General features: G+C 37.4%; 1 protein-coding gene and 1 pseudogene across 4 annotated transcripts; one reads left to right on the top strand and one right to left on the bottom strand.

Moving 5' to 3' along the window:
- LOC129518681 (60S ribosomal protein L3-like) overlaps nt 1–971 on the top strand; it is a 1,195-nt pseudogene extending 224 nt beyond the window's left edge.
- A 5,253-nt stretch (nt 972–6,224) lies between these two features.
- On the bottom strand, nt 6,225–193,005 carry ABCB7 (ATP binding cassette subfamily B member 7). Of its 4 annotated transcripts, XM_055337806.1 has the most exons (17): nt 192,825–192,949; nt 154,326–154,470; nt 87,255–87,332; nt 85,213–85,299; nt 76,001–76,120; nt 52,628–52,760; nt 51,481–51,749; nt 50,773–50,861; nt 50,593–50,680; nt 49,455–49,629; nt 48,325–48,482; nt 47,602–47,765; nt 47,317–47,446; nt 42,780–42,951; nt 40,039–40,142; nt 30,582–30,689; nt 6,225–7,495 (listed from the first exon to the last, which is right to left on the bottom strand). In XM_055337806.1, exons 2-17 carry the CDS (start codon nt 154,455–154,457, stop codon nt 7,280–7,282), a joined length of 2,223 nt encoding a protein of 740 aa, XP_055193781.1. In that variant the 5' UTR covers nt 154,458–154,470; nt 192,825–192,949; the 3' UTR covers nt 6,225–7,279. The 4 variants fall into 4 exon arrangements, with proteins under 4 accessions (XP_055193781.1, XP_055193780.1, XP_055193782.1 ...); XM_055337805.1 differs by lacking the exon at nt 154,326–154,470 and having other exon boundaries at nt 192,825–193,005; XM_055337807.1 differs by lacking the exons at nt 76,001–76,120; nt 154,326–154,470 and having other exon boundaries at nt 192,825–193,005.
- Between the last annotated feature and the right edge of the window lie 39,006 nt (nt 193,006–232,011).

Genomic DNA, 232,011 nt, shown 5'->3' on the forward strand with positions numbered 1-232,011 from the left:
CGTGACCATTGTGGAAACACCATCCATGGTCGTTATGGGCATCATGGGCTATGAAGAAACCCCTTGAGGCCTCTGTACTTTGAAGACCATCCTTGCTAAGCACATCCATGATGAGTGCAAAAAGCACTTCTATAACAACTGGCATAAGTTTAAGAAGGCCTTCAACCAAATAGGTAGGATGCAAGTGGTAGGATGATGATGGCAAGCAGCAGCTAGAGAACGACTTCAACAGCATGAAGAAGTACTACCAAATCATCCACATCATCACCCACTCCCAGATGCCCCTGCTTCCTCTATTCCAAAAGAAAGCCCACCCCATGGAGATCCAGGTGAATAGAGGCACAGTGGTTGAAAAGCTGGACTGGGCCCTTGAGAACATGGAACAGCATGTGCCTGTGAACAAGTGTTTGGGCAAGATGAGTAGATGTCATTAGTGTTACCAAGGGCAAAGTTTACAAAGGTCACCAGCCACTGGCACATCAAGATACCCTGCAAGACCTACCAGAGACTGTGCATGGTGGGCTGTATTGGGGCATGGCATCCTGCTCAAGTGGCTCCATGGCATGGGCTGGACAGAAAAGCTACCATCACTGCACGGAGATCAACAAGAATATCTACAAGATTGGTCAGGGCTACCTCGTCAAGGATGGCAAACTAATCAAGAACAATGCTTCCACTGATTATGATGTCTGACAAGAGCATCAACCCTCTGAGTTGGCTTTGTCAACTATGGTGAAATGACCAATGACTTTGTCATGCTGGATGGCTGTTTAGTGAGAAACAAGAAACAGGTGTTTACTCTCCACAAGTCATTGTTGGTGCAGATCAAGTGGCAGGACATGGAGATAATTGACCTTAAGTTCATTGACACCACCTCCAGGTTTGGCCATGACTGATTCCAAATTGTGGAGGATAAGAAAGCATTCATGGGATCACTTATGAAAGACCAAACTGCAAATGAAGGAGCTTAAATGTCAGAAGCAGGCTGTACAACTGATGGGATCTCAATAATTATTTTCCAGTGGAAAATGTAAGTTCTTCTAAAAGAAAGAAGAAACATGCAATTATACTTTTATTAAGTATCTACACAAGAGACTTTATTGGTGCTCAGTTTTATGTATTTGAATTACCGTCTGGTGTCACCTGCTTTTTGCCTGAATAATTTCCTTTGTATTTTTGTATTTCTTGTAATAAAGATTTACTAGTAATGCATTTTCTTTTTACTTACATCTTTATCTCACCTTCATTTCTGATAGTTTTGGATATAATATTCTTGGTTGACAGTTTTTCAATTTCAGCAATTTGAATATGTGATCCCTTTGTCTTCTGGTTTTTACTTTTGTAGTATATTTTTTATTGGAGTTCGATTTGCCAACATATAACACCCAGTGCTCATCCCTTCAAGTGCCCCCCTCAGTGCCCATCACCCAGTCACCTCCTGACCAACTTCCCTTCCACTACCCTTTGTTTATTTCCCAGAGTTAGGAGTCTCTCATGCTTTTACTGTTTCTTATAAGAAACTTCACCTGTTAATCATATTGGGGTTTCCTTGTTTGTGAGGAGTCATTTTTCTCTTATTGCTTTTACAATTTTCTACTTATCTTTAGCTTTGAACATCTGTGTTTTTCCTAATTGGTGTTTGTTGAGCTTTTTTGATGTGTAATGTTTTTCATCAAATTTAGATGTTTCCATCCATCTCTTTGAATATTTTTTTCTGCTCCTTTCCTCTGCTCTGCTACTTACTTTATGAATACATTGGTATTTGTAATGGTGTTCCACATTTCTCTTGAGGATATTTCTCATTTTTATCTCTATTCTTCAGACTGCATTCTCTCCACTGGTCTATCTTCAAGTTTGTAGATTCTTTTCTTTGGCCAGCTCAAATACACTATTGAGCTCCTCTAGTAAATTTCTCATTTCAGTTACTGTACTTCTTAACTACAGAATTTCCATTTGGTTCTTTTAAAATGATTTATATTTCTTTATTGATAAATCTTTGTATGCTACATCTACCATCTGGGCTCCTTAAAGCTGCATTTACCGCCTGTTTCTCCTGTGTATGCATGACACTGCTTCTTTGCATTTCTTATAATCTTTTGTTATAAAGTGGACATTTTATTTTTTTTTTAAAGTGGACATTTTATAATAGTATCTTAAAGCAACTCTGGATAATGATCCTCCTCCTCCAAGGGCTCAGTATTTTCTTGGCTATTTCCCTTGCAGTGTGCATCCTGATATTATCTATTTTATCTAGTCACCTAAGGGTTGTCTCTGGGTGGGCATAATGCACTTACTGGCAAGATTTATACCCTTTACCAATGGATGTGTATGCGCTTAGAGGCTGCTTTATGTCAGGGAGTTTTCTTTTGACCCATATTCAGCCAAGAACTAGTAACTGGGAGGTTCCTTTTCTGTCCCAGGAGGGCACAGTTTTAGACATATAGTCTTCCAGATTGCCAAGGAATGTGATTTTATTTTTATGCCTATATCCCTAATAGTCACTTCTAGATCAGAACACTTTATTGTTGTGTTTGGTCAAGTTCCTTGTACCAGCAAAGCTTTTGCTCTGTGTTCATGGGTCTGCACGTACTGGGAAATGCTTTTAAGTGTGCCACATGTTCTGTTCTAATTGTCCTGAGTAGGTGCCGACCAGCACATGTACACAGTCTTTCCAATCCCGAGAGTTGACTGTGCTCCCAGGAGGTCTCTTTTTGGTTCCCTCTTGATTTCTCTTTATTAAAATTCTGGCTGCTCTGCTGCTTTGCTTGTACCAGCTCTTCCTAATTGCTCTCCATCAAGATCTCCATTGTTTTGACAATGTCCATAGGGACAGAGTTCACCATGCTGTTTCAAATGAAGTCAGTCCCCTAGACAGAATGGTGGAATTCTTTGTCCTCATTGCATACCTTCCCACTTAAAAAGAACCTGTGCACCACTGAACTGAACCTGAAGGAAGGGGCCCAGAGTAAAACCTCCTGTTTAATTAGAACAGGAGCCCTCCTGAGTGGGCACTGGAGCACCGTGTCAGTCCTTCTCAGTTTTCCTCTCCTGGAGTGAAACATCCAAACTTTGAGTCAGGTAGGGTGGAAAAAATCAAGGCCTCAGTATTCTCAGCCTACACAATGAATAGAGTTTCCACTAAAAGAATGGGGCAGCCCCGGTGGCTCAGGGGTTTAGCGCTGCCTTTGGCCCAGGGTGGGATCCTGGAGACCTGGGATCGAGTCCCATGTTGGGCTCCCTGCATGGAGCCTGCTTCTGCTTGTGTCTCTGCCTCTTTCTCTATGTCTCTCATGCATAAATAAATAAATAAAATCTTAAAAAAAAGAATGTAGGCTAAAGGGTGGAAGGTTACCAGTCCTCTTGGCTGTGTCTGTGGAATAAATTTCTCAATACAGAGTTGGGGGGAAAGAAATACAAGGCAGCTGAAACCACAGATCCAGGATGGGAGGTGGGGAGAGGAGCCCTAACATCTTCACCACATCTGCCTAGAATAGTGTACCCAAGATAGAGCTTCTGTAACACAGACTGGTTATGCTAGAGGATATGCAGGTAATTCTTCAAACGCCACAGACTCCTGCTATTCTGATATTTAATAGGTTTTCTTGAATCAATGTTTTTCTAATTGCTATATGCTCTTTGGACAATTTCTAAAGACTTTAAATTATTGTTTTAAAAACATAATTTCAAACAGTTGTTTTGGTGGAGAGGGTCTACTGAGCTCACTTCAACATTCTCGAAGTATTAGCCTTCAATATATTTTAAACCTAACTTCTGAGCAGAAATATACAGCAAAAACAGAAATGGAGTAGGTGTCAAGAGCCAGGGTTTTCATTCCAACTTGGCTCCTAGCAAGCTCAGTAACTTCTCCTGAAATTCAGTTTCCTTATGAGGAAACTGTATTAAAGACCTCTATATTCCTTCCAACTCTAAAAATCCTATGATTTTATGAAGTAGAAATGGAATAGAAAGTAATCAGTGAAAAACATTGTTGTGCAGCTGTGTGAGAACAGGAAATATAAAAACAATCCACTGCCTTTTTATTTTTTTTTCCACTGCCTTTTTAAACCAAAATGTTCCAACTTTTTAATTAGAACAGGCACTTCATTTCCAACTCTACTTAATCAAAATGCTAGTTTTGCATGCTTTGCAGTCAAAAATTTCTCTACCCCAAAGGTTTCCTCCCTAATCATTAGAACTGAAAAACTTGGGGCAACAGAGAGCTGCCTTTCACTGATTGGTCATCAAAAATGTGACAGCTAAATGAAAGTACCATAATTTCCTATCATTTTACCCATATTATGAACTCTGCAAGCGATTACTTTCTCTGAGGCAATTCCAAGTTTTCACCTTCTTTTTTTTATTTTTTAAAAGATTTTATTTATTTATTCATGAGAGACATAGAGAGAAAGGCAGAGACATAGAGGGAAAAGCAGGCTCTTCGCAGGGAGCCTGATGCGGGACTCGATCCCTGGACTGGGATCACGATCTGCGCTAAAAGCAGACGTTCAACTGGTGAGACACCCAGGCGTCCCAAGTTTTCACCTTCTGCATAAGGATCTAAGGCCATACTTCCAGAGTGTCTACTAATTATCCATACTTACTCTGAAGGTGTGAAGGACAAAATATCAGTTCTCCCTATGCAATGCAGAAAAAGAGTTGCTTCAATGCGCCACCCATTTCTAACAAACACATATTGTTTATTTAGTAATAATTATCTGCATAAATTGCTGTAACAATAAAAAAAACTGTGGTAAAAGAGCCTCCCTTGCTGAGTCATTTTGTCTTAACTAATCAGTTTTAACCAGCTTATTTGACTTAATATTGTCATTTACTATACAGTTTACATTCAAAATCTATATACTCAAAGCAGGGGGAAAGGGGATTTTCTATAATTTAAGAAAGCTGCCAATGCAACTATATTTAAAAGCTTTTAACTACTAATCCACAACAGAATATCCAATGATAAAGGTACAAGGTATATATGAATTATGAATCTACATTGGCAAAAGTTGCTACTCACTGACACATCCAGCAATTAGGAAGGATGACAGTGAGATGACAATATAGACAGTGATTCGGGAACAAGAATTCATATAATCTTTAAATATCTTGTCCTTAAAGCAAAACTTATTTTTACTTATTATCTGTTCATTTATGAGAGAAAGAGAGAGAGGGTGGGGGGGTTGGTGGGGGAAGGGCAGGAGAGAATCTTAAGCTGGTTAAAACAACTTATTTATGAGAGGGAGAGGGAGAGGGAGAGGGAGAGGGGGAGAGAGAGAGAGAGAGAGAGAAAGAGAGAATGTGAACGTGCAGGGGTAGGGTGGGGGACAGGCAGAGGGAGTGAGAGAATCTTAAGCAGGTTCTATGCCCAGCTTAGAGCCTGATGCAGGGCTTGATCTCATGATTCTAAAATCATAATTGAACTGAAATCCAGAGTTGAGCGCTTAAGAGAGTGAGCCACCCAGGTGTCCCTCAAAACTTATTTTTAAACTAGCCATTTGTGCAAACTTATCTTTGTCAACATCTAAGGGAAAAGGCAAAATATTTATCTTAAGGTGTATAAAAGGTGCAAATCCCTGTAGAGGAAAAGTAAATGCATACTCTGAGTTTGTCCAAATGCCTAGGCCTCTTTATAATTCTCACAGCTGACCCTCAGACTTTAACTGTTGAAAAATTTCCAAATCTGATCCCAAATTACCCTGGTTTCAATTTAATTTTTGTAAACTGGGATTCCTGTAGAAAGAAAATATACAATCTTTAAAATGGATGAGAAAACTGTATCATCTTGCTCCATTTTCAGAGCCCATATTCTAAAACTGTAGCTTATTCATCCCAATCCATTAAAAAAATTATGTTTCAACATTGATTTAAAAATTTATACTTTATAGCCTCTTATGTGAATATGTAATATTGTAATGTAAAATTATTATTATAATAAATGCCCCTTTTCTTGACATTTTCTTCTGAGTGAATCATCCTAGGAAGCTTTTCTTTTGTTTTGCCTATTGTTTTACTGTATCTTAATAAGAGAAAAATATTTAAGGCTTACTTAATGGCTCTTATAATTGTGTTTTTCAGGTAATTCAAGTTTTTATTAGCTGAAAATACTGGTTAATGACCACATGATCCAGTGGTCTAGAGACCACCTCTAATCATATGAAAATTATAAAATAAGCTTCTTCAAAAAGAAGCTATTCAAATTGGAAAAGAGAGGAGCTTCTCAGTGAACATATAACAACGTTTTATTAATTATTTAGCAGGTAAAACTTGTTTTGTTTGGGCTCTTCCTTGTTATGTCACACTTAAATGAACTCATTAAATTACTGAAAAAGGAAGGGAAAACCTTGTAATAAATTCTAACATGTCAACACTGATTAAAGTCCCAATCATCTAGAGTATATATATATATAATCTTCTCTTATTTACCTCAAGGTCATTAATAATTTTAAGTGGTTGTTACTTTAAATACATATATGAACATGTGCATACACACATATATATGCATGCATACATTCCATTTAGTTGTTTCCTTATATAACTTCAGACAGGCAAAGCACTATAGTTAAGATGGAAATAGAAGAACAATTAACTTTTTAAGCTTTTTAGATCATTCCCAGCAGAACAACTGTGAAATCACATCAGGGTGTTAAGTGTTTAAAGAGAAAACTATAAATTTTGGTCCAAAATAAAAGCAGTAAATCATTTTGATGAAAAAATAAAATTCCCAACAATAGAGATGCTGGTTAATGATGAAGAACATTCTACATACATACATGAAAATTAAAGCTTTTCCTCCAAAAGATATACAATTGCAAATGCTTTTAAAAAACGAAAGAGTTGCTATTATTAAAGTATGTGAGTGGGGAGAGAGGAGGAGAAACAATGAATTTTTACTGTCCTTTTTTTTTTAAGAAATGGATACTTTCCATCTCAATTGTCAACATAAAGCAGATTTAAAAAACTATTAAAATTTGGAATCCAGTGTAATTCATCTGGTTATAGATATCAAATGGCTATCAGGCCTCAAAAATAGAAATGGGGAAAAGTGAAATGGTAACAAAAACTATGCTTAGGGCACAACTAAGGCAGTAACAAGAAAATAATCTGGGGCTAAATACAGACCTCACATTAAATATTGTGAAAGATATATAAAACTCAAACTCCTTTTCAAATAAATGTCACCTAAAAGAAGGATTATAGAAAATGGGAATGTATAATTTTTTTTAATAAAACAATTCTGCTTCAGTGCAAATGTGTCAAAAAAAATGTCTCATACAACTTAGCAGGAACAGTTTCCACAGCCTTTTACACTGTTGACAATTTCTTCTTGTAGCTTCTTCCTTTCCTCCTCTTTGGACACATTTTCTTTCTTTGCATCCCATGTGGGGTTACCATGGTTCTGCACACGGCTACTCTGTGTATGCCACATTTCTGAATAGATACTGCCAGGGTTTGCAAGCAAGCCATGGTGGGTACCACGTTCAGCTATCTTACCCTAAAAAGCAAAAGCAAGAGAAATAAAGAAAAAAGTCATATAACTAGCATAATAACTGAAAATACATAATTTCTAACTATGGACTCTGAAGGATTTGCATTCATTTAGTGCCTCTCCAAATTCCTCAACCATAGTACAAGTGGGAAAAATTGAGGTAGGAATGCTTTTTTTACTGTTAAACTATTAGTCCAGTGAACAAACAAAAAGCTGTGAAATCCCATACACTGTACACCATTTCACTTAAAAGAAATAAAATTTTAAAGTTTTATTTTTAATTTTGAAGGACAAAAGGGTGAAAAAATTTAAAGGTGATTGTAACTGATAAATATTTAATCAAAAGCACTATTATCTATTAAAGGGACTTAAAAATAATACCCTGAAATCCTGACATATACTTTAAAATAAGTTTTCTCCTGAAAAGCTTACTTCTTTCAGTAGCTATTTTTGTTAACAATGAATATTAAACTTAACTTTGGAGATGTGGTATAGATTCCAAACTCTTATCTACAATTAATTTGTCTCTTGACAGCTACTGCTTAACACGCTGGGAGACAAAAGGAATTTTGTCACTTTTACTGGTACTCCCAGTTATAGGACTTTTACAAATATACCCTTAAACAAAACAACTAAAATTTGTTTCCACATCTGAGTGGTTAATTTAAGGCTCCTCTTTCATTGCTAGCTAGGCAGCTTAAAAATGAACTATTTTGCTCAGCTATTTAATTCTTCTGGATTGTGAAGAGTGTAGTTCTCAATCTTGGCATGTATGGACCACTTCACTGGCACAAAACTCCCCATGGATTACATATTTCATATTTTTCTATTTAACACTGTCAAAAACAAACAAAATAAAATCCTCAGTGAAAACTTCATCAAAAGCTACTAGAAAACAAAGAATTACTTTTGTGGAAATACCAATGAAATAAATCACAAATAATTATCATCATTTAATATTATACTTATAATAATATTAATATTACTATAAGTACTCATTACTCCAGATACTGAATCAATCTTTTATTCAAATTAATTACATTTGAATTAATAAGTAGTAAAAACGTATAAAATATATTTTAAATTACTTTTATTTGTATTAAGCACCAATGTATAGATCTTAAAAACTTAAGATTAAAAAGCTTAAAATAAAAAGGTCTTTTGTCTTCTCCTTCATGCTTGACTATTTCCTATTCTCAAATGCATAGCTATTTCTTCTGGTATTTACACATACATATATGTATTAGCACAAGTGTTGATATTCAGTGTTTTCCTTATTATGACCATGTAAAGCATTACCTGTTGAGTAAAGTAGGTACTAAAATTTTATATATTTTTTCTTTTGAGGACCATTTGAATGGTAAATGGTATTCCAACCTTTTATTTTCAGGCTGGAGGTGTCCTTATGTCTAAAATGAGTCTCTTGTAAGCAGTAGATGGGTCTTGCTTTTTTATCCAGTCTGAAACCCTGCGCTTTTTCATGGGGTCATTAAGCCCATTCACGTTCAGAGTTACTACTGAAAGATATGAATTTAGTGTCATCATGATACCTATTCAGTCCCTGTTTTTGTGGATTATTTCCTTGGACTTCCTCTTTCTCTTACAGAGTCCCCCTTAATATTTTTTGCAGAGCTGTTTAGGTGGCCACATATTCTTTCAGTTTCTGCCTATCTTGGAAGCTCTTTATGTCTCCTTCTGTTCTGAATGAGAACCTTGCTGGATATAGTATTCTTGGCTGCAGGTTCTTCTCATTTGGGACCCTGAATATATCCTTCCAGCCCTTTCTGGCCTGCCAGGTCTCGGTGGAGAGGTCTGCTGTTATCCTAATGCTTCTCCCCATAAAGGTAATGGATTTCTTCTCTCTTGCTGCTTTAAGGATCTTCTCTTTATCTTTGGAATTTGCAAGTTTCACTATTAAATGTCGAGGTGTTGAGCGGTTTTTATTGATTTTAGGGGGGGAATCTATCTCCTGGATCTGAATGCTTGTTTCCCTTTCCAGTTTAGGGAAGTTCTCAGCTATGATTTGTTCAAATACATATTCTGGACCTCTGTCCCTTTCAGCACCCTTGGGAACCCCAATTAAATGTAGGTTTTTCTTCCTCAGGCTGTCATTTACTTCCCTTAATCTATCCTCGTGGTCTTTTGTCTTTTTTTCCTCAGTTTCCCTCTTTGCCATCAACTTGTCTTCTATGTCACTCACTCGTTCTTCTACCTCGTTAACCCTTGTCGTTAGGACCTCCAGTTTGGTTTGCATCTCATTTGATTGATTTTTAATTTCTGCCTGATTAGATCTAAATTCTGCAGTCATGAAGTCTCTTGAGTCCTGTATGCTTATTTCTAGAGCCACCAGTAGCTTTATAATAGTGCTTCTGAATTGGCTTTCTGACATTGAATAGTTATCCAAATTTTGTAACTCTGTGGGAGAGAGGACTGTTTCTGATTCTTTCTTTTGAGGTCAGTTTTTCCTTCTAGTCATTTTGCTCAGTGAAGAGTGGCCAAAACAAGTTGTACTGGAAAAAGGAGAAAAATAGAAAAAAGGAAAAAAAAAGGGGGGGGGACACAAACAGAAAACAAAAAACAAGTGGGAATATTCTCTGATTCTATATACTGTAAATCCCTCCACTTCCCCTGGAACTTTCCAGTACAGTTTGGTCAATAACTTGCTTTTCCCCTGTCCTTCCAGTGGGTCTTCTGAGGGAGGGGCCTACTGTGTTGATTCTCAGGTGTGTGCACCTGGGAGAGCTTCTCAGTCCCCTGCCAGGTGCACGGCTCAGTGGGAGCTGTTTATCCTGTGAGGCCCCTGCTCAGCCACAGGTACAAGGTGACACCAGGAGGAACAACAAAGTGGCGGCGGCCAGCTCTCCAGCCCTGGGGTCAGCTTCAGCAGTAACTACCGCAGCTCCCAGTCCGCAGGGGCCTGGATGCTCCACCGGCGGAGGGCGCTGATCTGCACAGTTCAGGGCCGCCAGGCAGCAGGAGCGTCCTTGCTGTCCTGTGTCCTCTCGGCCTCTGCCTGTCCCAGGGGGAGCGTTGGATCTTGGGCTGTGTCCCCCAGCGCCCTGGGCTCCAGGGCCTGCACCGCTAGAATCGCGCTCCCCGGCTGCAGCCCCCTCCACACGGAGCCGTCCCTCGAGCTGCTCCCGGGCCGAGGGGGCTCGCGCTCCAGCCCTTTAGGGAGCTCAGCTAGTGGTGTGTGGCGCACTCTCCCCTGGGGCGCAGTTTCTTTCTTAGTGCCCCTGGGAGCCTGAGGGCATCCCTGTCCCTCCTGGGATCCTGCCCGACTGAACTCTTCTCTCTGTAGCATTCCAGCTCTTCTCTTTAAATCTCAGACCGAATTCGTAGGTTTTCAGGATGATTTGAAAGTGATCTAACTAGGTAAGTTGGTGGGGACAGGTGACTTGGGGACCCTACTCTTACGCCATCTTGCCCTGCCTCCTATATATATTTTTTCTCATAAAAGTTTTAATTCTTCCTGGACTTAGTAATTGCCTTGTTTTTTCATTTTCTTAGTTTTCTATGTCACTATTGGTAATTCTCGCTAAACTTTCTTCCAGAATTATGAAGCCCAATCTGAATATTATTTTTCTCATTATCATATTAGGTAATCTATTAGTTCAATTCCCTCATGATCAACTCCCCTTTGAGGTATTCTTCTTATAACTTTTAAGGTTGTTTTATTTATCTTCAACTCTGAAATTTTATGATAATGTGCTGTGATGTGTGTATCTTTTCCTTTCCATTAATCGTGCTGGGTACTTGGTAGACCCTTTCAATCTGGAAACTCATGCTTCTAGTTTAGCAACTGCCACAGACACTTTTTCCCACTTCATCCTCTAAATTTATACTTTTTGCTAATTCATTTGAGAATTAGTTACAGACATCATTACATTTCATTCCTAAATATTTCATTAGTATATATTTCCTAAAAACAAGAATACTTTCATACTGACTAGAATACAAATGTTATCACACCAAAGAAATTTATAAAACACATAGTCCATAGTCAGATTTCACCCACTGTCCCTTTATATACATATTTTTCCACCCAGAATCCAATCATGATCAGTACACTGAATTTATAAGTTTTCCTAGTCTGTTTAGGTATGTGTGACACTGACACTTCTAAAATGTCCAGGTATGTTTTTTTAAAGAATGCCATTTAAGTTGTTTTGTTTAGTTGCTCCTGCTTATTAGATCCATGCTAAACATTTTTGGTAGAAATACAATATAGGTGATGCGCCCTAGTGTGTCAGATCAGGTGGTACACAATGTTGCTTTGCACCAGAATTAATAATATTAAGTTTGATCATTTGGTTAAGGGAGTGTACCAGACTTCTCTATTTTAAGGATACTTTTTCTCTTTGAAATTAATAAGTAAAAGTCTATAGGTTACATTTTGAAACTGTGTAAATATCCCATTTCCCAATAATTTCTCACCATATAGTTTTAGCAACCAATGATGATCGTTACCTGCAGTCATTATTACAATGGTAGTTGCAAAATATGATTTTCAAAATTTTATCATTCCTTTTACAAGTGCTGACATCCTTCTTAAGGAAGAGCTTTCCCTTTCCCCATACTTTTGCATTGCATTATAGCATAATTTCTTACTGAACATGTTGTAATTCATAAATATTATTATTGTTTTTTTTTATGTTCAAATTATCCTACATTGGGCCAGTGGGAGCCAACGCAAAATAGTTCTTGTGTCCTTGTGATAAGTATTCATTACTTTACTCACTCCAGATATTGAATCAGTCTTTTATTCAAAGAATTTGGTTTCTTTTAGTGAGGAATAATATTTAGTACTCAAGATCTACATGCTTGTTATACTTATTACTATTGGGATTTCAATGCTTCCAGGCCTTTCTGGTGAAAAGTTAGGGACTTCTTTATAATCCTTATAATCTTGAATTCATACTGATAATTCTATTCCAATGTAATGTCACAAGGTTGCTCCTATTTTTCTCCTGTTCCATATTTTTATCTTTCTGTTTTACAACATTGATATACTTATGCATATGCTCACACTTAAAATATACCAAAAAAAAACCAGTTTAAAACAGTCTACTCCCATAGTACTACTAATAACAAAATTAGGTTCAAATTTTGATTTATTTTTGTCCTTAATTCCACTAAGGGTAAATAATCAGAGTAACATGTTCAACAGTTACTTGGACTGTTTTCTTTCTGTATGCTTGTTATCAATTTGTTATGCAGTTAGTTTCACTTCCTTATGGTTGTAATCACCTTTTGTTTTTCCCCATCCTTGCTGATTTTCAAAACTTTTAATATATAAAAATATTATTATGGTTCAAAAATAAAAATAAAAATAATATAAAAATAGAGGAGCTAAGGTGGTAGAGTAATTGGAGAACTGTAGGCTTGCTGCATGCCTCAAACACAGCTAGATAAGTATCAAATCATTCTGAATACCCAAGAAATCAATCTGAAGACTGACAGAACAAAGTACACAACTAGAGAGAGAGGAGGCCACATCGTAAAAGGTAGGAGATGCAGAAACCTGGTTTGGGGGAGAAATGGATCTTAGGTGCTGTAGAGGTGAAGGAGCCCAGGTAGCAGAGGGAGGCAAGAGAGAGGAGCACACAGGGAATCACACAATGAATACACTTCCCAAACCCATTAACTGAGAAAACAAGAGGGGGTGATTTTCGTGAGTTTTTTTTCAGCCAGCAGGGCTTGAAGACTGAAGTTTTAGAGGTCCCTGGCATAGATGGTACAAAGCCCTGAGGGTGCTGCAGTTCTCCCATAGAGAAGGCAGGAAGGTAAACCAGGGGCAGATGGCATTATGAGATCTCCTGAGATGCACTGGGAAAAATGGCTCCCCCTTTCTGGAGTGCATCTGAGATGGGTACCATTGCCTCTTTGGGGGCAAAGGAGCCAGTGGGCAATATTTTCCTTCCCTCACCCCTCAGAATAGGTACAGAGACACCTGCTGAGGATAGTGAAACCAGACATTGGCTGCTTAGTGAGCTTTGCTCCAAATTCCACACTCCTGAGCTCTGGTGAGACTGCCCTTCTGTCTTAAGCCTGTACCACCCTCAGCACAGCAAAACCCTCCCCCAGACCAGCACAGGTCCCCACCACACCAGGTCGCTAAAGATTAGAGTTTTAAAAACTCAGCCAGCCTCACTGGAGAAGAGACCAATATGCACTGTACTGTAAGAGGCAGGCAAGCAACCCAGACATAGAGAGTGAGAAAACAATGATCTAAAAAACACTTAGGGTGCATAAAGGGACTTTATTTGCTCCTCTGGGAGTGCTTCCCTGACATTCATGAGCATGAACTTCCCTCTCTCGGGAAAAAGGAACTGGCAGGTGCCACTTCCTTCCACTGCCCTCCACCATAAATTAACTTCAATAAACAGAAGAGCGCCAACACAGGCTGCTTAATTGCTTACACCAACCTTGCCTCTCTGCACTCTACTGGTTTTGCTTTCCTGAGGCAAGTGTGCCTGAGAACTAACACAGCAGGCTCCTCCTCCCAAAGACCAGCACAAACCCCCATAGGCATCATGTCTACTGACCACAGACTTCTGCAAAGCTTCAGCTCTAGTGTAAATGGCACCAGGTCTCCTTTTAAAAAGCAGACCAGAATACAACTAGTTAAAACCAGTCAGACTCTGGCCAAGGTCCAGACACTACCCATTGTAGGCAAGGAGAAACTGCAGAGTACTGATTTGAAGCATAGAGCAGCCATAACACAGCAGCAGAGTACATATAGCACACCAGAGACACTTAATGAAGTCCCATGCCCTGGACATTGTATGATCTTTTCTACATAAAGTCATTACTATCAAGAGCAGGAAGCATAACAGACTTTTGTAACACATAAAAGAATACAGAGACCTAGACAAAATGCCAAGACAGGAATTCAGGACAAATAAAAGAACAAGAAAAGGTCATGGTCAAGGATCTAAACAAAATAGATGTAAGTAATATGCTTGATTCAGAAATTAAAGCAACAATCATAAGGATACTAGCTGGGATTGAGAAAACCATAGAAGAGACCAGGGAGATCCTTAACACTGAGATAAAAGAGCTTTAAAACAACCAGGGCAAAATTAAAAATGCAATAACTAAGATTCAAAACTGACTGGATGCCATGACCACAAGGAAGGAAGAAGCAGAGGAATGAATAAATGATACAGAAGATACAATTATGGAAAATAAGGGAACTGATACAAAGGAGGGAAAAATCTAGGATGAAAAAGTAAATTTAAGGAACTCAGTGACTCCATGAAACATAATTACATTTGTATCCCAAGAAGAAGTCCCAGAAGAAGAGAGAAAAGGGAGAAGGTTTTTGGATGGGAGAACTCCTATCAAATTCAACAAAAGCAGGCCAACACCAAGACATACTGTAGTTAAATTTACAAAAAAAAAAAAAAAGAGATACAGAAAAAATCCTAAAAGTAGCAAGACAAAAGGGGTTCCTAACTTAAGAGGGAAAATTAAACTGTATTAGCAGCAGACCTATCCACAGAAACTTAGCAGTCCAGAGGAAAGTGGCATGATATATTCAACATGCTGAATGGGAAAAATATGCAGGTAAGAATACTCTATCCAACAAGGCTGTCATTCAGAATAGAAAGGGTTTCCCAGACAAACAGAAAGTAAAGGATTTCATGACCACTAAACCAGCCTTGCAAAAAATATTAAAGAGGACTCACTAAGTGGGAAATAAGACTAAAACTAACAAAGACGAGAAGGTAATATAGGGGGAACTGAGTAGTTCAGTTGGTTAACTGTTTGCCTTCAGGTCAGGTTATAATCCTGAAGTCCTGGGATTGAGCAATGCATCTGGCTCCCTGCTCAGTGAGGAGTCTGTTTTTCCCTATGCCACTCCTCCTGCTCATGCTCTCTCATTCGCTCTTAATAAATAAATCTTTATTTAAAAAAAACACACAGAAAAACTCCAGAAACAATGACAAAACAAGTAATAAAATGGCACTAAATTGACATCTAACAATAATTACTCTGAATGTAAATCAAATGACATGGTGTCAAAATGGATAAAAAACACAAGAAATCCATCTATATGCTGCCTACAAGAGACTCATTTTAGACCTAAAGACATCTGCAGATTGAAAGTGAGTGGATGGAGAAATAATTACCATGCAAGTGGACATCAAAAAAAAGCCAGAGTAGCAATACTTATATCAGACCAACTAGATTTTAAACCAAAGACTGGAACAAGAGATGAAGAAGGGTATTATATAATAAAGAAAGGGGTCTATCAAAGAAGATCTTCCCCACCTTGGGAGCATTTAAATATGTAACACAATTAATATCAAACATAAAGGAACTCATCGATAATAATACAAAAACAGTAGGGCCTGCTTACACGAAGGGACAGATCATCTAAGCAAAAATCAACAAGAAAACAATGTTTTTGAGTGACACACTAGACCAAATGGATTTAACAGATATATTCAGAACATTTCACCCTAATCAGCACACATTCTTTACAAGTACTTGTAAGATATTCTCCAGAATAGATCACATACTGGTCACAAATCAAGCCTCAACAAGTACAGAAAGAATGAAATCATACCATACATACTTTCTGACCACAACACTATGAAATCTCAAACCAACCACAAGATAAAATTTGAGAAAGACTGCAAGTACATGGAAGGTAAACAACATGCTATAAAACAATGAATGAGTCAACAAGAAAATAAAATAAATTAGGTAAAAACAAAGAAAGAAAATGAAAACACGACAGTTCATAACATTTGGGATGCAGCAAAACAGGACATAAGAGGGAGTATGTAGCAATATAGGCCTATCTCAAGAAGAAAAATCTCAAATATGCAACCTAACCTTACACCTAAAGGAACTAGAAAAAGAACAACAAATGAAGCCTAACCTCAGTAGAAGAAGGGAAATGGTAAGATTAGAGCAAAAATAAATGATACAGAAATTAAAAAAAAAAACAGTAGAAGAGATCAATGAAGCCAGGAGCGGTTCTCTGAAAAAATTAATAAAATTGATAACTCCTTAGTCAAACCTACAAAAATGAAAGAGAAAGGATCCAAATAAATAAAATCACAAACAACAGAGAACTCACATCACAAAAATACAAACAAGTATATGATAATATTATGAAAAAAATTTTTTTATTATGAAAAATTGTATGCCAACAAATTAGGCAATCTGGAAGAAATGGATAAATTTCTAGAAACATATAAAATACCAAAACTGAAACAGGAAGAAACATAAACTTTGAACAGACGGACAAACAGTGAAGACATTGAGTCAGTAATCAAAAATCTGCCAACAAACAAAAGTCCAGAGCCAGATGGCTTCACAAGGGAATTCTATTAAACCTTTAAGAAAGAGTTAATACCTATTTTTCAACTATTCCAAAAAAAGAGAAATGGAAGGAAAATTTCCAAACTCATTCTACAAGGCCAGCATTACTCTGATTCCAAAACCAAAGATTTCATTAAAAAAGAGAACTACAGGGATCCCTGGGTGGCGCAGTGGCTTGGCGCCTGTCTTTGGCCCAGGGTGCGATCCTGGAGACCCAGGATCGAATCCCACGTCGGGCTCCCGGTGCATGGAGCCTGCTTCTCTCTCTGCCTATGTCTCTGCCTCTCTCTCTCTCTCTGTGACTATCATAAAAAAAAAAGAGAACTACAAGTCAGTATCTCTGATGAACATGGATGCAAAAATTCTCAACAAAATACTAGCAAATTGAAAACAACAACAGTACAGGGAAGGAATTATTTACCATGATCAAGTGGGATTTATTCCTGGGCTGCAGGGATTGTTCAATATTCAAAAGCCAATCAATGTGATACACCACATTAATAACAAAAAGATAATAACCATATGATCCTATCAACAGATGCAGAAAAAGCATTTGACAACATACAACATCCATTCTTGATTTAAAACCCTCAACAACTGAGGGCAAGAAGGAACATACCTCAACATCATAAAGCCCATATGTTAAAGATCAACAGCTAATATCATGAACCATGGGGAAAAATTGAGAGCTTTTCCTCTACCATCAGGAACAAGACAGGGATGTCCATTCTCACCAATTTTATTTAACATAGTATTGGAAGTCCTAGCCTCAGCAATCAGATAATGAAAAGAAACAAAAGGCATCCAAATCAGCAAAGAAGAAGTCAAGCTTTCACTATTCACAGATGACAGAATAAGCAAAGACTCCAACAAAAAACTGCTAAAAATTCATAAATGAATTCTGTCCAGTCACAGGATACAAAATCAATGTACAGAATTCTGTTGCATTTCTATACACCTATAATGAAGCAATAAAAAATAATCATGAAATCAATCCCATTTACAGTTGCAACAAAAACCATAAGACACCTAGGAATGAATGGAACCAAAGAGGTAAAAGATATGTACTCTGAAAACCAGAAAAAACTGATGACATAAATTGAGGATTACACAGAAAGGGAAAAACATTCCATGCTCATGGACTGGAAGAACAAATATTGGAACATCTATACTACCCAAAGCAATCTACCCATTTAATGCAATCCCTATCAAAAACCAACAGCATTTTTCACAGAGCTACAACAAATTATCTTAAAATTTGTATGGAACCTCAAAAGACCCTGAATACCCAAAACAACCTTGAAAAAGAAAAACAAAGCTGGAATCATCACAATTCCAGACTTCAAGTTATATTACAAAGCTATAGCAATCAAGACAGTATAGTACTGGCACACAAACAGACACATAGATCAACAGAACAGGACAGAAAACCCAGAAATGGACCCACAAGTATAGGTCAACAAATCATGTTGGGAAAACTAGACAGCTACATGCAAAAGAATGAAACTGGACCACTTTCTTATACCATACACAAAAATAAATTCAAAATAGATGGAAGACCTAAATGTTAGATAGGAAACCATCAAAATCCCAGAGGAAAATACAGGCAATAACCACTTTGACATCAGTTGTAGCCACATCTTTCTCAGTATGTCTCCAGAGGCAAGAGAAACAGAAGCAAAAACAAACTATTGGGACTTTTCAAGATAAAAAGCTTCTGCACAATGAAGGAAACAACAAGATGAAAAGGCAACCTTCAAAAATGGGAGAAGGTATTTGCAAATGACATATATGAGGGTTAGTATCCAAAATCTATAAAGAACTTATTAAACTCAACATCCAAAAAACAATCCAGTTTAAAAATGGGCAAAGACATGAACATACATTTTTCCAAAGAGGATATCCAGATGGCTAACTGGCACATGAATATATGGTCAACATCTCTCATCATCAGGGAAATACAAATCAAAAGCATGATGATATACCATCTCACACCTGTCAGGATGGCTAGAATTAACAACACAGCAAACAGTAGGCATTGGTGAGGATGTAGAGAAAGGGGAATCCTCTTACAGTGTTGGTGGAAATGCAAACAGGTGCAGCCATTATGTAAAACAGTATGGAGGTTCTTCATAAAGTTAAAAAGAGAACTCAGCAACTGCACTTCTAGGTATTTACTGAAAGGATACAAGAATACAGATTTGAAAGTGTACATGCACCCTGACATTTATAACAGCATTATCAACAATGGCCAAACTATGAAAAAAGCCCAAATGCTCACTGACTGATGAATGGATAAAGATGTGATACACACACACGCACACACACACACACACACACACACACACACAATGGAATACTACTCAGCCATCAAAAATAATGAAACATTGCCATTTTGCCAGGATGTGGATGGAGCTAAAGAGTATTATGCTAAGTGAAATAAGTCAGTCAGAGAAAGACAAATACCATACAATTTCACTCACATGTGGAATTTAAGATAGAACACAGATGAACATCAGGGAAAAAAAAGACAAATAATAAAACAGACTCTTTAACTATAGAAAATAAACTCGGAGATGCTGGAGGGGAGCAGGGTACGGGGATGGGTTAAATGGGTGATGGGGTTTAAGGAGGACACTTGTTGTGATGAGCAATGGGTGCCATGATGAATCACTAAATTCTACCCCTGAAACTAACATTACAATGTCTGTTAACTAGAATTTAAAAACTTGAAAGTATAAAAAAATATTAAAAATATAATCAGGAAAGTCATGTTCCCTTTCCTATCTTTTCTATCCCTTTCTTTCCCTACTCTATAAGTAGTTAATTTCTCTAGTTTCTATTTTATGAGTCCTGAGTTTGTTGTTTTTATCTACTGCTAAGAGTTCTTTTTATTTGGCACTGAAATACAAAAAAGAAAGGCTTTAGTATATTTTATGTTAATTAAAATATTAAACACTGTCCAGAATTGCCTTAGTATAGTAATAATTAATATCCATAATCATACCTCTGAGCCACTGAAAGACTGTGAATCATCAAATATTAAATTCTTTTCAGCTCAATTTAGGATATTCCCGTTTTTTGTAACTTTTTATTGAAATATAATTGACATACTATGTTATATTACTTTCAGGTGTATGACATAGTGATTAGACAACTGTAAACATTTATTCAATGCTGGCCACGGTAATGCAGTCATCATCTGTCACCATAAGGCATTATTACAATATTATTGCCTATATTACTTATGCTGTACTTTTCATCTCCCTGCACTTATTTTATAACTGGAAGTCTGTACCTCTTAGAGAACTGGTAGTTGTCAAAAAGAAGGTGAATGAGAAAATGGGGAAAATGAAATAGATTAAGAGGTACAAACTCGTGGAGTTTCTTTTTACAGAAATAAGTATTACATATTCCTCCCTGCCCCCCCCCTTGCAAATTGCAGCATACAAAAGTTTGTGAATTGGTCTTTGTTTCATTTAACAACATGTCTGGAACTCATGTCATATAAAACTCCATTTACTTTTTTGTTCTTAAAAACATTTGTCCTTATTTTAGAAATGCTTTATTTACCATGACCTGTGATGATATAATTATGTAAGTTGCCTTATGCTCTTTGCACTGTCTATATTTTCTACGAGTTCCTTTTCTTCTGCTTAAGAGGCCTTCCTTTATTATCCACTGACACTTAATAATGACACATTAGAAAGCTGGCTGGAAACTCTACGTGCATGGGAATGGGATTTTCAACTGTGGGGTTTCAATGAAGGATGATCATATATGGATGGATATGGTCATTTTGCTGGGTTCTCCAAATCCAAGTATCTTTTTCCCCCCTGGAGCTACGTGTATTTCTACAGAGAATTCTCCAATTATCTCCTAATGAAGGAAGGAGTGATAGTAAAAATAAAGAAATGGTTAGCAAGGTTCTTAGAGCCAGTGGCAGAAGAGGGTCTGTGGTCTTCTTTTTTAGTGTGTGTTGATTTTCAGTTAAGCTTCACCATCTTTGTTCATGTGCTTGATTGTTTTCTGTTTAGAGACTCTGTGACTCAATTTCTTGACAAGTCAACCCACAGCCTCTTGCTAAGGCTGGTGGTAAGTGGTAATCACCAGGCTGTGGGGGTAAGGAGGGGCCTTCTATTTCTTATGGAGAACATTAATACTATAAGACACTGCTTATGGAATACATGAGGTCACATTTAAGTTTCACTAGAAAATGAAAGCCTCTGATCTTCATAATCAAGCAAATACAGAATCAGCAAACTATAAACATAAAGATATTTTAGATATATGTACTATAATCATTAAAAAATTAGTTCCAATAAATAACCCAAACTTCAAGTGGCAATGTTGTGATTAACTGTAGATACTGTCAACCTCATAGCACCAGACAAGATAGCACAAGCTTGTTCAAGTACTTTTAACATTTTTATATTTTAAGAATAGACTATCTGCATCCCTGCATACAATGCAAAGTTGTGTAAAAAGCACAACGGTATATTTTATTTCAGATTTTTTCTTTTTAATTTTTTTCCTCCAAGTACTTTTTTAAAGATTTTATTTATTCATGGGAGACACAGAGAGAGGCAGGCAGAGACATAGGCAGAGGGAAAAGTAGGCTCCCCATGGGGAGCCTGGTGTGGGATTCAATCCCAGGACCCCGGGATCATGACCTGAGCCAAAGGTAGATAGATGCTCAACCACTGAGCCATCCAGGTGACTGAACTGTCCTCCAAGTTCTTATTTAAATTCCAGTTACTCAGCCATTAGAAACGATGAATACCCACCATTTGCTTCAATGTGGATAGAACTGGAGGGTATTATGCTGAGTGAAGTAAGTCAATCGAAGGACAAACATTATATAGTTTTACTCATACAGGGAATATAAAAAATTGTGGAAGGGATTATAGGGGAAAGGAGAGAAAATGAGTGGGAAAAATCAGAGAGAGTGACAGAACATGAGAGACTCCTAACCCTGGGAAACAAACAAGGGGTAGTGGACGGGGAGGTGGGGGGGGATGGGGTGACTGGGTGACGGGCACTGAGGGGGGCACTTGACAGGATGAGCACTGGGTGTTATGCTATATGTTGGCAAATCGAACTCCAATAAAAAATATACAAAAAAAATAAATTCCAGTTAGTTAACATACAGTGTAATGTTAGTTTCAGGTGCAGAATTTAGTAATTCATCACTTACATACAACACCCAGTGCTTATCAAAAGTGCCTTTTTTGAGCATCAATGGATAAGAAAGTATATTTACAACATTTCACATTTAAGGCATCCTGGCATATAATCATACTGAAAAGTAGTTTATTTCCTAATGAATGTTAAGTACTTATGAAAAACCAACAAAAAGACCTATGGTTGCTCAAGTACACAGATAAAACTATATAACTATGCTATATAGAATGAATATATATATATATTTACACACACATGATATATATAATTATAAAGAAAAATATATAATTTTACATAGAAAAATCACTACCTTATATGAAATTTTAGTGGTGTGAAAAATTCTCAACTCAATATAGAAAATACATGAGATTGTTTTTTCCTCTCTCAACATCCAGAATTCATGCTTTCAAAATGATAAAGAATGGAAGGTTTATATTAGAAGGGAAACAATTATAGAAAAGAGGCTGATGGAAGGTGAAAAACTGAACAATGTTAGAAATAACCAAGTGCTAGGTTGTGGGAAAATATATCCTTATGAAGAGCAGAGAAAAGGAAAATTATCCCCATTTTTAAATCTACCAATCATCCTAATGGTATTCTGAGTTGATCAGAATATTTAGATAGTACACTGCTACAGTAAATCCCTCAAAAGAGATAAAGCAGGCTATCCATTTTCTTCCCCCAGGAGGAAAAAATAAAAACCATGTTTGCAAGGACTTAATTTTATGGTAATTTTCTTTTAGACTTCAAGGGTATGTATAGATATTAGAAAAATAAAAATACAAAATAGAAAAGCAATAATGAGCAATGATTCTGTATAGAGCAAAACTGAATGCAGAAAACTTATTTTATACATACACTCTCTAAAACCTGACTCTATCATACGAGGCATTAATGTTTTCCTGATATAAGTTTGCTTTTAATACTTCAATGAAAAGTTTATATCTTCTTGGGAGAAAAGTGCCTTTGTTTTCCTATCAAAAGGAAGTAAAAATGGAGTCCTGATCTCATTTAAAGAACAAGAATTCTACATTTTTCCTTAGAAACAATATTTGTTTGTGTTTGTGACAATTTCCAATGTTCTTCACATACTAAACTTTTTTATTGAACTGTAATTAAGATACAGTGTTAGCTTCAGGTTTAAAATTCATTGATTCAACAACTCTATATATTTTTTTAATAAATTTTTATTTTTTTTTATTTATGATAGTCAGAGAGAGAGAGAGAGAGAGAGAGAGAGAGAGAGAGAGGCAGAGACACAGGCAGAGGGAGAAGCAGGCTCCATGCACCGGGAGCCCGATGTGGGATTTGATCCCGGGTCTCCAGGATCGCGCCCTGGGCCAAAGGCAGGCGCCAAACTGCTGCGCCACCCAGGGATCCCAACTCTATACATTTCTCAGTGCGCATCAAGTTAAGTGTACTCTTACTCCCCTTTATTTCACCCATCCCCCCCACACCACCCCACTGACAACCACCAATTTGTTCTCTATATTTAAAAGGTCTATTTTTTGTGTCCCTTTTTCTTTGTATTGTTTCTTAAATTCCACACAAGTGAAATAGAATGGTATTCATTTTTCTCTGACTTATATCACTTATCATTAGACCCTCTAGGTTCATGCATGTTGTTGCAAATGGCATGATATCGTTTCTTTTATGGCCAGGTTAATAGTCTTCTTTATCCATTCACTCATAGATGGACACCTAAATGCTTCCATATCTTGGCTATTGTAAATAATGCTGAAATAAACATAGCAGTGCATATATCTTTTCAAGTTAGCAGCTTCATTTTCTTTGGGTAAATGGCTAGTAGTGGAATTATGTATTTTCAAATTTTTTAAGAACCTCCATATTGCTATTCACCATGGCTGCACCAATTTACATTCCCAGCAGCAGTGCATGAGGGTTCCTTTTTCTCTGTTATCATCGTCAGCATTTCTTATTTTTTGTGTTTCATTTTAGCCATTTTGAAGGGTAATAAAGTGATATCTCATTGTGATTTTAATCTGCATTTCCCTGATGTGTCTGTTGGCCATCTATATGGCTTCTCTGGAAAAATTATCTGCCCACTTTTTAATCTGATTATTAGTTCTGGGGGTCCTGAGTAGCATAAGTTCTTTATATATGTTGGATATTAAGCCCTTATCAAATATACCATTTTACAAGTATCTTCTCTCATTCAGTAGGTTGCCTTATATAGTTCTGTTGATGGTTTGTATCAGTATGAAAAAGCATTTTACTTTGGTGTACTCACAACAGTCTAATTTTGCCATTGTCTTCCTTGACTGAAAAAATTTACCTAAAAAAATGTTTCTATAGTCAATGTCAAAATAATTACTGCCTATGTTTTCTTCTAGGAATTTTATAGTTTCAGGTCTCACATTTAGGTCTTTAATCCACTTTGAGTTTATTGAGTGTAAGAAAGTGGTCTGGTTTTCATTCTTTTGCATGTAGCTGTTCAGTTTTCCCACCACCAATATGTTGAAGAGACTATCTTTTCCTCATTGTATATTCTTGCTTCCTCTGTCATAGATCAACTGACCATGTAAGTGTGGGTTTATTCCTGGACTCTATTCATTTCCATTGATTTCTGTGTCTATTTTTTTTCTTTTCTCTGTGTCTATTTTTATACCAGTACCATATCTTTAAAATTACCACAGCTTTGTAATATATCTTGAAATCAGGGATTGTGATACATTCTGCTTTGTTCTTTTTTAAGATTGCTTTGGCTATTTGAGGTCTTTTGTGGTTCCATACAAATTTTAAGATTATTTGTTACAGTTCTGTAAAAAATGCTGTTGGTATTTTGATAGGGATTACACTGAAACTGTATAGATTGCTTTGGGTAGTACAGACACTTCACCAATATTAATTCTTCTAATTCATGAACAAGAAATATCTATTTGTGTCATTTTCAATTTCTTTCATCAATATTTTATATAGTTTCCATGATACAGAATTTTTATCTCCTTAAGTTTATTCCTAGGTATTTTATTAATTTTGGTACAAGTGTAAATGGGATTGTTTTCTTAATTTCTCTTTCTTCTCCTTCATTATTAGTTTGTAGAAAGGCATTAGATTTCTGTATTAATCTTGTAACCTGTGACTTTACTGAATTCATTTCAGTGAAAAATTTTACTTTTTCTTACCAATTTGGATGCCTTTGTTTTTCTTGTCTGATAGCTCCAGCCAGGGTTTCTAGTACTATGTTAAATAAAAGTGAGAATGGACACCCTTGTCTTATTCCTGATCTTATATGGAAAAGCTCTATTTTTCACCATTGAGTATGATGTGAGTTGTGGGTTTTCCATATATGGCCTGATGATGTTGAGGTATGTTTGCTTTAAACCTACTTTGTTGAGAATTTTTATCATGAACTGATGTTGTACTTTGAAAATGATTTTCCTGTATCTTTTGAGACTATCACGTGTTTTTGAGCCTTTCTCTTATTCATATGATTATATTGATTGATTTACAAATATTGAATCACCCTTATATCCTGGGAATAAATAAATTCTACTTGATTGTGGTGAATGATTTTTTAAAGTGTATTGTTGGATTTGATTTGCTAATATTTTGTTGAGGATTTCTGCATCTATATTCATCAGAGATGTTGGCCTGAAGTTCACTTTTTTGTAGTGTCTTTATGTGGTTTTGGTATCAGGGTCATGCTGGCCTCATAGAGTGGATTTGGAAGCTTTCCTTCCTCTTCTATCTCTTGGAATAGATTGAGAAGAATAGGTACTAACTTTTAGTTAATTGGGAGAATTCACCTGTGAAGCCATTTGGTCCTGGACTTTTGTTTGTTGGGAGTTTTTGATTACTGATTCAGAATCACTGCAAATAAATGGTTCGTTCAAATTTTCTATTACGTCTTGATGCAGTTTGGGAAGGTTATATATATATATATGCAAAAAAATATATATAAATAAAATCTTATATAAAGATTTTACTTATTTATTCATGAGAGACACAAAGAGGCAGAGACAGAGACAGAGGGTGAAGCAAGCTCCTCACAGGGAGCCCAATCTGGGACTCAATCCCTGAACCAAAGGCAGACGCTCAACCGCTGAGTTACCCAGGCATCCCAGGAAGGTTATATATTTCTATAAATTTAACCATTTCTTCTATTTGTCCAAATTGTTGGCATATAATTTTGCATAGTATTCAATCATCTTTTGTATTTCAGTGTTGTCAGTTGCTATTTCTTTTCCATTTCTGATTGTGAGTCCTCTCTCTCTCTCTCTCTCTCTCTCTCAAGTCTGGCTAAAGGTTTATCAAGCTTGTTGGTTTTTTGAAATAACCAGCTCCTGGTTTCATTGATCTATTTAATTTTCTAGTCCCTATTTCATTTATTTTTGCTCTAATCTTTATTATTTCCTTCCTTCTACTGGCTTTGGACTTTGTTCTTTCTTTTCTAGCCCCTTTAGGTGTAAGGTTACGTTTTTATGCAAGATTATTATTCTTGAGCTAGGCCTATATTGGTATAATCTTCCCTCTTAGAATACTTTTTGTTGTATCCCAATGAATTTGAACCATTGTGTTTTCATTTTCACTTGTTTCCATGTGTTTTCTGATTTCCTCTTTGATTCTTTGTTGATCCACTGGTTATTTAGGAGCATGTTGCTTAGGTTTCAAGTGTTTGTTTATTTCCATCTTTTTATTGTAACTGATCTGTAGTTTTATAACATTTTCTTTGGAAACGATGCTTGATGTGGTTTTAACTTCTTAAATTGAGAGACTTGTTTTGTGCCCTATTGTTATCTATTCTGGATAATGTTCTATGTGCACTTGAAAATAGTATGTATTCTGATGTTTTTTGATAGAATGTTCTGAATACATATGATGTTAGTTTCATCTGGTCCATTGTGTCTTTCAAAGTCACTATTTCCTTACTTTTCTGTATGGATGACGTATCCATCAATGTAAGTGGAGTGTTAAAGTCAATTACTATTATTGTATTAAATTCTTCTTTTATGTCTGGTAACACATGTATGCTTCTGTATGTTCCCATGTGAGTACATAAATATTTACAAGTATTATATCTTCTTGTTGGATTTTTCCCTTTATTATCATGTAGTGTCCTTGTCTCTTGTTAAAATATTTGTTTTAAAGCCTATTTTGTCCAATAAAAGTGTTGTTCTCTTGGTTTTCTTTTCATTTCCATTTACATGGTAAATGTCTGTGTCCTTCCTTTCTTTTATAATTTTTTAATTTTTTATTTATTTATGATAGTCACACACACACACACACACACACACACAGAGAGAGAGAGAGAGAGAGAGAGAGAGGCAGAGACACAGGCAGAGGGAGAAGCAGGCTCCATGCACCGGGAGCCCGACGTGGGATTCGATCCCGGGTCTCCAGGATCGCGCCCTGGGCCAAAGGCAGGCGCTAAACCGCTGCGCCACCCAGGGATCCCTGTGTCCTTCCTTTCAATCTCCATGTGTCTTTACATCTGAACTGAGTTTCATGTAGGTAGCACTTAGAGCTTGTATTTTTTTTTATCTATTCAGTCATCCTACGTGTTAGTTTTTTCCTCCCATGTGTTTTGATTGGAGCATTTAGTCAATTTACATTCAACGTAATTAATGATAGATATGTAATTATTGCCATTTTGTAACGTTTTATAGTTGTTTTTGTAGTTCTTTTCTTTTTTCCCCCATTTAACTTTCTTCCCTTGTAATCTGATGACTTTCTTCACTGTTATGCTTGGATTACTTTCTCTTTACTTTTTGTGTACCTACCATAGGTTTGTGGTTGCCAATAGGTTCATATATATTTTATGCATATAGCAATCTATGTTAGGTTGATAGTTAAGTTTGAAGTCATTTTTTAAAGTAGTACAATTTTACTTCTCCCACATTTTATGTATAGGGCGTCATACTTCACATCTTTTTGTTTTGTGAATCTCTTGATTACTTTCATAGACACAATTTATTTTGATGTTTTTGTGCTTTAACCTCCATATTGTTTTTTTAAAGATTTTATTTATTTATTCATGAGAGACAGAGAGAGAGGCAGAGACAAAGGCAGAAGGAGAAGCAGGCGCCATGCAGGGAGCCTGACGTGGGACTCAATCCTGGGTCTCCAGGATAAACACCCTGGGCTGAAGGCAGCGCTAAACTGCTGAGCCACCCAGGCTGCCCCTCCATACTGGTTTTATAACCAATTAATACACTACCTTTTATTATATGTTTTCATTTACCTATGGAATTTTTTCCTTTCATAATTTCCTTACTCCTAATTAGTCTTTTCTTCCCAAATTATTCCCTTTAATTTTCCTTGAAGGCTGGTTTAATGGTGATAAACTCTTTGAACTTTTATTTGCCTGAAGAACTCTATCTCTCCTTGTATTCTGAAGATAGCCTTAATATGGAGAATATTCTTGGTTACAGGTTATTTTTTTTTTGTCAGTAGTCTGAATATACCATGCCACTCTCTTCTGGCTTCCAAAGTTTCTGCAGAAAAATCAGGGGAAAGCCTTATGGGGTTTCCCTTGTATGTAACTATTTCCTTTTTTTTCCTTGTTACTTTTAACATTCTCTTTTCATCATTACTTTTTGCTATTTTAGTTATTATGTGTCTTGGTGTGGCTCTCCTTGGGTTGATTTTCTTGTGGGTTTTGTGTGTCTCCAGAATCTGGATGTTTTCTTCCCCAGCTTAGGCAAGTTTTCAGCTATTATCTTTCAAATAAATTTTATGCACCCTTCTCTCTTCTCTTTCTGGGATTGCTACAATGTGAATGTTATAATGCTTAAATGACATCCCTGAGTTTTCTTAATCTATTATTATTTTTAATTATTCTTTTTTCGTTTTGCTGTTCAGCTTCATTTCTTTTCATTACTCTGTCTTATAGCTCACCGATCCATTCTTCGGTCTCCTCTAATCTGCCACTGATTCCCTCCAATGTATTTTTAATTTGCATTATTAAGTTCTTCATCTCTGATTGGTTCTTTTGTTTAGTCCAGTGAGTATCTTTATAACCATTATTTTGAATTCTTTATCAGGCTGTTCATCTCTGTTTCATTTAGTTCTCTTCCTTTACTTTTGTCCCAGTCCCTCATCTGGGACATATTCTTCTGTCTCCTCATTTTGCTTAACTCTTTGTGTTTGTTTCTATGTATTAGGAAAGTCTGCTAGATCTCCGGATCTTGAAATTAGTGGCCTTATGAAGAAGAGGGTCCTATAGTGTCCTATAGCATAATGTCCACTGATCTCCAGAATCCAGAGCTTCAGGAGTATCTCCTAGTGGGTTGTGTGTACCCTACTGTTGTAGCTAAGCTGTGTTTGCCTTTAGTTATTAGATGGTCCACTTTTCATGTTGTGGGTATACCAGGCAAGGCTTGGTCCCTGTTCTATTAAGGGAAAAATCTGGTGTCACTGTGGGCTTGTAATTCAGTGGTGTCAGCAGCCAGACGAGATGCCTGCTCTCACCTCCTCTGCCTAGGCTGCCATCATACGAAATTGCAGGGTGCTCTCCCTCTGTTGCCTCCTGAGAGGCTTTCATTGGTGGGTGGGTCCTGTAGTCAAACCAGATGCCTGCTCCCAGGCCATTTGTTACGGTTGCAGTAGTATCAACTTTTAGGGTGCTCTTCCTGCCTTTTCCTGAGAGGCTAATGATGGTGGGTGGGGCCAACAGTCAGACTAGATGCCTGCCCAGTGTGTCTGCTGTTGCTGCAGTTGCACTGCTGTGTGTGGTTATCTTCTCCTCTCCCCAGGACTGGAGTCACTTTGGAGTGATGCAGGTCTGTGCCAGGGCTGCTTACAGGGTGTGTCTAGGCAGGAATTGCTTTGGAGGGATACTTGCTAAGTAGGGTGGATCCCCAGAATGCAGGATGTGGTGTCTGTTGTGTTGGCAAGATACGAAGAGAGTATTCCTTCTGATTCTTACAACTATCTAGCTATCTAGGCTAGGGGTGGGGGAAGAGAAATGGGACCCACTAGCTCTTTTGTTTTTAGAGAAATCTAAAGATCCCTGCCCCTCTAGCACACATTCTGAGATTAGAAAATAAATGTCCTTCATGTGTACACCAGGCACTTTTGGAACTGCTGCTTATGTGCTATATCTTGGTGGGATTTTTTGTTTTGCTGGCTCTTTAAGGCCCAAGCCTCAGTTTCTGATTGCCCTGTGAGTCTCCCACAGCTAGCCAGCTGATTTTTAAAGCACCTGGCATTAAGTTCCACTGATTGCAAAAACTCATAAAGTTAAGCCCCATGAGTTTTTAAAGCCTAATATGGGCACCTGTCTTTCCCGTGTAGTTCCCTCCTGACTAAGTACCTGGTGTGGGGTCTGATCATCTCTCTTTTCCATGCTTGTTCCTTCCATTCATGGTTAGTCTCAGTGGGATTTTGGTTCCAGCCTGCATCGCTCCTCCTACCCTTTTCAATGTGGCCTCCTCTCTGCAATAAACTGTGCAAAGTCTGTATTGCCATGGTATTTTTGAATTAGTTGCACTGATGTGATTATCTAGATGTGTCTGTGGGACCAGGGGAGCTCAGCATCCTCCTACTCTGCTATCTTCGCCAAAACCCTCTACATACTAAACTTTAAATTTAAATTTCTTACCTGATCCAAGACAATGATTTCATCTGCATCAACCACTGTTGACAATCTGTGTGCAATGAAAATAGAAGTTCTATGTTTGACTGCATCCCTCATGGCACCAAGAATAGTCTGCAAGTTTAACAAGAAGAGTAGGAAAAAAAGATTAGGTAAATGCAAATTAAAATAATCATACATTTCTTAAAGGAACATATAAAAAGCCAATAAATTTTGTACTATATAAACTTTATACCACTACCAAATACTTGACCTAATCTAATAATTACTAAGAAAAGGGAAGGCAAATATGACCCCATTATCATGGAAAAAATTATCTTTTAGATAGGCAACACTTCTTTGAATTAGACTAGGAGAAGGTAGATATTTCTAAACTTAAAAATAAAAAAGTAAACAATGATGAATACAGTGATATCAGGAACATAGCTGAGTATGTTTATCTGGCCAATGAGAACAAAAATAAAATGAGTTGAGGATTCAAGTAATAGGATGTAGAAAATTTCAAAACAATCAATAGAAAGGAGATTCAAAGGATATAGGAACATTTGCTTTTCATTAGTTCAAACTCAGAAGAGAGGGCAACAAAGACAACTGTGTATGTTTAACTTGAGCAAACTTCCTTTTCAAAAGTAGTCTGACTTCTTTATCATCAACTGATGGACAGTTGGGCTACTTTAATATCTTGGCTATTATAAATAATGCTGCTATAAACATAGGGATGCATATATTACTTTCAATTAGCATTTTTGTATTTTTTGGGTAAATATCCAGTAGCACAATTACTGGATCATGTAGTCCTATTTTTAACTTTTTGAAGAACCTCCATACTGCTCTCCAGAGTGGCTACACCAATTTGCATTCCCATCAACAGGGAACTAATGTTCCTTTTTCTTCACACCCTTGCCAACGACACCTGTTGTTTTCTGTGTTTCTGATTTTAGCTATTCTGATAGGTATGAGGTGATAATCTGACTGTAGATCTGATTTGCATTTCCTTGATGATAAGCAATGTTGAATATTTTTTTCATATGTCTGTTGGGCATTTATATGTAATCTTTGGGGAAATATGTTTATGTCTTCTGCCCATTTTTAAAATTTGTTAGAATGTTTTTATTTAAATATACAATGGAAAACAATTCAGCCAGGGCAGCCCTGGTGGAGCAGTGGTTTAGCGCTGCCTGCAGCCCAGGCTGTGATCCTGGAGACCCGGGATCGAGTCCCACATCGGGCTCCCCGCATGGAGCCTGCTTCTCCCTCTGCCTGTGTCTCTGCCTCTCTCTCTTTTTGTGTGTCTCTCTTGAATAAATAAATAAAATCTTAAAAAAAAAACAATTCAGCCATAAAAAAGAATGTAATCCTGTCATCTGCAATGACATGCATGGAGCTAAAAAGTATGATGCTAAGTGAAATACGTCAGAAAAAACTCACAAAATTTCACTCATAAGAGTAATTTAAGAAACAAAACAAACGAGCAAAAAGAAAAAAAGAGAATGAGATGGAGACAAACCAAGAAACAGACTCTTAAATATAGAAAGGAAATGAATGGTTACCAGAGGGTAGGTAGGATGGGTGAAATAGGTAATGGGAAATAAGGAGTACAACGGTCATAATAAGCACTGAATAATGTATGAAATTGTTGAATCATTATATTGAACACGTGAAACTAATATAACACACTATGTTAACTATACTGGAACTAAAAATAAAAATAAAATACAGAAAATAAAATCACAAAAATCCTCATATCATAATGAACTGAAAAAAGAGCAAGAGGATGGAAATGGTGACAGAGAGATCAAAGCTATCATTTTACAAGACAGGAGATAAGGCCGAGAATGAAATGTCTAGCTCCATTTCCCCTTGCCCCAGAAACAAGAACAGCTTCCTCTCAACACCTGTGGCCTTCCCTGGACACAAGCATTCTATGCAAGGCACATTGAAATGGCATGGGACGACCTTTGTCACAAGAATTCTGAAAAGGAAGTTTTTAGAATGCTTCCCCCCCCCCAAATATCCAAGATTCATAAGAAATAGGCCAATCTCCCCAGTTATAAACAGAGAGAATGACTCTCAGACCCTGGGCATGAATAGCCAACTGAATAAAGAGCAAAAGGAAGGAAATGGGGGGAGGGAGAAAGTATTGTGACTTCTTAATGAATTCTGGAAAACACTTTTTATTACAGTATAAATAACAGTGTTATATTAATTTCAGGTGTATAATATGATTCAATAATTTTATAAATTACTCAACACTCATCATCATCAGTGTAGTCTTAATCCCCTTTATCTATTTCACTCATCCTCCCACCAACTTCATCTCTGACAACCACTAATGTGTTCTCTGCATTTAAGAATTTGTTTGGAAAATATATTTTTGTTTATTGCCTTTAAAGTGTAAGAGAGGGATCCCTGAGTGGCTCAGAGGTTTAGTGCCTGCCTTCAGCCTGGGGCGTGGTCCTGCAATCCCGGAATCGAGTCCCGCATCGGGCTCCCTGCATGGAGCCAGCTTCTCCCTCTGCCTGTGTCTCTGCCTCTCTCTCTCTCTCTATGTATCTCATGAATAAGTAAATAAAATCTTTAAAAAATAGTAAAGTGTAAGAGAGTTTTTTTTTTAAGTGTAAGAGAGTTCTATGTATATTTAGGTATACTTGGAAACCTGGGTCTAAGAATAGCTACAGGATGGAAATAGCAGTGAGGTGTTGGGCATACACCCAATGGCTCTGTACAGATACTTCTAAACATTGTATTTATTAAAGGAATAAAATTAACAAGAGTAGATGGCTAGCCAGGAAGGGAATACCTTTTATTTGACTAAAGCAGATGGAAAATTAAGGGCAGGGCCAATTCTAAGAAAATTGTGATGTTTGTGGGGACTCATTTTCCTTATTCTCAAGAACTTAAGCTCTGACATCCTACTAAGTGTTCCAGGCCTTTTTAAAATTTACCAAATCTTTTGGTAACTCACTCCCGTGGGGAGTTATCTATTAGCTCCTAATAGGTTATGCTCTGTGAGATAATAAAGCTACAGGATTCAAATAATGACTGTTAGGACTTTTAATTTCTGGTAAATGTGGACAATATATTTCTAAGTATAAAGTTCTTGTAAACAGATTCCTATTCTGCCTCTGAATAGGAGAGAGGGAAGGGACAGAAGGAAAGGAGGAGAGAGAATCTTAAGCAGGCTCCATGTTCACTGCAGGGCCTAATGAACCAACCCTGAGATCATGACCTGAGCCAAAATCAAGAATGGGAAACTTAACCAACCGAGCCACCCAGACACCCCAAGGACCCCATTAAATATAACATATCCGGGCTGAGCAGCACCCCCAAGTGCTCACACCTGAGAATCAGCACAGCAGACCCCTGCACCAGAAAACTAGCTAGACGAACAGGGAAAAAGCAAGTTATTGACCAAGCAGCACTGGAAATTTCCAGGGGAAGTTAAGGGATTTACAGTATATAGAATCAGAGGATACTCCCCCTAGTTTTTTGTTTTCTGTTTGCGTCCCCCCCTTTTTTCTTTTCTTTTCTTCTTTTTTCCTTTTTCTCTTTTTTCTTTCTCTTCTCTCTTTTTCTCATTTTCCCAATACAACGCGTTTTTTGGCAACTCTGCACTGAGCAAAATAAATAGAAGGAAAAAGTCACCTCAAAGGAAAGAATCAGAAACAGTCCTCTCTCCCACAGAGTTACAAAATTTGGATTACAATTCAATGTCAGAAAGCCAATTCAGAAGCACAATTATAAAGCTACTGGTGGCTCTAAAAAAAGCATGAAGGACTAAAGAGATGGGAGAATTTAGATCTAATCAGGCAGAAATTAAAAATAAATTAAATGAGATGCAATCCAAACTACAGATCCTAACGACGAAGGTTAACGAGGTAGAAGAACGACTGAGTGACACAGAAGACAAGTTGATGGCAAAGACGGAAAATGAGAAAAAAAGAGAAAAACAATTAAAAGATCATGAGGATAGATTAAGGGAAATAAATGAAAGCCTCAGGAAGAAAAATCTACGTTTAACTGGGGTTCCTGAGGGTGCTGAAAGGGACAGAGGTCCAGAATATGTGTTTGAACAAATCATAGCTGAAAACTTTCCGAATCTGGGAAGGGAAACAGGCATTTAGATCTAGGAAATAGAGAGACCCGCCCCAAGAATCAATAAAAACCGAACAACACCTCGATATTTAATAGTGAAGCTTGCAAATTCCAAAGCTAAAGAGAAGATCCTTAAAGCAGCAAAACACAAGAAATCTCTAATTTTTATGGGGAGAAGCATTAGGTTAACAGCAGACCTCTCCACAGAGACCTGGCAGGCCAGAAAGGGCTGGCAGCATATATTCAGGGTCATAAGTGAGAAGAACATGCAGCCAAGAATCCTTTATCCAGCAAGGCTCTCATTCAGAATAGAAGGAAGATAAAGAGGTTCCAAGATAGGAAGAAACTGAAAGAATATGAGACCACGAAGCCAGCTCTGCAAGAAATATTAAGGGGGATTCTGTAATAGAGGAAGTCCAAGGGAACAATCCACAAAAACAGGGACTGAATAGGTATTGTGATGACACTAAATTCATATCTTTAAATAGTATGAACGTGAATGGGCTTAATGACCACATCAAAAGGCGCAGGGTGTCAGACTGGATAAAAAAGCAGGACCCATCTATTTGCTGTCTACAAGAGACTCATTTTAGACATAAGGACACCTCCAGCCTGAAAATCAAAGGTTGGAGAACCATTTACCATTCAAATGGTCCTCAAAAGAAAGCAGGGGTACCATCGTTATATCAGATAAACTAAAGTTTATCCTGAAGACTGTAGTGAGAGATGAAGAAGGACACTATATCACACTTAAAGGATCTATCCAACAAGAGGACTTAACAATCCTCAATATATATGCCCCGAATGTAGGAGCTGCCAAATGTGTCAATCAATTAATAACCAAAGTGAAGACATATTTAGATAATAATACACTTATACTTGGTGACTGCAATCTAGTGCTATCTACACTCAATAGGTCTTCTAAACACAACATCTCCAAAGAAACGAGAGCTTTAAATGATACACTGGACCAGATGGATTTCACAGATATCTACAGAACTTTACATCCAAACGCAACTGAATATACATTCTTCTCAAGTGCACATGGAACTTTCTCCAGAATAGACCACATACTGGGTCACAAATCAGGTCTTAACTGATACCAAAAGATTGGGATCACTCCCTGCATAATTTCAGACCATAATGCTTTGAAATTAGAACTTATTCACAAGAAGAATTTTGGAAGGACTACAAACACGTGGAGGTTAAGGACCATCCTGCTAAAAGATGAAAGAGTCAACCAGGAAATGAGAAAAGAATAAGAAAGATTCATGGAAACTAATGAGAATGAAGATACAACCATTCAAAATCTTTGGGAGGCAGCAAAAGCAGTCCTGAGGGGGAAATACATCGCAATACAAGCATCCATTCAAAAACTGGAAAGAACTCAAATACAAAAGCTAACCTTACACATAAAGGAGCTAGAGAAAAAACAGGAAATGGACCCGACACCCAGCAGAAGAAGAGAGTTAATTAAAATTCGAGCACAACTCAATGAAATAGAGACCAGAAGAACTGTGGAACAGATCAACAAAGCCAGGAGTTGGTTCTTTGAAAGAATTAATAACACAGATAAACCATTAGCCAGCCTTATTAAAAAGAAGAGAGAGAAGACTCAAATTAATAAAATCATGAATGAGAAAGGAGAGATCACTACCAACACCAAGGAAATACAAACGATTTTAAAAACAATTATGAACACCTATACGCCAATAAATTAGGCAATCTAGAAGAAATGGACACATTTCTGGAAAACCACAAACTATCAAAACTGGAACATGAAGAAATAGAAAACCTGAACAGGCCAGTAACCAGGGAGGAACTTGAAGCAGTCATCAAAAACCTCCCAAGACACCAAAGTCAAAGGCCAGATGGCTTCCCTGGGGAATTTTATCAAACGTTTAAAGAAGAAACCATACCTATTCTAGTAAAGCTGATCAGAAAGATACAAAGAGATGGAATACTTCCAAACTCGTTGTATGAGGCCAGCATCACCTTAATTCCAAAACCAGACAAAGACCCCACCAAAAAGGAAAATTATAGAACAATATTCCTGATGAACACGGATGCAAAAATTCTCAACAAGATACTAGCGAATAGGATCCAACAATACATCAAGAAGATTATTCACCATGAACAAGTGGGATTTATTACTGGGATGCAAGGGTGGTTCAACACTTGTAAACAATCAATGTGATTGATCATATCAGCAAGAGAAAAAACAAGAACCATATGATCCTCTCAATAGATGCAGAGAAAGCATTGACAAAATATAGCATTCATTCCTGATCAAAACTCTTGAAAGTGTAGAAATAGAGGGAACATTCCTCAGCATCTTAAAAGCCATTAACGAAAGGCCCACAGGACATATAATTCTCAATGGGGAAACACTAGCAGCCTTTCCCCTAAGATCAGGAACAAGACAGGGATGTCCACTCTCACCACTGCTATTCAACATAGTACTGGAAGTCCTAGCCTCAGCAATCAGACAATAAAAAGAAATAAAAGGCATTCAAATTGGCAAAGAAGAAGTCAAACTCTCCCTCCTCGCAGATGACATGATACTGTACATAGAAAACCCAAAAGCCTCCACCCCAAGATTGCTAGAACTCATACAGCAATTTGGCAGTGTGGCAGGATACAAAATCAATGCCCAGAAGTCAGTGGCATTTCTATACACTAACAATGAGACTGAAGAAAGAGAAATTAAGGAGTCAATCCCATTGACAAGTGCACCCAAAAGCATAAGATACCTAGGAATAAACCTAACCAAAGAAGTAAAGGATCTATACCCTAAAAACTATAGAACACTTCTGAAAGAAATTGAGGAAGACACAGAGATGGAAAAATATTCCATGCTCATGGATTGGCAGAAGTAATATTGTGAAAATGTCAATGTTACCCAGGGCAATTTACACGTTTAATGCAATCCCTATCAAAATACCATGGACTTTCTTCAGAGAGTTGGAGCAAATTATCTTAAGATTTGTGTGGAATCAGAAAAGACCCCGAATAGCCAGGGGAATATTGAAAAAGAAAACCATAGCTGGGGGCATCACAATGCCAGATTTCAGGTTGTACTACAAAGCTGTGGTCATCAAGACAGTGTGGTACTGGCACAAAAACAGAATCATAGATCAATGGAACAGAATAGAGAATCCAGAAGTGGACCCTCAACTTTATGGTCAACTAATATTAGACAAAGCAGGAAAGACCATCCACTGGAAAAAAAGACAGTCTCTTCAATAAATGGTGCTGGGAAAATTGGACATCCACATGCAGAAGAATGAAACTAGACCATTCTCTTACACCATAAACAATGATCTACTCAAAATGGATGAAAGATCTAAATGTGAGACAAGAGTCCATCAAAATCCTAGAGGAGAACATAGGCAACATCCTTTTTGAACTCGGCCACAGTAAGTTCTTGCAAGATACATCTGCGAAGGCAAGAGAAATGAAAGCAAAAATGAACTATTGGGACTTCATCAAGATAAGAAGCTTTTGCACTGCAAAAGAGACAGTCAACAAAACTAAAAGTCAACCTACGGAATGGCAGAAGATATTTGCAAATGACCTTTCAGATAAAGGACTAGTATCCAAGATCTATAAAGAATTTATTAAACTCAACAGCAAAGAAACAAAGAATCCATTCATGAAATGAGTAAAAGACATGAAGAGAAATCTCACAGAAGAAGACAAAGACATGGCCAAGAAGCACATGAGAAAATGCTCCGCATCACTGGCCATCAGGGAAATACAAATCAAAACCACAATGAGATATCACCTCACACCAATGAGAATGAGGAAAATTAACAAGGCAGGAAACAACAAATGTTGGGAGAGGATGTGGAGAAAGGGGAACCCTCTTGCACTGTTGGTGGGAATGTGAAGTGGTGCAGCCACTCTGGAAAACTGTGTGGAGGTTCCTCAAAGAGTTAAAAATAGATCTGCCCTACAACCCAGCAATTGCACTGCTGGGGATTTACCCCAAAGTTACAGATGCTATGAAACAGCGGGACACCTGCACCCCGATGTTTGTAGCAGCCATGTCCACAATAGCCCAACTGTGGAAGGAGTCTCAGTGTCCATTGAAAGTTGAATGGATAAAGAAGATATGGTCTATGTATACAATGGAATATTACTCAGGTGTTAGAAATGACAAATACCCACCATTTTCTTCGACGTGGAGGGACTTGGAGGGTATTATGCTGAGTGAAATAAGTCAATCGGAGAAGGACAAACATTATATGGTCTCTCATTTGGGGAATATAACAAATATTGAAAGGGAATAAAGGGGAAAGGAGAAAAAATGAGTGGGAAATATCAGAAAGGGAGACAGAACATGAGAGACTCCTAACTCTAGGAAAAGAACAAGGGGTGGTGGAAAGGGAGGTGGCGGGGTGTGCGGGTGACTGGGTGAGAGGCACTGGGGGGGCACCTGACGGGATGAGAACTGGGCGTTATTCTATATGTTGGCAAATTGATCACCAATAATAAATAAATAAATAAATAAACAAAGAACAAATCCTTATGGTAAACAAGTCACTTAGATAATAAACTGTTTTAAACATATGGCAGGCAGATCGAGTAATATGCCCTGAAACTTAACTACATATGCAAATATTACGCTGTAATGCTGAAATTTAGTCTATTCTTCAACACTAGTTTTTCACTATATATGTGAGTAAAATGTAGGTGAATGGAGGTAAGAGATTGATAATATCTGCTTATCTTCAGTAGTAGATTAAGGAGATCCATTTATGAAATTATAATTATTGTTAAAACATTTATATATGATACAAAGATGTTGTTATGAAGTCTAATGTAGTTCCTGAGTTATACCATGACATCGAGTGTCAGGACACCTTGAGGTTGCACAATACTTTTTGTGAAATGCATATAAATTTATAGTAGCACTACAGGCTGTGTGTGCATGACTTGAACTTCCATGAGTTGCTCCATGATAAGTGAAAGGCTTTCTGGTGTGTATTGTGTCATAATCATTTACATGACCTATTTTCATGAGTGTTAAGTGGCAATAGCAGAAAGACTAAAACATCCTTCCTTTTGTCAGCAGATTAGGAAATTCTTATAATCTTTGCAAGATGCAAGAATACAATACTTACAAGGTTCCAAAAGGAGACACTTTTGCAAATGGACTTAGCAATATGATAGTTCAATGCAACTTGGCATTCTTATTAGCAACTCTTGCTATATGGGGAAAAAGGGCTAGGTTTTTTGCACTACAGTACCTCCTCCTGAACTTCATTCAAAATACAAAAGAATGTAGCCATTTTACTGAAACTTCTAAGGAGAAAAGTTAAGCACCGAGAATTGAAGAGCATTGCATTTCATCATCATTTACCTCTTCAGTAATTGAATCTAATGATGAAGTGGCTTCATCATAGAGAATGATTGGGGGGTTCTTCAAAATGGCTCTTGCAATTGCTACTCTTTGCTTTTCTCCTCCTGGTAAAGAAATATTTAGTTTAAGGAAGTATAACATAAAGACATTTCATGTTTCTAGTATTTCCACAGATCATAACCACCAAGTAATGCCTTCAACATATCTCTCTACTCTGACAACTGTTTATTTTACTCCGAAGAGTCTAAGTTTATATATGATATCCTTTGACAAATTATATACCCTGGAATATGAATGTAATTCTGGATTTTGACTTTGTGGCAGCTGAGAGTACGAGGAGAACAGCTTCCATTCCACAATTATTTCTCTCACCAAGAATATGCTCATTACATGTGTTACTTTATATTACTTCCCAATGTACAGCAATATCAGGAAAATTTCAATATTAGAGAATCAACAATGCCAAATAAAATTCAATATCTGAAACCTGGCAATGACAAACTATAAATATCTACATTTATTTCTTTAAAAAAAAGTACCATTCAGCCAGTATTCTTCTCAAGGATTCTTTTGACATATACTATTTTCACAGCACTCTTCAAAGTTAAAGGTATACACTAGGTACCTATTTCACCTTGGTTATTTGCTATGGGTCTCTAGAAGAGCAGAAAGGAAAAAGAGGCCCAGAAAAGTTTAGTGATTTGCCCAAGATCACAGAGCAACTTCCAGTGGAATCTGGACCAGACCGGACTCCCAGTTCAATGCTCTTCCTAACATAATACACAAGCCCATGTTTGTTCCTAAATATATTCTAGTGAAAATAAAGCAAGCTTTCTTTCCTCACTGGGACTCCTATAGGTCTAAGGTCATCAATCTTACATAGAACTACAGAGAATGATGCTTTGCTGAATATGCCCCCTTTAACTTTTTTTCAATTAATTTATTAATGTCTAAAAAAACTTGTAATTTTCAGCTTCAGTAACCTCTTCAGGAAATAAGCACCACCTATTTATTATCTGGTATACCAGATATTGTTTCAGTTTTATTTTTTCTGCAATTATTATTTCCAACTTGTAAAGGGAGCTCCTTATATCTAATATTAGTAAGTTTGTATTTATACTATCCACACTCTTCCTCATTTAATAAGATCAAAATTCTCCTACAAAAGCAAGCATCATGCCAGAACTGTCTCCTTACCCACCTAGCAACTCAGCAGCAGAAACCTCCTAAAAGAAGTAGATACTCAGAGGAAGGACTAGTTTAAACATGCCTCTAAATTTCAAGTAGAAACCAGCCCAGTTTGAATTCTATTCAATAGAAATTTGGAACTTGGAGAAGAAACATTTGTTTGTTCCCTACCATAAATACTGGCATAGATGCTAAATAATACAATGCTGTTCATTTAGAGAGGTCTAACTCCAAGGCAATGGATATTAGGAAAGAACAAAATTTCTTTAGCCATTCCTACTCCCGAAGGCATGCAGAGAGGGTGAAAAAATGATTGGAAAATGGCATGTGGCATAGCTATTTGAGGCAGAGTCATATGTTGAGAGGCCTATAAATATATGTTATATTATGTGAAAACTTGGAGATCTTTAGAATTAGCCAAATGGACAAATCATCCAGGAGTGATCTAGTTAGCTTGACACTACTCCTGTTAAAAGCTGTGGTAAAGTATAAAGGGGGACTGGAATGATGCAAGCATTTTATACTACCAGGTGATAATCAAAAAAATATTATAAACCAACCTAACTTAAAAATGATCTTTGCTTAACATTTTCTAAACCTAGATGAAAACTTTCTAATGGACTGCAAATTCCTTGACAGCAAGTCTGTTTATGCTTCATCTTTTTAACTCTAAAATCATTTAGCATATTAGCTTGTACACAGTATGTACCTAATCATTGCTGTGAATAAATAAAGCCAGTTTGTAATGAAATGGTCAGTTTGTAATGAAAGGAATGGGGAATCATTAAAATTCATGTAGTGTTCTTCATTCTCTTTTTGCCTCACTTCCATCCCTAATTTTTACATTTCCTCCTTAAAGTAGAATGAAGAATAAACATAAAGGATATATAGTGTGTTTATATGAGTTACATTAATACTTTCAGGCATAGATATCATTACACTTTTGGAATTCAAATAATTTTGGGTGAAAATACATTTTTCTTGTTCCTCCAAAAAATTCAAGCATTGTAGGATAATCATTAAACCTAGCAATCTCATAATTAAACACTTCAATAGAAATGGACCAGCCCCAAAATGTACTTGACCACTGAACCAGCGAAATTGGCTGTAATGAAAGTCAAGTATAAGGAAGTCTAAAGTATTGAAAACACCCCATAACAATCTAGGAAATATGGTGAGATATACTATTTACTATCAAATTACTTCTCCCTACTCTTACTACTTTCTCAGGTGAATAATGATGCTGACTTTCCTTTAATATTAAAATTATGGATGATAAATTAACACTGACCTGAGCATGTATTAGTAATTTACCATTAAGCACTTATAGTTTGCAGTTGCAAGTGAGAAAAAAAAGACACCTGCATGACTTGAGAACAGTTATTTCCAACATGTTGTATCATTTATAGTAATGGCTGAGACTTGACCTTGTTGAGAGTGACTAGATGAGCACTGGGTGTATACTCTGTCACTATATTTTCTAGACAATGGCTCTGACAAATTAAAGTTTGAAGGGAGTACACAGTGGGGGCAGATCTAAAATCTCTAATTACCTGAAAGTTTGAGTCCTCGTTCCCCTACTTGTGTGTCATATCCATGTGGCATTCGAAGAATTGCATCATGGAGTCCAGCTAATTTTGCCACCGCATATACCTCCTCAGGTGGAGCATGGATGTTTCCATATAAGAGGTTGTAGTAAATAGTATTATGGAATAGGACAGCATCCTGAAGCAGATTTATATATATGTACACATATATGTATGTTCATTACAAAAAATTCAAACAACTTAGTAAAGACATAAAGGCATAAAGAATAAAATGTGATAACTCCTTTATCACCCCCCTCATCCCTGCAATTCCATTTTCCTTCCCAACTATAATCACCATGAACAATTTGTTGAGTTATCAGTCCAGACTTTTTTGGATGAATTTATATACCATATAGTTTGCTTTTTTCAACACAGTGGGGTCATGTTATATATAGTATATAATATATATATATATATATATATATATATATATATATATATATATATAATTTGATAAATTGATCTTTTCATTTAACATACCCTAGTAACTGTTCATGCCAGTAACAGAATCCTACCTCGCTTTTTTATTTCTCTACTAATAGACATTAATGTAGTTTACAAATTTTTGCTACTACAAACAATGTTGGAATAAAATATCATTGTATATAGGACTTTGTGCACTTGCATATTTCTATAAGAAAGATTCCTAGGAAAGGGAGACAGAACATAAAGACTCCTAACTCTGGGAAACGAACTAGGGGTGGTGGAAGGGGAGGAGGGCAGGGGGTGGGGGTGAATGGGTGACGGGCACTGAGGGGGGCACTTGACGGGATGACCACTGGGTGTTATTCTGTATGTTGGTAAATTGAACACCAATAAAAAATAAATTTATTTAAAAAAGAAGAAAGATTCCTAGGAATAGACTGATGAATTAAAATGTAAGCATATATTTATCATTTGATAGTACTGCCCAATTGTCTTCCAAAATGCTCCAAAAGTATACATACTACAACCCAGAGTGTATAAGGGTGTCAGACACTCATATCCTCAGCAAGCCTGCAGATTAATAAGTTTCAGCTGTTGCTACATTTGGGGTAAAATGTGCTTTTTGTTTAAATTAACACTTCTCTAATTACTAATGAGGTTACATATGTTACATGTTTCTCAGAAGCTTTTATTTTTATTTTTTTTAATTTTTATTTATTTATGATAGGCACACAGTGAGAGACAGAGAGGCAGAGACACAGGCAGAGGGAGAAGCAGGCTCCATGCACTGGGAACCCGACGTGGGATTTGATCCCGGGTCTCCAGGATCGTGCCCTGGGCCAAAGGCAGGCACCAAACCACTGTGCCACCCAGGGATCCCTCTCAGAAGCTTTTAAATTGGACACAGAAAACAAGCTTTTTTAATTGGACATGGAAAACAAAGGACTTATACATTATAGATATTTTTTGGAGAAAGGTCACTACAAGCATTCATTTGACATTTCATCTTATTCTGACATAGCACACTAAATCTAATTTACTTAAAGTAAACATCCATCTCCACTTTCCTTTTAGTCTCTAAATGGTTGAAAGGCAACAGTTAGTTAGATTAAATAAAATGGCTCCATTAGTTCACATTAACTAAAATAATTAATTAAGATCTTTTACCACACAATCAGCTCGAGTTTCAGATATTACTTCAAAAAATATTTTAAGGGTGTTATTCTGTATGTTGGTAAATTGAACACCAATAAAAATTAATTTATAAAAAAATATTTTAATCATTTTATATCAACTACTAATATAAAATGTTCTTATATTGAAATGGTACTTAAACCCAATAACCTTAAAGTTCTATAAAGAGAAAATACTTATTTTTAAAATAATATTTTATATTCAAAAAAGAGCTAACAAATGCTAACTGGAAACTTTGAAAATCTTTAAAAATGGTAAACTAAAAATTTATCAAATTATTCATAATCCTATCATGTAGCAATAACTATTAACATTTTGGTGTATTTTCTCCTTTCTTCTCTAGTTACATGTATTCATTTAGTATTATAAAATTGGGACGTTATATTTATTTATTATTATTATTTTTTTAAGATTCCATTAATCTACTTATGAGAGACACAGAGAGAGTCAAAGACACAGGCAGAGGGAGAAGCAGGTTCTATGCAGGGAGCCCGATGTGGTACTCGATCCTGGGTCTCCAGGATCACATCCTGGGCTGAAGGCAGCGCCAAACTGCTGAGCCACCCGGGCTGCCCTGGATGTTATACTTCACATGGTATCACCTTTTCACATTTTTTAAAAATATTTTATTTATTCATAAGAGACACACAGAGAGAGGCAGAGACATAGGCAGAGGGAGGAGCAGGCTCCTTGCAGGGGAGCCTGTTGTGGGACTCGATCCCATGACCCTGGGATCATGACCTGAGCCAAAGGCAGACGCTCAACCACTGAGCCAACCAGGTGCGCTTTCTTTTTACATTTTGTATCTAAGTATTTTTCTATGACAATATTCTTTACAAGCAGCATATCTATAAATGGCTGTATGACATTTGATCCTATGTTGATAAATTTAACCATCTACTTATTGTTGGATATTCACATTGTTTTCAACTTCTGATACTATAAATAATGCTGTACTGAACGTCTTTGCATGTAAAAATCTGTTCACATCTCTGTTTACTTCCTTACTAAAACTTCCTAGAGGCAAAATTATTGGCATAAATGGTATCAATATTTTTCTGGCTCTTGACATATATTGCCAAGATGCTTGTCAGAAAAGCTGTATACTTCCACTAGCCAAACAGACTAGACATTTCACACAGCCTTGCCCAAAATGGATGTCATGAATTCTAAAATCTTGCTGACAGGCAAAAAATGGTATTCCACTGTTAATTTAATTTATATTGGTAAACCCTCCAGTGAGGATTAGGATCTTTTCTTTATTAACTATGTATTTTTTTCCTTAGTGAATCAAATGTCTTATTTTTCAAAAGGTAAAGAATAACTGTTACATAGCCCAAGAGAATGACAGGAATCTAGTTGCATAGATGAGGACACTGAGCCCTAAACAGACAAAATCCAAAATTCAGTTCACTTAATATACAGTTTAGGTCAGTATTTCTCAACAGAGTCTATGAATTATCTATATCAGAATAATCTAGGAGGCATATTAAAAATGCAGGTTCCTGGGCCCTACACAGCCTCCCAAGCCAGAACTAAGGTGTGTCAAAGAGTTGGAATTTCAATAATCTCCCTAGGTGATTCATGCACACTAACATTTGGGATTCTTAGTGTAAAAGGGAGTGTAGAATGGCATGTCTCAGTTCATATGGGGACCTTTTATAAATTACACATCCCTCTCTGATCTCTTTCTTACAGTTCTCTCAGGAATTTAATTCAGATTCTAGCCTGCAACTTGTTCCCAGGTCTCTCTATTGGCTTTTTGCATAAGAAAAATTCATATGCTATAAGGCATCCTTGTTGTCTTCTCAGATTTTGCTCTGAATTTATTTTCCCCTCTAAAGTCATTCAACAAATACTTATTAAATACTTACTACAAGGCAGGCACTGTGGCTGGCACAAAGAGGACAGTGGTAAACAAGGCATACAAACATGGAAGCAGAGAGCCATACTGCTTCAGTGTCAAAAACTTTCAAAATTACAGTAATAGTTTTCATTTACTGAGCAATTGTGATGGACATTGTGCTTGGTGCTTTATATTATCTCTAATCTATATAGGATAATAATTTCATCATATAAGAAAAATGGCTAGTATCCTTATTATTTTTTTTAATCCTTATTTTAAAGACAAGGAAACTGAGGACCAAGAACACAATTTATAAGGGTTAGAGTTGGGATTAGAACCCATATCTATCTGAGTTTAGTCTGGGCTCTTTCCTTTATATTACGCTTTCTAAGACTTAAAAAAAAATCTTTCCATCATGCACATTTTCCATTCACATTTTTTTAGTCTTTTTGGTAACAGAATTTAGACTGTAGGGCCTAATGCTTCCTACTTAGCATATATTGACTGTTTGATTTTTTTTTTTTTGAGAGAGAGAGAGAGAGAGAAAGAGAGAGAGAGAAGGAATCCCTGGGTAGCTCAGCGGTTTAGCACCTGCCTTCAGCCCAGCGCATGATCCTGGAGTCCCGGGATTGAGTCCCACGTTGGGCTCCCTTCATGGAGCCTGCTTCTCCCTCTGCCTGTGTCTCTGCCTCTCTCTGTGTGTGTCTTTCATGAATAAATAAAATCTTTAAAAAAATAATAGCAGAAAAGAAGGAAAAAATGTAAAATAGAGAGAGAAAGGGAGAGAGAGAGAGAGAGAGAGAGAGAATATGAGCACACACATGAGCAGAGTGGGGACGGGCAGATAGAGAGGGAGAGACAGAATCCCAAGCAAGTTTTATGCCCAGCACAGAGCCCATCGTAGGGCTCCATCTCAGGATGCTTAACTGACTGAATTACCCAGGCTCCCCTATATTGACTCTGAATTCAAATTATTCTAACAAAATATCTATCAACCAAATAAACCTTCCCCCAAATAGGTTTTTTTTAAAATACCTGAGGTACCACTCCCACTGCCCTCCGAAGGCTTTCCAGGCTCACATCTTGTATATTTTTACCAGCAAGGTAAATGTTACCCTTCTGAGGCTCATAGAAGCGGAACAGCAGCCTTACTATTGTGCTTTTTCTGAAATTGGAGACAAGGAAAGATTATTTAGCTCTTACTGGCATTAGGGAACATGTTTAAACCATTATAATCATTTTATTATGGTAAAGAAAAAATATTACATTGGGAATCATCAATCAATGATGCAGAATTTTATAAATAACTGAATTACCCACCCTGACCCACTACCTCCTACAATGGCCACTTTCTTTCCTGCAGGGACTTCAAAAGATATTCCACTAAGGACTTTCTGCCCCTCAATGTATTCAAAATGCACATTATCAAAGGCCACCGAAGCTGTCTGTGGTGTGATCTGAATGGGAGATGCCATTGCTTTATCCTAGTAGGGAAGAAGGAAAAAAAGCCACTTTTATACACCATGTAGAGACAGTCAAGCAGACAATTCTCTAATTCAGAGAGAAAAAGGAGAATAATGGGGAAAGAGGAGGTTTATAAATAGAGTTAGATCACTTCCAAGCATGCTTTTAAAGATTTGTTTTTTCCATTCTTCACTAAGGTCAAAAACACTTAAATGCTTTGGTTTCGAGCAATTTTGCGGGGCAGGTAGAGGGATGGTGGGCAGGGTAGTAAGGAAGCTGAGGATGTGAGGAAAGGCAATCACTCATCATATATCATTATTAGCAGAAGTAAATCAAGTCCAAGTACAAATAATTCAATTTAACAAAATTTAGCTTTTAGGTATAATATTTACTAACACTGTAATGTTTCTAAACATGAAAGTAAAAGCTGTAACAACTTCTTAATACACATGATAGCTCTAATTCTTGCATAAGAGAAACCAGTTTGCTGAAATGGTGATGTAAATATTCCCTGACAATGATCCTATTAATGGAATGATGCTCACATGCTTTTAAAAAGGTACTAAATAGATTACTTACTTTAATTCGAGTGTCTACCTTGAGTAGAGTAAACAAGGTGTTCATATCTATGAGTGCTTGTCTAGTTTCTCTATACACAGTTCCCAGAAAGTTAAGGGGTAATGAAAGTTGAAAAAGCAGTCCATTCACCATTACTAGATCTCCAACGGTAAGGGTACCTTAATATGTAGTTGACAGAAGGGAAAAAAGGTATTTTAGATGTTATATACTTTTCCAGCTTAAGACAGAGGAGTTTATAGTCTATTAGTCTGGAATATGCTACAAAATGCAAATAACCAGCAACTCTTAAGGCCTACTCAAATTTCAAGGCATTTTAATCCATGATTTAGGAATATAGGGAACTTGATATAAGTGGAATGGGAACTGTTCACCCATATACTATATATATATATATATATATATATATATATATATATATATGATCATACTATACTATATACATATATACTATATACATATATATAATGGTCTAAGTGAAGATAGAAATGGATGGCTAAAAATCTTTCACTTCTTCATAAGATACTGGCAAATTTCTTTGTAATGTGAAATAGAAACTTTTTAAAAATATATATAAAAAAACTGGAGAAAATGGATATCATGAGTGGGAATGATAAACCATGTATTAAGGTCACAGTAAATGAATAAATCCTGAGTGGGTAGGTTATAGAAAAGAGGCAGAGGCATTATTTACTTTTGAAGTGTTCTGCAAATGAATCTTTCTAGATTAAAATGTAAATAGTAATTATAAAAAAAGTATGTTTGTATTTTGGTCCTTTGGACTAAACACTAAATACATTGCTTTCCAGGTCTACAAGTGAAATTAGAAATATTAGATGCTAAAAAAAGAAGTTACTCCTGAAAGAGTCAGTATGTAGCCCCACAAAATGTATAAACAGTAGTCCTAATTAATTAGTTAACTAGTGCTAAACTTGTAGTATCAAACAAAAATAAGTAAAACATCATACAATTAAGAAAACACATTCTCGTACAAAAAGAAAAGTTAGAGGATCTTAAAGCATCTTACTGAATATACTTTGTAACTAAGACTAATATATACATTCCTTTCATTAATCTTTATTTATAAAGATTAAGTGAAACATCTATAAACGTGAAAATTGCAGATCCATTACCTGCTACAATGCCCTGACTGGCGAGTACCATAATAGCCGTTAAACCAACACTGAAAATAGCACTTTGACCAAAGTTCAACATAGCCAGAGTAGAGGTACTTTTCAATGAAGCAGTCTCATATGTCTTCAGAAATCTATCATATCTTTGTGCTTCATAGTTTTCATTATTAAAATACTACAAAATATACAAAAATTACATACAAGTACAATTAGAATTTATTCTCTTAAGTGATTAGTATCTTTTTCATCTGATTTTATGTTATGCATACAACTCTATACTGTATACCCCATTTAAAAAACTGACTTTCAATACATTGGACTATGGTACTCCTATACTTTTCCATAATGAACTGTATTTTGAAAAGTCCATAAAATTCATCTCATTTTGATGAATGCCTGGTTAATTTAAATCCAGATCTAAAAAAGCTGTTAAGGGGGATGCCTGACTGGCTTAGTCGGTGAACAGACGACTCTTGATCTCAAGATTGTGAATTCAAGCCTCTACACTGGATGTAGAGATTACTTAAAAAAAATAAAATCTTAAAAAAACAAAAGCTGTTAAAGGCACTTCTTTCACAAAGCCTTTCCCTGATCCCCCAAGACTGAACGGACAGATCTCACTGTCCCGACTACATTATGCCTTCTTGTATAGTCACCTGCATACTTAAATTCTCCCAGTTTATGGAGTTAATTCTGGGAGGGCAAGGATTAAATATTAATAGTTTTTTATCACCCTTCCCCATCACAAGACTTAGCATAGTGCTTTGGACACAAAAGGCATTCAGTAATACTTGTTAAATGAAAAATGAACACATAAATGAAAGAATTAATGAAAAGCACTATGCTAGGTACACCGAGGGACAGAGTCAAGGACTTACATGTCAGTTTGTTTAGCTTAGTGTTTATTCTGAATCAAGGTGCTAATTCAGAAGGTAAAAGTCTGATGCTGCCATACAAAAATGGAGGTAGAAAGGACAATTTCCAAATAAAGAAAAATAATAAAGCACAATTAATCTATCACACCTAAAGGTCCTATCCTAATCTGAAGCTCTAACTTAACAGCACTTATTCAATTAAATGGCAGAACAAATCTTTGTGTGATGTGAAAGGCAGAGGAAAGCATAATTAAACATATTACCTTCACAGTTTCATAATTCAGCAGTGAGTCTATGGCAGCGTTACCTGCATCATTATCCGCTTTGTTCATTTCTATTCTAAATCTAGTTCTGTAAGACAAAGATTCGCATAGGCATGAAATTTTTGCTATGAAAGCATAACTAATTTCTGAACCTTGACTGGCTCTTGGGAAATACTTTACCTCCACCGTGTAACAGCAACTGTGAATGCTGTGTATGCACCAAGTGTCCCAAGGGTTACCAAAGCAAACTGGGCACCACATCTATAATACTGGAGAAGGCAAAATGCAGAAATGATAAAGTCATTGTTCTTGTGAAATAGTTTACAATATACAACAGCAAGTATCAGTCAAAAGATTTTAATAAAAATATGTTGATGGGAAGTTGTATAAATAAATAATTATGTGAGTAATCAAATACCTTAGAAAAGCTATGTTAGGTAGCAAGGGAAGAAAGCCAAACTACATTTGCCACATTGATACTACTGTCAAATGTGACAAATATAATGCAATAAGCCTTAAGAGAGATAGAGTATATATACACTTTTAATTACAAAGTATGAAATTGTAATAAATGGTAAATAAAAATCTAGATAATCTGAGCATACCAGTCCAAAGTCATATACAAATATCTCTACTAACAAAAAAATTACAAGCACTAGTTAAATGACTGATCTATACATAGAACCAACCAACTCTTTACAATAACAAGATTTTGGACAGTCTTTTGAAGTTTATGGCAAAATAATTAAGTGAACTGAATAACCCTTCTGATACCACGGAATTTTGCTTTCAAACCATGAGCATTCAATAGCACAAGAGCTTCAAGTACTAAATAACTACTCATGAGAATGTAAGATAAAAGCCTGTTATGAAAAATGTATTACTTACCAAAATACCACTGACAAGAGTCACCTCAAACATCATGGGAAGAAGATTAAATACTAAAGCACTCAGGACAAAACTGATACCCCTTGTCCCTCTGTCAATAGCCTTTGATAAAGCTCCTGTCTGTCTACTCAGGTGGAAAGCCAGATCCAGGTTGTGAAGATGGAGAAAGACATTTCTGGCTATTCTTCGGATTGAATTTTGTGCTACCTTGCCAAATACTGCATTTCGAACTTCATTAAAAAAGGCAGCTCCAGCTCTTGATACACCATCTAGCAATACATTCGAAAGAAAAAAAATGGGTTGTAAAAACATTAGAATCATAGGAGGGTAAAATGATAAATATATAGTAAGAAAGTGTATATACATTAAATGAATACATCACAAAAAACTTACATTAAAATAAACCTAGAAAGAATCTAGCCTAATGAGTACCAATCTTTCCACCATTATGGATCCTTTTCAGTGTTATTTTCCTCTATAAATTCCAGATGTTGAAAGATTTTTTTTCAACTAAATATTTTTAGTAAATAGTAGCCCATATGGCCTTACTGTGGACAAATGTACCATATGTCTGTAGTTTTTTTTAAAATCTACTTTAACTCCCCAAAATAACAAATGATAAAAATCAAGATCCTGAAAAATCAAGGGCCTTGACTAAAGAATACCCCCATTCAAGTCTCCTGAGTCTCAATAAAGTGTCCTTTCTAATGCATGAGGGAACAAAGCAACATGTGCTGTTCTTTATAAATGGTATATTTGTGTCATGGCTATTGAATATACTTTAATAAGGCATTAATGTACATATATTATTATTTAGCTATTTGTTAAATAATTAACAACAGCAAGAAAAAACTAGAATTACTGAAAAGGTTATCTTATAAAGAGACTATTAAAAGTTATTATATTATCATGAATTTAATGTCTTATTTCATATTAGTTTTTCTAGAACTTGAAAAATGAGGCTATTACAGAATTTTTAGAAAGTAGATCATAAAAATCTTTAAATATCACATATCAAAAATCTCACATAAAATGATAGACACTGAAAATGCTACATTGTGTTTGTGATGAAAAGGTCATCTCAAATATGATGAAACCTTCTTGAAGAAAATCAACACCTGTAGACAGATAAAAGAATCACACATACAGCCAATCAGAACTGCCGTTGCCATGGCTGCAACTGTATTTGGTGCATCAGTTAGGTTCAGCATGTTTCCTGACATCTGGTTGAGGCTGTCTACAGCATATTTAAACATGAAGGGAACCACAATATTCATGGCCTAAAAATATAAAAGCAGTAATTATCCATCATATACAAAATATTTTCTAAAAGTACAAATATTTACCTTAAATTAGTATTTATGGTAATGTTTAGATATTAATCATTTACTAGTACTGAAATGATTTTCCCAGTTTATAAAGATAAAATCTTCGGCTTTGGAGAGCTGTCATTTCAGGATTCCTACCTCACACTGACTGCCATGTTAATATTCATTTACAAGCTACATGCATTAGTCAAATGCTCATGCCTCCATGAAATAATCCCTGATTATCCACTCAAAATGCTCTCTCCATTATCTGAAATCCTACAGAGCTTATGGCACCTTAAGGCAAACTGCCTTAAGATCTTTAATGGTCTATATCATATTCCTTTTTTTGTCCTACCCTTGTTGAGTGCTACTATGCTTTGTATATAGTTGGTATTCAATCAAATATATAAAATTATTTGTCCACCAAAATAATGGTAAAACTAAAATTATTTAGCAAAAAAGTATCTCAAAAGCAGATTAATTCCAAGTATCTGTGGCTGAGTCACCAATGGGAAAAAAACAACAATGTAACACTGATAGATCTATTTGTCCCACAAAAATCTTCCTTTGGTCAGAGAAGCGGTGAAGAAATGAGTAAAATAGGTGAAGGGGATTAAGAGGTACAAACTTCCAGTTATAAAATAAAAAAAGTTGTGGAGATGAAACGTACAGCTTAAGAAATATAGTCAATAACATTGTAATAATGTTATATGGTGACTACATTTATTGTGGTAAGCACTGAGTAATGTGCAGAATTGTTGGATCACTTTGTTATATGCCTGTAACTAATACTGACATTATATGTCAACTATAATTCAATAACATAAATTCAAAAAGATTCCTTTGCTCCAACACTAAACAAAACCCACTAAATACCAAACTAAGCTTTCAAAAACCAACCTATTTCTCCGTGAGAATACACCAAAAAATATGAAAATTATGGGTATACTGCTTTCATATATTCAAGGCAAATATTCATTCACTCATATGTCATATTTTCTGCAAGGTGATAGTATCAAAAACACCAACTATCATTTAAGAACAGAAAACTGATTAGACTGCCAAAGCTTTGAAGAAATTAACTTCAGGGACGCCAAATGGCTCAGCGGTTGAGCATCTGCCTTCGGCTCAGGGCTTGATCCTGGGGTCGGGAATTGAGTCCTGAATCCAGCTCCTTGCAGGGAGCCTGCTTCTCTCTCTTCCTATGTCTCTGCCTCTCTCTGTGTGTCTCTCATGAATAAATAACCAAAATCTTTAAAAAAAAAGATTTAATTTCATATACATTAATAACATATGAAAGCAATTTTTAAAAAGATATTTCTATTTATTTCCGAGAGAGAGAGAGAAAGAGAGAGAGAGAGCACGCAAGCAAGAGCAGCGTGTATGTGTGTGTGTGTGGGGGGGGAGCAGAGCATGGACTCCCAAAGCGAGGCTTGATCCTGGGATCCTGAGATCATGACCTGAGCCGAAGGCAGCGGCTTAACCGACTTAGCAACCCAGGCGCCCTGAAAGCAATTCTATAAGGCTTAACAAAAACAATTAAATTCCAGCTCTTATTAAAGTCTCATTATTATATCATTCATCCTTGTTAAACATAAAAAATATTGTCAACAAGCCTAAGTTCAGCTGAAAACTGACAGGAGCTAGGTAAATCTTCCGAATCAAGATTTCAAAGTAAAGTATACAAGTGTCCTAACAACTAAGCAGGTTCAACAATATCATTAAAATACACAGCAGATGTTGGAATACTTTTAAGAATATAACAGTATGGGATAAACTGCTCAAAATTTTTTCTAACTTTTAAAATATAATCTAATAGAAAAGCAGGTTTCAAGTATGATAAATTTCACAATTCTGATTTTCATATAATCATATAACCTCAAGCTCTTGTTTCTCCTTGAAATGCCCTGCCTGCCTGATTTACCTTTCTATTTCTCCATTTTCGAAAACCCACTCTGAATACCATTCCTATTATGAAACCTGCAGCCCATTTGGCGCTTTCCATTTTCCAACTCCTCTTTTTTTTTACAGTTTATATCTTATTATTTGTCTTTTTACTATATATTTATTTGCTTTTTAGGTGTAATGTGCATGGATATACTGGCTTCTCAACCTCAGTTCACAAACCTTTCATGGCAAAACAAACATTTCTTGAACAGCTACCGGACTCATGTATGGTGCTAGGTACCTTTTGCAAAGGAGAGAGCTGAATGAAATAACAATTCTATTAAATGGATAACCCTATAATTGAGTAAACTCAGGTTCCATGAGGTTTAATGACTTGTCTGGTAGGCAGCAGAGCTAGGATTAAAATCTAAGACTGATTTGAAATTCATAATTTTTTTCTAGTATACCATAGCCATATTAGCAGCTCATAAAGCAAAGGGCCATATTATTATTCTTCATTTGCACCCTAAAATAGATGCCTTCAAACCTGCTGTTGAAAGCAGATATAAAGTATGGCACAAGTAATTTAAATAAATTTGAGCAGATTCCTGGGTTTCTGTAAAATAAGACCACATCCTCACTTGCCTTCTTTTTTTTTCCTCACTTGTCTTCTAATACAATTTCCTGAGTGAGAGAAAAAGTGATAGGTACGGCTAGCATGCAATTCTTTTAACTTACAGCCTATTATATCTTTGCCACAGCCAGAGTGAGTAGTGACTGAAACTAAAGTATCACCAAGAAAAGTTGTGTAATTTTACTTTCTTGAAAATGTGTTTATGTTTGGTCAAATTTGGGAGCATATTTGTAAATGTGTAAAGAATGTGAATACTATCTATCTTGTATTTTTACTGACAGAAAAAAGGCAGTTAGCACAGTGCTAAGAACATGTACTACCACTAATAATAATTGGTGATTACTTCCAGTTTCCCCAAATAAATAATTTTTAAAGGAAAGAAATGAAAAAACATCAACGAAATAGAAAGGAGTATATTAAGCATAGATGTTTTTATTAGTACATGTGTGTTGGCTGCACTGGCCTTGTGGTATTTTGAGCGTGGGGGTGGCAAATATTGGTTTTCCATAATATTCTGCTTTCATGATAACTATACTTAAACCACCTCAGAGGAATATGAATTTTTTAAAAACATTTTCTTTTGAAATAATTGTAGATCCAGAAATTGCAAAAGTAGTACAAAGAGACTTATAACCTTTCACTCAGTATCTCCTAATGATGACATCTTACATAGCTATAGTTCAATATCAAGACCAAAAATGTATATTGGCACATTACTATTAACTAGATTACAGAACTCATTCAGTTTTTTACCATTTTTAAATGTATATTCATGTATGTATGGTTTATATATGTTACCTACATGGTCCTAATGCTATCTTACCCCATCTTCAGATCCATGTAACCATCACCACAATCGAGATACAGAACTATTCCATCACAACAAAAGAAATCTCTTGTGCTACTTCTTTATATCCACTCCCATCCCACCTTGCCCCACAACATCAATCCCTGTCCTGTGGCAACCACTAATCTCTATAGTTCAGCCATTTTGAGAATATTATACATATAGAATCATATAGTTTGTAATCTTTTGAGATTGACCCTCTTTATTCCACTCTGCACGATGCCCCTGAGGTTCATCAAGGATGATGAATGTATCAATAGCTCATTTTTTAAAGATAGATTGATTGATTATTTATTTATTTATTTATTTATTTATTTGAAAGAGAGGAAAAGCATGCACATGTGTGGAGGGGAGGGACAGAGGAAGAGGGAGAGAGAGTTTTAAGCAGACTCTGCATTGAGTATGGAGCCCAACATGGGGCTCAATCTCATGACCCTGATATCATAACCTGAGCTGAAACCAAGAGTCTAATGCTTAACACCAACTGCACTACCCAGGTACCCCTCATTAGCTTATTTTTATAGCTAAGTACTATTCCATAGATGTACCAAGTTTATTCAACCATTCATCCCTGAAGGACATTTTGGTTGTTTGTAGTTTTGGAATACAAATAAAAAGATGCTGTGGAAATTTTCATACAAGTGGTCATAAGTTTTCAATTCTCTGGGATAAATGCCCAAGAGTAATTGGTAAATCATATGGTGAGTCTATACTGAACTTTTTAAGGAAACTGCCATACTCTTTCTGAGTGGCTGTACCATTTTACATTCCCACCACCAGTAAAGTACGAGTGATCCAATTCCTCCACATCCTCACCAACATTTTATATCATCACTATTTTTTATTTTGAAACTTTTTTTAAGTAAGCTCCACGCTGGGGCCCAATGTGGGGCCTAAATGCATGACCCTGAGACCAAGAGTCAGACATTCAACCAACTGAAACACCTAGGCACCCCTTTATTTTGAAACTATTTTAATAAGCACAGTGTTATCTTGTGGTTTTGTGTTTCCCTAACAGAAATGATGTTGAACATCTTTTTGTAGTCTGATTTTTCACCCTTATATCCTCTTTGATAAAATATCTGTTCACATCTTTTGCAAATTTTATAACTGGACTGTTTTGAGATGGTTTTTGTTTTTGTTTTTTTGCTATTAAGAGTTCTATATATTTTTTCTAGATATAGAGGCCTTTGTTGGGTATGTAGTTTGCAAACATTTTCTCCTAGTGTGTAGCTTTGCTTTTCATCCTGCTGAGGAGCCTAAAATCCTACCCCACCCTAGTATCCATCAGGAGTCCTTTCCTTTCAGAGTCAATGGAGGCCAACATGAGAACCTGGACTTTCAATCCCACCTGAAGTAATGAGGCAGCAACCCATCCCCATTGGAGCAGTATCACAGAAGGCCTGCTAAGTAATAGACTTTTTAAAAAGCCAGTCTCATAGAATATCCAAAATATCCAGGTTTCAATAAAGTAAAAAAAATCACTCATTATACCAAGGACTAATAAGATATCAACTGGAAATAAAAGAATACAATCAATAGACACAAATGTTAGAACTACCTGATGAGGATTTCAGAATAGCCATCATGAAAGTGCTTCAAGGAACATTTATGAACATGCTTCAAACAACAAAAAATAGAATGTCTCAGCAGAAAAATACAGGACATAAAGAAGAACCAAATGAAAAATCTGGAAACAAAAAATATAATGACTAATTAAAAAAAATCCGAATGTATGGGTTTCATGGCAGAATAGAGAGAACAAAGGAAAGAATCAGTCAACTTGAAAACAGAACAATAAAATTTATCGCATATGAACAAGAGAGAGAAAACACTGAAAAGGGAGGAAGAGGGTACAAGACTCTAGGGTCTATGGGACTATAAAAAAGATCTATCACTCCTCTTTATAGTCTCAGAAGATTAGGAGAGAAAGTGTGAGGCTGAAAAAAGTATTCAAAGAAATAATGACTAAAAATTCCCCAAATATGGCAAAAGACATAAACTTACAGATTCAAGAGGCTGAGCGACCCCCTGAATAGGGAAAACCAAAGAAACTCACACCAAGACACATTATCATTAAAATTCTAAAAGCTAAAGACAAATTTGAAAACCTTTAAGAGCAGCTAGAAAGAAAGACTACATACATTATGTGTAAGGGGAAAAACAATTTGAAGAAACCAAATTTCCAAGGAGGCCAGCAGGAAGTGGCATATTTTTCAAGCGATAAAAGAACTGTCAACTTAGAATCCTGTAATTAGCAAAATTAGCCTTCAAGAATGAAAGGAGTATCAAGATGTTCTCAGGAAAAATAAATCACTAGCAGACCTCCTCTAAAAGAACTGCTAAAGGACTCTTCATACACATGGGAAATGGAAGCAAAAGGAAACTTGGAACATCGGGAATGAAGGAAAAGCAACAGAAATAGTAAATATCTGTGCAAATATAGTAGCCTATTCTCTTAAGTTCTTTAAAATATGTTTGATGGACAAAAGCAAAAGTTAAATAATTGACTAATGGGGTTTTCAATGTATACAGATGTAAGACATAAGATAATCAGTAAACATAAAGGGAGAGAGTAAAGGGACTTAAAAGGTAGTAAGGTTTTTATATTCCACTTTACATGGTAAAATATTCATTTTAAGTAAGCTATGAAAAGTTTAGTATCAATATTCTAATTCCTAGAGCAACTACAAAAAAATTGTATGAATAAATACACTGAAAGGCACAATAGATAAAATGGGATAGAAAAACATGTTTAAGTAACACAAAAGATGGCAGCAAAGGTATAAGAGAGTAACAAAAGAAAGGAAACTGGCATAACTCCAGAACCTATGAAGATGATATCTTACATAGCAAAACAAACTTTGCATGTGATTAAAGAATATGAGCTGGGGAGAGTATCCTGAATTACCTGGGGGGGTCCAAGTATAGTAAAAAGGGTCCTTATAAGAAGGAGGCAGGGGCAGGTCAAAGTCAAGAGAAAAGATATGACTACACAGACCAAAAGAGTCAGAGTCAGAGAGATTGAAGATGGAGGAAGGGGCCATAAGTCAAGGAATGCAGATAGAAAAGGCAAGGGAATAGATTCTCCCCAACGAGCCTCTGGAGGGAATATAGGCTTGAGAAATGCTTTTATTCTGACCCAGGAAACCTAATTTGGGACTTCCAACCTTATAAAATAATACATATGTGTTGTTTTAGGCCCTCAAGTGTCAAGTTTTTATAGCAGCAATAGGATACAAAGGAAATTCAACTGGCAGAGGATAGCCTCCATGTAGGAACAATTGGACAAAACAATGAACTTTCAACTAAACTGGATACAAGAATTAACTCAAAATGGAACATAAACATAAATGTAAAAGGTAAACATATAACTTTTTAAATTTTTTTTTATTTATGATAGGCACACAGTGAGAGAGAGAGAGGCAGAGACACAGGCAGAGGGAGAAGCAGGCTCCATGCACCGGGAGCCCGACATGGGACTCGATCCCGGGTCTCCAGGATCGCGCCCTGGGCCAAAGGCAGGCGCCAAACCGCTGCGCCACCCAGGGATATAACTTTTAGGAGAAAACTCAGATGAAAGTTTAATGACCTTGAGTTGGACAAACAGTTCTTAGACACAAGAACTAAACACAATCCATAAATGAAAAAAATGATAAACTGGAACCTATCAAAATTTAAAACTCTTGTTCTATATAAAACACTATTAAGGACATTGTTTTAAAAGCTACAGATGGGAGAAAATATTTGCAAATTATACCTGAGGAAAGTCTCATATCCAGAATTTATAAATAACTCACTAAAGAATAAAAATAGTCTAAATACAAACAGACAAAACACTTGAACAGACACTTTACCAAAGTAGATTATGGCTGGCAACTAAGCACATGCATATTCAACACCATCAGCCATTAGGAAAATATATATTGAAACCACAAGACATCACTAAATGCCTGACAATATCATTTGTGGGGAAAGAAGTGAAGCAACTGGAACTCTCATACACTGCTGGCAGGAAGATAAAAATAGCCATTCTGGAAAATAGTTTGGTAGTTTCTTATAGAGTTAAACATACAGCAACCATGACCCAAAAATTCCACTCCTAGATTTTTGTCCTAGAGAAATGAAAACTCAGGTTCACACAAAAGACCATATCTAAATGTTTATAGTCCCTCTAGTTATAATTGCCAAAAGGTGGAAAGAAAGTAAATGTTCACCAGTGGATATATAAACAAAGTATAGTACACCCATACCATGAACTACACCTCAGCAATAAAAAGAAAAATGAACTATTGATATACTCAATGATTTGGATGAAAGACAAAGGCATATGATTCTATTTATATGGTATACTCAAAATGACAAAACTATAATGATACAGGACAAATCAACAGTATCCAGTACTTAGGAGTCTGAAGAGGATATATTCACAAAGGGGTTACACAAAGATTTTTGGGGTGGTAGCACTTTTCTGTATCCTCTGACTGTGGCAGTAGTTACATGAATATATCCATGTGTTAAAAACCATAAAGGAGTGCACTTTACTGCATGTATATTAAAGGTAAAATTTAAAAAATAAAGCCAGTGTCTTTTGACCTGGCTCCCTAGAGGCTGGTGAGTTCTAAAAATAAGGCTAGATGCTAATTTATTTCAATCAAAATTGACTCAATATGGAGTTTAATCCCTCTGTTGTTTTCTAAAAATTGAGAAACGTGTTTTTACTGAATTATAATCATGTCCCACGAGTTATGCTCAATCTCTAATTGCAATGTGCCCATTTATTTACCATTAATTTAAGTTCAGGAGAAATAAAAGGACCATTTGCAACGACGTGGACAGAACTAGAGGATATTATGCTAAGTGAAATAAGTTTATCAGAGAAAGACAATTCTCATACGATCTGACTCATATGTAGAATTTAAGAAACAAAACAATTATAGGAGAAGAAAAAATAAAATAAGACAAAATCAGAGAGGGAGACAAACCATAAGAGACTCTTAATCATAGGAAACAGGGTCACTGGAGGGGAGCAGGCTGGGGGGGACAGGGTAACTGGGTGAAGAACATTAAGGATGGCCTATGGTGTAACGAGCTCTGAGTGTTATATAAAACTGATGAATTGGGAGATTTGCAAAGATGGTGGAAAACTAGGGGTTCTCAACTCACCTGGTCCCACCAACTTACCTAGATAACTTTCAAATCATCCTGAACACCCATGCGTTCGACCTCAGATTTAAAGAGAGAACTGCCGGAATGTTATAGAGACAAGGGTTTTTGCTTCTAGCAAGGTAGGAAGGTGGAAAAAAATAAAATAAAAAAAGAATCAAGTGGGGGAGGGGCACCGAGAGGAGTCAGGCTAAAGCCAGGCAAAGCAGGAACTTTAAAAATTCACACCGGATTCTTCCCAGATGGAAAAGTGCTTAGCAGGGAACTCTGGCAGAATCACAGCAGGGACAGTGAAGCCTCCAGCTTCCCAGAATCACTAACAGAGGAAGTGCGCAGAGGGGGGGAGTGCACCACAGACTGTGAGTCAGTCTCAAAGGGCTGGAGCCTAGTGCACCCGGTGAGCCATCTGGGAGAAGCCTGTTGGTCAGACGGGCAGCTCTGGACTGAGGTGTCTGTGCCCTGCTGCATTCGGGAGCTGGATGCCCCCAGGAGTGCAATTCCAGCAGCACAGGGCCCCGGATTCCAGGGCGCTGAGCAGACATAGCCCATGATCCTGCACTCCCCCTGGGACAGGCGGGAGCAGATTGGGCACAGGAAACTGAGAACTCTCCCGCCGCTGGGCGCCCCACAAGCTATGCTGATCAGCGCACCCGTGCCAGCCCCAGGAGGATCTAGGCCAGTGTGAACTGGGAGACTGCATTAGTTGCTAGTGGGAAGCTGACTCCAGAGCTGGAAATCTGGCCACCTCAATTGTTGTTTTCCCCCCTTGTTTCACCAAGGGCTTGGGAGAGGCGGGTGCCAGGGAACAGAGGCCTGACAGGAAAAACAGCTCCCACGGAGCCCTGCACCCAGCAGAGGAGGGGTCATCTCTGCCCAGGCACTGACACCTGAGAAACAGCACAAAAGACCCCTCCCCCAGAAGGCCAGCTGGAAGGATAGGGTAAAAGCAAGTTCTTGACCAAGTAGCACTGGAAAGCTCCAGGGAAAGTGGAGGGATTTATAGTATATAGAATTAGAGGGTTCCCCCTCCTTTCCCCCACTTTTTCCAGTACAACTAATTTTTATATCAGACTAAAAATTTCCAATATTTTTTCCCACCTTAACTATAATATTTTACCATCTTTTAATTTTTAAGTTTCCTCCTTTTTGACTTTCATATTTCTATAATTACAGGTCTTACATATGGTTTCCACTTCTAGACTCCCTTCAACATAATTTAATTTTGATAGATAGACGAGATATGTTTTTTTGTTTTGTGTTTTTAGTTTTTTCTGCCTCATTTTGATCACAATGGTGGAAGTTAATACCTTTTAAAATATAACCAGCATGCACCTGGAACCACGTGATATACCCTATTGGTTGATTCTGTGAGATGAAATTCTCTCTTCATTCCCATTCTCCCCCCTTCTTTTATCTTCTACATGTTTTGGTGGTCAGTGTTGGGGCTTCCTATAAAAATTGCTGGTTATATACATTTGGGACTGAGCATCTTCTAACATACAGAACTTAATACACTCAGAACCAAGAGGATCACCCTCTAACACCCCTGAGATAGACTACATTCTCCCTCCACTACAAATTCTTCACCACCACCAACTCCCAGTTCCCCCTTTTGTTTCCTTTTTTCCTCTTTACTTTTGCTTTTTTCTCTGTTTCTTTTTTTTTTCATTTACTTTGGGATTCTTTGCCTTTTATTTTTTTACTACTTTGTTTTAAAATTTGTTTTTCAGGGGTGCCTGGGTGCGTTTGGCCCAGGGCATGATCCCGGGTCCTTGGATTGGGTCCCACATCAGGCTCCCTGTGTGGAGCCTGCTTCTCCCTCTGCCTCTCTCTCTCTGTGTGTGTGTCTCTCATGACTAAATAAATAAATAAAATCTTGAGAAAAAAATTTTGCTTTTCACTCTAGTGGTCCTTTTGTTTTATTTTGTTCCCATCTTTTTTTCCATTTCCTGGTCTCTGGCATTGTCAGAATGACCTAGGGTGAAATTTACTTAAGTCGTGGTTGGTATTCTGGACTCAGCCCGCTCATACAGACACTCTGAACTGACCAAAATGACTAGAAGGAAGAACTCACCACAAAAGAAAGAATCAGAAACAGTACTCTCTGACAAAAGGTACGGAATATGGATTACAATTTGATGTCAGAAAGCGAATTCAGAAGTACAGTTATAAAGCTACTGGTGGCTCGGGAAAAAGCATAAAGGATTCTACAGACTTCATGGCTGCAGAATTTAGATCTAATGAGGCCGAAATTAAAAATCAATTAAATGAGATGCAATCCAAACTGGAGGTCCTAACTCCTAGAGTTAATGAGGTGGAAGAAAGATTGACATAGAAGACAAGTTGATGGTAAGGGAGGAAGCTGAAGAAAAAAGAGAAAAACAATTAAGAGACCACGAGGAAACAAAAAGATTCATGGAAACTAATGAAAAACAAGATACAACCATTCAAAATCTTTGGAACACAGCAAAAGCAGTCCTAAGAGGGAAATACATTGCAATAAAGCATCTCTCAAAAAATTATAGAAAACTCAAATAAACAAGCTAACCTCGCACCTACGGGAATTGGAGAAAGAACAGCAATAAAACCTAGAACAAGCAGAAGGGAGATAATACAGATTCAAGCAGAACTCAAGGAAATGGAGACCAGAAGAACTGTGGAACAGATCAACAAAACCAGGAGTTGGTTCTTTGAAAGAATTAATAAGATAGATAAACCATTAGCCAAACTTATTAAAAAGAAAAAAAGACTCAAAATAATAAAATCATGAATTAAAGAGGAGAGGTCACAACCAATACCAAGGAAATACAAACGATTTAAAAAACGTCTTATGAGCAGCTATACACCAATGAATTAGGCAATTTAGAAGAAAAAGATGCATTTCTGGAAAACCCACAAACTACCAAAACTGGAACAGAAAGAAATAGTAAACCTGAATACGCCAATAACCAGGGAGGAAATTGAAGCAGTCATCAAAAACCTCCCAAGACACAAAAGTCCAGGGGCAGATGGCTTCTCAGGGGAATTCTATCAAACATTTAAAGAGGAAATACTACCTATTTTTATAAAGCTGTTCCAAAAGATAGAAAGGGACAGAATACATCCCAACTTGTTTTATTTTTTTTAATTATTTAATTATTCATGAGAGACAGAGACAGAGAGAGAGAGAGAGAGAGAGAGAGAGAGAGAGAGAGAGAGGCAGAGACACAGGCAGAGGGAAAAGCAGGCTCCATGCAGGGAGCCCGACAGGGGGCTCCATCCCAGCTTTCCAGGATCACACCTGGGCTGAAGGCGGAGCTAAACCGCTGAGCCACAGAGGCTGTCCCCTAACTTGTTTTTTGAGGCCAGCATCACCTTAAATCCAAAACCACACAAAGACCCCACCAAAAAGGATAATTATAGACCCATATCCCTGATGAACACAGATGCAAAAATTCTCAACAAGATACTAGCCAATAGGAACCAACAATACATTAAGAAGATTATCACCAGGACCAAGTGGGATTTATCCCCAGGATGCAAGGGTGGTTCAACACTAGTAAAACAATCAGCAAGATAGATCACATCAACAAGATAAAAAAGAACCATATGATCCTCTCAACAGATGCAAAGAAAGCATTTGACAAAATACAGCATCCATTCCTGATCAAAACTCTTCAGAGTGTAGGGATAGAGGGAACATTCGTCAACATCTTAAAAGCCATATATGAAAAGCCCATAACACATATCATTCTCAATGGGGAAAAACTGAGAACCTTTCTCCTAAGATCAGGAACACAAGAGGGATGTCCACTCTCACCACTGCTATTCAACATAGTACTAGAAGTCCTAGCCTCAGCAATCAGGCAACAAAAAGAAATAAAAGGCATTCAAATTGCCAAAGAAGAAGTCAAACACGCCCTCTTCCCAGATGACATAATGCTGTACATAGAAAATCCAAAGATCTCCACCCCAAGATTGCTAGAACTCATACAGCAATTCATCAACATGGCAAGATACAAAACCAATGCCCAGAAATCAGTGCCATTTCTATACACTAATAAGACTGAAGAAAGAGAAATTAAGGAGTCAATCCCATTTACAATGGCACCCAAAAGCATAAGATACCTAGGAATAAACCTAACCAAAGAGGTAAAGTGTCTATATCCTAAAAACTATAGAACACTTCTGAAAGAAATTGAGGAAGACACAAAGAGATGGAAAAATATTCCATGCTCATGGATTGGCAGAATTAATATTGTGAAAATGTCTATGCTACACAGGGCAACTTACATGTTCAATGCAATCCCTCTCAAAATAACATGGACTTTCTTCAGGGAGTTGGAACAAATCATCTTAAGATTTGTGTGGAATCAGAAAAGACCCCAAATAGCCAGGGGACTATTGAAAAAGAAAACCAATGCCCGGGGGCATCTCAAGGCCAGATTTCGAGTTGTACTACAAACTGTGGTCATCAAGACAGTGTGGTACTGGCATAAAAACAGACACATAGATCAATGGAACAGAATAAAAAACCCAAAAATGGGCCCTCAACTCTATGGTCAACTAATATTCGAAAAAGCAGGAAAGACTATCCATTGGAAAAAGGACAGCTTCTTCAAAAAATGGTGCTGGGAAAATTGGACAGCCACGTGCAGAAGAATGAAACTAGACCATTCTCTTACACCATACACAAAGATAAACTCAAAATGGATGAACGATCTACATGTGAGACAAGAATCCATCAAAATCCTAGAGAACACAGGCAACAACACCCTCTTTGAACTTTGCCATGGCAACTTTGTGCAAGATATATCTATGAGAGAAAGGGAAACTAAAGCAAAAATGAATTAGATTGGCACCTAATCAAGGTAAAGGGCTTCTGCACAGCAAAAGCAACAGTCAGCACAACTAAAAGACAACCTACAGAATGGGAGAAGATATGTGCAAATGACCTATCAGATAAAGGGCTAGTATCCAAGATCTATAAAGAACTTATTAAACTCAACACCAAAGAAACAAAGAATCCAATCATGAAATGGGCAACAGACATGAACAGAAATTTAACCAAAGAAGACACAGACATGGCCCACAAGCACATGAGAAAATGCTCCCTATCACTTGCCATCAGGGAAATACATATGAAATCCGCAATGAGATACCACCTCACACCAGTGAGAATGATGAAAATTAACAAGACAGGAAATAATAAATGTTGGAGAGGATGTGGAGAAAGGGGAACCCTCTTGCACTGTTGGTGGGAATGTGAACTGGTACAGCCACTCTGGAAAACTGTGTGGAGGTTCCTCAAAGAGTTACAAATAGAGCTACCCAAGACCCAGCAGTTGCACTGCTAGGGATTTACGCAAAGATATAGATGCATTGAAAGGTCGAGACACCTACACCCCAATGTTTCTAGCAGCCATGTCCACAATAGCCAAACTGTGGAAGGAGTCTCGGTGTCCATCGACAGATGAATGGATAAAGATGAGGTATAGGTATTCAATGGAATATTACTCAGCCATTAGAAACGACGAATAACCCACCACTTGCTTCAATGTGGATGGAACTGAAGGGTATTATGCTGAGTGAAATAAGTCAATCGGAGAAGGACAAACATTATATGGTTTCATTCATATGTGGAATATAAAAAATAGTGAAAGGGATTATAGGGGAAAGGAGAGAAAATGAGTGGGAAATATTAGTGAGGGTGACAGAACATGAGAGACTCCTAACTCTGGGAAGTGAACAAGGGGTAGTGGAAGGGGAGGTTGGTGGGGAGATGGGTTGACAGGGTGACGGGCACTGAGGCTGGCACTTGATGGGATGAGCACTGGGTATTATACTAGATGTTGGCAAACTGAACTCCAATAAAAGAATATACAAAAAATAAAAAATAAAACCGATAAATCACCTACCTCTACCTCTCAAACCAGTAATATATTGTATGTTAACTGAATTTAAAGAAAATTTAAAAAACAAAAATTTAAAATTAAAAAAGGGACTTATAATTTGTTTTATTTTGTAGATAAAAAGTTTAAATCAATAAATAATTTTCTAAATTCTTGCATTTTCAGAGAAATTGTATTTGTTTAATTTTAACTTGGAAACACACAAATAGGGAGTTTAAAGAATGGACTTAAGAAAGAAGTACAATCACCATAAAGGAAAGCTAAAATTATGCTGTATATTTATGATGCCAAATTTACTGGACTCAAATTCTAGGTTTTAAAGTAACTTTTTCCTTCTTGGTCATGATCTATGTCATCTGAGGAACCCATTTCTTCCAGACCTTTTTATACCTAAATTCCTCAATAATTAATATCTTTTACTGCAGCTTCTGATAATTAAGAACTCTGTAACTAGTGGTGCCAAGAGGGACCCATATATATGAGGGTAAAAGAGAATTTTGTTTGTTTGCCTCTCCAGTCTCAAAAGGATCAGAAGGAGAGAAAGAACATAAGGACAAGAGCACTAAAAAGAGATATGATTAGCAGGGCAAAACAAGTAGAAAAGCAAAGTAGACAACATACTCAGACTATTTGTAAATACCATCTCTTCCAAAAAAACAGAGATAGGGGGAAAATTTCTGAACTCATTCTAGGAGACCAGCACCACCTTAACACCAAAACCAGGCAGACATTACAAGATAGGAAAACTGGACCACTATCTCTTGTGATCATAGATTAAAAAAAATTATTCTCACCAAAATATTAGCAAATCAAATCAAATAATGTGTAAAAATAATTATACAACATGACCAAGTGGAATTCATATCTTGTTCCATATTGGAAAATCAATTAATGTAATTCATTACATCAAAATCCTAAAAAGAAAAAATATCATATGATATCAATCAAGGCAAAAAGAAAAGCATTGACAAAATCCAACACCTATTCATGAGAAAAGCTTTCAGCAAACTGGGAATAGAAAGAAACTTCTTCAGTTTGATTAAGGACACCTACAAAAAACCCTATCACTAACAACATACATAATGATGAGAAACTAGATGCTTTACCCCTAAGTTTGGGAACAAAGCAAAGACGCCCTCTCTTATCACTCTTGTTCAACATGGTACTGGAAGTCCTAGCTAATGTAATAAGAAAAGGAAATAAAAGGCATACATATTAGGAAAGAAGAAATAAAACCATTTTTGCAGATGATATGATTATCTATGTAGAAAATCCAAAAGAATTGACAAAAACAACAAAAAAACCCCTCCTGAAACTAATAAGCAACTCTAGCAAGGTTGCAGGATATATGGTTAATATACAAAACTAAATTGCTTTCCTATATATCTCCAATGAATAATACATGATTTGAAATAAAAAAAATCACTTAAATTAGTACCCAAAATGATATAATTAATTATAAATGTAACAAAACATGTTCAAAATCTGTATAAGGAAAACTACAATACTCTGATGAAGGAAATCAAAAAAGAAATGAATGGATTTCATGTTCATGTGGAGCCCAAGAAAAATTAAGGCTATTCCACTTTAAGTTCAGCATTAGCACAAGTACAGCCATCCCAGGCCCCTGTGAATAAGAGCTGAAATTTACATTACTTCAGTTACAGGAAAAATAAATAGCTTACAGCTTAAAGCCCTAGAAAGCCCTATATTAGAATGAGAACAGAGCTCAATGCCCTTGAAAGCCCCATATCAGAATGTAAACAGAACTTGAGAAATTCCTCCACCCCTTCTGGAGGTCCCCTAGACCAGCCCATAAAACTCAGCTGAAACCCACCTCGGGGTCCAAGTCCCTGCTCCACTGTGTCGGGTATATTTGGACCCAAGCTCGAGCTTGTAAATAAACCCTCGTTTGTTTGCATTGGTGTAGGCTCCTTGGTGGTTTCTCGGATTCGCAATCTTGGGCACAACAGTTCATGCATAGAATGACTCCATATTATCGAGATGTCAGCTGTTCCTAAACTTGATATATTCAATGCAGTCCCAATCAAAATCCCAGCAAGTAATTTGGTAGATATGGACAAAATAATTCTATACTTTATAGAGAAAAATAAAAGACCCAGAATATCCAACACGACATTGGAAAAAAAAAATGTCAGAGGGCTGACACTACTTGAATTCAAGACTTACCATTAAGCTACAATAATCAAGACAGTGTGGCACTGGCAGAAGAACAGATAAATAGATCAACAGAATAGAAAAGAGAGTCCAGGAATAGACAAATATACATAAATATATTCAACTGATGTTTGACAAAGGAGTAGAGGCAACCCACTGGGGGTAAAATATTCTTTTCAAAAAATTGTGCTAGAATATCTGAATGTGCAAATAAAAAGAAGAAAATCCAGACACTGACTTTTCACAAAAATTAACTCCAAATGGATTGTATTCCTAAATGTAAAGCACAAAGCTATAAAACTTGAGGAAGATAACATAAAATCTAGGTGACTTTTGGTTTGGTAATGACATTAGATGTAACACTAAAGGCGCAATCCATGAAACACTGTTAAGTTGGACTACATTAAAATTTAAAATTTTTGTTCTCTGAAAGACACTGTTAAAAGAAGTAATATATAAGCCACATACTGAATGAAAATATTTGCAAAAAGTCTGATAAAGGACTTGTATCCAAAATATACAAAAAAACTCTTAAAACTCAGCAATAAGAAAATGAACAATCCAATTTAAAAATGGGCAAAAGACTTAACAATATCTCACCAAGGAAGATACACAGATGATCAGTAAGCATATGAAAACATGCACAATATCATGTCATTAGGCAATATCAAATTAGAAAAAAATGAGATAGCATTATACATCTATTAAAAAGACTAAAATCCAGAACACTGACAACACCAAATACTGACAAGGATGTGGAGCAAGAGAAAGTCTCACTGCTGGTGGGAATACAGAATGGGACAGCCACCTTGGAAGACAGTTTGGCAGTTTCTCACATACTAAACATAGTCTTAACATATAATCTAGTAATTGCATTTCTTAGTAATTACCCAAAGGAGTTGAAAACTTATGTCACATGAAATCTTGCACACAAATGTTTATTGCAGCTTTACTTTTTACCAAAATCTGGAAGCAATGAAAAATGTCTTTCAAATGGTGAATGGATAAACACACTATATGGTATATACATACAATGGAATATTTTTCAGCAATAAAAAGAAATGAACTATCATGTCATAAGAAAGACATAAATGACTCTGAAATGTATATAATTACGTGAAAGAAGCCAGTCTGTAAGAGCTACACACTGTATGATTCCAACTATATGATATGGAAAAAGGCAAAACAAGAGATAGTAAAATGATCAATGGTTGTCAGGGATTTGGGAGGATGGAGAGATGAATAAGTGGAACACACTGGATTTTTAGGGCAAACTCTTCTGTGATACTTTAATGGTGAACACAGGACACTATGCACTTTCCCAAACCCATATAAGTACATAACACAAAGTGTGAATCCTAATGTAAACTATGAAGTTAGCTAATAAGAATACTGTATTTTTAAATAATTGGTTCATTGATTGTAACAACTGTACCACAGTAATGCAAGATGTTAGTAATAGAAGAAATTGAGTGGGGTTTGGGGGGGATATGCAGGAATTCTCTGCATTTACTGCCTCCTATTTAAAGGTTTTAGGTAGCATTGTTTCATTTTAAAAAGTATTTTTCAGAAAATTTTTAAAAAATCGAAGTTAAGCAAAAAGTGCATGAATCTTTTGAAGTTACAAATGTCAAGATAGTAGTTACTGGAAAACTCTAGCTTTTCCATGAAGCTTTCCATAAATGCCTAATTGCTGGAATTCCCATATATCTTCATTTGTGACTCCCTTTGGATATTTTTATTATGTTATATATATTTTATCATTATTTGTGTATTTTTCTCCTTCACTACACTACAACTCCAGGAGGGAGGGAGGGCAAGGCCCACATTTTATTCATTTTTGTATTCCCAGCTGCCTAGCACGGTATCTTGTACCTAACAGTCACTCAACAAATGTTGTTTAATACATACTGCTATGATTTGAATGCGTCTCCCTGCCAAATTCACATATTGAATCCTAACCCCCTAGGGTGATGATATTAAAAGTGGGGCCTTTAAGAGGTGATCAGGGCTTTATGAGATTAGTGTCCTTATAAAAAAGTCCCCAAAGACCCTTCCTACCTCTTATATCATGTAGGTTACAATGAAAAGAGCCATCTATGAACCACCTAGATTATGATGTTTTTTATAGCAGGTAAACAGACTGAGACATAAATTACTCCTTACTTTGATATAATAGATGCATTCTTGAAAAAAAGGATATTAATTAAATTTTGATAAAATATCCTCTCCCTTAAAAATTATTTCATAATTTTAAATAAAGCTCATTTTCATTTCTAACATTCTTGAGATATCTTTTATACATGATACTTTAATGTTCTGTGCTCCCAAGTTCTCTGTCAACTAAGTGGTTCCAAAGATGGTGCTGGTTAGAGAATATGAGTAAAATTTTTTATAACATTAAAATAAACACTTATTTTATGAAAACAGAGGATTGTAGTAAATGTGTTTTATATTTTCCTTAAATTCTGGCACAGCTGTACATGATATACTAATGGGTTAAATTTTAAAAAATCCTTGGATCTCAAAATTCCCAGATTAATGATAATATGATACTCCTAGGATATATGTGTGGATGGTAAAAAAAAAAAAGGCACTGCATATGATCTGTAGGGATTTAAGGAATGAAGGCAAATAGTGTTCTATCTCTCTGCCTGTCTGTATCTCGGTCTCTCTTGGCAGCAGAACCCCTAAAATAGATCTCATATGGGACTCCAACGTATTAAAAATAGAATTTCTGCAACTCTGAAGAAATACCAATCAGTACTTCTTGGCCTTCTCTGGGCTGCAAGGCATCTTTACATAATAGTTTATCTTAAAAATCTTTGCTAGAGACAATGATAGCCTTAAGACCTTCAGAATGAAAAGAGTATGAATAGACAAATCAGTAAGCAGATGGTATGCTGTGGCCCCATAGGTTAAGCATGAAATCCTCTTCTATTTTTCTTCTTCAGACTTGACATTTCTCTTTCTGTCCTTCTCCTCCATGGGTGCTCTGGCCTTGCTATGAAACCACCACATGATGCTCAGATGGCTGCGTCGCATTCATTTATAGCTGAGAAGATTCCTGAACCTGGCCCTAAGATTCCCACAAATATGTGGAAGAGGTAGGGAAGATCAGAACATAAAGGGGAATAGAATAGTCCAAAGTGGTTATATGTCAAAGCATGTAATCAGGTTTAAAAAAAATAGGAAGCCAAGGAATTAAAGGGATAACAATCCATCTTTGCATATCAAGTATAAATCATATCCGCAATACTACCAAAATTAAACAATGACCAGGTTTTAAAGATAGGAAGAGTAATCACTTTTAAACTGAGGACAGTAGAGAAGCTAGAAAAATGATATTAGGAATGGTTAAATGCTACTACTACATATTCCTAAGGTTATTCTATACTCTAGTTCCTATCTAGTGAAAAGTTAACTGTTTTTCTCTATGTTCTAAAAGTACAAGCATGTAATCATTATAACATCAGGGAAATTTATTTCTTTTCCTGACTCAAAAGGAATCAAACATACTTTTTGAGGACTGATTTTTCTATATTTATTTGTTTACTTATAATTAGTTTATATAAGGTTAGTACAGCACTATCCATTATCTGGGTGCTCAGGTTTCTCACTATTTATTGAGAGAAGATTCAAATATTAGCCTTCTAAAAATATTTCAGTCCTTAAGAAACTTACCTTGACCTAGTTTTTATATCTTGACATTGACCTGTCACCAAGCTACAGAAATCTATATTTTGAAAAACTGAAATACATTCTAAAAATAAAATCTAATACAAATGTCATTATTTAACACACCTCCCTCTGACTAACCTAATTAGTCATGTTCTAACCTGTTCTCTTCAATTCATAAGTCAGTCCGGAAAACAATCTACCTTTAACTTGTTAGCAAAGTACTTTCATTCAGCTAATAATATTAAGGCCAATTTAGTAATTCGGCCTTGCATAAGAGCTCAGAATAACCTTTATCCTTATGTAATTTGTAGATAAAAGATGATTCAGCAACCAGTAGTGTGCTAGAAATAGGAGTTAAAAGAATTTCAATGTTAGCTACCAAAATTAGATTTGTAATATTATCCTCTCTGTTCAGTTTAAACAAACAGAATAAAGTATGGATTCTTGGTCTGTTGTTTAGTATCTAAATTTAGTCTTCTCCAAGGGCAGGGGTCCCGTTCATTGGGGAAGTACTCAACAGAACCCATAGATGAGAAAGAACAAAAGACAATGAACGGTCCGACTGAATTATTCTAGTTTTACTCTCCAATCACTCCTTTCCTGTTTATTACCCTACAGGAACACAGTTATCATGGGTTCTGTCTATAGTCATCTTCTATTTCTACTCTATTCCTTGGTGAACTAATCTACATTGTTTCAATTATTACCTCTTAAACTCTCTAGCCTGGGGCTCCTTTAAACTTGCCTTGCAATTTTGTCTTATCAGCTAAATATCTGTCTCAAGGTTGCATTAGCATTTCAAACTTAACTTGCCCCAAACCAAAATTTTCGTCTTCCCAAATAAGACCTTCCTATCTACTTCTGTTAAAAGCATTTTTCGGGATCCCTGAGTGGCGCAGCGGTTTGGCGCCTGCCTTTGGCCCAGGGTGCGATCCTGGAGACCCGGGATCGAATCCCACATCGGGCTCCCGGTGCATGGAGCCTGCTTCTCCCTCTGCCTGTGTCTCTGCCCCTCTCTCTCTGTGACTATCATAAATAAATAAATAAAATAAAAAAATTTTTAAAAAAAGAATTTTTCTTCTGTTATCCTTAGCATCAATTTTGAATCCTATTTCTCTTTTACTTCTAATATCTGATCCATTGTTAAATATTGTTGATTATATTTCCCATATCTCACAATATCTCTGGAATCTTTTCTCTCCATATTACCATTTCTACCACTACTCCAGTATAAAGTGGACCCTATTTCTCATCTAGACTATTACATTAGCCTCATAACTGGTCAGTAAATGTTTGCTAAATGAATACATGAAATGAAAATCAATGGTATCCCTACTTTAGTTGTCTTACCACCCTAATCCATTTTATACAACAGGGTCAGATTAATTTTCTAAAGTACAACTCTAACCTTATCACTCTTCTGCTCAAAATATATGTTCCTACTTCCAACATAATTAAATTTTTTTCACAGTTAATGTATTTCACATTAGGAGCTCCATCTTTCTTTCCAAGATTACTTTTAGTTTCTCTGAAACATTATCCCCTCACTGGAGAAAAGATGGAGTATTCATCACTCCACACACACTATCTGTCCTCTGTCATCCTGCTCATGTTACTCCTATACCTGTAACAATCCTACCTCAATCCAAGACTTATCTCGGACATCACCTCCTCTGTGAAACCTTTCCACACTCCCCATCTTGGTGGTTCTTTCCTTTGAAATCCCCCAACATGTGAATGATACTTCTTTTAAATCATTATGACCTACTTTGCATTATAGCAATAAAATATAATTTGTCTTATCCTGTATGATTTGAGAGAAGAAGTGTCCCTTATTAATGTTTGAATACCCTACAGGGCCAAGAACAGTCCTTTATATGGCAAGTTCTCAATACATATTTTTAGGGTAGGGAAAAGAATAAGTAAATAAAAGGGGACATACATGACACAGAGAAGAAATAAGTGATAGGATCTGGGTTCTAAAACAATATATTAACTCTTACACCTAAGAGTTATATAGCCAAACCTCATTTATATTTTTAGTAGACATTTTTATCATATTTTTGATGGAAACAAAATTAATTTATTTTAACACGTTTCACTATGTGCCAAACACTGTTTCAAGTCTTTTGTATGTTAATTTATTTAATCCTTATAAAAACAGTGTTTTACCTTATTTTATGAATTGGGAAACTGAGCATGAAGACTAAGCAATTGCCCAACATTACAACATTAAGTGCCAGTGTCCAGGAATTCTAACTCCAAAGACTACACATGTACCATGACTACATATTGTACCTAAAGACATATCTTCACTAACTTTAAAATCTGAATAAATTGAAAATAAGGCTTTTTTCCTTGAAGGTTGAGTTATTATAACTGCCTTATTAAAATGTGCTACACACAGTACAGAGATAAACAGATGAGGCTGCTAAGATATAGAGGGCCCCTAACTGAGTTTACAGAAATGCCCAGCTTTTATATTTGTTTGTTTTTTAAAGTTTTCCTGGTTTTTTTCCTTTTACATTGTTGTTTACCATTTATGGCTATAGTATACCTAAATGCCTCTTCATCGTCTTTTCAATTTACTGGAAACAGAGAACCAAGCTTACAAGAAATATGTATTAAGTAAGAGTCAACAGGGCTCTAAGGAGTTTCTTTTATAAAGTTCCTTAATGCTTTGTTACAACCAATGAGCCTGTATCTTAATGTGAATTCCATTAAGTTGAGGCCATTAAATGTGAACCACAGATCAACTGGGCATTACCATATAATTTCTGACTGCATAAAATAGTTATGTAAACAAGGGTCCTAAAAGTTAACAATTGCTTTCCCAGAGTAGCTTATATCAGCTTAAGTTTATTATTAGAAAATGCCATACTATTTCTTAGTTACAGAAACAGTGTATAATTTCTCCTATTCTTACCTTTGCACCACCTAAAAATCCCAGGGAAATGGCAACCCTAGCTCGTAGATCTGGCCTGTCTTTGGGCCACACATAAGAAAGCATTGCTTTTATGATTTTCCGAGTATCAACATCTTTTAACTGTTCAAAGAGAGAAAACAAAGCAGTAAGTTACATGTCATTTCAATAACTGCATTTCAATAACGTAGAATTATGTACGTTTGAGAAATATGCAAACATTACAAACATAACTTTTTTATTCAAGTGTAATTAACATAGTGTTAATGCAATCTCTATTAAAACACCAACAACATTTTTCACAGAACTAGAACACATAATATGAAATTTTGTATGGAATCACAAAAGACCCTGAATAGCTAAAGCAATCTTGAAAAGAAAGAACGATCCTATGATCCAGCAATCACACTACTGGATATTTGCCCAAAGAACACAAAAGCACTAATTCAAAGGGAAACATGCACCTCTATGGTTACAGCAACACTATTTACAATAGCTAAATTTATGGAAGCAGCCCAACTGCCCATTGATTAATGAATAGATAAATAAGAAGTGGTATATATAATACACACACACACACACACACACACACACACACACACACACTTGAAACTAGTATTACACTGTATGTTAACTAATTGGAATTAAAATAAAAACTAAAAAAAAAAAAACAAACTGGAGGTATCATAATCCCAGATTTCAAGATATACTACAAAGCTGTAGTAATTAAAATAATATGGTACTGGCACAAAAAAAAGACACACGGATCAATGGAACAGAATAGAGAATCCAGAAATAAACCCGCACTTTTATGGTAAATTACGACAAAAGAAGCAAGAATATACAAAGGGAAAAAGACTGTCTCTTCAACAAATGGTGCTGGGAACACCAGACAGCTACATGCAAAAGAATAAAACTGGACCACTTTCTTACACTATACATAAAAAGAAACTCAAAATTGATGAAAGACCTAAATGTGAGAACTGAAACCATAAAATTTCTAGAAGAAAACAGTAACAGTAATTTCTTTGGCACCAGTTGCAGAAACGTTTTCCTGTCTCTTCTGGCAGGGGAAACAAAAGCAAAATTAAACTATTGGGACTACAAGAAAATAAAAAGCTTTTACACGGTGAAGGAAACCATTAAAAAAAAAAACCCAGCAACCTAATGAATGGGAGAAGATATTTGCAAACATAATTTTTATTCTGAATCTAAGGTCAGTATCTTTCAAGCTCAAACTATCCTGGAAAAAAAGAAACAATATAAATTGTTTTTAAAAAGCTACTTACATCCCTTAATTTTTTACTTCCAGCTATAGCCATCCTCATATTGCCAAAAAGCTATTCAGCGGAGGAAAGAGGACACGTACTATACATTAATTTCTCATCTATTAAGCTATCAATACATTATACAAAATTTAATAAATATTTCAGTATTTCCACCTTTGTGGTCAAAATCTTTATATACTCTTGGGCTCTTTATCAATATGTTTAATTAAAATAGTTTGGAGCCCTCAGTCAAAACTTATGATAGAGTTGTAATGCTATGTTTAGGAAAGTAGGAGTCTTGGTATTAATTAGAAATAACAGAGGTTGAATTATTACAAATTTCAACAAGAACACATTTTTCTAGTGACATTTAATCTGACCTAAATCATCTTACATTTTTCTTTCTCTCAAGTTCCTGAAGCAACAATCCCATGAAATCTTTTAGTTTGTTTTTAGAGGCAGAATATCAAGAATCAAAATCACACTTTGTAAAGCCAAAATAAGATCAATACATATATAGTCCAAAACTATCTTGTTATTGTAGTTGGCAAATTAATCTCTATTTTAGAAATTGAAGTATCTACTCAATTTCTGGATTAGATATTTTAAAAACCCAAAAAACTTAATGCTCATTGCTGATGAAGTATTGAAACAGGCACTGTAACATACTGTTAACGGGAGAGTAAACTGAAACAATCTATCCAGGAAGCATTTTGGTATCTGCATCAGCTTTAAAACAATTTGCCCTTTCTGTCAAGAATTCCATTTCTGAACACTTATGCTTTAAAAAATACTTAAGACTATGTGCCAAGTTAAATCAATTTTACTTCATAAAAATTTCTTGAACCTACTTCCACATTTTCACTACCAACCTAATCCAAACTATCATAATCTCTCACGTAGGCTACTTGCAACATCCTCCTAAATGATTTCTCTGCATCTACCCTGCTCCTTGTTCAGTAAGTACACCCTGAAATCAGATATTACTCACAGTTTAAAACCCTTCAGTTGCATTCTACCACTCTTAAATATCAAAGTCTGTAACACTGCTTGTGAGGCTCTGTTTGGCTTGGCCCCGGACTATATCTCTAGCGATATCTTACACCACTATTTTCAGGGTTCACGCCATATTGGCTTTCTTTTCTTTTAGTTGCTCAAATATGCTATAGTCCCCCTGCTACAGGGCGTTTGCATAACTCCTCATTCTGTGTGGAATAATCTTCTGTGCAACACCAACCCACTGTCCAACCTCTTCCAATTAGTTAACTGCCAGCTCAAGCAGAACTTCTTCAATGAGGTCTTCCCTAACCCCAGTCAGGATCCTTGGCTGTATTCTTTCACAGAAGAGTATTCCTCCTTCCGGAGCATCCATTTCAGCTATAAACTGCATATACAGAAATGTGATTATTTGATTAACATCTGCTCTCCTGTTAGAATTTAATTCTATGTGAGTAGTAACTTTGTGTTTTGTGCTCACTGTTGTTACCCAATACCAAACACAGTGGCTGACATGCAGGAGGTATTCAACAAGTATCTACTGAGTAAAGGAATGAAAAACTTAACTATAAGGACATTTATTCTCATGCTGTTTTAATAGGAAAACTTTGGAAACAACCTAAAAAATCAATAATGGAGAACTGTGTAAACAAGTCATAGTGAATGTATACAACAAAGTGCAGCCATTCAGAAATACATGTAGTGACACAGAGAAACATGTGAATGAAAAAAGCAGAGTACAAAACTTATTTTTTCACATTAAAAAAGTGATGTGTACATGAGTTTACATATGTAAACAAATGGGTCTGAAAGCAATACCACCAAAAAAGTTAAAATAAGTAGCTGCAAGTAAATGGAAACACTGATAATTTTTTATATTCATTTTGCTTCCTTGTATTTTCTGTATGTAGTTCATATATAAGAAAAAATTTAGTTTATTTTGAAGGAGGAAAGTTCAAATTTCAAGTAGATTTACACACCAAGGAATGGAGGAAAAGTATCAACATATAAGAAATTCACGATAACACATCGTGTTATACAGGGTACTTTTATATTATGCTTATTGTCTTCAAAGCTCACAAAACCATTTTTGTAGTTTAAGTCTCAGTTCATTAAGTAAACAGCAACAGAAAGAAAACTGTTCATATTGTACTAAATACAGGACTATGTTCCTGGCTGCTTTAAAGATATAAGGTTGCAAAAACATGAAATGCTGAAAGTACAATCCTTTTTTTTCTTTTTGAAAGTACAGTTCTTAATGTTTTAGTTTATATACACATATACTCATATATACTCTCATAACTAGTAAGGTATTTTTAAAAATGGGAATAAGGCTGTAATTTTAAAATTCACTTTTTTCAATCAAATTATTACTAAATAAATATAATTTAATGCATTATAACACAAATTGAGGCATTTCAACCACTTTCCCATTTCACAAGTTTTATCTGTGTTATTTCTCTTGATGTAATAATGACAAAAAGGCCCTGTTTCTGCATATCTTTCTCAACTCTCTCTCCTGTCAAAACCTTCTATGACACACCCCAAATTTTTCAATAAGGACACAGAGAAGTTGTGGCTAAGAGCAAGAAAATTATTCTAGTTGGCTTAATAGTGCATAAAATGTCACCATTTAACAAAATGGGTTCTGAAGTTGTGTAATCATGCATTATGAGTCCATTCAGCTATAAAGTATATGACTTCACTTATACTTTAGATACACTATAAAGTTTGAAAAATGTCTTTTTTATAATTGGAGGCCAAATCAAAAAAAGGCATTATCAGAGGCTGAGGCATGCTTTTATTTTTATTTATTTTTAAATAACAATATTTTGGGGTTTTTTTGTTTTATTTTTAAGATTTTATTTATTTATTCATAAGAGACACAGAGAGAGAGAGAGAGACGGAGAGAGAAGCAGGCTCCCCACAAGGAGCCTGATGTGGGACTCAATCCCAGATCCCGGGATCACTCCCTGAGCTGAAGGCAGACGCTCAACCACTGAGCCACCCAGGTATCCCATGAGGCACACTTTTAAATAAGTTTAAATCAATTCATTCCTGCTGCACAAGAGTAAAGTAACACTGGAGTTCTCAACACAGATTCTGAAAGACCATATACCACCTCTTAAAATCACCACAATCAGCATTCTATGGATACTCATAATTTATACATTAGACACACAATGGTAATCCTGAAAGACAAGTGTTATCTAAAGCCACAAGCCTGTGACTGAATTCAAAATCATTTTCATATCAACTTACTTTTACATTTCAGACTAAGCAATGCAAATAGCATACACACTCCTGTATTTCCTATATTTCCCCTCCTTTCTTTAAGATGAATGGCTGCATCTTTAAGATGACATTCTTAAAGAAAGGATGGGAAATATAGGAAATGGTCAAGGAAAATGGTAAGAAATTGGCTTATTTGAAAACATACTGTGTAAGGAATAATTACAGTATAGGAAAAAAACTAATAATCTAAGGAAAGAAGTTCTTTCTCAGGAGTCAAAATTGCTGAAGTAACCAATGGTTGATATAATAATTTTTATTGAAGCCTCACTTACATGTAAACAGAAAACATGAAATTCTTTCATTATACTGTTTATCATTTTCACAATAAGTAGTATTTAAAAGTTATTTTAAAAACATAACTGTGATGACATATCATAATAACAAAAGCTCTCTAAATTTGAATGCTATAGAAATATTAAAAGGCCTACAAAAGTTGGAGTGAATCTACTTTCCTCCTTACTAACAATAAATACAATGGGGCCTTCTTGCTATAGCTAAATAGCTTCAAATTTAAAATGTGTAACTGACATTTTAAGCCCCATTAAAACTAGTAGTATGTTAGTATGAGGAATAAGTTTTTACAAAAGCCTCAAATATATACTGGAATTAGCTTGCCATAAGAAAGGAAATCAAATGGATTCAGAAAGAAAACACAAAGTAATACAAGAAAGAATTCAAAAGGCTCACTATGATCTCTGTATGGTAACAAACTGTATTTTTTTTTCCTAGAAATGAGTTTGAAAAAAAAGACCTGGGAACATCAGAGAGCTGTCAAAGAGATGAAAGTGACTAAAAATAAGGTGGGCCAGCAGAAAACAAGCAGGTGCCACAAAAAGATGCCTAATACCAGAAATAATGTAAAATAAGTATTTATTCAGGGACACCTGGGTAGCTCAGCAGTTGGGTGTCTGCCTTTGGCTCAGGTCGTGATCCTGGAATCCCGGGATCAAGTCCCGCATTGGGCTCCCCACAGGGAGCCTGTTTCTCCCTCTGCCTGTGTCTCTGCTTCTCTCTGTATGTCTCACATGAAAAAATAAAATCTTTTAAAAAATATATGTATTTATTCAGTTAATTAAATATTCTTAAACACGAGGACAAATTGTTATTAATATTACATTCAGGAGGTATACCTATTATATGATTTATTAAGTCATCATAACTTCTGACAAATTTTTGATTATTTACTTATTTGGTATTAATATGTACTTTCATAAGCCTTGTGAGGCTGAGAAGGTAAAAAGAAATAATGAAAAAAAAAAGAAATAATGAAAGGAATATCTATTTGTATCCAGGGAGCTGAAACAGCACAATCATAGCACAGTAGGCCAAAAACAAATGCATAAATGAAACTGGAAGCATCTGATCCAATAGAGTAAAACTGGAAAGTCACAAACTGCACTGCTTATATGCAGCAATACTGAAGTCAACAGTGTGACCGGAGGGAGAGATGTAGTCTCTCATAGCTATAGGTGCTATAAGTATACCTATAGCTAATAACTATATGGATAGGGCACAAAAAGGACAATAAAAAATCAAAACACATCTGGAGCAGCTCACTTAGTAGAATTTTAAGATATTACAGAGAACCGCATTTTAATAAGCTAAATACATGTTTTGCTTCTCAAGTCAGTAACCTCGTATCTTTCAGCAGAAAAGGTTGTTAAGCACTGAAGCAAGGACAATTTTTTCCACCAAGAGTCCATTGCTTCCAAGGCTGTGCAGTCCACTCAGCTTTGATAAGAAAATAAAAGTAAGAAAAAAGAAAATGATCACTTGATAAAGGTAGGAGAATCACCTTTTCTTTAACTGATTTGGAATTTATCTAAAAATTCTGGTTTTAAAGACTTTCCTGAATTGAGGGGCACCTGGCTGGATCAGTCAGTAAAGCATGTGATTCTTGATCTTGAGGTTGAGTTTGAGCCCTGTGTTGGGTGTAGAGATTACTTTAAAAAAAATACATTTCTGAATTCTAATAGCAAGAAATGTTCTAATCCTAGATCAAGGGACTAGTTAATAAAGAAATAACTTGGGGGCAAAATCTGTGGTGAGGAAGAATAAAATATATACTAACTTTGGGTACAATTTGTTTTGTAGAAATGTGCACTATAAATTGAATGTTTTCTCTCTTAAGAACAAATTTAACAGCAGATAATTTGGAAGTGCCCAAAGTGGACAGTAGAAACTGTCCAGAAGAGTATGGTCTCTTCAATCTATGCTGAAGGTAACTAACTGCAATTAAAGGAATAAATTCAACCATTACCTCAATATTCTTAGAAATAAAAGTGGTTTAATGAAATCTAAGTCAAAAGACAAGCAAGTTGAACAGATGTCTGAGGAAAAAATCAACAATAACTGAAATATTTTCCAAAATAATTGGGGATTTAAGTATATAGTAAGTTTATGGATAGGAGATGAATGCTACACTCAGAAAAAGCTTTGCTATTATTGTTTCTCTATACACTAAGGTTTGTTTTCCATATTCTGCTGGTCTGATACCACTAATGAAGAGTTTATCTAACATTGAAAAGGCCCTAAAAATAGCTTATGGTACACATGAGATTTATTTGTACCCAAAAGTTAATTTAATAATTAAAAAATAACAAGCTGATACTCACATTGCCCAATCAGTTAATCATCTATCCCAAAGGGAAGTCAATTGGAAAAATCAAATAAAGATCATAAGGCTGCTTCATGATGAGTAAAATCAGAGCTAGAAAACAGCCTCTCCACGTCATCCAAGTATTCTTATCCATTGGTCTGTGTCCACTCATTTTATGAAGCCTGGAGATTCATAATTCAATTATCTCCCCAGGCCTCCAATTTTTTAATATTCCAAGTTGCTATTCCACTCCTTCTGATTATATCAAGATTTATACCAAAGCTCTCTGATTGCTCTAGGAAATGCTAATCTCTCTTTTAATACTACTAGCTTCTGACTATATCCAATGAGGATCTATTTCCAGCATAAGAAGATTATGCCAAGCAAAGTCTAGAAAGTAGTCCTCATTTTAAGTTCTTTATTACTCATGTTATTATGAGCACAGAATGAACTAAATTTACTAGTAGAGGATTCTTCAAAAGAAGCATTTTTAAAAAGTTTAAATACAGGAGTATAGTACCAAAGTTCTTTAAAATCTGAAGATTCTATTATAAAACAAATAATTTATCTATTTTAAGAACAAGAGATTCCAAATACTAAAACTGTCACTCTTTGTTCATGATCCCTTTTACTACAGGGATTGAGTAAACAGATGACTTAAATACCTTCTAAGCAGCATTATTAATTTTTATTAGTAGTGTTAAAAACATGCAAGTGGTGCAGCCCATTGTGGAAAACAATGTGGAGGTTCCTCAAAAAGTTAAAAATAGGACTACTTTATGATCTGGCAATCTCACAACTGGGTATATACACAAAGAATACAAGACCAATTAAAAGGGATATATGCACCCCTATGTTTATAGCAGCATTATTTACAATAGCCAAGATATGGAAGCAGCCCATGTGCCCATCAACTGATGAACAGATAAAGAAGATGCGGTATATACATACAATGGAACATTATTCAGCCGTAAAAATGAAATCTTGCCATTTGCAATGACATGAGTGGAGCTACAGAGTACAACCCTAAGTGAAATAAATCAGTTAGTGAAAGACAAATACTCAAATGATTTCATTCATATATGAAATTTAAGAAACAAAACAAACAAGCAAAGGGAAAAAATAAGAAAGAGACAAAACAAGAAAAAGACTCTTAATTACAGATAACAAACTGATGGTTACCAGAGGGTGGAGGTTTAGAAATGTGTTAAATAGGTGACAGGGATTAAGGAGTGCACTTGTCATGATGAGCACCAGGTGATGCATGGAAGCGCTGAATCACTATAGTGTACATCTGAAACTAATATAATACTATTGTACATATGAAACTAATATAATACTGTGTTAACCAACTGGAATTAAAATTTTTTAAAAGAAAAAAAATTAAAAAAAATTTTTTTTTAAAGAATATGGAGAAGTAAATAAATGTATTAGGTAAATGGAGGATTTATTAGGCAGCTATGGAACATTTTAGGATCTTTATAAACTATATATATAGAAGGGGAAATGCTAAACTCAAAAAACACAAATTGCTTGCAAGTGCTAACTCTAATTTACCTATTTATTTGTGAGGCTGGATTATATAACAACCTCAACCAATGCTATTTTAAATAAAGAACTAAATGTTTAGGTTGATAACCTTTTTCTTTTTTAGAAATCATGACATATTTTGTTTTCAGCCCAAGAAAAATCTCATCCATATACCCATGGTCAATTAATAAGGTTTTTCATTAGAAAACTTGTAGTTGTGTGCCTGGGTGGCTCAGTGGTTGAGCATCTGCCTTTGGTGCAGGTCGTGATCCCAGGGTCCTGGGATCAAGAACTGAATCGGGCTCCCTGTGGGGAGCCTACTTCTCCTTCTGCCTATGTCTCTGCCTCTGTGTGTCTCACATGAATAAATATATAAAATCTTAAAAAAATAGAAAACCTGTAGTTATATGAGTCAACCAAAATATTTTGGGAGACAATAATCTTGAATATGTGTGCATACATGTGTGTGTATTCTATGCAATACAATCATGTGTAAGAATTTCCAGTTATTTGTTATTCACTCTTACTCCTTCTTTTGGGTCTGTGTGGAGTCCTCCTCCTGCATGACCATGCCAACATGTCCTCTTTTCTGGTAGTGGCCGGCCCTGGATTGCCTAGTGGAAGATGATACCAAGTTGACCATCAGTTATTACAGGAATTTGGATCTTTAAAACTCTGACTTAGCTTAATCTAGTGAATATACCTCATACAAATTCATAAGCATAGCTTTCAGTTTAGCATAACAAAGCAAAACAACTTCACAATTAGCTTACAGAGACACTTATACAAAGAATATTGAAATATAATACTCATACATAAATTACTTTCTCTAAATAGCTTTTGAAATTAATGTTTAAAAACTTACATTACACTTCTATTTGACTTTATACAAGCTTTCTTACTGTCATTTGCTACTACAGTACTATATAATTTTACTAGATCACTGGCAAGGAAAGTATATCATGCAGTTAACTCATCATATCCTATCTGCATTCCACATGTATACATTTTTGCTTTATACCTTAATATAGTTCATTTTACATAACTGATTCTTTTCCTTATTCTTGCTCATATAGATGTATGTATATATACATATCAATGTATTTAATACTTCCTATCATATGCTATAGTAAAATGGGTGCATATTTTGTCTTTCTTGCTATACGGTAAATTTCTTGAAATTAAAGACACTCTCTTTTATCTTTGTATCTCCCATGGCCTATACCACAGTGTCGTGCACATGGGCAAGATAGATTTCAATGCTTAATGGATTACTTTATAAAATAGACCTATCTATAAATCTCCCAAATAGCCTTAAAAATACAGAAACATCTTTCTACTTTTTTAAAAGGTTTTAAGATTCTTAGGTTAGAGAAATATAAAAGTTATACTTGAGAAAATATAATGGTCATTTGAGAAAATATAATAGTTAAGAAAGACAGTAAAGCTTAGGTTCAAAATCTAAACTTCTTAATATTTATAGTTTTTCCTCAATTAAATCATACTTAATGAAATAAATACATATAATGTTTCTTCAGTAGCCATAATAATCAATAATTACTGAATTAATGAAGGGCAAGATCTTTACAGACACAAATGTGTATCAATGCCAAATTATAATAGTATAAGCTTTGGGCCAAGCTATGAAAATGGAATCACAAAAAGCAAAAGTGCCTTCTTATTCATATTAGTTGAGAACAAAAAAAATAATTGTCATAAATGGGTTATTGATTCTCGGATCAACAATCTTAAAGCAGTTTTAAAGGGAAAACATGAAATATAAATTTTAGTGCTACAGTGTTTTTTGTGAGATTTTTTTTTCCTCCATTGAAAAGACTAAGCAACAAATTATTTCAAGGGGTCTGATGAATACCAAAAGATATTGAGGTCTTTGACAAAGCAAAAGATTGAAATGTAATTCACTTTTACAGCATCTGCATAAATTAGAACAAACCATTGTACCCTATAGTGGCAAATAATCATTAATCAAAAAGAAATAATAAAGGAAGTACTCAAGGCTAGGCTGTCTTCTAATTTTCTAACCTTTTCTATCGTGGAGAATTGCCTGTATAATTTTAGAGCACTGAGAAATTGTAAAGTTGTCTTCCACTTATATTAACAATGTAAAATAACCCATATCAACAAGTAAAGTAACCATCAGGCTCCAAAAAGCTTAGAGTCCCTTCATACTCTGACATCTGAATATCTTCTAAGGTAAAGGAACTTCACTCACTTGAAAAGCTTATACCATTCCCTGTATTAGATACAAATTACAGGGAAAAATATAAGTGTCAACAAGCTGCCATTACATTTAAAAAAGCATTCTGAAAATGGTACTTTAGCTGCACTGATCTCAAGTGATTCAGAGAGTTCTTTAGGAGTAGAAAAATAATCAAGGTATCTACTACTATTTCCAGTAGCCAGAACATAATTTCTTATTCATCTTTCAGTATTTAGAAAAGTATTTTGAAAAAATGGGAAACACAAAATATATAGTATAAATTTGAAAATGTTCAAAGGGCTTGCATACTTTTCTGAGTTATATATAGAAGTATCTGCTTAATCTTACCCTGGTAACATCTAATATCTGTCTAGAGTTGCCTTTTCCCAGTCTCTGCCATGTAGTATATCTTAACGACTCTGGGATCTGAAAAAGAGAAAAGAATGAGGAAAAATTTTCAGAGTAAGTAATATTAAAAGTTTGTTCTATTCTCCGATATATACGTTAGGAACCTCTAGTATAAAATGTCATTGAAAGCTACTAATTCCTTCTTGACCTTCTGACTAGTTGATCTCTGATGTAAGCAGTGTTGATATTCTCAACCATTACTATTACAGTATTACTACCAATTTCTTCATGTCACTTAGTAATTACTTTGTATATTTACATGCTTCTATGTTGGCTACATATATAGTTGTTATATTCTCAATCTGGATCTTTCCCTTTTATCATTAAATACTATTCTACATTGTATCTTGTTACACTCTTTGTTTTAAAGTGTCTTTTGTCACATATAAGTACCACAATCCCAGCTTTCCCTTCACTTCATTTGCATGATAAATGTTTTTCCATACATTCACTATCAATGGACATGTGTCTTTAAGTCTGAATGGAGTCTTGGGAGGAGGAGGAAGATACCAGAAGACTAGGGGTCCTCAACTCCTCTGGTCCCACGAACTTACCTAGATAACTTTCAAATCATCCTGCACACCTACGAATTTGACCTGATATTTAAAGAGAGAACACTGGAATGCTACAGAGAAAAAAGTCTTCGATTCAAACAAGGGTGCATTTTACTTAGGTTGTGGATGATATTTTTGATTCAGCCCACTAATACACTCACTCTGCACTGAACAAAATGACTAGAAGGAAGAATTCACCACAAAAGAAACAACCAGAAACAGTACTCTCTGCCACAGACTTACAGAATATGGAATTCACTTCGATGTCAGAGAGCCAAATCAGAAGCACAATTATAAAGCTATTGGTGACTCAAGAAAAAAGCAGACTTTGTAACTGCAGAATTGAAATCTAACCAGGCCGAAATTAAAAATCAATTAAATGAGATGCAATCAAAACTGGATGTCCCAACCCCTAGGGTTAATGAGGTGGAAGAGTGAGTGCCATAGAAGACAGGTTGATGGTAAGGAAGGAAGCAAAGGAAAAAAGAGAAAAACAATTAAGAAACAATGAGGAAAGGCTTAGGGAAACAAATGATAGCCTGAGAATGAAGAATCCACATAGAACTGGGATTCCAGAAGAAGCCGAGAGAGAGAGAGAGAGAGAGAGAGAGAGAGAGAGAAGGCCACAAAGTATATTTGAACAAATCATAGCTGAGAACTTCCCTAATTTGGGGAGGGAAAAAGCCATTCAAAACAAGAAATATACCGGTCCACTCGAAAAATTAATAAAAACCATACAACACCTCGACATTTAATAATGAAACTTGTAAATTCCAAAGATAATGAGAAAATCCTTAAAGCTGTGAGAGACAAGAGATTCTTAAATTCTATGGGGAGAAATATCAGATTAACACCAGACCTCAACACAGAGACCTGGCAGACCAGAAAGGGCTGGCATGATATATTCAAGGTACTAAATGAGAAGAACTTCATGAAGCCAAGAATACTGTATCCAGCAATGCTGTCATTCAGAAGAGATGGAGAGATAAAGAGCTTCCAAGATAGGCAGAAACTGAAAGAATCTGTAACCACCAAACCAGCTCTGCAAGAAATATTAACAGGTACTCTAAAACAAAGAGGAAGCCCAAAGAAATAATCCACAATGACAGAGACTGAATAGGTATTACGATGACACTAAACTCATATCTTTCAATAGTCTGAATGTAAATGGACTAAATGACACCATCGAAAGACAGAAGGTATCGGACTGGATACAAAAGCAATCCCCATCTATTTGCTGTTTACAAGAGACTCATTTTAGACATAAGGACACCTCCAACCTAAAAATGAAGGGGTGGAGAAGCATTTACCATTCAAATGGTCCTCAAAAGAAAGCTGGGGTAGCAATCCTCGTATCAGATAAATTAAAGTTTATCCCATAGACTGTAGTAACAGATGAAGAAGGACACTATATCATACTTAAAGGGTATATCCAGCAAGCAGACCTAACAATCATGTTTATGCCTCTAGTGTGGCAGCTGCCACATATATCAATTAATAACCAAAGTAAAGACATTCTTAGATGATAATACACTAATAGTAGGAAACTTCAACACAGCACTTTCTGCAAATGACAGATCTTCTAAGCACAACATCACCAAAGAAACAAAGGCCTTAAATGATACACTGGACAAGATGGATTTCACAGATATTTACAGAACGTTCCTTCCAAACACAGTTGAATACAAATTCTTCTAAAGTATACATGGAACTTTCTCCAGAATAGACCACATACTGGGTCAAAAATAAGGTCTCAACTGATACCAAACAATTGGGATTGTCCCCTGCATAATTGCAGATGACAATGCTTTGAAGCTAGAACTCAATCACAAGAAGAAATTTGGAAGAAACTCAAACAATTGGAGGTTCAAGAGCATCCTACTAAAAGATGAATGGGTCAACCAGGAAATTAGAAAACAATTTAATAGATTCATGGAAACTGATGAAAAACAAGATACAACCTTCAAAATCTTTGGGATACAGAAAGGCAGTCCTAAGAGGGAAAAGCATCGCAATACAAGCATCTCTCAAAAAATTGGGAGAAAATTCAAATAAACAAGCTAACCTTGCACCAAAGGAATTGGAGAAAGAACAGCAACTAAAACCTACACCAGGCATAAGGGAGATAACACAGATGCAAGTAGAACTCGATGAAATAGCAGAAGAACTGTAGAACAAATCAACAAAACCAGGAGTTGGTGTTTTGAAAGAATTAATAAGATAGGTAAACTCCCAACCAGCCCTGTTTAGAGAGAGAGAGAGAGAGAAAAGACTCATATTAATAAAATCATGAAATAAAGAGGAAAGGTCACAACCAATACCAAGGAAATACAAACTATTTTAATAACATATTATGAGCAGTTATACATTAACAAATTAGGCAATCTGGAAAAAAAGGATGCATTTCTGGAAAACCACAAATTACCAAAACTGGAACAGGAAGAAATAGAAAACCTAAACAGGCCAATAACCAGGGAGGAAATTGAAGCAGTAATCAAAAACCTCCCAAGGCACAAGAGTCCAGGGCCAGATGGCTTCTCAGAAGAATTCTATTAAATGTTCAAAGAAGAAATAAAACCTATTCTACTAAAGTTGTTCTGCAAGATAAAAAGGGACAGAATACTTCCAAAGTCCTATTATGAAGCCAGCATCACCTTGATTCCAAAACCAGATAAAACCCCCACCAAAAAGGAGAATTATAAACCAATATCCCTGATGAACACCAATGCAAAAATTCTCAACAAGATACTAGCCAATAGGATTCAACAGTACATAAGGAATATCATTCACCACAACCAAATGGGATTTATCCCTGGGATGCAAGGCTGGTTCAACACTCATAAAACAATCAATGTGATAGAACACATCAACAAGGGAAAAAACAAGAACCATATGATCCTGTCACTACATGGAGAGAAAGCATTTGACAAAATACAGCATCCATTCCTGATCAAAACTCTTCAGAGTGCAGGGATAGAGGGAACATCCCTCAGCATCTTAACAGTCATCTACAAAAAGCCCACATCAAATATCATTCTCAATGGGGACAAACTGAGAGTCTTTCCCCTAAGATCAGGAACATTACAGGGATGTCCACTCTCACCGCTGCTATTCAACGTATTACTAGAAGTCCGAGCCTCAGCAATCAGACAACCAAAAGACATTAAAGGCATTCAAATTGGCAAAGAAGTCAAACTCCCCCTCTTTGTAGATGACTTGATACTATACACAGAAAACCCAGAAATCTCCACAAGATTCCTAGAACTCATACAGCAATTTGGCAGTGTGGCAGGATACAAAATCAATGCCCAGAAGTCAGTGGCATTTCTATACACTAACAATAAGATTGAAGAAAGAGAAATTAAGGAGTCAATCTCATTTACAATGGCACCCAAAACCGTAAGATACCAAGGAATAAACCTAACCAAAGAGGTAAAGGATCTATACCCTAAAAACTACAGAACACTTCTGAAAGAAATTGAGAAGACACAAAGAGATGGAAAAATATTCCATGCTCATGGATTGGAAGAATTAATATTGTGAAAATGTATATGCTACCCAGGGCAGTTTACATGCTCAATGCAATCCCTATAAAAATACCTTGCACTTTTTTCAGAGTTGGAACAAATAATCTTAAGATTTGTATAGAATCAGAAAAGACCCCAAATAGCCAGGGGACTATTGAAAAAGAAAACCAATGCTGGAAAAAAAAAAAGAGAAAAAAAAGAAAACCAATGCCGGGGGCATCACAAGGCTGGAATTCAAGTTGTGCTACAAAGCTGTGATCATCAAGACAGTGTGGTACTGGCACAGAAACAGACACATAGATCAATAGAACAGAATAGAGAACCCATAAATGGGCCCTCACCTCTATGGTCAACTAATGTTCGACAAAGCAGGAAAGAATATCCACAGGAAAAAGGACAGTCTCTTCAATAAATGGTGCTGGGAAAATTGCATAGCCACGTGCAGAATGAAACTGGACCACTCTCTTACACCATCCACAAAGATAAACTCAAAATGGATGAAAGATCTACATGTGAGACAAGAATCCAACAAAATCCTAGAGGAGAACACAGGCAACACCCTTTTTGAACTTGGCCAGAGTAACTTCTTGCAAGATACATCTATTAAGGCAAAGGAAACAAAAACGAAAATGAACTATTGGGACTTAATCAGGATAAAAAACTTCTGCACAGCAAAAGCAACTGTCAACAGAACTAAAAGAGAATCTACAGAATGGTAGAAGATATTTGCAAATGACATATCTGATAAAGGGCTAGTCCAAGATCTATAAAGAAGTTATCAAACTCAACACTCAAGAAACGATCCACTCATGAAATGGGCAGAAGATATGAATAGACATTTCTCCTAAGAAGACATACACATGCTGTTGGGAGTGGTCCCGCAGTGCGAGGCAAGGTTCCAAGTTGAGCCAAAGCTCCTTGTCATCCCTAGCCAACCCGCAGTCCTGCGGCGCGAGGCAGGGTTCCAAGTTGAGCCAAAGCTCCCTGTTGTCCCTAAGCCAACCCGCAGTCCTGCGGCACGAGGCAGGGTTCTGGGTTGAGCAAAGGCTCCTTGTCATACCTGGCCAACCTGCTGGGGCTGCACCTAGCTCTTCCCCCTTATGGAAGTAAATGTACATATTTGCTTCTCCTTTAAAATGTTATCGAGACAAGTTCCCATAAAGTAAGCAAGAAGGTGGCCTGACACATGACCGCCTTGGCAGACATTACTTAATAAACAAACCTCACTGTTTAGTCTATATGTGGCCTTCATGCTCTATTGCCTAAACAAATAACAGGTGTTAGTTTTTAAAAACAATGTATGTTTGTGCGCGAGATGTACTTCTCCTTAAAGAAATAAGCTGCCTGCTTACAGAGGCTATATAAACTCTACATGCAAAAATAAAGCTTGTCCATTGCAGCCATCAGCTGCATGGAACCTCCTATCCCATGAACTTTTAGTCTCTTGTTTCTTTCTCATCCCCTTGCCCTCGGTTCCTGAATCCGGACCTTCTCGCGCCGGCCCCGACAAGTGGCGCCCGAACAGGGACTTGAGACAAAGTGAAAGAAAAAGTATTTACGTTACAGGTAAGGGGATCACGGCGGCTCCGTGAATGATAGGAGTAAAATAATCATGGGACAAAGGCAATCTGTAGAACATGGGTATTTTTTTAAAGTTCTACAGGCTCTTTTAAGGGAAAAGGGGTTTAAGGTTTCTCATAACTCTTTGGATAAGTTCTTTGATACAGTTAGAATAATATGCCCTTGGTTTCCTGATCAGGGCTCGGTGGATCTTTCGGATTGGCAGAGAGTTGGACAGACTCTAAAAAATGAATTAAAAATAAGAGGGGAACAACTGCCTCCTGATATATGGACTACATGGAATTGTATAAAGGAGGTTCTGGATCCTACAGACTCTATTGAGATCATCTCCTTGAATTCTAAAAGTGAAAAAGAGTCACCACCCTCGATGGAGGGGAGTTTAAAAAATCAAAAAATCCATACTCCCCCTTTACATAAACTATCCCTTAGAATAGATGATGAAAAAGAGGATCCGTTTGATGGTCCCTACCTTAAAGATAGAAAGGAGGAGATTTTTGTTTTAAGTCATGCTAAACCTCCTCCCCCACCTTTATCTCTGAAAATGCCGAAAAACAGGCCAGCTACAATAGGAGAACTAACATTCCTGTTGATTACAACATGTTAACTGGTTCTGGTCCGTATTATGACGTAGGCTTGCAATTGAATTTTCCTGAAGTAGCTTACACCCAAATTAATAGTTGTTCTCTGTCAGCATGGAAAAAGCTACCTGCCACAAATACAAGGTCACAGGAACTGTCAAAAATCAGGCAAGGTCCCGAGGAAAATTATTCTGATTTTGTGGCCAGATTGTTAACCGCAGTCAGTAGAATAGTCACTAATGCGAAAGCTGGCACTTTAATAGTTAAACAACTGGCCTATGAAAATGCTAATGCCATCTGTCAAGCAGCCATAAGACCTTGGAGAAACCAGGGAACTCTTGAAGATTATGTGCGCCTTTGCGCAGATATAGGGCCCTCGTATTTGCAGGGAGTCACCTTGGCTGCTGCTTTTAAAGGCATATCTCCTGCAAAATTGCATGCTCAGATACTAAAACAAAATAAGAACCCAAACATGAAAATGAATCAAAAATGCTTCTTATGTGGCCAATTGGGGCATTTTAAAAATCAATGCCCTCAGAAAAAAACTTCTCAAACTACAAAAAAACCTCAAAACCTTTGCCCTAGATGCCACAGAGGATATCATTGGGCTAATGAATGTAGATCAAAGACTGACTCTACCGGGAATCCCCTTTCGGGAAACTGGAAGGGGGGCTTGCCGCGGCCCCAACAAACAATAGCGGCCCTCTTTCCCCAACAAACATCACTCCCGTCTCCAACACCGGTGACCTCCCTCGAATTGACAGATTATACCGCGGTACCCCCGCCAGTGCAGGATTAGATTTAGCTCCTGTTCATACTCACTATTTGGAGGGAGGCCAATTACCTAGGAAAATTCCTACAGGCATATGGGGGCCACTGCCTAAGGAAACTTTTGGATTACTCCTTGGGCATTCTAGTTCCATCATGAAAGGTTTAATTGTTTATCCAGGTGATATTGATCCTGATTATACGGGTAAAATTAATATTTTGGCATCCCTGAAGACTGGTACTCTATCTCTGGAACCTGGGATGCCTATTGCTCAATTAATATTGCTCCCTATAATAAAAACCTCTAATCAAGCACTTATTAGGGAGCGAGAAAATAAAGGTTTCGGAACCACCAATATATATTGGACCAAAATGATTTCTCCTGATAAACCTCTTTTTAACCTGGAAATAAACGGAAAGGTTTTTCCAGGCCTTTTGGACGCTGGGGCAGATGTTTCAGTCATATCTAATCATAATTGGCCTAAAACTTGGCCCAAAAAGACAGTTGATGTGCCTATTCGAGGGGTCGGCTTTGCCTCCTCCCCTGAACAAAGTTCTGATTTACTTACATGGAGAGATTTGACGAATGATTTACAAGGAGTATTTCAGCCCTTTATATTAGATATAGAATTAAATTTATGGGGCAGAGATGTTTTGTCTCAAATGAATCTCTCCCTTTCCAATGATTGTTCTTTTAATCAATTGATACAGCATGGATATCAGCCTGGAAAAGGTTTAGGTAAAAATTTGCAAGGGGACCCAACCTTTATAGCCCCCATTCCTAATCCGGCCCAACAAGGTTTGGGTTTTCCCCAGGGCCATTGAATCCTCCCCATGCATTGCCTCTCAAGTGGAAAACTTCCACTCCTGTTTGGGTAGATCAATGGCCCTTAGTGAAAGAAAAAAGAGAGGCTGCTGAGGTCTTGATACAAGAACAATTAAACCTCGGCCATTTAAAACCCTCTACTAGCCCATGGAACACCCCATTTTTGTCATTAAAAAGAAAACAGGAAAATGGCGGCTTTTACAGGCCTAAGAGCAGTCAACCGGGTAATATTTCCCATGGGGACCCTACAGCCTGGCCTCCCTTCTCCCTCTGCCATTCCGCTAAATTTTCAGATGTTGGTCCTAGACCTAAAAGATTGCTTCTTTACCATATCTTTAGCCCCTGGTGACGGGGAGCATTTTGCATTTTCTTTGCCCTCTACAAATTTGCAAGAACCCTACTATCGGTACGAATGGACTGTTTTACCTCAGAGAATGGTTAACAGTCCCACCTTGTGTCAAGAATATGTAAAAAGAGCTATAATCCCTTTCAGGAAACAATTCCCTGAGGTATATTGTATTCATTATATGGATGACCTATTACTGGCAGCAGAGACCAGTGAACACCTGGCTAACGCCTTTCGGGTTCTTTCCCAATGTCTTAGCTCTGCTGGACTTCAAATAGCTCCTGAGAAAGTACAGAGAGAAGCTCCCTTTGAGTATTTAGGATATCTTATTAGTAAACAGAGTATTAGGCCACAGAAAATCGCAGTTAGAACCTCGCAATTAAAAACTTTAAATGACTTCCAAAAATTATTAGGTGATATAAATTGGCTCCGTCCTTCACTGTCTCTCACCACTTCTCAGTTACAGCCCCTTTTTTTCTATTTTAAAAGGGGACTCCTCCTCTTCATCTTTGAGACAGCTTACTCCAGAAGCAGAGGATGCCTTGGCTTTAGTAGCAAATAAAATTTCCTCTATACAGCTTCAACAAAGAGATTTGACAGAAAATGTTAACTTAATAATCTTAAAACCTAATGGCAAATAAATGTAACACATTATTCATCTTTTAATAAATTACAATTTGTGCATGTTTCTATTGATACCTATTCTGGTATGATCGTAGCTTCTGCTCATTCTGGTAAAAGTTTTACTAATGTTCAAAATCACCTTTTTCACACTTTTGCTTACATGGGAATGCCTAAACGATTAAAAACTGATAATGGAAGTGCTTATATATCCCAAGCTTTTAAAACCTTTTGTGAAACATTTCACATCCAGCATACCACAGGCATCCCTTACAACTCTACAGGTCAAGCTATTATTGAAAGAGCTCGTCTTACACTTAAAAATACCTTACAAAAAAAAAATACCTTACAAAAACTAAAAAAGGGGGAGATTATGGCAGGAAAAATGAAATATTCCCCCCATATGCACCTAGACTTAGCAATATTCATTTTAAATTTTTTGATTGTGCATGATGATGGATATACACCATCAGAAAAACATTGGGGAAAAAATACTGATCCACCCCTTATGGCAAAGTGGAAGGATCCTGACAGGACAGTGGAAAGGCCCTGACCCCTTGCTTAGACAGGGTCGAGGATATGCTTGTATCTTCCCATAGGATGAAGAAGCGCCGTGCTGGGTTCCAGCCAAATTTGTTAGAGATATCAAAACTGAGAAGGAAGATGAGTCGGCTGAACTTATGCCCTCCTCGGAGGAAGAGGACTCCTAAAACAGACTTGCCATCATGGGGACAAATAAAGAAGTTAACCTCACAAGCCACAAGTTTGATAAGAAGATTGATTTCAACACAAAGTTATTCCTGGTGCAACAACCTCCATATTGGATGATCCCTGTTGATGTGAGAGGACCTTGGTATGCGAACTTTGGTATGTAGTTAGCTCAAGAATTGGTGAAAAAGCTAAAAAAAACTAGAAAATTTCTTGGACTTTTAATTGCAGGGATAGTGGCTACTATTGCTCTTATTGCTTCTGCTACTGTATCTGTTGTATCTTTGCATGAAAATGCTCAGACTGCTGAACATGTAAATGAATTTGCTAGAAATGTAACTGTTGCTCTTGATGCTCAAAAGAGAATTGATGAAAAAATTGAAGCGCAGATTGAAGCTTTAAAAGAAGCCGTTTTATATCTTGGTGATCAATTTGTTGTACTAAAAACTATAACCCAATTGACTTGCCATGACGCTTATAAGCATATTTGTGTTACCCCACTGCCTTTTAATGGGTCATGGGAAAATGTACGTATGCATTTACAAGGAGTTTGGAATCATGCTAATATTAGTCTGGATCTCTTAAAATTACAACAAGAAATAAACGTCATTAGTCAAAGTATGTTGCATTATGAAGACCCCGGTGATTTAGCCGGTGAGATCTTAAATCAGTTAAATGACTTTAATCCCTTCAATTCACTGAAACATTCCTTTTGGATATTTTTGGTATTAATAATTGGATTAATTCTGATGTATGTAATGTTTGCCTGCTCTTGCAAAAAATTCAATAATCAATTAAATTCCTCTAAGGCACAACTTCACTTTTTGCATTTGAAAAATATAGGGGGAGATGTTGGGAGCGGTCCCGCAGTGCGAGGCAGGGTTCCAAGTTGAGCCAAAGCTCCCTGTTGTCCCTAGCAACCCGCAGTCCTGCGGCGCGAGGCAGGGTTCTGGGTTGAGCAAAGGCTCCTTGTCATACCTGGCCAACCTGCTGGGGCTGCACCTAGCTCTTCCCCCTTATGGAAGTAAATGTACATATTTGCTTCTCCTTTAAAATGTTATCGAGACAAGTTCCCATAAAGTAAGCAAGAAGGTGGCCTGACACATGACCGCCTTGGCAGACATTACTTAATAAACAAACCTCACTGTTTAGTCTATATGTGGCCTTCATGCTCTATTGCCTAAACAAATAACAGGTGTTAGTTTTTAAAAACAATGTATGTTTGTGCGCGAGATGTACTTCTCCTTAAAGAAATAAGCTGCCTGCTTACAGAGGCTATATAAACTCTACATGCAAAAATAAAGCTTGTCCATTGCAGCCATCAGCTGCATGGAACCTCCTATCCCATGAACTTTTAGTCTCTTGTTTCTTTCTCATCCCCTTGCCCTCGGTTCCTGAATCCGGACCTTCTCGCGCCGGCCGCGACAACATGCCCAACAAGCACATGGGAAAATGCTCCAAATCACTTGCCATCGGGGAAATACAAATCAAAACCATAATGAGATACCAGTGAGAATGGTGAAAATTAACAAGACAGGAAACAACAAATGTTGGAGAGGATGTGGAGAAAGGGGAACCCTCTTCCACTGTTGGTGGGAATGCAAAGTGGTACAGCCACTCTGGAAAACAGTGTGGAGGTTCCTCAAAGAGTTAAAAATAGAGTGACCCTACGACCCAGCAATTGCACTGCTACTACTAATCTACTGGAGATTTACCTCAAAGATACAGATGCAGTGATAAACCAAGATAACTGCACCCCAGTGTTTATAGTAGCAATGTCTACAATAGCCAAACTGTGGACGGAGCCTCAGTGTCCTTCAGCAGATGAATGGATAAAGATGTGGTATATATATATAAATCGAGTATTAGCCATCAGAAGAGACAAATACCCACTATTTGCTTCAATGTGGACGAACTGTAGGGTATTATGTTGAGTGAAATAAGTCAATCAGAGAAGGACAATCATCATATGGTTTCACTCATACACGGAATATAAGAAATAGCGAAAGGGATTGTAAGGGAAAGCAGGGGAACTGAGCAGGAAAAATTATAGAGGGAGACAAACCATGAGAGACTCCTATCTCTGGTAAACAACCAAAGGGTTTCAGAAGGGGTGGTAGGTAGGGTTATGGGGTAACTGGGTGACAGGTACTGAGGAGGGCACTTGATGGGATGAGCACTGTGTGTTATTCCATATGTTCACAAATAGAACTTCAATTAAAAAGGTTTTATTTGCTTATTTGAGACAGAGAAAGCATAGATAGAGAGGAGGGTGAGAGGGAGGAGAAGCAGGAAAAAACAAAAAAACAAACGGAAAAAGTCTGAATGGAATCTCTTACAGGATGCATACAGATGGGTCTTGCAATTTTGTCAATTAAGTCACCCTATATCTTTAAAATTGAGCATTCAGTTCATTTATATTTAAATAAATTATTGACAGGTATGTACCTAATTGCCATTTTGTTACTTGTTCTACAGTTGTTTTTGCAGTTCTTTCTTTTCTCGCTCTCTTCCCTTGTGGTTTGATAGCTTTCTTTAGCATTATTCTTTGATTCCTTTCTCTTATTTTTTTGTGTATGCACACAGGTTTGGGATTTGTGGTTACCATTAGGTTCATAAATAACATCTAAAATGTAGCAGTCTATATTCGGTTAGTAGCTGTTAATATCAAACACATTCTAAAAGCATTAAATTTTTTTACTACTGCCATGTTTTATGTATATGATGTCATACTTTCCATCCTTTTATTTTATGAATACCTTGACTGATGTTTGAATATATAACTGTCTTTAATGTTTTTGTATTTACCCTCCATACTGGTTTTATATATTTTTTAAAGATTTTATTTATTTATTCGAGAGAGAGAGAGACACACACAAGCAGAGGGAGAAGCAGGCTCCATGCAGGGAGCCTGACGTGGGACTCGATCCTGGGTCTCCAGGCCAGGCCCTGGGCTGAAGGTGGCACTAAACCACTGAGCACCTGGGTTGCCCATCCATACTGGTTTTATAAGTTATTAATCTACCACTTATATTTTATTTATCTGTGAAATTTTTTCCTTTCTTAATTTTCTTACTCCTGATTATGGCTTTTTCTTTCCACTCAGAGAGTTCTTTTTAATATTTCTTGAAGGCCAGTTTAAAGGTTATGAACTCCTTTAACTTTTGTTTATCTGGGAATCACTTTATCGCTCCTATTCTGAATAATAACCTTGCCAGGCGGAGTATTCTTGGTTGCATATTTTTCCTTTCAGTGCTTTAAATGCCACTTCCTTTTTAACTGCAATGTTTCTGATGAAAAATCAACTGATAGCCTTATGGAGTTTCCCACATAATATACATAATTCCACCCCAAAATAGCAAAATACGCATTCTTTTCCAATGCACATACTGCCCTTCCAGGACAGATCACATGTGAGGTCACAAAACAAGACTTAATAAATTCTAAAAGACTGATGTCATATCATGCATGTTTTCTGAACACAATGGTATAAAACGAATCAGTAGCAAGAATAATTTGAAAAGAACACAAACACATGGAGGCTAAATAACATGCTACCAAACAATGAATGGGTCAACCAAGAAATCAAAGAGAAAATTTTAAAAATACATGGAGATAAAGGAAAATGAAAACACAACAGTATAAAATCTCTGCGATGCAGAAAAGCTGTACTAAGAGGAAAGGTTATAGCAACAAAAGCCTATTTCAAGAAACAAGAAAAATCTAAAATGACCTAACTTTACACCTAAAGGAGCTACAAAAAGAACATGCAAATACCAAAGCAAGTAGAAGAAAATTTTAAAAATTCATCAGAAATAAAAGAAATAGAGACTGACAAAACAATAGAACAGATCAATGAAGCCATGAGCTGGTTCTTTGAAAAGATAAACAAAATTGATAAATTCTAGCCCAGACTCATCAAGAAAAAAGAGAGATGACTCAAATAAATAAAATCAGAACGGAAAGAGAAATAAATGACACCACAGAAATACAAAGGATTATAAATTAACAGTATGAAAACTTATATGCCAATAACTTGGCAAACTATAAGAAATGGATAAATTCCTAAAAACATATAACTTTTCAACACTGAATCAAAAAGAGAAAATTTGAACAGATCCATTATACACAAGGAAATTTTATCAGTAATAAAAAAACTCCCAACAAACAAAAGCCTGGAACCAGACAGCTCCACAGGTGAATTCTATCAAACATTTAAAGCAGAGTTAATACCTATTCTTCTCAAGGTATTCATAAAAATAAAAGAGAAAGCAAAGTTTCCAAATTCATTCTAAGAGGCCAACATTGCTGATACCAAAACTAGACAAACACAAAAATTAAAACTACAAGCTAATATCCTTGATGACCATAGATGTATAAATCCTTTACAAAATATTAGCAAAGCAAATCCAACAATACATTTAAAAAAATCATTCACCATGACCAAGTGGAATTCATTCCAGGAAATGCAAGGGTGGTTCAATATTCACAAATCAATCAACAAGATACATAACACTAACAAGAAAAAATAAAAAGAATATGATCATTTCAATAGATGTAGTAGAAAAAGCATTTGACAAAAGACTACATCCATTAGTGATAAAAACTCTCAATAGTAAGTTTAAAGAGAACATACCTCAACATGATAAAGGACATATGTGAAAAATGTAGAGGTAACATCAAACTCGAAGGTGAAAAGTCCTGTTCTAAGATCAGGAACAAGACAAAGGGTGTCCACTTTTACTCAGCATAGTACTAGAAGTCCTAGCCATAGTAATAAGACAACAAAAAGAATATAAATAAAGCATCCATATTGGTAAAGAAGTAAAACATTCACTATTTGCAGATGACAAGATATTATATATAAAAACCCCAAAGCACCAAAAAATGACTAGAACTGATAAATTAAGATGCAGGATACAAAATTAATACACAGAAATCTCTTGCAATTCTATACACTAATAATGAAGTAGTAGAAAGCGAAATTAAGAAAACAATCCCATGTACAACTACACCATAAAGAATAAGATACCTAGGAATAAACTTAAGAGATTTCTTTTATTGCCCATAAATACACATAAATCCAAAACCACAGGCAATGTTAGAGAGATGATTATGCTTCTATATATGCCTTAAAAGATAAAAAAATAAAAATTAAATGTGTGGCTCAGGTATAAAGTAAATTATATCACTTATTTAAAAGGTCAAATTGTATTTTCTTTTTTCCTTCTTTTAATCTAGGTTTGCCTTTTTTTTCCCCTGAAGTCCTCAAAGTCTTCAACCCCAATTCTTTCTAAATGGCTTTTATTCACTTTTAAAATACTCCCCCCTTTTACTAACTCCCTTTACTGTATTTTATTATGTTCTACCTCACACCTGTTCCCTGTTTAGTCTAAATCTAAATGCTAAATTTAAAGAGTGGTCCCAAGATCAGTTTTGCTAAATATGTCCATATAACTAGCAGATGGACTCCAGCGAAAGATTCCTTAGGCCGTTTTTGTTTAAATAATGTTCAAAAAGTGGAGTTGAAAGGAGCCAGAATTAACAACCTCTCCATGGTAATACCAGAGACATCTGTAAAATGGACACACATCCTTCTGAAATGCACATTCAATTTAGTGAGGAAGAAATATGGTTCTCAGGTCAAATCTCCCCTAAATGGCAAATAATACTTAGGCTTTCCTTAAGCTATAAATACATGGTACAAATGGATTAATGTTTCAATATAAATGTTAATGTTGTACACTGCAAAACAGAAAAAAACCAAATCAATCAAAAACTAACATCCATATACAAAAAGGTAACCAAATTAACTCCATTGATTTCTAAAATGTAATGAACAGTAGTACATTCCTGTTTATGTTTATGAACACATAATACATATCCTGAATTATAAATATTTCAAAAATGCTAATGGCTATTTTCATATTGACTTGCCAAACCCAAGCTCCTACATGACTCTACATATCCTCAAACTCCACAAGCCATCCACTGTTATTGGTGCCTTTTGGGGGCTTAAAGCAATTGTTTCCCTCACTGACTTTCTCCATACTCATACCTTAAACAATCTTTACTCTCAAATTTCCTGTTTTCCATAAGTTCCCAGTTTAAGTAACCAGACATCGAGGAAAATCTTGTCTGTTTGCACATTTATATGCAATTTAATATTCTTTGCCTTTCAAACTTTGCCCAGTTATCTCAAGTAAATATTCACCTTTTTTCCTCTCTCAAAATGATGCCTATAAATGGCCAATATCTAACACATGAATGTTGGTAATACACTTAAATAGTAAAACTTTCCATTCTGAAGTGATGTTGGTCAAAATTAAAACAACTTACCATAAAATATAAACTCCTGAAAATATCTATAAATCCCTTCAGAATATCCAGCTATCTAAACTTCTTTAATCAAACCATTTTGTCCCATAAGCATCAGGATTCAAGGTGAATAATTTTAAATTGTTCATATTCAAATTGAACCTCTAGTACTAAAATAGCATTGTTAAAATCATAAACTATTTCTAGCATATAAAAGTTCAGAAACAAAATGAATACAGGTACAGTCAGTATCCAGCTTAAGAAATAACAGATAAAAAGAAACCTCTGATATGCCCTTCTACGTTATCTGCTCCCTATTCCTCAGAGAGAATCAGCATTGATTATTTAAAATCTTTCACTACAAAAGAAAAAATAATAGTCACATAATGGGTTAACTTCTTCTGAGGGCTAGTCCCTCCACTTAAAATGTTGTTTCAATTAGACTCAGGAAAGATGGCAGAGTAGGAGGATCCTGAGCTCAACTTGTCCCAAAGACATACTGAAGTAAGAGCTACATCTATGTGCTAATAACTCTAAAGAGGACCTGAAGACTGACAGAACTTCCACAGCTAATTGTGGACAGAAGGCCACATAGAAAAGGATAAAATGAGTAAGACATGGCTGTGAACTAAACCCCCAGCACAATTGACTATGCATGTAGGGACATCACAAGCACTGAGAAGAGGATCAGATCCCTGTATCAAGCATCTCCATCACTGGGAATCCACACTGGGAACACAAGTCCCCATCTAGTCTAGCTTTGAATACCAACAGGGCTTAACTCCTGAAGGCAACCCAGTCTGTAGCCTTAAAGTGCCAGCACACTAAATAACTCAGCCTGAGATACAGCACAGAAGCAAAAGTTTAAAAAGTACCTGAGGGGGGCCTGGATGGCTCAGTTGATTGGGCATTTGCCTTTGGCTTGGGTCATGATCCCAACGTCCTGGGATTGAGCCCATTGCCAGGCTCCCTGCTCGGTGAGGAGTCTACTTCTCCCTCTTCCCTCTACCCCACCTCCCGCTTAAGCTCTTTCTCTCTCAAATTAAAAAAAAAAAAAGCCCCTGGGGTATAAGATTTACTGACTAATATTAAGACGTGTGCTGGACAGAAAATGATCTATAGATTTCTCTAGGAACAAAAGTGTTGGCATGTGCCACTTCTCTTCCCCTCTCCCAGCCTAGAAAGCTGAATGTTTGGAGGAGCCAGCACTAACATTCTTCATCTACCTTGCTAGCACTGCATGCCCCACCACAGAGGAAACAGGAATATTTCCTAAATTAAAGAACAAGGGAAAAAATCACAGTAGAAGGTTAAATGAAATGGAGATACGCAATATATTTGATAAAGAATTCAAAGTAATGGCCATTAAGATACTCAATGGACTTGAAAAAAAGGTGGATAAACATATAGAGAATTTCAAAAAAGAGTCTGAAAATATAAAAAGAACTACTCAGATCTGAAAAATTCAATAACTAAAGCAAAAAATATGCTATAAGGGAATCAAGAGCAGATTAGAAGATACAGAGGAATTAATCATCAATCTACTAGATAGGGTAATGGAAAGTAAGCTGAAGAGCAAAAAGAATAAATAATAATAAAAAATGAGAATAAGATAAGGGAACAGTGCAACATCATCAAGCATTATAGGAATCCTAGAATAAGACAGAGAGAGAGACAGAAAACTTTTTCATATAAATTGGTGCAAACACTGTGGAAAACAGTATGGAGGTTCCTAAAAAAATTAAAATAGAAATACCGTTATCACCCAGGAATACTGCCACTACTAGATATCTAACTCAAAGAAAACAAAAACTAATTTGAAAAGATATATGTACCCCTATGTTTATTTCCCTACTATTTACAGTACCCAAGATTTGGAAACAGCCCAAGTGTACGTGGATGAACAGATGAAAAAAGATGTGGCTTCAACTACTGGGAAAATGGCAGAGTATGAGAATCCTGGGCTCACCTTGTCCCATGGACACACCAAGATAACAGCTAGACCTGTGAAACTAACTCTGAAAATGACCTGAAGACTAACAGAAAAGACTTATTACCACAGTTAATCTTAGAGAGAAGGCCACATCAAAAATGGCAGGAGGAACAGAGATGCAGTTGAGAACCAAACCCCCCACTGAGACTTAACCATTGGGGCTTAACTTTGTGAGATTTTACAATCAGTGGGGATAAACTCTGGGTACTTTAAAACTAGTTTAGCTCTAGGAAAGCCAGAGGGCCATAGGAAACTGAGTGCCTGCCCTTAAAGAACCAGCATAAAAATAATTCATCCAAGACACAGCACAGAACCAGCAGTTTAAAATATACCTAGGATATATATGATGGGCATTTGTTCATTAGTTACAGAATGCTTGCTGGTGGGGACAGGGATCTTTAGCACACTCCCTAAGAACAAGTACAGTGAGCATGCTTTCTCTACCCAAACCCCAGGTTAGATGGCCAGACAATTGAGGGAATGAACAAGAACAATCTATCTTGCTAGCACATGCCTTACATCCGAGTTCTCTTGCCTATCTGCCCCATCCAACTTGGCCCACTTCGCAGGCATCCCACTGAAGCAGCTCCTGCCCCAAACACCCTACAATCAAACCTGAAAGTGAATGAAGCCACTACAAAATGACTCCTACCCTGAGGAAGATGACTGCATACAATTGTGTGCCCACAGTCTGAGCAGCTGAAACTTATTCCTGGACAGCTAAAGGATAGTGCCCTGCAGTTTAGGGCGACTGTAGCCCTGGCAGATGGACTGTTGGTAGGCATCTGATCTGACTGCTGCCCTGCCCCACCAACAAAAAACTCCAAAGGTGAATGGCAGGGAGAGAGCATCCTAGAGTTCCCTGTGACTGCAATAAAAAAAAAAAACAGTCTGGGAGCAGAAACTTGGTCTTGAGTACTGCCCACCAACAAAAGTCTCTCAGGAGGCAGCACAGGGAGACCATACTACCAATTAGTGAGAGTACAGCCCTGGTAGATGGAGAAGGGTAGTCATCTGTTCTGGCCAATGACACCACTCAACAACAGGCCTGCAACATGTCCAGACAAGACCATTAACAACAAAGATACAAATCCTGCTCAGTGAGCCCCAAACAGGCAAAGTGAGCAACTATCCTGACTAGACAGGGTAAAGGTGACTTAGCCACTGAGGTAGGGCCAATGCAGCCCACATAGGATATACCTGCTTTACAGGAAACCATAGAGTTCTTTTTAGTAAGGTCACTACTTTAAAGATCAGGAAACATAGCAGACTTTCCCAACAAATAGAAACAAACCAAGAGCTATAGAAAGTGAGAAGACAGAGAAACATGTCCCAATGAAAGAACAGGACAAAACCATAATAAAAGAACTAAAACAAAGATAAACAATATGCCCAATAAGGAATACAAAGTAATGGTCATAAACACTCACTGGATCTGAGAAGAGTAGAGAATCTCAGTGAGACCTTCAACAAAGAGAGAAAATATAAAAAAGGACCAAGCAAGGGCACTTGGATGCTCAGTTATTTGAGCATCCCACTCTTGGATTCAGCTCAGGTCATGATTTCATGGGTATTGAAGCTGAGCCCTTTTTTGGGCTCTGTGATCAGCAGGGAGTCTGCTTGAAGGTCCTCTCCCTCTGCCACTCCTCTCTCTCTCTCTCTCTCTCTCTCTCAAAAAAATAAATAAATCTTAAAAATAACAGAACCAATCAGAGATGAACTCAATAACTGCCATTAAAAATACGCAAGAAGGAATCAGTAGCAGATTACAGGATACAGAAGAAAGGATCAGTCGTCTGGAAGGCAGGGTAATGGAAAATAACCAAGATAAATGGCAAAAATTTTAAAAAGAGTAATAAAAAATGACAATAGGTTAAGGGAATTCACCAATATCATCAAACATAATATTAGCATTATATGAATCCCAGAAGAAGAGACATAGAAGGGGTCAGAAATTTTATTTGAAGAAACAATAGCTGAAAACTTCCCTAATCTGGAGAATGACACAAACATCCAGAAGACACAGAGAGCCCCCAAACAAAAACCCAAGGAGGTCCACACCAAGACACATAATACTGAAAATGGCAAAAAGTAATGATAAAGAGAGAATGGTAAAAGCAGCAAGAAAAAAGCAAACAGTTACATGCAAGGGAAACTCTTTAAGGCTTTCAGCTGACTTTTCAGAAGACCAAAAGGAAGTGACATGTATAGTACTTTGAATATAGTCAAAAGTCAGAAAAATATATTTTGACTATATTCAAAGTACTGAAAAAACAAAACCCTCAACCAAAGATACTCTAACCAGCAAGGTTAGCATTCAGAAAACAAGGATAGATAATTTCCTAGACAAACAAAACTTAAAAGGAGTTCATTACCACTAAACCAACCTTACATGGAATGTTAAGAGAAATTGAGAAGAAATAAAAGGCCATAATGAGAACTAATTTATAAAAGGAAAAGACTTCACAGGTACATGCAAGCATAAAGTAAAAGTAGTAGATTAATCACTAATAAAACCAGCATGGAGGTTAAACTGCAAAAGCAGTAAAATCAATTAAATCTACAAAAATTAGTCAAGGGATTCACAAAATAAAAGAATGTAAAATAGAATACTATAAACATAAGATGTGGGGGTAGGGAGTGAAAATTAAGTGCTTCAGGATGGTTTCAATGTTAACCAACCATCAACTTAATATAGAGTGCTATACACATAAGACGTTATGTATGAACCAAATGGTAACCACAAATCAAAAACCAATCATAGATACAAAAAAAAAAACGCAAAGAAAAAGGAATCGAAGCATGACTAAAGCCATCAAATCAGAAGGGAAGAGAGCAAGAGAAGAAAGGAAGAGATTACAAAAACAACCATAAATCAAGTATCAAAATGGCAATACATACATATCATTAACTATGTCAAATGTAAATAGACTAAATGCTCATATCACAAAATACAGTGATTGAACTGATAAAATAGCAAGACAAATCTATATGCTGTCTACAAGACTCAAAGACAACCTACAGAATGGGAGAAGATATTTGCAAATAACATATCAGATAAAGGGCTAGTTTCCAAGATCTATAAAGAACTTATTAAACTCAACAGCAAAGAAACAAACAATCCAATCATGAAATGGGCAAAAGACATGAAGAGAAATCTCACAGAGGAAGACAGAGACATGGCCAACATGCACATGAGAAAATGCTCTGCATCACTTGCCATCAGGGAAATACAAATCAAAACCACAATGAGATACCACCTCACACCAGTGAGAATGGGAAAAATTAACAAGGCAGGAAACCACAAAAATCCTCAACAAAATATTAGCAAAGCAAATCCAACAATATATTAAAAAAGATCATTCACCATGATCAAGTGGGATTTATTCATAGGTTGCAAGAGTGGTTCAATATTCACAAATCAATAAACATAATATATCATATTAAAAGAAGGATAAAATTGATGCAGAAAAAAACATTTGACAAAGGACTACATTCATTTTTGATAAAAAAAAATCTGAATAAAGTAGGTTTACAGGAAATAAATCTCAACTTAATAAAGGACATGTATGAAAAACCCTGAGCTAACATCATATTCAATGGTGAAAAACTGAACTTTTCCTCTAAGTTCAGGAACAAGACAAGTGTGTATCTACTCTCACAACTTTTATTCAACATGGTACTATAAGTCCTATCCACAGCAATCAGACAACGGAATAAAAAGGAAACTGAAAGAATAGGAGAAAATTTTTGCAAATGATATATCCAACAAGTGGTTAAAATCCAAAACATATAAAGAACTTACACAACTCAACACCAAAACACAAATAACATGATTAAAAATGGGCAGAGGATCTGAAGAGACATTTTTTTCAAAGAGGACATAAATAGTCAACAGACACATGAAAAGATGGTCAACATCACTAATCATCAGGTAAATGCAAGTCAAAACCAGAAAGAAATGCACGTATCACAGACCTGTTCAGAATGGCTAGAATAAAAAGACAAATAGCAAGTGTTAGTGAGGATGTGGAGGAGAAGGAACCCTCATGCACTTTCAGTAGGAGTGCAAACTGGTGCAGGGACTATGGCAAACATTATGAAGGTTCCTCAAAAAATTGAAAATAGAATTACCATATAATTCAGAAATTCCACTACTTTGTATTTACACAAAGGAAATGAAAACACTAACTGGAAAATATATATGAACACCTATATATTTACTACATTATTTACAATAGCCAAGAAATGGAAGTGACACAAGTGTCCATTGATAGCTGAATGGATAAAGAAACAAAACAAACTAACAAGCAAAGAAAAAAGAAAGAACAAAATAAATGACTCTGAAAATCAAAGAACGAATTGGTGGTTGCCAGAGAAGAGGTGAGTAGGAGACATGGGTGAAATAGATATATAAGATTCTGACTGAGTGATGCAGAAAACTTTTTTTTTTGCAGAAAACTTTTGAATCATTATATTATACATCAGAAACTAATATAACACTGTATTGTAAACATACGAAAGTTTTAAAAATGTGGTATATTCTTACAAAGAATATAACTCACTCATAAGAATGAAATCTCACTACATGCACTGACATAGATGGACCTAGAGTATATGAGGTTAAGTGAAATATGCCAGAGAAAGACAAATATCATATGATTTTACTTATATGTAAAATACAAAAAAAAAAAAACAAAAACAAAAACAAAGAAACAAAAAATAGACTCTTAGTTACAAAGAACAATCTGATGGTTGCCAAACGACAGGTGGGTCAATCAGCAAAACTGATATAGATTAAGAGGTACAATTCCAGTTCTGTAATAAATAAGACATAGGAATAAATAGTACAGCATAATTAATAAAGTTGTAGTGAGGATAGCACAACAAATAGAGATGCTGAATCACTATGGTGAAACTAACTGAAACAAATATAACACTGTGTGTTAACTATACCCAACAATTTTTTATTTATTTTTTTCACTATTTATTTATTTATTTTAATAGATGAATTTTTATTGGTGTTCAATTTACCAACATACAGAATAACACCCAGTGCTCATTCCGTCAAGTGTCCCCCTCAGTGCCCGTCACCCATTCACCCCCACCCCCCGCCCTCCTCCCCTTCCACCACCCCTAGTTCGTTTCCAAGAGTTAGGAGTCTTTATATTCTGTCTCCCTTTCTGATATATCCCACTCATTTCTTCTCCCTTCCCTTATATTCCCTTTCACTATTATTCATATTCCCCAAATGAATGAGAACATACACTGTCCTTCTCCGATTGACTTACTTCACTCAGCATAATACCCTCCAGTTCCATCAGCGTTGAAGCACATGGTGGGTATTTGTCGTTTCTAATGACTGAGTAATATTCCATTGTATACATAAACCACATATTCTTTATCCATTCATCTTTCGATGGACACCGAGGCTCCTTCCACAGTTTGGCTACTGTGGACATTGCTGCTAGAAACATCGGGGTGCAGGTGTCCCGGCGTTTCATTGCATCTGAATCTTTGGGGTAAATCCCTAACAGTGCAATTGCTGGGTCGTAGGGCAGGTCTATTTTTAATTCTTTGAGGAACCTCCACACAGTTTTCCAGAGTGGCTGCACCAGTTCACATTCCGACCAACAGTGCAAGAGGGTTCCCTTTTCTCCGCATCCTCTCCAACATTTGTGGTTTCCTGCCTTGTTAATTTTCCCCATTCTCACTGGTGTGAGGTGGTATCTCATTGTGGTTTTGATTTGTATTTCCCTGATGGCAAGTGATGCAGAGCATTTTCTCATCTGCGTGTTGGCCATGTCTCTGTCTTCCTCTGTGAGATTTCTCTTCATGTCTTTTGCCCATTTCATGATTGGATTGTTTGTTTCTTTGGTGTTGAGTTTAATAAGTTCTTTATAGATTTTGGAAACTAGCCCTTTATCTGATAGGTCATTTGCAAATATCTTCTCCCATTCTGTAGGTTGTCTTTTAGTTTGGTTGACTGTATCCTTTGCTGTGCAAAAGCTTCTTATCTTGATGAAGTCCCAATAGTTCATTTTTGCTTTTGTTTCTTTTGCTTTCGTGGATGTATCTTACAAGAAGTTACTGTGGCCAAGTTGAAAAACGGTGTTGCCTGTGTTCTCCTCTAGGATTTTGATGGAATCTTGTCTCACATTTAGATCTTTCCTCCATTTTGAGTTTATCTTTGTGTATGGTGCAAGAGAGTGGTCTAGTTTCATTCTTCTACATGTGGATGTCCAATGTTCCCAGCACCATTTACTGAAGAGACTGTCCTTCTTCCAGTGGATAGTCTTTCCTCCTTTATCGAATATTCGTTGACCATAAAGTTCAGGGTGCACTTCTGGGTTCTCTATTCTGTTCCAATGATCTATGTGTCTGTTTTTGTGCCAGTACCACACTGTCTTGATGACCACAGCTTTGTAGTACAACCTGAAATCTGGCATTGTGATGCCCCCAGATATGGTTTTCTTTTTTAAAATCCCCCTGGCTATTCGGGGTCTTTTCTGATTCCACACAAATCTTAAAATAATTTGTTCTAACTCTCTGAAGAAAGTCCATGGTATTTTGATAGGGATTGCATTAAACGTGCAAATTGCCCTGGATAACATTGACATTTTCACAATATTAATTCTGCCAATCCATGAGCATGGAATATTTTTCCATCTCTTTGTGTCTTCCTCAATTTCTTTCAGAAGTGTTCTATAGTTTTTAGGGTATAGATCCTTTACCTCTTTGGTTAGGTTTATTCCTAGGTATCTTATGCCTTTGGGTGCAATTGTCAATGGGATTGACTCATTAATTTCTCTTTCTTCAGTCTCATTGTGAGTGTATAGAAATGCCATTGATTTCTGGGCATTGATTTTGTATCCTGCCACGCTACCAAACTGCTGTATGAGTTCTAGCAATCTTGGGATGGCAGCTTTTGGGTTTTCTATGTAGAGTATCATGTCATCGGCGAAGAGGGAGAGTTTGACTTCTTCTTTGCCAATTTGAATGCCTTTAATGTCTTTTTGTTGTCTGATTGCTGAGGCTAGGACTTCCAATACTATGTTGAATAGCAGTGGTGAGAGTGGACATCCCTGTCTTGTTCCTGATCTTAGGGGAAAGGCTCCCAGTGCTTCCCCATTGAGAATGATATTTGCTGTGGGCTTTTTGTAGATGGCTTTTAAGATGTCGAGGAAAGTTCCCTCTATCCCTACAATCTGAAGAGTTTTGATCAGGAATGGAAGCTGTATTTTGTCAAATGCTTTGTCTGCATCTAATGAGAGGATCATATGGTTCTTGGTTTTTCTCTTGCTGATATGATGAATCACATTGATTGTTTTACGAGTGTTGAACCAGCCTTGTGTCCCGGGGATAAATCCTACTTGGTCATGGTGAATAATTTTCTTAATGTGTTGTTGGATCCTATTGGCTAGTATCTTGTTGAGAATTTTTGCATCCATGTTCATCAGGGATATTGGTCTGTAATTCTCCTTTTTGGTGGGGTCTTTGTCTGGTTTTGGAATTAAGGTGATGCTGGCCTCAAAGAACGAATCTGGAAGTACTCCATCTCTTTCTATCTTTCCAAACAGCTTTAGTAGAATAGGTATGGTTTCTTCTTTAAACGTTTGATAGAATTCCCCTGGGAAGCCATCTGGCACTGGACTCTTGTGTCTTGGGAGGTTTTTGATGACTGCTTCAATTTCCTCCCTGGTGATTGGCCTGTTCAGGTTTTCTATTTCTTCCTGTTCCAGTTTTGGTAGTTTGTGGCTTTCCAGGAATGCGTCCATTTCTACTAGATTGCCTAATTTATTGGCGTAGAGCTGTTCATAATATGTTTTTAAAATCATTTGTATTTCCTTGGTGTTGGTAGTGATCTCTCCTTTCTCATTCATGATTTTATTAATTTGAGTCTTCTCTTCTTTTTAATAAGGTTGGCTAATGGTTTATCTATCTTATTAATTCTTTCAAAGAACCAATTCCTGGTTCTATTGATCTGTTCCACAGTTCTTCTGGTCTCAATTTTGTTGAGTTCTGCTCGAATTTTAATTAACTCTCTTCTTCTGCTGGGTGTTGGGTCCATTTGCTGTTTTTTCTCTAGCTCCTGTATGTGTAAGGTTAGCTTTTGTATTTGAGTTCTTTCCAGTTTTTGAATGGATGCTTGTATTGCGATGTATTTCCCCCTCAGGACTGCTTTTGCTGCATCCCAAAGATTTTGAACAGTTGTATCTTCATTCTCATTAGTTTCCATGAATCTTTTTAATTCTTCCTTAATTTCCTGGTTGACCCTTTCATCTTTTAGCAGGATGGTCCTTAACCTCCACGTGTTTGATGTCTTTCCAAAATTCTTGTTGTGATTTAGTTTTAATTTCAAGGCGTTATGGTCTGAGAATATGCAGGGGACGATCCCAATCTTTTGGTATCGGTTCAGACCCGATTTGTGACCCAGTATGTAGTCTATTATGGAGAAAGTTCCATGTGCACTTGAGAAGAATGTGTATTCTGTTGAGTTTGGATGTAAAGTTCTATAGATATCTGTGAAATCTATCTGGTCCAGTGTATCATTTAAAGCTCTCGTTTCTTTGGAGATGTTGTGCTTAGAAGACCTATCGAGGGTAGAAACAGCTAGATTGAAGTCACCAAGTATAAGTGTATTATTATCTAAGTATTTCTTCACTTCGGTTAATAATTGGTTTAAGTATTTGGCAGCTCCCACATTCGGGGCATATATATTGAGGATTCTTAAGTCCTCTCGTTGGATAGATCCTTTAAGGATGATATAGTGTCCCTCTTCATCTCTCACTACAGTCTTCGGGGTAAATTTTAGTTTATCTGATATAAGGATGGCTACCCCTGCTTTCTTTTGAGAACCATTTGAATGGTAAATTGTTCTCCAACCTTTCATTTTCAGGTTGTAGGTGTCCTTCTGTCTAAAATGAGTCTCTTGTAGACAGGAAATAGATGGGTCCTGCTTTTTTATCCAGTCTGAAACCCTGCGCCTTTTGATGGGGTCATTAAGCCCGTTCACGTTCAGAGTTACTATTGACAGATATGAGTTTAGTGTCATCATGATATCTATTCAGTCCTTGTTTTTGTGGATTGTTCCACTGAACTTCTTCTTAAAGGGGAATTTTAAGAGTCCCCCTTAAAATTTCTTGCAGAGCTGGTTTGGAGGTCACATATTCTTTCAGTTCCTGCCTGTCTTGGAAGCTCTTTATCTCTCCTTCCATTTTGAATGAGAGCCTTGCTGCATAAAGTATTCTTGGTTGCATGTTCTTCTCATTTAGGACCCTGAATAGATCCTGCCAGCCCTTTCTGGCCTGCCAGGTCTCTGTGGAGAGGTCTGCTGTTACCCTAATACTCCTCCCCATAAAAGTCAGGGACTTCTTGTCTCTTGCTGCTTTAAGGATCTTCTCTTTATCTTTGGAATTTGCAAGCTTCACTATTAAATGTCGAGGTGTTGAACGGTTTTTATTGATTTTAGCGGGGGATCTCTCTCTTTCCTGGATCTGAATGCCTCTTTCCCTTCCCAGATTAGGAAAGTTTTCAGCTAGGATTTGTTCAAATACATATTCTGGCCCTCTGTCCCTTTCGGCGCCCTTGGGAACCCCAATTAAACGTAGGTTTTTCTTCCTTAGGCTGTCATTTATTTCCCTTAATCTGTCTTCATGGTCTTTTAATTGTCTGTCTCTTTTTTCCTCAGTTTCCCTCTTTGCCATCAACTTGTCTTCTATGTCACTCACTCGTTCTTCCACCTCGTTAACCCTCATCGTTGGGACTTCTAGTTTGTATTGCATCTCATTCAATTGATTTTTAATTTCTGCCTGATTGGATCTAAATTCTGCAGTCATGAAGTCTCGTGAGTCCTTAATGCTTTTTTCTAGAGCCACCAGTAGCTGTATAATAGTGCTTCTGAATTGGCTTTCTGACATTGAATTGTAATCCAGATTTTGTAACTCTGTGGGAGAGAGGACTGTTTCTGATTCTTTCTTTTTAGGTGAGGTTTTCCTTCTAGTCGTTTTGCTCAGTGCTAGTGGCCAAAAACAAGTTGCATTGGGAAAAGGAGAAAAAGAGAGAGAAAGAAAGAAAAGAGAAAAAGAAAAAAGAAAAAGAAGAAAAAAAGGAAAAAGAGAGAAAAAGAGAAAGAAAAAGAAAGGTGAAAAAAGGGGTGTGGGGGAAGCAATCAGAAATCAAAAAGAAAAAAAAAGAAAAAAACACGGGGGAGTATCTTCTGATTCTGTCGACTTTAAGTCCCTAGTCTTCCCCTGGAACTGGTCTGTCTAGCTGGTCTTCTGGGGGAGGGGCCTTCTGTGGTGATTTTCAGGTGTTAGCACTTGGGGAGCTGCTCTGCCCCCTGCCTGCTGCAGGGCTCAGTGGGGGTTGTTTACCCCGTGAGGCGCCAGGAGGAACAGCCGCAGTGGCTATGGCAGCTCTGGAGCCCTGGATTCAGCCCCGGCAGTAACTACAGAGCTCTCAGTGCAGGGCCTGGAGGCTCCGGGCGGGGCCGCTGATCTGCTCAGCTTGGGGCAGGAGCGTCCTCGCTGTCCTGGGCCCTCCAGGCCTCTGCCTGTCCGGGGGGGAGGTCGTCTTCGGAGCCTGCGCTGTTGGATTCGCCTCCCGGCAGCGCAGCCGCCTCTCTGCGGAGCCTCTCGAGCCCCTCCGAGCTGCTCCCGGCCCCGCAGCCCCCTCCGCACGGAGCCTCTTCCTCTGCCGGAGCCGCAGCCGCCATGCTGCTCCCGGCCGCGCAGCCCCCCCCCCCCCCCCCCCCCCCCCCCGCGCGCAGAGCCGCGCCGGAGCCCCTCTGAGCTGCTCTGGGTCCTGCTGTGCGCGCTGCAGCCCTTAGGGAGCTCAGGGCACTCTCCTGGGCGCGCAGGTGTTTGTTAGTGTCCCAGGGAGCCCGAGGGCATCCCTGCCCTCCTGGGGTCCTGCTCTAACTCCCTGCGGACGCCTTTCCGCCCGGGAAGGTTGGTGCAGCTCCTGCTTCTCCGGGACGGGGCTGTCCTGTCCTGGGGACATTCGCCCCGGCCTCAGCCCGGCTCCTCGCAGGGCCCCTCCCCCCTTGGAGGCCTTTTGTTTATTTCTTTTTCTCCATCTTCCTACCTTGATAGAAGCACGAACTCTTCTCACTGTAGCATTCCAGCTGGTCTCTCTTTAAATCTCAGGCCGAATTCGTAGATTTTCAGTATGATTTGAAGGTTATCTAGGTAATTTGGTGGGGACAGGTGATTTGGGGACCCTACTCTTCCGCCATCTTGCCCCTCCCCCTCCCAACAATTTTTTCAATTATTGTAATAATATTATACAGTGACAGATGGTGACTATAATTAGCATTGTAGGAAATGAGTAATGGTATAGAATTGTCAAGTCATGTTGCACAACTGAAACTAACATTGTCTATTAATTATACCTCAATTAAAAATATTCTAGGTTCTTAACAATACACTTACAAATACTTCTGAAATACAACACATTTATAAAGTACGGACTACCTCTACTTTTAAAACCCTAAATGAAGGATTTATATCACAAAAACTCTTTCACATATAAATGGAGTGGAGAAAGCATTCCAAAATGGCAGCACAGGAATATCCTGAATTCATCTCCTCCCACAGATACACCAAATCTATAGCTACATATGGTTCATTTCTCTGAAAACTACGTTAACTGATCTCCACAAAAAAGAATAGAAGGATCACACTGAGGTGTGATCACACTGGGTAGGAAAGTCAGAGACACATAAGGCAAAAAAAAAAAAAAAAAAATCAACCTCCCTCTCAGCCACACACAATAAGTAGGAATCTTTCTTGGAAACACCTTTCAGAGGAGATAGGTTTTGATGCCCTACTTTGGGTACCCTAGCAGAAAGACAAGATCTGCAGAGAAGAGACAAGATTCCAGAACACCCCACTTATAAAACTAATGGGCTGGTGTCAGGATATCCCAAAGTGCTATGGAAAACTGAGATTCTCCTTTTAGAGAGCTAACCTGTGGTCTCACTAGTGCCCATGACACAACAAAGAAAACAGCTGCTTTAAGAGACTAGAATATCTGTGAGGGAGATACATCTACTGATCTGTGGGCATTGCCAATGTGGGTAGAGGACAGTTGAAACACTCACTGGACACAGATGTTGGTTCATACCATTACTTCACTCTCCACATATACTGCTAGCACAGGCAGGTGAGCTCAGATGTGTCACTTACACTATTTGCTGGGATGGGAAGGAACAGTGGCCATGACACTTGCTGAGGCCAGGGAATGGGGAAGTTTTTGTGTCCCCTTGCTCCCTGGTTGGGGCAGGTATGAACAGTCACACAGAGTTCTCCCACTCTCTAGCTAAACTCTGTGAGCATGAGTGACTGAGACATTCTCCTGTCCCCTGGCAGTTGTGCATTCTCCAAATCACAGCCTAAAGGCTGCACACAGGGAAATACAGGACATTCTGTAGCTGCAGTACAGAAACCCATGAGCACCCAGAGTCAAGATCTTTCCCTGCTGCCTTTCTGAACTAGGCAAGTGGCATGTCCTGCCCTCTACACTGTCCAGCCACCTTGCTAAAAGAAAGTAAGTGGGCTCACGCAAACCACACAGAGGACACTGTTGACTGCCTAGGCCTGGTTCCAACAGGGGGGGCATTTCTGAGATCCATGGGAATATAACAATTGAAAACAGTTCCTAGCAGGCCTCCACCCCATGGCACTGTACAGATAGCAAACTAAATCATAACTACAGTCTTGCAAAAAAAATAAATAAATAAAGGCCAATTTACTTATTAGCCTGGAGCTCCTAGACTGAGGGACAAACTTTGGGGTTTCCATATATCCAAACGTTAAGAAGGAGCTATCAGGGAACATAAGCAAGAAGACAGCATCCTTATGCATCCCACCCTTCCCTTGCTACAGCTCAACAAGATACCAGAAAAGAGGTTATATATTTCTCTGGAGCCCTAATTTTTTAAAATGTCGCCCAGGGAACACCTCCAGATCTCCTGCAGGGATTATGATTGTGGCTCTACAGAACTCTATGTATTTGCATACTTCAAAAGCTACTGCCTAAAGGTCTGATTTCCAATCAGCCTGAAACTAGGTGTTAAATTAGATTCCTCCCCTTAGATCACTGACAGATCTTGGCACACCATAAAGGGGACATACCAAAAATAAGCCAGCTAGCTTAGAACATCACAAAGGTTTAAAAGACAACCAAGACTTTGGGCAATGTTAAATGAGAAGACCATCACCTACACTACACCACTCCTTTAAGAATTACAAAGGTAGCTGTTTTACCTAAGAGATATATACAAAGAGTCAAGCAAAAAGAGGAAAAAAAGAAATATGTTCCAAATGAAAAAACAAGACAAAATCTCACAAAATGATCTCGATGATACAGAGATAAGTAATCCACCTGCTAAAGAATTCAAAATAACAATAAAGCATCATTAAAGATGTACCAAAATTGGGAGAAAAAATGAACACAGTGAGAACTTCAACAAAAATATAGAAAGCAAGGATGCATGGGTGGCTCAGTCAGTTATGCGTCTGTCTTCAGCTCAGGTTATGATCCACAGGGCCTGAGATTAAATCCTGCATCATGTTCCCTGCTCAGTAAGGAGTCTCCTTCTCCCTCTAGCCATCCCCCGTTTGTGCCCTCTCTCATATAAATAAATCTTAAAAAAAGATGGAAAGCATAAGAAAATACCACACAGAAGTCACGAAACTGAAGATTACCATAATGGAACTGAAATATAGAGTGTCAAAAGCAGACTGGATGAATCAGAACTATGGATCAGCAAGCTGGAAGATAATGTAAAGAAAATCAGCCAAACAGAGAAAAGAATAATAATTTTAAAAATTGAAGATAACATAAGGGACCTCTAGAACAACATCAAGTGGAACAACATTCACACTATACATGTTCCAGAAGAGAGAGAAAGAAAGAGGCAGAAATCTTATACGAAGAAATAATGGCTGTAAACTTTCCTCAATTGGAGAAGCAAACAGACATCCAGACCCAGGAAGCAAAGAGAGTTCCTAATAAAATGACCCAAAGAGAGCCACACCAAGATACATAATAATTAAAATGTCAAAAGTTAAAGATGAAGAATCTTAAAAGCAAGAAGAAAAAAACAAATTATTATTTACAAAAGAAACCCCATGGGATGCCTCGGTGGCTCAGTGGTTGAGCATCTGCCTTTGGCTCAGGGCATGATTCCGGGGTCCGGGACTGAGTCCCACATTGGGTTCCCTGCAGGGAGCCAGTTCTGCCTCTGCCTATGTATCTCTGCCTCTCATGAATAAATAAGTAAATCTTTTTTTTTTTAAAAGAAACCCTATAAGACTGTCAGTAGCTAAAGGGAGTAGCATTACATATTCAATGTACTGAAAGGAAAAAACTTCTAACCGAGAATATTATCATTCATATTTGAAGGACAGATAATGAATTCTACAGAAGATCAAAAGCTAAAGGAGTTTGTCACTACTAAATTGTCCTTACAAGAAATATTAAGAGACGTCTTTAAGTTGAAAAGAAATGTCATGGGGATCCCTGAATGGCTCAGTGGTTAAGCATCTGCCTTTGGCCCAGGGCATAGTCCTGGAGTCCCAGGATCGAGTCCCACGTCGGGCTCCCTGCATGGAACATGCTTCTCTCTCTGCCTATATCTCTGCCTCTCTCTTTCTGTGTCTCTCATGAATAAATAAGTAAAATCTTTGAAAAAAGAAAAGAAATGGCACTGATTAATAAAAATACATATAAAAGTAAAAACCACATAAAAAAGTAGATTACTTATAAAGCTACTAAGATGGTTAAAAGATAAAAGCTGTGAAATTAAAACTACAGTAATTAGATAAAGGATACATAAAAAGATATAAAAAGTGAGATCAAAATATAAAATGGAAGGGGGTTAAAAATGTGGAGTCTTGAAATGTTTTCAAATTTAAGTTGTTACTAAAACACACACATACATATATAGGTGTGTATGTGTATATATGTGCATATATATATGTATATACACAATGATATAGGGAATGTCACAGTAAACATAAAGCAAAAGCCTATAGCAAATACACAAAAGAAAATGAAAAAGGAATATAAACAGAACACTAAGGAAACTCAGCAAACCACAACGGAAGAGAGAGAAGAAAGGAATAGAGGGAAATGAACAGAAACAATGAAAAAAATGACAATAAGTACAAACTATTAATAATGACTTTAAATGTAAATGGGCTAAATTCTCCAATCAAAACACACAGAGGTGCCACATGGACTAAAAAAATCAAACATCTATATACTGCCTACAAGAGGCTCACTTCAAAAGTAATGACACACACAGACTGAAAGGGATGAAAAAGATATTTCATAAAATGGAATTGAAAAGAAACCTGGGGTAGCGATACTTATATCAGACAAAATAGACTTAAAACAAAGACTTCAATAAAAAACAATGAGGGGTACACTAAATAAACAAAGGAGTAACTCAGCCAGAAGATATAACACTCATAAACATATGGGCACTCACCATAGGAGCACCAAAACACATAAAGGAAATATTACCAGACATAAAGGAGAAACTAAAATACAATAATACCAGGGGATTTTAACTCCCCACTTAAATCAATGGACAGATCATCCAGACAGAAAATCTATAGGAAATATCAGCCTTATTAGACCAGATGGTTGGATGTTACATATATATATATATATAAAATCAGATATGATTATATATAAAATATAATCAGACATGAAAGAGGGTAAGTTACACCAATATCACAGAAAAACAAAGGATCTTAGCAAACTATTATGAGTCATTATATGCCAACCTAGAACAAATGGATAAATTCCTAGAAACAGTCTTCCAAGACTGAATCATGAAGAAATAGAAAATATGAATAGACAATTTGTAGTAAGAAAATTGAATCAGGAATCAAAAACCACTAAAGTCCTATACCAGATGGCTTTACCAGTTAATTCTATCAAATATTCAAATACGATTTAATACCTATAATTCCAAAACTTTTCTAAAAAACTTAAGAGGAGAAAAAGTTTCTAAACTCACCTTCCAGGGCTGGCAGTACCCTGATACCAAAACCACATAAGGATACAACAAAACAAAAAGCAAACAAACGAAAAACAATCAACAACAATAAAAACTTCGGGTAATATCCCTTAAGAACATAGACGCAAAAATCTTCAATGAGATATCAACAAACTGAATTCAACAATACATTAAACAGATCATATACCATGGTCAAGTGGGATTTATTTCAGGGATGCAAGAATGGTTCAACATAGGTAAATCAATCAACTTGATACACAATGATATCAAAATGAAAGATAAAAATATGAACACTCTGGTAAACAGTATGGAATTTCCTCAAAAACTTAAAAATAGAGCTACCTTACAACTCAGCAACCACACTAGGCATTTATCGAAAGGATATAAACATAGTTATCTGAAGGGGCACCTGCATTCCAATGTTTATAGTAGCAAGGTCCATAATAGCCAAACTAGGGAAAGAACCCAGGTGTCCAGTAACAGATAAATGGATAAAAAAGTGGTGTATATATATGTATGTAATCTCTCTCTCTCTCTCTCTCTCTCTCTCTCTCACTCACACACACACACACACACACACACACAAATATTACTTATCCATCAAAAAAATGAAATCTTACCATTTGCAGCAATGTGGATCGAACTAGAGGGTATTATGCTAAGCGGAATAAGTCAAACAGAAAAACAGTTATATGATTTCACTCGTGGAATTTACGAAACAAAACAGGATCATAGGGGAAGGGAGGGAAAAATAAAATAAGATGAAAGCAGAGAGGACGACAAACCACGAGAGACTCTTAACTATAAGAAACATACTGAGGGTTGCTGGAGGGGATATCAGGGGGGAGATGGATTAACAGGGTGATAGGCATTAAGAAGGGCATGTGTTGTAATGAGCACCAGGTGATATATGCAACTGATGAATAGCTGAACTCTACCTCTAAAGTTAATAATTCACTATATGTTAATTAATTGAATTTAAATAAATTTTTAAAAATTATAACAATAAATGCAGAGAAACATTCCACAAAATTGAAATTCCATTTATGTTTAAAACTCAACAAATTGGATATAGAGAGAATGTACCTAAACATAATAAAGGCCATATATGAATAACCCACAGTAAATATCATACTTAACAGTGCTAAGCTAAAAGATTTTCCTATAAGATCAGGAACAAGACAAGTGGGCCATCTATCTCCACTGTCACTCAACATAGGATTGGAAGGCCTAACTATAGCAAATAGGCAAAAAAAAAAAAAAAAGAATAGACATTAACACCAGAAGAGAAGAAATAAAACTTTCACTATTTGGAGATGACATGATATTCTACATAGAAAACTTTAAGACTACCAAAAACTTGTTAGAATAAACGAATTCAATAAAACTGCAGTATATAAAACTCACATGCAAAAATCTGTTGTATTTCTATACACTAATAACAAGATATCAGAAAGAGAAATCAAGAAAAAAATTCCATTTGCAATCACATCAAAAAGAACAAAATACCTAGGAATAAATTTAACCAAAAAAGGTGAAAGACCTTTACAATGAAAATTACAAGACACTGGTGAAAAAATGAAGATACAAATAAATGGAAAGGTACTCCTTGTTCATGTTTTCAAGGAATTAATATTGTTAAAATGTTCATAATACAAGGCAATCTACAGATTCTATACAATTCCTATCAAAATTCCAATGGCATTTTTCACAGAACTAGCAAAAATAATTATAAAATTGTATGAAACCATAAAAGACTCTGAATACCCAAAACAAAGCTTTCTTTAAAAGATTTGTTTAGAGAGTAGGGGAAAAAGCACATGTGCGTGCAACTAGTGGGAGAGAATCTTCAAACAGACTCCCCACTGAGCACAGAGCCCCATATGGGACTAATCTCATGATCCGTGAGAATATGACCTGAGATGTAACCACGAGTCAGACACTTAACTGACTGAGCCACCCAGGAGCCCTTGAATACCAAAAACAATCTTAAGAAAAAAGAACGAAGTCAGCTGTATCACACTCTCTGATTTTAAACTATACCACAAAGTTATAGTAACCTAAATGGACATATACATCACAGAAAAGAACAGAAAGCCCAGAAATAAACCCATACATATACAGTCAACTAATTTACAACAAAGTTGTCAACAATATACAATGGGGAAAAACAATTTCTTCAATGAATAGTGCTGAGAACACTGGACAACTATATGCAAAAAAGTAAAACTGGGCCACTATATTACACCATATGTAAAAATTAACTTAAAATGGATTAAAGACTTGGGGGGTCCCTGGGTGGCTCAGCGGTTTAGCGCCTGCCTTTGGCCCAGGGCGTGATCCTGGAATCCTGGGATCGAGTCCCACGTTGGGCTTCCTGCATGGAGCCTGCTTCTCCTCTGTGTCTCTCATGAATAAATAAATAAAATATTTTTAAAAATGGATTATAGACTTGAATGTAAGACCTATAACCATAAAACTCCTAAAAGAAAACATACATAGTAAGCTCACTAACACTGGTCTTAGTGATGTTTTTGGATTTGATCCCAAGAGCAAGGGAAACAAAAGCAACAATAAACAGATAGGACATATCAAATTAAAAAGCTTCTACACAACAAAGGAACCATCAACAAAACAAAAAGGCAACCTATTAAATGGGAGAAGATATTGCAAATCATATATCCAATAAGGGATTGATATTCAAAATACATAAAGAACCCATACAAATCAGTAATAAAAAGAAAACAAATAATCCAATTAAAAAATGGCAGGATAAAAAAATGGCAGGATATGGGACACTTGGGTGGCTCAGTGGTTGAGCATCTGCCTTTGGCTCAGGGCATGGTCCCAGAGTCCCAGGATCGAGTCCCACATCAGGCCTCCTGCATAGAGCCTGCTTCTCTATGTCTCTGCCCCTTTCTCTGTGTCTCTCATGAATAAATAAAAAAAAACTTTAAAAAATGGCAGGATATGAATACACACTTTTCCAAAGAAGCATATACATGGCCAATCAGCATATAAAAAGATGTTCAACATCACTAATCAGAAGAAAATGCACATAAAAACCACAGTAAGATAGTGCCTTACACCTGCTAGAATAACTATTATCAAAAAGACAAGAAATAACAAGTGTTGGCAAAGATGTGAAGAAAAGGGAACCCTCATGTACCGTTGGTGGGAATGTAAACTGGTGTAGCCACCATAGAAAATATGCAGGTTCCTCAAAAAATTATAAATAGAAGTACCATATGATCCAGCAGTTCTACTACTAGGTATCTATCAAAAAAAACAAAAATACTAATTTGAAGAGATATATGCATCCCTATGCTCAATACACCACTATTTACAAGCAATACAGAATGGGGGGCAGTGCTCAGGTGGGTCAGTTGATTAAGTGTCTATCCTCAGATCAGGTCATGATCCTGGGGATTAAGCCCCACAGTTGGCTCCCTGCTTAGTGGGAAGTCTGCTTCTCCTTCTGCCTCTCATCCTGCTGATACTCTCCCTGTTAAATAAATAAATAAATAAATAAATAAATAAATAAATAAATAAAAATCTTAAAAAAAAGGCAATACAGAGTCAAGGCTGTTTGCCATAGGGGAGGAGATGTGGGGTCTCAAACTGGGTGAAGGATATTAAGAAGCACAAGCTTCTAGTTATAAAATAATCACGGGAAATTAATATGCAGCATGGAGAATACTGCCAATAATATTGTCTTAAATGTGTACGGTAACAAATGGTAACTAGACTCATAATGCAATGTATACAAATATTGAATCACTATGTTGTACACCTGGAACTAATATATTATACATCAATTATAACTCAATAAAATTTTTTAAAGTGGTCTTAGGCAGCAAGAGAAAACAAGGTGATTAATTTTGTGAAACCTGATTTGAAAATTAAAAGGCTTGGATTAGATGTCCTCTAAGGTCACTTCTAACTCTAAAATTCATTTATTTTCATGAAACAAATGAAAACGATGCTATAAACATGATTTTAAAAATCTTAACCGAGATTATAATTTATTTGCTCAATAAATCAAGCATCTGAATTTATTTACATCCCTTGCAACACGCACAAAGCAACAAACCATATATTAATGAAGATAATAGATATGACTAATATACACAGATACCAAATAAATACAGTATAATGAAAATGACAATGTGTCAGTCCATTTAAAAAGCTAGGTAATTTAAAAAGTTTATGCTGTAGAATTCTATTGATTTTACCTGAGGGGGGGAAAATTCTGGAAGAACCCAAGATTTAAGGATTCTGTGGCCCTTGAAAATAAATGTATACTCTCATTTAGATCAGCACTATTCATCCAATAATCATTACAAATATTAATCCTTGTGGGGGATACAGACTTCCAGTTATGTAATGAATATGTCACAGGAATAAAAGGCACAGCATAGATAATACAGTCAATGATATTGTAATAGTGCTGTATGGTGACAGATGGTAGCTACACTGATGGTGAACACAGTATAAGGGACAGAGAAGTTGAATCACTATGTTGTACATCTGAAACTAATGTAAAACTGTGTGTCAACTATACTCAAAAATGCTTTTAAAATATTAACCCTTGATAGACAATTGCATTGGCACAATATCTTGCTTTGGGTAGACATTCCATAAACATAAAATAAATTTCAACACTAAACCATCTATTTGGCAGACTATCTCCATGTAAATAAGAGAAGAACTAAGTGAGGAGGCTAATAAAATTGAAACACATTCCATCAAACTAAATTCTTTAAGGTAAATATTCAATCTTTACTAAAAATAAACCCATTAAATAACTTCTTTAGTAATTACTACATATGAATGTACCCTTTTTTACAATAGTTAACTTTCATAATTCAAGTTATACTGAGGATTTATGACTTGAAGAATTATCTAAAAAAGGGGATTACAAAACAATTTATAAACTGTCAACCCATCAGGGATTTTGGAGTCAGTTAGTCTTCATTCATGCAGCTTTGGAAACAAAGCTGAGTTTACAAATATCCATCCACAATGCATGTGATGATGAACAATATCAAATAGTCATGTGTAGATATTGTTATAATCTGATCATTATAAAACTTAAAATATTTAAAATTAAGCCCTCAATAAATTTTTAACAGAAAGTGTTATAATTTATTTTTTTTTAATTTTTATTTATTTATGATAGTCACAGAGAGAGAGAGAGGCAGAGACACAGGCAGAGGGAGAAGCAGGCTCCATGCACCGGAAGCCCGATGTGGGATTCGATCCCGGGTCTCCAGGATCGCACCCTGGGCCAAAGGCAGGCGCCAAACCGCTGTGCCACCCAGGGATCCCGAAAGTGTTATAATTTAAAATTACATTTAACCTACTTTAAAAGATCAAAAGCCTGAGATACATGTTATTTAAAATTGATTTTCTTTCCAGTTGCCTAGAAACTAGCTGAGAGGAAGAAAGAAGAAAAGGGGGATGAGGGGAACGGGAACAGAGAGCAGGATAAAGGGAAAAAATGACAGATTTCTTAGATTTTATAATATTTATCAGCTAAAAGTTGAAGGATAAGGTATTTCCCTTCATTGTGTTAGTCAATAAATGCTTGCTTAACAAATGAATAAATGGCAGTGTAGCATAAACATTTTAAACAACTCCTGTCACCTGAGTCTTTATTCACTAAGCCACCAAATCGTCAGATTAAACTCCACTGCTTCAAATTTGATGCCTCTAGAAGAGGATCTAGTTAACTTTTCCTCTAAATGGTCAAATAGTAAATATTTTGGGGTCTGTAGGCATTTAATCTGTTGCAACTCATCAACTCTGTCATTGTAGGACAAAAGCAATAACAGATAATACATAAATAAACGAGTGGGGCTATATTCAAATAAAACTTTACTTAGGGACACTGAAATTTTAATTTCATATAATTGCTGTCATGTCACAAAAATATTATTTTTCATTTGATGGTTTCCCCAACTGTAAAAAAAAAAGTTCTTAGCACAGAGGCCTTCTAATAATGGCTGTCATTCTGAATTTGGCCTAAGGGTCATAGATTGCCAATTCTTGCTCTAGAGAACTTCTAAAATCCCTGCAGCCTCCAAAGATTCTGTGAATGCCATAGCAAAACAAGTAAAAACACCTCTATCCAAAAAACTGCCACTGCCACCACCACCATCACAGAAAACCAACTCATGAACAAACAATATGCACAAAATTCCCCTCTTCCTCAACCAAATTTTCACATCTCTGGAGCTTAACATCAGCAGCAAGGACTATTTAGAGCATAGCATAAAAATTCTTCATAGTTTTTTTCAGTTTTTTAAGCAACTTCTGTGAAGTTTAGACATTGTTTCTATTCATATAACACTTATTTGACATTTCTGTCACCATGAAACTTGGTCACTACTTCCTACATTTCAGCTAAGTGGTATGTGAGATTTCGCGCTATTTGTTAATAAAGTAACAAGGAACAATGAATTTGCCAAATTCAAGGCAATAAAAATCAATGACAATATTAAAGGAAAAATTTTAGAACCAATGCCTTTTAAATCATGATATTAGGGGATACCTAAAGAGAACTTTATTGTTAGAGTAATTCACTAAAGATACATTTTAGACACATTTCATAATTATTTCACTGAGTTGGCCTATTAGAACCCAAGAACTCTAGGAAATTGGTATGAATCTCTTGGTCTTTTAAGATTCCTAGCCTTACTACATTTATACATAAAAAATGGAGATGTTACCACACATTTTACACTACAGCTGTAATGATGAGATAATGTAAAAGAAATTGAGAAGGTGGAATTGGACCTCTTTTCTGCTACTTTACAGTTTTACCTTTCAGTCTTTATGTTTACTAATATGGACTTGGTAGAGAACTCTCAAGCACATTTCTTAACTTTAAGTTCCATTGCTGGACAATTTGAATCAATAGCAGACCTGTCACTTTATTTAGTTACTTTTTTCTATAAATGCTCATTTGTGTTTAATGCTTCTATGGACGTGTCAGATTGCTTCTGATCAGTCAGTTACCTAGAAAATAATACTAAATTCATACAAGATAGAATATTCATTTACTTGGTTACTCTGCAAGACTTACTATGTAAATCATATCCAAAATACCTTGGTTTTCTTAATAAGCATTCCAACAAAGTCTAGTAACAGGCAGTCTTTTGGTAAGAAGTATGTGGCATAAGCCCTGCTTATATAACACAAGTACAGAGTAAGAGAATACTGATGTAAAAACAAACCCAACTCCAGGGCTTACAAATAATACCTTAAGAGTTCTGTTAAGCACGAGATGGAAAAGGTATTTTAAAGAAAGTATTTGGTTTTGTGAATTTTAAATTCCTTTCAGCTTATCATATCAAGTCTCTTTCTAGCATGCTGAAAGTTAATTTCTACTATAGAGGTACATAAACATGGGCCTTGGGGGGTACTGATAGCAATCTGCCACTGTCCTCACCATGGGTGTCTCCTTTTTATCTCTTTGCAACTCTTTTTTTTGTTTGTTTGTTTCTCTTTGTATGTGTTAGATTTCTCTTTCTCTTCTCTCTGTATATTTTTTAATTGTATTGCTAATGGCACTCAAACCTGAGAAGGTTGCTAACCTCTATTCCATTACCTCTTCATAGTCTAATTAAACAGAGATGTGATGTAAAACACAACTATGTATTTCTGGTAACACATTACTGCACCAAACAATTGAGTTAGCTTCTCAAATAAGAAAAAATAACCTTTTCAAAAGATACTGTACCCAATCCCAAACATACATACACAAAAACATCTTAATTTTGCTTTCTCTCATTTATCTATTTGAGCCCTGAAGACCTGTCAGAGTTTTTTTCTAAAAATATCCACTCCTCTTTTCAACTGCACTTTGAAAATTTCATAAGGTAACCATAATTCACACAATGACTAAAACATTTATTTTCACATAACATCAGGAAGAAAACTGGCAGCTCTCTTAGAAGCATTTTAAGAGCTGTACTTTCCTCTAAATGCCTTAAAAAGAAGCACCAAAAGGTCTTAAAGTCACTTTAGAATGTTTCAAGAATAAACAAACCTTGCTCTAAATTGCCATATAAACCTTCCTAAATTGTATTCACTGTTGTAACACCAAAAGATTATTATCTTACACATTGTATGCAACAAAAAATTTAAATGCATGATCCTTATACTTATGAGTTTATAATATAAAATTAACAGATGCAGGCATAAATATCACAGAAATACAAATGCAATGGTACGATGTATCTTGACTGCCTTCCCAATATCATCCATCCAAAAAACTCTTCAATTTTAGTTCATCCTTAGAGATGCTCAGCCCACAACAGAATAGATTCACTGAAGGCCAGGACAGTTAGTATTTTTTTAAGATTTTATTTATATGGGGATCCCTGGGTGGCTCACCAGTTCAGCGCCTGCCTTTGGCCCAGGGCGTGATCCTGGAGTCCCGGGATCAAGTCCCGCATCAGGCTCCCAGCATGGAGCCTGCTTCTCCTTCTGCCTGTGTCTCTGCCTCTCTCGCTCTCTCTGTGTGACTATCATAAATAAATAAAAATTTTTAAAAAAGTAAAAAAAAATTTATTTATTCATGAGAAACACACACACACACGGGGGGGGGGGCAGAGACAATAGGCAAAGGAAGAAGCAGGCTCCCCACTAGGAGCCTGATGCGGGACTCAATCCCAGGACCCCGGGATCATGACCAGAGCCAAAGGCAGACACCCAGCCACTGAGCCACCCAGGCACCCCAGTAGTTAGTATTTTATCTACTTTTCAGATTTTCATTCTGCTCTTGGTTTGCAAAAGTGTTTTTGCATTACAAACAATGTGGATTAGAAACAGCTATAATCATTTTTAGTAAGAACCATGGTTGCTACCATTCACCAAGCAGTCACTATTTGGCTGGTCTTAGGTCCAAAGCTATATTATCTTATTTCATTCTCACTACACACTTACAAGGTATCTACTAGTATTATTCCCATTTTACAGACTAGATACTGAGGCTCAAAACGGCTGCTCTGCCCAAATTCACACAGCCAGTAAGTGGCAGACTGGAGATGCAGATCCCTAACAGTATCGATACTAACAATATCAATGATGTATTGGACCTAGAAAGTTTACTGCCATCTTCCTGATTGATAACCTTGAAATATCTAGGTTAATTTTTCTACTGTTAATAAGACATGGGATGCCTGGGTGGCTCAGCTTTTGGGCGCCTGCCTTTAGCTCAGGTCATGATCCTGGGATCCGGGATCGAATCCCACATCAGGCTCCCTGTGAGGAGCCTGCTTCTCCCTCCACCTATGTCTTTGCCTCTCTCTCTGTCTGTGTCTCTCATGAAAAATAAATAAATCCTTAAAAAAATAAGACACGTGATGTTTTTTGATAAGAGCATCAATGCAACTGTAATGCTAAAAATAAAGAGTGACATCCACTGAAGCAATGATTAAGCTATCAAAAACTGATAGAAACAACTTTTTTAAAACTCTGGAATCTAATTTAAAAACTTATAACAACCAGAGAGTGAATAATGAAGAGGTCCATAAATTTCAGTAGAAAGTTTTGACATGTGTACAAACTCGCCCACCATCCCCAATTCCCCAATTAGAGGCAGCCATGGGAATGGATAGCATCTCTGGTTTTTGGTGTGGCTTCCTGGTACCAGAAGGGGAAATATGGGCCTTGTGCTCAAAGAAATGTGGTTGTATAACTTGTCTGGCAGCTTCCTGAACACTGCCTCAGGGGCTTAACTTATTCTACACCCATCAGAACTATCTTCTGATTGGAGCACCCTTCAGTGCTGTTATTTGTTGTAAGCATATAAAGGCATATACTAGCTGCAGATGCCTGGGGCAAGGATTAACAGGGCAAGCAGGAAACAAAATAAAAATAAAAAGTACAGGAAGGAAGAGTCTAGGGAAGGAGATGCATGGGAGAATAAGGACTTTGAAAGAAAATAGCAATATTAGATTTTAAAGTTTAGGATGCCTGGGTGGCTCAGCGGTTAGGCACCTCTGCCTTCCACTCAGGGCATGATCCTGGGGTATGGGGATCAAGTCCCACATCGGGCTCCTTGCATGGAACCTGCTTCTCCCTCTTCCTGTGTCTCTGCCTCTCTCTCTGTGTCTCTCATGAATGAATAAATAAAATTTTAAAGAAAAATAACAAAAGTTAAATAAAGAGACACAAACTGTAAGAATTAACAATTACTTAATATACCAAGAAAAATTAAAATGTAAAGAAGCTGGAGGTTCTTCAAAAACTTAAAAATAGAATTACTATATTATCGAGCAATTCCATTATTTCATATTTACCCAAAGAAAATGAAACATTAACTCAAAAAGATACATGCACCCCTATGTTTATTTTCTTAATATCGTATTTAAATTCAATTTGCCAACATATAGTATAACATCCCATCAAGTGCCCTCCTTAGTGCCCATCATCCAGTTACCACATCCCCCCACCCTCTCTGCAACCCTTTACAAACCCCTTGTTTCCCAGAGTTAGGAGTCTCTCATGGTTTGTCTCCCTCTCTAATTTTTTCCACTCAGTTCCCCTCCTTTCCCTTACTATCCCTTTCACTATTTCTTGGGATCCCTGGGTGGCGCAGCGGTTTACCGCCTGCCTTTGGCCCAGGGCGCGATCCTGGAGATCCAGGATCGAATCCCACGTCGGGCTCCCGGTGCATGGAGCCTGCTTTTCCCTCTGCCTGTGTCTCTGCCTCTCTCTCTCTCTCTCTCTCTCTCTCTATATATATATATATATATATATATATATATCATAAATAAATAAAAATTAAAAAAAATTTTAAAAAAACTATTTCTTATACTACACATATGAGTAAAACCATATGATGATTGTCTTTCTCTGATTGACTTATTTCACTCAGCATAATACCCTCCAGTTCCATTCACATCAAAGCAAATATAAGGCATTTGTCCTTTCTGATGGCTGAGTAATATTCCATTGTGTGTGTGTATATATATATATACACACACATATATATATATCACCCCTACGTTTATTGCATTATTTACAATAGCCAAGTTATGGGAGCAGCCCGCATGCTCATCTATAGGTGGATGAACAAAGAAAATGTGATACACACACACACACACACACACAATGGAATATTCCTTAGTCATAAAAAAAGAATGATATCTTGCCATTTGCAACAACATTGATGGACCTAGAGGGTATAATGCCAAATAAAATAAGTCAGAGAAAAACAAATACCATATGATTTCACTCATGTATGGAATTTAAGAAACAAATAAGAAACAAAATAAAGGAAAAAGAGACAAAAAAACCCAGACACTTTAATACAGAGAACAAACTGGTTGCCAGAGGGGAGGTGGGTAGAGGGAATGGGTGAAATAGGTGAACAGGATTAACAGTATACTTATCATGATGAGCACTGAGTAATGTACAAAATTGTTGAATCATATTCTACATCTAAAACTAAGATTACACTGTATGCTAATTATGATTCAATTAAAAACAAAGTATAAAAAATTAAAGATTAAATTTGCCAAAACTAAAAATGGAAGATTTCATATTAGAAGAACATACAGAGTGCCAAGAGGAGAAATAACAAAAAAACCCTATCACCTAGACATATTCACAATAAAACTTAGGAATATCAAAGTAAAATAATATATTCTAAAGGAATCTAGAAATATTTTTCAATAAGTTATACTGAATGCAAAAAAAAAAAACAGTATAGGATTTCTAGAGCTTTAAAAAAAGGTTAAACCTAGAGTTTTAGATACAACTAAATTGCCTTTCAAATCTGATACAGATTTCCATGGGTCTGTTAAGTTTAAAAAGTCATCAAGCTGTGTATTTGTGACATTTGCATTTTTCTGCTCATATATTACACTTAAAGAGTTAAAGGAATGACATCACAAGAAGTCAGAAAAGAAAATCCTAGCATTCTGCCACGGGAACACTGATTTGATAGGGATACATGGACCAAAATAACTTAATGAGAATTTCACATTCCAAGTTGAAGTACCTGAGAACAGTTGCACTGAAGAACATAAAAGCAAATTCACTTTGTCCACAATGAACCCTTCCCATAAGCCAGCAGAGCTGTTCCAAGACAGATCATTCCAGCCTGCAACTTATTCCTTAAGGGGAAGAGAGAGTGAAACTTGTGTTCAACATCTTAGAATCATAGAGTATTGCCCAAGGTACTGGTTTCTGTCTCAGCTTACTTGGGAATGCTGATGGAACCAGAATAGTTTGGATGTCTTGGGGCAGCTAACATCAAAAGAAGTGGCTGGTGCATTTCTACAGTGGGCACAACTTTGCACAACTGGGAGGAGGCACATAACTTGAGGCTTCCTTCCTGACAGTGAGGGAGAAACATGCATCCATATTTCTAGCCTTTCAGAGTACTGTCCAAGGCAACGGTTTCTATCTTACTTCACTTGAAGTTCTAACAGAACCAACAAAGTCTGGATGCCTTTGGGCTGCTTAGAACAGAGAGTGGTAAGCAGTGAGTAGTACACTCACCATGATCAGAAGATGCACAACTCAAGGCTTCTACTCTGGGAAGGAGGGAAGGATTGGAGCATTTATCCAACATTCTGGCTTATTAGCAGGCTGTCCAAAGGTCTATTTTCTGTCTTGTCTGATTTAGAGTACAGGTTAAAATGGAATATTACAGATGCATGAGGAAGCTGAAAATAAAAACATACCTTGGTGATGTGGTAATGTTTCAGAGAACCAAAAGTATAGCAGACACCCAAAAGAACAAGAAATTACAAGCTTCAAAAATAAACTAATAAATTCCTTTAATTAAAAATCTACAAATACAAGTCCAGAGAAGATATATACACAGGCCCTCAGAATGTCTAGCTGGGATGATTGGTGAAGGTCTTTTCTGCCAGAGTCAGTACATAAAGACTAGGAAATATGGTTGTTTCTCCATAGGTGCAGATACCAATGCAAAGCTAAAAGGAACATGAAAAAAAGAGGGAAATAAAGTCTCATCAAAGGGACAAAATAAAGCTTCAGAAACTGACAATAAAGAAATGAAGCTATATGAATAACATGACAAAAATTGTCAAAAAGATGCTCAATGAGCTTAGTAAAATGGTACATAAACAAAATGAGAGTAACAAGAAAAAGAAAATATAAAAAAGAAAATTTTGGACCTAAATAGTATAAAACATGAACTGAAAAATTCAATACTTGGGTTCAAGGGTAGACCTGATCAAGTAGAAGAATGAGCCAGTCAATTTGAAGAAAAGCCATTAGAAATTATCCACCCATAGGAGTAAAAAGAAATAAAAATAGTGAAGAAAGCCTAAGGGACTTAAGACGTACCAAAAAACAAATCACCTTTCATATTATGGGAATCTGAGAACAAGAGACAGAAAGGTGCATAAAAATTATCTCTATAGGTAATGGCTGAAAACTTCCCATATCCAGAGAGGGGACACTGACAATCAGAGTTAAAAAACCCAAAAGGGACCAAACACTAATCCAAAAAAAAATCCACAAAACACATTGATAATCAAATTGTAAAAACTCAAGGACAAGGAATTTTGAAAACAGAAAAAGTGATTCATCATAGAAAATAGAGGACCAATTAAGCCTAATAGCAGAAACTTCACAGACCAGAAGAGAATTGGAAGACATATTCAAAGTGACAAAAAAAGCCTTGCCAACCAAGAATACTATATCCAGCAAAAACAGCCTTCAAAAAGTAGACTTTCAGATAAACAAAAGCTAACAGGGTTTATCAATGCTAGACCTGCCTTACAAGAGAAGATAATGGGAGTTCTTCAAACTGAAAAGAAAAGGACACTAAACAGTAACAAAAGCATATGAAAGCATGAATCAGCTAGCTGGTAAAAGGATATATACAGACAAAGGATACTATAATAACGCAAAAGTACAAAAATAACTTTTTTCTACTACAGAGTTAAATGATAAAAATAATAAACAATAACTATAACTAGAAATATTTAATGAATATACAGCATAAAAAGGCAATTCTGCATCAATAATATGTGTGTGTGGGAGAGTAAAATTAGAATTTTTCATAAGCAATCAAAATTAATCTGTTAGCATAAAAATATTGTTATATTTTATGAAAGCCCCATGATAACCACAAAAATTACCTGTAAAAGATACACAAAAAGGGCAGCCCCGGTGGCTCAGTGGTTTGGCGCCGCCTTCAGCTGGGGCGTGATCCTGGAGACCCGGGATCAAGTCCCACATCGGGCTCCCTGCATGTAGCCTGCTTCTCCCTCTGCCTGTCTCTGTGTTTCTCATGAATAAATATATAAATCTTTTAAAAAACTTAAAAAAAGATACACAAAAGAAAATGAAAAGGAATCAAAGAATATCCCTAAAAAAATCAATGAAACACAAAAGAAGCAAGAAATGAAAGGCAGGACCAAAAAAGTACAAGACAGAAGATAACAAAAATGGCAGTAAAGAAAAATACAAATCAAAACTTCAGTGAGATATTACTTCATAACTCTTAGGATGGTCATTATGAAAAAAACAAATGCTGATGAAGATATGGAAAATTTAGAACCCTGTGCACTATTGGTGGAAACATACAATGATGCAGCTGCTATGGAAAACAGTATAGAGGGATGCCTGGGTGGCTCAGTCAGGGGTCTGCCTTTGGCTGAGATAATGATCTAGGGGTCCTGGGATCAAGCCCCATATTGGGCTCCCTGCTCAGTGGGGAGTCTGCTTATCCTCCCTCTGCCACTCCCCCTGCTTGTGTACTCTCTCTCTCTGTCAAGTAAATAAATAAAATCGAAAGAAAGAAAGAAAGAAAGAAAGAAAGAAAGAAAGAAAGAAAGAAAGAAAGAAAGAAAGAAAGGTAGGTTGGTAGGTAGGTACGGAGACTCCTCAGTAAGTTAAAAATAGAACTACAAATCCCAGACCTGGATATTTTTTTGACCACAATAAAAAATAATAATTAACATGACAGGAGAGATAGCAGGGCAGTGGAAGCATAATATTTTCATATTCTTGAATTCTCACATTACAGACAGAAGACACAAAACCAAGAAGAGAACTTATAAGCAACATTTACAACAAATTTAGGACATAAGGAATTCCCTCGAACCTCAAAATACAAGCACAGGAGAGAAACCACCACAGCCACATGATCTGTATAGCATCAACAATTCTGTGGTAATAAGTAGAGGCCATATGCAGACCTGAAACCAAGAGAATAACCATATACTATTCACTGGAAAACCTAGTGGCCACATTAGGAATAGCAGATGAAACTGGAAGGCCTTCTATCCATTCCAGTAGTGGAGCAATGCAAGGATTCTCAGATAACAAATTCTGAAACAGCTGGAACAATCTAATCCCAGGAGTCCTCAAAATTGACTAACAGGGGCTCCCTTCCAAGACACAATGAGGAGAAACTGTTGGGATTAGAGTTAAAATTGGGAATGATAAGGACAATAGAAACAAAGGAAAAGAAGGCCCACACAAAAGGGGAAGAGATAAAGAGTATCACAGAAAACAAGCTGAAAACATCACAAAAGGGAACTTTAAAGTTAGAAAAGCTAGTCGAGGGCAGAGCAGCCCTGGTGGCCCAGCGGTTTAGCACCGCCTTCGGGCCGGGGTGTGATCCTGGAGAGCCGGGATTGAGTGCCACGTCAGGCTTCCTGCGTGGAGCCTGCTTCTCCCTCTGCCTGTGTCTCTGCCTCTGTGTGTGTGTGTGTGTGTGTGTGTGTGTGTGTGTGTCTGTCATGAATAAATAAATAAATAAAATCTTAAAAAAAAAAGAAAAGAAAAGCTAGTCGAACCAAGCCTCCTTCGAAAAACTCAGGCAAAATCATTTCACATAAAAATAAGCAACAAAAAAAAAAAAACAAAAAAAAAATAAGCAACAAAAACTATCAGGATCAAACCCCATTCAAATTTGGTATTAAAAAAATAGAATGACAGTACCACAGACAAGTAAAGTATAATACATGCTTATATAACAGGTTAGAAGCATAAAATACCTCAAAATAAGATATGAATTTTAAGAGAAAGACACAATGTATAAAAACATAAAGCAAAATTGGGGAAATTCAGAAATGAGAGAATTCAAAAAATAATTAGAAATTTAAAAAGCACATTTTAGAAATAAAATCCAAATTAGAAGGAACACAAAAACAAATACACAAGGGCAAATGAACTCAACAAAAAATGTCTTAACAAAAACAAGAGTATATGTTAATAAAAATGTATAAGAAAAATAAGGATTCAAAAGAAAATGACATAATTGGAGATAAGAAAAGATGATCCAGCATATGAATAAAAGATGTCCCTGAAGAAGAAAATTAAAGTTCATTTCTTGATTTCAAAACTTACTATGAAACTACAGTCATTAAGACAAAGTGGTACTGGCATAGGACACAGAAATATAGATTAATGGAACAAGATTAAGAGTCCAGAAATGAGCCAATACATTTATTATCAACTGATTTTTGAGAAGGGTGTCAAGAAAAAAAATGGAGAAATAATTTCAACATAATGTTTGATTATTGTCAAATGTTCCTGGCTAGGACTTCCAGTACTATGTTAAACAAAAAGTGGTAAGAGTGGGAACCTTGTCTTGTTCCAAATCTTAGAGTAAAAGTTTTTAGCTTTTCACTATTGAATATGATGCTAACTGTGGGTTTGTCATATTATGGCCTTTATTACTCTGAGGTATTTTCCTTCCATACCTAATTTTTTGAAAGCTTTTTTAATCATGAAAGGATGTTGAATTTTGACAAATGCTTTTTCTGCATCTGTAGACATGATCATATGATTTTATCCTTCATTCTGTTGATGTGGTACATCAATTTTTATTAATTTGCAGCCAAAGAGCCAAGGTCTGGAGCACAAGCATGTGCAGGATGACCACAGTTCTGAGGTACAGGGCAGGGATGTGTGGGCAGGGGGTTGGCAGTACAACAGAAGTTCCTTCTTGACGCGAGGATAGCAGTATTTCATGTTTTGGAGGAGGAGCTCCATGGTATGATGGTGTCGGATACCTTAGTGGTAAAAGCTGCCACTGTTTTCAGCAGAGGGGGCCACGAGGGTTTACACACACACAAAAAAAAATCGTGAGAACATCAGCTGTGAAAGCTGCAAAGGGAGGCTGAGGCTGTTGCAGAGGCTGCTGAGGTGCTCAGCAGAGCAGGCCACTGTGGATCATGTGTTAACGTGCCCCATGGCTGATTACTAATGTTTCCTACACTACTTTGTTTCTAGCTTCTCTAGATGTCTCGGCTATTATGCCTATCTCCCCAGCAATCCTTTCTGCATGGTTGTTCTCCGTTTATTTTTTGCTCCATTCTGTTCCTATGGGTTTTAATTAGACTCTGGAGTCCCCTCCTCCAGGGCTATTTCTTTCATAGGTAGCTATCTAATTATTACTTTTCGGGTTGGTCAGAAAGCTAATATCACTACTCTACAAATTTGCTGATGTCTCCCTAGGAATAAACATTTTTTAAGGTTTCTAATCTATTTGGCAAATTGCCCCCCAGAAATGCTGTGCCACCTTCCATTACCAGTAGCACTGCCTAGAATCATTTCACTATAGGAACACTGCATATGTTTCTACTGTTGTCAATTGAGCAGAATGTAAAAGATTCAGCTGTTTAGAACTCATATTTCTTTGTGGGTTGTTTTTGTTTCTTGTTTTTATACCGAATTAGAGAATCTTTTCATTTGCTTACTATTTATCCAGTATTCCTTCTGTAAAAATGGTCTTTTAACATCTTTACCTACCTTTGAATTGACATTTTTATCTTTTAAAAAAATGTATGAGTTCATTATATGTTAGAGAAATCAACTCTTTATTGGCTTCTTATACAAAAATTGCTTTGTTATATCAACTTTCACAAAGATTATGTACATTTACACCATCACACTTGTCCATTTTGTTTATGCCATTCTCTCATACTTATAAATGCCACTCTTACCCTGAGAGCAGATAAATGGCCATATCATATATTTTCATTGATTTAAGGTATAATTTTATAATATCTAATCATTAATACCTTCAAAGTTTATTTTGCATATAGTATTAGGTAAAAATCAAAGTCTTTTTCCCCTACTAATTTGAAATTTAAAGAACTTGTGAAACACTAAATATATATATATATATATATATATATATATATATATATCTGTTTCAAATTTGATATTTGGTCTCATTAATATCCCTATTCATATGCCAGCACCAATATTTAATTTATATAGTCTAATATCTGGTAAAATAAGTTCCTCCTCCCAAAAACACATGCAGTACTTTTATTCATCAAAATCTTAATGGCTTTTCTCACCAGTTTATTCTTTTTTTTTTCTCACCAGTTTATTGTTCCAGGGAAGCTACTGAGATAATTTTGTGGAGGTCTCCTCAAAAACTCCTATAGAAATTTTGACTAGAATACATTTAAAGCTATTAATTAATTTGGGGAGAATCAATATCCATAGTACTGAATACTCTAGTATTTTCTCTAATTATTCAAATTTTCTTTTGCGATCTTCAGTAATGATTATTAGCTTTGGTCATAAGGGTCTTAAACAGTCTACATAAGTTTACTCCGAATGTGTGTGTATACCGTTGTTATTATGAGAAATCCCTTCAATGTATTTTCTATAAAATAAGGGCATCTTCACAAAACATGAAAGAATTTAGACCTGTTTTATTAGTATGTACAATCATACACATACAGATTAAAAGCTTATGTGCAGGAATTTATCCTGATATTATCAGAATTACTTGAGTTTTTAAATAATATCCTCCCCGACTCCTACCACAGACCAACAGTTTCTTTTTTTTCTTTTTTATTTTTTTCTTATTTATGATACTCACAGAGAGAGAGAGAGAGAGAGAGAGAGAGAGGGGCAGAGACATAGGCAGAGGGAGAAGCAGGCTCCATGCACCGGGAACCTAACGAGGGATTCGATCCCGGGTCTCCAGGATCGCGCCCAGGGCCAAAGGCAGGCGCTAAACCACTGAGCCACCCAGGGATCCTTTTTTTTAATTTTTTTAATCAGAGTTTAATTTGCCAACATATACCATAACACCCAGTGCTCATCCCAAGTGCCCCGCTCAGTGCCCATCACCCAGTCACCACAACCCCCTACCCACCTCGCTTTCCACTACGTCTTGTTCATTTCCCAGCCAACACAGTTTCTTGAAACAACTGACTACTGCAAAAGTACCTAAGAATAAGCTGTTATGGTCATTAACATCAGTGGCTAACTAATATGGCCCAGAAGGCTCTGCATACTTAGGTTGCCACCTATCACTCCAATTGTATCTTGCAGCAGCTTATCATGTGCTCCTCCTTCTATCACCACAGAACTTTTAGTTATGTTTTCCCCTGACTGGAACACTCTTTTCTTCTTTGCCTACTTACATCCTACTCATTCTTCATAACCCACATTGGTTAGGAAAGCCCTCTTTAACTTCTCTGATTAGGGCAACTATACATAACAGAAAATCATGGCAGCACACATCTCTGAGCATAGCACTTGTTACATTTCCAAATTTGCATTTAAATTTTCTGTCATTCACTAAACTCATATCTTTCAATAGTAACTCTGAACGTGAAAGGGCTTAATGACTCCTTCAAAAGGTGCAGGGTATCAGACTGGATAAAAAAGCAGGACCCATCTATTTGCTGACTACAAGAGACTCATTTTAGACAGAAGGACACCTACAGCCTGAAAATAAAAGGTTGGAGAACCATTTACCATTCAAATGGTCCTCAAAAGAAAGCAGGGGTAGCCATCCTCATATCAGATAAACTAAAATTTACCCCGAAGACTGTAGTGAGAGATAAAGAGGGACTATATCATACTTAAAGGATCTATCCAACAAAGGACTTAAGAATCCTCAATATATATGCCCCGAATGTGGGAGCTGCCAAATATATCAATCAATTAACAACGAGAGTTAAGACATACTTAGATAATACTACACTTATACTTGGTGACTTCAATCTAGCGCTTACTACACTCGATACATCATCTAAATACAAGATCTCCAAAGAAACGAGCTTTAAATGATACACTGGACCACATGGATTTCACAGATACCTACAAACTTTACATCCAAACTCAACTGAATACACATTCTTCTCAAGTGCACATGGAACATTCTGCAGAATAGACCACATACTGGATCACAAATCGGGTCTGAACCGATAGCAAAAGATTGGGATCGTCCCCTTCATATTCTCAGAACATAATGCCTTGAAATTAGAACTAAATCACAACATGAAGTTTGGAAGGACTTCAAACACGTGGAGGTTAAAGACCATCCTGCTAAAAGATGAAAGGGTCAACCAGGAAATTAAAGAAGAATTAAAAAGATTCATGGAAACTAATGAGAATGAAGATACAACCGTTCAAAATCTTTGGGATGCAGCACGACCAGTCCTGAGGGGGAAATACATTGCAATACAAGCATCCATTCAAAAACTGGAAAGAACTCAAATACAAAAGCTAACCTTACACATAAAGGAGTTAGGGAAAAAACAGCAAATAGATCCTACACCAAGCAGAAGAAGAGAGTTCATAAAGATTCGAGCAGAACTCAATGAAATCGAGACCAGAAGAACTGTGGAACAGATCAACAGAACCAGGAGTTGGTTCTTTGGAAGAATTAATAACACAGATAAACTATTAGCCAGCCTTATTAAAAAGAAGAGAGAGAAGACTCAAATTAATAAAATCATGAATGAGAAAGGAGAGATCACTACCAACACCAAGGAAATACAAACGATTTTAAAAACATATTATGAACACCTATACGCCAATAAATTAGGCTATCTAGAAGAAATGGACACATTCCTGGAAAGCCACAAACTACTAAAACTGGAACAGGAAGAAATAGAAAACCTGAACAGGCCAATCACCAGGGAGGAAATTGAAGCAGTCGTCGAAAACCTCCCAAGACACAAAAGTCCAGGGCCAGATGGCTTCCCAGGGGAATTCTATCAAACGTTTAAAGAAGAAACCATACCTACTCTATTAAAGCTGTTTGGAAAGATAGAAAGAGATGGAGTACTTCCAAATTCGTTGTATGAGGCCAGCATCACCTTAATTCCAAACCAGACAAAGACCCCACCAAAAAGGAGAATTACAGACCAATATCCCTGATGAACATGGATGCAAAAATTCTCAACAAGATACTAGCCAATAGGATCCAACAGTACATTAAGAAAATTATTCACCATGACCAAGTAGGATTTATCCCCGGGACACAAGGCTGGTTCAACACTCCTAAAACAATCAATGTGATTCATCATATCAGCAAGAGAAAAACCAAGAACCATATGATCCTCTCATTAGATGCAGACAAAGCATTTGACAAAATACAGCTTCCATTCCTGATCAAAACTCTTTAGAGTGTAGGGATAGAGGGAACATTCCTCGACATCTTAAAAGCCATCTACTAAAAGCCCACAGCAAATATCATTCTCAATGGGGAAGCACTGGGAGCCTTTCCCCTAAGATCAGGAACAAGACAGGGATGTCCACTCTCACCACTGCTATTCAACATAGTATTGGAAGTCCTAGCCTCAGCAATCAGACAACAAAAAGACATTAAAGGCATTCAAATTGGCAAAGAAGTCAAACTCTCCCTCTTCACCGATGACATGATACTCTACATAGAAAACCCAAAAGCCTCCACCCAAGATTGCTAGATGTCATACAGCAATTTGGCAGCGTGGCAGGACACAAAATCAATGCCCAGAAATCAATGGCATTTCTATACACTAACAATGAAACTGAAGAAAGAGAAATTAAGGAGTCAATCCCATTGACAATTGCACCCAAAAGCATAAGATACCTAGGAATAAACCTAACCAAAGAGGTAAAGGATCTATACCCTAAAAACTATAGAACACTTCTGAAAGAAATTGAGGAAGACACAAAGAGATGGAAAAATATTCCAGGCTCATGGATTGGCAGAATTAATATTGTGAAAATGTCAATGTTACCCAGGGCAATTTACACGTTTAATGCAATCCCTATCAAAATACCATGGACTTTCTTCAGAGAGTTAGAACAAATTATTTTAAGATTTGTGTGGAATCAGAAAAGACCCCGAATAGCCAGGGGAATTTTAAAAAAGAAAACCATATCTGGGGGCATCACAATGCCAGATTTCAGGTTGTACTACAAAGCTGTGGTCATCAAGACAGTGTGGTACTGGCACAAAAACAGACACACAGATCCATGGAACAGAATAGAGAACCCAGAAGTGGACCCTCAACTTTATGGTCAACTGATAATCGATAAAGGAGGAAAGACTATCCACTGGAAGAAAGACAGTCTCTTCAATAAATGGTGCTGGGAAAATTGGGCATCCACATGCAGAAGAATGAAACTAGACCACTCTCTTGCACCATACACAAAGATAAACTCAAAATGGATGAAAGATCTAAATGTGAGACAAGATTCCATCAAAATCCTAGAGGAGAACACAGGCAACACCCTTTTTGAACTCGGTCACAGTAACTTCTTGCAAGATACATCTACGAAGGCAAAAGAAACAAAAGCAAAAATGAACTATTGGGACTTCATCAAGATAAGAAGCTTTTGCACAGCAAAGGATACAGTCAACAAAACTAAAAGACAACCTACAGAATGGGAGAAGATATTTGCAAATGACCTATCAGATAAAGGGCTAGTTTTCAAGATCTATAAAGAACTTATTAAACTCAACACCAAAGAAACAAACAATCCAATCATGAAATGGGCAAAAGACATGAAGAGAAATCTCACAGATGAAGACATAGACATGGCCAACATGCACATGAGAAAATGCTCCACATCATTTGCCATCAGGGAAATACAAATCAAAACCACAATGAGATACCACCTCACACCAGTGAGAATGGGGAACATTAACAAGGCAGGAAACCACAAATGTTGGAGAGGATGCAGAGAAAAGGGAACCCTCTTCCACTGTTGGTGGGAATGTGAACTGGTGCAGCCACTCTGGAAAACTGTGTGGAGGTTCCTCAAAGAGTTAAAAATAGACCTGCCCTACGACCCAGCAATTGCACTGTTGGGGATTTACCCCAAAGATTCAGATGCAATGAAACGCCGGGACACCTGCACCCCGATGTTTCTAGCAGCAATGTCCACAATAGCCAAACTGTGGAAGGAGCCTCGGTGTCCATCGAAAGATGAATGGATAAAGAAGATGTGGTTTATGTATACAATGGAATATTACTCAGCCATTAGAAACGACAAATACCCACCATTTGCTTCAACGTGGATAGAACTGGAAGGTATTATGCTGAGTGAAGTAAGTCAATCGGAGAAGGACAAACATTGTATGTTCTCATTCATTTGGGGAATATAAATAATAGTGAAAGGGAATAGAAGGGAAGGGAGAAGAAATGGGTAGGAAATATCAGAAAGGAAGACAGAACATAAAGACTCCTAACTCTGGGAAACGAACTAGGGGTGATGGAAGGGGAGGAGGGCGGGGGTTGGGGGTGAATGGGTGATGGGCACTGAAGAGGGCACTTGACAGGATGAGCACTAGGTGTTATTCTGTATGTTGGTAAATTGAACACCAATAAAAAATAAATTTATTATAAAAAAAATGAAGACACTGTCTTTTTTCCATCGCATATTCTTGTCTCCAGTTATAGACTGACTGACCATTTAAGCGTGGGCATTATTTCTTAGCCCACTATTCTGTTCCATTAATCTATACTAGTTTGGTGTCAGGAATCATACTGTTTTGATTAATACAATTTCATAGTATATCTTGAAATTTAGGATTGTGATGCCTCCAGTTTTGTTCTTTCTTCTCAAAACTGTTTTAGCTATTCTAGGTGATTTACGGTTCTATACAAATTTTTGTATTATTATTTGTTCTAATTCTGTCAAGAATGTCGATATTTTAATAGGGATTGCATTAAATCTGTAGATTGCTTTGGGTAGTGTGGACATTATAACAATATAGGTTCTTCTAATCCATGAGCACAGAATACCTTTTCATTTGTTTGTGTCATCTTCAATTTCTTTCGTCAGTGTTTTAAAGTTATCAAAGAACATGTCTTTCATATCCCTGGATAAGTTTCTATGTAGGTGTATTATTCTTTTTGGTGCAACTGTAAATAGAGCTGTTTTCTCAATATCTCTTTTTGCTACTTCATTTATGTATAAAAATGTAACAGGTTTCTGTATATTATTTTTATATCTTAGAATATATTGAATTCATTTATCAGTTCTATATGTTTTTGGTGGAATCTTTAGAGTTTTCTATATGTAAATATAGTATCATGTCATCTACAAATATTGACAGTTATACTTCTTATTTACCAATTTGGATGCATTTTATTTCATTTTCTGTGCTGGCTGCTACAGCTAGGACTTCCAGAACTATGTTAAATAAAAACGGTGAGAGTGAACATCCCTGCCTTGTTCCTGATCTTAGAGGAAAAGCTCTCAGTTTTTCCCAATTGAGTATGATGTTACCTATCAGTTTTGCATATACAGCCTTTATCACGTTGAAGTGTGCTCCCTCTAAACCTACTTTGTTGGGAGTTTTTAATCATGAACCAATAAAATATACTTCTTTGGTCAAATGCTTTTTCTGCACCTAAAGTAGTTAGAAAAAGAACAATAAATGAAGCCTACAGGCAGCAGAACAAGGGAAATAATAAAGATTGGAGCAGAAATAATCAATATTAAAACTAAAAATAGGGATCCCTGGGTGGCGCAGCGGTCTGGCGCCTGCCTTTGGCCCAGGGCGCGATCCTGGAGACCCGGGATCGAATCCCACATCAGGCTCCCGGTGCATGGAGCCTGCTTCTCCCTCTGCCTGTGTCTCTGCCTGCCCTCTCTCTCTCTCTCTCTCTCTCTCTCTCTCTCTCTCTCTCTCTCTCTATCATAAATAAATAAAAATTTAAAAAAAATAAAATAAAACTAAAAATAATAGAACGGATCAATGGAACCAAGAGATGGTTCCTTGAAAAAAAATTACTAAAATTAATAAAACTCTAGCCAAGCTTATCAAAAAGAAAAGAGAAAGGACTCAAATAAATAAAATCACAAATGAGAGAGGAGGAATCACAAAAAAACAACATAAAAATATGAGTATATTGTGAAACAATATGGGCCAAAAAACTGGGCAATCTGGAAGAAACAGATAAATTCCCAGAAACATATAAACAACCAAAACTGGAATGGGAAGAAACCATATGATCCTCTCAATAGATACAGAAAGAGAATTTGATAAAGTACAGTGTCCATTCTTTTTTTTTTCAGTGTCCATTCTTAATAATAAAAAAAAAAGCCCTCAACAAAGAAGGTATAGAGTATACCTCATCATCACAAAGCCATATACAAAAGACCCACAGCTATGTCATCCTCAATGAGAAAAAAATTGAGAGCTATTCCTCTGTAGTCAGAAACAAGAAAGGGATGACCACTCTCACCACTCTTAATTAATACAGAACCAGAAGTCCTAGCCTTAGCAATCACACAACAAAAAGAAATAAGAAGCAACCAAAGGTGCAAGGAAGAAGTCAAACATTCACTATTCACAGATGACATGATACTCTATGAAAAAAACAAAAAAACAACTCCACCAAAAAACCACCAGAAGTGATACATGAATTCCATCCAGTCTCAGGATACAAAATCAATGTACAGAAATCTGTTACATTCCTATACACCAATAATGAAGCAGCAGAAAAAGAAATCAAGGACTCGATCCCATGTACAATTGCACCAAAAAAGATACCTAGGAATAAACTCAACCAAAGAGGTAAAAGATCTGTCCATTGAAAACTATAGAACACTTAAGAAAGGGATCCCTGGGTGGCGCAGCGGTTTGGCGCCTGCCTTTGGCCCAGGGCGCGATCCTGGAGACCCGGGATCGAATCCCACGTCGGGCTCCCGGTGCATGGAGCCTGCTTCTCTCTCTGCCTCTCTCTCTCTCTCTCTCTCTCTCTCTCTCTCTCTCTCTCTGACTATCATAAAAAAAAAGAACACTTAAGAAAGAAACTGAAGACATAAAGAAATGAAAAAACATTCCATGCTCATGGATTAGAAAAACAAATACTGTTAAAGTGTCTAGTATCCAAACCAACCTTCACATTTAATGCCATCCCTATCAAAATACCAATATCATTTTTCACAGAGGTGAAACAAACAATCCTAAAATTTGTGCGGAACCACAAAAGATGCTAAATAGCCAAAGCAACCTTGGAGGGGGGGGGGAATGCAAAGCTGGAAGCATCACAGCTCCAGACTTTGAGCTTGTTGTTATCAAGGCAATGTGGTATGGGCACAAATACAGACACACAGATCAACAGAACAGAATAGGAAATCCAGAAACGGACCCAAAACTATATGGTCCCATAACCTTTTGACAAAGCAGGAAAGAATATCCAATGGAAAAAAGTCTCTTCAACAAATGGTGTTGAGAAAACTGGACAGCACCTTGCAGAAGAATGAAACTGGACCACTTTCTTATGCCACACACAAAAATAAACTAAAAATGAATGAAAGAGCTAAATATGAGACAGGAATTCATCAAAATCTTAGAGGAAAACACAGGCAGCAACTCTTTGACCTTGGCTACAGCAACTTCTTACTAGATACACCTCAGGAAGCAAGGGAAACAAAAGAAAAATGAACTACTGGTGTTCCTTCAAGATACCAAGCTTCTGCAAGGTGAAGGAAACAACAAAATTAAAGGGCAACCAATGGAATGAGAAAAAGATAGTTGCAAATAATATGCCTGATAAAGGGTTAATATCTAAAATACATAAAGAAATTATAAAACTCAATACCCATTAAACAAATAACCAGTTAAGAAATGGGCAGACGACATGAATAGACATTTATCCAAAGAAGACATCCAGATAGCTAACAGACACATGAAAAAATGCTCAACATCACTCATCATCAGGGAAATACAAAATCAAAACTACAATGAGATACCACCTCACAATAGTCAGAATGGCTAAAATTAACAACACAGGAAACAATGGTTGTTGACAAGAATGCAGATAAAAGGGGATACTCTTACACTGTTGGTGAGAATGCAAATGGGTGCAGGCACTCTGGAAAACAGTACAGAAGTTCCTCAAAAAGTTGAAAATAGAGCTATCATATAATCCAGCAACTGCAATAGGTACAATGAAAATCTTATAAATTGGTAAGTGAATGAATCCAAATCAACCAGAGAGAAAATCAATAAGGAAACCAAAGATTTAAACAACACTATACAGCAATATACGGAACACTATCCAACAAAAGCAGAATACATAGTCTTTCAAAGTGTACATGGAACACTACCCAGGATAGACCACGTATATGATCACAAAACGTGACTTAACAAACTTAAGAAGACTGAACTGATATGAAGTATTTTTTTACCACCAAAGTGGAATGAGGGATCCCTGGGTGGCGCAGCGGTTTGGCGCCTGCCTTTGGCCCAGGGCGTGATCCTGGAGACCCGGGATCGAATCCCACGTCGGGCTCCCGGTGCATGGAGCCTGCTTCTACCTCTGCCTGTGTCTCTGCCTCTCTCTCTCTCTCTCTCTCTCTCTCTCTCTCTCTGTGTGTGTGACTATCATAAATAAATAAAAATTTAAAAAAAATAAAATAAAATAAAAAAATAAACCACTGCTCTTAAAAAAAAAAAGTGGAATGAAAGTAGAAGTCAGTAGTATAAAAAAATGAAAATCCACAAAATGAGGAAATTAATATATACTGTTAACTAAGGGTTCAAAGAAAAATAACTAGGGAAATTAGAGTACATCTTGAGAAAAATAAAACAAAAACACAACACAGAAAAAGTAATGAAATGTAGCAAAATCAGGACTAAAAAAAGAAATTTGTAGCGTTAAGTGCCAACATTAAAAAAAAAGGACTCAAATCATCCATCTTACTTTACACCTCAAAGAACTAGAAAGAGAAGAACAAACTGCCACCAAGGTTAATGTAAGTATGGAAATAATAAATAGTAGAGCAGAGATTTAAAAACTAAGAAAAGTAAAAATAATAGAAAAAAGGAATGAAGTTGAGTTGGATTCTTATAAAAAATAACAAAACTGAAAAACCCTTAGCTAGGCTGGGTAGGAAAAAAGATTCAAATAAAATCAGGAAGGAACAGGTGGATACCACAACTGATGGCACAAAAATAAAAAGGATTACAAGAGAATATTATAAATAATAATATGCTAATAAGTTGGATAATCTGCAAGAAATAAATTCTTACAAACATACAACCTACAAATACTGAATGATAAATAAAATATATTAACAGACTTATAACTAAGTAGACTGAATAATCAAAAATCTAAAAAAAAAAAGCTCAGTATTGGATGGCTTCATGGGAACATTCTACCAAATATTTTAAGACAATATCAATCCTCCTCGAACTCTTCCAAAATGCTAAAGTGGAGAAAACACTTTGAAATTTATACCCTGAAAACAAAAGCAGACAAAGACACTTAAAAAAGAGAACATTATAGAGGAATAATCCTAATAAATACTGATACAAAAATGTTCAACATTAGGAAATCTAATTCAGTAGCACATAAACATGAGTATACACCATGATCAAGTAAGTACTCATTCTTGACACGCAAAGATAGTTCAACATAAAAATTAAAGAGTATAATATACACATTAATGGAACAAGAATAAAAACCACATTACCATATCACTTCATACAGAAAAAAGCATGTGATAATATTTAACAACCTTTTATGATGAAAACTCTGAAAATTCTAGGAAAAGAGGGAAACCACCTCAACATAATAAAGTTCATAAGTGAAAAAAACCACAGATAACACCATACATAACAGAGAAAGCCTGAAATAATTTTTCTAAGATTCAGAGCAAGACAAGACATTAGCTTTCACCATTTATAGTCAACATGGTACTGGACTTCCTAGCCACAGTAATTAGGCAAATAAAAAAGGGGGGACGAAGGAAGGGCATCCAAAATGAGTAAGAAGCAAAATTATCACTTTCACATATGACATACTCTTATATAAGAGAACCCTAAAGATTCCTGAAATAAACTGTTAACACTAATAGAAGAATTCAGCAAAGTTGCAGAATGCAAAATCAAAATGAGAAAACAGATGTGTTTCTATAAACCAAAAATTAATGTTACAAAAACTATCCCACTTACAAAAGTATCAAAAGTAGTACAGTTATTAGGAATAAACTTAACCAAGGAGTCAAAGACTTCTACTCTAAAAACTATAAAATATTACCAAAAATGATATAAAGAAATGGTAAGACATCCTGTACTCATGGATTGGAAGACTTAATACTGTTAAAACACTCATATTACTCACAGCAATTTATGCAGTCAGTGCAATCTCCATCAAAATCTCAATGTCATTTTTTTTTTGCAGAAATCGAAAAAAAAAGTCCAAAAATTCATATGGAAACTCAAGAGCCCCTGAAAAGCCACAACAATATTAAGGGAAAAAAAGTTGGAGGCCTGACACTTCCTGTTTTCAAAATTTATCACAATGCAACAGTAATCAAAACAGTTGGGACTGTTATAACAACAGACATACAGATCTAAAAAACAGAAGAGAGAGCCCAGAAATATAATCTTGTCCGTAAACTAAAATGGTCTTCCAAAAGACTGCCAAGACCACACAATAAGATAGTCTCTTAAACAAATGGTTTAAGGGTGAACTGGATGTTTGGATACAGAAAACTAAACCTGGACTCTTACATAATACCATACATAACAATCTCAAAAGAGATTAAATACCTAAATATAAGATATCTAATATCTTATCTAAAATATATAACTTCAAGAAGAAAACATCATGACACTGGATTTGGCAATGTTTTACTGTATATGACATCAAAAGCACAGGCAAGAAAAGTAAAAATAAACAAATGAGAGTACATCAAATTATAAAACTTCTGTACATTAAAGGAAACAACATAGAGAAATGCAACCAACGGAATGGGAGAAATTATTTGCAAACCATATAACTCATAGGGGATTGAAACCTAAAATATATATGTGGAACTCATAATTCAGCAGCAAAATAACACTGCAATTTCAAAATGCGTAAACAGACATTTCTCTAGAGAAGACATACAAATGGCTAATAGGTACATGAAAAGGTACTCAATATCATTAATCATAACAGAAAGGCAAATAAAAACCACAATGAGGGACGCCTGGATGGCTCAGCAGTTGAGTGTCTGCCTTTGGCTCAGGGCATGATCCTGGAGTCTGGGGATCAAGTCCCACATCGGGCTCCCTGCATGGAGCCTGCTTTTCCCTCTGCCTATGTCTGTCTCTCTCTCTCTCTCTCTCTCTCTCATCTCTCATGAATAAATAAATAAAGTATTTTTTAAAAGGGGGATACTCCCTAACATTAAAAAAAAACCACAATGAGATATTACCCCTCATGTGTTGGAATGGCTAAAATCAAAAATAGAAGAAATAAGTGCTGGTGAGAATGTGGAGAAAAAGGAACCATCATACACTGTTGGTGGAAATATAAATTGGTACAAACACTGTGGAACACAGTACGGAGGTTTGTCAAAAAATTAAAATATATATACCATAAAATTCAATAATTCCATTACTGAGTATTTACCCAATAAATAATGAAAACATTAATTTGAAAAGATTAATACACTCCTGTATTTACGGCAGCTTTATTTACACTAGTCAAGATATAAAAGCAACCTAAGTGTCCATCAATAGACAAATGAATAAGGAAGATGCAGTATATACACATAAACACACACACACACACACCAGAATATTACATGGTCATAAAAAAGATTAAATTGTGTCATTTGAGAAAACACAGATGGACCCAGAAGTTATTAAGTAAAATAAGTCAGGCTCAGAAAGATAAATACCATATGATTTTATTCATCAGTGGAATAAAAAAAGAGCAGCAAATAAACAAACAAAAGGAAGAATCAGATCTATAAATACAGAGAATAAACTGATGGTTGCCAGAAGGGATGCAAGTGGAGGCATTGGGCAAAATGGGTGAAGAGAAATGGGAGATACAGACTTTCAGTTATGGAATGAGTAAATCACGGAAATAAAAGACACAGCATAAGGAATATAGTCAATGATATTATAAATTCAATGTATTGCAACAGATGATAACTACACTTGTGGTGAACATAGCATAAGGTATTAACTTCTTGATTTCTATGTTGTACACCTGAAATTAATATAACACTGAGTATTGATTAAACAGGAAGGAAAGGGAAGGGGGAAGGGAAGGGAAGGAAAAGGGAAAGGGAAGGGAGAAAGAAGGAAAAAATAAAAACTATATTGAGACAAAGGCACCTGGGTGGCTCAGTGAGTTAAGCATATGAATCTTGGTTTTGGCTCAAGTCATGATCTCATAGGTCAGGAGATGGAGCCCCTTGTCAGGCTCTATGCTCAGCAGGAATCTGCTTGAAGATTCTCTCCTTCTGCCCCTCTCCCCACCTTGAGGGGCACCTCGGTGGCTCAACAGTTGAGCATCTGCCTTCAACTCAGGTAGTGATCCCAGGGTCCTGGGATCATGTCTCGAATGGGGCTCCCCCTCAGGGAGGCTGCTTCTCCCTCTTCCTATATCTCTACCTCTCTGTGTCTCTCATGAATAAATAAAGTCTTTTAAAAAATAAAAAGTCTCTTGAGACAAACAGGTAAACACAACATACCAAAATTTATGGGGTGCTGCAAAAGTAGCAGTTAGATGGAAGTTTATAGTGATAAGGGCCCATATAAAAAAAGAAAGATCTTTGCAACAGAGTGAATTTTTGTGTCCTCCACCCCAATTTATGTTAAAACCTAATCCACAATGCAATGGTATTTGTAGGTGAGGCCTTTGAATGATGATTAGATCATGAAAGTACAGCCTCATTAAGGGGACTAGTTCCCATATGAAAGAGATCTGAGAAAGATCCCCAGGCTATTCCACCACAGAAGGATACAGCAAGAAGACAGCCATCATGAACCAAAAAGTGGACTCTCATCAATGAATCTCCTGACAACTTGATATTGGTCATTCAGAACTCTGAAAAATAAATTACTGGTGTTTATAAGCCACCAATCTATGATATTTTATTATAGCAGCCTGAATTAAGAGAATCTCAAACAACCTTACTCTTCACCTCAAGGTAGATAAAGAAGAACAAACTTAAACCTGAAGATAGGGATCCCTGGGTGGCGCAGCGGTTTGGCGCCTGCCTTTGGCCCAGGGCGCGATCCTGGAGACCCAGGATCGAATCCCACGTCAGGCTCCCGGTGCATGGAGCCTGCTTCTCCCTCTGCCTGTGTCTCTGCGTCTCTCTCTCTCTCTCTCTCTGTGACTATCATAAATAAATAAAAAAAAATTTTAAAAAAACCTGAAGATAGTGGAAAAAAGAAAATCATAAAGACTAGAGCATAAATGAAACAAATGGTATTGAAAAACAATAGAAAAAAGGGTTAATTTTTTGAAAACAAAATATAAAAACCCTTAGCTAAACTAAGAAAAAAAAGACTCAAGTAAAATAAGAGAATAGAGAATACTATATTTCCTTCAAAAATAAAAAGGAACATAAGAGACTATTGTGACCTATATGTCAGGAAACAAAAGCCTAGAAAAAAATGGATAAATTCCTAGAAATATACAAAAATACCAACACGGAACCAAAGAAATATACTCTATAGAACAATGACAAATAGAATCAGTAATCAAAAATCTCCCAACAAAGAAAAGCTCAGGACCAGAGGGCTACAAGGATAAACTCTACCAAAAACTAAGTGAAGGAATATTTCCAAACCTATTCTATGAAGCCAGCATCATACTGATACCAAAATCAAAGACACGACAAAAACAAAACTATAGACCAACATTCCTGATGAATGTAGATGCCAAAATCCACAATACAATATTAATAAGCCAAATTCAACAGCAGATTAAAAGGATTATACACCATGACCAAGTGAGATTTATCCTTGGGGGGTACAAGGATAGTTCAGTATAAGTAAATCAATGCAATACACCACATTAACCAAATGAAGGGTAAAAAAATGATCATTTTAGTAGGAGCAGACAAAACATTTAACAAAGTTCAGTAACTACTCACGATTAAAACTTCTCAACAAAATAAATATAGTAGAAACTTACCTCAACATAATAAAGGCCATATATGAAAAGCTCACAGCTAACATCATACTCAATGGAGAAAAACTGAAAGTTTTCCCTTTTAAGATCCAATACAAGGAAAGGATGCCCACTCTGGCCACTTCTTCTCAACATAGTACTGGAAGTCCTAACCAGAGCAATTAAACAAGAAAAAGAAATAATATTAGGCAACCAAATCAGAAAGGAAGAAATAAAATTATCTTTGTTTACAAATGACAGGATCATTTATGTAGAAAACCCTAAAGAGTCAATAAAATACTGTTAGAATAAACAAATGCTGTAAACTTGTAGGATACAAAATCAATACACAAAAATCAGTCATGTTTCTATACATAAACAACATACTACCCAAGTAGCTAATTAACAAAAAAATTAAAATAGGAATAAAGTAATCTAAACATGTGGAAGACTTGCTAAAAATTATAAAATATTGATGAAAAATTAAAGAACACATGAATGGGAAGATATCATGTTCATGATTCAGAAAAACTGATAGTTAAAACATCCATACTACCCAAAACCTTCTAGAGAGTCAGTGCAATCTGTATTAAAATACCAATGGCATTTTTCATAGAATAAAATCCTAAGATTAATGCTTTCTACTATATTTATTTTGTTGAGAAGTTTTAATCGTGAGTTTAAGGAACCAGAAAAGGTCCCAAAGAGTCAAGGCAATCTTGAGCAAGAAGAACAAGGCCGGAAGCATCATATTTCCTGATTTGAAAACATATTACAGAGGTGCAATAACCAAACTAGTATGGTCAATTCATAAAATAAACATACAAACCAATGGTACAGAGAGGGCCAAGAATTAAAGCTATGTATCTACAGTCAAATGATCTTCAACAATAGTGTCAAGACATTCTCTCCAACAAATTATGATGGTAAAAGTAAATTCCACATGTAAAAAATGAAACTGTACCCTTACCTATCACCAAACACAATAATTAACCCAAATGGACCAAAGATCTAAATATAACAGCTAAAATTATAAAACTCTTAGAAGAAATTATAATGGAAGTTGCATCACATTGGATTTAGCAATGATTTCCTGAATGTGACACCAAATGCACAGGCAACAAAAGAAACTAGATTTCATCAACATTAAAAACTTGTATATAAAAGGATACTGTCAGCAGAGTAAAAGGCAATCTGTGGAATGGGAGGAAATATTTGCAAAATCATGTTTGAGAAGGATTAATATCCACAATATTTAAAGAACTCCTATACTTGGCAACAACAAAGAAAAGCTTCAAAAATCAGTGAAATATTTCAATAGACATTTCCTCAAAGAAGATATAAAAATGGGCAATAACTGTATGAAGAGGTACTCCACATTATGAATCATGAGAAAATTGTATATCAAAATCACAATGAGATATAAATTCACACTCTTTAGGATGACTATGATCAAAAAACACAAACAAAAAATAGTGTTGGCAAGGAGAATAAGAAACTGGAACTCTTGTGCTTTGCTGTTGAGAATGTAAATGCTGTAGTCACTGTGGAAAACACAATGGCAGTTCCTCAAAAAATTAAAAATAGGATTACCATATGATCTAGCTATTCCGCTTTTGGACATATAACCAAAATAATTCAAAGAAGAAACTCAGACATTTGTACACCCACATTTACAACACCCAAAAGGTGGAAGCAACTCAAGTATCCACTGACAGATGAATGGATAAACAACATGCAGTGTGTACATAAAATGGAATACTATACAGCCATAAAAAGGAAGGAAATTCTAACAATGCTACATGGATCAACCTTGATAAGATTATTTTAAGTCAAAAATACCAGTCACAAAAAGACGATATAATTATTTTATGATTCCACTTATATGAAATACCTAGAATAATCAAATTGATAGAAACATAAAGTAGAATGGTGGGTGCCAGAGGCAGGTAAAAGGAAAGACTTGAGAGCAAATTGGTATTTAATGAGTACAGAGTATCAACTGGAAAAGAAGAAAAAGCTGTGAAGATGGAGGATAGTGATCACTGCACAACAACGTGAATATACTTAGTACTACAGAGCTGTACACTTCAAAATGGTGAGAGTGGAAAATGTTATATATATTTAACTATTAAAAAATGACCCAAATTTTAAAAAGAAACCAACATATCAGAATATATGGGTAGCAATGAAAGTAGTGCTCAGAGGGAAAGTTATAGCACTAAAAGCCTACATTAAAAAGACATATTTCCAATAAATAACCTAACTTTACATCTTAAGTTGAAAACAAAGAGTAAACTAAATTCAAAGACACTAGAAGAAAGGAAACAACAAAGATATAAGGGGAGTTAAATGAAATAAAGAAAAAAGAATGAGACAGCAATGCAAGCAAAAGTTTGTTCTTTGGCAGGAAGGAGGTAAGATGGCAGGGTAGGGTAACTAAGCTTGCCTCCTCACTCGAACACAGTTAGATAAATATAAAATCATTCTGAACACCCAAGAAATCAATTGGAAGTCTTGGAGAAAATGCTGCATGTCTACAAACCAGAAAAACAACCCACAGAAGGTAGGAACTACAGAGAGTTCAAACATAGGAGAAAAGAGTGGTGGGCGCTCCCTAGGGCAGAGAGCTCTGGCAGAAGATGGAGTAGTGAGAGACAAGGAAAAGAGAGAGAAAAAACATGGGAAAAAAAGAGCAAAAACATATGCAGAGAACTATACAAGATAACTATTACTCAAAACCATTGACGGGGGGGGGAGGAGAAGGCTACAATACTGCCAGTTTCCTATAAACAGCAAAGTGCATATTCTGAGGTTTCAGAAGCTTGTGACATACCCAGGTTTGCATCTAGAGAGTTGAGCGGTGCTTTGGTGGAAGAGTGGAGCTGAGTCCCAGCAGCAGGCAACCTGAGGATCCTCAATGTCACATGGGGAGAAGTGGTTCCCTTGCTTGGAATGCATTTTGGAGAGGTGATATGTCATCTTTGAGGGCAAGATCCTGTGGGGCCATCCAGCCAACCCAACACCAGTATAGAAATGAAGACTCCAGCTGAGGGCTACAAACCTTGGCACAGGCTATGTGTTGCAATTTCCATAAACACCCAATGGCTGTATGGTCTTGCAACTAACTGTCTTCTGGAACAAGCCAGCACTGGAAACAGCTTGAGGACATTTGGGAGTGGTGATATGGCCTGGCCTCTCTGTGGGCAAAGGACCCTGTGGGTGACACTGAGCTGCCCCTTCCACCAGTACAGAAAGACACTGGCTGAGGACTACAAAACCTGCCGCTGGTTATGTGCTGCAATTCACTATGAACTCTGAACTGCAGCACCATCCTGCCACTGACTTCTGCTACAAGCCAGCACCAGCCACATTGCAGAGAAACTCTCCCCCAGAGGATCAGTGCAGATCTGCCCTTCAGGGATCTCTAAAGTGTGGGGTTTTGAAACACAGCCCCACTTGAGAAAAAACACAGGAGTGCTATGCCATTCGGCAGGCAAACACCTCAAACACAGGGTGAAGGCAGAAACCAGGAACACAGGAAGGGTCATTGTTTGCATGTCTCTGAGGGCTCACTAAAAACAGGTGGTGCACATTTCCCACTCCAGAGACAGGAGAATGATGCAAAGCCATTTTCTCCCTGCACCCACCAGCTTGATCCACCTAAATGTGCTAAACAGTGCCAAGTTGGTAACAGAGCCACTATACCTAGCCCCACCCCCTCCACCTGCCCTGCAGGCACACTCCACGAGAGGAATTCCACTTGAGAATCATGGAAATAGGTCCCTCCCCAAAAAATCCAGCACAAACCCTCCACCCACTTCAAGTCTGATTTTATTTTTATTTTTTAAAGATTTTATTTATTTATGAGACAGAGAGAGAGAGAGAGAGAGAGAGAGAGAGAGAGGCAGAGACGCAGGCAGAGGGAGAAGCAGGCTCCATGCAAGGAGCCTGATGTGGGACTCGATCCGGAATCTCCAGGATCACACCCTGGGATGAAGGTGGCGCTAAACCACTAAGCCATCTGGACTGTCCCAAGTCTGCTGATTTTAGAGTGCTGGAAAGCTTCAATTCTAGGAGAAACAGGATCTAGCTTCCTCTGGGGTTATTTTGTCATTTGTTTCCTTTTTTTGTTGTTGTTTTTGTCTTTCGTTTCCTTTTCTGAATACAAGTTTTTTTATATTTTTTATTTTATATATATTTTAATTTTTCATTTTTTTTTTCTTTTTCTTCTCTTTCTACCTTTTTTGTAACAGGCTTCTCATAACAAGCAGACCAAAATATACCTAGGATCTAGCTTCCTTTATTTATTCTATCTTATTTTATTTTAATTTTTAATTTTTTTCAATCTTTAATTTTTTTATTATTTCTATCATTACTTTTTTCCTCCAAAATGACAAGACAGAGAAATTCACCCCAAAAGAAAGAAAAGGAAGAAATAATGGCCAGAGATTTAATCAATACAGATATAAGATGTCTGAAATAGAACTTAAAACAATTACAACAATACTAGCTGGGCTTGAGAAAAGCATAGAAAACACTAAATACTCTCTTACTGCAGAGATAAAAGAACTAAAATCTAGTCAGGCCAAAATTAAAATTGCCATCACTGATACAGAACCAAATGGATACCATAAAAAAGGAGAATGGACAAAGCAGAGAAACAAATCAGTGATACAGAAAATAAAATTATAGAAAATAATGAAGTTGAAAAGAAGAGGTAAACAGTGGTGATCAACAGATCATGGCAGGAGACATAGGGAACTCAGTGACTTACTAAAACAGAGTAATATCTGTAGCATAGGAATCTCAGAAGATGAAGAGAGAGAAAAAGGGGCAGAAGTTTATTTGAGCAAATTGTAGCTAAAAACTCCCCTAATCTGGGGAAGGATACAGCCATCAAAATCTAAGAAACACAAAAAACTCCCATTAAATTCAACATAAGTCAACCATCGCCAAGGCATATGATAGTCAAATTTACAAAATACACAAAGAAAGAATCCTGATAGCAGAAAGGAAAAGAAAAGGCCTTAACCCACAAGACAGATCAGACTGCAGCAGATCTCTCCACAGAATCTTGGCAGGCCAGAAGGCAATGGAAGGATATATTTAAATTGCTGAATGGAAAAAATATGCGACCAAGAATTCCTTATCCAGCAAGGCTGTCATTCAGAATAGGAGAAAAAGAGTTTCCCAAACACAAACTAAAGAAGTTTGTGACCATTAAACCATCTCTGCAAGAAAATTCTGAGGGGAACTCTGTGAGTGGGGAAAAAAGACCAAAAGCAAGAAAGACTAGAAAGGACCAGAGAACATCACCAGAAACACCAACTTGACAGATAACACAATGACACTAAATTCTTATCTTTCAATAATCACTGAGTATAAAGAGACTACATGCTCCAACCAAAAGGCATATGGTATCAGAATGTATAGAAAAAAGATCTACATGCTTCCTTTACAAAAGATGCATTTTAGGCCTAAAGCATCTGAACATTGAAAGTGAGGGGATGGAGAACCATCTATCATGCAAATGGACATCAAAAGAAAGCCAGAGAGCAGCCATGTGTATGTCAGCTACACTAGATTTTAAAACAAAGATTGCAACAAGAGATAAAGGGCATTATATCATAATTAAGGGGTCTATACATCAAGAAGATCTAACAATTGTAAATATATACCCAGCTTGGTAGTACACAAATATATAAATAAATAAATAAACATAAAGATACTGATAATAATACAATAATAACAGTGTACTTAAACACCCCACTTACAGCAATAGACAGATCATTTAAACAGAAAATCAACAAGGAAATAATGGCATTAAATGACACATCAGACTGGATGGACTTAAATTCAGAACATTTCATTCTAAAGCAACCCAGTACACATTCTTTTTCAGTGCACACGGAACATTCTTCAGAACAGATCACATACTGGGTCACAAACTAGCCCTCAACAAGTACAAAAAGACTGAGATCATACCATGCATATTTTCAGACCACAAAGTTATGAAAGTTAACCAGAAGAAAAAATTTGGAAACACCTCAAACACATGGACCCTCAAAAAAGTGAATGGATATACAGAACACCTCAACACCATAAAAGCCATTTATGAAAGACCCACAGCTACTATCATCATCAATGGAAAAAAAAACTGAGAGCCTTTACCGTATAGTCAGGAACAAGACAGGGATGTCCACTCTCACCATTACTACTTAATATACTACTGGAAGTCTTAGGCTCAGCAATCAGACAACACTAAGAAAGAAAAGGCATCCAAATCGGTAAGGAAGATATCAAACTCACTACTTGCAGACAACATGATACTCTATGTAGAAAACCCTAAAGGTTCCACCAAAATATTGCTAAAACTAATACATGAATTCAGCAAAGCTGCAGGATATAAAATCAATATGCAGAAATCTGTTGCATTTCTATGCACCAATAATGAAGCAACAAAGAAACCAAGAAATCAATCCCATTTGCAATTGCACCAAGAACATTAAGATATCTAGGAATAAACCTAGGTAAAAGATATTTACTCTGAAAACTATAAAGCATTTATGAAAGACATTGAAGAGGACACCAAAAAAATGGAAAAGCATTCCATGTTCATGTACTGGAAGAATAAGTATTGTTAAAATGTCTACACTACACAAAGCATTTACACATTTAATGTAATTCCTATCAAAATATCACCAGCATTTTTCACAAAACTAGAACAATCCTACAATTTGTATGGAACCACAAAAGACCCTAAATAGCCAAAGCAATTCTAAAAAAGAAAACCTGGAGGCATCATGATTGCATATTTCAAGCTACATTACAAAGCTGTAGTCATCAAGACAGAATGGTATGGGCAGAAAAACGGACACATTCATCCGTTAAATGTAAAGTAATGAAGATTCATCAATGGAACAAAAGAGAGAACCCAGAATTGTAACCACAACTACAAGGTTACCTAATCTTTGACAAAGCAGGAAAGAATATCCAACGGAAAAAAGATGGTCTCTTCAACAAATGGTGTTGGGAAAACTGAACAGCAACATGCAGAAGAATGAAACTGAATCACTTTCTTACACCATACACAAAAATGAATTCAAAATGGATGAAATAACTTAATGTGAGATAGGAAGCCATCAAAATCCTAGAGGAGAACACAGGCAGAAATTTCTATTACCTTGGTCATAGCAATTTCTTACTAGACACATCATCACAGGCACGGGAAACAAAAGCAAAAATGAACTATCGGGACTTCGTAAAAATAAGCAAGTTCTTTACAATGAAGGAAACAATCAACAAAACTAAAAAGCAGCCTATAGAGGGAGAGAAGATATTTGCAAATGACATATCTGATAAAGGGTTAGTACCCAAAATATATAAAGAAATTATCAAACTCAACACCCCCAGAAAAACCCCAAATAATCCAGTTAAGAAATGGGCAGAAGACATGAATAGAAACTTTTCGAAAGAAGACATCCAGATGGCTAACAGACACATGAAATGATGCTCAAGATCACTCCTCACCAAAGAAATACAAATCAAAACAATGATGAGATACTACTTCACACCTATCAGAATGCCTAAAATTAACAGCACAAGAAACAACAGGTATTGGCGAGGATATGGGAAAAGAGGAAGCCTCTTGCACTACTGGTAGGAATGCAAACTCGTAAGCCACTGTGGAAAACAATACAGAGATTCTTCAAAAAGTTAAAAATACAACTACCTTATGATCCAACAATTGCACTGCTGGGTATTTACCCAAAGGCATAAGAACACTATTTCAAAGGGATATATGCACTTATGTTTATAGCAACATTATTTACAATAGCCAAAATAATATGGAAGCAGTCCACATCAATTCTGATGGACTGAAGCAGTCCATTAATTCATGAATGGATAAAGATGTGGTATACATATATATACAGAATAGACTATTATTACTCAGCCATAAAAAAAAATGAAATCTTGCCATTTCCAATGACATAGATGGCGGTAGAGAGTATTTTTCTAAGCAAAATAAGTCAGAGAAAGACAAACGCCATGATTTCACTCATGTGGAATTTAAGAAACAAAACAAGCCAAGGGGGAAAAATGAGAGACGAAGCAAGAGAACAACCTGATGGTTACCTTGAGGGGAGAGATGTTGGGAGATGGGATAAATAGGTGATGGGGATTAAGGAGTACACTTGATTTGATGAGCACTAGATGTTGTATAGAAGTGTTACATTACCATACTGTACACCTGAAATTAATATAATAGTGTATGTAAACTAATTGAAATTAAAATAAAAACTTAAAAAATTAAGTGTAAAACAATTTAAAAATAAAAACTACTGCTTTTTGGCTCTCAACCCCAACTGTTATAACAGGTATAAGATTTAAAATGTATACTGAGAGTATACATTTTTAAAAGCTACGCAGGTAATTCTAATATGTGGCAACATTTTAGAATCCCTGCTATATACAACGCATGAAGAATCATTAGGTGCAATATCTGAGTATTCCTCAATACTCTCTGATTTACTGATTCATTCCTTTATTCACTGTATATTTACATAAATAAACACCACATCAACTACATGCCAGGCAGGTACAAGGCACAGTGGGGAATGAAAAAGGAATTGCCTTGCCCTCAAGAAATTTTAGTCTGGCAAACACAGTACAGAAGTAAATAAGTTGACACTTAAAAATGTCTAGGAAGTGAGAAAAATGTCATGAACAAAACGCTGTAATGAAGAATATATTGGAATCCAGGTAGCAAGAGAGCTTCGATGAATACTCCAAGGCAGAATAGAGTTTGGCAAGTCCTAAGGGCAAACGCCAGGCTGATATGGCCCACAGGAGAGGCTACAGAGGCAACTGGAGGGGCACCTGTTGCAAGGCTCTTGGAGTGATGTCAGTGACTTCTGACTTGAACTTTGAACAATGTGAAGCTGCTGATTACTTTTAAGCAAGGGAGTAAAGCGGGGGAAGAGACAAGATTCCAATGAACAATTTTATCTATTTTTTGGAAAGATGTTTACTTAGCCACTTAATAAAAGCGATTACTTAAAACAGTTTTTTAGAGGACTGGGTGATGGATGGGATAGTTGTATCACTTTATTGTACACGTGAAACTAATATAACAGTGTATGTTAACTATACTGGAATTAAAATTTTAAAAATCCCAATAAACCATTTTAAAAGTTAAAAAGAAATTTAAAGTCATACTATCATCTCAATTTATGAAGAAAAAGCACTTGACAAACCCAACATCCTTTTGTGATAAAAACACTCAGAGAACTAGGAATAGAAAGAAATTTCTTCAACATGATAAAATATGTAAAAATCATACCTAACATTATACTCAATGGTGAAAAACTCAATGTACCCCCTTAAGATCAGGAACAAGATATGGGCAACAGTTTTCACTACTGCTACTCAATATTCTACTGGAAGTCCTAGCTAGAGCAATTAGGCGAGAAAAAGACAAAAGGGATTGGGGGAGTTAGAGGACACACACTTCCTGAAAAGCTGACTACAAAAATAAAATAATTGAAAGTGTGGTGGTGACTTAAGGATATACATATAGACTAGTGGAACAGAATTTAGAGTCCAGAAATACACCCATACAACTATGGCAATTGATTTTTTTGACAAGGGTGCCAAGTTCATTCCATGGGGAAAGAGAAGTCTCCTCAACAAATGGTTCTAGTACAAATGGATATTAACATACAAAAGAATGAAGTTGGACCCCCACCTCAAATCACATTCAAAAAGTCAACCCAAAATTGGATCAATGACCAAAATAGAAAAGCTAAAACAATAAAACTCTTAAAAGAAAACATAGGAGGAAATTCCTATTACCTCAAATTTGGCAATGGATATACAAATGGCCAACAAACACATGAAATTATTCTCAACATCATTAGTCATTAGGGAACTGCATATCAAAACCACCATAAGGTATCTATTCACATTCACAAGGATGGCTATACCAAAAATACAAAAAACAACCAAACAAAAAATAACAAAAATAGGGCATCTTGGAAGTGATATAAAGAAATTGGAACCTCTACACACTACTGGTAAAAATACAAAATGGTTCAGCTGGTATGCTGTGTACATTAGGGACTATCATCTCCAACCCCTCAAATTTGCCTCTCCCAATCTTAGTTAACAGCATCACTATCCACCCAGGTGCCTAAGCCAGATACTAGGAACTATTCACTAATCTTTATTTGTTCTTTATCCTCTGCATCAAACCATTCATAACTCCTATCAACTTTACCTCCTAAATAGCTCTATAATCAGTCATAGCCTTAGTCAAGGTCATCATCCCTTATCTCCATTAACAGTAAACCCTCTAAATGTTCCATCCAAACCAAATGTCTACTTCAGTCTTGTCCACCTCCAAACTACAGCTTCTCCAAAGAAGACATGTCATTTAGTATCTTTTACCCTAAAATACCCCTTTGTCCTCATTCATCCACCAAACCAAGAGCTACAAACAAATCCTTCAATAATCATCTATAATTAATATTGTGAAAATGTCAATGTTACCCAGGGCAATTTACACGTTTAATGCAATCCCTATCAAAATACCATGGACTTTCTTCAGAGAGTTAGAACAAATTATTTTAAGATTTGTGTGGAATCAGAAAAGACCCCGAATAGCCAGGGGAATTTTTAAAAAGAAAACCATAGCTGGGGGCATCACAATGCCACATTTCAGGTTGTACTACAAAGCTGTGGTCATCAAGACAGTGTGGTACTGGCACAAAAACAGAATCATAGATCAATGGAACAGAAGAGAGAATCCAGGAGAATCCAGAAGTGGACCCTGAACTTTATGGTCAACTAATATTCGATAAAGGAGGAAAGACTATCCACTGGAAGAAAGACAGTCTCTTCAATAAATGGTGCTGGGAAAATTGGACATCCACATGCAGAAGAATGAAACTAGACCACTCTCTTGCACCATACACAAAGATAAACTCAAAATGGAGGAAAGGTCTAAATGTGAGACCATATTCCATCAAAATCCTAGAGGAGAACACAGGCAACACCCTTTTTGAACTTGGCCACAGTAACTTCTTGCAAGATACATCCACGAAAGCAAAGGAAACAAAAGCAAAAATGAACTATTGGGACTTCATCAAGATAAGAAGCTTTTGCACAGCAAAGGATACAGTCAACAAAACTAAAAGACAACCTACAGAATGGGAGAAGATATTTGCAAATAACATATCAGATAAAGGGCTAGTTTCCAAGATCTATAAAGAACTTATTAAACTCAACACCAAAGAAACAAACAATCCAATCATGAAATGGGCAAAAGACATGAAGAGAAATCTCACAGAGGAAGACATAGACATGGCCAACACGCACATGAGAAAATGCTCTGCATCACTTGCCATCAGGGAAATACAAATCAAAACCACAATTAGATACCACCTCACACCAGTGAGAATGTGGAAAATTAACAAGGCAGGAAACCACAAATGTTGGAGAGGATGCGGAGAAAAGGGAACCCTCTTCCACTGTTGGTCGGAATGTGAACTGGTGCAGCCACTCTGGAAAACTGTGTGGAGGTTCCTCAAAGCGTTCAAAATAGACCTGCCCTATGACCCAGCAATTGCACTGTTGGGGATTTACCCCAAAGATGCAGATGCAATGAAACGCCGGGACACCTGCACCCCAATGTTTATAGTAGCAATGTCCACAATAGCCAAACTGTGGAAGGAGCCTCGGTGTCCATCGAAAGATGAATGGATAAAGAAGATGTGGTTTATGTATACAATGGAATATTACTCAGCCATTAGAAACGACAAATACCCACCATTTGCTTCAACGTGGATGGAACTGGAGGGTGTTATGCTGAGTGAAGTAAGTCAATCGGAGAAGGACAAACATTGTATGTTCTCATTCATTTGGGGAATATAAATAATAGTGAAAGGGAATAGAAGGGAAGGGAGAAGAAATGTGTGGGAAATATCAGAAAGGGAGACAGAACATAAAGACTTCTAACTCTGGGAAACGAACTAGGGGTGATGGAAGGGGAGGAGGGCGGGGGTTGGGGGTGAATGGATGACGGGCACTGAGGGGGGCACTTGACGGGATGAGCACTGGGTGTTATTCTGTATGTTGGCAAATTGAACACCAATAAAAAATAAATTTATTATTAAAAAAATAATCATCTGTAAATTCTGTGGAAAGTCTTCCCTGACCTCTCTAGGGTGAGGGTGGTTCTCTGCATCTGGGCTCCCATATAATCCTGCACATAACCCCTATGAAGGCACTTACCACACCTTATTTGAATCGTTGGTTATGTTTTCTCCTCTAAATTGTGATTTCCTGGAGGACAAAGACTTATACATCACTCGTGATTGTAGCTCCAGTGCCTTATACAAATGTCTGCCAAATGGCAAGTACCCAATATATGTTTCTTAAAGCACTGTCTGAAGATGATGACATATTTTTTGTAAATGTAGAGCTTTTGTGGTAAACTCTAAAACCTCAGTGTGGTATGGTTTTGCTACTTCTGAATGTATCTCAATATTCTAAATTAATAACATACAAGAATTCATTTACAAGATATTTTATTATAGTTTTATTTAAATAGATTTACTCTAGCTATTCATCAATGCAGCAGAGTATAATTGCACAAATGGTCTGAAATAAGAAGTAAAATTTATCCATTCGAGTTGTGAAAATAGAGCTAATAAGATGAAGGGGGAAAGAGATGAATGAAAAACCTTGGGTTATAGTGTCAATTCTGTCACTAATTAGCTAAGGTGTAACTGGACGCTTGAAGAGCGTTCAAAACAGAAGTTATAGTAGTTTACCCACATAAGTTCTATAGGCAGTCCCCACAAAATTGATTACAAGACGGGCTTTTATTACAGAACCATAGGCAAAAATTGTAATAGCAAAATTTAAAGCACTTCATGGTTCACTTGATCTGCCTCAGAACAGTGGGAGACAGCTGAAGTCTTATTCAAATGCTTATTTGTGTAGCTTAAAAATCCTGAGATTGAGAAAAGAAGCTAAGGCGAAGTGACACTCTCCAGCTTCAAAACCTTTCATTATCTTTAAAAATATTTCAAAATTTGGGACACCTGGGTGGGTCAGCAGTTGAGCATCTGCCTTTGGCTCAGGGCGTGACCCTGGAGTCCCAGGACTGAGTCCCACACTGGGCTTCCTGCATGGAGTCTGCTTCTCCCTCTGCCTATGTCTCTGCTTCTCTCTCTCTGGGTCTCTCATGAATAAATAAATAAAATCTTTTTAAAAAATTCAAAATAATGTCACAATACAAGAATGTTTGGTGGCAAATCCTGACAATATTCCTTATGACAGGCAGTAGGGGCACTTATCACTTCTACATTACTTCAGTATCCTCCTAACTGATCTCTATAACACCAATCACTAATTTTCAAACTATCCTTCAAACTGCAACCAGAATCATATTCCTAAAACAAATCTGATAATATGATCCCCTCATTAAAATCATTTCCTAGGCCAGCCATGTCCAGCAGACCTTTCTATGATAATAGAAATGTTCTATATCTGTGTAGTCAAATACAATAGCCATTTAGTCACATGTTGGTATTGAGCACTTGAAATGTGTCTAGTGTGACTAAACTATTAAGTTTATTTTATTTTAATTTAATTAACTTGAATTGACATTTAAATAGCCACATGTAGCTAATGTCTCCTATACTGAGGAGTGTAGCTCTAAGCAACAGAGTCTTTTTTTTTGGGGGGGGGGGGCGGGGGGGGGGGCCTGGTGAAAACCATGCATCAAATAGGAAAAGGAAGAAATAAAATGTTAAAGAATTTTGTGACCTATAAAAATACCAAGATGTATCAAAATGAAACTTGCAAAATATAAATATAAAGAGAGAATTCTGAAAGAAGCTATGAACAAAAAGTCCTTAACCCAAAAGGTTAGATACAGAAGATTAGCAGCAGACTTATCTATGGAAACGTGGCAAGGCAGAAAGCGGTAGCATGATATATTCAACATGCTAAATGCAGAAATATGCAGCCAAAAATACTATATCCAGCAAGGCTGTCATTCAGATCAGCAAAGAGATAGAGTTGCCAAGACAAGCAAAAACTAAAGGAGTTCATAAACACTAAACCAGCTGTAGAAGAAATAACAAAGGAGATCCTTGAGCAGGAAAGGGATATCAAAAGCAACAAAGTCTAGAAAGAACAGAGAAAATCTACAGGAACAGTGACTTTACTGGTAATACAATGGCAATAAGTTCATATCTATCAATAATTACTCTGAATGTAAATGGACTCAACAATACAATGAAAAGATACAGGGTATCAGAACAGATTTTTTTAAAAAAAGCAATATCTATCTACATGCTGCTTAGAAAAGAATCATTTTGGACCCAAAGACCTCCAGATTGAAAGTGAGGGGATGGAGAACCATTTATCATGCTAACGGACATCAAAAGAAAGCTGGAGTAGCCATATCTTGTATCAGACAACCTAGATTTTAAACCAAAGACTGTAATAAGAAATGAAGAAGGAGGGACAACTGGGTGGCTCAGCAGCTGAGCATCTGCCTTTGGCTCAGGGCATGATCCCGGTGTCCCAGGATCAAGTCCCGCATTGGGCTCTCTGCATGGAGCCAGCTTCTCCCTCTGCCTGTGTCTCTGCCTCTCTCTCTCTGGGTCTCTCGTGAATAAATAAATAAAATCTTTAAAAAAAAAAGAAATGAAGAAGGACACTATCATAATAAAAGGGTCTATTCAACAAGAATATCCAACAATTGTAAACATTTATGCCTCAACCTGAGAGCACCAAAATATATAAATCAATTAATAAAGAACTTAGAAAAACACATTGATAATACAATAATAGTAGGGCATGTTAACATAGCAAAGGACAGATCATTGAAGCAGAAGATCAGCAAGGAAACAATGGCTTTAAATGACACAATGGACCAGATGAACTTAACAGATATATTCAGAGAATTTCATCCTAAGTAGGAGATTACACATTCTTTTTGAATACACATGGAACACTCTCCAGAACACATAAAATACCGCGTCACAAACAAAGTCTCAACAAGTACAAAAAGACTGAGATCACCATGCATATTTTCAGGCCACAAGACTATGAAGCTTGAAGTCAACCACAAGAAAAAATTTGGAAAGACCAAAAATACATGGATGTTAAAGAACATCCTACTAAACAATGAATAGATTAGTAAGGAAATGAAAAAAAGAATTTATAAATACAAGGAAGCAAATGAAAATGTAAACATTACAGTCCAAAACTTGTTGCATGTAGCAAAGGTGGTCCTATGAGAGAGGTATACAGCAATAAAGGACTTCCTCAAGAAACAAAAAAACTCTCAAATGCACAACTCAACTTTATACCTAAAAGAGCTGGAAAAAGAACAGCAAATAAAACCTAACTCCAGGAGAAAGATGTAAATAATTAAGATTAAAGCAGAAAAAAGATATAGAAATATTTAAAAAAGAACAGATCAACAAAAGTAGGAGCTGGTTCTTCAAAAGAATTAGTAGATTGATAAACCCCTAGCCAGACTTATCAAAAAGAAAAAAAGGACCCAAATAAAATCATGAATGAAAGAGATCACAACCAACACCTCCGAGATACAAAAAGTATAAGAGAATATTATGAGCAATTTTATGCCAACATCTTAGGCAATCTGGAAGGAATGTATAGATTCCTAGAAACATACAAACTAACAAATCTGAAACAGGTAGAAATAGAATACCTGAATTGACCCATAAACAGCAAAGAAATTGAATCAGTCTTTAAAAACCCAAGAAACCAGAGTCCAGGACCAGATGGCCTCCCAGAGGAATTCTATTTAAAGAGATAAATATTTAAAGAAAAATTCATAACTATTTTCCTGAAGCTATTCCAAAAAATAGAAATGGAAGGAAAACTTCCAAACTCATTCTATAATGCCAGCATTACCTTGATCCCCAAACCAGGCAAAGATCCTACCAAAAAGAATTACAGACCAATATCCTTGATGAACATGGATGCAAAAATTCTCACCAAGATACTACTTAATACGATCTAATAGTACATGAAAAGGATTACTCACCACGATCAAGTGGGATTTATTCCTGGGCTGCAACTGTGGTTCAACACTCTCAAATCAATCATTGTGATACACCACATTAATAAATCTTTATTTTTTTTATTTTATTTATTTATGATAGGCACACAGTGAGAGAAAGAGAGAGAGAGAGAGAGAGTCAGAAACATAGGCAGAGGGAGAAGCAGGCTCCATGCACCGGGAGCCCGACGTGGGATTCGATCCCGGGTCTCCAGGATCACGCCCCGGGCCAAAGACAGGCGCTAAACCGCTGCGCCACCCAGGGATCCCACACCACATTAATAAAAGAATGGACAAGAACCATATGATCCTTTCAGTAAATGCAGAAAAAGCATTTGACAAAATACAGAATCCTTCCTTGATAAGAATCCTACACCATGTAGGAATAGAGGGAACATACCTCAACATCATAAAGGACCCACATCATATGAAAGACCCACAGCTAATATCATCCTCAATAGAGGAAAACCTGAGAGTTTTTCTCCTAAGGTCAGAAACAAGAAAGGGATGTCCACTCTCACCACTGTTGTTCAACATATTGGAAGTCCTAGCCTCAGCAATCAGACAACACAAGGAAATAAAAGGCATCCAAATCTGCAAGGAAGAATTCAAACTTTCACTCTCCATAGGCAACTTGATATTCTATGTAAAAAACCTGAGACACACCACCAGAAGAGTACAAGCACTGATACATGAATTCAGCAAAGTCACAGGATATAAAATCAACATACAGAAATCTGTTGTATATCTCTACAACAATAATGAAGCAGCATAAAGAGAAATCAAGTAATCGATCCCATTTACAATTGCACCAAAAACCGTAAGATGCCTAGGAATAAATGTAATCAAAGAGGTAAAAGATCTGTATTCTGAAAACTATAGAACACTTAAGAAACTCAAGAAGACAAAGAAATGGAAAAACATTCCATGCTCAAGGATTAGAAGAAAAATATATTCTCAAAATGTCTATAGTACCCAAAGCAATGTACACATGTAATGCAATCCTGATCAAATTATACCAGCATTTTTCACAGAATTAGAAGAAACAATTCTAAAATTTGTATTAAACCAGAAAAGAGGGAGGGGCAAGATGGCAGAAGAGTAGGGTCCCCAAATCACCCGTCCCCACCAAATTACCTAGATAACCTTCAAATCATCCTGAAAATCTACGAATTTGGCCTGAGATTTAAAGAGAGAACAGCTGGAATGCTACAGTGAGAAGAGTTTGCGCTTCTATCAAGGTAGGAAGACGGGGAAAAAGAAATAAAGAAACAAAAGGACTCCGAGGGGGAGGAGCCCCGCGAGGAGCCGGGGCCCCACGAGGAGCCGGGCTGAGGCAGGGGCGAGTGTCCCCAGGACAGGAGAGCCCCGTCCCGGAGGAGCAGGAGCTTCACCAACCTTCCCTGGCAGAAAGGCGCCCCGCAGGGAGTTAGAGCAGGACCCAGGAGGGCGGGGATGCCCTCGGGCTCCCTGGGACACTAACAGACACCTGCCCGCCCAGGAGAGTGCACCGAGCTCCCTAAGGGCTGCAGAGCACACGGCGGGACCCGGAGCAGCTCGGAGGGGCTCGGGCGGCGGCTCTGGGGAGGGGGCTGCGCGGCCCGGGGCAGCTCGGAGGGGCTCAGGAGCGGCTATGCGCCGAGGGGGCTGCGCGGCCGGGAGCCCGAATCCAACAGCGCAGGCACCGGAGCACAGGGCTCCGGGACACAGCCCAGGATTCGGCCTCCCCCCGGGAAAGGCAGAGGCCCGGAGGGCCCAGGACAGCAATGATGCTCCTGCCCGGAGCTGAGCAGATCAACGGCCCGGCCCCGGAGCCTTCAGGCCCTGCGGACAGAGAGCCCCGAAGTTATTGTGGGAGCTTAATCCAGGTCTCCAGAGCTGCCATAGCCACTGTGGCTGTTCCTCGTGGGGCCTCACGGGGTAAACAACCCCCCACTGAGCCCTGCAGCAGGCAGGAGGCAGAGCAGCTCCCCCAAGTGCTAACACCTGAAAATCAGCACAGCAGGCCCCTCCCCCAGAAGACCAGCTAGACGGACCAGTTCCAGGGGAAGTCAAGGGACTTAAAGTATACAGAATCAGAAGATACTCCCCCGTGTTTTTGGTTTTTTTTTTTTCTTTTTTTTTCTTTTTGATTTCTGATTGCTTCCGCCACCCCCTTTTTTTTATACCTTTCTTTCTTTTTCTTTCTCTTTTTCTTCTCTTTTTCCCTTTTTTTTCTTCTTTTTCTTTTTTCTTTTTCTCTTTTCTTTCCTTCTCTCTCTTTTTCTCCTTTTCCCAATACAACTTGTTTTTGGCAACTCTGCACTGAGCAAAATGACTAGAAGGAAAACCTCACCTCAAAAGAAAGAAACAGTCCTCTCTCCCACAGAGTTACAAAATCTGGATTACAATTCAATGTCGGAAAGCCAATTCAGAAGCACTATTATACAGATACTGGTGGCTCTAGAAAAAAGCATTAAGGCTCACGAGACTTCATGACTGCAGAATTTAGATCCAATCAGGCAGAAATTAAAAATCAATTGAATGAGATGCAATCCAAACTAGAAGTCCTAACGACAAGGGTTAACGAGGTGGAAGAACAAGTGAGTGACATAGAAGACAAGTTAATGGCAAAGAGGGAAACTGAGGAAAAAAGAGACAATTAAAAGACCATGAAGACAGATTAAGGGAAATAAATGACAGCCTAAGGAAGAAAAACCTACGATTAATTGGAGTTCCCGAGGGCACCGAAAGGGCCAGGGGGCCAGAATATGTATGTGAACAAATCCTAGCTGAAAACTTTCCCAATCTGGGAAGGGAAACAGGCATTCAGATCCAGGAAACAGAGAGATCCCCCCTAAAATCAATAAAAACCATTCAACACCTCGACATTGAATAGTGAAGCTTGCAAATTCCCAATAAACAGAAGATCCTTAAAGCAGCAAGAGACGAGAAATCCCTGACTTTTATGGGGAGGAGTATTAGGCGAATAGCAGACCTCTCCACAGAGACCTGGCAGGCCAGAAAGGGCTGGTAGGATATATTCAGGGTCCTAAATGAGAAGAACATGCAACCAAGAATACTTTATCCAGCAAGGCTCTCATTCAAAATGGAAGGAGAGATAAAGAGCTTCCAAGACAGACAGGAACTGAAAGAATATGTGACCTCAAAACCAGCTCTGCAAGAAATTTTAAGGGGGACTTTTAAAATTCCCCTTTAAGAAGAAGTTCAGTGGAACAATCCACAGAAACAAGGACTAAATAGATATCATGATGACACTAAACTCATATCTGTCAATAGTAACTCTGAACGTGAACGGGCTTAATGACCCCATCAAAAGGCGCAGGGTTTCAGACTGGATAAAAAAGCAGGACCCATCTATTTGCTGTCTACAAGAGACTCATTTTAGACAGAAGGACACCTACAACCTGAAAATAAAAGGTTGGAGAACCATTTACCATTCAATGGTTCTCAAAAGAAAGCAGGGGTGGCCATCCTTATATCAGATAAACTAAAATTTACCCCCGAAGACTACAGTGAGAGACGAAGAGGGACACTATCTCATACTTAAAGCATCTACCCAACAAGAGGACTTAACAATCGTCAATATATATGCCCCGAATGTGGGAGCTGCCAAATACTTAAACCAACTTTAACCAAAGTGAAGAAATACTTAGATAATAATACACTTATACTTGGTGACTTCAATCTAGCTCTTTCTACCCTCAATAGGTCTTCTAAGCACAACATCTCCAAAGAAATGAGAGCTTTAAATGATACACTGGACCACATGGATTTCACAGATATCTACAGAACTTTACATCCAAACTCAACTGAATACACATTCTTCTCAAGTGCACATGGAACTTTCTCCAGAATAGACCACATACTGGGTCACAAATCAGGTCTGAACCGATACCAAAAGATTGGGATCGTCCCCTGCATATTCTCAGAACATAATGCCTTGAAATTATAACTAAATCACAACAAGAAGTTTGGAAGGACTTCAAACACGTGGAGGTTAAGGACCATCCTGCTGAAAGATGAAAGGGTCAATCAGGAAATTAAGGAAGAATTAAAAAGATTCATCTAAACTAATGAGAATGAAGATACAACTGCTCAAAATCTTTGGGATGCAGCAAAACCAGTCCTAAGGGGGAAATACATCGCAATATAAGCATCCATTCAAAAACTGGAAAGAACTCAAATACAAAAGCTAACCTTACACATAAAGGAACTAGAGAAAAAACAGCAAATCGACCCGACACCCAACAGAAGAAGAGAGTTAATTAAAATTCGAGCAGAACTCAACGAAATTGAGACCAGAAGAACTGTGGACAGACCAATAGAACCAGGAGTTGGTTCTTTGAAAGAATTAATAAGATAGATAAACCATTAGCCAACCTTATTAAAAAGAAGAGAGGGAAGACTCTAATTAATAAATTAATGAATGAGAAAGGAGAGATCACTACCAACACCAAGGAAATACAAACGATTTTAAAACATGTTATGAACACCTATATGCCAATAAATTAGGCAATCTAGAAGAAATGGACACATTCCTGGAAAGCCACAAACTACCAAAACTGGAACAGGAAGAAATAGAAAACCTGAACAGGCCAATCACCAGGGAGGAAATTGAAGCAGTCATCAAAAACCTCCCAAGACACAAGAGTCCAGGGCCAGATGGCTTCCCAGGGGAATTCTATCAAACGTTTAAAGAAGAAATCATACCTATTCTACTAAAGCTGTTTGGAAAGATAGAAAGAGATGGAGTACTTCCAGATTCGTTCTTTGAGGCCAGCATCACCTTAATTCCAAAACCAGACAAAGACCCCACCAAAAAGGAGAATTACAGACCAATATCCCTGATGAACATGGATGCAAAAATTCTCAACAAGATACTAGCCAATAGGATCCAACAACACATTAAGAAAATTATTCACCATGACCAAGTAGGATTTATCCCCGGGACACAAGGCTGGTTCAACACTCCTAAAACAATCAATGTGATTCATCATATCAGCAAGAGAAAAACCAAGAACCATATGATCCTCTCATTAGATGCAGAGAAAGCATTTGACAAAATACAGCTTCCATTCCTGATCAAAACTCTTCAGAGTGTAGGGATAGAGGGAACTTTCCTCGACATCTTAAAAGCCATCTACGAAAAGCCCACAGCAAATATCATTCTCAATGGGGAAGCACTGGGAGCCTTTCCCCTAAGATCAGGAACAAGACAGGGATGTCCACTCTCACCACTGCTATTCAACATAGTATTGGAAGTCCTAGCCTCAGCAATCAGACAACAAAAAGACATTAAAGGCATTCAAATTGGCAAAGAAGAAGTCAAACTCTCCCTCTTCGCCGATGACATGATACTCTACATAGAAAACCCAAAAGCCTCCACCCCAAGATTGCTAGAACTCATACAGCAATTTGGTAGCATGGCAGGATACAAAATCAATGCCCAGAAATCAATGGCATTTCTATACACTAACAATGAGACTGAAGAAAGAGAAATTAAGGAGTCAATCCCATTTACAATTGCACCCAAAGGCATAAGATACCTAGGAATAAACCTAACCAAAGAGGTAAAGGATCTATACCCTAAAAACTACAGAACACTTCTGAAAGAAATTGAGGAAGACACAAAGAGATGGAAAAATATTCCATGCTCATGGATTGGCAGAATTAATATTGTGAAAATGTCAATGTTACCCAGGGCAATTTGCACGTTTAATGCAATCCCTATCAAAATACCATGGACTTTCTTCAGAGAGTTAGAACAAATTATTTTAAGATTTGTGTGGAATCAGAAAAGACCCCGAATAGCCAGGGGAATTTTTAAAAAGAAAACCATATCTGGGGGCATCACAATGCCACATTTCAGGTTGTACTACAAAGCTGTGGTCATCAAGACAGTGTGGTACTGGCACAAAAACAGAATCACAGATCAATGGAACAGAATAGAGAACCCAGAAGTGGACCCTGAACTTTATGGTCAACTAATATTCGATAAAGGAGGAAAGACTATCCACTGGAAGAAAGACAGTCTCTTCAATAAATGGTGCTGGGAAAATTGGACATCCAGATGCAGAAGAATGAAACTAGACCACTCTCTTGCACCATACACAAAGATAAACTCAAAATGGAGGAAAGATCTAAATGTGAGACCATATTCCATCAAAATCCTAGAGGAGAACACAGGCAACACCCTTTTTGAACTTGGCCACAGTAACTTCTTGCAAGATACATCCACGAAAGCAAAGGAAACAAAAGCAAAAATGAACTATTGGGACTTCATCAAGATAAGAAGCTTTTGCACAGCAAAGGATACAGTCAACAAAACTAAAAGACAACCTACAGAATGGGAGAAGATATTTGCAAATAACATATCAGATAAAGGGCTAGTTTCCAAAATCTATAAAGAACTTATTAAACTCAACACCAAAGAAACAAACAATCCAATCATGAAATGGGCAAAAGACATGAAGAGAAATCTCACAGAGGAAGACATAGACATGGCCAACATGCACATGAGAAAATGCTCCGCATCACTTGCCATCAGGGAAATACAAATCAAAACCACAATGAGATACCACCTCACACCAGTGAGAATAGGGAACATTAACAAGGCAGGAAACCACAAATGTTGGAGAGGATGAGGAGAAAAGGGAACCCTCTTCCACTGTTGGTCGGAATGTGAACTGGTGCAGCCACTCTGGAAAACTGTGTAGAGGTTCCTCAAAGAGTTAAAAATAGACCTGCCCTACGACCCAGCAATTGCACTGTTAGGGATTTACCCCAAAGATTCAGATGCAATGAAACACCGGGACACCCGCCCCCCGATGTTTCTAGCAGCAATGTCCACAATAGCCAAACTGTGGAAGGAGCCTCGGTGTCCATCGAAAGATGAATGGATAAAGAAGATGTGGTTTATGTATACAATGGAATATTACTCAGCCATTAGAAACGACAAATACCCACCATTTGCTTCAACGTGGATGGAACTGGAGGGTATTATGCTGAGTGAAGTAAGTCAATCGGAGAAGGACTAACAGTGTATGTTCTCATTCATTTGGGGAATATGAACAATAGTGAAAGGGAATATAAGGGAAGGGAGAAGAAATGGGTAGGAAATATCAGAAAGGGAGACAGAACATAAAGACTCCTAACTCTGGGAAACGAATTAGGGGTGGTGGAAGGGGAGGAGGGCAGGGGGTGGGGGTGAATGACGGGATGAGCACTGGGTGTTATTCTGTATGTTGGTAAATTGAACACCAATAAAAATTAACTTATTGGGGATCCCTGGGTGGCGCAGCGGTTTAGCGCCTGCCTTTGGCCCAGGGCGCGATCCTGGAGACCCGGGATCGAATCCCACGTGGGCTCCCGGTGCATGTAGCCTGCTTCTCCCTCTGCCTATGTCTCTGCCTCTTTCTCTCTCTGTGTGTGACTCTCATAAATAAATAAAAATTTAAAAAAAATTAATTTATTAAAAAAAAAGCTCTTGACCCGAAAAAAAAAAAAAAAACAGAAAAGACCTAAGTATCCAAAGTAATGTTGAAAAAGAAAACCAGAGCTGGAGGCATTACAAGATAGTATGGTATTGTCTCAAAAACAGACACACAGACAATGGAACAGAACACAGAACCCAGAAATGGACCCACTATTATATGGACAACTAATTTGCAACAAAGTAGGAAGGATATCCAATGGAAAAAAGATAGTCTCTTCAACAAATGGTGCTGGGAAAACTGGACAGGAACAACATGCAGAAGAATGAAACTAGACCACTTTGTTACACGATACACAAAAATAAATTCAAAATGGATGAAAGATCTAAATGTGAGACAGGAATCCATCAAAATCCTAGAGGAGAACATAGGCAGCAACCTCTTTAACCTCAGCCATAGCAACTTCTCACTAAAAAGAGAAGCAGAAATGAACTATTGGGACTTCATCAAGATGAAAAGGTTTTGCACAGAAAGGAAACAATCAACACAACTAAAAGACAACCCGTGGAATGGGATAAGATAGTTGCAAATGACATATTGGATAAAGGGCTAATATCCAAAATCTATAAAGAACTTATCAAACTCAACACCCAAAATATAATAATCCCATTAAGAAATGGGCATAAAACCTGAACAGACATTTCTCCAAAGAGGACATACAAATGGGTAATAGACATATGAAAAGATGCTCAAGGGATGCCTGGGTGGCTCAGCGGTTGAGCATCTGCCTGCCTCTCTCTCTCTCTCTCTCTCTCTCTCTCTCTCTTTCTCTGCCTCTGTCTCATGAATAAATAAATCTTAAAAAAAGGAAAAGATGCTCAACATCATTCATCATCAGGCAAATACAAATCGAAACCACAATGAGATACTACCTCACACCTGTCAGAATGGCTAAAATGAACAACTTAGGAAACAACAGATGTTGAAAATGTGGAGAAAGGGGAACCCTCTTACACTGTTGGTGGGAATACAAACTGGTATAGCTACTCTGGAAATAAGTATGGAGGTTCCTCAAAAAGTTTAAAAATAGAACTACCCTACAATCCAGCAATTGCACAACTGGGTATTTATCAGAAAGGATAGAAATATACTGATTTGAAGGGGCACATACATCCCAATGTTTATAGCAGCACTATCAATAATAGCCAATGTATGAAAAGAGCAAAAATGTCCAACAGCTCATGAATGGATAAAGAAGAGGGGTATATACATATAATGTACTATTACTGAGCTATCAAGACAATGAAATCTTACCATTTGCAATGACATGGATGGAACTAGAGTGTACTACACTAAATGAAATAAGTCAGTGAGAGAAAGGTAAATACTGTGTGATTTCACGCATGTGGAATTTAAGAAACAAAACAGATGAACATAAGGAAAAGGAAGGAAAAGTAAAATAAGATAAAAGCAGAGAGGGAAGGAAACTATAAGAGACTCTCAACTATAGAGAACTGGGGGTTGCTGGAGGGGAGGTGGATGGAAGGATGGGGTAACTGGGTAATGGGCATTAAGGAGAGCACTTGTGATGAGCCCTAGGTGTTATATTTAAGTGATGAATCACGAGATTCTACTCCTGAAACTAATACTGCACTGTATGTTAAGTAATTTAAATAATATATTGAAGGAAAAACAAAGAAACGAAAAAGGCCAGATCATCATTTGAAAAGCTTATACATAAAATTTTTCATTATAGGGATGCTTGGGTGGCTCAGTGGTTGAGTATCTGCCTTCAGCTGTGGTCATAAGCACACTCACTTCTCTCTTTCTCTCTCTCTCTCTCTCTCTCTCTCTCTAATAAGTTAATAAATAAAAGCATATCAAACAATGCCAAAGTATCTACAATATCAAGTGAAAGGTCCTTTTTACTGTCCTTTAGCCTCCCAACTCATCCCTTCTTCAGAGCTAAGTTTAAGAATATCCTTCAAGTTTTCTGTGCTTGCACACACATGCACACACACACACACACACACACACACACATACATACACGCAGTTATGGACTGAATTGTGTCTCTCCGGAAATTTCATGCTGAAGTCCTAATCTCAAAAGTGACTATATTTGATGACTGGGGCTTTAAAGAGGTAATTAATGTTAGATGAGGTCATTAGAGTAGGCCCTAATCTGCCTGGTGTATTCAGGAGAAGAGATTAAGATACAGACATGCATAGAGGAAATACTCACAAAGGCTAAGAAGACAATCTTCTGCAAGTCAAAGAGAGAGGTCACAGAAGAAATCAACCCTGATGACACCTTGATCTCAGACTTCTAGCCTCCGTAACTGTGAGAAAATAAATTTCTGTTGTTTAAGTGACCCAGTCCATGGTACTTTGTTATGGAAGCCCTAGAAAACTGATACATACATGTACACACACACAGCTCTTAGTCAACATAGTTAAAAATAGGTGAACTTCATACTTGGCAAATATTCACACTTAAAAATATGAATATATTACAATGATACAAATTACTCAAGTTATTCAAGACCAGTAAAAACAATTTGATAAATAAATCAAAATAGAAACCTCAACTTCTTTTTTATTATGCTTTGAAAAGCATGATAACAGTTTAAAAACCTACTTTCCTTAAGTGTCAGTATCTGAGAAACTACACCCATAGGATACAATTTCTCCACTCCAACATCTCTTTCCCCTCTGGATGTGGTAAAGAAAACTTAATTGGAGAACTAATGAACGAGCCAAAACATAAGCTTCAGTTAAAATATCTACAAAGTAAAATTTTATATATCTTATTCCTCAAAGAACTTCATCGGGGGATCCCTGGGTGGCGCAGCGGTTTGGCGCCTGCCTTTGGCCCAGGGCCCGATCCTGGAGACCCGGGATCGAATCCCACATCAGGCTCCTGGCATGGAGCCTGCTTCTCCCTCTGCCTGTGTCTCTGCCTCTCTCTCTCTGTGTGTGTGACTATCATAAATAAATAAAAAAATTAAAAAAAAGAACTTCATCGTGTAAGTCATTTTTTAAAAGATTTATTTATTTATTTTAGAGAGAGAATGTGCATAAGAGAATGGGGGAGAAAAAAAAAGAGAATGGGGGAGAGGCAGAGGGATAGGGAGAAACAGAATTTCAAGCAGACTCTTTGCTGAGTGTGGAGCCCAAAATAGGGCTCAATCTTACAACCCTTAGATCATGACCTGAGCTGAAACCAGGAGTTGGATACTCAACCGGACTAAACCCCACAAGTGCCTCTTAAGTCATTGTTTCTTAGCAAAAGATGCCTACTAATAAAGTAAAACTCAAAAATTTTAGGATAAAAAAGCATGTATGTTTTGATTATCAGACTAAAAACTGCCATTCAGTACTACCCTAGCACAGTACCACCTAATGACAGAAATGCAATGGACAAACTTAAGAGGTTATCCTCAGGGGTGCCTGGGTGGCTCAGTTGGTTAAGCACCCAACTCTTGATTTTGGTTCAGGTCAGGATCTCAGGGTCGTGATACCCAGTCCTGCATGGAGATTCATGCTGAGCATGGTGCCTGCTTGGGACTCTCTCTCTCTCCGCCTCTCCCTCGGCCCAACCCCACATGCCTTCTCTCTCTAAAAAGAAAAAAAAAAAGATGTTATCCTCAAACTTACTGACTCCACAATTTTATTATGATTTTGCTGAAATAAACATTTTATGTAGAAAGTGAACCTTTGATTTCAAATGTACAGCTCCAAAAGGAAATACTTATTTTTATGTTAAACTTTTTCGTCATTTGGTTATAGGGTTTAATCACTCATTTCACAAATATGTTCTGACTACCACATGAAAGAGACCATTCCTGGCTCCGTAGAAGATAAAAAAGTTGACTGGAATGTATCTGGCTTTTAAATATCTAAAATCTTATCTCTTCAACAGGACACACATGATAACTACTTATAGAAGAAGATGTTATAGGAGTTCAGAGGAGGAAGAAATCAATGTCTTTCAGGCTAATAAAGAATGATTCTTGGGGTGCCTGGGTGGCAAAGTTGGTTAAGTGTCTGACTCTTGGTTTAGGCTCAGGTCATAATCTCAGGGTCATGAGATCGAACTCAAGAGTCAGGCACTGCACTCACCATGGAGCTTAAGACTTTTTCTCCTTCTCCATCTGCCCCTCCCCGCCAAATACATAAAATCTTTTTTTTTTAAATGGTTCTATAGAATTGGCCCTTGAGCTAAGATTTGAAAAACAGGAGTTAGAGAAGGTGTATTTCAGACAGACAGTATGGCATAAATGAAGGAACAAAAACAGAAAAGCACAAGGTCCAAGGAACAGGGAGCAATCCAGTGTACCTAAAAAAGCAGGGTATTTATAGAAAAATATTTAACAATATGGCTAGCAAGCTAGTTGTGTGAGGAATCCTTTAGGGCCTTGAACACTAGGCTAAAGTATAGAGACCACTGACATCCATAAGCAGAGAAGTGACATTTAACCAGAGTTGTTCTTTAGGAAAAATAATCTTGATGTCTTGTGTGGAATGGATTGGAAGGCTTATACCGGAGGCAGTGGGAAAAGTCATGCATAAAGTTATAAGGGCCTAAAACTAAAGAAGTTGGGAGAATGAAAAAGACAGGATAGGTCATTGTTACGACAATGAAATGTTCACCTACCTCACAGAGTTAGTGTAAAGATCAAATGACATAATAATATAAAAGACCTGAAAAGTATATTTACTCACTAGTAACAAACTCTGCAAGGGTGCTGAAAGCATAAATGAGGACTTTAGGAAGACAAATTCTAGAAAAGGAAGGAAAAAAACGAAACAACAAAAACGTCATCTTTTGCAGTTAAATATACACCTATTAAAATTACTAAAATATTATATAATTAAAAGACCTAATTTTGGTAAAGACTAAGCACCAAGAAAAACAATGCTTATAAGTAAAAAGAAACAATTTAAAAATATTTCAGCACGGTAAAAAGTATGTACATATAACTAGAATTCAAAGGGAAAATGGAAAATTACTTAAGAGGTAAGACTGTGGGTTATTTTTCTCACGCTTTTATTAGATGCAGTTTCGTACAATTAAAAAGAGAAAATATATTAATAGAGAGAGAAAATCATAAGCATCATATACAGAACAGGCAATTTTGCCTCTATTTTTAACTCTATCTTACAATATGGGAAGGAACACACTCCTATTTGAAAAACCAAAAACTTTCAGATGAACAGAATATCAATGTATTACAATGTATTTTCCATTTAATCAAAATTTTGATACAAGCAAAATAAGTTTCCGTTCCACTTCTACACCCCCCACTCCCCCACCCCGCCCAGTGTCAAGTATCCTTTATTCTGCCACTGGCTACTCAGGAACTCTAGAGACTATCCAGCCTGCAATATTCTGATCCCTCCCCCAAAAATTATATGCAAATTTTCCTAGGGAGAAGTTTCAGGACTTTTATCAGATTCTTTTTTTTTCCAGATTCTTTTTTTAATAGTGTATTGCTTTATCAGATTCTTGAAGGGCCTAGTATTCTGAAAGAAAATTTAGAAATAATAACTGTTCTTCCCTCTCCTTTTAATTTCAATAACCTATTCAAATAACTATGTCAGTAGCTTAAAGAATGTTATTTATTGGACTATTTTCAAATGAGAGGTCCTCTGAATTCCTCTTCTCAATTGCCAGTGCCACTTCAGACTAAGACATTTATATTTCCATTCTTTATCATTTATAGCCCAGGTAAGCTTCATCTTTATTTACAACATCTACAGCACTGCTGCCACTCTCCACTATCTCCTTAGAACCTATTTCTACCTTCATAGATAATTTTAGAAATTAGCTTACTCTTCCCCCACTCTAATTCCATCTCCCCAACACTAGCAAATACTAGACTCATTATTAATCTCATTTTTTCTACTCCTATTTTTAGGTCAACAAGTGCTATAAGAGGCAGAACAATATAAATTTGCCCCATTAAAAACTTGCATAAATTTAAATGTGGCCTATGTTGCTCCTGAAAAACTACTAACAGCAATAAACTAGGCTCACAAAGTAGAGGTTCCGTTTATACAAAGCACAAGTCCCAAAAGATCAGAGTCAGGAAACTACAGAAATGTAAGAAACTTTAGAGATCAAGTAGTTGAATCTTATTTTAGAGACACCAAAGTCCAAAGGAACAAGTGATCTGTCCAAGATAATCAAAAGTAGAAATAGAGCTCAGGCAGTCAGGTAGCTTGGTGAAAATGCTCATTCCACTACATCATGTTATGTCCTATGTACACCAGTTGTTTATCCTCTTTAATATTTATAAATCAAAATCCTTCAAATTATCTGTATTTTCTCCAGTAAGATTTACTTACTATTACACTACTACCTCCAGGTCCCTTAAGAGTATGCAATATCATTCCTTCCTGGCTTATTGGGTGAGAATGATACAGGGTACAATAACTGAAAGCCTTACTGAAATCAAGATAGATTATGCTTCTAATGGGATCCCTGGGTGGCGCGGCGGTTTGGCGCCTGCCTTTGGCCCAGGGCGCGATCCTGGAGACCCGGGATCGAATCCCACATCGGGCTCCCGGTGCATGGAGCCTGCTTCTCCCTCTGCCTGTGTCTCTGCCTCTCTCTCTCTCTCTCTCTCTATCATAAATAAATAAATTTAAAAAAAGATTATGCTTCTAAGTACTCTGTCACTCTTTCATATGAAGAACTGAATTGGTACAGTATATCTTGCTTTTCTCAACACTAACCCACAGCTTTTTAGTAACTTATATTCTTCTAATGATTGTAAATTATTGTTTAATGATTTGTCCTAGTGCCTCCTAACACCAAAGCCAGGACTAGAACCCAACTCTTCTGTTTACCAATTCTCTGTCTGCCAAATCACCTCTTTCAAAGTTAGTTTTATCCTGAATGATACAAATTTAAGTCAGTTCTATCTTCAAAAAGATATCTATTTAAATTATAATTAATGATTATTTATTCTTCCCCTTAGGTCATTTAAAAGGTCTTTCTTGCTCACCCAATAAAAAGACTATTAATTTAAGAATTTTTTTTATTTCTTTAAAAGATTTTATTTATTTATGAAAGACACAGAGGGAGAGAAGCAGAGACACAGGCGAGGGAGAAGCAGGCTCCATGCAGAGAGCCTGATGTGAGACTTGATCCCAGGACTCCGGGATCATGCCCTGAGCCAAAGGCAGCCACTCAACCGCTGAGCCACCCAGGCATCCCAAGAAATTCTTTTTTATATGCACATTAAATCCCTCTTCCTACAACTGAAGACTATGTCTCTTTTTATAAACTATTTTTCCAGGTAAGTTCAGGTATCGCTGAACTACTAGGAGGATAGCTTTTAATTTAAAAAAAATTTGCCCTTCAGTTATTTTAAATGTTACTGAATCACCTCCCATGTTCTTTAAGTTCCATACAAAATTTACTTAAAAACACCCTTAATTTTTTCCTCTTAAGCTGTTTTTAATTTTCTTATTACTCTTTATGTCTTCTCAGTAATCTGTCATTTCCTGATATGCATCTTATAATATAAAACCCAAATCTTAAAACTAGGATCCCTAAAAAGCAAAGTAAGAGGATTAGTTCACTAGTGTTACTATATTCTACTTCAGTTAATATGAAGGCCAGAAGTAAAGTCTCTTAGCAGCAGCCAGTCAGCAGTGGGAGTGCAGGAAGGAGGAACTTACCACTGGGAGATATTAAAGCTCTCATCTTTGTCCATGATGAAAACAAATGAAATGTGAACCAACAAATGAAAACAAAACAGTATCTATCCAAGAGAATGACTAAATAGAATATACAACGTAAATAAACTGAAGTATAAGTTGTGCCAGACCTCAATGGGAATATCTTCTACAAACGACAGAAAGGATAGACCGTTTTGCTGCATGCAATATAAACCAAAGAACATGAGCCAGTCAAAAAACAAGAGAGTTCCACTTCTGGCTTGTCAAAATAAGGATCTCCTTAGACACACTCCCTAGCAAAACTGGTAAAAGTTATAAAAGGACAACCATTTAAAGTACCTAGAAATGATCCTAGAGCATATAGCAAATGAAATAACATTTACCCAAGAAAAGCTACTAGAGCTCAGTAAGAATAGCAAGTCTGTGGTGTTTGAACATACTCCCTGCCTCCCAACTCCCAGTTTGGCAATATGGAAATTCACTTGAGACTGGTACAGTCAAGAGCACAGTACATCCCCCATCCCCTTCTTTTAATGAGCTCCTAGTCAGAAAACTAGCTTCTTGGGAAAGACAGGACTTCAGCATTTCTCTCATCTTTCCCCCAATTACCTATTGCTGAAATTAAGTTCTGGGCTAAGGTGGTCAAGAAGTAGGGGCTCCCTTCTTCCACACACCCCCACAGAAGGGACAGAGGCTGTACCCTGTGTATGGTACCACTGAGAATATTTGATTGTTGAAGGCCCAATCACCCTGACCATTAAGAGGCTGGTTCCTTACCAGGAAGGGTATGCCAAAAAGAACTCCTCTTACTCCGCCCTAGCACTCAACACTTAAAGTGGGGCTATCACTCAGAGAAAAGCCACCATTGTCCCCAGCCCCAGCTTCAGAACTGTGGCTGGCAGATTTTTGCCTGGGAGGAGAAGGCCCTAAAACAGAGCTCCTAATCTCTTTCCACAGGAATTGACTTCACTTACAACTTGATGTGGAGAAGTTCAAGCCTCAGGTTGCTCTCAAAAACAGTGGAGGTTTTGGTGAAAGGCCAAGTGGGAGAAAACTGATGGACTCACTGGACATAGAAGCTAAACTGTAGGTTGGCTGGGTGCCCCCAGAGAAGCAGAAAACCAAGAGAGACAGCTGGGAGGAGCCTGCCTGGGGTCAGAACAAATCTCAAACACTGACCTTAGGAACTATCACTTCAAAGGAATACCAATTTGATTTCTTTAGTCTGTGGAACAATTTCTGCCCCAGGGCACTGTTGAAAACAGCAGGGCAATCTGCCTGCAATTAAAGAAAATAACGGAAAGAGAGAAATCCCCACCAAAATCACAGTCATCCCAGGTTAACTGTGGACATACCCAAGCCTATGCCCCTTAAGGAGCAATGTCAGAGGCTTTAACACTGTGGAGTGGGAAGCAGGGAGGAGGATGGAGAAAAACAGCACTAAAATAATCCAGCCAATCATTAAGCAAATAAGCAAGTAAGTAACAATAACGAGGCCTGGGAAGGAGGGGACCAGTACCCAGAATTGCTACATTATTTTAAATGTCCAGTTTCCAAAAAATTGCAAGACATGAAAAGAAACAGGAAAGTATAATCCATACACTGGGGAAAAGTAGGTAAGAGAAACTGTCTGTGGTTTTGACCAAATGTCAGATTGAAAAGAAAAAGCCCTCAAAATAGTCATTATAAATATGTCCAAAGACTAAAGGAAATCATGTTAAAGAAATAAAGGAAGGTGTGATGACAAGGTAACATTACATGGGGAATATCAATATACAGATAGGAATTATTTAAAAAGAACTAAATGGAAACTCTAGAGTTGAGAATTACAGTAACTAAAATTAAAAATTCACTAGAGGGAAAAAAAAATAAAAAAATAAAAATTCACTAGAGGGGATTGGCAGCAGATATGAATTGGCAATAAAATTAATGAACTTGAAGGTAGGACAATAGGGATTATGCAATATGAAAAATAAAGATAAAAAGAGTGAAGAAAAATAAACAGAGCTTCAGAGAAATGTAGGACATTATTAAGCACACCAACATATGCATAATGAATGTAACAGAAAGGAGAAAGATAAAGGGAAAGAAAAACTATTCAATGAAAAAATGAGAAAATGGCTGAAAACTGCCAAAGCTTAATAAAAAGAACTTACTTATTAAAATGTAATTATGTAAAAAAATAAATAAATTTAAAAAAATAAAATAAAATGTAATTATGTAATTTACAGATCCAGGAAGTGCAACAAACTCTAAGGAGGAAACATAGTAAGAGACCCACAGACACATTATAGTAAAAACATTAAAAGCCACAACAAAGGGAACATCTTGAAAGTAGCAAGAGGAAAAAAAAAAGACTCCTCAATAACAAGGGGACCCCAATGAGATTAACAGCTGATTCAGCAAAACCAATACATAGGCTAGAAGGTAGTAGGATAACATTCAAAGCACTCAAAAAAAAACTGTCAAGCAAAAATACTGTATCCAGAAAACATACTGTTCAAAAATGAAGACAAAATAAAGACATTCCCATTTAAACAAAACCGGGAAAATGTGTTAGTAATGGAACCACCTTACAAGAAATACTAAAGGAAGTTCTTTAAGCTGAAAACAAGTGACCCCAAACTTTAATCCAAACACACACACACACACACACACACACCAAAGAGCACCAGAATGCATAAATGCACTTTTTTACTTCCATTTTGAACCAATTTAAAAAGCAACTGTATAAAATAATATGGATAAAATTAATTGTTGAGCCTACAACATATATAGATGCAATATATTTGCCAATACTACCACAAAGGAGATGGGTGGGAGCACAGCTAGAGTGGGATAAGGAAATGACTCCAGATGGTAGATCAAACACAAGAGAAGAAATAAAAGAGAATCAGAAATGATAAATACAAAGGCTAGTATTATTATTATAGTATTTACTTGCCTTCCTATCTTCTCTCAGCTTCTTTTAAAGTCATAAATTATATAAAGTAATAATTATGACAATGAATTGTTAGGATTCTAACATTTATAAACATAATATATATTAAAACAACAAAGTGGGGAAATGGAAGTAGAATTACACAAGAGTAATGTTTCTATCTCACTATGATTACATTATAAAATTCTTAGACGAAAACATGGTAAATCTTTAAGATCTCAGATTTGGCAATGGATTCTTAGCTATAACACAAAAGGTATGACCAATAAAAGAAAACATGGATAAATTTGACTTTATCAAAATGAAAAGCTTTTGTGCTTCAAAGGACGTTATCAAGAAAGTCAAAAGATAATGCACAGAATGGGAGAAAATATTTGCAAATCATATATCTGATAAAGGACTTGGATCTATAATATCTAAAGAACTCTGACATTTCAATAATAAAAAGACTAGTTACCCAATTAAAACATGGGCAAAAGACCTGACAAGACATTCCTCAAAAAAAGATATTTAAATGGCCAATAAGCACATGGATAGATGTTCAGTGTCTTTTGTCACCAGGGAAATACAAAGCAAAACTACAATGAGAAAACACTTCACACTCGCTAGGATAACAAGTGGTTAGGATATGGAGCAACCAGAACCCTCATGTACTTCTGCTGGTAATGTGAAATGGTGCAGTCCTTTGAAAACCAGTCTAGCAGTTCCCTTACAGAATCAAACATAGAGTTATCATATGTTACCAGCAATTCTACCCCTAGATACACACCCAAGAGAAATGAAAACACAACTTATACATGAATATTGACAGCAGCATTATTCATAACAGTCAAAAATGGGGGGAAAAAACTGAATATCCACCAACTGATGAATGCATAAAGGCAACATTGCATATCCACATTGAATATTATTTGGCCATAAAAACAAATGAAATACTTAATACATACCATAACATGGATGTGTCTTGAAAACATAATACTAAGTGAAAGAAGCCAGTCTCAAAAGACATATGATTCCATTTATGTAAAAGGTCTACCATAATTACTGATGAAAAAATTATATCACTCAAAATTCCTGTCTTGGGATCCCTGGGTGGCGCAGCGGTTTGGCGCCTGCCTTTGGCCCAGGGCGCGATCCTGGAGACCCGGGATCGAATCCCACATTGGGCTCCCGGTGCATGGAGCCTGCTTCTCCCTCTGCCTATGTCTCTGCCTCTCTCTCTCTCTCTCTCTCTCTCTGTGACTTTCATAAATAAATTAAAAAAACAAACAAAATTCCTGTCTTTTTAATATTAACTAATGTAGCAGAGAGGCAACTGTATAATAAATCATTACAATTTAAATCTTACCATACTAATACTAACAATTTTAATAAAAAAACTTTTATGTTTAAGGTGTTTCCCCTCTATAAACAGTGCTCTACTAGAAGTATCTTTACAATTTAACATTTATTGTATGCTTAATGTCTGCCAGAATCTTATTTGCCTTTATATAAATACCTGACACACAGAAGACAATCAACGAAAGAATGGCCTTAAAGATAAATGGTCATTTATCTATACTAGGATTTAGTTACCTCATCTCTAAAATTAGAAGGCTGGATATGATCTTCTCTAAAGCAGCACCATTTGAAAAGAACTTTCTGCAATGATGGAAATATTCCATACCTATGTGCCTTTTTAGCCCTTGAAATGTGGCTAATGCAATCAAGGAATTACATTTTTAATTTAATTTAAACAGCCACAGCCACATGAAGCTAGTGACTACCATATTGCACAGCACAGTTCTAGGGTATAATCCTGTCTGAAAAACACATTTCTCTGTGCAATCACATACATGTGGGAGTCTATATATACACATAAAACAACAGTACATAAAGCAATACTTCCTTTCATACGTAGAAAGCACTGATACTTTCTTATTCTACTGAATTTCATATAAAAAAAGTGCTGATCCAATCTATGAACATGATTTGATAACACTGTACCTTAGTGTTCATTTCAGCTCTAAAATATTATGCTATACACTAACGACTGTCCTAAAATCATGTAGTAATTCTCTTTTATGATCTTTTTAAAAATATTAATTTATTCATTTGTTTATTTATTTATTTATTTGAAGGGGGAGGCACAGAGGGAGAGAGAGCAACCTAAGCAGACTCCACACAAAGCCCAATGCAGACCTCAATCTCAACCCTGAAATCATGACCTGAGCTGAAACCAAAATGCTCAACCGATTGCACCACCCAGGAGCCCCTACTTTGTAATCTTTATCTATTTGAGAGAGAGAAAAAGAGACAGAGACAGAGCATAAACTGAGGGGAGGAGGCAGAGGGAGAGGGAGAAGCAGGCACTTGGCTGAGCAAGGAGCAGGGGCTCAATCTCAGAACGCTGAGATCATGACCTGAGCTGAAGTCAGATACTTAACTGACTGAGCCACCCAGGTGCCCCCTCTATTTTGTGATCTTAATCACAAATCACTATTTGATGGTGGCTCAGGTTATATCAGGTTCTACTAAAAGCCTTATAACTGAAAGCTGTGGGGACAGTGTTCATGAAAACAGAGAAAGCTAATTTTTATTTCCATCACATCCTCTGAAACTACCAATGACTTCTTCTCCCCCACCCCCATCCTCCCAGCCTGACAAAGTCCTACAAATTTTATCTTAACTTCACCAGACTTTTTTAGAGGACTACGGAACCAAGAAGGGTTCCCAAGAAATCATGTTTTACAAACTTTCAACTATAAAGTGTTCTTAAAACCTTAAGAAAATAATCTGGATTTGTTTCCCTAGCCTCATCTGCCAATTCTATCTTAAACTCCTCAGTAACCTAAACTACGCGTAGTTCTACAAAAGGTCCATGTTCTCTCTTAGCTGTGGGCCTCTGCACACACTATTCCCTCTTTCGCTAGCTAATGCTCTTAATTTTTAAGGTCTTGGCTTCCATAGATACTCAAGGCATTTTTCCCACCTCAAAATTAGACTTGAAGCTTTTCAAGTATACTCTTCCAGTACTTTGTACCCTCCCCATCATTGCACTACTGTGTTATAATTGCCTGTTTACCTAACTTTTTCCCTTACTAGATTATGAACTCTTTAAGGACAAGCTATATTTTATTCTATTCACTGCTGTAAAAGCATTCAGTAATTATTGGATGAACAAATGGATATAATTTCTCCAGCATTCCACATGCCTAATGTCATTCCATATTTGCCCTGTTTAAAATGTTCTCCCCAGTTCTTCAACAGCATGAAATTCCCTCTGTAATCTGATCCTTAATTTTCACCATTTCCTCTAGATGCTTACTGCCCTGTTTACACTATTTGATACCTACATTGCTTTTTAATTATTTTTGTAATGCACAGATCTAATCTCCTTAACTAAATTGATCAATCTTGAAGACATTAATGTATGCTTCTTCTAGTACCCCCATTATTGAGCATAGCCCTATGATTACAGTAGATGTTAAACATGTATTCACACAGAATTGAAATTTATGAGGGTGCTCCTCATACAAAGCTGACAATGCTTCAATAATACTGATGAACAAGTGGTGGCAATTAAACTTTTGGCAAGACTTTATAAGAAGATATACTAAAGTACAAGTACAAATAATTTTTTAAAGCTGTCAAGTATAACACAAATGGACAAAAATATTAAGAGGCTCTATAACAAAAACTACATTAAAGATAACTAGCTTTATGGTTTCCAAAGTGACCTGTATGCACAGAAGAACACAATTTTCATATCACAGGACAATCGTGTTTACATACGAATTTTGGGCAGCCAATGTATTGGAGAGAAAGATAGTTATGGTTTTGGCCTATCAAGAAGCACGGTCAGCAGAGTTAACTAGTGCCAACTCAAATTTGCCTCTTGTTTACAGGTAGCTTTGCTGTCATCTTACAGCAATTACCCCAATTATTACTTCCAACTGAGTAAAATCTGAACCATGGACATACTGATCCCACATTCCATTTAACTTCGGAAAGTTGCCCTGTTTTCCTTACATTTAGAAGGATAACCAATCTGGGAATCCTGTCTACCCCGCCCCTTAAACTCAGGAAAAACCAACAACAACAACACGTAAATCCTGTGAGAGTCACTAGCATTCCAGGTGCCCTCTGCCCGGAACCCTCCGTCCCGTACTATTATGCCACTAAGATTTTTTTTCATTCTTTCAATTACTAACCCCAATTTCCTTCATTTACTGATGTGAGTTAGCCCTGACAACCTGTCTGATTGGTGCTCTCTCTGACCCAAGGAGAGAAGGGCAAACTTTTCGCTATAGGTCCCTTTGTCCTTCACCTTACTCAACCATGTGAATGGCAACTCACCTGGGAAATTCGAGCGGTTCCCGAGGCGCGGAGCTGACGTGATCTCCATTGAGTACCAGCGCCACGGACAAAACCTAGAGGCCGGATCAGAAACACGACAAGCCGGCGCTTTTCCAAAGAAGCCGCTGCAGCTACCCAACGTGAAGAACGTATCGCGAGCAGCGCCATTTTAAGCGAGGAAAAGGACACCAAGAGCAGAGGATTGTGGGACTTTAGCGGACCAACTCAGCACCAGTAATCTTCTCTCCCCTCCCCCTCATCTTCCTCAGGGCCGAAGACCGGAAATAGCTTCTCCGTGAAGAGTCAGATGCTTGTGCTCAACCGCTTTTATCTTCCTGAGCCTGTCCTTAGTGTTTTACACAACCGGTAATATAAGAATAACGGTGTCTTTCTCTCTTTTCCTAGATTTGCCACATAAAATTCAGGATTCACAGTTAAATTTGAACTTGAGATAAACGAGTCACTTTTTTAGTATAATTATGTCTCAAATACTGCATTTGCTAAATCTGCCAACCCTATCTTGTCCAAGCATTCCACTTTTCTCTTACAGCCCCCAACTCAGTGCAACGCTTCACTCCATTTTCCCTCTGTATATTATTTTTTTAAAGATTTTATTCAATTATTCATGAGAGACAGAGAGAGAGGCAAAGACGCAGGCAGAGAGAGAAGCAGGCTCCTCAAGCAGAGCCTGATGGGGGACTTGATCCAAGGACCCAGGGACCACTACCGAGCCAAAGGCAGACGCTCAACCACGGAGCCACTCAGGCGTCCCTCCCTCTGCTTATTCTTATCAGGTCATGATCCCAGGGTCCTGAGACCAAGTCTCCTATCAGGATCCCTGCAGGGAGCCTCCTTCTCCCTCTGCCTATGTCTCTGCCTCTCTCTGTGGGTCTTTCATGAATAAATAAATAAATAAAATATTTAAAAAACTTTTATCACTTTATTCACTCTCCTTTGCGAGATTAATTCTTTGACTCCATGAGATAAGAACCTAGCTCTCCCTATCACTAAGGGCAAAAGACAACCTTCGCTCCCCCACCCCCACCAAAGGATCCTGTAAGTCTACTTTAACACATAAAAATTTCTTTGGAAACTTCCTTTATTTCTACCTCCACCACCCCAGATACATGTTGGCAATCACCCTCCAAGCATATGACCCACCGATATACATCGGAAGAATCTCTTGACAGAGTTTTTACTAAACAGTAATAAAGGACCTTTCCTAACAACAGGTAGCCCCCTCAGCATCCTGGAAATGTTGTTTCCAAAATGTCTGGCAGGCTTACACTATCCCTAACCCCCTCCCAACTTGAAAGTATATAATAGGCCACACCATGACTCCAGTACAGCTCTTTCTGCCCACATGTCATGTCTCTGTGCTTCAAGAAAACCACCTTCTCCCATGAAAGATGTCTTAAGAACTCTTTCTTGCTGTTGGCTTCGAACCCTAATATCTTTTCCTATATCATTCATCATTATCATCAAACAAAATGATAATGAAATATGCTTACAGTTTTCTGCAAAACTGCATTTCCAAGTGTTATCATTGTCTAAAACCCTGTAGACAGTGATGCAATTGCAATTTTATATTCATTGCTGCATTCTCAAATTTTTTACACAATACAGGCAAATAATTATGAACTCCTTACATAGAGGCATCGTGGACTACTGATAAGTCTGTTGAAGACAAAGGAAATGCATGGCACACGCAGTTACTTTGTTTCAAAATTCATTTTACACTCAAGTTTCCAGAGAAGAGGATGGTTGAGCAGTTATTTGAAGAAGAAGAATAAAGTTTCCAATTGAAGAGGTTGAACCCCCTTTCATGTAAAGGAAATGGCATATTTAAAAGCAAGAAGGTATAAGAAAATACTCCCATCTTCAAGATTCTAGGGAGTATATGGCAAAGTAGTAAGAAATGAACCTGGGTAATCAGAAGCCTGTTGGTGAAGGACTTTGTATTTCATTCTAAGAAGTTAATGCTTGATCCTGTTTGCCAATAGAGAGAGGGTTTTAATCAGCAGAGTAACATGATCAGATTTGTATGTACATTAAACCACTCTGGCTCAAATGGAAAGGTCAAAGGGAATTCATATTGGAGTCATGAGGTTAATACGATAGTTCAGTCATAAAATAAAGACCTGAACCTAGCAGTAGCAGCAGCAATAGACCAATTCCAGAGATACTATGGAGATAGCATTGACAGGACTTAGCAACCAGTTTTATGTTTCTGGCTTATTACTATCTTGCTGAGAGATCAGTAATGGTCTCTTATTAATGTCTACATCGTCATCAGTAAATATTTACTCAGCATCTATTCTGGGTTAAGAGCAAAACTACACTAGAGAAACCCTAGACTCTACCAGTGATTTCTACTAGGGCTGAATGTTGCCACTGTATCTTTTACCCAGGTAAAGCATTCTACATTAACGTTCTATTTTTTAAGAAATGTAGTAATTTATGTACCATTATATTTTGTGAGTGATTGTTAGATATTATGTGGCAAAGTAATATTCTGAATTTGTATACTTGCAGAAACACTCATACACATTATTTTGTTCATTCTTAACAATTGCTTTCTGAAGTATTCCTCATTCCTAGTAGATAAAGAAGACCAGGGCCATGTGGTATTAGAATCAGAATTAGAACAGGGGTATCGTGGCTGCAATTCCACTATTCCTTACCCTAAAGATGTCTATAACTCAAATACAAGGTTTATTTTTTTAGATTTTATTTATTTATTCATGAAAGACACAGAGAGGCAGAGACACAGACAGAGGGAGAAGCAGGCTCTTCGAAGGGAGCTCAATGCAGGACTCAATCCCCTGACCCAGGGATCATACCCTGAGCCAAAGGCAGATGCTCAACTGCTGAGCCACACAAATGTCCCCAAAGACAAGGTTTAATTGAAAGTCTAGAGGCCATATAGAATCTTAAGACCTCAGAATTCTGAAACACCTAAACTTATAGATAATTTCTCAGGATTCTTGAGAAGTTTCATTAGAATTATCTAAAGGCATGGATCAACAGTTAAGAGTTCTTTGGAGTCAACATATTTTTACTGAAGTAGTATTTACGATAAGTCAACTCTTCTGATTAAGAAATGTGAATCCTATTGGAATACCCAAGTAGTTACTCTCTGATGAGCTAAAGTGGGCAAAATATGAGCCAAATCAGTCAAAGAAAATTTCCATCACACCCAGAAATAGAACATGAAGTATAGCAAGAGTCATGCACTGTTAGAGAACTGCACAGACAGACCAACTGGGCCAATAGCAACTTGACACATAAGTGTCTGAAATGATTAAAGAGACATAGGAACACACAATAAAAGCCACTATAAATAGCTGTTGCAGACTCAGATCACATGACAGCACTTTAATTATGCAATAATTATGTGTGCAGTATTTTGACAGAGTGCTTTTTATTTTTTTTAATATTTTATTTATTTATTCATGAGAGACACACAGATTGAGAGAGGCAGAGACACAGGCAGAGGGAGAAGCAGGCTCCACACAGGGAGCCCGATGTGGGACTCGATCCGGGGTCCCCAGGATCACACCCTGGGCTCCGGGCAGCGCTAAACCGCTGCGCTACTGGAGCTGCCCGACAGAGTGCTTTTTAATAGTTAATCCCCATGTCAATACCGGATAATAGGTATTATTCATTAATATTCACATATTTATGAGGAAACAGGTTGTAACATGACAGAGGTCCCAGAACTAATGTGATGAAAACCAAACCTAGGATTTGTGACTCCAAATACGGTGACAATTCCACTTAATTACACCTGAAATGTGGAAAAAACACTTAAGTCCTTTAAGAAGGCCACAGTAGCCTTTTCTGTTTCTAGAAAATGCCAGAAGTATTTCTACCTGAGTACCTTTGCACTTGCGTTTTCCTCTACTTGGAACATCCTTTCTTCCTGGAGACTTTTTAATGACACAAATATCACTGTTCACAGAAACTTTTCAAGAGTACCTTATTTAAAGAAACTACTTCCTGTTCCTGCCACTCTCTATCACATTGCCTTGTTTTATTTACCTTAAAATCTTGCTACTCAAAGGGTGGTCCACGGAGCACCAGCATTGACATCACTTGGAACCCTAAAAGAAATGCAGAATCTCAGGCCCCACTCCAGACCTAATGATTCAGTATCTGCATTTTAATAATTCCCTAAGTTATTCATATATACATTAAAATTTGAGAAGCACTTTTAGAGCTTCTCTAACTTTCTCTAATTAACTTTCTTTAATTAACATCTTTATTTTTTGTGTATTTTTAACATTAAGAAATATTTCATCATAACTAAAAATTACAAAGAAATGGTAATGGACCTGCAACCCAGCTTAGTCATATCTAACCATTTTATTGTATTTTCATTAGCTCTTAAAAATAATAATTTAGCAAAGACCTCTGTATTACCCCTTGTCCTTATAGATGCATTCCTGTTTAAATCTTTGTTATTTGGGTGGAGTTTGAAAAGCAGAGGGGACAAATAAATTTAATTAAACCACTGCAATTATCCGGATGTCCTATATATTTTATGAGGCTAGTACAAACTTCATACCAAACATGGACAAGGATTAAACAAGAAAAATATATGTCAATCTTACTTATGAACATAAATGATAAACTAGAAAAAGTGAACTCAATCCAGTACTGATGTATAAAAAACATACCAGGAGTGCTTGAATGATGAAGTCCAATGGGTGTCCAACTCTTGGTTTTGGCTGAAGTCATGATCTCAGGGTCCTAGGATTGAGCCCCATGTCAGGCTTCGTGCTGAGTGTGAAGTCTGCTTGAGACTCTGTCTCCCTCTCCCTCTGTCCTTCTCACTTGTTCTCTCTCTCTCTCTCTCTCTCTCTCTCATATAAATAAATATTTTAAAAAATACACCAAGGGGTGCCTGTATAGCTCAGTCCATTAAGTGTCTGCCTTCAGCTCAGGTCATGATCCCAGGACCCTAGGATCTAGCCCTGCATGGGGCCCCCGGCTTAGTGAGAAGTCTGCTTCTCCCTCTCCCTCTGCCCCTCCCCTCCCTGCTCTGCTCTCTCTCTCTTATTCTCTCTCTCAAACAATTAAAAATCTTTTTAAAATTACATCAAGACCAAGTAGGTTTTATCCCAGAAATGCAAAGATGGCTGAATATATGTACATATAGTAATATGTATTCTTTAACTGCTGGGTGTAGTGTTTACCTATGTGTCCCTTACACTAAAGTTGTTGTCTGTATGAGAGACAAATTTTTAAAAGGAAATATTTACAGAAAAAAACAGAAAAATTCAGAAAACGTGTTCAATAAAATTTAACACTCATTCAAGATTTTAGTTTAGATTATACTGTTTATTGTCTTTTCACATTTTTCTCAACATTGCACTAAACCTATTTTATTATTACTTCTGTTCATTTTTATTATGTTACATATAATATCAGTTATAAATTTTATTATAAATGTTATACTCTATTATTATATATTAGCTGCATTGCTCAAGTGCTTATTTTTATAAATTCCAGTTTGACATCTAGTACATATACTGTCAGGCATCTACCCTAGTCTGAGAATTTGCAGCTATCTCGCTTCCCCTAAGTCTAAAAATTTCTAATTATTCATTAGAAATATTGCCTACTTTTTAATATTTTAAAATTATTTAATGTACTATTTCAAAAATATTACTACTAAATGAGCAGCAGTTAATTGATTAAAATATTTCATATTTGTTAAAACTTTCTTTGAAATTAATTTATTTCAGTTATTTCATATATAAGGCTTAAGTTCAATATAGTGCAATATAGTTCTATCAGGTCAAGCTTGTTCATTGCATTATTAAAAGTTTTGAATCCTTAATAAATTTCACCTGCTTTACCTAACAATAATCACAGAAGACCGGTTGACTTTTCTCACTATGGTCAAACAATTTTCTAGTTTATTTCATGATTCTGTCAGATTTGCTCCTTTGGATATTTCAAATAGCCATACCCCAAACCCAAAGGGACCATGACCTTCACCCCCAGATGTCTTTTCTTCAGCTTCTCCATGGACCATAAACAGTTCTACCATAGAATCATTTTCAAAGTTCAGCATATGTGCTCCACCTTTCCGTCTGTTTCTCAACAGGCCAATTGGTATTATTGCTTAATACCAAATACTCTACTTTTAAAGATTTCCCAAAAAAAAAAAGATTTCCCAAAACCCAATTGGTTTTCTTTATGACTCTAATATTTTTTAGATTCGAATTTGATTTTATTATTTTTTAAAATATTTATTTATTTGATAGAGAGAGAGAGAGAGAGAGAGAGAGAGAGAGAGAGAGCATGCACCAGCTGGGGGAGGGGTAGAGGCAGAGGGAGAGGGAAAGAAAAATCCAAGCAGACTCCATGCAGAGCCCAATGCAGGAGTTGATCTCATGACCCTAAGATCATGACCTGAGCCAAAAATCAAGAGTCAGACGGTTAACTGACTGAGCCACTGAAGTGTCTCTCAAATTCAATATTAATTAAAGCCTCTTAATATGTTTCTTGAGTTCGCTCTGCCCCACAGAAGATCACATATTTCAATGACTTTCTTTTAGAATTTAAGGAAAAATGGCAAAAACTGGTCTTAGATATCCTGCAATGTCTGATAACCTTTTTTTCCACTCCAGATCCACTACACGCCACTAGTTGTAGAGTCACTGTTTTTGCCTTCTCACTTTCTTGATCACCACTCATGAGTTTCCATTTCATTAAACTCTTCTTTCAACCCTGTTCCTAGTTAATTATAGGGCAATTTTAAGTAATTTCTTTAAAGTTACATATTTGTGGGGATCCCTGGGTGGCGCAGCAGTTTGGCGCCTGCCTTTGGCCCAGGGCCCGATCCTGGAGACCCGGGATCGAATCCCACGTCGGGCTCCCGGTGCATGGAGCCTGCTTCTCCCTCTGCCTGTGTCTCTGCCTCTCTCTCTCTCATTCTATGTGACTATCATAAATAAATAAAAATTTAAAAAAAATTTAAAAAAAAATAAATAAAGTTACATATTTGTATAAGCTTTTCATTGCATCCTAAGTATTAGAGGCCCTATTTTTTAATTAAGATTTTGTTTTAGTCCCAGTATAACTAACATACAGTGTTATACTAGTTTCAGGTATATAATATAGTGATTCAACAATTCTTTTTTTTTTTTTATAAATTAATTTTTATTGGTGTTCAATTTACCAACATACAGAATAACACCCAGTGCTCATCCCGACAAGTGTCCCCCTCCGTGCCCGTCACCCATTCACCCCCACCCCCCGCCCTCCTCCCCTTCCACCACCCCTAGTTCATTTCCCAGAGTTAGAAGTCTTTATGTTCTGTGTCCCTTTCTGATATCTCCCACACATTTCTTCTCCCTTCCCTTATATTCCCCTTCACTATTATTCATATTCCCCAAATGAGTGAGAACATACACTGTTTGTCCTTCTCCGATTGACTTACTTCACTCAGCATAATACCCTCCAGTTCCATCCACGTTGAAGCAAATGGTGGGTATTTGTTGTTTCTAATGGCTGAGTAATATTCCATTGTATACATAAACCACATCTTCTTTATCCATTCATCTTTCGATGGGCACCGAGGCTCCTTCCACAGTTTGGCTATTGTGGACATGGCTGCTAGAAACATCGGGGTGCAGGTGCCCCGGCGTTTCATTGCATCTGAATCTTCGGGGTAAATCCCTAACAGTGCAATTGCTGGGTCGTAGGGCAGGTCTATTTTTAATTCTTTGAGGAACCTCCACACAGTTTTCCAGAGTGGCTGCACCAGTTCACATTCCCACCAACAGTGTAAGAGGGTTCCCTTCTATACAATACTCAGTGCTCATCATACTAAGTGTACTCTTTAATTCTCGTCACCTATTTCACCCATTTCCCCACCTACCTTGCCTCTGGTAACCACCAGTTCTGTATACTTACAGTCTGTTCGTCTATATGTCTCTCTTTCTCATTCTTTTCCTTTGCTCATTTGTTTCTTAAATTCCACATATGAATGACATCATATGATATTTGTCTTTCTATGACTGACTTCCTTCACTTAGTTTTATACTCTCTAGCTCTACCCATGTTATTGCAAATGGCAAGCTTTCATTCTTTTTGTGGCTAAACAACATTCCATCATATATATACATGTCACATCTTTATTCATTAATCTATTGATGGACACTTGAGCTGCTTCCATAATTTGGCTTATTGAAACTCTTAGTTGGGGTGTTAGTGTGGCTCAGTTGGTTAAGCATTCGCCTTCAGCTCAGGTCATGATTACAGGGCCCTGGGATAGAGCCCTGCACCAGGCTACCTGCTCAGCAGGGAGCCTGCTTCTTCCTCTCCCTCTACAGCTCCCCCTGCCTGTGCTCTCTCGCTCACTTTCTTGCTCTCGTTCTCTAATAAATAAAATCTTTAAAAAAAAAACCCGTAGTTAACTAGGAATAGAAAGGATCCTCTCTAAACTGATAAAAGGTGGGCAACCAGGGTGGCTCAGCGGTTTAGCACCGCCTTCAGCCCAGGGTGTGATCCTGGATACCCGGGATCGAGTCCCATATTGGGCATCAGGCTCCCTATATGGAGCCTGCTTCTCCCTCTGCCTGTGTGTGTGTGTGTGTGTGTGTGTCTCATGCATAAATAAATAAACTGATAAAAGGTATCTCTCCCACCATAAAAAATCTATTTCAAACTTTTACTTTAGTAGTATTCTCCTTAAAGATGGGAATGTGTCAAAGATGCCCATTTACCCAATTCCTATCTGACGTATTGGATGGAAGTAATGGTCAATGCAAGAAGATAAGAAATAGAAACAAAAATTATAAGGATTGAAAGAGAGAAAATAGTAGTAATTTGTAGATTATATCATTTTCCAGATAAAAAAGACCTATATATAAACAAAATGTCAACTCAAAATAATTAATATTCCATTGAGGATACAATTTTTTTAACTTGTAAAGATTTTCTAAACCTTTGCTAGTTATTTGTATGCTTTGTTATTGTTATATCAGTGTTAAAATGTCCCACTGCTCAACTATTGTTTTCTATATTAAGCTGATATTATAAGGTACATACAGGTTCATGATCATTATAATTTATTGGTGGCTGATAAAAGATTAAGTCCTTTCCTTTTTATTTATGTTACTAATTTTCTTTTTTTTAAGATTTTATTTATTAATTCATGAGAGACAGAGAGAGAGAGACAGACAGACAGATTTAGGCAGAGGGAGAAGCAGGCTCCATGCAGGGAGCCTGATGTGAGACTCGATCCCTAGGACTCCAGGATCACTACCTGAGCTGAAGGCAGACGCTTAACCACTGAGCCACCCAGGTGTCCCTATGTTACTAATTTTCACCATGAATTCTCTTTTATCTGATACTGATGTTGCCATATCTTTGCCTAGTGTATTTTTTTAGTGTATTTTTTTTACCCCATTATTGTTAGTCTTTTAGTGTGATTCTGTTTTGGGTATGTTTTCTGTAAGCAACATACACTTGGATTTTTTTAAAGATTCTATTTATTTATTTATGAGAGACACAAAGAGAAAGGCAGAGGGAGGAGAAGCAGGCTCCATACAAGGAGCCCGATGTGGGACTTGATCTCAAGAATCCGGGATCATGCCCTGAGCCAAAAGCAAATGCTCAACTGCTGAGCCACCCAGGAGTCCCTGGATTTTGTTTTTATATCCAATCTGAGAGTCTCTTTTAATAGACACCTATGATTAGTTTACATTTATATATTAATTATAAATATATTTGGGCTTGTTTCTATCATATTACTTTGTATTTCATTTTTGCCATAGTTTTTGTTCACTTCTTTTCCCCTTCTTTTCTGCCTTCAGATAAATTGATTAAGCTTTCCCTCCTACTGGTTTGCCCATTCTGGGTGTTATTTACATTTTTCAGTGATCCCACTTACAATTTTAAAGATATATATTACTATACATTTTACTAACAGTCTAAAGTTAACATTTCTAGTCTCCTCCTCAAAATGACAACAATGTTAGAACTCTCAACTTTCCCCTTCTATCTTCCATGTTATGGTAGTTTAAATTTTATTCTATAATGTTTTCTGATTGATTATTATCATGATATTTTTACAGTCAGTACTTACTTGAATTTTTCAACACTATTTACCAATTTCTTTGCTCAACATTGCTTAATTACATCACACTCCTTACCTGGTTTAAATTTCAGTCTTGCTGGAACGCATCATTTAGTGATCCCTTTACGTAAGTCCTATATGTAGTAAACTTTGAGACTTAGGATGCCTGAAAATACTTTTATTTCATTCTAACTTCTGTATAATACTTCAAGTGATAATCAAGTTCTAAGTTGATAGATTATTCAATTAGTTTTTCTTTGGACCAAAATGTTCTTGTTATTACATATCCTGGTTTGTTTTATTTGGTTTTAGTTTTGGTAGTAAGATTCCTTGTTTGCTTTGTAATTTTCTGTTATGAACTCTTTTATTTTTATTTTTTAAGATTTTATTTATTTATTCACGAGAGTGACAGAGAGAGAGAGAGAGAGAGAGAGAGAGAGAGAGAGAGAGAGGCAGAAACACAGGCAGAGGGAGAAGCAGGCTCCATTCTGGGAGCCCTATGCAGGACTCGATCCCGGGACCCCAGAATCACGCCCTGTGACAAAGGCAGGTGCTAAACCGCTGAGCCACCCAAGGATCCCCTGAACTCGTTTAGAGACAGTTGTCTTCCCCATGAGTTCTGCATATACATTAAGTTGTAGAGGTGTCACTATGGAACAGTTGTGTGTTTCTGCAATATCCCTATAGAATTTACCAATTTGAGAGCAGACTTTGGTTTCTAGGTTTTGTTTTCCAGTGCATTTTTTTTCATGGAGAACCCACAGCTAAGAATGGGTTTCCTGTTTATAAGCATACATTTGTAGGCCAACAGTCAGTTTTTGTAGTACTTCTTATTTCAGGAGGCCCAATTCCAGCTTACCACAAAAACTGGATCTGTAGTCACCCACCCATTTCAGCATGGCATTAAAACCCCAGTTAAATGGAGATGGAGGAAGAGTTTGACTATAAAGGAACGTGAAAGAATTTGGGGGATGATAGTGTTGTTTCTTATATTAACTGTCATGGCGGTTACACAATTATATGCATCTATTAAAACTTGAAGAATTGTACATCAAAAGGATGATTTTACTTTATATCTTAATTTGAAAAAGAAAAGAAAAGAAAAGGCACTACTTGGGAAGTGCCACCAGTTAAGCCTCCAACTCTTGATTTCTACTCAGGTCATGATTTCAGGGTGAGATGGAGCCTCATGTTGGGCTCCATGTTCAGTGTTGAGTCCACTTGTCCTTCTCCCTACTCCTCTGCCCCTTCCCCTCTCTCTCACTCTCTCTCAAATAAATAAATAAATAAATAAATAAATAAATAAAATATTTTTAAAATACCCTAGATTTTGTCTCACATCTATATCTGATTTCTCTACTGGTCATGTGGTTTCAATGTTGTTTATTGTTCTGGCTTTGCATTTCCTTTCTGTTTAGGACCCCTAGAGAGTTTCTTTGTTTGCTTTCAAACTCAACTAGGTAATTTTTAAAACTGGGCAGGGAGAGTGTTGTAGGTTGTTGCTGTTGTTTTACATTTATTTTATTTAAATTCAATTTGCCAACATATAATATAACACTCAGTACCCATCTCATCATGTGCCATCCTTAATACTCATCACCCAGTTACCCTATTCCCCCTCACACCTCCCTTTCTGCAACCCTTTGTTTATTTCCCAGAGTTAGAAATCACTCATGGTTTGTCTTCCTCTCTAATTTTTCCCCACTCACTTTCTCTCCCTTTCCCTATGATCCTCGGCACTGTTTCTTATATTTCACATATGAGTGAAACCATATGATAATTATCTTTCTCTGACTGACTTATTTCATTCAGCATAATACCCTCCAGTTCTATGCATGTCGATGTAAATGGTAGGTATTCATCCTTTTTGATCGCTGAGTAATATTCCATTGTATATATACATACCACATCTTCTTTATCCATTCATCTGTCAAAGGACATTGTGGCTCCTTTCACAGTTTGGCTATTGTAGACATTGCTGCTATGAACATTGGGGTGCAGGTGTCCTGCTGTTTCACTGCATTTGTATCTTTGGGGTATGACCTAACAATTGCACTACTGGGTATTTGCCCCAAAGATATAGGTGTAATTTGTTGTTGTTGTGATTTTTATCCTACTTGTCTGTGTGTTTGGAGTATGTAAATTGCCTAAAGATGTTTATATCAGTGTTTTTAGCAACTTTTGAAAAAAATCCCAAATCTTCAAAAAGTAATGCAATGAAAAACTTCGACAACAATGACATGAAAAGTATATGGACTTGTGTCAGTATATGGAAGAGTATATATGAAATAGTGTTGAGTAAAGCAGAATACAAAGATATATATATGTATATCACATATGTATACACATACCATATATACCATGTATACATACATACATACACACACATATCCACATTTATTACTATTAGGATTTCAAAAGAATACAGTATAAAATAAATAGTTGAGGGGATTCCTGGGTGGCTCAGAGGTTTAGCGCCTGTCTTCGGCCCAAGGCATGATCCTGGAGTCCCAGGATCTAGTCCCACATCGGGCTCCTTGCGTGGAGCCTGCTTCTCCCTCTGCCTGTGTCTCTGCCTCTCTCTCTCTGTGTCTCTCATGCATAAACAAATACAATCTTTAAAAAAAATAAAAATAAATGGTCGATGTAATAAAGTTATGTTTATCACTTTTCCCCCACTTTTGGGGGGATATTTATTTTTTTCTAATCACTGAATTGAGTGCTTTATCATCTAATTTTGTACTCTCAAAAGCTCATACAGAATAGGTTCTAATATAACACTTACTTTTCAAATGAAGAAAGAAAGCTTAGGGGTTGACCAAGGATATAGCTTGGAAGTGGTAGGGCTAATATCCAAATCCAGAGGGTCTGAGTCAAAAGCCATACTTCTTATTACTACACCATGGAGTGTTTCATTATAGTTATCTATTTAATTTTTTTGAACTCATGTAAAGGATTAGTTATTTTTCCCTAAATTTTTATTTAAATTCCAATTAGTTAACATACATTGTAATATTAGTATCAAGTGTAGAATTTAGTGATTCATCACTTATATACAATACTCAGTGCTCATTAAAAGTGCCCTTTTCCATACCCATAATCTACTGAACCCATCCTCATGCCCACTCCCCTTCTATCAACATCAGATTGTTCTCTATACTTAAGAGTCTGTTTTATGCTTTGCCTCTCTCTCTTTTTCCCTATGTTCATTGTTTTATTTATTAAATTGCACATATGAGTAAAATTATATGGTATTTGTTTTATTCTGAGTGACTGATTTCACTTAGCATTACACTATCTCCATCCATGCTGTTTCAAATGGCAAGATTTCATTCTTTATGATAGCTGAATAATATTATGTCATATATGTATAAACTACATCTTCTTTATCCATTCATCAGTCAGTGGATATTGGAGCTCATTCCATACTTTGGCTATAGTTGATGCTGATGCTATAAACACCAGGGTGCATGTATCTCTTCACATCAGTATTTTTTTATCCTTTGGGTAAATACTTAGGAATGCAATTGCTAGATCATAGGGTAGTTCCATATTTAACTTTTTGAGGAACCTCCATAATATTCTCCATAGTGGCTGCACCAGTTTGCATTCCCACCAAAAGTATAAAAGGGTTCCCCATTCTCCACATCCTCCCCAACACCTGTCGTTCCCTATGTTGTTAATTTTAGCCATTTTAACTGATGTGAAGTAATATTGTAGTTTTGATTTGTATTTTCCTGATGATGAGTGATGCTGAGCATCTTTTCACGTGTTTGTCAGCCATCTAGATGTCTTCTTTGGAAAAAATGTCTGTTCATGTCTTCTGTCCATTTTGTAACTGGATTATTTGGGTTTTGGGTGTTAAGTTTGATAATTTCTTTATGTATTTTGGGTATTAACCCTTTATCAGATACATCATTTGCATCTATCTTCTCCCATTCCATAGGTTGCCATTTAATTTTGTTGATTGTTTCCTTCTCTGCAGAAAAGCTTTTCATTTTTATAACTCCAAATAGTTTATTTCTGCCTTTGTTTCCCTTGCCTCAGGAGACATAACTACTAAGAAGTTGCTACAGCCTATGTCAAAGAGGTTACTGCATGTGTTCTCTTCTAGAATTTTGATGGTTTCTTGTCTCACATTTAGGTCTTTCATCTATTTTGAATTCATTTTTGTGTATATAATAAAGTGATCCAGTTTCATTCATTTGCCTGTTGCTCTCCAGTTTTCCCAACACCATTAGCTGAAGAGACTGCCTTTTACATTGGATTTTGTTTCTTGCTCGGTGAAGATTAGTTGACCATATAGTTATGGGTCCATTTCTGAGTTCTCTATTCTGTTTTATTGGTCTTTGTGTCTGCTCTTGTGCCAGTAACGTAGTGTCTTAATTCACTACACCATTGTAATATAACTTGAACTCTGGAATTGTAATACTTCTAGCTCTGCTTTTCTTTTTTCAAGATTGCTTTGGTTATTTGGGGTCTTTTTTGGTTCCATACAAATTTTAGGATTTTTTGTTTTAGCTCTGGGGAAAATGCTGGTGGTACTTTGATAGGTATTGCATTGAATTTGTAGATTACTTTGTGTAGTATAGACATTTTAACAGTATTTTTTCTTCCAATCCATGGGCATGGAATGTTTTTCCATTTCCTTGTGTCATCTTTAAATTATTTCATCAGTGTTTTTTAGTTTTCAGAGTACAGATCTTTTATCTCATTGGTTAGGTCTATTCCTAGGTATCTTTTGGGTTTTGGTGAAATTGTAAATGGGTTTGATTCCTTGATTTCTTTCAGCTGCTTCATTATTGGTATATAGAAATGCAAAATTTCTGTACATCAATTTTGTATCATGTGATTACTGAATTCATGTTTCAGTTTTAGTAATTTTTTGGTGGAGTCTTCCGGGCTTTCTACAGAGAGTATGATGTCATCTGTAAATAGGGAGAGCTTGACTTCTTCCTTGTTGATTTGGATGTCTTTTATTTCTTTTTGTTGTCCAATTGCTAAGGCTAGGATTTCCAATACTATGTTAAATAAAAGTGGTGAGAGTGGACATCCCTATCTTATTTCTGACCATGGAGGAAAAGCTCTCAGTTGTTGCCCATCAAGGATGATAGCTGTGGGTCTTTTATATATGGCCTTCATAATGTTGAGGTATGTTCCCATAACCCTACTTTGTTGAGGGTTTTTATCATGAGTACATGTTATACTTTGTCAAATGCTTTTTCTGCCTCTATTGGAAGGATAATGTGGTTGTTTTCCTTTCTTTCATTAATGTAGTATATCATGATGATGGATTTGTGAATATTTAACTAACCCTGCAGCCCAGGAATAAATCCCACTTGATCGTGGTGAATGATTCTTTCAATGTATTGTTGAATTTGATTCGCTAGTATTTTGTTGAGAATTTTTGCATCCATGTTCATCAGGGATATTGGCCTGTGGTTCTCTTTTTTAGCGGAGTCTTTGTCTGGATTTGGAATGGGGGTAATGTGGGCCTCTAACAATGAGTTTGGAATTTTCCCTTCCTTTTCTATTTTTTGGAATAATTCAAGAATATATATTAACTCTTTTGTAAATGTTTGATAGAACTCTCCTGTGAAGCCATCTGACCATGGAATTTTGTTGGAGATTTTTTTATTACTGATTCAATTTCTTTGCTAGTTGCGAGTCTGTTTTCTATTTCTTTCTGTTTCGGTTTTGGTAGTTTATATGTTTCTAGGAATTTATGCATTTCTTTCAGGTTGTCCGATTTGTTGGCATATAATTTTTTTCATTAGGTTTTCTTATAATTGTATTTCTGTGGTGCTTGTCTTCTTCATTTATGATTTTATTTATTTGGGTCATTTTTCTTTTTGATAAGTCTGGCTAGAAATTTATCAATTTTGTTCATGTTTTCAAAGAACTACCACTTGGTCATTGATCAGTTCTATTGAGGTTTTTTTTTTGGGGGGGTTCTATATCATTTATTTCTGCTTTAATCTTTATTATTTCCCTTCTTTTGCTGGCTTTAGGCCTAATTCATTGTTTTTTTTCTAACTTCTTTTGTGTAAGGTTAGATTTTTTAAATTTGAGACTTTTCTTGCTTCTTGAGGTAAGCCTGTTTTGCTATATATACTTACCTCCTAGGACCACTTTTGCTGTATCCCAGAAGTTTTGGACTTTTTTATTTTCATTTTCAATTGTCTCTGTATTTTTAAAATTTCCTCTTTGATTTCCTGGTTGATCCATTCACTGTGTGGTAGTATATTGTTTAACCTCCATGTGTTTATGGTCTTTCCAGATTTTTTTTTCCAGATTTTTTTCTTGTGGTCAACTTCAAGTTTCATAGCCTTGTGGTTGGAAAAGATGCACGGTATAACCTCAATCTTTTTGTACATGTTGTGGCCTGATTTGTGCCCTACTGTGGGATCTGTTCTGGAGGATGTCCCTTGTGCACTTGAAAAGAATGTGTATTTTGCTTCTTAGGATGAAATGATCTGAATATATCTGTTAAGTCCATTTGGTCCAGTGTGTCATTCAAAGACATTGTTTCCTTGTTCATTTTCTTCTTAAATGATCTGTCCATAGCTGTAAGTGGGCTATTAAAGTCTCCTACTATTATTGCATTATTATCAATAATATGTTTGTTTTTAAGTGTTTATTTTATTTTTTTGAAAGATTTTATTTATTTATTCATGAGACACACACACAGAGCGAGAGAGAGAGAGAGAGAGACAGAGAGACAGAGAGACGGAGACACAGGCAGAGGGAGAACCAGGCTCCATGCAAGGAGCCTGATGTGGGACTCAAACTCGGGAATCCAGGATCACACCCTGACCAAAAGCAGGTGCTGAACCACTGAGCCGCTCAGATGTCCCTTCTTTATGTTTGTTATGAAGTGTTTTATATATTTGGGTGCTCCCATTTTGGGCGCATAAATATTGGCAATTCTTAGATCTTGTTGGATGGACCCCTTTCTATGATATAGTGCCCTCCTTCATTTCTTGTAACATTCTTTGCTTTAAAATCTAGTTTGTGTAATAGAAGTATTGCTACTCTGGCTTTCTTTTAATGTCTACTTGCATAGTAAATATTTCTTCATCCCCTCACTTTCAATCTGTAGGTGTTTTTAGGTCTAAAATGAGTCCCTTATAGGCAGCATATAGATGCGTTTTGTTTTTATCCATTCTGACACCCTCTGTCTTTTGATTGAAGCATTTATTCCATTTACATTCAGAGTAATTATTGATAGATATGTATTTAGTGCCATTTTACTACTCGTTTTCTCATTGTTTCTGGAGTTTTTCTCTGTTCGTTTCTTTCTTTTTTTTTTTTTATAAATTAATTTTTATTGGTGTTCAATTTACCAACATACAGAATAACACCCAGTGCTCATCCCGTCAAGTGTACCCCTCAGTGCCCGTCACCCATTCACCCCCACCCCCCACCCTCCTCCCCCTCCACCACCCCTAGTTCATTTCCCAGAGTTAGAAGTCTTTATGTTCTGTCTCCCTTTCTGATATTTCTCACACATTTCTTCTCCCTTCCCTTATATTCCCTTTCGCTATTATTCATATTCCCCAAATGAATGAGAACATACACCGTTTGTCCTTCTCCGGTTACTGTGGCCAAGTTCAAAAAGGGTGTTGCCTGAGTTCTTCTCTGGGATTTTGATGGAATCTTGTCTCACATTTAGATCTTTCATCTATTTTGAGTTTATCTTTGTGTATGGTGCAAGAGAGTGGTCCAGTTTCATTCTTCTGCATGTGGATGTCCAATTTTCCCAGCACCATTTATTGAAGAGACTGTCTTTCTTCTAGTGGATCGTCTTTCCTCCTTTATCGTATATTAGTTGAGCATAAAGTTCAGGGTCCACTTCTGGGTTCTCTGTTCTGTTCCATTGATCTATATGTCTGTTTTTGTGCCAGTACCACACTGTCTTGATGAACACAGCTTTGTAGTACAACCTGAAATCTGGCATTGTGATGCCCCCAGATATGGTTTTCTTTTTTTAAAATTCCCCTGGCTGTTTGGGGTCTTTTCTGATTCCACACAAATCTTAAAATAATTTGTTCTAAGTCTCTGAAGAAAGTCCATGGTATTTTGATAGGGATTGCATTATACGTGTAAATTGCCCTGGGTAACATTGACATTTTCACAATATTAATTCTGCCAATCCATGAGCATGGAATATTTTTCCATCTCTTTGTGTCTTCCTCAATTTCTTTCAGAAGTGTTCTGTAGTTTTTAGGGTATATTTTGAGAACCATTTGAATGGTAAATGGTTCTACAACCTTTTATTTTCAGGTTGTAGGTGTCCTTCTGTCTAAAATGAGTCTCTTGTAGACAGCAAATAGATGGGTCCTGTTTTTTTATCCAGTCTGAAACTCTGCGCCTTTTGATGGGGTCATTAAGCCCATTCACGTTCAGAGTTACTTGAACTTCTTCTTAAAGGGGAGTTTTAAGAGTCCCCCTTAAAATTTCTTGCAGAGCTGGTTTGGAGGTCACATATTCTTTCAGTTCCTGCCTGTCTTGGAAGCTCTTTATCTCTCCTTCCATTTTGAATGAGAGCCTTGCTGGATAGAGTATTCTTGGTTGCATGTTCTTCTCATTTAGGACCCTGAATATATCCTGCCAGCCCTTTCTGGCCTGCCACGTCTCTGTGGAGAGGTCTGCTGTTACCCTAATATTCCTCCCCATGAAAGTCAGGGACTTCTTGTCTCTTGCTGCTTTAAGGATCTTCTCTTTATTTTTGGAATTTGCAAGCTTCACTATTAGATGTCGAGGTGTTGAACGGTTTTTATTGATTTTAGGGGGGATCTCTCTATTTCCTGGATCTGAATGCCTGTTTCCCTTCCCAGATTGGGAAAGTTTTCAGCTAGGATTTGTTCAAATACATATTCTGGCCCTCTGTCCCTTTCGGCGCCCTCGGGAACCCCAATTAAACGTAGGTTTTTCTTCCTTAGAGTGTCATTTATTTGCCTTAATCTGTCTTCATGGTTCTTTAATTGTTTATCTCTTTTTTCCTCAGTTTCCCTCTTTGCCATTAACTTGTCTTCTATGTCACTCACTCGTTCTTCCACCTCGTTAACCCTCGTCGTTAGGACTTCTAGTTTGGATTGCATCTCATTCAATTGATTTTTAATTTCTGCCTGATTGGATCTAAATTCTGCAGTCATGAAGTCTCGTGAGGCCTTAATGCTTTTTTCTAGAGCCACCAGTAGCTGTATAATGGTGCTTCTGAATTGGCTTTCTGACATTGAAGTGTAATCCAGATTTTGTAACTCTGTGGGAAAGAGGGCTGTTTCTGATTCTTTCTTTTGAGTTGAGGTTTTCCTTCTAGTCATTTTGCTCAGTGCAGAGTGGCCAGAAACAAGTTGTATTGGAACACGGGGGAGTATCACTGGTCCCTCTAGCTGGTCTTCTGGGGGAGGGGCCTGCTGTGCTGATTTTCAGGTGTTAGCACTTGGGGGAGCTGCTCTGCCCCTGCCTGCTGCAGGGCTCAGCGGGGGTTGTTTACCCCGCCAGGCCCCAGGAGGAACAGTCGCAGTTGCTATGGCAACTCTGGAAGCCTGGATTCAGCCTCCGCAGGAACTACGGGGCTCGGGGCTCTCGGCTCTCCGTCCGCAGGGCCTGGAGGCTCTGGGGCGCAGGGCCTGGAGGCTCCGGGGCGGGGCCGCTGATCTGCTCAGCTCGGGGCAGGAGCGTCCTCGCTTTCCTGGGCCCTCCCGGCCTCTGCCTGTCCCGGGGGAGGCCGGATCCTGGGCTGTGTCCCGGCGCCCTGTGCTCCGGGGCCTGCGCTGTGGGATTCGCGCTCCCGCCCCGCAGCCCCCTCCGCGGAGCCGCCGCCCGAGCCCCTCCGAGCTGCTCCGGTCGGTCCCGCCGTGCGCGCTGCAGCCCTTAGGGAGCTCGGAGCACTCTCCTGCGCTCGCAGGTGTCTGTTAGTGTCCCAGGGAGCCCGAGGGCATCCCCGCTCTCCTGGGTCCTGCTCCACCTCCCTGCGAGCCCCTTTCCGCCCGCCCGGGAAGGTTGGTGCAGCTCCTGCTCCTCCGGGACGGGGCTCTCCTGTCCTGGGGACACTCGCCCTGGCCTCAGCCCGGCTCCTCGCGGGGCCCCTCCCCCTCGGAGGCCTTTTGTTCCTTTATTTCTCTTTCCCCGTCTTCCTACCTTGATAGAAGCGCGGACTCTTCTCACTGTAGCATTCCAGCTGGTCTCTCTTTACATCTCAGGCCGAATTCGTAAATTTTCAGGATGGTTTGAATGTTATCTAGGTAATTTGGTGGGGACAGGTGATTTGGGGACCCTGCTCTTCCGCCATCTTGCCCCTCCCCCCTCTCTGTTCGTTTCTAATCTTTCTAATCACTTTTGGTCTTTCCTTTCCACTCAAAGAGGTCCCTTTAATATTTCTTGCAGGGTTTGTGCCCCTGGTCATTATTTTACTTTGAATCCTTCTTTCAGGAAAAGCCTGGATCCTCTTATAAAGGGTTTGCTTGGTTATGTGAGGCCCACTCAGAATAATCTCTGTTTTGATTATTTTAAAGTCAATTGATTAAGGTCCTTAATACATTTGGAATTTCCTTCACCTTTGCCATATAACCTACCTAAATCAAGAGAGTAATATCCCATTATTTTCACAAAATCTGCCGACACCCAAGGGGAAGTGACTATATAGAGCATGTAAGGTATGGGGTAGAAATCTTGACCCCAACATGAATAATATAATTAAAAAATGGGCAGAAGATATGAACAGACATTTTTCCAAAGAAGACATACAGACGACCAACACACAAATGAAAAGATGCTTATCATCACTTACCTTCAGGGAAATGCAAATCAAAACGATAATATATCACCTCACACCTGTCAGAATGGCTATAATCAACAACACAAGAAACAATCAGTATTGGCAAGGTTGTGAAGAAAAAGGAACTCTCTTTCACAGTTGATAAAAAAGCAAACTGGTGCAGCCACTGTGGAAAATAGTATGGAGGTTCCTTGAAAAGTTAAATATAGGGATCCCTGGGTGGCGCAGCGGTTTGGCGCCTGCCTTTGGCCCGGGGCGCGATCCTGGAGACCCGGGATCGAATCCTACGTCGGGCTCCTGGTGCGTGGAGCCTGCTTCTCCCTCTGCCTGTGTCTCTGCCTCTCTCTCTCTGTGTGTGACTATCATAAATAAATAAAAAAAATTTTTTTAAAAGAAAAGTTAAATATAGAACTACCCTATGATCCAGCAATCACGTTACTGGGAATTTACCCAAAGAATAAAAAAAACCACTAATTCAAAGTGATACATGCACCCCTATATTTATAGCAGCATTATTTGCAATAGGCAAGTTATGGAAGAAGCCCATGTGTCCATTAATTGATGAATGAATAAAGAAGTGGTATATATATGTATATATGGGTGTATATACACACAATGGAATATTATTCAGCCACAAAAAGAATGAAACCTTGCTATTTGCAATGACATGGAGCTAGAGTATAATGCTAAGAAAAATAAGTCAGTCAGAGAAAGACCAATCCCATATGATTTCACTCATATGTGGAATTTAAGAACCAAAACAAATGAACAAAGGGAAAAAGAGAGGCAAAGAAAAAAACAGACTTTTAACTATAGAGAACAAACTGATGGTTACCAGAAGGGAGGTGGGTGGGGGGAAGGGTTAAATAGGAGATGGAGATTAAGGAGTGCATTTGAAGAGATGAGCACCGGGTGATGTATGGAATTGTTGAATCACTGCATTGTACACCTGAAACTAATATGACACTGTATGTTAACTAACTGGAATTTATTTTTTTAAGATTTCATTTATTTATTCATGAGAGACACATAGAGAGAGAGAGGCAGAGACGCAGGCAGAAGGAGAAGCAGACTCCATGCAGGGAGCCCGATGTGGGACTTGATCCTGGGACTCCAGGATCATGCCCTCAGCTGAAGGCAGATGCTCAACCGCTGAGCCACCCAGGCATCCCAACTGACTGAAATTTAAATAGAACTTAAAATAAGTAAAATAAAATGGAAAATAAAATCTTAATAAAGGATTAAATTTTAATACTTTTAAAATTTATTCATGAAAGACACACAGACATAGGCAGCAGAGAGAGAAGCAGGCTTCATGCAGGGAGCCCAATGTGGGACTCACTCCCAAGACTCCAGGATCACACCCTGAGCCAAATGGAGGTACTCAACTGCTGAGTCACCCAGGTGTCCCTAAATTTTAATACTTTTAATAAAAGTAGTACATGAACTTCAATTACAGCTATGTAAGTGCATTTTTATAAATTTGTGAATAGAGACTGGAAAGGAACATTGAGAAATAAAAATAGTTTTGTTAAGTTAATGGCAATATATAATTTTTTCTTTTCTAAAATTGTATAGTGTATTTCCTTAATATAATTCTTTTTTCTTTCTGTCTTTTCTAAGTGTAAGTAATGCTTGTGACAAAATGTTTAGGGAAAAGAACTGTGGAGGGACACCTGGGTTGCTCAGTGGTTGAGTGTCTGCCTTTGACTTGGGGTGTGGTCCTGGGGTCCTGGGATCAAGTCCCACATTGGGTTCCCTACAAGGAGCCTGCTTCTCCCTCTGCCTATGTCTCTGCCTCTCTCTGTGTCTCTCATGAGTGAATAATAAAATCTTTTTTAAAAATAACTGTTGGAAGGAAAAAAGTGAAAATTCCCCAATTCAGTCTTCTCTCACATTAATTTACACATATTTCTGCACATAATGGATAAATCCAGACCCTAATTTTGGACATTTAGGGGATTGTTGAAGATTGCACCTTTGGTTCTCTTCTTTTTCTCATTTTATCCTTTTTGTGGCTGGTGTCATAAAATGACTTCAGCTGCCATGTTTCAATGATTCTCAAATCTTGACTTCCAGTGTAGGTTTTCCTTCTGAGCTTCAGACTTCTTATTTTTAAAAAATATTTTTTTTAATTTTTTTATTTAGTTATGATAGTCACAGAGAGAGAGAGAGGCAGAGACACAGGCAGAGGGAGAAGCAGGCTCCATGCACCGGAAGCCCGACGTGGGATTCGATCCCGGGTCTCCAGGATTGCGCCCTGGGCCAAAGGCAGGCGCCAAACTGCTGCGCCACCCAGGGATCCCCAGACTTCTTATTTTTTTTAAAGATTTTATTTTTTTATTCATGGGAGACACAGAAAGAGAGGCAGAGACACAGGCAGAGGGAGAAGTAGGCTCCATGCAAGAAACCCGATGTGGAACTCGAACCCGGGACCCCGGGATCACTCCCTGAGCCAAAGGCAGATGCTCAACTGCTGAGCCACCCAGGTGTCCCTGAGCTTCATACTTTTATATCTATCAGCTAACCAAATAATTTCCATTTGTATAACCATAGACACCTCAAATTCAAAATTTCTCCCCACCTCTCAAACTTGCTTCTCCTATTTCCTACTTTATTTACTTATAGCTTCTTTACTTCTTCCTCTACATAATCATTACTTTAGTCACACAACTGAAATTCCTTGGCTCCTTTGTGTTCCTCACCAGCAACACTAAATTAATTTGCCTATTCCATCTATTCCACTTCTAGAGTATCTTTTTTTTTAAGATTTTGTTTATTTACTTTGGAGAGAGAGAGAGAGAGAACTAGAGCAGATCGGGGAAGGACAGAGGGAAAGAATCTCAAGCAGACTACCTGCTGAGTGCAGAGCTCACTGGGGGGCTCAGTCTCACCATCCATGAGATCATGACCTGGGTTGATATCATGAGTCAGCCACTTAACTGTGCCACCCAGACATCCCCAGAGTATCTTTTTGATCTAGCTTATTTCTTCCATCTCCTATGACATTGGTCTAGTGAAGACCATCACCATCTCATATGAATTACTGTAATAGCTTCTTGTTTCTAGTATCGTTACCTTTCACTATAAGTTCCACACTGCTGTCAGAATTATTCTTTTGAAAGTTTGAATCACATCATTTTTTTTCTCAAAAATATGCCTACATATTTGAATCCAAACACTCAACATGGCTTTTCAAGTTTTCCACAATCTGGCCTTCTATACGATCCCTCTATTCACCCTCCAAATTAATTCTTGTTTGGAACTCAGTCAGTACATTTCACACCTCCTGGCCTTTGTCCTCTGCTTTTGCCCTTGTTCTCTAGTCATTAAATTCCTAACCCTCAGAGCCTAACTCAAATATAATTCTTTTTATGAAGCTAATCCTGCCTGCCTCACTGGAAAGTAGCCATTTTTCCTTCTGTACTGTCACAGAACACTACCTGGATTTTTTTAAAAGATTTATTTATTTATTTATGAGAAACACACACACACACACACACAGAGGCAGAGACACAGGCAGAGAGAGAAGCAGGCTCCATGCAGGGAGCCTGATATGGGACTCCGTCCCGGGTCTCCAGGATCACACCCTGGGCTGCAGGAGGCGCTAAACTGCTGCGCCACCAGGGCTGCCCACTACCTGGATTTTTTTATAGCACTGTTTCAAATTTACTTGCATCATACTGACTTGTGTTCATGGCAATGAGCTTTACCAGGCTGTATGTTTCTTGAAGACGGAAACAGCGACTTCATTGATTGTTGTACCCCAGGAAGTATCACAGTGCCTGGAATGTCGAAGAGACTGTTTTGAATTGAATTAAACTGAATTTGGTACCTCCAGAGTTTGTCGTTCCTTGCCTTTTCTCACAACTACAGGCCTCAGGATATGGTTTGTTTATAAAGAATCTTGTATATCAGAGAGATCTTCTTAACCAGAATGTGTTCTGTTTTCCTATGACCTGGAAACAAGTTAAGAAGTCAAGTCTCAGGCCCAAATCTCTGAAAGTGTTCCTTTTTCTTTCCACTAATAAACCTAGACTGAGCACAGGGAGGCCAGTGGAAACAGCAGCAATCCTGTCAGTGTAGTGAGAAAGACATGATTCATTTATCGCCTAGCTGGAGTTTGGAAAGGAATAGAGAAAACCATCTGTCGAAATCTTAGCATCAGCAGTACATTGCCCTGGGCAGCCAGCCTGCTGTTAGAAAGTAACTAATTATAGGTTGTTTTGCTCTTCTCACAAAGGTTCTTGAGTTAACTTATGGACTGCATAAAAAGAATCAGAAAAACCACCACAAACTGTGGGATTAATGTTGACTCAAGTGTCGGTAAACTTGAAATCTAATCATTATTCTGCTTCTAACTTGCTATGAAATGTTGTATAAATGGCTTTCTACCTCTGCACTTAGTTCCTATAATCTAATTGTTTTTTAAAAACTCTTTTCCTTTTTAATCTGTAATATAATCTGTAATTTTTTAATGTTTAAAACAGTTTTAACTAATGATAATTCCATAAATGGAAAAAATAAAGAATAGTATGACAGGAATATTTGCTCTTAATAAAGCAATATTTGCTCTTTTTTTTCATTGTTTATTTGTTCTGTTTCTTGAATTCCATGTATGAGTGAAATCATATGGCATTTGTCTTTCTCTGATTGACTTATTGCACTTAGCATAGACAGTTCTCCAAAGAAGACATATGTGGCATGAGGCACATGCAAAATGCTCAACATCACTAATCATTGGGAAAATGAAAATCAAGGCCAGATCCTAAACTATTAAGTCTTTTTCATAGACTAACTCACATAAGGGAGAGAAAATACACTTTAGCCCTCTCTAGCCTTGCATGTAGGGGAAAGAAAATACACAATTCCAGCCCACTTTGTCATCATGGTCCACCTACAAGAAAGTGGACAGAGAGACATTTGTGAAGGTCACAGTCCAGAAGCTCAGGCTCAGTAAAAGATTGAGATGTAATTATAGGACTATAAATGCTTCTCTTTTCCCCACATCTCACACCACATTACTAAAGGTTTATTTATTGCAGTTCCTTTTACCTACTACATCATGTATGGGTATCAAGAAAAAATTACAAGGCATACTAAAAGGCAAAAACCACAGTTTAAAGAGAGAAAACTGTCAAAACCAGACTTAGATTGGCAGGGACATTGGAATTACCACATCAGAAATTTAAAACAACTGATTAGTATGCTAAGAGCTTTAATGGATGAAGTAGACAGTATGCAAGAACATGGTAATGTAAGCAAAAAGATGGACATTGTATGAAAGAAGCAAAAGGAAATGCTAGAAAAAAAACACTATTAAAGAAATGAATGACATTATGGTGGCCACGTTAGTGGACTGAACATGGCTGAGGACAGAATTTCTGTGCTTGAGGATATGTCAATAAAGACTGTCAAAACTAAAAAGCAAAAAGAAAAAAAATGCTGAAAAAATAGAATATTCAAAACCTCTGAGACAACTATAAAAGGTGTAAAATGCATATAATGGGAATACCAGAAGAAGAAGAGAGGAAGGAATGAAAGAAATGTATGAAACCATAATAACTGACAATTTCTCCAAATTAATATCAGACACCAAACCACAGTTCCAGGAAGATGAGACAACTCTAAGCAGAATAAATAGCAAAACGATTACTCTCCATCATGTTTTATTAAAATTGCAGAGAAATAAAGATGAAGAAAGAAATCTTAAAAGACACTAGAGTAAAAAACACCTTACATAGGAACAAAGAAAAAAATGTATTCAACTTTTCCTTAGAACCATGCAAATAAAAATGGAGTGAAATATTTAAAGTGTTGAGAGAAAAAAATCACCATTCTAAAATTCTGTGCTTATGGAAATTATCTTCAAAAGTGAAGGAAATAAAGATTTTCTCAAACAAACAAAATTGAGGAACCTTGCTCGCAGTAGATCTGCCATGCAAGAAATGTCAAAAGAAATTCTTCAGAAATAAGGAAAATAGGGCAGTCTGGGTGGCTCAGCAGTTTAGCACCTCCTTCAGCCAAGCAGCTGATCCTGGAGACGAGGGATCAAGTCCCAATGCATGGAGCCTGCTTCTCCCTCTGCCTGTGTCTCTGCCTCTCTCTCACTGTGTGTCTCTCATGAATAAATAAATAAAATATTTTAAAAAGGAAATAAGGAAAATAATACAGGTCAAAAACTCAGATCTGCATAAGAGGAGAACATTGAGAAGGAGTAAGTGAAGGTAAAATAGAAAATTTTATTTTTCTTCTTATTATATTTTTAAATTTATTTTTTATTGGAATTCAATTTGCCAACATATAGCATATCACCCAGTGCTAATCCCATCAAATGCCCGCCTCAGTGCCCATCACCCCAAAACCCGCCCACCTCCCTTCCATTACCCCTTGTTCCTTTCGCAGAGTTAGGAGCCTCTCATGTTCTGGCACTGAGTGATATTTCCCACTCATTTTCTCTCCTTTCCCCTTTATTCCCTTTCATTATTTTTTATATTCCCAAAATGAATGAGACCATACAATGTTTGTCCTTCTCCGACTGACTTATTTCACTCAGCACAACACCCTCCAGTTCTATCCATGACGAAGCAAATGGTGGGTATTTGTCATTTCTAATGGCTGAGTAATATTCCATTGTATACATAAACCACATCTTCTTTATCCATTCATCTTTCGATGGACACCGAGGCTCCTTCCACAGGTTGGCTATTGTGGACATTGCTGCTATAAACATTGGGGTTCAGGTGTCTCGGTGTTTGACTGCATCTGTATCGTTGGGGTAAATCCCCAGCAGTGCAATTGCTGGGTCATAGGGCAGATCTATTTTTAACTCTTTGAGGAACCTCCACACAGTTTTCCAGAGTGGCTGTACCAGTTCACATTCCCACCAACACTGCAAAGAGGGCTCCCCTTTCTCCATGTCCTCTCCAACATTTGTTGTTTCTTGCCTTGTTACTTGTCACCATTCTCACTGGTGTGAGGTGGGATCTCATTGTGGTTTTGATTTGTATTTCCCTGATGGCCAGTGATGCGGAGCATTTTCTCATGTGCTTGTTGGCCATGTCTATGTCTTCGTCTGTGAGATTTTTGCCCATTTCATGATTGGATTGTTTGTTTCTTTGCTGTTGAGTTTAATAAGTTCTTTATAGATCTTGGATACTAGTCCTTTATCTGACACGTCATTTGCAAATATCTTCTTCTTGGGAGGTTTTTGATGACTGCTTCAATTTCCTTCTTGGCTAACGGCCTTATTCAGGTTTTCTATTTCTTCCTGTTATAGGTTTTGTAGTTTGTGGTTTTCCAGAAATGTGTCCATTTCTTCCAGATTGCCTAATTTATTGGTGTATAGATGCTCATAATAAGTTTTTAAAATCGTTTATATTTCGTTGGTATTGGTGGTGATCTCTCCTTTCTCATTCATCATTTTATTAATTGGAGTCTTTTCTCTTTAATAAGGCTGGCTAATGGTTTATGTATCTTATTAATTCTTTCAAAGAACCAACTCCTGTGTTTGTTGATGTGTTCCACAGTTCTTCTGGTCTCTATTTCATTGAGTTCTGCCTGAATCTTTATTAATTCTCTTCTTCTGCTGGGTGTAGGATCTATTTGCTGTTTTTTTCTCCAGCTCCTTTAGGTGCAAAGTTAGCTTTTCTATTTGAGTTCTTTCCACTTTTTGGATAGATGCTTGTATTCTGATATATTTCCCCCCTCCAGACTGATTTTGCTGTATCCTGAAGATTTTGAATGGTTGTATCTTCATTCTCATTAGTTTCCATTAATCTTTTTAATTCTTCCCTAATTTCCTGGTTGACCCTTTCATCTTTTAGCAGGATGGTCCTTAACTTCCACGTATTTGAAATCCTTCCATATTTCTTCTTGTGATTTAGTTCTAGTTTCAAAGCATTATGGTCTGAAAATATGCAGGGGGTGATCCCAATCTTTTGGTGTCAGTTAAGACCTGATTTGTGACCCAGTATGCGGTCTATTCTGGAGAAAGTTCCATGTGCACTTGAGAAGAATGTGTATTCAGTTGTGTTCAGAAGGAAAGTTCTGTAAATATCTGTGAAATCCATCTGGTCAAGTGTATCATTTAAAGATCTTGTTTCCTTGGAGATGTTGTGCTTAGAAGATCTGTTGATTCTGGAAAGCGCTGTGTTCAAGTCACCAAGTATAAGTGTATTATTATCTAAGTATGTCTTAACTTGGTTATTAATTGATTGATATACTTGGCAGCTCCCGCATTTGGGGCATAAATATTGATGATTGTTAGTTCCTCTTGTTTGATAGATCCTTTAAGTATGCTATAGTGTCCCTCTTCATCTTTTACTACAGTTTGGGATAAACTTTAATTTATCTGATATATGAACAGCTACCGCTGCTTTCTTCTGAGGACCATTTGAAAGGTTCTCCAACCTTTTATTTTCAGGCTGTAGGTGTCCTTCTGTCTAAAATGAGTCTCTTGTAGACAGCAAATAGATGGGTCTTGCTTTTTGATCCAGTCTGAAACCCTGCGCCTTTTCATGATGTCATTAAGCCCATTCACGTTCAGAGTTACTACTCAAAGTTATGAATTTAGTGTCATCATGATGTCTATTTAGTACCTGTTTTTTGTGGATTGTTTCCTTGGATTTCCTCTTTCTTTTACAGAGCCCTCCTTAATATTTCTTGCAGAGCTGGTTTGGTGGTCACATATTCTTTCAGTTTCTGCCTATTTTGGAAGCTCTTTATCTCTCCTTCTATTCTAAATGAGAGCCTTGCTGGATAAAGTATTCTTGGCTGCATGTTCTTCTCATTTAGGACCCTGAATATATCTTGCCAGCCCTTCCTGGCCTGCCAGGTGTCTGTGGAGAGGTCTGCTGTTAATCCAATAGTTCTCCCCATATAAGTTAGGGATCTATTGTCTCTTGCTGCTTTAAGGATTTTCTCTTTATCTATGGAATTTGCAAGTTTCAGTATTAAATGTTGAGGTGTTGAGCGGTTTTAATTGATTTTAGGGGGGATCTCTCTACCTCTTGGATCTGAATGCCTGTTTCCCTTCCCAAGCTATGGGAGTTCTCTGCTATGATTTGTTCAAATACACTTTTTGGACCTCTGTCCCTTTCTGTGCCCTCGGGAACCCCAATTAAACGTAGATTTTTTCCTTCTGAGGCTGTCATTATTTCCCTTAACCTATCCTCTTGATCTTTTAATTATTTTTCTCTTTTTTCCTCAGTTTCCCTCCTGGCCATCAACTTGTCTTCTATGTCACTCACTCGTTCTTCTACCTCATTAACCCTCGTCGTTAGGACCTCCAGTTTGGATTGCATCTCATTTAATTGATTCTTCATTTCTGCCGCATTAGATCTAAATTCTGCAGTCATGAAGTCTCTTGAATCCTTTATGCTTTTTTTCTAGAGCCACTAGTAGCTTTATAATTGTGCTTCTGAATTGGCTTTCTGCGACATTGAATTTTAATCCAAAATTTGTAACTCTCTAGGAGAGAGTACTCTTTCTGTTTCTTCCTTTGTGGTGAGTTTTTCCTTCTAGTCATTTTGCTCAGTGCAGAGTGGCCAGAAACAAGTTGTACTAGAAAAAGCAGAAAAAGTGATAAAAAAAAAAAGCCATGGGGGAAACAAACAGAAAACAAATAAGAAGGCAGGATATCCTCTGATTCTATATACTCTCAATCCCTCAACTTCCCCTGGAACTTTCCAGCGCTGGTTGGTCAAGAACTTGCTTTTCCCTTGTCCTTCCATTGGTCCTCTGGTGGAGGGGCCTGCTGTGCTGATTCTCAGGTATGTGCACCTGGGGGAGCTGGCCAGTCCCTTGCCAGGTGCAGAGCTCAGTGGGAGCTTTTATCCTGTGAGGCCCCTGCTCAGTCCCAGGTACAAGGTGACACCAGGAGGAACAACAACAGTGGCGGTGGCCAGCTCTCCAGCCCTAGAGTTAGCTCCTGCAGTAACTACCGCAGTCTCCGAGTCCACAGGGGCCTGGATGCTCCGGGTGCGCGGGGCGCCACAGCTTGGGCCGCCCAGTGGTAGGAGCGTCCTTGCTGTCCTGTGTCCTCTTGGCCTCTCCCTGTCCCAGGGGGAGTGCCGGATGTTGGGCTGTGTCCCCCGGCGCCCTGGGCTCCTGGTTCTGCACCGCTGGAATTGCGCTTCTGGGGCCATGCAGCCCCCTCCACGCAGAGCCCCTGCCTGAGCCACTGCCTGGGCTGCTCCCGGGGCCCTGCTGGGTGCGTGCTTCAACCCTTTAGGGAGCTTGGCCCACGGTGTGTGGCACACTCTTCCCCGGGGCGCAGTTCTTCTGTTATTGCCCCTGGGAGCTTGAGAGCTTCCCTGCCCCTCCTGGGATCCTGCCTGAGCTCCCTGCAAGCACCTTTCCATCTGGGAAGGTTGGGTAAAGGTCCTGCTTCTCCAGGACTGGGCTTTCCTGTCTGGGGGCACTCCCCATGTGGCCTTACCTGGGGTCCTTGCGGGGGCCCCTCCCCCTTAGATGCTTTTTTATTTCTTTTCTTTTCTGTCTTCCTACCTTGATAGAAGCACAAAGTCTTCTCACTGTAGCATTCCAGCTGTTCTCTTTACATCTTAGGCTGAATTCGTAGGTTTTCGGGATGATTTGAAAGTTATCTAGGTAAGTTGGTGGGAACAGGTGACTTGGGGACCCTACTCTTCCACCATCTTGCCCCGCCTCCCTAGATTTACTATCAAAAGAGATGAATTTAGTGTCATCATAATACCTATTCAGTCCCTGTATTTGTGGATTGTTTCTTTGGACTTCCTCTTTCTTTTACAGAGACCCCTTAATATTTCTTGCAGAGCTGGCTTCGTGGTCACATATTCTTTCAGTTTCTGCCTCTCTTGGAAGCTCTTTATCTCTCCTTCTATTCTGAATGCTGGTATTCTTGGCTGCATATTCTTCTCATTTAGGACCCTGAATACATATCCTGCCAGCCCTTTCTGGCCTGCCAGGTGTCTGTGGAGAGCTCTGCTGTTAACCTAACACTTCTCCCCATATAAGCTAGGGATCTCTTGTCTTTGCTGCTTTAAAGATATTCTCTTTATCTTTGGAATTTGCAAGTTTCACTATTTTTCTTATTCTTAATTGATTTAACAGATGGCTGTTTGTTTAAAATTATAATAAGAAATAAAGTGCTCAATATGTATGATGGAATGTATACCATACACATATATAAGCGAAATGAATAATAACAAATATATATGGGATGGGAAGGAGAAATTAGGATTATTTTGTTATTAGAAAGGACTCACACTACCCAGGAAGTTGTGTATTGTTATTTGAACATGGACTTTGATTAGTTGTAAATATATATTGCAAAATGTAGGGCAAGTACAAAAAAAAAAACATAAAAAGGATTAGTAGAACTGACATGCTAATAAAAGAGTATAGAGATCCATATAAAATGCTCAATCGAAATAAAAAAAATGCCGAACAAATTTGGAAGACAAAACCGGGAACAAAGAACAAGGAAGACAAATACAAAGCAGTAATACATGATAAATACTGATCCAACTACATCAATAATTACTTTAAACATCAACAGTATAAATATACCACTTAAAAGACAGAAATTGTCAGGGTGGACAGAAAAAAAAACCCAATATACAATTATATCTTGTCTACAGAAAACCAGCTTTAAGTATAAAAACACACATAAATTAAAAGTAAAAAAAGGAAACAGACTCTTAACTATAGAGAACAAACTGATGGTTACCAGAGGGGAGATGAGGGGAAAGATGGACTAAATGGGTGATGGGGATAAGGAGTGCATTTGTCTTGATAAACACTGGGTATTCTATGAAAGTGGTGCGTTACTGGCTTGTACACATGAAACTAATACTATATGGTAGGTTAACTAACTGGATTTTTAAGGATTTATTTATTTATTCATGAGAGACACAGAGAGAGGCAGAAATGTAGGCAGAGAGAGAAGCAGGCTCCCTTGCAGGGGAGATCCCAGAATCCTGGGATCATGCCCTGAGCCAAAGTTAGACGCTCAAACACTGAGCCAACCAGGCATTCCTAATTAACTGGAATTTAAATAAAAAATTAACAGGCTTCTGGGTGGTACAGTTGCTTAAACTTCCAACCCTTGATCTCATCTCAGGTCTTGATCTCACAGTCGTAAATTCAAGTCCCATGTTTGGCTCAATGCTGGGGATGGAGCCTACTTAAGAAAATAAATAAATACATAAATAACTTCTAAAACACCATAAACAACCAACCAACAGGGAAATAAAAATGGAAACAGACTCATAAATACAGAAAACAAACTGTGGGTGGTGGTGGTGATGAGATGGGTGAAATAAGTGAAAGAGATTAAGAGATACAAACTAGCAGTTAAAAAATAAATGTCATGGAGATGAAAAGAACAGCATACGGAATATAGACAGTAATATTTTAATAAAGTTGTATGATGGCTACATTTATTGAATCACTGTGCTGTATACCTGAAACTAATTTAACATTGTATGTCAGGTATATTTCAATAATAAGTATAAAAAAGATGTTCCCAATGTGATCTATAGATTCAATGCTATCCCAATCAAAATCCACCATGTTATTTTGTGACTATCAATAAAACTACTTCCAAAGTTTATATGGTCAGGCATTATCCAGAATAGCCAAGACAATATTTTTAACAGATTCTTTTATTTATTTTTTTTGTAAACTTATTTTTTATTGGTGTTCAATTTGCCAACATATAGCATAACACCCAGTGCTCATCCCATCAAGTGCCCCCTTCAGTGCCCATCACCCAGTCACCCCCACCCCCCACCCACCTCCCCTTCTACCACCCCTAGTTCGTTTCCCAGAGTTAGGAGTCTTCCATGTTCTGTCTCCCTTTCTGATATTTCCCACTCATTTTTTCTCCTTTTCCCCTTGATTCCCTTTCACTATTACTTATATTCCCCAAATGAATGAGACCATATGATGTTTGTCCTTCTCCGATTGACTTATTTCACTCAGCATAATACCCTCCAGTTCCATCCAAGTCGAAGCAAATGGTGGGTATTTGTCATTTCAAATGGCTGAGCAGATTCTTTTAATAAAAAATATTTATTTATTCATGAGAGACAGAGAGAGAGAGAGATAGAGAGAGAGAGATGTAGAGACACAGGCATAGGGAGAAGCAGGCTTCTCACAGGGAGCCCAATGTGGGTCTCCAGGATCATGCCCTGGGCTGAAGGTGGCGCCAAACCGCTGCACCACCTGGGCTGCCCAAGCCAAGACAATTTTAAAGAGCAAACTTGGAGGACTTGATACTACCTGACTTCGAGACTTACTATAAAGCTACTGTATTTCAGACAGTGTGGCATGACAAAAGAACAAATAGATCAGTGGACCGGAGGAGAGAACCCAGAAATAAACCTGCATAAATGTGGTTAACTGGGGGGCGGGGCAGGATGGCCCCAAGTCACCCGTCCCCACCAAATTACCTAGATAACCTTCAAATCATCCTGAAAATCTACGAATTCGGCCTGAGATTTAAAGAGAGAACAGCTGGAATGCTACAGTGAGAAGAGTTCGCGCTTCTATCAAGGTAGGAAGACGGGGGGGGGGGGGGGGAAGAAATAAAGAAACAAAAGGCATCCAAGGGGGAGGGGCCCCGCAAGGAGCCGGGCTAATGCCGGGGCGAGTGTCCCCAGGACAGGAGAGGCCCGCCTGGAGAAGCAGGGGCTTCACCAATCTTCCCGGGCTGAAAGGGGCTCGCAGGGAGTTAGAGCAGGACCCCAGGAGGGCGGGGATGCCCTCAGGCTCCCAGGAACACTAACAGAGCACCTACGCCGCGGGGAGAGCACACCATACCCAGCAGCCAAGCTCCCTAAAGGGCTGCAGCACGCGCATGGCTGGACTCGGGAACAGCTCAGAGGGGCTCGGGCGGCGGCTCTGCGCAGAGGGGGCTGCGTGGCCCCGGGAGCAGCTCAGGAGCGGCTCCGGCCGAGGGTGCCTACGGAGGGGGCTGCAAGGCCCCTGAAGCATCTTAGAGGCGGCTCGGACAGAGGCTCCGCAGAAGGGGCTGCGGGGCCGGGATCGAATCCAACAGCGCAGGCCCCAGGAGCCCAGGATGCCAGGAGACGCAGCCCAAGATCCGGCGCTGCCCCCGGCACAGGCAGAAGCCAGGAGGGCACAGGACAGCAAGGAGACTCCTGCCCCAGGCTGAACAGATCAGCGGCCCTGCCCCCGGAGCATCCAGGCCCCTGCAGACTGAAAGCTCTGTAGTTACTGCGGGATCTGAACCCAGGGCTCCAGAGCTGGCCTCCGCCACTGTTGTTGTTCCTCCTGGGGCCTCACAGGAGAAACAACACCCCACTGAGCCTCACAGTGGCCTCACCAGATAAGCAGTTTAAACATCTTTCACTGAGCCCTGCACCAGGGAGGGGGCTAAGCAGCTCCCCCAAGTGCTAACACCTGAAAATCAGCACAGCAGTCCCCTCCCCCAGAAGACCAGCTAGACAGGGGAAAAAGGGAAAAACAAATTATTGACCAAACAGCACTGGTAAGTTCCAGGGGAGGTCGAGGGACTTACAGTATATAGAATCAGAGGATACTCCCCCTTGTTTTTTTTTTTATAATTTTTTAAAATTTATTTATGATAGTCACAGAGAGAGAAAGAGAGAGAGAGGCAGAGACATAGGGAGAGGGAGAAGCAGGCTCCATGCACCGGGAGCCCGACGTGGGATTCGATCCCGGGTCTCCAGGATCACGCCCTGGGCCAAAGGCAGGCGCCAAACCGCTGCGCCACCCAGGGATCCCTCCCCCTTGTTTTTTTTTTTGTTTGTTTGTTTTTGATTTGTGTGCTTCCCCAGCCCCCAATTTTTTCTTTTTTTTTAAATTTTCTTGTTTCTTCTCCTTTTTTTCTTTTTTCTCTTTTTTCTTCCTTCTTTCTTTTTTCTTTTTTTATTTTTCTTTTCTTATTTCTCTTCTCTTTTCCTCCTTTTCCCAATACTTGTTTTTCGCCACTATGCACTGAGCAAAAGACTAGAAGGAAAACCTCACCTCAAAAGAAAGAATCAGAAAGAGTCCTCTCTCCCACAGAGTTACAAAATTTGGATTAAATTCAATGTCAGAAAGCCAATTCAGAAGCACTATTATAAAGCAACTGGTGGCTCTAGAAAAAAGCATAAAGGACTCAAGAGACATCATGACTGCAGAATTTAGATCTAATCAGGCAGAAATTAAAAATCAATTGAATGAGATCCAATCCAAAATAGAAGTCCTAACGACGAGGGTTAACGAGGTGGAAGAACGAGTGAGTGACATAGAAGACAAGTTGATGGCAAAGAGGGAAACTGAGGATAAAAGAGACAAACAAAGATCATGAGGATAGATTAAGGGAAATAAGTGACAGCCTGAAGAAGAAAAACCTACGTTTAATTGGGGTTCCCGAGGTTGCTGAAAGGGACAGAGGTCCAGAATATGTATTTGAACAAATCATAGCTGAAAACTTTCCTAATTTGGGAAGGGAAACAGGCATTCATATGCAGGAAATAGAGAGATCCCCCCCTAAAATCAATAAAAACCGCTCAACACCTCAACATTTATTAGTTAAGCCTGCAAATTCCAAAGATAAAGAGAGGATGCTTAAATGAGCAAGAGACAAGAAATCCCTATCTTTTATGGGGAGAAGTATTAAGTTAACAGCAGAGCTCTCCACAGAGACAGGGCAGGCCAGAAAGGGCTGGCAGGATATATCCTAACTGAGAAAAATATGCAACCAAGAATACTTTATCCAACAAGGCCCTCATTCAGAATAGAAGGAGAGATAAAGAGCTTCCAAGAGAGGCAGGAACTGAAAGAATATGTGACCACCAAACCATCCCTGCAAGAAATTTTAAGGGAGACTCTTTAAATTCCCCTTTAAGAAGTTCAATGGAACAATCCACAAAAACAAGGACTGAATAGGTATCATGATGACACAAAACTCATATCTTTCAATACTAACTCTGAACGTGAATGGGCTTAATGACCCCATCAAAAGGCACAGGGATTCAGACTGGATAAGAAAGCAGGACCCATCTATAAAACGTTGGAGAACCATTTGCCATTCAAATGGTCCTCAAAAGGAAGCAGGGGTAGCCAGCCTTATATCAGATAAACTAAAATTTACCCCGAAGACTACAGTGAGAGACGAAGAGGGACACTATCTCATACTTAAAGGATCTATCCAACAAGAGGACTTAACAATCCTCAATATATATGCCCCGAATATGGGAGCTGCCAAATATATCAATCAATTAATAACCAAAGTTAAGACATATTTAGATAATAATACACTTATACTTGGTGACTTCAATCTAGCTCTTTCTACACTCAATAGTTCTTCTAAGCACAACATTTCCAAAGAAACGAGAGCTTTAAATGATACACTGGACCAGATGGATTTCACAGATATCAACAGAACTTTATGTCCAAATGCAACTGAATACACATTCTTCTCAAGTGCACATGGAACTTTCTCCAGAATAGACCACATACTGGGTCACAAATCGGGTCTGAACTGATACCAAAAGATTGGGATCGTCCCCTGCATATTCTCAGACCATAACGCCTTGAAATTAGAACTAAATCACAACAAGAAGTTTGGAAGGACCTCAAACACGTGGAGGTTAAGGACCATCCTGCTAAAAGATAAAAGGGTCAACCAGGAAATTAAGGAAGAATTAAAAAGATTCATGGAAATTAATGAGAATGAAGATACAACCATTCAAAATCTTTGGGAGGCAGCAAAAGGAGTCCTGAGGGGGAAATACATCGCAATACAACCATCCATCCAAAAACTGGAAAGAACTCAAATACAAAAGCTAACCTTACACCTAAAGGACCTGGAGAAAAAACAGCAAATAGATCCTACACCCAGCAGAAGAAGAGAGTTAATAAAGATTCGAGAAGAACTCAACGAAATCGAGACCAGAACTGTGGAATAGATCAACAAAACCAGGAGTTGGTTGTTTGGAAGAATTAATAAGATAGATAAACCATTCGCCAGCCTTATTAAAAAGAAGAGAGCGGAGACTCAAATTAATAAAATCATGAATGAGAAAGGAGAGATCACTACCAACACCAAGGAAATACAAACGATTTTAAAAACATATTATGAACAGCTATACGCCAATAAATTAGGCAATCTAGAAGAAATGGAAGCATTTCTGGAAACCCACAAACTACCAAAACTGGAACAGGAAGAAATAGAAAAACTGAAGAGGCCAATAACCAGGGAGGAAATTGAAGCACTCATCAAAAACCTCCCAAGACACAAAAGTCCAGGGCCAGATGGCTTCCCAGGGGAATTCTATCAAACGTTTAAAGAAGAAATCATACCTATTCCACTAAAGCTGTTTGGAAAGATAGAGATGGAATACTTCCAACCTCATTCTATGAGGCCAGCATCACCTTAATTCCAAAACCAGACAAGACCCCACCAAAAAGGAGAATTATAGACCAATATCCCTGATGAACATGGACGCTAAAGTTCTCAACTATCCTAGCCATTAGGATCCAACAATACATTAAGAAGATTATTCACCATGACAAAGTAGGATTTATCCCCGGGACACAAGGCTGGTTCAACACTCGTAAAAGAGGGAGGGGCAAGATGGCGGAAGAGTAGGGTCCCCAAATCACCTGCCCCCACCAAATTACCTAGATAACCTTCAAATCATACTGAAAATCTACGAATTCTGCCTGAGATATAAAGAGAGACCAGCTGGAATGCTACAGTGAGAAGAGTTCGCGCTTTTATCAAGGTAGGAAGACGGGGGAAAAGAAAGAAACAAAAGGCCTCCGAGGGGGAGGGGACCCGCGAGGAGCCGGGCTGAGGCCGGGGCGAGTGTCCCCAGGACAGGAGAGCTCCGTCCCGGAGAAGCAGGAGCTGCACCAACCTTCCCGGGTGGAAAGGCGCCCGCAGGGAGTTAGAGCAGGACCCCAGGAGGGCGGGGATGCCCTCGGGCTCCCTGGGACACTAACAGACACCTGCGCGCCCAGGAGATTGCGCCAAGTCCCTAAGGGCTGCAGCGTGCACGGCGGGACCCGGAGCAGCTCGGAGGGGCTCGGGCGGCGGCTCCGCGGAGGGGGCTGCGCGGCTCTGGGAGCAGCTCGGCGGCGGCGGCTCCGACAGAGGAAGAGGCTCCGTGCGGAGGGGGCTGCGCGGCCGGGAGCAGCTCGGAGGGGCTCGAGAGGCTCCGCAGAGAGGCGGCTGCGCGGCCGGGAGCGCGAATCCAACAGCGCAGGCCCCGGAGCACAGGGCGCAGGGACACAGCCCAGGATCCGGCCTCCCCCGGGAAAGGCAAAGGCCAGGGGTCCAG

This window comes from Nyctereutes procyonoides, unplaced genomic scaffold (genome assembly GCF_905146905.1).
Source record: "Nyctereutes procyonoides isolate TBG_1078 unplaced genomic scaffold, NYPRO_anot_genome, whole genome shotgun sequence".
Classification (NCBI taxonomy): Eukaryota; Metazoa; Chordata; class Mammalia; order Carnivora; family Canidae; genus Nyctereutes; species Nyctereutes procyonoides.

Coding starts and splice junctions, on each gene's coding strand:
- ABCB7 (XM_055337805.1), bottom strand. CDS start 192,992: ATGGCGCTGCTCGCGATACGTTCTTCACGTTGGGTAGCTGCAGCGGCT. Junction 87,333..192,824: donor GAACCGCTCGAATTTCCCAG/GTGAGTTGCCAT, acceptor TCTCTTTTTCAG/ATCCCAGAGTCGTTAAGATA. Junction 7,496..30,581: donor AAATCATTGTCTTGGATCAG/GTAAGAAATTTA, acceptor TTTGCTTTTTAG/GGTAAGATAGCTGAACGTGG.